This window comes from Eschrichtius robustus, chromosome 11, assembly GCF_028021215.1.
Source record: "Eschrichtius robustus isolate mEscRob2 chromosome 11, mEscRob2.pri, whole genome shotgun sequence".
In the NCBI taxonomy this organism is placed as follows: domain Eukaryota; kingdom Metazoa; phylum Chordata; class Mammalia; order Artiodactyla; family Eschrichtiidae; genus Eschrichtius; species Eschrichtius robustus.
In genome coordinates this window covers 87,303,654-87,559,345 of record NC_090834.1, presented here as the reverse complement: position 1 = coordinate 87,559,345, position 255,692 = coordinate 87,303,654, and the positions used below count along the sequence as shown (strand labels likewise).

General features: G+C 43.0%; 2 protein-coding genes across 2 annotated transcripts; one reads left to right on the top strand and one right to left on the bottom strand.

Annotated features, from left to right (window-relative positions):
• The first annotated feature begins 29,611 nt into the window (after positions 1-29,611).
• Positions 29,612-225,489, top strand: LOC137772249 (uncharacterized). The gene is made up of 4 exons (XM_068556112.1): positions 29,612-29,646; positions 39,763-40,104; positions 130,828-131,073; positions 225,075-225,489. The coding sequence occupies exons 1-4, from the start codon at positions 29,612-29,614 to the stop codon at positions 225,457-225,459; spliced, it is 1,008 nt and encodes a 335-aa protein (XP_068412213.1). The 3' UTR covers positions 225,460-225,489.
• A 5,255-nt stretch (positions 225,490-230,744) lies between these two features.
• On the bottom strand, positions 230,745-244,754 carry RCN1 (reticulocalbin 1). Its single transcript, XM_068555951.1, has 6 exons — positions 244,403-244,754; positions 238,964-239,157; positions 237,775-237,953; positions 236,321-236,381; positions 233,237-233,436; positions 230,745-231,933 (listed from the first exon to the last, which is right to left on the bottom strand). The coding sequence occupies exons 1-6, from the start codon at positions 244,654-244,656 to the stop codon at positions 231,826-231,828; spliced, it is 996 nt and encodes a 331-aa protein (XP_068412052.1). The 5' UTR covers positions 244,657-244,754; the 3' UTR covers positions 230,745-231,825.
• Between the last annotated feature and the right edge of the window lie 10,938 nt (positions 244,755-255,692).

Below are 255,692 nucleotides of genomic sequence, written 5' to 3'. Positions count from 1 at the left end.
ACAAAGACCTAACGGCTGGGCTCGAGAAATACTTGCTATAAGGTGACTGATGAGCTTCGCACCTGACGCTCCTGAGACTGCCCTGAACCTTTTTAGCCTGTAGAGAGCGTCCGTGAAGATGGCCCGGGGCCCACTGCGATGAGCCCCAGGGGCTGTGGGCCAGGACGTTGGTGCTGAATGCAGTCAGAAGAGCTGTATGCAGGAGAGTCCATCCGTGAGGAGCTTTGTTTCCAAAACAGCCTGACCATCCTCTGTCAGTGACTTTCCCCAAGCAAGGGAGACCCCCTCCGCCAGGTAAGGAGAAGGCGGTACACGGTCCCACCTGCATATCCAGTCCTCACACCTCACTCAGGTCACATCTCCACAGCAGGCCTCTCCCTCCCTGAGGCGTGTTTTCCAGCACCCGCAAACTGAAACCTCGTGGCTTTGGAGCGGATTTATTCCCTGTGAGCCAGGCAGGAATTCCCCACGTCTTGTCCCTACGAGGAGCCACTTGCTTAGCTCTTTGGGTACCAAAGGGAAAAGGAAAAAGGCAATGTCTTCCAGAGCCCTGTCCTCCCTGCAGGGTGTTTGCACCACTGATTTTGGACTAACAGGTGTGTCAGGAACAGGTGTAGGGGTGTGTGTGTGTGTGTGTGTGTGTGTAAATAGAACAGTGGTTCCCAACTAGGGGCATTTTTCTTCAAAGGCTTGCAGCAGGCAGAGTGGCTCATAGGAACTTCTCACAGGTGAATGTATAAGAACTACAGTAAGGGAAACAAATCCCCAAGAAAATATGAAGGTCTTGGCCCTTTTTATTCAGGTCTTTGCTTCTAGTGACTATTTTATTGTATTTCAAATGATTGAAATCTGCACAAAACTTAATAAATAAATGTAAATGATACAATGTTGATGACCACATGGTCTGATTTCTTATACTGAGAAAGTAGCTGCTTCAGTGGAGGGCTCTGGGCTTTTCTCCATTTTTCAAGCAGCCTTGAGAAGGAAAGAGAGAGTCAGGCAGCATAGGAAGGGTCATCTCTCAGAGGGCTGGAAACCCACCAGACCAGCCAGCAGACAGCCGTACGCAGTCAGGACCTCCTGAATAAAGTTTTGTTTCAGAGACTCGTGAGGGGATGAGGACAAAATCCTGAGGATGCAGATGCAGGAAAGTCAGTGCCTTTAAGCACACCGTGAAAATCAGCTAGCTATGAGTGGAAGTCTCAGACAGATCTCAGATATAAGCAGCTAAGGCAGACCAAATTAGCAAATGTGAGTTTAGGAGATAACAAGATATTTTTATGGAACAGGGAGGATTGAGAGGTGGTCCAGGAGGAGGGGCTAAGATTAGCGTAGAGGGTGGGTTGGCTGAAACAAGTGGCTTCTCCCCTTCTCGGCATCCTGGGAGCATTGACGTTGACACTGGGTGAGAAGGATAGCCTGACACGGCAGGGATTCTGAGGGCCACTGAGGAGGCAGTTGGACTCCAGGAGAAAGAAAGGAGGGGTAGAAAGAGGGGGACAACTCTGGGAAGAAAGATGAGACAGATGAGGGGTGGAGTGCGGATATCAGGGAGGTCTGACAGGAAGAGGGGGCTTCTGTCTGACAGGGCCCGACACCCCATGTGAACCCACCCCAGCTCTGTTAACACGCACCCAGGGCCTTCCCAAGTGGGAGATGCTCAAGGGCTAACATGCAAATGATAATAATGGGGCCATTTATCGGACCTTTATGTACAGACCAGTGCCATTGTATATGCATTCTTTTATTGAGAATGTTCCCACTTTACAGATAAAGAAACTGAGACCCTACGAAGTAGCTCACACAGGGTCTCACAGCTCGCGTATGGCAGAGATTCAAACCCAACTCTGACTCAGAGCCCACGCTCTCAACCCCTTCATTTTACGGTATTTATCCCCCTTGTCTCAGGGCATGTTGGCCTGGCGGAGGAGCAGGAATGCCGAGAGAAGGCAACAGTGGCGCCTTCTTGCCCACCGGCTTGTTCGGATACTAGGAATGTTTGCCAGGTGTCCAGAGGAAGAATAGGCATGATTGGCAAAATGTTCCCTCCTCCCGTTTCCAGTTGCAGAGCCTGTTCGTAAAGTATGTTTTCATTCAATATTTTATATTAAATACCGGAACTTAAATGACCTAGCATAATGTTAGCCGGACAGTGATAAAAGGGGAAAATTGAGAAACACATTTAAAAGTTCAAGGTCAATGAATACTTTATAAAAGCAGCATCCTGCTTTCCCCAGGAGCTCTACGTCAGAGGGAGCGGGTGCAGGAGGAAGCTGCTGGTGTCTGGTGACGGTGGAGGTGAGGGAAGCTCCTGACGGGTCCCATGGATAGGATTATCCCCTTGTCTCCGCGGGCAGCCTCCATTTTTCTAAGATGTCTCTGGGTCCTTACCATCCAAAGGAGGAAGGCCAGGGAGCCTGTCACAGATGTCTCTTGTCCTAATTTTTCTGAGGTCTACAAATATAATGATCCATCTCAGTGGCCTTTATCACTCACCGTGGGCACAGCCTTCCTTCCGGTCCCCACTGCAGCAGACCTTCTCCCCTGGCAGGGGAGAAGGGGCACAGTGATCCTTGGTAAGGGCTTACAAAGGTCTCATGGGGGAAGAAGTCCAGGGAGGCCGCCCCTGCCCTCATCCTAGCACCAGGCCGAGTGAGGCAGAGTTCATCCCTCCTTGTAGACCCCTCCTGATGAAGATGCCTTTGAGTTCGCTGGGTGGGCAACACAAAGCACGTTCTGAGGAAGATTCCTGATGCTGTCATGTGGAGACAAGCTGCCACTGTTTTTAGACAGAGACTCCTAGGCCCTGGGAGAAGCAGCTGAGGGGCTGTGAATCTTGGAAGACCCTCCCCCCACCTGTAAGTGTCTAGTAAATTCCAACTGCTAGTGGCACGATACAATGGTTCAGCTTGCTGGTCCCGCCCCTGGCGAGTCCCTCCATTCACCTCTAACAGGAGCGGTCTAGAAAGGCCCAAAGCAAAGCATGAGGATTGTTGAAAGAGGCCTTGGGGTGGGCGTGCCCTCCAGGAGGCGAGAGCATCCCAGCAATGGGATACAGGCTCAGACCATGAGACCTGAAACACTTGAACCTCAGCTTCTGCTCAGATTAACAACACTGCTCCCCTCCACGGAAGGGGATGCCACAGGGGCTTAGTCCACACGCTCAGGCAGGGTAGCCAGGTCTCCAGCTGTGCATCGAGGACTGAGTCAGAGCCTGTCCCTGGGTTCTCGCCCGCACTGGCCCTGGGCCACCCCACCAGCAAGCCGTGGCCCGCTGCACTGCAGAGAGGAGACATGGGCTGCGCTGGGCAAAGCCAGGAGGGGCAGGTAGTCAGCAACTGCCAAACTCCACTTGTCCCACAGTTGTCTCTGTGATCCTCCAGGAGACTGAAGGGACTGGGACACAAGGTCACCTGGCCACCTGTCAGTCACCCTGGCCAGCTGGTGGCTAATCAGGCAAGGATAGCTGGGACCCACCCTCATCAGATGTCAGGCCCATGCCCAGGTGTCGTGAGGCATCTTTCGTATAAAGGTCCTCTCTGAACCCATCAAAATGCCTGCTGCTGGTTTCAACTTCCCAAGGAAGAGGAGAGGAAGAAAGTATTCAGAGGCCTTGGCTCAGGTACGAAACATGGAGTGTGTCAGCAAGAGGAACAGTATCAAGGAACCGGGAGAGCTGTGGGTCTCAGTCTGCGGGCCAGTTCGGGTCTTCGGAAACACCTTGCTGGCTCCGCATTCCTTGGTTGGTATACTGAACGAGAAGAACAATGGCTCAAATAACCAAAAGCAGCGGCAATTAAAAACTCCTGGTTCTGGGTTCTGAGACGAATTTATAGTGTGTGGGTTTTTTAAAACCCCAATGATAGATTCATATTTTATCAATATTTTACTACGGTCCTCACGGTGCTACTAAACCTGGATGAAAAAGGAAAGGTTTATCTGACTAGCTACTGCAGAGTCTCCAGGTATTTATTTCATTGTGCCTATTTTCCTCCACACTAGTCCTTTTAGGATTACAGGCTGTGTGGATAGGTGAAACTCAGTTTCATTCCCCAGATCCGCCACTTAACCAGCCCCATGACTCTGGACAGCTGGACGGAAACCTCAGTTTGCTCACCTCTAAGGTGGGAATGTAACACTGACCTCATGGGACAGTTGTACAGGATAAACGTGGCAAAGTGCCTGGTGTGGGGCTCGGCACATAATGGGAAGTTAGTTAATAAACAGCAACTTGTTCTTATAATTTTGTCTTTGATACTGTGGGCACCCACTGGGTGTCTGGCTTGGCCTTTCCTGGGCACCCCCCTGCCCACTGGAAGTCAGTGAGGGGAGCCCAGGATAGTGGCAGGATGGCCAGTTTAGGCAGGGCATTCAGTCCTGGTGAACCTGACAGCTCTTTCCCCGTGGCAAGCATTCCTTGCCAACTCCATGAGGCGGAATGCAAACACCAGGCGAGTTCCGTACCATGCCCCAGCCTGCCAGGATGCACTCCTAGAAGCAGATACGTGCAGGCTCCAGCCCGTCAGAAGAATTCATTAGGACAGTCTGTGATATGGTGCTGAAACCGGAGGCTCGTTCAGGCAGGCCGGGGATGGGGAAGTCTTGTCCCTGCTGAACCTCTCCAGCTGATAAAGGCAGCCTCTGCTGGCAGATTTCATTTTTCACTGGGCCATCTGCATCCAGTCAAGGATAACTTGTCTTTCCCCAAAAGCTCCTCGTCCGCATCAACCCCGCACAACTTCCCCCCTCTGTGAGTCAGGGCACCACTCCTGGTGCCTGGGGTCATGGGGACGGTGTGGTGTCAACAAACCAGTGTCATCATAATACAGACAGAAGCATTGAAGTGGCCGGGTGTTTATGTGGTTGATGCCCTGTTGCTTTTTATCAGCCCGAGTTATTGCCTATTTAGTTCTGGGTTAGCTGGTCTAAAATCTTCAGAGCAGTGTTTTTATTTTCTTAATTTTGTCATTGCAGTTATCAGCTTTTATCACCTGTGTATATAGGGAACGTTACTACTCTCTGTGGTCATTCTTATTCTTTATCCTTCCCCTCTCACTCTCTCCCTTTTCATTCCCTCCCTCTACTTCTCTCTTGCAGGTTGGAAATTCCCAGTTTGAGAGGGTCGGTCTAGCTCTTCCTTCTGACTCTGGGGTTCTTGTGTCAGTCCTGAGGGGACATCTTAGAGGACACCGTCCATCCTTGTGGAAGGCTTATCGGTTTGGGGGCAGCTTAAGAGAAGAATCAAGTTCTTGCCTTCACATCTACCTCATCCGCCGCCTTTTTGTGATTGCCAAAAAGTTTAAGGCCAACTGTAGTGGCTTGAGTCTTCCCAGAACATCCCTTCGGAGCTGAGGTTGGCCAGAAGGAGCTCTTACCCTGCAGTGGGCACTTCCTGCCCACAGCTAGAGAAAAGACATACCCTGCTAGCCACTCTTGTCCAACCACTACCAGTAGAACTGCTTTTATGGACCTTCCAGAGACAGGGACATTTAAACTAGGTTAAGGAGTGATGTCATTCACTGCCTAACTTAAAATCAGGGATAAGTTTATAACTTCATTCATTTAGCAGTCATATATTGTGAGCCTCCTATGTGTCTGGCTCCTAGTTCAGAGATGAAGCAAGCATGGCCCTCTCCCCAAGGGACCTCACAATCTAGTAGGAGAAGCAGAAATTTAAGCAGATAATACAGGGGTGGGCAAAGGATCGAGAATGAGCTTTGCCTAAAGAGGCTAGGGAAGGCTTACCAGACAATATTTTTCAGCCTGGACGTGAAGGATGCATTCCTTCCTTTCTTAGAAGGAAAGGAAGGGGAAGAACACCCCAGACAGAAGGAACTGTAAGAATTAAAAGGACTGGGAATATCTTGGTACACCTGGAACCATAGTGGGGAAGGAAGGCAGTGGGCCATGTCTAAAAAGACTCCTGCTTTCTCAAGATGGTATGTCCTCAGAGCTGGCTACCCAGTGGTGCATGGAGCTGGCTTCCACTGCCTTGTGAGAGCCAGCTGTTACATATGTAGGACTCCTGCAAGCCGGTTGTCAAAACATTAGTAGCTTGAATTGGGAGTGTTTATACCGTGGAAATTGGCAAGTGCTGCAAAGCAGGACTGCTCTTGTTAGTTTGTTTTTTAGAGAGCCAGTTTACACACACTGCTGTAGGCTGCTCTGGGTGGTAGATGTGTAGTTACATCCCAGTAGAGTCTGGGCAACGTGTCTCTCTGTACTCAGAGTCAGTTATTCCCTTCTCCCAAAGGCCCGGCTGTGTGGTTCTTCTTCAACAGCTGCTCCTAAAGGATGAGGTCAAAGAGAAATAGAACAACAATCTGATTCTATTTGTTTCGAAGATGGCTTGGTTTGTGAGGTCTGTGTCCCTGCCTACGTTCTTGTACTTCCTCCCACGTGCCTATTCTAAAGCCTCTGTCACTTTAGAACCTAGGGTCAGTCCCCCCTGTGATCAGTTCCACGCCCTTGATTTCCTCTCTCGTGGGTGGGACAGCACTTGTCCAGAAAGAGATCCTGCAGGGCAGGGGCTGGGCCTCAGACCCTGGAGATCCCAGCGCAGCCAAAGTCAAGAAAGGACTGACTTTTTAAAGAAATATATTTTTCTTCCTTTCACTGAATTGACCAGTTATTTCGTTGTCAGTTGCCATAGCCTTGGCCTTGATAACTGTGTGTATAGTTGCTGAGGCCCTGAAACCTGTGGCCACAAACAGTTGTCCCAGTGCAGTGTGATAGAAGGAGTCAAACAAAACACGTTCAGACCGTGGCTTTGCTGCTGACCAGTGTTGGCAAATGTATATGAGTTATTTGACTTCTCTGAACCTCATTTTCTTCATCTGTGTCGTGGAAATAGAATAACAAGCTCATTTCATAGGGTTGCTGTAAAGATTAAACTAGACTATGTGTACAAAGTACCTGGCTTTGCTAGTTAATGTCTTTTTCCCTCCCCTATTGCCCTGACTACTCCCACCCACTGCCTTATCTTCATTTAGTGAATTGAGGCTGATGCTAACTTTTTTTAAAAAAAATCAATGACCGATCTACCTACATTTCTTCTGCTGGACCCCATTCGTTAGGTTAGGGGAACAGTCAGTGACCCATCCGGGGAGAGAACTTACAGCTGTGGCTTTATTATCACTATGCTCTAATCTCTCTGAATCTGTAACATGTGGATAATAATAGGTTTGCAGTGAGTATCATAAGAGATAGTGCATTTAAGGTACTTAGCAATTTGCCTGGCACATTGAGAGCCCTCAATGATGGAAGCCGCTATGATCTAAATTGCTGTGATGAAATAAGCTTGAAAGGATTCTGAGTCAAAGGACCATAGAACTGGAAGGGAGCTTAGAATCCAGTCTTCTTGTTTGCAGACAAACAAAGGGCCACATAATGAGTGGCAGAGGCAGGACTCAAATCCAGGTATCCCAACTCAGAGTCCAGAGTTCCCTGCATCTAACCAGCAGGAAATGGTTAATCCTTGCACAGGACTTTGTTGTTGTTTTTTTTTTTTCCTATCGAAGCTGGAAGACCAGAACAACCCTCAAGGAAGATCATTAGTACTGGGGTTTGTTATTTTGAGGCTAATTAGGACTCACATTGCTGTGTTCCCCAAGGGAGAAACTGTAAGGGAAGGCTGGGGCTTCATTTCCAGGAATATGGAAGCTGTTACACGTTGCCTCTGAGCACAACCCCAGTGGGGACCAGAGTCCCTGAGAGCTTATGGGACATACATCATCCAGAAATCTGGCTGCCTTGAGCCAAATACAAATACAGACGAGACCCGAAACTGAGGTTTCAGCTCTCTTTAGCAAAATGAGGCATTTTAGCAGATAAGACAAAGCTGGGGAAATTGGCAAAAATCAAATAGCCTCAAAACAAATGTATCTGGAGAAGAATATTGACCATATGTAAAGTGTGTAAAAGTGATTTTTAAGTAGATTTTTTTCCCTTTTCTATTCTTGTGTGTTTATTTTGGCCATTAGCTCGAGATGACTACTGACATTCTTGACTCTTGAAAATCTTCCTCTAGGAGCTGGTCTCATTTTTGCATTTTTTGCCCTTGTTTTAATCTGAAACACCCAGGACATATAAGCATAGGAAAGGAGGGGGTGAGGGGAGGTGAGCCCATCGCTCTGTCTCATGTGGTATCTTTACACTGACTCCTAGTTAGTGGAGCAGAGTGGTGAAAAACCAAGGCTTTAGAGCCCACAGTCCCGAGTTTGTATCCAGCTCTGCCGCCATACTCCTCATATGATCCTGAGCAATCATGCAGCTTCTCTCAATCTCATTCTCTTATCTTCCAAAAGGAAATAATAATAGAACTGGCCTGTATCAGTCTGGGTCCAATCAGGAGACAGAAACCACATAGTGATTTGAACAGGGGTGGTTTAATCTAAAGAAGTATTAAACTCAGATAGGTGCTTAATTACAAAGATAGAAAGAGAATCCTGAAGGGGACGCCAGGGCTGAGGGCAACTACCCAAGGAAGGACAAACATGGCCTTCCTGTGGCTGAGGTTCAGACTCCGTTGGAGAAGGTATGGGTGGAGCCCACCTGGTCTGCTGGGTTGTTTGGCCCAGAGCTGTTCCAGTGGCCAGGCAGTAGGAAACAGCACATGTACAGGTGAGCCAAGGTGGGTGGGCAAAGAGAAGTAGGGTGTTGGGAGTCTACTTCCTGGCAGGTGACACTTGGCCTGGCATTCATGGTGTTGATGTTGGGAGGCCATGGTAAACAGCTGTCCAGGGCACAGGCAAGCAGAGGCTGGTGGGCAGATGTACAGGGGATTAGAGAGCCTGGGGAACACTTGGAGTGTTTGCATCAGGAAGGCCAGAGCGAGGTGGTCACTGGGCTCCGGACAGGGCTCAAGGTTGCTGCGGAACTAGGCACCCTGGGTGGGATAGAACACCACTAGACGTCTCCACACGTGCATGGGCAGATGCACAGAGCAGTAGCAACAAGCAAAGGCAAAACAGCACATCAAAACCAGGAAAACTTCTTCCTCCTGTAATGTCTCTCCATTGCCCTCTACTGACAAAGCTTAACACTGTGCTTAGTGTGAAGAAGAAATACATCAAGAATCCCGTCTATCATTGCAAAGCAGGTACTGAAGGGTGAATTTGGAGCTGAGAGGCAATAAACTGATTAACTGGAACAAGACTTCAAAGAGTTGTTTGAGAGATTAATTGAAAGAGACCATGGAGGGTCTTTATCACAATGCCTGGTAACTTTCAGTAAATGGAATCTGTCCTCTTGATTCCTATTGATTCACCAATAGGAGAAGGGATAAATAAATAAATTGTGGTACATTCATACAATGGAATGCTATTTGGTAATAAAAAAAAGAATGAATGAATGATCAATGCAGCAAAATGGATGAATCTCAAAAAATTTTGGATGAAAGAAGCCAGAAATAAAAGAGAATGTACTGCATGATTCCTTTTATATGAAGTTCAAGAAAAGGCAAAATTACTCATAGATAGAAACCAGAACTGTGGTTGCCTATGGAGAGTGGGGAAGAGGGCATAAGGGAATTTCTAGGGTGATAGAAATGTTCTCTATCTTTATTGAGGTTTTGATTACGTGGGTGTATACATTTATCAAAAGTCATCAAATTGTACACTTAAAATCAATACATTTCATTGATTTTACCTCAGTTAAAAAAATACTCCAGTTTGCCTCATCATCTTTGAGGAGGAGGAAGGGAAAAGAATGTTTGGAGTAAGGTCAGTAGATAAAATAAGAATGGAGATGCGGTAAAGATTGTTGAGGCTGGTTGTTGAGTACATGGCGGTTTAGTGTACTTCTCTCTCTACCGTTGTACATGCTGAAAATTTCCATAATATTTTTAAAAAATCAAATGCAAAAGCCAAAGTAGAAGAACCCAAGAAATCCTCTTTCATAATAGAAGCAGACAAGGATGTCCCTTGTTACCACTGCTATTTAACAGGAATTGGCAACAGTGGCAATGACTGTTCAAGGATATATAGAGACAAGAGATAATGGCATAATACAAAATACAAAAATAGAAAAGTTTTGAACAGATACTTCATCGAGGAAGATGCACAGGAAAATATATTCAAAATATCACTTATTTGTAGATTACATAATTATATAGCTCATTGATCTCAGGAAAGCACCCAAGAAAGATTAGTGAGAGAAAATGAGTCCAGCAGCTGAAAATATAAGAAAATTCACTAGAATGGATTTTATTTGTGCCTTGTATGTGAAATACAACTTTGATAGAACAAATTCTCTTAAGCATTACACTTTAAACACCAAATACATACAGATGTCTTAACACAAAAATACTGGTATTTTTTGTCTGATTCTCTTGCCATGTCTATACTTAAGTATTCAAAGTCCCCCCAGTGTTTGAATTAAGGAAGCTTTTACCCTCCAAGGAAACAATTTCATTATCCCAAACACTTTTGGGGTTACCTTTGGTATGTTTGAGCCTGGATGCTGACTACAAAACTTTCCATGGGACTGATGGGACCCAGTGAGCTTTATTTTTGGTCCTGTATCTCAGGCTCCCCTGGATTCAGGTCACACAAATGCCTAACCCTTGTCTCTACTTTCAGAAGTCTGTATACCTCCCAATCTGTTACTTCACTTGACTGGATTTTGCATTTCTTTGATTCTTAAGATATTTAAATGTCTCTCGTCTAGTTTTAAAGACCTCTAAACTTGGTAGAATCCTGCATTCTTTTAATATTTTTCCAGTGTTGGAGTCCAACAACAAATAAAAGATACTGAAACAACACCCAGCTGGATCCTGGATATTTCTCGTTGCATTGTCTGACCTTGTGCTCACAACTTTCAAAGTTATCCTATTGACAATGAAGACAGGACAGGAATTTGAAATGCTGTAACTATTTAGAGGTAAATGTCCCTTGAATTCCATTTTTCTCTTATGAAGTTGCTATGTTCATAATGATACTATTAAAAGGAAATAAATTGCCTCTGGTGCCTCATAAATCAAAACTTTCCCTTGTACCAAATGGTACTTTTGCCCAGGAAAATTAATTCCTCTCTCTGAGGGGCAAGTACTAATTAATTCCTCTCTCTGAGGGGAAAGTATTAATATTAAAACCCTAGGAGAATTTGCCCCAGTCTTCTTACAAGTACTTGTGTGCCCAGATGTGTAGACGGAGAACTCTCTTTGATGACAACATGAGATTGAAATCAGAGTGAAGAAAAGAATCAACTCGTTGCTTTTGTCGCTGCTGATGATATTGCCGAGAAAGGGCCGCCCCACCTCTGACGCCCACCCAGCTCCCCATCAAAAACAAACCAGCCTGGAGTTAATCCTAGCAATGGACCCAAGTTTCCCTCCTGCCTCCTCCAGGGGATATTGGCAAATTCCTGAAAGTGCACTCAGGGTAGTTTTGCTTTCTCTGTATTTGGTTAATGCTAATTGATAACCCCACTTCAGCAGGCAAACTGCCATCCTTTATCTGTTAACCCAAGGGATTCAGAATAAGAGCATGGACATGGATACAGCTGTGGAATAACCCTTTTCCTTGCTCTCCTCTCATTTATTTGCCTTTTTTTGTCCCCACCCCCACCCCGCCCTCCGATGGCTCTCAGAGCATGGTTTATTGAAGCATAGCCCAGACCGGAATATAAAACTAAAAAATAATAACAGCACTTCATATTTATTAAGCACTTAACTATGTGCCAGCCACTGGGCTAAGTGCTTTCCATAGATCGTTTAATCCCCACAATCCAATGACACAGCTGCTTCCGAGGCATCTCCACTTGGATCTCCCACAGGTATCAGCAAATCAACATGTTCACAATGGAACCCATCACCTTCCTCCCCAACCCTCCTCCTTCTCCTCCTCAGTGGCTCCAAAGTGGCTCCAGCCAGAAACCTGGGAGTCCTCCTGGACTCCTCCTTCCTTATGCCCCCATCCGACATCCAATCAATCATGATGCCCTAAGTCCAAATCTAAACCTCTCTCCACTGCTTCCACTTGTCCCCAGCCCCCAACCCCGTCATCTGTCTCTGGATTATCATAACAACCTCATAATTATTCTCTCCGTCATCAGTCTTGCTCCCTATAATCTATACTGGCTCAGCAGCCAAGAGGGACTTGGGTAAAATGCAAGTCATCTCACCTCATCACCTGGTTCCCTTAGGATAAAGCCTAAACTTCCCAGGGGTTTACCAGGGCTTTGAACACCTGAACCTTACCTTGCCCCAAAACTCATAGCTCCAATAATCTACTTTATTCTCTATCATCTCTGAGCTTTTGTTCTAAACTTTGTTTGAATCCCTCCCTCTATAGCTTCCTCTTCCCATTTCTCCCAAACCCCTCTTATTCATCCTCCAGGTCTCAGCCTAAACAGAGAAGCATTTCCTGATCCCCAAGCCTGCTACCCCTGTGACCCCTCACACAATCCCACATTTCTCCTATTATTGCACTTACCATGCCACGCTAGACTTTAAACCTCCTATGGTAGGCAGAATAATGGCTCCCCAAAGATGTCTCAATCCCTAGAACCTATGAATATGTTTCCTTACAAGGCAAAAGGCATTTTGCTGATGTGATTAAGTTAAGGATTTTTAAATGGGGAGATTATCTTGGATTTTTGAGGTGGACCTTACATATAAATAGGAAAAGAGACGGGAGAGTCTGAATCAGAAAAGGAGATACGATAAAGGAAGCAGAGCTCAGAGCGATGTAGGGCCATGAGCCAAGGGGCAGCCTCTAGAAGCTGCAAATGGCACAGAAACAGATTTTCCCCTAGAGCTCCCAGAAGGAATGCAGCCCTGATGATGCCTTGATTTTAGCCTAGTGAGGACCATTTTGGACTGCTGATCTTCAGAAGTATACTATAAAAATATTTATGTTGTTTTAAGCCACTAAGTTTGTGGCAATTTCCTGTAACAGCAATAGCAAACAAACACATCCTCTGTGCAGATTTTGTTCCCTCTATATCACTAGCACCTAGAACGGTGACTGGCTCATGGTATGTACTCAATAACATGTGGCAGATGCTATTTTGGGGAATATTATCCTCTTTATTTTTCTCCTAGCTTTCTGCTCTCCCTCTTCCTACTCTAGCAGCTAGTCCCTGGGTTCTTTTCCTCAGGAAATAGGTATGACAAGAAGAAATGGCCAGCTGGTCCTGCTTTTGAATTTTTATGTATTTTTATATTTGTATTTGCCAAAAAGTCATGAAGGGAATGACTCTAAGAAGAAATTACCAAGATTTAAAAGAAGGAGGGATTTCTCTTGAAGACCAGAAAAACATTCCTTGAGGGAGGAGGAGGTGGAAAAAGAAAATGCGGCTTGAGAAGGGAGAAGGCAAGCCCCCAGGAGGGGGTGGCTGAGTGATGTGTCTTAGGTAGTCAGGGTGGAGGAGGACCCTAGGCAGCCCAGCTGAATATCTAGTGCCCTCCCAGCCCGGAGGGGCCAGGCAGACAGGAGAAGCGTCTCAGTGGGTACCTACACACACAGATTCCTGGAACAGCAGAAAGACTACCTTCCATGCTTTGGCAATGAGTCCCCCTGAAACATAGGCTAGAACTTTTAAAGTTGACCAAGATTAGACCTCAGTGATGTGGGAGTCTGACGTATAGGAATTAAGTTCCATTCTAAGAAAATAAAGTTATATTGCGTATGCTCTTGAATGTGTGGGTTGAAATTCAAACCCACCACATGCATCCATCAAATGAACGAACCACTCCATGGCTTGATGTCTGTGCTTCTTGCTTTCACATATCTGCAAAAGTCAACTCTGTTATGGCTTAAGTAACTATCCTGCCACACTGCAAAACTCTTTCTTAGCTGTCAGAGAAAATATATTTTAATATCCCATACCACAGCAAGTGATTTAAGCCTATTTTTTAGATTTTTGAAATGAAAATTTGGATCTCTAAGCCTAATATTTTTCGTGTGTTCATTCATTAGTTCAATGCATTCAGATAGCAAGATTATATAGTATAGTGCTTAAGACCAAACACTCTGCTGGGTGTAAATCGTTGCTCTTTTGCTAGCTGTGTAACCCTGAGCAAGTCACTTAACCTCTTTACAAGAAGCCTATGAACTAGGCTAACACACGGGCTTCTTGTCAAGATTATTTGAGCTAATATATGTAGAATACTTCTGTTTGCATGAGCTGCCTAATTTACTTGTGTTGAACCTTTAAAAAAAATCTGATATATGCATAAAGATTGAACTAATGTCGCGTGCTGTAATTGGAGATAAAGAGAGATGATAGCTCGATATGAAAAGCACTCTGCTGGTGGGTCAGGCTAGTTGTTTTTAGCCTGTGCAGGCTCTGTTCCAGACACCGGGAATGTCAATGAACAAAACAAAAAATTCTGCTCTTATGGCGCTTACATTGCATTGGGGGAAATAGAAAAAACATTAACAACTAACCCAAATGAATATTTACTAGGTCAGGTGAAGAACAGCAAATCAGGGTAAAGGGGATAGGTGTTCCATTTTGAATAGGGTCGTTATTTGGAAAGAGATCTGAGGGAGGTGAGGGAAGAGAGTGTTCCAGGCAAAACAGCCAAGTGCAGAGGCCTGGGATGGGGCATCAACATGTACTTGAGGACCAGTAAGGAGGCCAGTTTGTTGGGGCCAAGTGGGCAAGTAATGGATGAGAAGTTTCAGGAGCCAGATCATGGAGGGAGCTTGCAGGGAATTGTAAAGATTTTTGTTTGCATTCTGGCCGGGAAGCCATTGGAGAGTTTTGAGCAGAAGAGTAACATGATCTGACTTAAAAATTAAAAGGATCGTGACCCAGCAATCCCGATCCAAGGTATATACCAAAAATATTGGAAACAGGTGTCCAAACAAAAACTGGTAGGAGAATGTTCACAGCAGCACTGTTCACGGTAGTCAAAGGGTGGAAACAACCAAATGTCCATCAACTAATCAATGGATAAACAAAATGTGGTCTATCCAGAAAATATAATACTATTCAACTATAAAAAAGAACACATGGCATAACATGGGTGAGACGTGAAAACATGCTAAGTGAAAGAAGTTGGGCAAAAAAGGTCACATATTGTATGATTCCATTTAAACGAAATGTCCAGCATGGGCAAATACATAGAAAAAGAGAGCAGATTAACAGCTGCCAGGGGCGGGGGAAGGAGAGAATGGGGAGTGCCTGCCTACTAGGTATGGGTTTCCTTTGGGGATGATGAAATGTTTTAGAACTAGATAGAGGTGATGGTTGCACAACGTGGTAAATGCACTAAAAGCCACTGCATTGTGCACTTTTAAATGCTTAATTTCATTTTATGTGCATTTTAACTCAATAAAAAAAATTTTTTTTAAAGATCCCTCAGGCTTCTGTATGGGGAACAGACCGAAGTGGGGTAAGGACGAAGATCTGTAAGGAGGCTCCTGCCACAGCCCGAGAGAGGTGGCTTGGACAGGCTGGTAGTGGTGGAGGTGGTGAGAAGTCGGCAGATTTGTATACACAACCTAAAAGGAGAGTTCCTCGCTGTCCCCTCTGAGGCTCGGTTCTCGTGGGACCCCACGGGCTTTCTCTGTGAGAGTTCCGGTATTTACCCTCAACACTGAGCAGGACTAGATCTAGGGAGCCTGGGTATTGCTCATCTCAAGGCAAGTCCTGGGCCCGAGGATGGCCACAGTGATGGGGTGCTGTGGGCCACAGAGACCTTCTGCCTGGGACAATATGCTGGAGTCCCATTACCCGTGATGAAGGATTACACTCCACTTAAGAGTGGATACCGTGTTAAATCTCTGTATAAACGGTTTTCTTCCGACCCATCAATAAACATTGCTTTGAGAGAGAGATTACCAAATGCACTGATGGGTCTTAATTGTCCAGAACAATGACTCAGCGCCACTTGGTCAAGATTTTCTTGACTTAGCAGCTGTCCGGAAAGTGACAAATTTATGATTTGAGAGCAGTTTCATTCTTCTGCCTGAATCACACAATAATTTGTGGGAATTAGCTACCTGATAAGATAAGGGGGTGAGGCTGGGGAGATGTGGAGGGGAGGGGAGAGGGCATTCAATTCCCCTCAGTGTTCCAGGGAGGGCTGTGGAATTTTCGGCGCAGCCCTGGACACACTGCAGGGACCATTAAAGGATTAACTGGCCCTGATGGGGCTGCTGCTCAGCGGTGAGGTTAGTAAATCACGGGAGGCCGGGTCATTATCCTGGGAATTCATTCAAGTTGTATCCTCAGAGACACCAGCTATCATCCGGAGTCTTCAAGGAGAACACCAAAACCCGAAGCTGAACTCCGGGACTCAAAGGGCTGAGACTTCCAGGTCACAGGCAAAGGCATTGCTTTCTCTTTTTTGGCATAAACCCTCTCCAAAATCTTAAATCCCGCCTTCATTATCAGCACATTATTGTGGGGGCAATCCATTGCAAGTTTACTTCTCTCCACCAAAATTGTATCAACTTTGCATTTATTTCCTTCAGAAAAAAATTTTCTTTTCTGAAATACGAGGGCAAGTGTATTAGACAAAAGGAAGTTTTCTTCCGTGGCATTTGTCAACAGCAGAGGCTTAGGTTGTTGCCTTTCCTCTTTCTTTGTACGTGGTTTTTCTTTTTATCAGGCGGAGGTGGGAGGAGGTGTCTTATTTCACTTAAATATGGAACTATTTTAAAAAAACCACCCTAATTCATCTGGCGTTATGGAATATGGAGGTTCTTGACAAAGGCAATGAGTGGAAATAAAAAATGTATTTGAATTGCTTGTGTTTCACTCCCCAGATGCCCAGCAAAACGGCAGCAAATCTTTTCCCCTGACCCTTTTCAGGACATTTATTAATTATGCTGCCGAGTGAGACTCTGTTTGAGGAATCTGTCTGTGTGTCCTCATGGACTGATCTGAAAGATCAATTTGGCAGAAAGAGAGGATTTTGTGTTGCTGGTTTAAGGGCCCTAACGCGCCACTGCTGAAGGGGTGTTAACAGATGAGGTGGAAGCATTCTGCTCGATTCAATCAAGTAAACTGCTACCAAGCAAAGGTCCTGAGGGCGTCGGGCCTGGGGTGGGTGGCCTGACAAATGAACTGAGGAACAAGCCCACTGGGAGCGGGAGGCAAGTGTGTGGTTAAGAGTCCCATAGCTTGGATGAAGTCCTGACGCCGCCACTTTTAGTCTGTGACTATGGACAAGTCATCTGATATCTCTGAGCCTCAGTCTCTTCCTTAATAAAGTGAGTAATGGTACTTTATATTTAGGGTGGTTTTGAGGATCAGGAGAGGTACTATTCATGAAGCGTCTTATACAGAGTAAGAACTACGTAGCTAGCTATTATTATCTTTGTTTGGGGGGCAAAGGATTGCTTCCTTTGCTGTGTCCAGGAAAAACACAGATCATGCCCAGGGATGCTTTCTGGTTCAGTGCTGGACTGTGCTTTGCTTGTGGTGACTTGCCTAATTTCACCTAGTGGAGGGGAAAGAACATTGGACTTGGGGTCAGAAAACTTGGTTTCAAGTGCCCTCTCTTCCACTAATGAGACGAGCGCACTTGGTGAAAATTCCTTAGTCTCTCCAAGCCTCAGTTTCCTAATTTGTCACGTGGGGACACTCATCTGGTGCTCTCTGATATATTGTGAGGTTCAAATTAGATAACTAATTCATGGGGCTGTACTGTGTAGGCTGGAAAGCACTCTAGGGATGGAAGATGGTGGCAGTAATGAATGAGCCATTGGATAATAGGCTATTGATGCCATGGGCCATCCCAATACACTCTGATGGCCTTGGTCTCAAGGAGGGACAGGGGATGGAAGATAGGAGGGGTCAGAATGATCTTAACTCCATAAATGCTTTCACTTTCTGGACGTGGGACAGAAGTGTCACCCTCACCCGAGATGCCAGGTAGATCTTTGCAAGACCTAGGCCTTGTCTTGCAGCAGCTCTGCTGTATCACTAAAATCACATTGATAATAGCTAACTTAATCACCTCATTCTCCTGCCTCCCCTGGAAGAGCCATTCTGAAGTGTGGTGATTAACCCTGTCCGGCTTAAACTCAAGAGGCCTGGGCATGTGCACAGCAGATGGAGTGGCTCCAGTAAATGTAACTGGCCTCCATTCCCCAAGGCCAGGGGAAACGGAGCAGAAGCTGACCCACGCCTGCTCTCAGCAGCTCGTGGTTTTCGCGGTGGGAGGAAAGCAGCAAAGGCAGACCAGGACTTAATTCAGAGGAGGGCCCGGTCTCTCTTCTTTGCACGGCTGAGCTCCCTTTTATATACCGTGTGATATGCTAAGCTGAATGGTTTTGTAAAAACCCACGCTCAGAGCAATAAATGTTCCTGAATGCAAAGTGCCTTTTTTAGTACTTTTTTGTGTGTTTGTTTGTTTGGCCGCAGCATGTGGGATCTTATTTCCCCGACCAGGGATCGACCCTCGCCCCTTGCGTTGGAAGCACGGAGCCTTAACCACTGGACCACCAAAGTCCCCTTAATACTTTTATCTGTTCTACTCACCACCTTAGCAAGGAGCAGCTCTGGGTCAGATGGGAGGGAGGTCATGATTTAAAACACGAGATACCCAATTTCTCTGCATCGTCAAATACCCCCTAGATGTAAGCCTTCCCTGTGAATGGTGCCCAGGTTTGGAACTGTGGAAGCTGGGTTCATCGCTCCCTTGCCTGTGTCAGCTCTGCTTCTTTCTGATGAGGACTCATCGTGGGCTATTACTGGCATCAGTCTCTAAGAACAGACATCTTTGATCAAAATGCTTTGTGTTGTAGACCTCTGCAATGTAACCTAAAATCATCTGAGGAGACCATTCTGCATGCTTAATTTACTCTTTCCTCAATTTAAACAAATGCATTCAGAAATGTACTTCCAAGTTATTCCATGGCTTTCCAACTGAACTCTTTTAAATCCAGCAACCTTATATCTAAATTGCCCTGAGAGAGACCTTCCACATGACCTTGTATTCAGCCCCTTCTATTCTGGTCCACTCCACAGTCTCCAGTAAGTATTGGTTCTCAGTCAAGATCAGTTGCCCAGAAATGGTAAGTGTGCACTGTCTGATTCAGTCATGGGCATGATTCCTATTTTTGGAGGCTAAATTTTCAAGAAAATTACTATTACAAAAGTAATGTTTGCTATCTGAAATAATTCAAAATGAAGTATATGGAATAAACGGTAAAAGTAATCCTTTCCCTTGATCCCACTTGCCTCAGGTATGGAATGTTCATAATATATATAACATTTAAGAGAAAAACGGAATCATGCTGTATATACTGTCTGCAATTTATTTATTTTTTCATTAAAAAATATCTTGGATATCTTTCCATGAGTGTAAATTTTAGAGCAGGAAACAGGGGCCCGTGGATCCCCAGGGGAATCCATGAATGGACTTCAGGAGTTCATGCACCCTGAAATTTTATGTGAATGCACATGCATTTTCCACGGTTCATGGCATCTTACACGTCTCAGAGGGTTCAGTCACCCCCAAATCGTATGAACAAAAACACCCCAACCCCATATTCAAGGCTTTTTTGGTACTGGCTGCTCTAAAATCACAGTTAAAACTTTTAGACATCATTGTTGAATTGCCATTGTGATATATTAGTCTAATGATGACTTTTATGAAATTGCTTTTAAATGCTAAGTATCTTCAAGCACAGAAACTCACTCTAACTCAGTAACTTGCTCAGTAGACCACATTGTACCTCTCTTTGCTCTGTAACTTTTGCAGCAGCCTTGGGCCAAAGGCAATAAAATCTGACCTGGACAAATCTGTGTAGTAACAACTGTGCTATTAATGGGGTCTCTGTGCTGGGAGGCTGCGTGATGTTCCATCCAAACAAAATGGAAAGTGAAAGGCGAGTGAAAGATGGTCCTTAAGTCAGGTAACCATTTCAGAAAAGAAATGGTGAAAGAACTTGAAGTCTAGGTTGCAAATCACTTTCTAATTCTTTGTTTTCTCCAAACGTAGCACAGGTTAATGCTTGTTAAAAATTCTCCTAGCAACTCTCCAACCCTGCTTCATCACAGCTGGAAATTATCTCGTTAATTTATGCTTCCTTGTGTATTATTTGTCTCCACTGGCACCTCCCCAGAATGTGATCTGTCTTGGTAGTTTCTGTTTCCTCAGTTGCCTAGGAAAGTGCCTGGCAAACAGAACTTAATCAAATTCAGTTGAATGAATGAATAAATCAGTGAATGAATGCTGCCCTGCTATAATCAATGAGAACTGAACGCCTGGAAAGCGAGGTTGGGGTCCTTCACCCTTCCTAATTGTCAAGACACAGGCCCACGTTCACAAAGGAATAATGAAGAGAAAGATGCCCGTTTGCAAGTCACAACTCAGGCCTGCAGCAGCTCAGCCCTCAGCAAGCCATCAACTCCAGCTTTGAGGGGGTATGAAGAACAAACGTCCTTTCCATTCCCTGGCTATGGAATGGGAGAATGCTGCTTTTTTATTTTTAACCTCGTCTTCGTTCTAAGATGACACAATGCACCAGCGTGTACCATGCAATGATTTCTCCCTCCGACACAAGTGGAAGGGGTTGAGTGGAGACGCGAAGCAGCTGTTTTGCTTTTCACTGGCACCCTGACCCTGTTCAGACCCAAAACAGTCAGCAGCCTGTCCTCTGCGCCTACCAGGCAGCCCAAAGCCAGGTAAGGAGCCAAGGCTCCCGGGGGGAGAAGTGGCTGCCGCCCGCCCTCCACCACCCCCTCGCTAACACAGCCATGTCGTTTCTTGGACTCATAAATCCCAAGCCAGTATTTGATCCCACAAGGCAAGATTGCAGTTATCTGGGTGGATGGGCCTGTCATGGGGCCTGTAGACAAACCGCAGCCAGGCTGGGCCGCGCTGGATCATTAGTCACCAGGACAGAAGTTCTGCACCGGGTCAACCCCAGGGCCAGTCCAGCTCTGGCCTCGGACGGGGCCCCCAGAGGACAGCTCATTATTGTTCTCAGGAACTCAAAGTCAAGCCTTCCTGTTCTTTGGGAGGTGAGGGGGGAGGCAGGTGAGTAAATAAATCTCTCACATCTGTCGGCAGTGCTTTTCAAACACTAGTGTGCATAGGAATTACCCCAGAGAGTGTGTTATAAATGTAGATTGGCTGACTCCATCTCCAGAGATTCTGATTCAGTGGGTCTTCTTCTAAGATGACCCTTAAAATCTGCCATCACCACCTCAAGGCTGTCTGTGCTGCATCCCAAACATTGGTTTCATGTTGTCTAGGCATTGCTCCCCTCCCTCCGCCCACCCACCCAAGCCCTGTGTGGGAGGCTGCAGAACAGTGAGAAGGGAGGGTTCTCTGGACTTCTGGCCCAGTGCAGTCCACGCCTCCTGCTTTAGCTCACCTGCGCTGCATGGGACTGGGACCAAGGAGCAAAGAGGGCCAAGCCCGGAGCCACCTGGGCCTGACTCTGGGAAGCAGGTCAGCTTCTCAAACGATAACATTATGGACAGTAATAACATTGGTTACCATTAACTGAGCGCTTCTACATGCCAGGTACCGTGCCGAGCGGTTTCTGTGCGTTATCTCATAAGGCAACACCCTACATGAGAGGTGCCATGGTTCTGCCCATTTATCAGATGAGGTACTTTCCAACCACAGCTCTATGACTACGGAGGCTGTTCTAAACCCTGTCTCTCCAGGTATGGGCCGAGGACCAGCAGCAATGGTATTTGCGATGGCTTTTAAAATATGTCCACAGAGGGGCTTCCCTGGTGGCGCAGTGGTTGAGAATCTGCCTGCCAATGCAGGGGACACGGGTTCGAGCCCTGGTCTGGGAAGATCCCACATGCTGCGGAGCAACTGGGCCCGTGAGCCACAACTACTGAGCCTGCGCGTCTGGAGCCTGTGCTCCGCAACAAAGAGAGGCCGCGATAGTGAGAGGCCCGCGCACCGCGATGAAGAGTGGCCCCTGCTTGCCACAACTAGAGAAAGCCCTCGCACAGAAACAAAGACCCAACACAGCCAAAAATAAATAAATAGATTAAAAAAAACCCAAACAAATGTTCAAGTACAATTGATGTCTTTAAAAAAAAAAAAATGTCCACAGAGTCTTGAGTCTCTGCCTGTCAAGGGGTGGAGCTTAATTTCTCTCACCTTCAGTGTGGGCTGGAGTTAATGACTCACTTCTGATGAACAGAATATGCAGGACTGATGGTATGTCACTGCTGGGATTACGTGTAAAGAGACTGTGGCTTCCGTCTTCAGGGAAGCCATGCCGCGAGCTGCCCTATGGAGAGGCCACGTGGTGAGGATCTGAAGGCTCCTGCCATCAGGGACTGACGTGCCTGAGCCTGGAAGCGGAGGATCCAGTCCCTTCAGAGCCTGCAGCCTGCCGCCGTTTCACAAGCTGGCTCTTCACTTCATAAGAAAGCCCAAGCCACAGTCATCCAGCTAAGCTGCTCCTAGATTCCTGACCCGCAGAAATTGTGTGGGATAATAAGTACTTGTTTCATACTGCTCAGTTTCGGGGTAACTTGTTATGCAGCCATAGGTAACTAACATAGTATTGTCTGGGAGACTTTGAGAAATGCAGACCTCAAGCGTCACCCCAGAGGTGCTGCATCAGAAGCTGCAGTTTAGCGAGACCCCACCCCAGATGATTCACACGCACCTTAAGTTAGAGAAGCACTGTTTTAAGCCACTCCATTCACAGTCAAGAATAGAGAGATGAATACATATCTATCTCCCAAGGCAAGTCTTTTAATCTAGCTCATCTTGTGTCTTTCTTCTTTTGCCCTTTTTCACTCCAGTAAGGAAAGCCAGCATCCTCTGCCCATCGCCCCACCCAGGCAGCCAAGTCCCTTGCTCCGCGGAGCACCCTTCCCCTCTGCCCCAGACCCGGCATGTGACAAGTGCCTCCTTGCGCGAAAATCTCAGTAACGGTTGATGGGAAACCGCCCAAGGGAGTACTTTAGATGGGAACCCCGGGAGAATCATGGAGGCCAGATAACACACGAATTGGGAAAAGTACCCGAGGGACGTGATGCCATAACATAAAAGTGTGAGTTTGATTCATTTCCTTGACACGGGGCCAGCTCGCCTCTAGGGGTCTCCTCCCTTTGGGGAGTTTTTAGTGACTTCAAAGGCCAAATCAACATATCGGAGAGGGAGTAGGAAGAGGGTGGAAGGGGGTGTTTTGATTTCAAGTTATGAACAGAGGGTCACTGAGAGAACCCGTATTTGGGTGGTTGTTTCTTTCTTGTGTCTGTTGACAATGTGTGCCTGCTCTGGCTGTTGGGCACAGAGACTTCCTGGAGGCCTGAAGGCCAACTCAGGCCTTCAGACTGGGGAGGCAGCCTCCAAACTGGGTTGGGTGTCCCTCCTCTGTGCTTTGATAGCACCCTGGGCTGTCCTCCCTTATGCTGTTTATCCTCTGTCATCGCTGACTTACTTCTCTTCCCTCCTACACTGGAAGCTCTGGGAGGGGCTGTGTCTCAGCCATTGTTCCATTTATCAGAGTGTCTGGCACACCGTAAGTGCTCAATATTTATTTGTTGAACAAATACATGAATGAAGATTCCCTGTGCCTAGAACAGTGCCTGGCCCTTGCTACGTGTTCAGTAAAGGGTTATGGAATGAATCAGGGTGTGCTGATCAGTGTCTGGAGAGGTGAGAAAGTGGTGGGGCTCTTGAAGGAAGACCCCGGAAATCCTGGGATGCCCCTGGAAAGCTGCAGCTGCTCTGCCTGGGTCCTGCCCTCTCACACTGGAGCTGACTGTAGGCTTAGCTAGAGCCCGGCTTTCATCATGCTTGTTGCTCCTCTCACTTCTCTTGACTTGATAAATAGAACTGAACTTTCTGGTCTAAAAGGTGCTGCCTTATTGATTCAAAAGCTGGCAACAGTGACCCCAGCACAGAAACATTTCCTGGGGATCAAATAACCGGCTCCTCTCGGCACTCATCAATCTGCAGCCTGGCTACACGTCCACTTACTCTAGGACTTACTACCTGAACCCTAACCCTAAGTCCCCCAGGCCAGGGGATGGCCTGAGTAATTTACTATCATCTTGATTTCCCAGGGTTGTAATTTAGAAGGGCTTGCTGTCTTGAGGCAAAACAAAGCAATACCTCGGTTCACTCAAGGTTCTGAGTGGTGCTACTTTCATGGAATGAAAATAATAACCCCATATCAAAAATGCTTTTTACACAGGGAACTCTGCTCAATATTATGCAACAATCTAAACAGGAAAATGTATAACTGAATCATTTTGCTGTACACCTGAAACTATCACAACATTGTCAACCAACTATACTCCAATATAAAATAAAAAGTTAAAAAAAATGCTTTTTACACAAATTTTCTTATCTGGCTTGCATAAAAAGCTAGAGATAACCGTTAATATCTCCAGTTCATAAATAAAGAAATAAGCTGACGGAAGCTGAACAGACTGTCCTCTAGTACAGATACAATGCTACTGCAGATGATAATAATAAATAAAATAGTAATGACAGTTATTTCTTTAGTGTTTATCGTGCGTCAGGCACTGTATTTAGTACTTTTTATAGATAATCTGATTAAATGGTCACACCAGTCTTATAGATGATGCATGACTGTTACTCTCATCTGACGCTTGGCAGTTACTGAACCTTAGAAAAGTTAAATAACTTGCCCAGGATTGTGAAGCGAGTCTGGTTCTCCTAGTTGCCACTCTGTAAACTCCATTAGGACAGGGACCACATCTACCTAACCCTCTACTGAGCCCTCATTGCCAGCACAGAGCTAGCAGGCAGTAGGGAGTAAGTGCCTAGTTCTTCTGTTTCCAAATCTGACGTTCTTTCTGATTTTCTGTTCTGTCTCAACCATGAAGAAGGCAGGTCAGTGCCATGTGTCAGGAGGCCAGTCGGGCCCATTTCGTATCCATTGCCAAGGCTGTTTATACTCCGAGCCTCAGCTAGCTCACCATCAGAGTGGTCCTGGTTACGGCCGCCATGTATCGAGCAGATTGCACATGCAGCACTGTTTCAGGCGCTCTGTGGGCCTTGACTGGGTTCCCCACACCGCCCTGCAAGGGAGGCATTACTACTTCTGAGACAGGTCAGCTGGATTCAGAAAGTTGAAATAAGTGGCTAAGGTCACGTAGTACCTAAGTGGCAAACCTGAGATGGAAGCCACATGAATGCCAAACGCAGACTCCACAGTGTCATCTCTCTCTCTTTCTTTTTTTTTTTTTTTTAAATTTATTTATTTTTGGCTGTGTTGGGTCTTCGTTTCTGTGCGAGGGCTTTCTCTAGTTGTGGCAAGCGGGGGCTACTCTTCATCGTGGTGCGCGGGCCTCTCACTGTCGTGGCCTCTCTTGTTGCGGAGCACAGGCTCCAGACGCGCAGGCTCAGTAGTTGTGGCTCATGGACCTAGTTGCTCTGCGGCATGTGGGATCTTCCCAGACCAGGGCTCGAACCCGTGTCCCCTGCATTAGCAGGCAGATTCTCAACCGCTGCGCCACCAGGGAAGCCCTCTCTCTCTTTCTAAAACAGCTCTATTGTGATACAAGAAACCACATAATTTGCCTATTTGACATTTAAAATCCACTGGCTTTTAGTATAGTCACAGAGTTGTGCAACGGTCATCACAATCAATTTTAGAACATTTTCACTACCCCCCAAAAGAAACCCCTTACCCTTTGGCTACTTCCTACGCCAACCCCACCATGCTCTCTCAGCCTTAGGCAATCACCAATCTACTTTCTGTCTCTATAGATTTGCCTATTCTGGGCATTTTGTATAAATGGAATCATATAATATATGGTCCATTGTGACTGACTTCTTTCAGTTAGTCTAACGTTGTCAAGGTTCATCTAGGGTGTAGCAATATCAGTACTTCATTCCTTTTTATTGTCCCATAATATTCCATTGTATGGATATACCACATTTTATTTATCCATTCGTCAGTTGGTGGACATGTGGGTTGTTTCTGATGTTACCTCTCTTACCCACCCTATTTGCCTCCCAGGGATGCTCTGAAGACCAGATAAAAATTAGGAAAGCATTTTCTATTCTAAAGTGCTGTACAAGTAGGAGACACAAGTTCTTATTGAGCTGATGGAAACAAATGAGGGCAAGTTGGCTTATGTTTATTTGTTTCCAACGAAGCACAGCATATCCTGCAGCAGTAGTTGGAAATTTAGTGAAGGACTGAGAACTGTTTGTGTTCTTATCACTGCTTATCACTGCTAGTGCCTCTTCAAGATAGTTTCTATCTTGACTTTTATTTTTTGCTATAAAACAAATGATAGCAAGTGACTCTTTAAGGGAATGTTTTTTATTTGGAGTGATTCAAAAGTCTGGCATTTCACTTTTTATGGAAAACAGATCTATCTTCTGTCACTAAACTAGGGAATTGTTGACTGGAAATAATCTTACTAAACCAATTAAAAAAACTATTCGTGGATCTTTCTCATCAGCAGCTCAGCAATTCATATATCTTTCAGATATCAGAAGGGGCTAATCATGTGTGTGTTACTAAGGAATCCACTGTGTATATTTTGTAAACACACTTAGATGAACCCAAGAAGAAAACCAGGACAGTTAGGAAACTTGTATCCTCTTTTCTTCCTTATCCTGGGGTGAAATGAAACAGAAGTGGGAGATTATGTTCTTTTCCTCATCTTAATTGAGCAAACAAGGAATTGTTTCAACTAAGTCCTATAAAGATGGCATATGCCCACAAATATCCCTCGTATATAACACACGTTTGGCTTAGGTTTTTCGGCAGCCAGTCTGAAGGCAGTGTAAAAATGTCCCTGTAAAATCCTTCCTGTTTTCAGCTAGAGGCTGCTTCCACTATTTTCAAAGGGGCCTCTACACAATTCAACAGATTTATTGAGTGCTGACTGTGTCTGGCAAAGGACGTGGAGACAGACATATAGAGAGGTACCAGCCGGAGCATGAGAAAGGTGATCACCAAGACAGGAAGGAAGGACTAGAGTGGGGTGGAGGCGGGGGGGGGGGGGGGGGGGCGGGGGTGGTGGCGGGGGGGAGGGGGAGAGAGAGAGAGAGAGTGGGAGAGAGGCTGTATTGGGATAGCAAGTAGAAGGGCCGAGATGAGACAGGCAGGAAATACTAACAGCTACTATTTTTGTTTATACATTTACTGTTTGCTAGATACTATGCCAAACACTTTACACATATTTCTTCATCCAACCAGCACAATTGAATAATGGTACCCACCACAAGTGGAACCACAAGTAGGTATCATTATTAACCCCCCTTTTAAGATGGGGACTTACTTGTCCAAGTCATACCCTTAGTGAGTGATGGAATTCAGGCCAGTTCCTAACCACTGCTCGAAACCACCTCTCAGTCAAACAGAAACCAGCCTACTCAGGATGCTCCATATAAGAGAATACTGTTTTTTTTAAAGGAAAATGAAGTGTAATTTTCTCACTGCAAATTAGGCAATTTAGCTCTGAAATCCAAGTGTTGAATATGAAAAGATCAGAGTTTAACACTTTCACCATTTGAGCATTCTTGGGATGCACATGTTATTTTGGTGGCCCTGGGTAAGGCTGGGAAGAGGGTGACTTTTATCTGTGGTACTTCTAAACACCTCCCTTTCTCCAGTGTTCAGGGCTGCTAGCCTGTTCTCTGCCACCTTTCAAATGACCCTGTGGTTGCCCATTACACCCAAGCTGTCCTGTGTCCCAGATCCGATATTTGTTTCCTGAGGTTATAGAGGCAGTAGGATCTAGAGCTGGAAAAGACTGAAAGACATTATCTGCTCTAACCCTCCCATTTTGCAGATGAGGAAAACTGAGGCCCGGAGAAGTGAATCACCCCAACTCACAGCTGGATAATATGTCTTTGATGAATTGTTCCTTCTCATGTATAACTATTGCTGCTTTTTGGAGAAACATGAAAGGAGCCCACAGAATCCCCTAATGTCTGCGATCAAGACCACTGGCGGTTCTCAAGATGATTTAGGTGATGTTCAACAGCATTTCACTTCCTGTCAATCCTTCTGGTTCAGGTCAAGGAGATAATTTCCATTTGGCCCTGTGTTTAACACCTAACACTTGGTAACCTCGATAACAAAGAAAGAACAAAGCTCAGGCTCAGAGTCTCTGACAGGCAACTAGCCAGCAAGAGTCTAACCTTGTTTTGTGTTCGCTGTAGTTATTACTATGCCGCTATTTATGGCGAATGATACTGACTTTCTCCTTACAGTACTGATACAACATTTCTCCTAAAATGTATCTATTCATGTTTTTAAAAATTGCTAAACTCTTATAAAAAAAGATTTATTTATTATTTATTATTAATAAATTAAAAATTATTTATTTTAATTATTTATTTTTGGCTGCTTTGGGTCTTAGTTGCTGGCACGGGGGATCTTTGTTGAGGCATGCGAGATCTTTTGTTGCAGTGTGAGGACTTCTCTCTAGTTGTGGCGCACAGGCTGCAGGGCACGTGGGCTCTGTAGTTTGTGGCACGCAGGCTCTCTAGTTGAGGCACGTGAGCTCAGTAGTTGTGGCGTGCGGGCTTAGTTGCCCTGTGGCATGTGGGATCTTAGTTCCCTGACCAGGGATTGAACCCGCGTCCCCTGCATTGTTAAGGCGGATTCTTTACCACTGGACCACCAGGGAAGTCCCCAAAATTGCTAAACTCTTAAGCAAATAATATTGCAGATGGTTCACAAATACAACAAAAATCTTCGTAATGGTAAGCAAATGACTTAAAAGCAGGAGACATTGCTGTAAACCATTTGAGTGGCAAAGAGTCATGATTTGGGCCCCTATACAGGCCCCTGAGGCAGGCATATCTCAGATCACACTGCCTAGCTCCTTGCCTATTATGAGAAGGGTCACTTTGCGTGAGGATTTAGGGATAAATTCATGTTGACAAATCACTTAGCCTCATCCATCGCCCGCCCCAGGATTCTAACATTCCCATGGTCCGGCTTCTCCCTGGTGTGCCCATTTGTTCCTCTTCCCCCTCGCTACCCACCTTTCCCTCTAATCCTGCAATGACCTTAAAGTTCCCCTCTCTTCTCACTGTAGACTCAGACACTAAAGATGCCAGATACCGCAAAGGAATTACTTCACACGGAAGAATGGTGAGTCACTGTGGCCTCCCAGACCAGACTTCAGTGAATGAAAAAATGCTGTGTGGGGCAGTGGAACGATGCTGGTCTGGGGTCTCCTCACCCTGCCTCTCGGGAACTTGGTGGGCCTCCGTCTCTAGGCCTCAGTTTCCTCAGCTCTACAACAACTGCCCCGCCAACCTGGAGGACTCTGGGAGTTCAAATGGTTCTGTCCTTCATTGATCTCACCTCTTGGCTCACAGGGAAGGTGGGCTAAAGAAAGGAGGAGAGAGGAAACGGTGAGGGAACAGGGGTTTTCCTGATCTGTGAAATGGGAGAGAGACGTGTAGCCAGTTAGAGGCCCAAACTCATAGGGTTGTTGTGAGTATTAATTAATTAAGACAATGTCGGACTTTCCTGTGGGTCCAGTGGTTAAGACTCTGAGCTTCCAATACAGGGGATGCGAGTTCTATCCCTGGTTGGGGAACTAAGATCCCACAAGCTGCGTGGCATGGCCAAAGAGAATGATAAATAAATAAATAGATTGTCTTAAAAAAAATAAAAGCTCAAATTTAAAAAAAAACGAAAAGACAATGTCTAAAAATGTCATACCACAATGCCCAGCACACAGTAGGTGCTCAAACGTGATGGCTAGTCTCATTGTCGTGGGACTGCTGAAGAGGTGAGCCACCTTCTAGACACAGTGGAGGAAGCTGAGAGGTAGCAGGCTTCACCCAGGGTCCTTGAGTGGTGGAGTCATCCCTCAACCTGGACCGGCCTCTGTAGAGTCTAGATGGAGAATGGGCCCATCCCCTTCCCCTGGCTCTGACCAAGGACAGAGGGCACAGTCAGAAAATTAACACCAGGAAGAGAGTGAGGGGATTGGAGGCCCCTGTGTAGAGAAAAAAAAAAAAAAAAAAAAGACAAGAAACCAGGCAAAGGTCAGGAAATCAATTTTTCTTTTCTCCTTACAGACCTATAAGTTTAGAGGCTTGTAAAGGTCAGTGTTGTTTTTTTCAAGTACCTTCAGGATTTACATCCTGAGTAACACTTGGTTTCCTCCACGGTAAACATGAAGATCCAATTAGTTTTCCCTATAATTCAAAGAGATCCGAGAAACAGGGACCTTTCCGGTTGGAGTCAGTTTGGCTATAAAGTTTCTTGCTACATTATTCTGAGGATGAACTTTAATCCATATCTTATCTCCTGTTTGAAAATGAACATCCCTTTTCTTCTTATCATAATGTTTCTGCTTTCTTTTTCACTTTTTTCCCCCTTTCCTTAGGAGCCTTGGCCATATTCCTTTTTGGCAATTAGAGTGGATTCTTCATACTTAGTTATGTGCTGCACTCAGTTACCTTAAGAATTTTTCTCCCTGACTTGACTCCAGAAGGCATTTTAAGGTCCTGTCAAAGCAGAATGTTGCTGGAACCTGAGCTTTCTGGGCCCCGATTCTAAGTCTTTTACAGTGACATGAAATGGTGATCACTGAATATTTCTCTTTTTTATGGCATCCTTGGTCAGGGATGAAATCACCGATGCAGCCGTTCCATGAACCCTGTTTACAAAGGCTGCTTCTCAGTCTCTGGGTTTCTCCCTTTCCCTCTGGGTTTACTAATCCATCCTGGTCTGTCCCAGGGGACTGCGGGGTGAGGTGGGCAATTGCCAAGTACAAACACCCCTCCCCCCTCCCAGGGTGGGCTTTCTCCTCATGCTGGGCTGGTGTGCTGGTGTGCTGCCATGAACAGGGCTAGTTCTGGATTCCTGGGGTAAGAGGATGGGGGTGTCCTTCACCTCCTTTCATGGAGAGTGAGAATCAGTGCTCCAGGCCCTTCTGAAAGGCAGGACTGAGCTTTGAGTAAGAGAGTCTGTGCATGAGCTAAGGAGTTGTGCAGTTGGAAATCTGCAGGAATATTATTTTGTTCTCTTTTGACCAAAAGAAGAGGTGTGAGCTCTTCAGCAACAAGATAGTATCTTGTACAGAGATCATTTGGAAGATTTGGCAGGAGACACTGGTCCTCTCCAGCACAATCCCCAGTTGACTGAGGATCCTGATAATCATAATAATTAGCATCTACTGAGTGTTTACTATGAACAGGCCCCATTAGAGGCACGTTACATGTATTATCTCATTTAATCTCAGAGCCTCCCTACAAGGCAGATACTATCATGGTCTCCATTTTACATATACAGGAACCAAGGCACAAGCAGTTTAAGTAACTTGCTCAAAGCCCAACAGAGTTAAGTGGCAGAGCACATTACGTGTGGCAGTTCAATACATCGTTTTTTTCTCTATCTTTGATGAGAGAAGAAAAGGATGATGGATGACCACACACCTACCCAATATGGTTCATTTATGGAGAGGTGTTTTCGCTTTTGCCTCTTAAAAGATTGCCATGTGGTTTTCCTCTTTGCCTGTCGCCTAACAGCCTAGATAGGAAGTATATCAAATCAGAATGCATTCTGAAGTTGCAAAGAACAGAGAATGCAACTCAAACTGACTTTAATAAAGGAGATTTTTGCCCTCACGTAATGGCAAGTCCAAAACTACAGTGATCCAACACCTCAATAATGTTAGCATAGGCTTAGTTTCTTTCTGTATTTCTGTTTTGCCTTCTGAGGCATGTACTTCTTCCAAAGGCTAATTTACTTCATGGTGGCAAAATAGCATTCTTGGCTTCATATGTGAGTAGTTGAGAAGGTAAGAGAGCACTTCTTTTCCAGCATTCCAAGCAAGAATCCAAAGATTCACTCTGGTCAGACAACTTGTAGCTAACCCTTGAATGGAATCCTCCATTCAGTTCCAGGGGAGTGGAATGTATTGACTGACTTAAGCCAACCAATGATCACCCCTATAAACAAGGGAAGAATCTGCTTCCACTGGCCACATGGGATACAGAGAGAGGTTGGATACCCAAATAAAATCTGGGTACAGTCAAGAAGGGGAGAGCATATCAACAGAATGAGCACTGGGTAAATAATTCGTATCTTTGAATCATTTAAAGATAAAAGCATGCCTTTGGCTGAAAGTGATAGAATGCCCAATGGCTGAAACGTAGGAGATGATTGATCTCACTTTGCATGAAATGCGGAAGCAGGCCATTCCAGTGGGTGTAGTGGCTCAGTGATATTCCCAGTGACTTGGGCTTTTTCTCAGTTTCATGCTCAGTGTTTCAGCAATGGTCACAAATGGCTGCTAGAGCTCCTGGCATTACCTTCTCAGATGTGACCCAAACAGGAAGAAGCAGGAAGGATGCAAATAAAAAGGCTGTCTACCCATGCATCTTGTCTGTCACTGAGGTAAGAAAAATCTCTCCCCCAAATATCCCAGCCATCTCTCTCTTCATTCCAACTGGCCTGACCTGGATCATACGGCCATCGCTAGCTGCACAGGAGGCTGGGAAAGTGAATACCTGCCATTTTCAGTCTCTGTCATGGGAAGAGACTGGCAAGGAAAAGATGGACGGAGAATGGCCTTGGGTAATCATCTAGTAATGTCTTGTTTTGGTAATTTTGTGCAAATGAAGTGAAGGCCTGCCCTAAGATTTTACTAGTATCCATTACAGAGAATATTACCCAAATCTGGCTTAAGGTCTTTTCAGCAAAACTCAGACTCACAAGTAGTTAGCATTCATCCATACTATCTTCGAATACAAAGTTCAGTGTAGCATTAGGTATTCAAGTGTTGACATCAATGAGAGGTTTATCGGAAACACATTTAGCCATCAGCCTACTTTACATTGTCAGCAGTCAAGGAACACCTCACACCTAGTTAAAAATCAGACATCTAAAGTAGGCCTATAAAAATTGGAAATTCCAGTATAGACTGTTAATTAATCTGAAGTTTGCTTTTTCGAGATGGTGAAAACATTTCTCTACTAATTAACTGCCTAATCTTCAGGGCTATAAGCTCAGTCTCAAAGTACATTACAAATATCCTATCACTCAGTAAATTGCAGCTAGTATCAGCAAAATATTTTTGGCTTATTTGAGGACTGGCTCAACAAGGCCAAAAAAGTGACTCAATAGATTAGAGAAACGGTAGAGTGAAAGATGCTGAGAACAATCTGATTACACGCACATACATCCATTATGTTTTCAGTTTCGAACTATTCCAACTGTGGACATTTTTTTTCCTCCTAAGTTCCTTTGAAAAATGACATGAACAAATTTTTCACTGCAGTTGGAAGCAGATTCTGTTAGAAGAAAGAGGCCAATACGTGGGGAAACTGTGACAAATGAATCTGCTAGGAGGAAAGAAAAACTTAAAACATTCAGAGAGCTAAGGATCCAGGAGTAATTGCAGTTTGGCTGGGTAGGGCCAATGTAGACTTACATTTAGTACTGACTCACAACCAACATTTCATGGTGCTTTAGCATTTATGAGGCATTTTTACTTACGCTGCCAATTGGCCCAGGCTCTAATAAATCTCCACCAGAGCATATTTGGTATGTACAATTATACTGGGATGTAATAGGTATTATTTCTGGCAGCCCAGCAGGTTATTCCTCATCTTCCCTTTCTGGCAGCTGACTCAGGCCTGGCCAATCATAGTATCCATTCACCTGAACCCATGGAGGACCAATCAGGGTCTTCCCCTGGGATTTTGACGTACAGCCAATAGAGTTACCTATCCACCTCATTAGCACCCCATGCTGCAAAGCTGGGAAGTAAGACTGGAGCTGTAGAGGAGAATAATGGAGATGAAGCGAGCTTAGCAACTCTTTTGGACCTAGGATCAATCTTTGCCTGATGCCAGACCCCTTGGGATGTCCTAGTTAGGTGAGCCAAAACATTCCATTTCTGGCTTAGCTAGTTTGGGTTGAGTGTCTGTCACTTTCACAGAAAGTCCTGATTGATGCCACCATTTAAACAATCTACAATCCATCTTTGCACATTCAGCTTGAACTGAGGCTCTTTGACACAGTCTCCCCTGATGACTCTCCTCCTACCCTTCTTCTTTCCAGTAGCCACATCACTCACTGATTGTACCAGCTGGCACAGTGTCAAATGCAATCATAATATTCTGTGATTTTTCAAATGTCTTTTTAGCTGTATTGTATGTAAAGTCTTATGGGAATGGATAATACAGTCCCCAATTAATAAACAAGAGAAGTTCTGAAAGGATTTTTGGAAGTTGTTTGGTTAGAACTTGAAATACATGTCTCCAGAGAAGTAATATAAGCAATGGTTAAATTCCCAGGCTAGCTCACAAAAGCCTATTTTATGAAAATGTGTGTACAATGGCAGAGAATCACAGAAGAATTGTGCAGAAAACTACTGCTTGGAAAGAAGTAGGTTTGATTTGAGAAAACAAGGAGGTAGAAACAGGCTTTTCTGGACTTTCTGGAGAAGCTTTAGAGTTGTGTTGGTCTTCTTTTTTGAAAATTAGTTTCGATTTTTACCAAACTTATATATTCACAGGGTTTAAAGAGTCAAACAGTTCTCCAAGATTTACCACAAAAAAATAGCAGTTTCCAAACCACTCCATCTCCTCAATTTTCTGCTTTATTTTGGAGGCAACTGCTTTTAAATCTTATAGTTGTTTATAGTTGTTTATTTTGGTATTTAACACATATGTCTAAGTCACTTCTTGAGTTTTCTTTTTTAGGCATTATCTGTTGATTTCCATTAAGGCATATAAGAGTTCAGTTTCCATCCTCACCTGCACACCCTGGTACACAGCACTCATACCCTCATCTTCTTGATGCAGATCTAGCATAAACCTTTGGTTAGATCGATATTTAGTGTTCACATTATCACGACTAGATACGCAATTCACTGCTGAGTCATGTAGTACAAAAAAGTATGAAGATTACTTTTCTTTTGTATCACAACACTAAGTTTTCCTGGGATTAATAATTATCTTATTTTTTGTTTGTTTGCGTAAGTTGTTTTAAAATTTTAAAAAAATTTTAAATTAAAAAATTTTTAATTAAAGATTTAAAAAATTTTTTAAATTAAAAAAATTTTTTAACATTTTTAATTTTAAAAAGTTTAAAAAAAATTTTTAATTAAAAAAATTTTTCTCTTTTGGCTGCGTTGGGTCTTCATTGCTGTGTGCAAGCTTTCTCTCGTTGCGGCGAGGGGCGCTACTCCTCGTTGCGGTGAGCAGGCTTCTCATTTCAGTGGCTTCTTTTGTTGTGGAGCACGGGCTCTAGGCACATGGGCTGCAGTAGTTGTGGTGCACTGGCTCAGCAATTGTGGTGCATGGGCTTAGTTGCTCCGCGGCATGTGGGATCTTCCCGGACCAGGGCTCAAACCCGTGTCCGCTGCATTGGCAGGTGGATTCTTAACCACTGCGCCTCCAGGGAAGTCCCTGCTTAAGTTTTTATGTAATTATTAATTTAGCTTCAAATTCTCTCCCAGTTAGCTGTATATCTTCTCAGTAAGTTCAGAAAAATATCATGTCTTCTATCAATTTCATCTTTTTGGAAATATCACTCCCTGTACCTTCTGAAGTGGTTGTTTGCTGAGCCTAATGCACAGCCGCTATCCCAGGATCTCCCTTCTTCATTATCTGGGGGATTCCTTTTGCCTTACTCTTGAGTCGGATTTCTTGCTTCCTGAATCCTAACTTTCCTCTTTCTTGCTTCACTCCCTCACTTGGGTGGCGTACTTTTTCCTATAGGAGCTTTTTCTTCCTTTTGGTAAACATAACATAAAATTTACCATTTCAACCATTTTTAAGTGGCATTAACTATACTTACATTATTGTGCAACCATAACCACTATCCATCTCCACTTCATCACCCCAGACTGAAACTCTGTACACATTAAACAACAACTCCTCATTCTTACCTCCCCACAGCCCCTGGTAACCAATGTTCTACTTTTTGTTTCTATGTATTAGACTGTTCTAGGCACCTTATATAAGTGAAATTGCACAATAATTGTCCTTAAGAGTTATGAGAGGTATAATTTTTGAGAATATGCATATCCAAAAATTATCTACTTTATCACTTAATGATAATTTGGCCAGATATATAATTCTGAGTTGCATATACTTTTCCCTTTTAATTTTGAAGGCACTGCTTCAGTATGATATACCAATTAGGATCATGGGCTCTAGAGCCAGTCTGCCTGATTCAAATCCTAGCATTTATTACCTCTGTCATTTGGGCAAGTTTGTCAGCTCCTTTGTACCTCAGATTTCTCACCTGTAAAATGAAGGTAATAATAGCACCTATGTCATAGGGTTGTTGTGAGGATGAATTGTAAAGCACTTAATACAGTACAATATAGTTAGAGTCTACCTGAACTATTAGCTACTATTGCCTTGCAACTTCTAGTGCTGCTGTTGAGAAGTCTGAAGCTGTTTTGATTCTTGATGCTTTCTAGGTCACTCATTTCTTTATCTTTAGAAGTGGCTAAAATCTATTTGTACAAATATTCTGAAATTTTATAAGGATGTTCCTTCATGTAGGTTTATTTTCACCCATTCTGGGCGCTTAAGAGGTCCTTTCAATCAGGAGACTCATGTCCTTCAATTTGGGGAAATCCTATTGATTAATTATTTATTTAATGACAGCCTCCCCTCTATTTTTTTCTGTCCTCTCTTTCTGGAACTCCTATCATTTAGTTGATCTGGCCTGTCCTTTATTTTCACCTATATCGTTTATCCCTAGTCATTTTTTTTGTATAGGTAACGTCCAAGAACTCTGCCTTGTTCTCATTTCCTTTTTTTTTTTTTAAACAGCTTGTTCTTGTTTCATGGGTGCATATACTCTCTTATTTCTCTGAGAATTTTCATGAAAGAAAACGGGTTTTCTTTTCCATTAATAGCCTTGGTTTTTGCTGTCTGCTCTTACCATCTCTTTAACGTTAGAACCTTTCTTCTAACAGCAAGTAATTCTTGGTATCTGCCAAGTGGGGCAAAAAAAACCCCAGCTAATTGGAAGTTGTGCGTGTGTGGATGGGGTTTGTCAGCTACGGGCTTGGATCTGATCAGGAGCCTGTCATGTCAGTATCTTTTCTCTTTTCTCTTTTCTCTTTGGCGGGCCAGATTCACCAGAGAAGAATTCTGCAATCTCCTCTCTGGAAGACGTATGTCAGGCTTCCAGCCTGCTGGAGAAGAGGGCTTGGGCAGTATTTAAATTTTCATTTAATCCTCTTGTTTTTAATGCACGTAGCCTCTCTGGGAAATGAGCCTCCAGTGTTTTGCTGGGGTGGAGGACAGTCACCCAGCTGTAATGACTTGGAGAGGACATTGAATTGCTTCTTCAATAGCCTTCCAACTACAGCTCTGTGTTCTGCGGTTTTCCAGTTCTGCAGTGCAAATTAGGATTCTTTTCAGTGCTCACTATCATCAGCTTAGGAGTCTGCTTTCTTGGGTCTTCTGTCAGTTACCACTAGGCTTTTTTTTTTTTTTAACAAGAAGAGAGCAATTGTTCAAGTTGCACTTTTCACTTTACTCATCAAGAACATCTTTCCAAGTCAATAAATATTCTCTAAACTATGTTAATAGTTGCCTTGTATTCCTTCATATAAATGCACCATCATTTATTTAACCCACTTTCTACTGCTGGATAAATTTGGGTTATTTCCAAATTCTTTATATTATAAGCAACTGTGTGTTGAACATTTTTGTTGCAAATATTGTTTATGCCATTAATTATTTCCTCAAATTCAATTCAGTGCTACTTCTGTCAGCACTGTCAATACTTTTGACAGCTCATTAGTCCCATGAGATGCTTTGTGAAATAGGTTCTGCAAACAAATATGTTTGGGACTGCTGAGATTCTGTGTGGGTCAGTAGTTTAAAAAGCTCCATAGATGCTTTTGTTGTGCAGTTCAGTTTGGAAACCATCTTGATCACAGACTCTGCTTCTATTTTACCCAAGAAAAGCTGTGCTGTTTGAGGCCTGAGCGAAGCAGTAGAAGAAAAATTGGCAGGTGTCTTAGTCCCTTTGGGCTGCTATAATAGAACTCCATAGACTGGGTGGCTTATAAACAACAGAAATTTATGTCTCACAGTTCTGGGGGCTTGGAAGTCCAAGATTAAGGCACAGGCAGATTCGGTGTCTTGTGAGAGCCCACTTCCTGGCTCATAGGCACTATCTACTAGCTGTGTCCTCACATAGCGGGATGGGTGCAGAAGCTTTCTGGGGCCTCTTTTACAAGGACACCAATCCCACTGGCCTCTGCTTTCATGACCTATCATCTCCCAAAGGTCCTACCTCCAAATACCACCACACTGGGGATTAGGTCTCAACAAATGAATCTGGCAGGCAGTGCGGGGGGAGCGGGTAGGGGGCATAAAACATTCAGCCTCCTGTAGCATGGCAGGAATATGTGTGGCTCAGAATGACAAACAGGGGCTTCCCTGGTGGCGCAGTGGTTAAGAATCTGCCTGCCAATGCAGGGGACACGGGTTCAAGCCCTGGTCCAGGAAGATCCCACATGCCGCGGAGCAACTAAGCCTGTGCGCCACAACTACTGCGCCTGTGCTCTAGAGCCCACGAGCCACAACTACTGAGCCCGAGTGCCACAACTACTGAGCCCACGAGCCACAACTACTGAGCCCATGCGCCACAACTACTGAAGCCTGTGTGCCTAGAGCCCGTGCTCCACAACAAGGGAAGCCACCGCAATGAGAAGCCCGCACACCGCAACGAAGAGTAGCCCCCGCTCGCCGCAACTAAAAGAAAGACCGCGTGCAACAACGAGGACCCAACGCAGCTAAAAATAAATTAAAAAAAAAAAGACAAACAGCCCAAACAGCTCTTTGTGCCTTGGCAGAAGGCACAAAGTATAGCCCACCTACTTATCCTCAGGATGTGCTCAGAGCTCTATACAGTGGGAAGTAATGCTTTTGGCATAATTTTGTTTAAAAAAGTTCATGCAATAAGGCACAGTTTGTTTGGAAGTCAGACTTCATAGTCTACACTTGGAAAAAAAAACAGAAAAAAAGAATGTTTAATACCGTTGAGAATTTTGAGAGACGGCTCAAGATAGAAAAACAAGCACCATTTCAGCAATGTCAAATAAAGGGGCAAGTCTAGTAATTCTCAAATTATAGTGAGCAGACGTTTCACAAGGCAAGCTTGTTAAAAATGCAGATTTCTGGGCTCATCGCTCTTAATCTAACTCATCATCTATAGTGTAGGCCCTAAATCCTGAATCTACAACAAGGACTCCCCCAGGAATCTGCTGTAGGTGTTTCGTGGACCAAAATTTGAGAAACTGGCATCAGCAGTATTTTGCCAGAAATCACTAGGGTTGCTTGAATCTGGAAACTTCTCTGGAGTTTCCTTGTTAGTTGTCACAGGATCTTGGGGTTAAGGCTGAGAACACTTTTTCCCATCAAACAGGGCACCAAGCCCAGAAGATGTGCTGGAGTGACCCACTTTGGAGTGGTTTTTACGGAGCCCAGTGTGTCAGGCAAACGTTTGCGATGGTAGGGCTTTCTAACCTTCTTGTCTGGCTGGCTGTCTATTTCCTGGGGTCACTTAAAATTCATGCAACCCCCTCAGAAAACATGGCTGTCAGGCTGAAAGGCTATACAGACCCTGGCAAAGGACGTTAAAATTTTAAACAGCAATTAGAGAAAATGAGAAAACAGGTCGGCCTGATGTTTGGTCCAAAGAATAGGAAATGGCTACTCAAAATTCGGAAGCACATTTTTTGGGGTCTTTGTTCCTCTCTGCACCTTAACTTTTTGTGCCCTAACATGTTCCTCTTTCATCTGAGGCCTGTCTCCTACTCTAGAGTGTGATCAAAGCGCCAGCACTCCAATCCTTGACCCTAATAAGTAGCCAACGCCCTCACAGACACTGGGCCGGATTTGGGGTTCAGGCCGCGGGGTGAGGCTCTCAAGCGCTCGCACGAATTTTACTGCGAGCTCGAAAAGGGGGTGCCGCCTTCGCGGCCCAACTGTCCTCCCCATCCCCAACTGTTGCCCCATCCGGCCACCGGCTGCAGCCTTGCTCGGCTCCTAGGGTCTCGGGTCAACGGTCGCGGGCAGAGAAACCCACGGGGACCTCGCGTCGGGCAGCCCCGCGTCCCCGGAAGCTCAGGCTCTCGGGCGCCGGGCTGCGGCGTTCTGGGAGGTCGCTCTGAGCGCTCCGCGGCCCGGGCCACCGCACCACTCACGACCGGTCCCCGCCGGGCCGCCCCGGTCCCTGGACGACACCGAGGGTAAGCACTGCGCATCCCGTGGACGTTGTGGAAGCCGGCGCGGGCCGCGGGAGAGCCCCGGCAGGGAGTCGGGGTCTCCGGCGGCTCCTCCGCGCGCCCCGGGCGCAGGCCGCCGTCTGGCCGGAGCCCGCCCGGGTTTCAAATTCAGATACGCGGCGGCTGTGCGGCTTCCCTGTGCTCCTCCCCGCCCTACAGAGCGCGGTGGACCTGGGGGCCTTTCACTGCGCGCGGACAACGCTCCTGCGTGGCACTGGGCGGAAATGTCCCTGGGCACCGGCTGTTTACCCCCAGCCCAACCTCACTTTCTGCCCTTGTACACATTGCCTTCGCCCAGCCAGGCCGCGTGCCCGTCTCGACAAGTTAACCCCCGCTTGCCAGCCAGCACCAGCTGCCTGCTTTCTCTTTGCTCAGCTCATGAATCCCCTCTAGAAAACACACCGGAAGGGGGAGCTTTGGGCCCAGAGAAGGCTTTTCTGTCCAAAAAGGCCCGCCTCCCGCGCACCTGGTTTTAATAAGAGCCTAGGGAGAAATACGGCCGGGGGGCCTGAAGGATCCCCAAGAAATTCTGTCTAGAGAGAGAAAGAAGGGCGCACACGGTTTGTACTTGAGCAGGCGCACTCACTGTTCAAGATTGTAAAGACCTCGTGCACTTTTCAACTTTCTTTGGTTTGGAGAGGATGTAGATGGTTGTGATGTTAGAAATGGGATATAAACAGCAGTTAAAAACACATCTATTCACATCAGAGGACAAGGAGATTGCACAGTTGTGCACAATGTATTCTTTTGTACCCAGTTTTAGTAACAAAAAAGGAATATTGAAAACAACCTTGCCCCTGTCCTATATTCCCCACGGCCTAGTCCGTGTGCACACAGATGTTTACATAGTTGCATTTAGAGGTACACTGCATTCTTATTTCAAATTCTGGAACAAGGGAGGTGAATTACCTCCTAACAGAACGGAAGTCTTCATTAGTTCTGAGCAAAAGATCTCTCAGTACATGAGCTGGAAGTTAACAGATTGTATCATGCTTTCAACCTATGTTATAAAAGTTTAAAGAATAAAGGACATGAAAGGCTTTTTTAAAAGACCCTTGTGAGACATATAAATATATATTAACACACATTTTTTTTGCTCTTCAGTTAAAGCCGAGAACAAATTTTCCAATATAGCACTTTGATCTTTGCACTCTTAAGAGCTCAACTCTACCTTGTACTAGAATTTTGAGAACATTAATTTTTCAGCAAACATTTCTTAAACCCCGAATCAGCGTTAAACCAGAGAACTCATGGTTGTACTGATGTCCCCTCTGCTTGGAATGATTATCTCTTGCCTTTGCTTCGCTTGCTCGTCCTTACTCAGATCTCTGCTCCAATATCCATTTCCCTGCCCACCGTCATGCACCAAAGATACTTTATTTCTTTAAGGCACTTACCACGATCTGAAATTATTAATTTGATTATTGCCTAGCTCCACCGCAATAATTTAAGGGACCTTGCTGTTAATGTCCTAGAACCATACCGGCCAACTCCCGGGGTCTACCAGGACTCGTATTTAGTAAGTACTAAAAAAAAAAAAAAGTTTGCAGTTTAGAGTGTAGCCTTGGGAGCATTTGCTAAGTGATTGTGACCCTCAAGGAAACGTCTCCTGCCCCCCCCCACCCCCCCTTTTTCCCCTGGGTAGCTTGGGTGCAGCTGCTGTGTGACTCACTGGCCCTTCTAAGGACCCACGCGTGGTGACCCACCAGCGCCAGGAAGTAGGCCCTGGAGGCAGCTCAGGCAGTTTTTCTGGGTCCAGATCTTGGACTAGAGAGTGAGTGGGATTCTCCCCCAGAGGCCTGGGACTGCTGGCCACACAAACCCCCTGACCCTTTAGCACTTCCTAGTGCTTGGCTGCACGCACAAGGTTCCAAAGTTCATGGTGGGAGCCGCTTATGAAAGATGCACTGTTATTGTTGGACTCCCAGCACAGGAACAATTAGGGGAGTGACATGCGCTAAAGTCGAGGTCTTTCCTTGTGGGCTGGGTCATTCACGAAGCCGTGACTGGCCTCTTGCTGGCAAAGGCTGTGGATTCCTACGTGGTTCACTTTTCGGAGGAAGCCTGGATGAGGAAGAGGCTGGGAGTGGGGGCAGAAAAGTTTGGAATTTCCCGTGGTTCCTCGGGGATTGATTGTGGTTGAGAACCACCTTGGGCAACACCGAGGTAGAGTGTCTGGGTCCGCCTGCCTTTCCTCAAGGCCACTCTGGGCTCCCAGGGCCTTACAGGCTGCCCTGCACGCCCTGGGGGCGGAGTTAGAGACTGCAGCAGGGGGAGGAACCCCGAGGTTCTGGAAACTGCCAGTTGCCAGCAAGGAAGAAGCTTTTCCTTAAGCTCTGCAGTGCCCAGCGTGGTGTTTGGCACATGGTGTGTGTTTAATAAATGTTCATTCAAGTATGAAGCGTTGAGAGTGCCCTTCGAACTGTGTTTCAAGCCTGGCTGTGTCGGTGGTCAGGGACTCTCGAGGTCCACTGCCTGGGCTCAGATCCTGGTGGCTCCGCTTGCAAACTGTCCCTCAGCATCCCCATGGCCCACACTCCTCACTGTAAGATGCGAAGAATGTTATCCACGTCATGGGGTGCTTATGAGGGTTAGATGGAGTAAATACTAGAGAGTAGTATACTCAGAGCCTGGCACATACTAATAGAGTAGGTGCTAACACATTTTAAAAAAGTACAACATGGGAAAGGTAGCAGTTACCTCATGAAGGAGAAACGGGAATGGAGTCAGGAAGGGGCACACTGCGGACTTCAAAAGTAACCGTTGTTTTCTTTCTTAAACTGGGTGGGTATGTGGGTTTTGTGATACTGCTATTCTTTATACTTTACGTCTTATAAATGTTTTAGTAACTGCTCCATATATGATAAAACATTAAGACTGCACACTCTGATGTCTCCTATTTATGTGACCTGTCTTCTTGCACAGGCTTATGAGGGAGGAATTATTATTATTTCCAGTTTACAGATGTGGGAACTTAGGCTAAATAACTTGCTTAAGTTATGCACAGGTAAATAAGAGATCCCGGATTTAAATCAGTCTGTATTCTTGACTGCTCTGTATGGCTTTCTTATGTGTTGCTGATATAGCAGGTTGTATCTACGCTTTAGAAATAACAAAATTCATTACCCTACCAATGGTCCACTGACATAAAATTGCACATTATGACTTATCTGTGTGAATCAGTATATTCTCAATTGTGTGAAACTAAGACACAATATGGAAATAAGCTGGATCCAGAAATGGCTGACTGCAAATTGCCACTTCTAACCCTCTACTTGAAATTTTATATTCATCAAAACTGCCTACTATTCTCAGTAGTTCACTTAATAATGAAAAAAGCTAAAATGCTATATATTTTAATTTAAAATAAATGCATATAAAATGGGATGCCACTTATATGTGTTTTATTTACTTTTTATCTAAAACACATATGAAATCTCTCTATAAAATATGTATTGGGATTCCATCTAAGAGTTCAACAGAAGAAAGGTCCAGGATGCAAGAAAAATAAAATTGACTATTGCTGGTTTAAGAATATAATTGAGGGGACTTCCCTGGTGGTCCAGTGGTTAAGATTTGGCCTTCCAATGCAGGGGGTGTGGGTTCGATCCCTGGTCATGGAGCTAAGATCCCCCATGCCTCGCAGCCAAAAAACCAAAACATAAAACAGAAGCAATATTGTAACAAATTCAATAAAGAAAGACTTTAAAAATGGTCCACATCAAAAAAATCTTAAAAAAAAAAAGAATATAATTGAGGTTTAAAAATTTGATAGTATGAAACAGCTAAACGTCATTCAACAGACATTTATTAAATGTATTTTTGTATAAAGCATCGTGTTAGGCACTTAGGGAGAATACAGAGATGAATAGGATAGTTTGATATTCAAAGTTGTTTGTAGTCCTTCAATGTGTAACATTAATATGCTATTGATTGTTTTGAAACGTGATACTAATCAAAACTGATTGTATTATGAATTATGAGATTCCAACAATTGAAGTGTTTGGGAGAATGCAAAGAAAAGATCAGTGATTTCACAGCAATTCCAGTATTTGAGCTGGACTTCAAAGTTGGATAAAGACAAGGGGAAAATGAGAAGGTTCATTGAGGAGAGCAAATGCGGGGAGGGATTAGGAAATCTTGAGGCCTGTAAATAGTTCAGTTGAGTAGAACGTTAGGTGGGAGATGAGGCCAGGAGGGCAGGTTGGAGTGGGAACCACGAAGAACCTCACTTGCCAGACTGAGGTCTCTGGCCTTCCTTATCCAGTTGGCAGTGGGGAGCCACTGAAGGTTCCTAAGCGTAGCTGTGACATGCTCAGCACTTCAGCCTAGAAGCATTCTTCTTTCTTTATTTTTTTTATCCTTTTTTTTTTTAAAATAAATTTATTTATTTATTTTTGGCTCTGTTGGGTCTTTGTTTCTGTGCGAGGGCTTTCTCTAGTTGCGGCGAGCGGGGGCCACTCTTCATCGCGGTGCGCGGGCCTCTCACTATCGCGGCCTCTCTTGTTGCGGAGCACAGGCTCCAGACGCGCAGGCCCAGTAGTTGTGGCTCACGGGCCCAGTTGCTCTGCGGCATGTGGGATCTTCCCAGACCAGGGCTCGAACCCGTGTCCCCTGCATTGGCAGGCAGATTCTCAACCACTGCACCACCAGGGAAGCCCTAGAAGCATTCTTCTGATGGTGGTTGTTAAGAGGGAAGAAAACAAGATGTGGAGACCAGTGAGGAGGTTTGGGGGATAGTCAAGAGGGACGATCATAAGGACTTCAACTAGCATGATGGCAGGGGACACAGAAAAAAATAGTTTTGACGGAAGAGGTATGGCTGGAGCTGAATTTATAGTTTGATGACTGATGGAATGTGTTGACAAAAGGAGAAATTAAAAAAGACTCTAAAGATTTGAGATTGGATGCCATTGACAAAGCAGAGAAGTCAAGAGGAGGAGCTAGGGATATTTTTAAATAATTAGTGCATGAGGACGTGAGAAAGCTAGAGTTGAAATTTCTATCCTGCAGGACTTCTTTGAGCCTTTAGAGAAAGTATCATACACCATTTCCCCAGCTGACCACAGAAAGCCCCTTTCCTCCTCCCCAAACATTTTTCAGAACGCTGTTTGGAAATGTATCAGCAGACCAGGCCTGCAAGGAGAGAGCAAGCCGAGTACTTTGGACCTTTAACAACGTCAGTACCACAGTACTGCCAGGACACATCTCATAGGACACCTCACGCCCAGGACGCTGGGTTCTGGGACCCAGGTCAGTTAGTATTTGCCCCTCTCTTCAGGCTGCTGTTCTAGGTACCACTTCATCATGTCTTGGATTCATAGCAAAGGGAAAGTGCAGTATCAACTTTGAATGGAAGATGAGTGAGAATTTCACACTCTTTCCTGAAGGGTTGGGAAATTTGGGGGAGATTTTGAATTTTCTTAGGAATACTTTACTCTTCCTTCCGAAGGGCTAGAAGACATGGAAGCCCTGTTTCTATTATTGGTGTGCTGCTACTGTTCTTGTTTAGACATCATTTCCTTTAGAACAGGGTCCTTGGGTTTTGAAACCTCATGTATGTATTTAAAACGAAATCATCCAAATGGACTCATCTCTAGGTTTGCTGCAAGCTCTCCAAGTGACATTTAGGGACATGATTCCAGTTAAATCAAAGGCTCCCCTTACCACAAAGTCATCTCCATGATTTTTAAAAAACTATTTTAAACACAAATTTATTTTAACTACTTTAAAATGTATAATTCAGTGGCATTAAGTACATTCACATTGTTGTACAACCATCACCATTATACATCTCCAGAACTTTTTCATCTTCCCAAAGTGAAACTCCATGCCCACTCATTTCCCATTCCCAACCCCCAGCCCCTGGCAACCACCATTCTATTTTCTATGAATTAGATCTCAAGGGACATCATATAAGTGGAATCATACAGTATTTGTCCTTTTGTGTTTAGCTTATTTCACTTAGCAATCCATGTTGTAGCATGGGTCAGAATTTCCTTCCTTTTTAGAGTGAATAGTACTCCATCATATGTATATGCCACATTTGTTGATATCTGTGGACATTTGGGTTGTTTCCACCTACCTGTGATCTTGATTAAGTTTTTTAAGTGGTCCCTGAATGGAGCTACCGTCCGCACAAGTTGGTGATGACTTTTGGGTTTGTTTTAATTATATTTGAGTTGATAATAGAAAATCACAAATCATCTCATTAAATCAAGATGTGAAATTGGATTCATTAAACTTTAGAGAAAAAAAATGCTTCTTAATCCCTATTTCAAGTGGATTTGGATAGCAGTTCTGGACTTGATTGGAGGGCTTGGTCCCAGGAGCTAACTGGTGATTCCTGGCAGGAGAAAATCCCTCTTGATTTGGGAAGGGACCAGGGCTAGCTCACTGGTAGCAGTTCAGTGTTAGGGCCTGCTGTGCTTTCCTACCTCTTTGCATGGCCTCAAAACAGTTGGGTAGAAAGGTGGAAAAGTCAGTATGATGTTTGGAGATCCAGGCTCAGACACCATGGAGAAGAATTTGGGAGTTTCCCGGGGACATGCTGCTTTGGAGGCTGCTGTTGGTACTTAGTTTTGAGCTGGAGAGAACGGATTAGAAGAGGACTTTGGTGGAACGGGGGGACGTGGAAACTATGAGTCCGGCGGTCAGCTCAGCTTCCCACACCACCCTTTTCTCCTTCCCAGAAGACTTTTGTTCAGAGAAAACAAAATAATTTTGACTGAGCTATTAGGTTGGAATAATTTCAGGGAAATTTAATGAGGTTTTTTTCCCCCTTTGCCAGCCTCACAGAGAACAACCAGCCTTATCATGTGAATCCACCGATTCTCAAATTGTGCCCTGTGGTGCCTGGGGGTGCTGCAGTAAACTCACAGGGTGCTGTGAGGTAGTTTAAATTTGTAAGGAAAACAGAGCTGTACTCAACATCTGTGGGATGCTCAAGAACCACTAGCTCGAAGTGTTCATAGTTTCAACACTAGATCGTGCTACATTCCTTTAATGATGTCACATCTTTGCGGAGTTGGGTTTTTGGTGGCTGCTGTGATAAAATCGAGTATGGGGATGGAACCAGTGTGGAGTAGGAGATGAGGGGAGCAGTGTCCCATCTGATTCCAAAGTTTAAGGAGTTGTACAGTGCCCAATAGGTGTACGCAGTACGTGAATAAGTCATTGTGACCATTTAGGAATGAAATTAAAATGTTTTTTCAGTTTATCTGTATTATTCTTTTAAATGGCTACTAAATTACTAGGACATAAATAGTAGGTTGTTTGGACTTAACTACTTAACAAGTGGAACTGGTAGGTATTTCTTTCATCCCAGGGGTGCCATAAAAAATTACTGACACACCACCGGCACAGTGTACCAAGAGATTTTGAAAATCTTTGCTTCAGTCTATCAGAAGATTCGCAAAGTTGTGTATTTACTTTTAAATACATCAAATATGGGACTGGAGATGAGATGACAAGAGAAATAAACACTCTGCTTTGAGATTTTGCTGAATTAAATAGCTTTATTTTTCTATTATAAAATTACTATGTATTGATTATTTAAAAAATCCAGAAAGGTACAAAATAGAAAATAAAAACCTCCATGTTACCACCCTCTCTTTCCCTCTCCCCCACTAGAGATAACAGCTGCTAACATTTTGGTGGATATTCTTCCAGACTTTGATTTTTCCTGTGTATGTTTAAGAATAGATGTTTATAAAAATTGGACCATATAAATTCTATTTTGCTTATTCCTTTTTAAAATTCACTATATTGCGGCTATCTTTCCATGTTAACATGAGTAGAGTTGTAATCACACATAATGTATGTATATTTACTTTAAACAGATTTACAAATATACTTTCAAGGGAGAAAAGCCTTTCAATTCTAAAGGCCTTATTACTGACTGTAGGATGATTCCACTGTTAGAGTAGCTCAACCATGCCCCCTTGTGGCTTAGGGCAATATTTAACATTTTTCTTCAAATCTGTGTGTAAGGCCTGGTAGTCTGACATGGAGGATACAAAAGTGAATGAAATAAGATCTTTTTAAGGAGCTTACAGTCTGTAAGAGGAGATGAAATATATAGTTAAATAACTATGAAAGGGAATAACATGTAATTAGGCATATCTGAAGAGAGCTACCCATACGAGGAAGGGGTTAGTTCATCTTTGAAGATTAAAGACTTCATGGCAGCAACGACAGTGATAACAGATAAGGTTTATTGAGTGCTTATGAACCAGGAACTGCTCTTTGCACTTTTTTATAGAAAAGATGGAATTTCCCTCCTCTAGACCTTTAAACATGGGTAGAGTCTTGTCTTAGAGGGGTGAAGAGGAGATGGAATGAGGGCAGGGGACAGTACTCTAGGTGGGGGAACTGCAAGAGCAGATGCTGGGAGTTTGTACAGAGAGGAGTGGGCCTTGCAGATTGCTTGGAGTGACATGGGAAACGACATTAGAAAGAGGCAAGTGCCTTGAATCCCAGCCTGAGGGATGTGATCTTAATTCTGTTGACAGGCAATGGGAAGCAATGATTCAAGTTTTTTGATCAGGGGAGTAATTTTATCAGAGCTGGACTTGGGAAGATTAACTTTTCAGCAGTGTGAAAAATGAGAGACTCAGGGCAGAGGGGCCAGTTAAGAGGCTACTGCAATGGTCCAGGCAAGATATAATGCCACTCTGAAGAGGTGCAGCAGAAAATGGAGAGGAGGGAATGAATCTGAGCTTGGTTAGAAAGCCAGCAATGACAGAATCTCTTTCTTGAGTTTTACATTTTTATTGTTAATGTAAAACACTACAGTAACATTTCGTGAACTTTGAATGGAGGTCTTCATACCCAGTGGGTTTATTCTACACGAACTAAATAGAACGATTTGCCAGTGTTCACGTTGCTGATTTCCTCCCTCTCCTCCAAGAAACTAGTTCTCTTAAGGACACCAGCTAGACCACATTAGCTGACCACATGATCTGGTCATTTTGGCAGGGCCCAGGTCCTCTGGTAGGGCACATGATTCCTAGCCATTCTCTAAATTTGCGATGGTGGCATAGTATTTGGAGAATGGTGTCACAAGATGTCTCTTTTTTCAATGAATATAAAACCAGAGGGAATTTGCAGATCCTAAGCAAATGGGATTTGGATTAGACCTGAGGAGCTGATTCTAAGGATGGGAGCTACCTAGAATTGCACGATCAAGGGGGCTGCAGCACACTATTTTGTGGCCACTTAAAAAGATGAGACAATTAATTGAGATGATTGGAATTTAGTGTGTCTTCCAAAATAATTCATTTAAATTACATTTATGAATGCTTATAAAAGAAATCCTACCTTTAATATTATAAGCAGAGAATCACTAGAGCAGTGATTCTCAGAGCGAGGTCACCAATTCATTGGCAAGCCATCAGGATCTTCTCGATGGGCTCAAGCCTATCCCATAAATGTAAAGGGTGTTATTTTATAATAAAGAGTAAGACACATCAGCTCACATTTATCTCTTATGAAGCTAATAATAAGTGGATCAGACATCTTCCTCCCAGGTCTTCCTTATCACTGGCTCTCCTGTGCCCGTGTAGGCATGTCCCCATGGAGTATGAGGGTCCCTGATGTGGAGAGAAATGATTATTTTGATCGCTCTTTGTGCATTTCCCCAGAAACCAGTGAACGTTTCTGCACGTCATGGGCCCTCTTACATATTGTTTCTTGAGCAACTATCTCGAGTTATATCACATTTTAAAGATAAGTAAGTTGAATAGGGATACTAAGTCAGGGGTTTCTAGGGCATCCAGGACCTAGAATTTTGAAAGATTCACATGGCCTTTTTATCTGAATGTTAAAGAATATGCTTCTGTTCATGGGCAAAGAGGTGTGACTGAATATAATATATAACATAATATAATGCAGTTCTTGAATTTGTGGATCACTAATTATCATGCTTGAGCTATTTCAAACTTTGCTGGAGTCATAATTCAAAACTGATCTGTCATTGGTATACAGCAGTATCATATTTGAAACCCTATCAGATTATAGTTATGTACTTTACCACTTTTTAACCATTTAAATTACATTCCTGTTAATAGGATCTGTGTTTTAACGTCAGCGGGCGAATCGGTGGATTGCATGTTTCATGTCTAGTTGAGTTTTTATGGCTAATTGGCCGCATATGTACTAAGCTAACCCCTCTATTTAGAAATGAAGGATTTTACTAAAAATGAGCATATTTTTATTACAGGCAGCTTGGTTTCATCTGCTTAAGTAGTTTTTTAAACATGAACCATTTTTCAGTACAACTGTATCTTAATGAGTTAACTGTATTTTTCAAATGCAGATTTTTTTCACTAGCTTAATGGGAATTCACAGAAATCATAGCCTTTTAATTAAAGCCAGTATGTTTCAGTGCCAGACATTCTGAAGGATTCCAATGAACCAAAAAAGAACACAATTTCTGCACTGGAAGTGTGCATATGGGACCCTTCAGAAACCTGACAGAAATGCCTGATGGAAGGATTTGAAACAGGAAAAAGATTAATAAAAAGAACGTCAGAGTAGGTTTCAGAACAGTTTAAATAATGTGTGTAGCAAAATAGTTTTCTACACCAAAGGATGGTTTGATTGAAAAACTGTGACTCTTGCCTAGTCTTAATATTATAAAGGCTAAATCTAACTTCAGTCCATTTCAACTAAAAAAGCTGTATTTTTCAAACCTAAAGCTGGTACAAATGACTATATTTTCAGAACTAGTTCAAGTGGTCTGACAAGCAAAATTTGGAAGATTGGAAGACAAGGGAACAGAACATTTGAAATTGAAAAGATCGTTGAAAGTCCGGAGTATACAGTCATTGTAATGGCAGCTGTAAGGAAATCACAGGATACATTTGGTTACAGTTTGATCAAACAGAAAGAGCCTGGGACCAGAAGTCAGATGACTTAAATTTTAATCCCTGCCATGCACTTAACTATCTGTGGGACTAGACAAGTTATTTAACCTTCCCATGTGTCTGTTTTTTTGGTTGTAAAATAATGGTTATATCTACCGTAACCATCTTATGGTTGTGAGGATCCTAATGAACTATTGTGTATACAACCTTCTTGAAAAGTAATGCTAAAGAGTTATACAAATGGAATTATTTATGTGGTTTTGAATAACCATGGCCAGACAGAGAACATGCTTTATTTGTCATTGCCTCGCTCAAGTGCCTGGTGTTAAGGAAAGATTCCACAGACAGTGCTGAATGCATGGAAGCATGAATGAATGGTTCCTTTCGCTCTAGTTTTATTTTTCTCTGTCAGAGACTCGGGTCAAAAAAATAAAACTAAATGTGTGATTTGGAATTCTTTAGAGTTTTACACAGGTGCACGTGCTGGTACCCATCCAAGTCTGAGCCACATGTGTAAACACAAACATAGCCTGGTAGACATCCTAGTATTACATGTGTACAGGATGTTTGGTGGGATTTTTTTTTTTTTTCCTGCAGTACTGGATTTGGCAACTAGAGCCCTGGTAGAAAATGCAACATTTTAAAGAAAGCCAATGACAGTTGTGGCCCCTCCCTTTCCCTTCTCCATCCCCTGCCTCCCCTTCACCCCCTGCTTTGGGGCAGCCTGCTTGGTCCTCTACCTCCACTCATTGACCCAGTCTCCTCTCTCATCCTGAAGGCCTTTTATGGAGGTTATGGAGGAAGGGAGAGAGGGAGAGAGTCTTTTTGGCCACAGCCTTTTGGAAGGGCAGTGTTGATGATTTTCTCCTCTTTCAGCGAGGGAGAGACAGAAGCTAGGGGGTAATTCCTTCAACAAATTAAATGGTGGAAATTCCTTCTTGCTTGCAAGAAGGGAAAATTGGCTTTAGGTTTCCCTACTGCTTGGGCTTGCAGATCTGTCCCCTGGCCTGCTGGAGCAGAGAAGAGGGCTGGAGAGGGATGGCAGGATGCTGAGGGGGGCTGGCTGAGGTGGCGAGGATGCCTGAGTTTATCTTGGTCAGGCGTGCACTGTGATGAGGGCTGTAGCGTTTGACTCTCTTGCTGGTTTTCCCACCTGTGAGGGCGGCCCACTCGGTGAGGAAGCATTCTGAAGAATCACATGTCCAGCCCCAGCCTACCCTGCAGGAGAGGGAGGTGATGAGATTTCAATCGAGTTAGTTTGACATTTCAAACGGAACTAACTAGCACTCAGTGACAGGAACCCAGAGGTAATGGAACTTGCTTGAGATCCACTACTCCAGATGGGAAGGGAGATTTGACAGCAGTGATTAAAAGAAGACAAAGCAAAACCCAAACTGTTTCATGTTTGTCTGGCACTGAGCAGAGACTCTTCCATAAAGTTCTTACCCTAATTAGAAACTGTCCTCATGTGGTTTGACTCCAGTTACTTAATCACAGAATCCAGAGCCTGAGCAGAAAAGACCTTAAAGATAATTCCTCCTAGGCCAGTAGGTTTCAGATGATGTTCCAGGAAGTCCTGAGTGGTGGTGGCAGCCCACAGAGGTTGCTCAGGACCCCCTGGGGGAGGGGGGAGGATGGGTTTAGGTGGGGGGGTGGGTATGGAGGAGGGTAAAGATGCCGAGAAGGTAGGTCTTCTGATCTCTCTCCTCACCTGTAGCTAGAAAACTTTTGCTTTTATCTGCTTTATACATCAGTTTTCATTGTAAGATTACTTTTGTCCAAAGAATTCCCCGGTTAGAAGAAAAAAAGCCTCCCTTCAGATCCATCCCCCTCATTTCTGAGATAAAGAAACTGAAGCTCAGACTGGGGAAATGACAAGCTACAGGCCACAGAGCCTTGAGTGGCAAAGTCAAGACACAGGTCATATAGTCTGACACCCTGTCCCAAACTGAAGGGTAGAGTTAACCTCGTGAATTCAAGGTGCATTTATTAAGCAGCTACTAGATAGAGTCACGCTGTATGGTTTTCTTCGTCTTCTTCCTAAAAGATTAATGCAGTTATTGCATCCATTTGGTGCCTTTACTGCCGGAAAAATAACAGCCAGCAGGAGCTTTCTTGGGTTACCACGGTAAGAGATCTCTGCAAGTCAAACACTATTAACTTTAATGAAGCGGCTTTGATGGTGGGGAAGAGACAGCTGACACCACATTTCCCTAACAATAAACCACTCTGACAGATAAAAACAAACAGGCTCAAGATAACATATAGCGTTTTGAGAACAGGGCCAATAATGGATGCAGACGGATGTGAGTTGGGGTTTCCTCTAAAGCTGTGTCCCTCCATCTGTTGTGGAAACTTCTAAAAGGCAGGGCAGGATGATCTAATCTGGCTTTTACAGAAACCACTGCCTGGGTTATTATAAGAATAGCTCTGGGAGGAAATTTTAAATAAACCTAGCATCACCCTGGGCTCTTTCTGAAGACCCTCTTTGCTCTGATTTAGCCATCGGATCTGAGTGCTGATGGTTTGTTTATCCAGTTCTAGCAACCTGGGTCATATACTCCTCCACCTTCCCTGCCATGGGGTGACCCAGCCTGCTGCTGTCCTCTCCCTGGGGCGTGCGCTCAGCCTCCAGAACCGAGCCTGTGACTCGCGAGCATTACACACGGAGCTGCCGCCGCTTACTCCCTCTTAGCAGAGCCCCCTGGAGAACTAGGCCTAAAACAAAAGCAATTAACAACAACAACACCTAAAACAGTCAGGGTTAGACTAGGTTTGGTGCTAAAGCCTGTTGGAAGCAGCAAAGAGGAAACTGGTGTGTAATTTTGAGCTCTGACGTGATTTGGTCGTTAGTCATTAAATCTAGATTTCATTTAAACTATGGTGACACGTATTAGTTTTTAAAAAAAGTTTATTTCAGTTCCCTCACCAGGCTGTGTCACTTAACAAAACACCCTATACGACGTCCTTTCATGGGGGGCTGCTTTTATATGTGCAGTGGGGGAGGGTTCATTATAATTATACTTTTGAATTTTTAAGTCATTTTCTACATACATTTCATGTATTTTCTAACTGGATCTTTACAATTTCTCTACTGAAGTAGATTTTCGATAGTTTCACTGATTTGCCCAGGTTCATCCAGGTAGCATCAGACCCAGCCCTGGATGGATTTCAAGTTTTATTCGAGTCTGATGGAAAGCTCTTAGAGTTTTCTGTGTGTGCGTGTGCATGTGTGTGTGCGTCTTGGGGGGTGGGGTATGGGGGATAGTGGCTAGAAAGAAGAGCCTGCCTGAATTACTTATTGAAATCCACGGAACCCTAGTGTAGCCTTACACACGAGGCTATTTTCTCTGAAGTATCTTTCCTCTACTGAGACAATTAACAAGTTGCCCAAGTACCTGCTTTTATAATGGTAATAACGATTACATAGCAAGTGCCCATTGTACTAGGCACTTATGCAAACACGTAATCATACCTTTACCTTTCACACCAGTTCTAGAGGTGCTCTTAGTACTCTCATGTTCTACATGAGGAAACTAAGGCTGAGAGACATTAAGTAACTTGCCCAAGGTCATGAAGCTTCTGAACCTGTGCTTGTCCCACTGCACCACACCATGTTTGGGTTTGGGTGTGAACACGTGGTCAAAGCTGAACAACAGGAGAAAAAGAGGCCCTAAATTGACCAAACTACACATTAATAATAATAAAAACAATAATAACAATAGTTACCATATGTGCTAGCCCTTATGCTAATATTTCACCCACATTGTCTCATTCACTTTGACAGTGCACCCTACAGGTAGAGACTCCCATCGCATATCAATGCCCTCTACCCCTTCATCCCTTGGTACTTAGCTTTAGATCTTAAAATCCCTCTCTTGTTCTGTGATTTGACCATGAAAAAAATCGTATGTTAAATGCATACAGTTTGCCCTGGACACGCCGCCTCCCCCTGCAAGCTAGAGATGACTTAAAGCTGGGAGAGAATCCCACTGGAGATTCAGAATGATCTTAACAGGCTGAAACATGCACTGAAACCTGCAAGAATAAAAATATGCGATTCTATATTAAGGGCAAATGTTGAGTTGGAGGCGACGGAGGCCTGCTTTAGGGGTAGCCCATGTGAAAAAGATATGGGGCTAAGTGTCCACAAGCTTAAGATGAACCAGCTATGTATGGGGCATGGCTACTGAAGCAGCAGATGCAATCCTAGAAATACTTTTGGACCATGGATTGTCCTGGGATCCCTAAGGAAACTAAGAGAAAATTATGTATTATTTTACAGGTGAAGAAACCAGGCATCTTTTTATGAGATCACAAGGTGAATTTGGAGTCATTTCCAGGTGATGCGCAGAAATAGACTTGCTTAGATTAAGGTCACCCTCCTTCACCTCACAGTTTCTGGTGGAAAAGCAGACCATCCCATGAGGTGGGGGCAGACGGAGGTCTGCGCGAATAGAGGCTGACCAAAAAGTAACCGGCACTCACGGCTTTGCACGGATTACCTCATTACCACATTCCGACCTCTTGGTGATCCCATGACATAGTTAATCTTATTCTTACTTTTTAACAGGTTAGGAAACTGAGGCTTGGAGCAGTTCGGCAGAGGTTGCCTGTATGAAAATTTTAATTATACCTGGTGTGGGACTCTAACGCCAAGTTTGAAAGAAAGAGAAAATTCCCATTGCCCCTTCCCACACTCTTAGCTGAGATCGGATTTCTCTCTGATAGACACGCTAGGAGGACATGGGTTAATGAGGACCCTTACTGCAGGGGTGGGTGATGATGGCTGGGAATTAGCTCTAACCCCTGAGTTCAGGTCCCCGAGCAGTGAAGGGACTCGGGGCCCCAGGAACATACTTCCTTGTCTTCCAACATGAGAATGCCTCTTAGAGGCCAGAGTGACCTCTGGGTTTTGTGGGGTTTTGTAGGAGCCATCCGTGGCAGCCTAGGAGTGATTCAGAGCTGCCCACTCAGATTTCTCCCAGGCACTGTTTTCTCTGCATCACAGCAGCCCTCAGGACACTGTCTCCAACTTTGGCCGCTCCAGGCTAACAGCACAACAGAGGCCAGTGAGAGCTTTCAGTGAGGGCTGAAAGTAAGAGCTGCATTAGGCCTGGATTGTATTTTCCTGATATCCTGGCTTTTCTCACCCAATATTTTTATATGCAGATGAAATGACAGTAAAATGAACATCAAGGCCTTGCTCTAGGGGGGAAGGACCGCAGTGAAAAGTAGTCTCAGGCACGTGAGTGGAGTGCTGGGTGGGGGAAGCCCCTGCCCACCCGCCTTTGTTTTCCAGGCAGTGAAGGATGCTGGTGTGCCCTGGATGTCTGAGCCTTGGCTGTGTCTTGACCCCTTTGGCATGGAGTGCCCCCTTCTGGGCGGCCCTGCATTAGGCAGTAACTGAGCCCCTCACAGCCACAGCCCTGGTTTCCTTTTACCAGGAGGGATACAGGGCCCTTCAAGGGTCTTGCCCTGTTTTGTTTTGTTTGATTGGGACTGTCTTGTTTTATGTGGACTTTGGCCCAGGGGAGACAGTCACAAGCTTTCCAGGATTGCGGTCTCAGCCATTCTTGTGATTACCCCATGTAGTAGCCAGGAAGCTGGGCTGGTTGAGCAATTATTAATTTCAGAACATCACAAAGCTCTGCCCTCTAGTGGGTCTTTGGGAAACATTCATATTCTCTGGGGAAAAAGAAAGGAAGAAAGACAACATTTAATGCTAACATGCTAATGGTATTTTCAATAGAATGGCCAGAGAGCGGAGCGCCTGGAACTTCACTTTGTTGAACACCTCTTTCTGTTTCAGTCACTCTTTCCTGGCCCTTGACAAGTTTGGGAACTGTCCAAACCAATTTAGACTATTTTAATAAAAAATGAAATGACACATCCCTAAAAACGAAACTCGGTTTGGATTCCTTGTTCTTGCTCAGGAGGGTTCCTCTACAGCCTGTTAACTTGTAACTGTGGTTCGTTTACATGACTGACTGATAACACAGTTGATTCTTGGATTGCATCAACCTCCTCTCTGTTTTCTTTATGAAGTATCCCTTTGGCATGTCTCACCCTATAACAAATTTTCTATTTTCTTGTGTGTAGAGAAGAAAATCCCTTTAGTAACCTGTGTACCTTAATATTTAATTTTTTCCATTTCTTTTTCAAAGTGAGGACAGATCTTAATTTATATGGCAAGCTGAACTGTGTGCTCCCTTCCTAAAGTTTTTAACTTTACCCTTAAGTTGACTCTTGCCTACCCGGTGACCTCACACCCTAATTTTTCCGTTTACTTCCTGTACTGCATTTGAAGTGCCTATAAATCACATCGTAGGTCAACCTTTTCCTTAACATGAATAATATTTGTATTCTCGCTGTGCAACACAATTTTACAACAATGCCAATTTATTTTTTGGCAGTCTAGACTTTCATTCTTTTCTTTTTCAAAGCCCTATTAAATTTCAAGCCTCTCTTTTAGCACTTGCAGTGATTACTGCTTTAATGCACTAACTTTTCTCTGCTCAAGGTGTATCTGGAAAATGTCACATGTGAGGATCTAGGTGGGCTGACCCAGTTTGATGTGGGTTCAAAGCAAAACTGGGCCCAATCAGCCTGTGATGTGGAGGCAGAACCAGAAGAAGGGATTGGTGAGCCCAACCATGTCGAGTGGATTCTCACCTGATACTTGGGTTGCTGCTAACAGGCTTACTGCCCCTCCCCCCGCTCCATGTAGGACCCTCCTTTAATTAAAATAACATACTTTAATGATCTTGTAATCATTGGTTTGTTTCCAGAAGTTATCAGATTGCATGTGGAAAAGTCAGTGGAGCAGAAACAAGATCCACTGACCTCATCTCCCCAGTCATGGAGGAGGGAAATTCAGCATTTGGTAGAGGGAGGATAAAAGCAGATAGAATTTTTATTTCAATCGTATCTTCTAAGAGCTTAGCTTTTTATGATAAACTCTGGCCAATTCCTTTCGTACTATTCCTCCCCCTTGTGAAAAAATCATTCAGTTGTCCCCGTTTTTGCCTGTGTCCTTATGAGCTGTGTGTGTGTTGAATGTTCTCTGTTGGAGGACTTAGAATTCTAATTATTTGTGCCCTTACACAGTGTGAAATCATTGTGCGCCTCCTCAGGCAGTGAGCAGTATTTACAAATCTATGGGAACTCAGGACTTCAGAGTACCGTACCTCTCATAAAATCATGAATGTGGCCCAATGTTTTAAAAATTGAAGTATAGTGTATTTACATTATTGTATTACGATTGTGGCCCAATTTGCCTTTCAGAGAGGTGTAGCAGAGTGTTAAGAGGAAGGGCCCTTCAGTCAGACGAACTTTCTCTGTGACCCTGGGCATGTGACTTATCCTTTCTAAGCCTTATTTTTTTAATCTGTAAAATGGGAATAAGGACAACATTGGGTGAGGATTAAACGGGGTGCATATAAAGCTCCTAGTACATAGTGCTCAGTAAATATTAATTATTATATTTGAAGATGGAAGATCCATTATAGGATCAGCTTGTGTGGGATGAACCTGGACTGGGGGATCCGAAAGGCCTGAATCTGGACTCCTACCTCATCCATGTCAGCTCAGTGACTCTGGACACCTCTTATAGCCACCTGAACCTTTGTGTTCTCATCCGTAAGTTAATGACCATATCCCTCAACCCCAGGGGTGTTGTGAGGCTTCTGTGAGATGCAGGATGTACCAGGCTTGGCAGGTAGAATTTAGCAAATGTTAGCTTATCTCCAAATCCCCAAGTCTCTTAAGGTCATATGTACTGTTTGCAATAGGCATTTCAACTTCATTTTACTTGATATAAGTCAGAGATAAAGAAAAGGCAACCCCTTAGAATGATACCCCCCTCTAAGTTAAAAACAACTATTTAACACTTCCTTTCTGACATCTTCAAAAACCCAGGAGCCTTTGGCTCCACAGTTTAAAATACTACCTTAACTGAAACAAATATTGCTGTTCTGTTAAAATTCAATGAATGCATATCTTGGTACAAAACGATGGATTGAAAGTTCTAATCATTCTGCTGTAGAACGAAGCTCCCTGCTTGGGAAGTGGTACACAAGTCTTTTGGGCATCAAGCGCTTTGGGCATTAACAGTCTGGCTGGAAAGATGCCATCACCGCATACCTCCCGCGAGCCTTAGTCTCCTGGCTCGTACCTGCTAGCGCACCTCTGGGCAGAATTTTTGCTTGAGTGCCCAAAAAGACTTTTTTTCTTTTGTAAATAAAGAATTCAGCCGATAATCAGTGCTTTCTGAGGGTTGAAGCAGTGAGAGAAGGGGTTCAATGACACGGGAACTATATAAAAGCTTCTTTCTGCTCTGCTGAAACGTGGGCCCCGTCTGCTCTGCGGGCAGGTCTGTGAGAAACGGACCTGCCAGCACCCCCGCTCTTGGTGTGAGCGGTCTGTTTTCTGCTTACATACACAGACTTGATTTATAATCCCAGTCCGGACAGCATCTGAGTCTAATTACCTGGGTATATGAAAGTTCAGGAGATCTCAACTAAGTTAGCAATTCAGGGATGCGCTTTACCAGAAGCAGATGGAAAAAATAAAACACTTTAGTTTATGACTATTTTTCTATTTGGGGGGAAGGAGAAAGAACAAAAAGAGTTGCCAAATTGATCCTTGTCAAGCACTAATTAAATATTATTCATGATTAATTCTGATGTTGATGTATTCAGCGTTTTAGCGGTGTCATAAATATCTGAAAGAATGAAATAACTCACTTTGTGTAGCTATAATAAATCATGCATACCACAGTCCCCACGTGGCCTCCTGAGCCATCCCCTTATTATTTTTTTAAATACATACACTTGTAGTGACTTTTTATGGTGTGTTATTAGAGGTGTGAGAAAATAATTTCCTAATTATGCCTTGCTGCCATTTCATTTAATTAAAAACAAATATTTTTTAAATTACAAAGAATGAATCTTTTCTATTATTTAGAGATAGATACTGAAATATTTACAGATGAAATGGTATGAAACCTGGGATCTGCTTTAAAAGAAGATCCAGGTTGTCTGGAAGAGGGAGGGGTGAGTGTTTGGGGAAATAAATGAAACAGGAGTAGCCATGAATTGACAATTCTTGAAGCCCAGTGATGGGTCCATGGAAGTTCATTATAATATCCTCTATTTTTGTATATTTTGTAATATTCTATAATAAAAAATCTAAATTATATTTCCTTGGGAAGGGGCTCGAGTTTATTCCCCAAGAATGATGGTATAGTCAGTTTTCATTGTAAGCATGTGGTTTTTTTTTTGTTTTTGTTTTTGTTTTTTTTTAAGCATGTGTTCTTTAAGTTACAAACCATGGCTCAGTAAGTTTTATAAATCCATTTTGGGGTTGATAGACTAATAATGATGATGGTGATGAAAATACCAATGATAGCTTCTACTTAATTGAACATTAGCACTGTGCCAGGCACCGTGCTACTTGCTTTACACATTTATTTAATCCTTAAGACTACTGTACAGGTTAAATATTTTTATCCTTACTTTGTAGATGAATAAACTGAGACTTAAGGAGATTCAACTGCTTGTCAAAGGCTACATACTCTATGACAGAAATGAGGTATCCAAGGTTCCAAAGCTAATTCTTACCCTGTTTCTCTTTTTTAATTTATAAAGAGACTACACTTAGTGAGGCAGGTCTGCTGGAACCATGCATTCAAGTAATTTGAGCAGGAAGGGACCTTAGATATGACGAACAGGTGACACGCCTACTCCCTGCTCCCATGCCCATGGTGGCAGCCATGGCTAATGGATTGGGGAACGGAATCCCACTCCAACATTGTGCCCCGGACAGCTCGATGGGCTCAGGGTTGGCATTCAGATAGAAGCCTGTTCATCCTCTCATTCTCTCACCGTCTTACCAGTTGAGAAAACTGAGGCCCAGGGAGAGGCAGGACTCACTCAAGATCTCACACCTAATAGGGGGCAAGGTACTCGTCTCCTGATGTAGGTCCAGGGTGCCTTCTACCACAATAGCTGAGGCTCCTTCCAGGTCCAGCTTTCAGTAATGCTACATGTGTTCGTACCTGCAGCTGCTTGGAACAGTGCCGGGTACATGCTAAGTACTGGATCAATATTAGCTATTATTATTATGATTACTATAAGGAGGGAAAATGTAAAATATACCAACTCTAAGATGTAAGGGCTATGAATAAAACCAAATCAGGGTGCAAAAGCATCTGCCGGTTTCCTAAAATGGTAACAGAGCCCAGGGCTGAAGCTGGTCCCACAGCTGCAGCCTCAGGCCCCAGGGCCCCCGGCAACACAGGCTCCTCGGCCTTCGGTCCCCGGACATGGCTCCTCAGGAATGTGCCTGAAAGGCACCTCTCTGAGGGCTCTGTCCAGTCTAGATTGATGATGTAAAGCAGCCAACCTTTTAGCATTGCCTTTGTATGGCGTCAGCGGCGCCCTGCCAGCCTAACTGGCTCAGGCTTGGCTGACCCATCAACCACTGAGTCCCTTGCTCTGACCTGGCATCCAGGTTTGGGCTTCTCTCATAATCTCAGGCCTCCCTCTTCTCCTCTGAACACTTCGGAATCCTTGGACAACTCTGACTAACCCTGCCATCCACACACAGCAGAATTTCGTACATGCAGAAAATGTTCTTCCCGCAGCCTTTATTCTTCAGTGGCTTTGTAGGTTGGTTCTGCCTTCCCCAGGAGATCCAGGGTTGATGCAGGTATTGTGAAAGGAGTTCGTTGTTTTTGTTTTTAAATCTGTGAATTTAACAGCTAATAGAAGCCCATGTAATTTGTGTGACAAGTGACAGCTTGTGTGAAAATAACTTACCCATATCCTGTTACACATTTGCATCCATTATGCTGGGTAAAAGCCGTATGTCACTGGTAGACCATTAAGTCGTAGTCACCAGTGTTTTCCTAGGTGAAAGGGTAATTATTTTTGCTGTTTGTTCGTAATATATTAATAGTCAGTGAAGAACGTTAGGGTAAAGGATTATTTCAAACAAAGTGACAGATCAAATGTGTGGAAGGCATAGTGATCCAGAGGTTGATAAGTAAAGCTATTAGTGCAGAGATAAGCTTTAGTTTGGGATCTGCACGTGCTACCACTGATTGGCATTTCAGATAAAGTAGGTGCGTACAGAAGACTGAATAGAAACTATGGAGAATAGTTTCGCTTTGGATGGAATCAGCTGTGCTCTGGAGTAAAAGCACAACTTCCTATAACGTTACATGAGTACTACTGGAAGTATGCAGGGTGATTTTAAGGGACACACAAATATTTTTTGTCTTGATAGTTGTGTATTCATCTTAAATGTGCTAGGAAGACATAAAAGCATACCAAACCTGTGATTTCTTGGATTATTTATTATTTATTTTGCTTAGGCTGAGGTTAAACTAGATATTTATGTTTTGAAAAGTGAGTTAAAGTAAATACGTAAATAAATAATAGTAAAGGTGGTATTCAAATATGACAAAAATTGAAGTAAGGATATGCGAAGCACTGATGTTTAAGGAACATTGGACTAAAGACTGGTTGCCTTGGAACCTGGGGATTTGCCTTTGTTCACTGGGGATGACCCTGTGTCTTGAAATAATATGTCTTATATGATGAGTCCGTCTGCAGCTCTTACAACTTTCCACCTTTGCTTTAAATTTTCAGCATTATAGTATTATTCTGTAACTTGTGAAGGAATAAACAAACAAGTAAAAAAACCCAAAAACTTGTGAATGTGATTCAAAGCAGGTATTGGGGGAAATTTACTGGATTTTTATCCTGAGTGTGGGATGAAAAGATTAAGGTCTTGAATGTGTGATTGGCTTAAAGGTGAGCTGACGTCTTGTCTGAACGCTGCCAACAACTTCCTACTTGAGCTCTGGGATGACCTCAACCTGACCTCAGCTTCCACATCTGTAAACTTGGTGGGGGTTGAGATGATCTCCAAGTTAACTTCCAGCCCTGCCTTTTTGGTTCAGTCAGAATTCTGGGAGACAAGAAGAGTGATGCCACCCTTAGTGGTGTGATGTTCCAGGAAGTTTAATGTATTTCTTAGCCTTCTAAGAGGGTTACTAACACTGTAAACCCAACTGATCTCTTAAAATGGACTAATGACTTCTTTAAAGGGGACACCACTCATTTGGAATGTAAATTCAGATGTGCTCGTTAAAGCAAAACCAGGTCCCATTTCTTCTCCATCACACCCAGGATCTTCGTGGTTATTGGTGTCCCTCACCCAGCTCAGAGAGAGGGTCAAAGATGATTTCCCAAGTGAGGAGAACTCTAATGCTGATTCTTTTATTTTATTTTATTTTATTTTTAAAATTTATTTATTTATTTATTTTTGGCTGTGTTGGGTCTTCATTTCTGTGCGAGGGCTTTCTCTAGTTGCGGCGAGCAGGGGCCACTCTTCATCGCGGTGCGCGGTCCTCTCACTGTCGCGGCCTCTCTTGTTGCGGAGCACAGGCTCCAGACGCGCAGGCTCAGTAGTTGTGGCACACGGGCCCAGTTGCTCCGCGGCATGTGGGATCTTCCCAGACCAGGGCTCGAACTCGTGTCCCCTGCATTGGCAGGCAGATTCTCAACCACTGCGCCACCAGGGAAGCCCAAAAGCTGATTCTTTTAAACAGAGAGGGAGTTAGTTAGAGGAATAGGAAAGACAGTTCAATCAGAGAAGTTAGCTTAAACCAAGACCTGGAGATAAAAAAAAGAACATGGCTCATTTAGGGAGATGCAGGTATTCACCAATACAGCAAATGATGGTTGCATTGTGCCCCTGTGTGCCAGGCACTGTGGCTTAGAGCGGGAGTCAGGCTAGACAGTGGTTTGGTCACGCTGCAGTACGGGCGGTGGGGAGGGAGAAGACGCATGAGGGGGCTGGCTCGTGAAGGAGCCTCACGAAGGGGCCTCAGAGGCCTTGCTGAGCGTTGGGACTTCCAGCACGCCCCTGTCCCATGAGGAGGCAGTGGGTGAGAAAGCTTTGTGATCAGGAGAACCGTGGGGGAGATGGAGGCTCTGGGATGTGCTTGCCCTTGTTTAAAGGATGGGTGTCTAGATCTCCTCCAACAGCTCAGTGCCTGTGAGGGCCTTTCCTGTGAGGGAATCTTTCTGGCTCCGGTGATTGGAAGGCCCACTTGAGCCTCAAATGATAGACACCCTTGGCCCCCTGGCTGGGGGCAGCAGGGAAGAGTAATGCCTCTGTTTCCATTGTGGCCTCAGATGCTGATTCACAAATCACTTAAAAAACAATTTTTTTTTTTTTTTTTTTTTTTTGGTGAAAGCTGACTCTTTTCTTTGAGCTTCTCTGCTTGGAGATATTTCTGTGGATTAAAAAACATGGGCTTGTTTCCTCTTGCAAAATTCTTCACCTTGTAGCTAATTTGCCCAGACCATGTAAGGTATTGCTCTAGTGACAAGCGGCTTGTTCCTTCTGATGATTTTAGACACAAGCAGCCCGTTCCTTCCCATCAAGCAGATCTGGATAAGCCCTTGCCAATTTGATGAAAGTGCAACACTGGAGCGCATGAGAGAACTGCTGAGCCAGGCGGCCAGAGGTGGGCAGGGCTTTTCAGAAAGAGTAGCTACGTTATGGAGAGAGGGTAAGAGAACCTGGGAACACAGCCCCGTGCCGTGATTCACACAGCTATTTAAAACTGCAGTAAAAAGGAGCGCCCCTCCGACCTTAAGCCCAAAATCATAAAAAAAAAAAGAGTTCTGCCACTGCTACTCATTTTAAGCTTTGCATCTGCTATCCATCATTAGAAGAGTCAAAAAAGAAAGGATGACTGCTTGTCTGGTAACTTGATGGACGCCTAAGTTCAAAATCAAGCTCTGCTGCTTCCTCGCTGTGGGGCTTTGTGCAAGTGGTCGAATGTTGCTTTGTTTCCTTTCCCCTCTGAAGAGGGAATGATAATATACCTTCCTTATAGGATTTTAGGGAGGAGTAAATTGAAAGAACTTGGCAAAGGTCTTGGTAAGTGTTCAATGAATAGTAGCTCTTGTTATTATCTGGTGGACTTTTTTTTTTTTTTGATAACTATCACCCTTCTCCTAACCCTACACAGTGTAGTAACAATAACAATTTACATGCGTAGACTACAGAGTTTGGCAAAGGTCATATCTATATATATATATTTTTAACAAATATGAACTCAACTGAAACTGGGAGGTAAGACATCTTAACTGTCCCTTCCATTTTACAGAGGAGTAAACGGGAATCAGAGCCCTTAACTAATGTGACCGGGTTCCCAGGGCGGATAGAGGAGAATTGTCACCCAGACTTCAGTCATTTGATGGGAACCTTGTGCTTCCATTGCACCAGTGTCACTCTTACACCAATGATGTCTTTTAGTGACATTTCCATATAAACTCCACCCACTTCCTGTAAGTGAACTGTCCTCATTCCTATGAATCAAAACACCACCAGCCACCTGTGTCCTGACGCGAGCAATCACTGGGACACATCTGGTTTCCTAGTTTCAGGGCCAGTTAGGCAGGCAGAGGAGTTGCTGGGGACCCAGCCAGGGGGAAACTGGCAGGGCTTGTTACTGATCATGCCTGGGACAGACCTCAAAAATCACAAACCCAATATTCCATTCCATCTGAGTGCAGGGCAAATCTCCTTGAGGTTGCCAGGCGGCCTTGGAAAGGTGACAGGCGAGTACAAGCCTGGAGAGTGAGGGTGGCCGCATGTTTGCAGGGGCAGCCGCCTGCGTAATTCACAAGGCGTGGGAGGTTGGGGCCTGGGAGGGTTAATAAGTCATCTCTCTCAGAAGACTTCCGTTCAAGCCCTTATCCTCCAGTATCATTTTTTGTTGGTTCGCTATGGTTTATGGAACTGGGTCACCTGTTCTTTGTAGATTTTGGTCTTGCAACCTGTAGATTCCTTCTTGTTAGACTGGGCCTAACATTCTGTAGTTTGAGGTATAGCTTAAATGCCATTTCTTTGTATCCGCAGAGATTGAGGTTACTGCAACTGCAGACCCAGTGTAGGCTGTTCTTGCAGAATGTCCTAGGATGTAGCAGAGCGAGGCCTGGGCTCCGAGCACACACACCGGGTTCTGATCCGGGTCGGCTCCCTGGCTGAGCACCACACTTCGTCTCTGTGGCTGACGTTACTTCTTTTTTTTTAACATTTTTTTTTTTTTATTTAACTTTTTGGGTTTATTTATTTATTTATGGCTGTGTTGGGTCTTCGTTTCTGTGCAAGGGCTTTCTCTAGTTGCGGCAAGTGGGGGCCACTCTTCATCGCGGTGCGCGGGCCTCTCACTATCGTGGCCTCTCTCGTTGCGGAGCACAGGCTCCAGACGCGCAGGCTCAGTAATTGTGGCTCATGGGCCCAGCTGCTCCGCGGCATGTGGGATCTTCCCAGACCAGGGCTCGAACCTGTGTCCCCTGCATTGGCAGGCAGATCCTCAACCACTGCACCACCAGGGAAGCCCTGACGTTGCTTCTTGTCTACCACGAGATTGCTGAAGGAGTATCCAAGGCTCTTCAGCTTTTAAGTTCTATGATATTTAAGCACTGGTTTAGGAACAGTTTAGAAGAATTGGTTGTGATACCTGGGTAAAACTGAGAATTGGTAAGTTGTGGAGACATGAATATTTTTATTCTTCTACAAGTTAGTTTTGCAGCTTTACCAGGGATCACAAAAACATACCATTAAGCAGTTTCTATATATTCTCTTTGTATGAAAGCTAAAGATTTTCTTTAAATTAAAAAATGTGTTTATTCTTCTTTCCTTTAAAAAATATTTTAAGAGGGGCTGTCATTCATTTCAGAAGCTCCTATGCCTGGTTTATGGTCAGAAACATGGAGGAAACATCTAAAGGGTAGAGGATTCCTGGCTATCTCCCAGACCTGTGGAATCAGAATATCTGGGTTGTGGAGCCCAACAGTCTACATTTCAAAACAAGCAGAGAGGCCAACAAACCCTCTGGGCGATTCTGAGGGACAGCCAGCTTTGGGAAATCACTGCTGAGTTAGCCTGAGTTGTGTGATTTTGGTGGAGTCAGTGTCTGATTCCTGGCTCTGCCTTTCTCTTTCCAGTAGTTTCCTAGTGCCTAAGGTGAGCCATGGGGAGTAATGTTGATTCATTAACTGTAAAATGCTTGGACATGTGTAGGAGAAGCAGCCCAGACCTGTGCCAAGGACCAGGGATGACTTTTCCAGTCTGTGCAGGTTGATCCTTTGGCTGCAGATCACACCCTGTCTTTGGTGCCCTGCAGTCTCTTTGCCATGCTCTTCCTCTCCAGGGACTTCTGATCTCCCACAATGTGCTCCCGACCCAAAGTTGCTCCCTCCTCATACAAGTCAGCAGTCCCATCCTACTCAGATTGCTTTCTTCCCTTTTTAGGGGGAACAGCTTTATTGAGATATAATTGACATACCATATGATTTACCATTTGACGTGAATAATTCAGAGGTTTTTAGTATGTTCACAAATAAGTACAGTCATCTATCTCCACAGTCAATCTGAGGACGTTTTCATCACCCGCAGAGAAACCTGTACCCTTATGCTGCCATTCCCCCGTCTCCCCATTCCCCAGCACTAGGCAACCGCTGATCTACTTTCTGTCCCTATAGATCTGCCTATTCTAGACATCTCATATAAATGTAATCATTTAACATGTGTTTTCTGGTGACTGCTTCTTTCACTTAGCATAATGTTGCCAAGGTTTACACATGTAGTAGCGTGTAACAGTACTTCATTGTTTCTTATGGTCAAATAACATTCCATTATATAGATATCCCACATCTTATTCATGTTTGTCCATTGATGGACATTTGGGTTGTTTCTACTCTTTGGCTATTCTGAATGATGCCGCGTACGCACTTGTGTACACATTTTGCGTGGCTATATGTTTTCATTTCTCTTAAATATATACCTAGATGGGGAGTTGTGGGTGATGTGGTACCTTAAGTCAAGCTTTTTGAGGAGCTGCCAGGCTGCTTTCCACCATTTTACATTCCCACCAGCAGTGCAGAAGGGTTCCAGTTTCTCCGTGTCCTTGTCAACACTCATTATTTTTCGTTAAAAAAAAAAAAAAAAAAAAAAGATAGTCATCCTAATAAGTGTGGAGTGATATCTCATTGTGATTTGCTTTCTGCCATTTTTAAGGTAATTCCTACCAAATATAATTTATTTAATCCTTCCAGGAAAGGCCTTTTCAAAATCAAAATTAACTTTTAATTTTTCACTGTAGAAAGACTAGAAAATACAGGTAAACAAAAATGTAGAAACCCCAAGTCACCCACAATCCTACGACCTAGAGAAAACCAGTTTCAAACTGTGGAGCGTCTCTTTAGAATCCTTTACTATGTAATATTTGCTTTTAAAAGGAGAACTCCGTAGACTCAGTGAAACCCATTAATTGGTGGGATTGTGAGGGAGCTATTTTTGAGCAAGAAGAATCCTGACCTTTCTCCTTCCCACCTAAGACAAGACCAGGGTTGGGCCTCCTGGCTTTACCCCTGCGTAGGTTCTGACCTGGGTAGTGGGTGGAAGGAATGCTCTTCTCTGTGACCCCAACAGTCCATTGAAAAATGTCTTTAACTTTCAGTCATGTAGCTGTTAGCTGTCACTGAATGAAGATCCCTGATGCCACTTAGACTTTAAAGATGGCCCTGGGGTGAGGGTTGAGGGTGGCTAGGTTCTCTCACACCCTGAACCTAAGAAACTTTTGACATGATGCTACGAGAGGCATACATTTAAAAAAAAAAAAAAAAAATTGATCACACTCGACTCATTGGATGAAGAAAAGGATAATGCTTGTTGCAACACCATCTTTGGTAATCAATCCCACATTTTTGCATTGATTTTGAACAGGCAGTCTTTTTCTAATATAGCTAACTGCTTAAAAGTTGAGCGGTAACTTCTTTGTTTTCATAACAACTCAAATTGTCAAAAGTTCGTTGTAAACCTGTGATCTGCATCTTCGAATGTTTTCTTCCTTATCAACGGTGGCATTCTAACTGGCAGCCAGATTCCGAGGCTAGCACAAGATTATTTTAGCTCCAATAATAAAAACTAAATATTATGGAGCACTTACTATATGCCACGCTTTCACATGGATTATTTCACGCAGGCCTCACAACCACCTTACGAGGTACGATTTATCACTATCCCAGTATTATGGGTGAGAAAACTGAGGTCCCACAACGTGGTCTGGCTGTGGAGTCTGAGTGCTCGCAGTCTCGAAAATGGTACTCGTCCGAAACTTGTAACTAAACACAACAGTACGATTGAAGAAGAAAGAAATTGCGAATCTGGACTGCCTGTGCGAGCGCCCCACTCTGTGTGGATGTCACCCTCTGGGCTACCTCAGGTGTGGCCTCCCTCTGTCCTCCTGCCCTTATTATGTGGGAAAGAGGTTTAGAATTAAGTGAGGGCACCCTCTCCTGCAGGGCACATCACTGCAACAGTAGCCTTTGTCCCGTTAAGCACTTGTCCTGTGCACGCACTTGAGGAGCGAGAGGGAAACCAGGGTAGTTTCAGCTCCTTTTTCTTGATCTTCCTCCCCGCCGTCCCAAGGTCACGAAAGGAATGAGGAGCTGGGAGGAGGAGGCACAGCGATGCAGTGGGAGGCTTACGCGAGTGGTGGGGGGGGTGGCGCTGGGCGGGAGCCCTTGGGAGGGCATTGCGGGAGGGCTGGGAGGATCGTGAGTGGTCCAGGGCAAGAGGCAGGGACATATTTACTGCCAGCCCACTGTGAGCCAGGCTCCGTGCTGGGCTCTTTATGGAGACTCTCTCAAAACAAGTGCTGTTGTCATAAATAGGTAGTAAAATCATGTTTTATTCTGACCACCTCCCAGTGAAGTAGGTGTTATTAGCTGCCTTAAATCCTTTTGGAACAAGGCTGGGTGTGAACAGTTAAGGCTGTCATCCCTGTTTGATGGACGAGTTTGCAGGCTCAGACAGATGAGATAACTTGTTTAGTGTAACACAATCCCCAAATGACAGAGGCAGGGCTGCAGTTCTGCCTTGATTCTGGAGGCGGTGAGAGTATATATTTAGTTTATTTTCTGGAGCTTAGGATTCTGGGTCCCGTGCTACCTTGTGGGGCCTTGGCATGGGGTCAGAGTGAGCAGCCTTCTGGCCTGGTAGGAAGGGGGCCAGGATTCCAGCCAGGGTCCTTGGCCCCAGGGTCACGTGAAGGCCGCGATTGCTGACCTCATGTCCCATCTTTTGCCAAAAAATAACTGGAGTGAATTAAGAGTTTTAAGCAGTGTTCCTGAAGCTTTTATCAAGTCTTTAGTGCAGGGACTTGGGTTTAGGGTCAGACCTAGGTTGGAATTCAGGTCTTGGGCTGCTTATATAAATTCTGTTAGCCTTCATTTGTGAGGAGGGGATAATACTGCCCATTTGGTAGGTTTGCTGGGAAGATAATGATTGGTACATGGTAAATGCTCAAGAAATGTTAGCTATTACTCTTATCACCACCCATGCCCTGTTCTCCTCCCCCCACTTCCTTTTACACCCCTGGAAAGACCTTCATGTCACCCTTCTACCATCCACCCCCACTGAGACCCATTAGATTTAACCGTTTTATGGAAGGTTATTCATTGATGCTGCCCTTGTTTGGAGTTTGCTGGTGGATGGGGGCCTTCCCTATCTAACTGGGAGACTCATTTGCTGCACGGGGTCTCCCAAGACTGTGAGTAGCTTCCCCATTGACACCCATCTGGGGCCAGAGCTGCTCTATCAATTCTTTATCAAGACCAGTTATTTTTTATTTATGATGCTTGCGGGTTCATTAAAAATGGCACTCCCTGTAGGGGATACCGCAAGGCTTTTAGCCAGTTTTTATCAGGTTGTTAGAGTAGATATGAATATTTTAATAGAGAGAAAGAGCAAAGCCTTCAACAAACTTAATTTGTTCTGGAATCTAAGTGACAGGTTTAACAGGGGTGCCAAGAAATTCGGTATAATCACCCCAGCTAGTGGAATAAGGAACACAACTGAATGGACAGGGAGCTTTTCCAGAGGAGCCACAGGGAGATTTTCCACCCCTGAGTGGCTGTAAATCACTGTATCCCTGGATCCTTTGAGTCCAGGTAAGATCAAGAGTAGCCACAGGCAGCTTCTAGGCTGAGTTAAGTTCCCAGGAAGCCAGGGGGAGTGTTTTTGCAGATGCTCTTTAACATTTATAGAATTCTTTCCCCAAGATGCAGATCTTATTAAATTATGTACAAAATAATGGATAAGCCAGGTCACTGCTGCTCATCAAAAGCCTATATGGGGCCTCAGAGTTGATCACAATCCTAGATACAGTGGCTGGTTTCTTGATGTAGTTAAAAAAATATCCACTTGGGGGAGCTTTATGATTGACTTTTAAAATCTATATCAGCTTTTATCTGCGATGTGAAATCCAGATGACTACCCGCCCCCCACACACACCCACTACAGTGACAAGCTACTGAAGCAAGCAATGGTTGCAGAAATACAATGGTAAGTCAACGGGAATGGTTTTACTTTATGGGCAATTCCTCCCTCTGGATTTTGAAGTTATTCTTGATTTTTAAAAAGCTTCCCCTTCAAACTCAAATAGTTTAAAGATAAAGTAAAGGATAGCAGTACTTTCTGCTGTTTCTTGGATGAGTGTTTTGCATCTGTATGCAGACATCAATGCATACTTAAACAAATGCATGTCCCAGTTAATTTTAAATAGCCAAAGCACCATAAAAATCTCCTTTGAAGTTTCATGAACATAGTCACTTACAAGGAAGATAAAATCATAAAACCAAGTGTTTGAGCAGGGAATGCTGTTTTTCAGTGTGTTCACCATTGCTCTGTCTCTCTCTCAGAGAGGTGGGGCATGGAGAGGTCTAATGAAGGACAATCCCTCGCTTCCCCGGGCAGAAGTCCAGGTTCCAGATGGTCTTTGGGGTCTACCCAGATTTGGACAGTTTTGAAATAATGGGAAGCTAGTTAGGGTTCCTAATTAGGACATTTGCTAGAGAATGTTGTCACAATATGGATGTACCATTAACCCACTTTACTGTGGAAAAAAATGAAACCAATTATAAACCCACGTATACAAATGTGACTCTACGTGTCCACCTGTCCCCACAGAGGGAGCTGGATTGTTTCTTAGCGGGGGAGGGGGATGGCTTGGTTATTGTCTGAATCTCAGTCTTATTCTGCTATCTTCTCCTTCGTCCTCTTCTTTTGAGTTGTCAGGACATTATGAACTCTCTTCTCATTTACTTAGTGTCCAATTATTGTATTAATAAGGCTTTGCTATTTTGACAAGGCCTCTTTCTTATTTTTCCTGCTCTCTTTCCAGAAGAGGAGAGGAAGAGTTCCGGAGGGTCACTTTTCAGCCTTTTGTCCCTTTGGTGAGGGGTGTCCCTGTACCTGAGCAGCTCTGCGTCTCTCTGCATTTGCTTCCCTCAGTGCCATTCCCTCCCCTGCCAGTGGGCTCCTCTCACCTTGCCCCACCTCTCTCTCACCTGACAGCCCGGCCTGTCAACACACGAGCATCACACTGCATTGTCATTGTCCTATGAGGACAAGTCTTAGGTACCTGCTCCAGTGAGGACCAGTCTTCCCCTCCCCCAGTCACTTGTTCACCATCTTCATTGGCCACATCGATATGACTTCCACTGTCTGCTCAGTGAAGGAGAAATCTCGCCTTCCTCAGGAACCCTGTTGCTCCTGCCAGGAAGACTTTTCTTCAGGAGAAAAAAAAATGCTCCTCACTCCTATTTACATAGTATTTTCTGGCCTTTTTGCCCTAATGGAGTGGTTTGTAACCATGGACTTTTTTGTCTTAGGAAACAAATCATAGGCAGAAGCCCAGCCCAGTCCATGCCTGACTTCCAAGGGCCCTGTAGCAGGTGGTTTCTTGAGATGCCTCCCACAGTCCCTGCAGACCCCTCTGCAAGAGGACTTTGCTGCTTCTCCAGAGCATCAAGGGGTGGAATCTGCTTCTCCTCCCCTTGTGTCTGGTGGCCTTTTGACTTGCTTGGACCAACAGCATGTGTGGAAGTGACACTGCAAGCCCAGCCCCAGCTTCTAGATGCCTTGCAGCTCCCACTCCTCCTCTTGGGTCCTTGCCCTGAGGCTGCCAAGACCACCAGGTGAAGAAGCTGCTCTAGTCACCAGAGGATGGGAGGAGACACGGAGGAGACGTGGAGACGTGAGGCCCCCCAGCCAGCACCCGGCCCTGAGTGCCGGGAGGCATTTTGGACCCTCCAGCTCAGGTGCCCACCAGCTGATTGCAGCAGGATGTGCAAGCCCTCCAGTAAAGCAGAGGAATCACCCAGCAAAGTGCACAGTCAGGAGAGCTGGTCAGTCCTTGTTATTTTCAGCTACTAAATTCTGGAGTGGTTTGTTATGTAGACATAGAATGGAAAGAGGTGCCCTTCAGGGAGACCTTATGTTAAGTCTGGTGTGTGTGTGTGTGTGTGTGTGTGTGTGTGTGTGTGTGTGTGCACAAGCCAGCTTATTTTAATTTGTGAAACTGGTTTCTGCATGATGCCAGTGTAAACAGGGAAGAGATGGCTTCCAGCTGCCCCGTGTTGCTGCTCCCTCCTGCCCACTCCCCGCCCCCTTCTCTCTGTGCACCATGCACGTCATGGCTGAGCTTGCTGTGTATGTTTATGCACCGTGAACATTTTATAGATGCTTTGTGGAAAGTGTTACATAGAATCGGATTTATGTTTGTTCAGTCTTACATCGCTCACATCAGCCAAGAGATGCCTGCATCTAAGGGCACAGAAAGCCCCATTTGCTCTGATGACGGCAGGGGGAGGATCTGGGCCTTCAACAGCCCACCCTAACCCTACTCCCTTGAACTTGAGGCGCTCCAGTGAACCCCAGAACTGTGGATTGGGAGGCCGCTGCTTTAACACACTCCAGTGCCTGCTGGAAAACTTACAGTCACCAAGATCCCGAACTGACTAGGTATGCCGTTAGGTGCATACGTTACTTTCCTACTGAAAGTGGATGACTTTTTTAAATCCTAAGGAGACAGCTCTTAGGGCTGCTGTTGCACATTAACCTATTCTTGAACACTAGACTTAGTGTCCGTTCTCCTAGTACCACCTGGATAATATAATGGTTACCATGTTCTCACTCCTTACCATGTGCTGCATTCTGTGCTAAGCACTTCACATACATTGTCTCATTAGTCTTCCTAAAGGCCCTGTGAGGCAGGTATGATTGGACTTATTTTACAGATAAAGAAATGAGGACTCAGAGAGGTAACGACATTTATCCATCAGGGCTGGGGCATCGCACAACTCCAGGGGGTGCCATTCACCTTGTCGTCTATGTAGATGGTGCCCTTTGGTGCTGTGCAGTTCACACGGTGGCCCTGTCCCAGGCAGCAGTCTAAGGGTTGGCAGAGCTGGGATTTCAGTTCCGAAGCCTGAGCACTTCATTTTATACAACTTTATTAAAACTTTTCACTTCACTAAGCTACTTTATTTCTTCTGTCTATTTGAATGTCCGTCTATCCAGCCACCTATTCATCTGTCTATCCATCCATCCATCTATCCGTGCCTCCATCTGCCCATCCCCTCACGCAGTCATCCATTTAGTGGAATCAGTGAAGGTATGGAGTATCTATTAAAGGTCTGAATATTCAGTTTCTTGAAATATACCTAGAAACACTAATTTTATAATACCTTTTCTTATTTATAAGTTCACTTGGCATAAAATTTTTAATTATTGAATATCTAAAACAATTAGAAAAGCAAATAATTGTCTAGAAACCCATGTACCCACAATTCAGATTTCATATTGTGCTATATTTACTTCAAATTTCCTTTGCCTCTCTTTTTTAAAGAAAGAAAATAGAACAATGAAAGTCAAAACCTACCTCCTCTCTTTCACCTCTTTCTCTAGCCTAAAGATGGCATGTCATATCCATGTCACATTCCCATGCATGGTTTTTTTACATTTACTACATCTGTACGTATTCTTAAATAACCTTTAGTGTTGTTTTGAGTTTTACAGTTTGCATTTACTATCAATATGATTTTGTACCTTGCTTTTGTCCTTCAACACTATATTTTTGAGATTTATTCATTTTGACATATACGCATCTAACTGATGGGCAGTTAAGTTGCTTTTACTTCTTTTGCTATTACAACCAATGCTGTAGTGAACATCTTGGAACGTGTCTCCTTGTTCACACACGCACGAGCTTCTGGAGGGTAGACACCCAGAAGTGGAATTGCACATCTTCAATTTTCCTTTTTAAAATACTCTCCAAAGTGGTTGTGCCTATTTACCCACACCAGCCGTATACAAGAGTTTCTATTTTTCCATATCCTCAGCAACACGTGGCATTATCTAGCGGCTATCAAATGGTACCTCTAGTTCCCTGAGAATCATTGCATAGTTATATAGGTCATTCAGGTTTCTTCTGCTGTGAAGTGCTTATTTATAATTAATACCCTTTGCCTATTTTTCTACTAGATAGTCTCGGATTTTCTTATTGATTCATAGGAGGGTTTTTGTTTCTTCTTCTCTGAAAATCTTTTCTGGAAACAGATCCTTTGTTAGTTAATTGCATTGCAAGTACCTTCTCCTAGTACTTGCTTTTCTTTTAATTTGGTTCTGCTTGTTTCTGTAGGTCTTTGCCACTTTTATCCTTGAACATTTTAAAAGAGATAAGTCATTTAATTATAGTACCCTTTCACAATATAATGGAGGTGTACACAGGTAAGTTTTCCCTACCTTACTACAGGAGAAATTTTTAGAAAACCATTTATTGAGCTCTTACTATGAGCAATGCATTATTCTAAGCACTTTACATGTATTGAGCAATCCTTTTAATAACACAAGGATATGGGCACAGTTGTTATCCCCGTTTTAAAGATGAGCAAACTGAGGCCCAGAGAGATTAAGTTATTGCCCCAAATTATGCAGTGATTAAGAGATAGACCTGGGATTAGAAACCAGGGAGTTAGTTCCAGGGCTTGTGTAACCACTAAAAGGAACTGCTTCTCAATGCCAAGTTCCTGCTCTCCAGAGCTCACTGGAAGAAAGACACATGTAAACAGGCTCCATTTTGCAGTGAGACAAACTTGGGGCAGCACAAGTTGCCGTAGGAGAGGAGAGGACTTCCTGGAAGGAATGGCCTTTGAGCTGAGTGAATGAGAATGAGATATTTGTGCTGGAAGTTGATGAAAGCAATGGTGAATGTGTGTGTGTGTGTGTGTGTGTGTGTGTGTGTGTGTGTACACTCCCTATGGAGGGTGGGGAAGGACATTCCAGGCAGGGGGAACAGCATGTGTAGAGCCCTGGAGAGAGCAGAGCATATTCTGGGCATTGTGAGCAACCCAGTGTATTTAGAAGGTGGAATTTAGGGATGTGTGATTAGAAAAGAGGCCAGGCACAGTGCCTGATATTTGGCTGCCATTATTATTTAATATATGAATGAATAAAAGGTTTTATTGTTACAAGTGCAATCATGAGGCAGTCTCTTAATAACTGGAATGCTCAAGGCATTGTCCTTAATAATTAGGAGGACTGTTCTCCAAACCTCTTTGGTTTCAAACTTTGTTCCTGTATATATGAGGAAATAGGTCATTACCGATTACTGGTCATTACCTATTACTAGGTCATTACCCATAGGTCAGTATTGGAGCTGTTGATGCAGCTGGTTGAGAAATTTGAGTTAAAGAGATGTATTCCCTTGAAGACACATGTGGTGTAATGTGGGTTATTTATGCTTGGGATTGGTTTGTTTTCAGGTATGAATTAATTTTTTTTCATTGATTCAACTCATTAGTTAGCACCAGGAACAGACAGGACTTTTGGCTCCCATGCCGACTCAGCAGTCACTAGAGTGTGGTTTTGTTAGGCAGAGGTTAAGGAGAGGAGAAACACAAGTCTGGCAAATGAAGTAGTAAGCAATGCCTTAATTCTTACCACGGTGGGTTTTTGGCCTTGCCCGGTTGGGATACTGTAGTCATGAGGCTAGGAACAAGGTCACCACGTGGATCTGCTTTCATCTATGTCCAGGGCTAACTCCACAAACGTTGTTCTTCCCCAGGGAGCACGTGGACGATTCACAGCTAGATCCTCAAGGCAATTCAAAGCACGAACTCTAACATACTGTAATGGCAGTGGGTCAGTAGCTTCCTCTTTGCCTGTAAAATATTTATTGGGGCACTTACTGGCATAGCCAGGGGTCTGGTGCGGGGAGTTTCCTGAGCCCCAGGGAATCAATGTGCCTGGTGTCTCTTTCCAAGGACCTCCAGTCCTTGTGGCCACTGCAGGGGGTGGTTAAGGGGAGAAGGGAGGGACTAGGGATTCCCTTCTGGCTTCAGGGAGACTTTCCTTTATTCCAAGCTAGGGGTCACTTTAGTCTTGGGGATGGGGTTGCGGGTAGTCAGGGAGGCAACAACAAATCCCATCTTGCTGCTCAGTCAGTGGGAAGTTGCTGGTGGTGAGGGAGATGTCTTTTTGCCATCTTGAATTCAGATACATATTTTCCCACAGGATCCATGTTACAGATGATACTTAAATTTTTCAGGGTAGCCCAAAATAGAAAAAAATTCTATTTGCCTAAAATGTAACTGAAGAAGAAATGTGTTTTGGTTATGTTATGGTTCTATAAAAGGCAATATTTTTCAAACGTTTTTCCCCCTGCAATGGAACATTTCCTTCAGACGAATCTACAAGGAAGTGCAGTATATATAACAGATAAATACAGAACTACTGTGGTTGAAGCAGGATTCAGCCTCACTGCCGCTAAGTCTTGGTCCCTGAAATTCACTTTCCTTTGGGTTGACGTAACTAGTTAATCACTGCTGCCATCACACATTCTCTCTTGAGGGGGCGCTGTCCACCTTTACTGCTGTATTGCAAGGGGAAGGGGTGGATACACAACTCTGGTCAAGTCCCTAAGACCAGAAGGGATAACAAGTTATTACCAGAAGGGAATAAACGCAGCAACAGGGGAAAAGAAAAAAAAAAAAAAGGAAAACTAGTGGTTCTGAAAACCATTCTGTGGATCAGTGCGGTCTGCTTGCATAAGAATCACCTGGGAGATATAAAACAGATGAATTAAAACAAACAAAACAATCTGGGAGCATTCCTCAGAATTCCAATTCAGTTGCCCTTGAGCAGGTCATGGAATCTGTATATTAAAAAGCTGCTCAGAGGATTAGGAAATTTGCGAAGCTGAACACCACTCTGCCTTCAGCTCCTGACTGGTCTCCTCCTGTGGCAGAGGGTGTCCCTCCCAAACACGGGGAAGGAAGCACATCCAGGTATGGGAAGAGGGTCCCAGGGAGGGACAGGAGTTTCTTCCCTGCCTAAGGCTTGCCCCTACAGACTGACTTCTTATGGAAAATCTGTCTCACTCCCATTAATTGCCATTAGGAGTCTTCACAACCTTCTCCACACAGGGCTGTGGCCTCACCCTCTGGCTTTAATGGAAGAAGCACAACAGAACACAATTCATTTAACCTCCCCCAAAGTTCACTAATCTGGGAACTGTTTCCCTGAGGTCTAAGATTTTTTTTTTTTTCTTTAGAGATGCGCTCTAAGTCTCATGACCCATTTAAAGGAACAATCATAGCCAGTAAACCTCTTGGAAAGAACCCTTAAGGCTTTGCGTGACTCTGCGTTTTGTTGTTGTTATCAAGATGATCCTCCCGATCCTGGCTTGTTCCAGAGCCAGGCAACAGGGAGCCCAAGGGTGGGTATGAAGGAGAACATGAGTGCCCTTGATGCCTGCAAGAACTGTGGGACTTTCTGGAGTGATTGTTAGGACATGCATGGACCAGCAATTTTCTGTGCTGCCTAAACTAAGAAAGCATTGTGTTGAAAATTTTTTTAAACGTTTCATTTAAACAAAGTGACAGGATCATTCTAATCCTTGACTACTTTAGTTTTCCAAGGAACACAGGAGCCTCCAAAGAGTTGGCCAGTTTTTATGGGAAAGCACTTCTGGCCTTTCCTTCCTGTACATGATGTTTCCAGAAGGGCTGATGAGTGCCTGCACCCTTTCCATGTTCTACTCAGACAGTCTTGTGATAATAGAGCCTGGCATGGACTATAGAATAGACTCCTTCTTGGGGAGGCATTAACTCTCAGCCTAAACCCATGACCTTGCTTGCATAATCAGTCAGGAACTGGCCCCCAGATAGATGATGATATCCTAGTTTCCTGGCTTACTTGGCTTTCTTTTTGTTCTCCTTTATCCCATTCTCTATCTTTCTCTCTGAATTCTTTCCATATTCTCATGTGGAGAGAGCTTGTGTTCAAATCCTATCACTTCCTGGCTGTTTGACTTTAGGTAGGTCCTTTAACATCTTCAAGCCTCAGCTTTCTCATCTTTAAATTGGAATTATAATAGTGCCAATCTCATAAGGTGGAGTCAGGGCTGGTTACATGATTTGTGGGGCCCCTTGTTTAAAAATTATTAAGAATTTCAAAATGGTGATAGCAGGGTATTAAACCAAGTGCGGGGAGCTTCTCAGCACAAGACGCTGTGTGACTGCACAGATCACACACCCATGACGCCATGGAATCAATGAGATCAGAAGTATTACCATTGCTCTTATTATTTCATGCCTTCCACTTCCTCTTTGTACTCTAGATTTGCCAATAACAGCCAAACATGCCTCCATCAAAACACACACACACACACACACACACACACACACACACACACACACGTATTAGTCAGTTGTTCTTAGGGTCTCTTAGGTGGAGTCTCTGTGGAGTTTGCATTTTTTAAAAAAAATTTCTTGCTTGAACCTAATGACAGAAATCCCTAAGTATAAGTGATTTACTAGACTGTCTCCATTTACACATTCTACTTTTCCTTTGATCCTTTTCCATGTTTATAGCTGGGTGTAATTTTACCAGTTAATTTTGTATTCTCTTGGTTTCCATGTTGTTCCATAGCTTTCCTAATTTAGTTTTTAAAAAGAAAATTGCTTTAAAAATTAATGAAATGTTAGTTCATTGTTAACAATTAAAGCAGAGACTCTATATCCTGAAGAAGGAAACGGGCTAGGGAGGGAGGGAATAAAAAGGAGCCAAGACCTGGAGAGAAAGACAGAGGAGAGATTTCAAGGGATTAAGTGTTTTTGGTGAGTGGGGTTTGGGGTCCTACATGAGTGAAGAGCATACTGGTTAATAATGATGATAATAATAGCTAACATGTCGTGCTGAGTTCTTTACGGAGCTCATCTCATATGATCTTCACAATAACCTAAGACAAGAGATGTGATTGGTATCACTAGTAAACAGAAGAGGAACCCAAGGCATTGGGAAGTTAAGTTACTTGCCTTAGGTCATATAACTAGTAAGTGTTGGATCCAAATTGGAACTACTCAGGCAGGCTACTGCAGAACTTGTACTCTTGTGTGTTTTGTGTTTTGTTGTTATGGCTGTTATTGTGACTGAAGTATTTTCAAGCAAGTTCCAGTCCTTATGTCTTTTCACTCCTACATCGTTATGCATTTCTAGAAAATATTTTCTAGATATTTTCTTATGCAACTATAGTACCATTATGATACCTAACAAAATTAGCAGTAATTCCTTGATACTACATATAATCCAGTCATATTCAAATTTCCCTCTTTATTTCAAAAATGTCTTTCTTTAATCTTGATTCATACACATCAGGATGCAAATAATGATCTATACATTGCAATGGTTGTTACATCTCAATATTATTTTAATCTACAGCAGACTCACTTTTTAAAAAATGCCATTAACTTGTTGAAAAACCTGGTCAACTGTCCTGTACAAGTACCCAATTTGAATTTGTCTGTTTGCTTCTCCATGATATCATTTAACTTGCAGAATCTGTAATCCCTACACTGTATGTTGCCTCCTTTGGACATGTTGTTCTGGATCATCCAAAGCAAATATTTGTTATCTCTTTGAAAGATAACAGGAAAGGTTTGATTTATTTCTCAGTACCTTTGCTTTGGATTTTTGGATTTGTTTTTAAATATCAGCCTCGTATTTCCCCTGGGGATGAACCATCATTTATTTAACTATTTCTTCACTGCTGTTTTATATTTTGTTTACAGTTTTCTCCCCCTTTTAAAATATGCTTCAGTGAACATCTTCACAAATATAATACTTTTTATCATTTCTTTAAAATAAGCACACATGTGGAGTTAAAAGTTATGATCAGTTTAGTGGATCTTTAAATATATGAAAACTACTTTCCACAGGAATGCTTTTTTTTTTACTTAAAAATATTAAAACTTAAGGTTTCTCATATTCAGTTGGAAGATCCCATGGGTTCTTTGGGTAACCACAGACTCAAGGGTGGGTGTATAATTGAAGATTGGCCCCTACAATATTTCCCAATACCTTTCAAAGAGATGACAAAGGAGATTGCATTGTATGACCCAGAACAACACGTCCAAGAGAGGCAACACACAGTGTAGAGATGAAATGAAGATAATTGAAGTGATGTCCAGATATACTGAGTATATGATTGGGGCTTTGTATTATGATTTGGGCTCATTTCAGTGCACCTGTTTTAAAGGGGATTTTGTTTTCTTATGTTCTAGTGGATTCTAGCTTGGTTGTTCTAATGAATTCTACAGAGAGCCAATTTAGATATCATTTCAAAAAGATTCCTAGTCAGCTGAAGTGTCATAAAGCAATGTAAAAACGAGAAATGAAAATCTTACCACTTTCCCAGTACTTGCTGTTACATTCCAGGTGGTTGTTTTTGTCTCGTTTTGCTTTTTTCATTAGATGATGTTTTACAGGTATCTTTTGTTCAGAATACTTTTTTTGTCTTTAGGAATGAAGAATATATTACAATGGAGATTTCATAGAAAGGATAAGTAATTAGAATATTAGTCTCACTGATTCCCTCACACCCTCATGCCTGCCTTCTTATCTAAGTCTGTAGCATCTTTTCCTTGCTCATGTGATAGTACTTGTTGGCTATATTAGAGTTCAGCTAAGCTGCTGTAACAAGACACTCTAAAAGTACAGTGGTTTAGCAACGTAGAAATTTGTTTCTCTCTCATATAACGGTTCCAAGGTGGTCCAGATATATGGGGCAGCTCTGCTTTATACAGTCATTCAGGAACTTGGGCTCCTCCAACTTTTTTTTTTTTTCTGAAAGTCTTTTTTTTTTAATTTTGATGTGGACCACTTTTTTTTTTTTAACCACAAATTATTTATCCATTTTATTTTATTTTATTTTAACTTTTTATTTTATATTGGAGTATATCTGATTAACAATGTTGTGATAGTTTCAGGTGCATAGCAAAGCGACTCAGCCATACATATACATATATCCTTTCTCCCCCGGACTCCCCTCCCATCCAGGCTGCCACATAACATTGAGCAGAGTTCCCTGTGCTATACAGTAGGTCCTTGTTGGTTATCCTTTTTAATTATAGCAGTGTGTACATGTCAATCCCAGACTCCCTAACCATCCCTTCCCTCCAGCCTCCCTGCGCACCCACCCCCCGCCCCCCCGCTGGTAACCATAAGTTCATTCTCTAAGTCTGTGAGTCTGTTTCTGTTTTGTAAATATGTTCATTTGTATCATTTCTTTTTAGATTCTGCTATAAGCGATATCATACGATATTTCTCTCTCTCTGTCTGACTTACTTCACTCGGTAAGACACTCTCGAGGTGTGGACGACTTTTAAAGTCTTTTATTGAATTTGTTACAATATTGCTTCTGTTTTATGTTTTGGTTTTTTGGCCTTGAGGCATGTGGGATCTTAGCTCCCCGACCAGGGATCCAACCTGCACCCCCTGCATTGGAAGGCGAAGTCTTAACCACTGGACTGCCAGGGAAGTCCCTCCTCCAACTTTTGAACTTTGTCATCCCTTAGGATATAGTCCTTGTCTGTATGATTGAAGCTTTGCCCCTGCTATTCTGAGGTCCAGTTCATGATAAAGAGAAAGAGGAGGTCTGTGACCATGGAGTTCCTTTTGACTCAGAAGTTGCACACGTCACTTCCACTCATGTTCCTTTGGTAAGAACTTAGTCAAATGGTCATACATAACTGCAAAGGAAGCATAGAAGTGTAGTTTTTGGCTAAGCAGACTCGTACCCAGGAAGAAGAGGAGAATAGATTTTGATGGCAAGTAGCAGCCTGTGACATATTATCTATGAAAGTGGGCTCTAGAGTCAGACAGACATGAGTTCCAGTCTTGGCTCTGCCACTGGCCAGCCGTGTGACCTAGAACAAATGATTTATCGTCTTGATTTTCTCATTAGAAAAATGGAAATAATAATTTCTACTTTATTGGGATTGTTATGAGACTTGAATGAGTGAGTTCATGTGAAGTGCTTAAGAAAAAAGCACTGGTGGTTAAAAGCACAGAATTGGGAATCAGACTGGCAGAGTTAAAATCCTGGCTCTGCCTTTGCTAGTTGTGTGATCTTAAAGAAATTACACAAAATTCTCAGAGATCCACTTTCTTCTTCTATAAAATGGAGATGCTATTAGTGCCTACCTATAGAAAGAATTCAATGAGGTCCCCCAATGCTGGATTTTTAAAATGATTTATTCATGCTCAATAAATCATGATGGCGTTTTTGTAGTTATTATTATGTCTGTTCATTTTATAAACTCCTGAGTTTATCTCCAAAAAAGAAGTAGTAAATTTAATTGTGTCATGAATTGCTGCATTCTCTCAAACCTCTTGTTACTGCTTTGCTCCTTCATCCTGTTAACATGTTTCGTATGCAGCCTGTATACTAGTTCCTGTTTGATTTCTTGGCTAAGCATCTACTGATGACTTTATATTCTAAGTCACATAGACTGGGCTATTTAGTGTGAATTCTACAGCTTGTCTCAGAAGTTGAGCACAGTTTTTTCATAATGGTCATGCAGCCATTTTGAATGGATTAAGCTGGCCCAAAGAAAACTCTGTGGATAGCTAAGCAATGTAATAAAAATGGAAAACTCAGGGATGATACACGGCTGCTTTAACCTCAGGATATCTCTCTCTTGTATCATTGCAATGACCCTGAATTACATTTTTCAGGTCTAATTTTGGGATTTATTTGCAGAATTCTACTTCTCTGATTTTATGCAGATAACTTATGGACCCATGATTGCTCCTCTTTCCTTCCATTGACCCTTTCATGATTCCCATGTGACTATAGGGACACTTTCCTGTTCCCCATCTTGCCACCCACTACTTACAGAGCTGACATGCTGCTATGTTGTATCCTGAATACTGTGGCATTCAGCCTGGCTCCAATGATATAAAATGAGGGGGTATGGATGCCTTTTTCAAACTTGAGACTAGCAAAAGACAAAACCCCCTTTTGTTTGAAACCATTGGAAGTGTAGTCTTGAGTTCTTGTTCTTTTAGAGAAACTGTGGGGTGGGTCCTTTTCTTTCCCACACACGCACTCACTGGCTGCTGCAGTTTTGCATGGAGTAATTGAGCAAATGAAATACCAAACCTATAAAAGGTAGCATTATCAAAGTGAATGAACGAACACTTACCTAGCAGGACCGTAAGACATGGAAAAATAGGAAGACAAGTTAATGATCTAGAAATTGTATAGCTTTGCTGTCTTAGAATCATGGCAAATGGAACATATGGCATTGGGTCATTTTTTGCATTGATATGAAAAGAAAATGAGTTTATTTTACAAATAAATGGAGTTTGTGTTTCTGTTTGCTATTCATGACTATAATGTCTACTTCACTTGAAATAGAAATATGTCATCCAAATATTAAATATAGAGAAAGATTTTTTCAGCTATTAATGAATAATTTTTCTTTACATGCCGTGACTTCATCCACTTCAATAAACATTTTATGCTTTTCTCTTCGTTTGCTATTACTTTGTCTGATGAAGCTGTCTGTGAACAGAGGCATCTTAAGAAAAAAAGAGGGAATTGGTGAAAAGACAGACATGTTAAAATTATTATTTGCCTGAGTATTAGAATTTTAGATTAAGGCGTAAAATCAAATTCACTTTGTATTCTCATGGATTTTTAGATAAAACAGTGTTTCTATTTCCTATTTTAAGGTTCAGAATAGGCCCCGAATTCCACTGAAGTTGCCATTAAAAAAATCTACCACATTCATTGTTGTCATTGTAGTGGACATTTATTATTTTTAACTTCACAGCATCCTTACATCAGAAGCTTCTTTTCCTTGTGGAAACCACCCCTGCCCTATTCTCAGTTCATGTGACCCAAGCCTAGCCAGTCAAAGCCCACAGTAATTGGGTAAACAATGGGCTGTGTTTGAAGGCAGGTTAGTCCAAGTCAGCTGTAAGACTTTTGAGTAAAAGGAGTTCTCTGTCCATTGAAATTTCTATAGGGAATGAAGTATGAAGCTGACAGAGGTGGTCTGGGCTTCTACATGGTAAGAGTCTGCCTGAGATTGAAGCCAGCTTGGAGAAAATTGATCCAAGAGATGGAGAAAGATTCTGACCATATTGTTTGAGCCTGAAATGAGATTTACCCCTGCCATTGAATTTCTTATTTTACCCCCAGACTGTTCTGAGCTTGTTTCATCCACTTACAGGTGGAAGAGTTCTGGCCACTATAATCATTATCATTTTTCTCAGGAAACATTTGTTCAACACCTGAATCATTGCATATTAACTACTTCACATGTAACAGGAAAATACTAATTATTAATAGCACGGTAAGAATAGAAGGGGCACCTGGTCCAGTTTCCCATCCAATGCAGAGCTCCCTTCCTCTTTATTCTTCATTGATAGTCACCTTAGAATCAAAATCACTTCATTTTTTCAAGGATTTCAAGATACAACAGTGTTTTATCTCCTATCCTGAGTTTCAGAAGAAGTCCTGAATTCCATTATCGTCCCTACTTTTTAAAAAATCCACTACCATGTCAAATAACTCACTACCTTACAAAGTAGTGCATTCCAGTTTTCGAAAGTTCTAATTCTCAGAAGGTTTTTTCTTTTATTGAGTTGAAATATGTTTTACTTTTATTTCACTCATTGGTTCTAATGCTTGAAACCATGCAGATTAAAGCAAAGTCCTCTTCTACAAGATAGCACTTCACGTATTTGAAACACCAATCATATCTCTTCTCTGTCTTCTTTGCCCCCAGGTGCATAACTGCAGTTCCTTCTCCCATCCTTCACAAAATGGGGAAACCAGACACCTTGGTTGCTGTCACCTCAATTTACTTTTGTTTGTTAAATGTCCCTTTTAACGTGAGACCAGCACTGAGCTAGGACCTCCTTTGTTTTCCTCTAGACACTCATATGAGGGCAGCCTTATACCGAATTATATTTGGGGGCTTCTAGTTCCCATCCACACTTTCTGATTCATAACAAGCTTGCTGTGAGCTAGTACTTTCCCTCCCTCTCATCCCTCCCCCTCATCCCTCCCCCACCTTTTTTTGGTCCAAACAGTTCTTAAGCCAGGTCTGTGTTTGAGTTTTGATTATTTGAATCTGTTTTAGGACTTTACAAAACAACCATAAGCTTTTGTTCCCCTAAATATCCAACACCATGTGGAGGGTACTGTCTTGCCTATGTGTTTCTGACTCATTTGGGACCTTTGTTGTGTAAAAGTCAGTCACTGTTGCTTGGGTCACGGACATAGCCCATTGACTAGATAAGAGTATTCGTTTTATCAGTTAGGAACTGTATTCAGATGTGGGTAAGAAAGAGTGGCTTAAATACACATAAAGTCGTGTGGAGAGAGGCAGCCCAGAGCTGGGTATGATGTTTGCATAAAACCACGTAGGACTCAGGCTCCGTCGGTATTTATATTCCACCATCCCAACGCCTGGCTTCCATTCTCAACATTGCCTCATAGTCTAACATGACTTTCTAATATCTTGTCCACATTCTAGACAGTAGGAAGGACAAAAGGTTGCTTCTCCTAATAGAACAAGCTCCTTTTAAGGAGTTCCCCCAAATCCCCTCAGTCCTTTCACTTACACTTCACTGGGCAGTATTAAATCATGTGGACACAACTAGCTGCAAGGGAAGCTGGGAAATATTCTGGGTAGCAGCATAACCAGCCAAAAATTGGCATTCTGTTACTAAGAAAGAAAAGAAGGTGGATATTGGGAGACTACCAGCCACATTCCTGGAAAGCTGTATGGAAACATTTTCCTTCTGGCCTTGGAAGTAAAGAGTAGTAAAAAGAGCTACTTAATTTGGACAATATCTTTCCTCACTTTTGTATGACCTTTGGGTTTGGTGTGCTCTATTTTCCTCTAGGCCTATGTGGAAAGGTTAAAACGCAGTTGTTTCTTCAGTCCTCCCTCCTCCCCTCTTGTTTGCTTGCATTTAGTACTAATCTGCTGACCTTGCAGTGGCAAAGATGAAAATTGTTGGAGCCTAATGGTGTTTGAGTTAAATTGAACTCCTTCTTTAATACAGTACGAACGAGGTCTGTCTTTCTTTTTAATTAATTAATTTATTTTTATAAATTTATTTGTTTATTTTTTGGCTGTGTTGGGTCTTTGTTGCTGCACGCGGGCTTTCTCTAGTTGTGGCGAGCAGGGGCTACTCTTCGTTGTGGTGCACTGGCTTCTCATTGCGGTGGCTTCTCTTGTTGCGGAGCACAGGCTCTAGGCGAGCAGGCTTAAGTAGTTGTGGCACATGGGCTCAGTCGTTGTGGCTCGCAGGCTCTAGATCGCAGGCTCAGTAGTTGTGGCGCACGGGCTTAGTTGCTCCGCGGCACGTGGGATCTTCCCGGATCAGGGCTTGAACCTGTGTCCCCTGCACTGGCAGGTGGATTCCTAACCACTGCGCCACCAGGGAAGCCTCCGAGGTCTGTCTTTCTATCTTTAATAACAACTGTGACAATAATTAAACTCAACATAATCTTTAATAAGGTCTCACTCTGCATAGTTCTGATATGCACAAATTTCAGTTACTGCAATTTAAATAACGCCAGTCTGCCAACAACACAGTTCAAATTTTAGCTACCAATGTATTCACTGAGAAGTTGCATAAAGTACAAACTTTGCTGCTAGCTCTTTAGTCACAAGTCACTACATAAGTGACAGATGCACATCATGATCAGTGACCAATCTTGTCACTTCTTTCAGTGATTGGTACTATGCACTGTTACTGAGTTCACAAACAGACAGCAAAGTGTATACTTGTGTTGCATCCTGGTTTCCCAGTGATAAACTCATGTGACATTTTACAAATATGGAAAATTAAAAGAGAATTATCCAACAGAAATGAAAGTGCAACAAAGAAACAAAAGTAATAATGCTGAAAGTGAAGTTAGAATCAAACATAAATGGAGAGTAGAAGAAATAGCTGATTGTGGGAATGTTGATACTACTGCCTTTTGAAAGACATGCATCCGAAGGAACTTAGTGCAGGCAAATTTTTTGACATAAATGAGGAAGGTGGTTGTATGAAAGGATAAAAATGTCCTAGAGGGAGTGACACCAGCAAAAAGTTCACATAAAAGGAACTCTTGGAGATATTTCATGACATTAAAAATACAAGGGATAAAATGTTAGAAGCAGATGCTTCCAAGGCAGAAATAGAGACACAGATGTAGAGAACAAACGTATGGACACCAAGGGGGGAAAGCGGGGGTGGGGTTGGGGGGGGATGAATTGGGAGATTGGGATTGACATGTATACACTGATATGTATAAAATAGATAACTGATAAGAACCTGCTGTATAAAAAAATAAATAAAATTAAAAAAAAAAAAAGAAGCAGATGCTTCCAACTTAAAAAGCAGTGTGACGATTTGCCAAGGCATAGAAAAGGTGCTGGCTTGTCAGTTATATGATGACAAGAAGGCAAGCACCACCCAAGCTAATCTTGATAATTTTTGTACAAATAAATGACACTTTATTTTTAGTGTTTTTAGTATAATACTTTAAATAATAGTGTACTAAGCAAACATCAGTTTTATTCTTTTTTTATCATTTCCTTATACATTTATAACCAATAGTGAGAGAGTTTTTAATGTTTTGACAAAAATTTTTAAAGGTCACGAAACAATTGTAATGTTTACCGTTAAGACAGTTTTGCACAGTCTCAACTTGCATGATCATTTTATGGTCCTGTACTACAGTGCAAAGTGAGGATTGCCTGTGGTTCACAGAGTTACACTGTTTCATATCCCCAACAATATTTGCAACTCAGGCAAATCTTATCACCCCCATTTCATGCATTTATTCATTCATATATGTCAATGAAGTCACAGAGATTATGTAGGTTCAAAATTACACAGCGAAATAACTGGCAGGACTTGAACCATGATAATTTCACTTTAAATTCATTCTTCTTATAGCCCCACTACCATGACACCACATTCTTTCCAAATAATCTCATTAATATGTGATATAGAATCAGGGAAAATATCCTAAAGGTTGAAGTCCCCCAAATCTGATGTGTTCCATGTCACATTCCACTGATTGGGGGATTAGTTATCATTGTTAGGTTGCAAGCCACAGAAACTAACTCTAACATGGTAGATTCGTACAGTAATGGTTCCCAGTGAATCATGTCTCCCTGTAGCCCGTTTACTTGGGAAGATTTCTTTGTCACTCCTCCCATTAACAGATGAAGTCTCTTCTCCCACCCCTTAAATCTAGGCTGGTTTTAAACTATCTGATGGGGGAGCGCGGATGGGATGAATCGGGAGGTTGGGATTGACATATATACGCTATTGATACTATGTATAAAATAGGTAACTAATGACAGCCTACTGCATAGCTCAGGGAACTCTACTCAGTGCTCTGTGGTGACCTAAATGGGAAGGAAATGCAAAAAAGAGGGGCTATATGTATACGTATAGCTGATTCACTTTGCTGTACAGTAGAAACTAACACAACATTGCAAAGCAACTATACTCCAATAAAAACTAAAAAAAAAAAAGTATCTGACCAATAGAATGTGATGTAAGGGAAGTTGCAGCTTCTGCTTTTGTTCTCTCTGAACATTTCTCCAGTTTAGCCTGCTGGAAGGTGAGATGCCACATGGAGACCTGAGGTGATCTAGTTGATAACTGCAGCCAGCTTCCGAACAAGTGAGTGATTGAGGCAATCCAGGGTCAGTCAGCCCCTAGCAGATCTACCCACTGACTGCACATGTTTCAATGAATCCAGCTGGTACCACATGGAGCACAGATACACCATCCCAGCTGAGCCCTACCCAAATGGCCAATCTATAGAATTGTGAGTAAATAAATTGTTCCTATTTTAAGCCATTAAGTTTTGGAGTGGATTGTTATGCAGCAAACCACCAACTTAAATAGAAAAAAGAATTTATTGGGAGGATACAGGGTCGTTTGTAGAATTGAAGGGAAAACTTCAGAATGAAACAATGGAAAGCCTTGTAGCAGGAATGACTCAACGGTCTTGCCTGGGTATCAATTCTGGAGTGAATGAACTCCAGCTGTTTCTCTTGTTCTTGTGCTGTTCTAAAGATTCAGAGTCCTGAGGGAGAAAATTTGAGGGGTCACATGTCCATCCTGTGGATGTATTGATTTATGAGAGGAGAATCTGGCAGAAGGAACTTGCAGTTTCCTCTTAAGCTTTTGTACTGGGGGAGGCGATAGACACTTGGACTTATCTCCCCCCAGTTGTACACAAATACTTCCCCCTAAAGAAACCTAGGTGCTGCCAAGGAGGGGGAATGGATGATGGACATCTTCAAAGTGACAGCTCTCCACTACTGTCACTTCTTTTCCCTGATGAGGATTTTAAAATATTTATGCAAAATTTGTCGTTTCATGGCAAATAAATTTGTGGGAAATAAAGAAAAAGTTATGCCCATATAACAGGCATATAAGTCAATATATGGAGAGAAATTGCATCTTGGATTGAGAAGGTTAAAGGTAAAAAGGGCTTCAGAGCTCATCACGGCCAAGGTCCTCACTTTATAAATGAGGAGAGTGGATTGAAGGTGATTAGGCCAAGGGTACATTGAATTCATGACAAAACCAGAACTAGAACCTAGGTCTTTTTTTTTTTTTCCTCCCTAACTATCCGTAGCCCCAGTTGGATTTGGGAAGGAAAAAAAATTGACCTAGAGTGTTTGAAATGTGCATGTTACCTTCCTTTTGGGTATTCTCATAGCAAGGACTCTTTGGAAGGCTTCTCCGACTGTGGGTGGCACCCTGCTTAGCTTCCCTCCCAGCCTCCATCATCTCTTTCCCACTTCTAAACACTCAGGCCAATACAGGTTTCCCCCGCTATCAGAAAGTAGAGCGTTCCTGTGAAACCTTTCGTGAGCCGAAATGGCTGAACGTGAAGGAGTAATTAACTTAGGATACGTGTTGCTAATGGATGCACAAAATAGACAGAGATAAAGCACAGGCACAGTTCAAAGCTGTGGCAGCTTGGTGCTGAGATGCCCAGTGTATTTCCTGGGGAAGGAGATTGGAGGTGCCACTCTCCCTGCTTAGGGTTCGAGCTGCCTCTGTAACAGCTGCCTGCAGAACGAATGCTGAACGCTGTTTTCTCTTTTTCATAAAAACGAAAATCCTCTTCAGATTTCTTTTGATTAGCGCAAACGGGTACAAATGTAGGTCTTTTGTAAAAGCAAAGTGGTATAAAGCGAACTAGTGAAAAGCAGAACTGTATCGCTCTGGACCAATCTAAACCTGAAAAATCAGAAGCGGTTGATGTTTCAACATCCAAGCCAGCTGGCGCTTGAATCAGGATAACACTGTCCTGTCAAAACTTAAACCCGCTTAGAACTTTGGTTTGGTGGCTGCTCCACATTGTATTTTCTATTTGTTTTAAATCTCTTGGTTTTTTGAAGGATATTTGCAGAAAAATAGCATCTTTGCATTCTTGTCAGATCCTGATGCATACTGGTTTTCTAAAGTCCTAATCCTGTTAGTGAGACATGTTGATGAAACTGTATCATGGAGGATTATGGCATCTGAGAAGAAACAGCCAATTGGAGAATCTCAAACTATATGAACATAGACCTATCAAGGAGAAAAGACCCTGATTATTATTAATGAAAAACTGTTGCAAGAGATAAAAACAAGGTAGTAAATAGGCAAGAACATATTGAAGGAAAATTATTATAAAATAGAGTATAAAAAATATTTAGATCTCTGGTCTGGAAGGAAACAAGAAACAGTGGTTGCCTCTGGGAAGAGGGATGGATGGCTGGAGATCAGGGTCTGCAATGGATCTCCAAAACTGAGATCAGACTTCTCAATTGTGAACCATGTCTTTGAAGCCTTACCTCATCACATTTCTTGTATCCTCTTCAAATGTGGTCATTATATTTAATGGACCAATTTTGCTCACCCTAAAGGTAGATTAATGTTGCCAGTTGTTGGCTGTTTCAGTGTGTAATGCGCTAAATCAGGGTTCGTGACTAAAGGTTTCACATTGGCATCTATGGAGACAGCAGTTCTCAGCAGCAGCTTAGTGGAAATCTTTCCATTTTGAAAGACATGATTTTTGATGTTTCTGCCATGGTTTTGCCTTCTCTGGAAATAATACCAGGGTTGCCATTATTTGTGATAGGAGAGAGCCTGTAGAAAGAAAGGATGTTGGCTTCAAGGTAAAAGTTTTGGCAGATCCAGTGCCATCTCACTGGTTACAAAGCCTTTCTGGAAAGCGTGCAATTATTCAGCTTGCACAGCACAATTTAAGTGAACAATTCATTTAGTCTCTCTATTGATACTCCATCGCAGAGGGACTGGGGTGGCTCGGGAGATTGGAAATGGGAGCTGTAGCCTTTTCCCTAGACGTTGGTGCTTTGGATCTTTTTGTTAGGGTAGTGACCACATAGTGTCTCCCATCTGATGGCTGTGCAGCGACCCAGGTGAAACAGATTGGTGGTTTCAGGCCCATGGAGAGGCGGTCACATCTCAACATCCAGGATCCCAGCTGGCAGAAATATGTGAGGATTATACCAACGCGATTCTATTCCGTTTGTGCTTTAGTGAAATTCATATCTTGAAAATCCTACGTGCAATAAAGTGAACTTTAGAATATCTTCATAAAGCTCTGAGTGGAGGTCTCAGCCTTCTACATTTGTCTGATGATTAGCACATTTGGCCTGCTTACTTTGGCTTAGAGACTTTAAGACTCTTTAGGGTCATAAGATTTCTCCCAGCTCTCTCCCACATTTGTGAATGTCGGGGGATAAAGATCTACTCACAGTACAAACTGCCAGAAGAAACACGGTACTTGGGTATAGGATTCTGTTTACAACTTGTACTAAACCATGGCATATCTTGGTAGTTTTAGGCAAAATGAGGCTTCTTGGGAAGAAACAGATATGCTTATAAACTATAAAGATGTGCTTATAAAGCACCATTCAGACCTAAGATATTTCTTAACCTAGGCCTGGGGGGCTATGTTGATTGAACCACTAGTGTTTCCCAGAATTTTCATTTTCCATTCCTAACATTTAACAACCTTCTTCTACACATATACACACACATGCGTGCACACACACACACACACACACACACACACACAAATTTACTAGTTCTATTACTTTTTCTAGTTGGAGGGAGGAATCCAGATCTGGACCTCAGATAGGTAAGCTTTTCAAAATTGAATGTAATACTTATAAAAGGAATATATATGTGCAAAATCCTAGGGTGCCACAGTTACCAGTGACATCTGCATAACCCTGTGATATTATGGAAAGTTACCATTTGCCTAAGGATTTTTTTGAAGACAACATGTGTTGCAGTGTTGGGTGTGTAAATAAATATTAATACAAAATGGATAATAAAATTCTCTTTAGAGCTTTGAAGGATGGAGTGGGCCCAAGCAGGGGAAAGTCTAGGCCCTTCTTTTCCACCAACTCATTCACCCCTAATATTTTGCTGTGATCTGAGGATGTTTCTAAAAAATTGGGTGCTTCTTGGTGTGGACACCAACTGGGCCTGAGATTCCTGGAATTTGATTTGTCAACGTCAGGCACCCTCTTTCAGGTGAAACGTGCGCCACCCCCCATCCACGTGTGTGACAGGTGGAACTGATGGGAGAGCCCACAGGTGAATTTAGCGTGCTGTCAGTTGGCACATGCCTGAGCCACGTGCCTCTACCACTTACCCCAAGTTGTGGTCTTCAGAGCAACTGTCGAGGCACCGCTAGAGGGCGGCCCGTGATTGGCCACCTGACGCACTACTTTCCTGGAGCCACGTTACAAGTCAGATCAGTGCGTGCTGCCTTCTGTCCTGGCAGTGGACTGGGTGATGCGAATGGGGGTTGGGATGGAGGCAGGGGTGGGAGTGGGGATAGCCCTTGAGTGGAAAACTAAGTAAATAATAAATGCTGGACTTCCCTGGTGGCGCAGTGGTTAAGAATCCGCCTGCCAATGCAGGGGACACGGGTTCGAGCCCTGGTCCGGGAAGATCCCACATGCCGCGGAGCAACTAAGCCCGTGCGCCACAACTACTGAGCCTGCACTCAAGAGCCCGCAAGCCACAACTACTGAAGCCCGCGCGCCTAGAGCCCCTGCTTCACAACAAGAAAAGCCACTGCAATGAGAAGTAGCCCCCGCTCGCTGCAACTAGAGGAAGCGTGTGGGCAGCAACGAAGACCCAAAACAGCCAAAAATAAATAAATAAATAAATTTATATTAAAAAAATGAGCAACTTAGCAAAACCAAATAAATAAATAAATGCTTACCTCTGTGGAAGAGGCACTCACTTAGCAGTAGCTAGTGGTAATATTTATTTCTCTATATTAAGAAGAATCGTGGACTCTTACTTTCGGGTCCCTGTGAATAGATTACTATCATGAAAATATTTTAAAAACTCCTTTTCTTTCTTGGCAGAAAACACTGGAGAAAGGCATGGGAAAAAGAGTAGGCTTGGACCTTTCATTGTCTCTCTTCCTCTTTTCTCCCCAGCCTGATGGGATTACAGGCCCACGAATCCCTTGGCTGTGGACTGAGTCTTTATACCTAGGTCCTGAGATAGTCTGGGGATGTGGTGGGGTTGAATTTGTTTATGACATAGGAAAATGCCAGGGGTTGCCTTATTTCATTACTTGATTAAGGTTTATTATTTAAAACGCAAGGTATCACTTACATACAAAACTGAATTGGAAAAGAGTGAAGTTGGATCTTTCTGTTGACAAGAAAATTATCAACTCTCATAAATTCATCAGTGAATTACAGAAACACAGTGGGATGTTTTTTCAACTCCTTTGGTGAAGGCTGTGCTAATTCTTTTGCAAATTATTTGAGAAGAATCTTGTGGGAGGATATAGAACTGATTCATTGGCTTGCAGGAAGACTGATTTGACTTTCCTCTCCTGTAGTTGGCAGTAAATGCTTTTATTTAGTTTAGAGGAGAAAGGCTTTATAACCTCCTCTTTTCCATGACTCATAACTTTCTGAGCAGTCACACTGTGCTTTACAATGAGGGGTGTTTGGAGGAAAGTGTTATCTAAATTGAGCCAGCCATTTTGAGTGTGAGAGCATGAAATATAGAAAGAGAAGCAATGGATCTATCCAAACTTCAAATTTGCAATGTGCCCAGATCCAAAGAACTAACTTTCCTGTTAAGAGGAAAGATACTTGGTGGCTATCTTAAAGCAAACAAAATTAATTCTGGCTTTAAAGCTTTCAAACAGACATTTTCAACTTGCATAGGGTGCCCATAATTTTAGGAAAAGTAGGTTGCTCTAGGCTAGATTGTTTTCTCTGTTGGTGGGTGTAAATGTGCATGAAAGCTATTTGTTTCTCATGTAAAATTGGATCTGTTGACAGAAGCATTTTTTTTTTTTTGAAAGCTTGGAGATGTAAGTTTGCATGAAAGACTTCACTCAGTGTTGTCTTTTCCTGAGAACTTGAATTTAGTCAAACATGTTACTGTGAGATGAATAACAATTTGAAATCTTTTACATAGATTTTTCTCTAAATTTGTATCAGACTGGGTTTGTAAAGGAGAGTTAAAAGTAAATGTCAGTGGATTGGGGAGTGGGTTGAGAAGCCTCTAGGGTTGAAATATCATTTGGGAAGGGAATACTAGAGCTAAAATCATAATAGCTTGCATTTATCATCTCTCTTTTCATTGGTTACCTATTTCTGAACTCATAATCCGTTTCTTTCTTGATATTAGAAAATTACTAGAATTGGAAGACTAGAAAAATGTAGAAAAGATTATAAAATTAGATTCTTAGACTTAGGAATTGAAATATTAAAAGTTTTCACACAAATTTCATATCATTTATAACCTAGTAAAGCAAAGGAGGCATCACATTAAGGTTCATATAGGGTCCAAATTTGTTCATTTTCAACAACATAATTTGAGGTTAAAAATTTCAGCTTTTTCTCTCTCTCTCTCTTTCTCTCTCCCCGCTCTGTCCTTCTGTCCTTCCCTCCCTCCCTTCCGTCCCTCCTTCCTTTTCTTCAATAACATTTAGACCTCTACAGTTTAGTGTCCCACAGAGTATGTTTAGCAGGCTCTCTTCAAAAATCGATGCAAAATATGACCTGCCCACACCCCCCGCAATTTGCATTCAAATGCCATACCTCTTTCACCAAGGATTGGAGGAGGGAGGAAAGGAAATTATGGATACATGGCTACTAAGTACATGTAATCATTGTACTCATTTGTCATATTGCTTCATTTGTATTTGGTCCAATCAGAAGAACTGGATTCTAGCCTTCATTCTGCCTTTAACTGGCTATTAACTTGTCCTGCTCCTTAACTTCTCTGAGTCAAGCTTTTCTCATCTGTTAAAATAAAATGGTTGGAATACATGGTCAGTGAAGACCCTTTCTGGATTCTGTGCATACTCTTAACTTCTCAGCCCTCTTTCTGGAGGCATTTTATTTTGTTTCCTGTCTGATTTCCCAATGAATGGAAAATTTCGCCTGTGGCTGACAGGATAAAAAGAAGTAAGGATTGGGTTCTTCAGAACTTTTCTTGAGGCACATGGGAAGCTGTTTACTCAAAGCCAAGAGGTGGTCACGTTGAAGCGTACCGCTCGCCACGTTATTAATCCAGACACATGGAAATCGTCCACATAGAAGTCATCTTTCTTCCTCTCTCTCTCGCTTTCTCATTTTCTCTCTCCACCTCTTTCTCCCTCCTATCCAGTCTCACTGCTTATTTTTACTTCCTAAATATTTCTTGCCTCTAACTTCTGTTTCCACTAACAATGCTCCAGATTGAGCCACCATCATCTCTTACCTAAATTCCAGCAGCAGCCTCATAATTGATTTCTCCACTGCCAGTCATGCCCTATCCATTTCCCTCACAGTAGCTGGTGTGATCTCATTTTATTCCATTCTCTGTCTCATCCAGAGATGGCCTTCTTTTGATTCCTGCAGCATGCCAGCCTCTTCCTCTTATCAGGAAACATGCTATCCTCTTGATGCCAAATCAGATCTCCGAGACAGAGTTTTAGGTAAAGTAGAAAAGGATAGCTTTATTGCTTTGACAGGCAAAGGGGGACACAATGGGCTCCTGCCCTGGAAAACTATGTGTCCCAACCTGGGAGGATTTGATGAGGAGTTTTATAGCAACGGTTTAAGAGTGGGTTTGCTGATAAGATTAGGGTGTGTGCAGGGTCTGCATGCCTTTACTCTCGTCTCAGGTGGTCGGTCTCCTAATCTTGATGAGCTTCTCTGGTCCCTTTAATCTTGCCTCAGGTGGTTTCTTGGCTGCTTCTCCCTTGATTAGCAACTGTTCGAATCTGCCCTTTGGAACTCAGGGAAGGTCATGGAGGCTGGAGTATTGCCTACAAGAAACGGGGGACAGAGAGGCTTCCATGCCCGGGAGCCCCACAGGGTCTTGCTCGGTTTCACTCTCAACCTGGAAAACTCCTTGTCCTACTTTTTACATGTCTGGAAACTCCTCTCCTCCATCATGTCTCAGCTTAAATATCACCTCTCTAGAGGGATCTTTCTCAACAAAGCAATTCTCTATCACTCTCCCTCTATCATTTTCCCCTCTTTCCTTTTTGGCACTTATTACAGGTTGTAAAGTATTTATTTGCTTGTGTAATAGGTCTTTTTCAAAAACTTAGGTGTGCAAAATGGAATATATTTCTCTATAGTTGAACCTAAGCCATTTCGTGAATCTCCGTTTTGATTGGTGGTAGTGGGGGTGTGAGGGGGGGGGTCTTGCCAACTCAAGGTAAATTCAGGTAATTCTGTATTTTCTCAGTTTCTTTTTTAAAAATTTTTAATTTTATATTGGAGTGTATTTGATTTACAATGTTGTGTTAGTTTCAGGTGTACAGCAAGGTGATTCAGTTATACAGATACATATATCCATTCTTTTTCAGATTGTTTTCCCATATAGGTTATTTCTCAGTTTCTTTTTGGTAAATGCTCTTTCAGTTAAGAATGTGTTCCTGGGAATTCCCGGCAGTCCAGTGGCTAGGACTCTGCACTTCCACTGCAGGGGGTGTGGCCAAAAATAAATAGATAAATAAATACACACCTTAAAAAAAATGTGTTCCTCTCACCCTTCTCATTTTATTCTCCCTTGAGGCACTTAAAATTCTGGAGACGCTTAAGTGTTTTCTTAGCATCAGGGACAAGGTGTCTAGTTTGTACTATTTACTGTGGATGGTCCCTACCTAATGTATCAATATATTGAATTTTGAAGGGAATCAGTAAATAATACCCCTCTTCCTTATAGCTCAATTCTGATCAATTGAGCTATAAGACAGAAGAGGTAGGCATATGGGGATCAAAATAGCACTGCTATCATTATTAAAGCTGGTGTTAGAGAATGTGTTTTATATCTGTGGGCAAGTGGATTTGCTTGTCACTGCTCTAGCTTCAGAAGACATTCTTAAAATAGTCTATAACAGTAAATGCTGAGGTGGTTTTAATTAGAAAAGAACAATGGTTGTCTTAATCTTTATTCTCCTATGTCTCTGCCTGGGGGGGAAAGAAGTGGTCCTGGTGAATTTTTACAACACCATTTTAGTTATTTCTTTTAGAAAACGTTCTATAACAGTGTCTGGTCCTGTTAGCCACTCTAAATACTTGTCGAATGACGTTTCCTAAATGTGTTCATTTCGTTTTGAAACAGAAATATTGGGAAATAAGAAGTATTTTATAGATTTTCGTGTGTGTGTGTGTGTGTTTGTCCTTTTAGGGGCACAAAAATGCAACATTGGAAGTAGGTAGGCAACCTTTAAGATGGCACCCACTGGTCCCTGACTCCTGGTTTTTAAACTCTATGTAATCCCTTATCATTGAATGTAGGCTGGACCTACATTCACTTATAACAAATAGAATATGGCAAAAGTGGTGTGATGTCACTTCGGAGATTAAGTGACATAAATACCATGGTTTCTATCTTGGCCTCTCTCTCTCTCCCTCTCTTTCTCTCTCTCTCTGAGGGAAGCCAACTGCTACAGTGGGAGCTGCCCTACAGAGAGGAGCCATGTGGCAAGGAACTGAGGGTGGGCTTTGGCCAACAGCCAAAAAGGAACTGATGCCTTCAATCCAACTCCTCTTGAGGAAATAGATCTTGCTGACAGCCATGTGAATGAGCTTGAAAGTACATCCTTCCCCGCTTGGCTAGAGCTTTCAGGTGAGGTTGCAGCCCCACCTGACAGTTTGGCTGCAATTTCATGAGAGACCTTGAGCCAGAGACACCCAACTAAGCTGTGCCCAAATTCCTTACCCACAGAAACGGTGAGATAATAAATGTTTATTGTTTTAAGCTGCAAAGTTTGGGGGTCATTTGTTATACCACAATAAATAACTAATACAGTATCTATGTGAATTAAGGATAACAGAATGTACCCAATCTGGCACGTAGTAGCAGAGAGAGGGCACTCAGACGGTGCCCAATGTATGCTTATTAGTATTTATTTTGTCTACCAACCAAAATATTTGTTAAATTTTTCTGGGATTAACATATACCCACTACTATATATAAAATAGATAACTAATAGGAACCCACTGTATAGCACAGAGAACTCTACTCAATACTCTGTAATGGCCTATATGGGAAAAGAATGTAAAAAAAGAGTGGATATATGATACATGTATAACTGATTCACTTTGCTGTACACCTGAAACTAATACAACATTGTAAATCACCTATACTCCAATTAAAAAAAAAAAAATAGGGACTTCCCTGGTGGTGCAGTGGTAAAGAATCTGTCTGCCAATGCAGGGGACACGGGTTCGAGCCCTGGTCCGGGAAGATCCCACATGCCGCGGAGCAACTAAGCCCGTGTGTCACAACTACTGAGCCTGAGCTCTAGTGCCCGTGAGCCACAACTACTGAGCCCACATGCCACAACCACTGAAGCCAACACGCCTAGAGCCCATGCTCCACAACAAGAGAAGCCACCACGATGAGAAGCCTGCGCACCGCAACGAAGAGTAGCCCCCGCTCGCCACAACTAGAGAAAGCCCGTGCGCAGCAACAAAGGTCTAACACAGCCAAAAATAAATAAATAAATTTATAAAACACACACACACACACACACACACACACACACACACACACAAAACAAAAGATTTCATGTTGCCTTAAAGGAAAATGAGGTCTTTTGGGCAGAAGGCAGACAACTGTAGAGAGGTACTTATTTGTCTTTCGTCTGAGTTTATTGTTGAATAGAGGCGCCTGTATTGATTGCTGCTCCTAAAATGAGGAGGGGGTTGGGGGGGATATAATCAATTACAGCACATCACATTAGATAGACTATTAAAAATGATACCTGCAAGAGAAAATCACATTGAAATATAGGCTAGAAAATCTGGTAGAGGAAAAGGCAGCTAAGTCAGTGCAGAGGGACCTCGGCTTTTGATAAAGTTAACAAATTTTAGTTCAGGGATTGTCTTTATAAACATCAGTTATAACAAATTTCTGCCATTACCATATATTTGGAGTATTAATGCAAAATATTTTCATCATGTCTTTTTCCATTCTGGAGGGGCCGAGAGGATCTGGTATTGTTGTATATAGCCTCTGAGATAAGGTAATACATGCAAGAGGTGGGAACACATAGTGGTTGGGAGCATAAGCCCTGGAGTCAGATTGGCCGGGTTCAAATCTGGGCTCCCGCACTCCACTTATTAGTCGTATGACCTGTGGCACATTGCTTAGCATCTCTGAGCCCCAGTTTCCTCAACTTAAGATCATAATAATAGTACCTATTGGCAGGAATAGATTTCCATGTAAAGATTTATCACAGTATCTGTCACATAACTAAATGTTAGCTCTCATTGATTATTTTTATTACAAGTACTGTACCCTGTGGCTGGCATGTAAGTAGGCATCCAATTAATATCAAGTTTCCTGCCCCTTCTTTCCCCCCTACTTCCTAAAATCTAGCCCATAATATTTTCTGAATTCTATCTATTGATTATTTATTCTCCCAATTCAAGAAATATTTTGATGCAGGAAATTTTAAAAATTTATGCTTATTTAAGGCTTCATTTCTCCTTTTACTTCTAAAGGTTTTAATGTTAGCGAAGCCTTCTGAGATCTTTCAGTGTAAAACTGCAATCAGCAGCTTGAAATCGCTAGGTAACAGAAGGTTTTTTCTTTAAGTTTAAAAATTAGTAGCCAGCAGAATTAGAGGAGAGATTTCTATCATCTAGTTATTCTGGACATGTAGGATCCAGTGCCAGTTCTTTGCATTCTCTATGAGTATATCTAATTAGCAGGAAGGGCTGTAGTTGTCTGAAATTGGAGAAAGATGAGTGAATTCAGTGCTGTATCAACAGGATGGAATATTGTAGGAAAATTATGGAAGGAAAATGAGCAATAGGGGATTGTTTTAGACAAAATGCAAGAAGGGGTAACCTACATTAAAATAATTGTTATTTTTTCCTATTAAATAAAACTTTAATTTCAATTTGACAAGTTCAACATTGAGATTATCAATAAAGTCTCAAAATAATTCTGCCTTTGTTAGCTTTTGCATTTAAAATAATTCTGTTGAAAGGAGTAATTTTTTATCTTTATCACCAGCTCAATGCCTGCGATTGAACTGAATTCATTATTCAGTTCCTAGGAAGAGATTATGCATATCAAACACAAGTAAATTAGGGTACTGCCAAGGAGTTGAGAAGTTTACAAAATTCTACAAGATCAGGTTTTCTTGATATGTAAAAGAAAGGGGGATTGTTTAGGATATTGGACAGTGGAGAAGAGTTTAAATGCAGAATAAACCTAATATAAGAAAATAGCACCTTGAAAGTGAAACCCTCCAAATTCAATATTTGATTCAAGTTCCTTCAATTCTTCCTTAGGATGGAGGTGATTTTGTTCATTTGTTCTTTAATAAAATCTTATCAGTGGTCAGGTTCAGGTGCCCAAGGGTTATCCCTAAGCAAAACCACTGGGGGAGCTACTTCTTTGTTCATTCATTTGTTCCTTTGATTCATTCATTCAACAAATACTAATGAGTACCTACTATTTGCTAAGCCCTATATTAAGCCCTGGGATATAGTGATGAACCAAACAGGCCTGGGTTTTGGGAAATGCTGCCTTTTATATTGAACCCCACCCTCCTCTACAGGAATATTCACAATACCTGTTAGCACATTAAAGGCTCTGAGAAGTCCTGCAGTGAAGAAGCCTGTTTAACCTTCTTTGACATAATGTTTCCTAGACTTTTTCATCCTCAAGGGTCTATTCTTTCTTGGAACATACTCTGGGAAATCTAGATTAAGATGAAATATGCTGCCAAGAAGGACAGGATGACATTGAATAAGAAGGCAAGTAAAACACTTTTAATTCATACTTGTTGACTGCAGGAACTCAGTCACCAAGAAGCTTGGCACTGCAGTTAGTGACGAGGGAACGCGCTACTGCCTTGATTTTGTTAAGACCTTTTCTATTCTCCATTTTGCAATGGCCACATTTTTCAGTTTAGGAAATCATACAAGTTCAACATGACCAGGGAGATTCTTCAGTTTGTTAACAACGGTCGTGGAGCTAGCTGTTTGCCAAAGGGAACCTCCTTAACATTCATGACCCACCGTTTGGGGGGAAATAGATAAAAATGTTAAATATGTGGTTGAATTGGATTCTTTAAAAAACATTCAAACAAATGTAACTGATCTGAAAAAAGTGATAATCTGCCTTTTTTAGAACTGCGTACTTTCATGAAGTTAAGATACCCATCAAAACTATATTATTGCATAGCAAAAAATTAATACATGTAACGAAACGTAAGCACACAGTACTTTTAATTTTTCAGTGTGCCCTGGGGCACCGTTATCTGCTCTTTTCCGGGAAATCACTCATCATGTAGCTATTGGGAAAGGGAGCACTTCGGCCTCCTTTCTGGGAGAAATCCAATGCAGTATGGATATTAATTAAATTTATTAAACAAATAACACAGCGACTCAGGGAAGCAGGGGTCCATCTGCCAGTTCTGCAGACAGATCTCTGCAGAGACGCGAGCTGAATGGTAGTTAAAGCGAAGTTGCCGAGCTCAGCAGATGGGCTCTTGTCTCCAGTGGGAGAGATTTGGTGGCGGTCCAACAACTCTTTTCCCCCTCCAGGTTTTTGTTCCTTGCAACTGTGATTGAAGAAGCCCTTCTCTGTCTTTTCCCAGCCTTGTGCCTCTCTCCCCCACCCCACCCCCTTTGTTTATGTGAGCAATGTTTAAATCGGAGTGATTTGTTAGAGAGGCAAGTCCCGGCTGATCTCATTTTGTGTGTGTGCTGTAAAGCTCAAGCAGAAAATAATTAGGAAAATGTAATCCCATTGACTTTACACCCCACTTGTGTACATGACAGCAGCTCAGCCTCGTGCCCTGGAATAAAGTCTCTGAACAGATTTGAATTTAGTCAGCATCCCCATTCTCTGCATGTGGAAGTTCACATTATTCTGAGGTTTAGATGCTTATTATTCTTGAACTTGTTCCTTAGATTAATTTTAGACCTCTTTGCCTTTTAAACAATGCAATTTAAGGATTCTTGTTTAGTTTTTTTTTTTTTTTTTTTTTTCGCTAATGTCTTCATATTCTGTTGGCAAGTGTCTAGGTGCCTTAAATCCCAGTATCTCCTTCACTTGCCATCTGGGATGAGATGTCATTGATAGTGTTAGATCAGTACATTTGTGATCTGCAGTGTCTTTCAGAAACCCACTTCCCTATCTCCAGATCCTCCTCTCCTATTACAAAGATGGTGAATTTGAAACCTTTCTGTAAGGAACGACCACTTTGCTTTCAGTTGATTATCATTTCCCAGCATTTGGTATGATTTTTGACAAAAGCCCACTTGGACTGAATTTAATGCTAGGATGTTAGATTAATGCAAATCATCCCCCCCCCCCATTCCTTATCACTACCTGAACCTTTGCAAAAATTATTTTGTGAAGGCTCTCTCTCTCGACTCTGGCTATTTCCCCTCACCTGGGATTAGTGCCTTTCACCGGGGAAGGGTTGGGGCTGGGGGGGAACCACACAGGCCCTGCTAGGCAGATTGTGGGCTCTATTGATGGCAAACTTTTGGACTAAATAGATGCCACCTTAGGCTGAGTCCTGAAATGCCCTTGCCTTGGAGAGATAGATCTGGTTCCAGCAAACCTGCCAGTGGGACATATTTGCAGAGATAAAGGCACCTCTGTGTAATAGAAACTCCTCCAATCAGAACGTGCTCCCTCCCTCCCCACTAAACCCTGGATTCTCTGCCAGCAGGGATCTCAGCTGGTTACAGAACTCAAAGAGAAGAGTGGGTGAATCTGGGATTATGATTATCCCCAGGTGTGCTGACTTTTATGGGAATGTGGAGGTGAAACCCTTACTCCAGTTTGTAAGAAGAACCAACAAACGGATCCACTTACCCACCCGTAGCACAAAGAAGTCTTAGCTGGCCCAGCCCCTATCCAACCAGGATGATCAGTTCATTTCTGTTGCACATGAAGCTGTTTGGCTAAGTCCATCCTTGATATTGATATCGGTCCGAATTTGTGCTTTTTGAACCCAACTTGGAACTCGAATCTCGTTGGGTTTAGCCAGGAGATGCAATATTTTAGCTGCTGTTGTCAGTCCCTGCCCCTCACTGAGGTTCTAACTCTTCCTCAGGCCATGCTAATATTAATAATATGAAGGTTTCCGTTACTATGGCAAATTGTTGGAATTAGGTGGAGATTTTTGTTTTTCATTAGAGCCCTGCCAGGGGTTATTGTGCACTCCAACAGTTATTGTTACAGCCCAGTCCTTTACGGAATTTAAAAAGGCTCAGCTCAAAAGACGGTCACGAAGTAGCTGGTGAAATATGTTTGTTTACCAGTGAATCGTAGGTGAACTGCCAATATATTTCTCTAATTTGTTGGAAGTCAAAATCGGCTGGGGCCAGGAGGAAAGCTCTACATTTTGAATTCATAGGCTATCTACCAGTGTCTGTTCTGCCTCTCCTTCCACCCTAGTGTACCTGGGCTAATTTTGTTCTCTGATTTAAATTGCAATCTAGTTGCTCTGGCACCTCAATTTAAGGGAAGATTGGACGTTGTTTTTCAAGCAGAATTGCAAGTGTTTTACTCTTGTCTGAAAACAGATTGTGGCTTCTTTCCCAAGGATAAGCTTAGAAATTACATATAAATCTCAGGGGTTCACTCTTAGCAAAATGTTTTCAACCCCCTTGTCCACACATTAGTATAAATGAATAAAACAGAGATAAAGCTAGAAAACACCCTGACAGACAGTGTGTGAATATTTCTGATCTGCTTCCTGAGCCTGCCATCCTACTGAACACATTTTGTTTACTCTATGGCTTCTAATTGCTTTATTGCAAATATTGTAGGCAGCATGACAATTTGGGACCAAATGCATAAAAAAGCTTTTGATTGGGAACAAAGTTAACATTCATCTGTAAGGAACTGGAAAGTAGCTTTTAAAAATAACAATTTATTTTAAAATTATCTGATAAGGACAAGTATTTTTCAGATTTTTAAATTTCTTTGATTTGATGTATTTTTCCTCCAGGCACTCAGGTGCAAACTTTAAAAATATTCAGGCCAGAGACTCTTCTGTTACTCCTTACCTTCACTCTTCTGATTAATATTTTGCAAGGGAACCATATTTTGGGAATGTCATCACCAGCCTTACAGTAACTGTCTCCAGAATTAAATGCTGTGGCTCTTCAAAGCATGTGCTTCACTGTCTAGGAGAGGAACTGAAGAATGGTATCTCTGAGCAAATTTGAGTGAGACCTAGGTCTGGCAGCTTACAACTGAAAACACCACCGTTGACCTGTGCCTCAGAGGACACAGCCCAGATCCTGAGATAAAAAGGCCGGTTCATGGTCACTGTCATCCTTAATGACCTCATATTCTGTTTCTGGGACCATGTCTGGAGCTTTTCATAATCCTGGATATGATAAATATTGATTGATTATTGGTTAGATTTGCATTTGGTTTCCAGGAACCAACGAAAATAATTCAGCACTTTTTGTTCTGGCCTCTGGCCAGATGACTCTTCCCAGGTCCAGGAATCCCTTATCTTTGCAGTGCTTCAGAAAACTGCCTTCAATTTTTCTTTTTCTTTTTTTTTTTTTTTCTGATTTGTTTATTTTTTATACATCAGGTTCTTATTAGTTACCTATTTTATACATGTTAGTGTGTATATGTCAATCCCAATCTCCCAATTCATCCCACCACCATCACCTCCCCGCTCCCCGCTTTCCCCACTTGGTGTCCGTATGTGTGTTCTCTACATCTGTGTCTCTATTTCAGCCTTGCAAACCAGTTCATCTGTACCATTTTTCTGGATTCCACATATATGCGTTAATATATGATATTTGTTTTTCTCTTTCTGATTTACTTCACTGTATGACAGTCTCTAGGTCCATCCACGTCTCTACAAAAGACCCAATTTCGTTCCTTTTTATGGCTGAATAATATTCCATTGTATATATGTACCACAACTTCTTTATCCATTCGTCTGTCAATGGGCATTTAGGTTGCTTCCATGACCTGGCTATTGTAAATAGTGCTGCAGTGAACATTGGGGTGCATGTGTCTTTTTGAATTATGGTTTTCTCTGGGTATATGCCCAGTAGTGGGATTGCTAGGTGTTATGGTAATTCTATTTTTAGTTTTTTAAGGAACCTCCATACTGTTCTCCATAGTGGCTGTATCAATTTACATTCCCACCAACAGTGCAAGAGGGTTCCCTTTTCTCCACACCCTCTCCAGCATTTGTTGTTTGTAGATTTTCTGATGATGCCCATTCTGACTGGTGTGAGGTGATATCTCATTGTAGTTTTGATTTGCATTTCTCTAATAATTAGTGATGTTGAGCAGGTTTTCATGTGCTTCTTGGCCATCTGTATGTCTTCTTTGGAGAAATGTCTATTAGTTCTTCTGCCCATTTTTTGATTGGATTGTTTGTTTTTTTTAATATTGAGCTGCATGAGCTATTTATACATTTTGGAGATTAATCCTTTGTCTGTTGATTCGTTTGCAAATATTTTCTCCCATTCTAAGGGTTGCCTTTTTGTCTTATTTATAGTTTCCTTTGTTGTGCAAAAGCTTTTAAGTTTCATTAGGTCCCATTTGTTTATTTTTGTTTTTATTTCCATTACTCTAGGAGGTGGGTCAAAAAAGATCTTGCTTTTTTTGTAGTATCTTTGTCTGGTTTGGTATGAGGGTGATGGTGGCCTCATAGAATGAGTTTGGAAGTGTTCCTTCCTCTGCAATTTTTTGAAAGAGTTTGAGAAAGATAGGTGTTAGCTCTTCTCTAAATGTCTGATAGAATTGACCTGTGAAGCCATCTGGTCCTGGACTTTTGTTTGTTAGAAGATTTTTAATCACAGTTTCAATTTCATTACTTGTGATTGGTCTGTTCATATTTTCTATTTCTTCCTGGTTCAGTCTTGGAAGGTTATACCTTTCTAAGAATTTGTCCATTTCTTCCAGGTCATCCATTTTATTGGCATAGAGTTGCTTGTAGTAGTCTATTATGATGCTTTATATTTCTGCGGTGTCCATTGTAACATCTCCTTTTTCATTTCTAATTTTATTGATTTGAGTCCTCTCCCTCTTTTTCATGATGAGTCTGGCTAAAGCCTTCTCAATTTTGTTTATCTTCTCAAAGAACCAGCTTTTAGTTTTATTGATATTTGCTGTTGTTTTCTTTGTTTCTATTTCATTTATTTCTGCTCTGATCTTTATCATTTCTTTCCTTCTACTAATTTTGGGTTTTGTTTGTTCTTTTTTCTCTAGTTCCTTTAGGTGTAAGGTTAGATTGTTTATTTGAGATTTTTCTTGTTTCTTGAGGTAGGATTGTATTGTTATAAACGTCCCTCTTAGAACTGCTTTTGCTGCATCCCATAGGTTTTGGATCGTCGTGTTTTCATTGTCATTTGTCTTTAAGTATTTTTTGACTTCTTCTTTGATTTCTTCAGTGATGTCTTGGTTATTTAGTAACACACTGTTTAGCCTCCATGTGTTTGTGTTTTTACGTTTTTTTCCCCTGTAATTGATTTCTAATCTCATAGTATTGTGGTCGGAAAAGATGCTTGATATGATTTCAATTTTGTTAAATTTACCAAGCCTTCATCTGTGACCCAAGATGTGATCTCTCCTGGAGAATGTTCCGTGTGCACTTGAGAAGAAAGCGTAATCTGCTGTTTTCGGATGGAATGTCCAATAAATAGCAATTAAATCTACCTGGTCTATTGTGTCATTTAAAGCTTGTGTTTCCTTATTAATTTTCTGTCTGGATGATCTGTCCATTGGTGTAAGTGAGGTGTTAAAGTCCCCTACAATTGCTGTGTTACTGTCAATTTCCTCTTTTATAGCTGTTAGCATTTGCCTTATGTATTGAGGTGCTCCTATGTTGGGTGCATATATATTTATAATTGTTATATCTTCTTCTTGGATTGCTCCCTTGATCATTATGTAGTGTCCTTCCTTGTCTCTTGTAACGTTCTTTATTTTAAAGTCTATTTTATCTGGTATGAGTGTTGCTACTCCAGCTTTCTTTTGATTTCCATTTGCATGGGATATCTTTTTTTTTAAAGTAAACATTCTTTTCTCCTTTTATTTATTTATTTATTTATTTATTTATTTATTTATTTATTTATTGGGCTGTGTTGGGTCTTCGTTTCTGCGCGAGGGCTTCCTCCAGCTGCGGCAAGCGGGGGTCACTCCTCATCGCGGTGCACGGGCCCCTCACCACCGCGGCCTCTCCTGTTTCAGAGCACAGGCTCCAGACGCGCAGGCTCAGTAATTGTGGCTCACAGGCCCAGCCGCTCCGCGGCATGTGGGATCCTCCCGGACCAGGGCTCGAACCCGTGTTCCCTGCACTGGCAGGCAGACTCTCAACCACTGCGCCACCAGGGAAGCCCTGCATGGGATATCTTTTTCCATCCCCTAACTTTTAGTCTGTATATGTCCCTAGGTCTGAAGTGGGTCTCTTGTAGACAGTATATATACAGTTCTTGTTTTTGTATCCATTCAGTGAGGCTGTAACTTTTGGTTGGAACATTTAATCCATTCACATTTAAGGTAATTATAGATATGTATGTTTCTATTACTGTTTTCTTAATTGTTTTGGGTTTGTTTTTGTAGGTCCTTTTCTTCTCTTGTTTCTCACTCAGAGAAGTTCCCTTAGCATTTGTTGTAGAGCTGGTTTGGTGGTGTTGAATTCTCTTAGCTTTTGCTTGTCTGAAAAGCTTTTGATTTCTCCATTGAATCTGAATGAGATCCTTGCCGGGTAGAGTAATCTTGGTTGTAGGTTCTTCCCTTTCATCACTTTAAATATATTGTGCCACTCCCTTCTGGCTTGTAGAGTTTCTGCTGAGAAATCAGCTGTTAACCTTATGGGAGTTCCTTTGTATGTTATTTGTCATTTTTCTCCTGCTGCTTTTAATAATTTTTCTTTTTTTTTTTTTAAAAAAATTTATTTATTTATTTATTTATTTTTGGCTGTGTTGGGTCTTCGTTTCTGTGCGAGGGCTTTCTCCAGTTGCGGCGAGCGGGGGCCACTCTTCATCGCGGTGCGTGGGCCTCTCACTGTCGCGGCCTGTCCCGTTGCGGAGCACAGGCTCCAGACGCGCAGGCTCAGTAGTTGTGGCTCACGGGCCTAGTTGCTCCGTGGCATGTGGGATCCTCCTGGACAGGGGCATGAACCCGTGTCCCCTGCATTGGCAGGCGGATTCTCAACCACTGAGCCACCAGAGAAGCCTTTTTCTTTGTTTTCAATTTTTGTCAATTCAATTACTGTGTGTCTCAGCATATTTCTCCTTGGGTTTATCCTCCCTGGGACTCTCTGTGGCTTCCTGGACTTGGGTGGCTATTTCCTTTCCCATGATAGGGAAGTTTTCGAGTATAATCTCTTCAAATATTTTCTTGGGTCCTTACTCTGTCTCTTCTCCTTCTGGGACCCCTATAATGTGAATGTTGGTGCATTTAATGTTGTCCCAGAGGTCTCTTAGGCTGTCTTCATTTCTTTTCATTCTTTTTTCTTTATTCTGTTCCGCGGCAGTGAATTCCACCATTCTGTCTTCCAGGTCACTTATCTGTTCTTCTGCCTCAGTTATTCTGCTATTGATTCCTTCTAGTGTAGTTTTCATTTGTTATTGTATTGTTCATCTCTGTTTGTTTGTTCTTTAATTCTTCTAGGTGTTTGTTCTTTAATTCTTCTAGGTCTTTGTTAAACATTTCTTGCATCTTCTCGATCTTTGCCTCCATTCTTTTTCTGAGGTCCTGGATCATCTTCACTATCATTATTCTGAATTCTTTTTCTGGAAGATTGCCTGTCTCCACTTCATTTAGTTGTTTTTCTGGGGTTTTATCTTGTCCCTTCATCTGGTCCATAGTCCTCTGCCTTTTCATTTTGTCTATCTTTCTGTGAATGTGGTTTTTGTTCCACAGGCTGCAGGATTGTAGTTCTTCTTGCTTCTGCTGTCTGTCCTCTGGTGGATGAGGCCATCTAAGAGGCTTGTGCAGGCTTCTTGATGGGAGGGACTGGTGGTGGGTAGAGCTGGGTGTTGCTCTGGCAGGCAGAGCTCAGCAAAACCTTAATCTGCTTGTCTGCTGATGGGTGGGGCTGAGTTCCCTCCCTGTTGGTTGTTTGGCCTGAGGCAACCCAGCACCAGAGCCCACAGGCTCCTTGGTGGGGCTAATGGTGGACTCCGGGAGGGCTCATGCCAAGGAGTACTTCCCAGAACTTCTGCTTCCAGTGTCCTTCCCCCCCACCGTGGTGAGCCACAGCTGCCCCCAGCCTCTGCAGGAGACCTTCCAACACTAGCAGGTAGGTCTGGTTCAGTCTCCTATGGGGTCACTGCTCCTTCCCCTTGGGTCCTGATGCACACACACTGCTTTGTGTGTGCCCTCCAAGAGTGGAGTCTCTGTTTCCCCCAGTCCTGTCAAAGTCCTGCAATCAAATCCCGCTAGCCTTCAAAGTCTGATTCTCTAGGAATTCCTCCTCCCGTTGCCAGACCGCCAGGTTGGGAAGCCTGATGTGGGGTTCAGAACCTTCACTCCAATGGGTGGACTCTGTGGCATAATTGTTCTCCAGTTTGTGAGTCACCCACCCAGTGGTTATGGGATTTGATTTTATTGTGATTGCGCCCCTCCTACCATCTCATTGCGGCTTCTCCTTTGTATTTGGATGTGGGGTATCTTTTTTGGTGAGCTCCAGTGTCTTCCTGTAGATGGTTGTTCTGCAGTTAGTTGTGATTCTGGTGCTCTTGCAGGAGGGAGTGAGCGCACTTCCTTCTACTCCGCCATCTTGAACCAATCTCCTCTGACATGTTGACCTCCAAATGGAAAAATCTTCTTTGTGTGAATAAAGGTGACCTTCGAGGTCCAAGTTTCAGGGAACTGGCTCATGGTCCCCAGGATGGTCGCGGCTTTGGCTGGTGGGGCCCCTCCAGAGCCGGCAGCCTCAGTGAGGCCGCCCTCCCTTTGGGCTCCAGGGCAGCTCAATGACAGCAGAGGGAAGAGACCCTGAGCCAGGAGTTCCAGCTCTGCGGAAACGCAGGCTCCATTCTCCAGTTTTTCTAATCTCATCTTCTGAGGTCAAGCTAGCATGATTCTTTTGTTCTCACTCTACAGTAGATTTAATTCAAGTTCAGGGTCTTACAGTAGGAAAGAAATTTATAAGACACGGAGCCCAACTCCCTTCCAATGACAGTCATGATGGAGGAGATCTTGCTGTTTGTCCACTTGTAACAACAGAGAGTTTACCCCCACGTTGTTGCAGTTCTTTAAATGTTTTGGCAGTTAGAAACTTATTCCATATACTAATAAGTAAAAATATCAATTTGAGGAAACCCAGAATTTGTTTCTAGAGCTGATGATAATAAAGTCACAATTCATGGGCTTCCCTGGTGGTGCAGTGGTTGAGAATCTGCCTGCCGATGCAGGGGACACGGGTTCAAGCCCTGGTCTGGGAAGATCCCACATGCCGCAGAGCAACTAGGCCCGTGAGCCACAACTACTGAGACTGCGCATCTGGAGCCTGTGCTCTGCAACAAGAGAGGCCGTGATAGTGAGAGGCCCACGCACCGCGATGAAGAGTGGCCCCCGCTTGCTGCAACTGGAGAAAGCCCTCGCACAGAAACAAAGACCCAACACAGCCAAAAAAAAACACAAATAAATAAATTAAAAAAAAAAAAAGTCACAATTCAGCTCACTGGTATCAAGATTTCCCTTTCTCCATAATATGTCTTCAAATACGCTTACATTTAATGATAACTATCTACCAGTGCTCGGGCACTTACTATGTGCCAGCTCCTGCTCGAAGTGCTTCACATATTGTGTTGGCCAAAAAGTTCATTTGGAAAAACCTGAACAAACTTTTTGGCCAACCCAATACATCATGCCATTTAATCTTCACAATGTATTGATAGTCTCATCTTAAAGATGAGGAAATTGATGCTAAGGGATGTTAAATACTTGTCCAAAGTCTAATCTTAGTTATCTAAATGAATCTAGTCTAAAATCATAGCTAATAGCCAGGCCTGCCTGGATTTGAAACCAAAATAGCTGACTCTAAAAGCTCTGCACTTAACTGCTCTGCTATATTGCTGCCCTATATTTACTCATTTCTAATTTATAACTTACTTAGATCCAAAAGGAAGTTAAGGTCTCTTCAAATAAAAGTGCACATAAAATAGCATAGTTAAAAACTGAAAGAAAAGGTAAACCACGTTGGAGCCCTTCAAATTTTGGAAACAGCAATCCAGTCTCCCTAAGTTTGCACTATCTAAACAACATGGCCAGTTTCTTAAACTTCCTATCCATTGGGAAGAAGGTGGGCTGCTGGACTGTGAAATCTTTGTGGGCAGTGGCCTCATCTTGTCACTGTTATGTTTCTGGTTCCCAACCAACTGTGTTAAGTAGGGATTGAAGGAGTGTGCTAGAGAAGATGACGCTGAATACACAGATCTGACTCAGGCTGCTGTTGCTGAAGCAGGCTTACTGGGAGTAGATGTTGGGTCAAATTGGATGGCAGTTGTGACTTGGGAACCCAAGGTAAAATGGGCGTGGGGGAGGAGAAGAGGTAGAATAAGAGAGTATTTGTCTTTCTTATCTATACTCCACTGTATGCTATTTTGCATTTTATGTATATATCACTGTAAACCACCTTGAATCCCTTTTATAGAACGAGGCAGGATATAATCAAATGCTTATATATTTAAACAGACACACATACATACGCAAAAAATATTAGATCAGATTGACCTGTTTAGTGAAATCCTTTGTTGTCCGCGGGTGGTTTCATACTCAGGAAGAGGCTAACAATGGCTAGATTCGCATAAAAAGTGGTGAGGCAAGAGCAAGGTGGTCAGCAGGGTTGGGTTTCTGTGTACTTACTGTGGGAGCCATCCCTGCTGGTCTCACCATGATCATCCCAGGTACAGTGATTTCTAGGCCTTTGCTATGCTGGTCATTTTACCCTGGAACTTAAGAGTTCCTCTTGAGACTGAATGCTGTACCTCAAAGCCATGCAGAAAGAAGAGAAATGTTCTTGCCTTATTTATTGCAAACAGTTTTACTTCTATTCATGCAGCTGGAAACTGTATTTGTTTTTTTTAACTTTCGCATGCATCACACTGTCATACTGACCTTGTAGTCAACTAAAATCCCTGGTTCTTATCAGAGATTCTCCTCCCTATATTTGTGCAGGTGTCAACTTATACCTAGTTTCAGGACTTTACAATAATTATTCCCATTTTATAGATGGAGAGTGGTTCTGGGAAGCTAAGTAAGTCTTTCCTCTCTTCATTTCCTACCTTTTCTCTGCCTCCCTGGTGCCCTCTTCAGTTTTTATTCATTTGTTCCCAATCCTCAGAGTTTTACCTCTTTCTATGCTGGTTGATTCCCTTGTGTTCTTGACCAGATGGCACCAGGATACTGAATGATGGGGTTAAAGGGGATTTTCACAGTGTCTTTTCTGGGTGGGGAGTTATTTGCAAAGTATGAGAAACAACTCATTGGGTGTCTCCTATACTATCATTGTGCTGAAATGATTGCCTTCCTCTGTCATCTTCATGTACTAGGTCTCCAACCCCGGGAGGAGGGGAGAAGGACGAAGAAAGTCTACACAGTTTGATCAGAACCCAGTAGCCCAGTTGTCACTGAGTACCCTTGGTACACCCTTGCTTTGTTGTTCCCAGGGAAGGTTTGAGGGAGAGCTTGTTGGGCCTGTACCACAAGGCTGCATTGGCTAACCATTTCTAATTACCAGCGCTTCCTGGCCATGTCCAGGATACCAAAGTCAAAGGTTTACTACTGGAGGTCATAGTGCACACCACTCATTTTCCATCAAGACAGAGGCTGGATGAGTCCTACTCAACATGAGAGTCTCTCAGGTATCAGAGTCTAGTTTATAAAGAAGGGAATGTTGGGAGGTAAGGAAAAGCCTGATGAAAAAGCTTCTTCCTTTCAACAAGTCACAGCACAAGGAAGAAATCCTTTTTCTACTCCCAAGAGAACTCTCCGATAAGCCCTTAATAGACCAGGGCTGCTGCTCCTCGGCTGAGATGACTGAGGTAACAGGAAAGTCTTGACCTGAATAATGGGTGTAGCCCTTTTTGTCTCTGTCATCTGTGTTCTTCCCGGCCCTTACCAAAAAGACAAGTTTTGGTTCAGTTCTCCAGAACTTTCACTATTTGTTATATTCATTCATTTATTCATCAAATATTTGTTGAGGGCTTGCTAGGATGAGGGTATAATGTAAAAAAACCAAAAACAATGACAGCAATGGGCCCTATCCAAGTGGGGATGTCATTCTTTTTTTTTTTTTTTTTTTTGGATGTCATTCTTGAGTGAAGCTTTCCTTCCCTTTGGGCATTTCAGGGCCCACTGTGAGTGAGGGTATCAGCATCAACCCATATATTATATTTCAGTAGTGCTTATTTTCTCTTAGTTTTGATATTAAAAAATCGCATGAATAGAAGTTCTAGTGTTTCCTTCCTGCTTCTCCAGGCCTCTCATCATTGGATGATCCTGGAAACCCCTTGCTGCACATCCCATACTTTGGAGATCACTGGTGAAGAAGACAGGAAGGTTATTGGGGATGCTGAAAGCAAACAAAGTAAAGCACCATTTAAAAAATGTAGGGGTAGGAGAAGTGACCAATTCTCTGACTGTGGAACATTTATTTCTTTCATTTGTTCATTGAACAAACAATAAATTGAGCAATTCCTGCCAGGTGCTGAACTGTACACTGGGGAGGAAAAAGATAATTCACTTAGTCCCTGCCCCTGGAGAACTCCCAGCTTAATGAGGACGACTGAAATGCAAATGAGAGATGCGAAATGTATGTGGGGAGAAGTAGTGCAAAATGTTCAGAGGCCCTCACCTTCTGCATGTCTTTCTCACTTCCTTAATTGTCTCTACTTTGACCACTGCTTTTAATTGCAACTCCTCCCATGTGCAGTCCTCCCCACAACCCTCAGCCCCACTCTCCTTACCCTACCCATCTCTTTCCATGCCACGTATCAGCTTATAACATTCCGTATAATTTGCCTATTTCTTACATTTATTTTCTCTCCCACCACAAGAATGTCAGCTTCCCAAGGGCAGGGATATTGGTCTGTTTGTTCACTAATCTGTTTCAACTGCAGGAATAGTTTGTTGAAAGAATGAAAGAGGTGACCATCAAACTCTGTCTGATTATTCAAGGTTGTAGACAGACTGTGGGGAATGATCAGGAAGGATGTCATAAAGAAGGTGATGTTTGAGCTGGGTCGTACGTGATGAATTGAAATATTAAGAGGAATAGGCATGCTGTGCAGAAGCAAGAGCATATGTAAAAGTATGGAGGGTGAGAAGGAGCCCCATGTGTTTGGAAAATATGAGCGGCTCAGCATGGTTGGAACTTAGGGCACATGGTGGAGAACAGTGGAAGAAGAGTCTGGTGAGTTGAGGAAGATTGTGAAGCCCCTCATATATTTTGTTTAACGCTGGGGAATGGCAGACAGCAACAGTACCTGAAGAACTGGAAAAGAGAACTTGATTAACTTGTATAACGTACAGAAAATCTTACTTCCTCTATTTTCAAGTCCATTGTTTTTGTCCAAAGCATGGCATTTGAGGAAAGGACTCCTAGTGGATGTCCCTGCACTTTTGGATGAGGCCTGGGAGAAGTAACTGAAAATCCAGGTTAGGAAATATATTGTTTTCATTTTTCTCACCTGGCACAGTGCCCAACACATAGTGGTTGTTCAGTAAATACATACAGAAATAAATGACAGAATGAACTTGCTAAGCAGTGTCCAGATGACCCCAACGTAAAAAGAATAACACTTAATTGGTGTCGAATTCTGACCTCATTGCAATTAATTTTTACTGATGTGAATGCCCCTGGATGTGTTTGCTGATAATCTCTGTGACTTCTTTCTGGTGTTACAGTTTTGTGATAAAGATCGTGAACTTTGGAGTCAGACCAACTTGAATTTGAATCCTGGTTCCGTCACTTACTAGCTGCATGGCCTTAAATAAGTTGCTTAACCTCTCTGAGTCTCACTTTCCTAATGTAAGGATGTCAGTACCTACTGTCTAGGATTGTTTGAGAATTGAATGAGATAGTCCATGAAAGAGTTTCATAAAGTTCTTGGAATTTAGTAAGCATTCAATAACAGTTGACTATTAACTTTTTATATTAATGGGGAGGAATGAGGTACTCGAGTCAGCCTTGATAAGCATGTATAGGGTTGAGAAACACTGATGGTTTTATTTGCTTTAGATAACGTCGGAGTGAAGTGAATATGGCCCATTCCATGACTTAATAAGTTGGTAAACTTTTCCTTTGTGCCAAATAGTATGAATGGAAATATAAATCCAGAAGTAGAATTACGGAAAAGGTGTGGTGACCCATAATGACCAAATGCACCGTGTACTGCATTTCTCTTACACGCTGACACCTTGAAGTGAGGTCTAATAAAGAGAGCTGGTTCTGCGGGGATGATAATAACAAGGTTGTAGGTTTGATGCCTGAAATCAACCAGTTAGTGTGATATAGGGAAATGGTCTGCCTTTTCATTCTTAACCACTGCGCCACCAGGGAAGCCCTGCCTTTTCATTCCAGACCTCGCTGGAGTATTGAAAATGACACAGGATGAAAGGGAAGAAAGGTGGCTCCTCACTCCTAGAAAGGTCCCTGAGACTCAAGTCCTACTGGTGGTTCATTAACCTCAGCTAAATTTTGAGTCCTGATGATGTGTCAGGCCCTGTGCTAAGTGCTTTCCACCTGTCATCTTATTGAATGTAATGTTGATAACAGCAACGTGGGTGTTCTTTCCCCCAACAAACATCTACTCATTTATGGATCTTAGAGAAGTGAAGAATCTTGTCCAGGTTCCCTTGAAGAGCAAGTGGTGGAGTTGGGACTTGAATCTTGGTTTTTCCACCCTGAATTCTTGACCTCCAAGCTATGCATTTTTGCTTCAAGATGGTTATAGTGTGTTTACAGCTTTGTTAATGAGGGATAGCCATTTTCTTAACAAAGATTAGAGCAATTTGACTTCCTGCTGGACACAAGATGTGTGTTTTTTCTTAGTACCCAATGTCTAAAGACTATAAAATGCCAGCAAAATCATTCGTGAAGGTGGCTCTGACAACCATCCACTGAATGAGTTCAGTGCTAGACTGTTCTCTTGCTTTGCTTGTTCATTCAAATGAGCCTTTAAAAAGTTGCATATATTTGTTTAAATACTGACTTCATAGAGAGGGTAGGAAGAAGTAACATATTTAAGTAATTCATTTTACTTACTGCTCTTTGTGATGTTTTGCCTGGGAATTTGCATACAATATGCATAATTAATGTGTCATAGAGCTAAAATAATTTCTAAAGTTTCTAGTTTCACATTAATATATTTTATAATAAAAAATAAATTATAAAAAATCAATTAAATGATTATTTGAGTCATAGCCAGCTATAAGATACCCAAAGTGTCAGATTAGTTAAAATACTTCCTGGTGCATAAATTAAGCATTTTAGGAAATGACATTAATTCTGTTAGACTCATTCAAGATAATATTTCAGCAGATTAATACTCTGTGATTCCAAAAAGCCCAAAACATCTGATATTTCTAAAAGTCCTGGGCATAAGCCTGAGCTGTAAATAGGTTTGATTCTTATATGATCACTTAGCTTCATGCTATTCCCTGGCCCTTGACTGGCTCCAACCCTGACCAAGTATTATCTACACGTTGGCTTTTGGTCTCCAAGGGACCAGATGAATGAAACAGAATGAATTGCTTATGCAAATTTATCACGACTTCCGAAACAGAGAGCACCCCGCCCCCAACACATACCCCTTTGTTGGTAAATTCAGCAACTATTCTTAGAGAGCAATTGACAGAAAATATATAAAATTTATATAATGTGCTAAAACTTAGCCTTTGTTTACTTAAACGTTATTCAACCTAAGTATAAAACACACTGCTAGGGCCCTTTAAAATTTTTTTGGTTAGATTTTTAATTCAACTCTAAAGACAGTTCAAGTGAGAAACTTCAGCGCGTTGATTTTGTTCTTTGAGTCATTGCACTGTAATTAGTTGAGTTGTGTTTTAAATGCAGCACAAGAACATCATTCTTGTCTGTTTATGTCAGAAAAAAATGACTAATGAGCACTTATCAAAAAGATGAACATTTTTTCATTAGATTAAGTACAATCAAAACAGATTTATAATGTACTATTATGTTTCAGCTCGGAATAAATTGAGTAAAATTGCTAATATCTTAACAGCTTCCTGAGAATTTCTTTGCACGGCAGGCTTCTCCTCCCCCACACATTTAGACTTCAGGAAAGTGCCCATTTGTGGCAACTTTCTCTGTGGAGTCAAGACACATTTCCAAAGGATTTAGAATGCCCTTAATATTATTTGTAAAGTCTGAATATTTGTGAAGCAGTTGTCAAAATTGATTTCCTTTGGATTATGCCAGTGTGCTTTGCTGCTTAATGACATAGTTCTTTAAAGTTGTTTTAAGAAATGACTTCCCTCTGCTTTCTCTTAGTGGTCAGTCAAAATGCCAGCTGGTACTCAGTACCATGCAGAGCACTCTTCTATTTTGAGATTTTTGTATTTGCTCAAGTGGATGAATTTTAGCCTATGTGTTACCAAGAGGTGCAGACGATGAAGGCTGATTCCTTGGGAAAGTTTCAAGTAAAGATGTATAAGTTAAGAAACGTCTCTTTTTAAATGTCACTTGGATGGCAGTTTATTTTCAGGTCATCAAAGATTCTAAGTAATTACTTGCTCTTCTACTATGTGAGAATTAAAGTCCATCTTTGTCAGTGCCTGCTTGGGGCTGTATAAGTACGTACATATCCACACAGCAACCAATATAACAAGGCCTTATGTGGATAAAGAAGAACCTTGACTCCCTCAAGTTTTCTGAGTTTGCATGAGGGTGAATGGACAAGAGATAAATTCCTTGTATGTATATGAAGGAAAAATAAATTGTTGTGGACACTAGAGACTTAACTTAGTGTAATCATAATTTTTGTTTACATTGCACACTTTTTGGGAAAAAATATTAATTGAAGTATAACACATTTATAGATGAAAGAAGCTTGACGAATGTCTACAAAGTAATATACCCATGTAAATGCCACCCAGACCAAGGTATAGGACATTACTAACCCTACAGAAGCCTTCTTTATGTCCCTTCCCTGTCGTTATGCCCCACCCAAAAGTGAATATCATTCTGATTTCTATCATCATAGATTACTTCTGATGTTTTGGAACTTTATATACATGGAATCATACAGCAGCTACTCTTCTGGCTTCTTTCCCTAAAAATTATGTCTGTGAGATTTATTAATGTGATTATGTGTAGCAGAAAGTCTTTTTTTCAAGGTTGTATAGTATTCTGCTATAGGAATATCCACTTTTTAAAAGTACATTTATTTATTTACTTATATTTTTAGTTTTTTGGCTGTGTTGGGTCTTCGTTGCTGTACGCGGGCTTTCTCTAGTTGCGGTGAGTGGGGGCTACTCTTTGTTGAGGTGCATGGGCTTCTCATTGCTGTGGCTGGCTTCTCTTGTTGTGGAGCACGGGCCCTAGGCACATGGGCTTCGGTAGTTGTGGCATGCGGGCTCAGTAGTTGTGGCACACGGGCTTAGTTGCTCCACGGCATGTGGGATCTTCCCGGAACAGGGCTCGAAACCTTGTCCCCTGCATTGGCAGGCAGATTCTTAACCACTGCGCCACCAGGGAAGTCCAAATATCCACTTTTTCTTTATCCATTCTACTATTGATGAATACTTGTGCTGTTTTCAGTTTGGGGCTATTATGAGCAATGCTGCTGTGGATGTTCCTGTATGTGTTTTTTGGGGGACATATGTATGCATTTTTATGGACTATATACCAAGGAGTGGAATTGCTGGGTCATAGCACATGCAGTTGTATAATTTTAGTAGATATTGTGAAATAGATTGCTAAATTCTGTCTACCAATTTACACTTCCCAGCAGGGTATTAAAGTTCTAGTTGCTCCACATCCTCATCAACAAAATAAAATTTTAGCCATTATGAGGGTTTAAATGGGAAATAATTATGGTTTTAATTTACATTTCCTTGATGGCTAATATTTAGTACCTTTTATTACACTTATTGGCCAGTTGGATATCATCTTTCATTATGTCCCTATTCAAATCTTTAACTTATTTATTTTTTTTAAAATTTGGGTTGTGTATTTTTTTTTCTCATTGATTTGTAGGGGTTCTCTATATATTGTGGATATTAGTTCTTTTTGGATATATGTATTGCATACCTTACTGGTGTCCTTTGATAAACATAAGTTCTTAATTTTAAAGAAGTTAAATGTATTAATCTTTTATAATAAGAGATTTTTGTATCCCATATTAAGGGATTATTTTGCTTACCCCAATGTTAAAAATATAGTCTGTATTACTTTCTAGAAACTTTATTGTTTTTCCTTTTACATTTAGGTCTGTAATTCATATAGAATTGAATTGTGTGCATGTTTTGAGGTGGGATAAAGTTTCATTAAAAAATGTAAACTATTAAAAATATTATCCTTTCCCCCATTGCATTCCAGTGGCACATTTTTCATAAATTGCGTGGTCTTATATGAGTGGCCTGTTTCCTAGACCCTGTTTCATCAATATATTTGTCTATCCTGTGCCAATGCCACTGTTTTAATTACCCTATACTTTATAATAAATCTTAATATTTGGTAATGTAAATTCTTCAACTTCATTCTTTTTCATGTTTGTTTTGACTATTCTAAGTCTTTTACAGTTACATGTAAAATGTATGATCAATTTACTGGTTTTCATAGAAAAGTCAGCTGGGGTTTTTATTGCCTTGAACTTAGATCAATTGGGAGGAACTGATATCCTCCCAGTACTTAGTCTTCCAGTACATGGATATGGTATATCCCTCCATTTATGTCATTCTTAGCAGTGTTTTGTAGTTTTCACATTTTTGACTAGTTTTGTTCCTAGGTGTCTGGTGTTTTTGATGCTAGATAGTCTTAGGTAGCTTATGTTTTACTAATGTAAATGGTATTGTTTTAAAATTTCATTTTCCAATTGTTTAGTGTTAGTATCTACAAATACAATTGATTTTTAAGTATGATTTTTAAGGGACTTCTCTAAATTCACTTTTTAATCCTTAATAATTTATTTGTAGATTATTTTGAATATTTTAGGCATATACTCATAGCATTTGTGAACAATGGTGATTCTTTTCTTAAAATTAAAAACAATAAATTTATTTCCCTTGGACCACAGTACAGTGTTTAATAGAAGTGATTGCAGACATCCTGATTTCATTCCTAATTTCAGTGGAAAAGCTTTCACTATTTTACCATTAATATATTTATTGTAGATTTAAAAAAAAGATATTCTTTATTAGTTAAGGCAGTTCCTTTTATTCCTACTTTGTTAAGATTTTTAAACACCACAAATGGGCATTGAATTTTATCAAATGCTTTTTTTCATATATTTAATGACTATATAACTTTTCTTATTTATTTAGTTAATGGGGGTAAATTATATTGATGGACTTTCAAGTTTTAAACCAGCTTAGTATTAGTGTGATAAATTAAGTTGGTTGAGGCCTATTCTTTTTACATACCACCGGCTTTGATCTGCCAATATTTAATTTGATTTTGCCAAATTATTGCATCTATGTTAATAAGAGAGATTGGCTTTATACTCTTCCTTTCTTGTAATACTTTTTCTTTAATGATAAGTTTTGGTATCAAGGCTGTACAGGCCTCATAAAATGTGTTCAGAAATGACTTCGCTTTATTTGTTCTTTGGAATAATTTGTATAAGATTGGTGATAGTTCATGAAATGTTTAAAGAATTTACTGATGAAGCCATTTGATCCTGAAGTTTTCTCTGTGGACAGGCTTTAATTACAGATTCACATTTTAATGGATATAGGACTATTTGAATTTTCTGTTTCTTCTTTTGTCAGTTTTGGTAAGTTAGTATTTTTAAATCTGAATTTGTCCATTTCATCTAAATTATCAAATTTATTGGTCTAAAGTTATTTATAACATCTTATCTTTTTAATACCTGTGATATCTGTAGTGATGTCCCTTTCTCATTTCTTATATTGATAATTTGTCCCCTCTTTTCTTTCTACAGTCTTACTGGGGTTTTTATGAATTTTATTTGTTTTGTTTTATTTTCTCAAAGAACAAACTTTTGGCTTTATTGTATTTTCTACTGTAGGGATTGACAAAATATGGTTCATGGGTCAAATCTAACCCATTACCTGTTTTTGTAAATATAGTTTTATTGTAACACAGCTATTTCCATTCATTTATGTATTGTCTATGACTGTTTTTGCATTACAGTGGCAGAGTTGAGTAGTTGTGACATATCTTATGGCCCACAAAATTTAAAATATTTACCATTTGTCCCTTTATAGAAAAAATTTACTGACTTCTCTATTATTTTTTTGTCTATTTTATTGATTTTTGTCCTTATCTTCATTATTGCTCTCATATCCTTTCTTTTAGTTTAATTTGCTGCCCTTTTTCAAGCTTATTGAGATGGATCCTTAGATCATTCATTTTCATCCTTAGGTTTTCATTTAACTATTGTATTTTCTCTAACTGCAAGTTAGGTATATCCCACAAGTTTTTATATGTCATATTTTTATTACTCTTCTATTGAAAATGTTTTCTTATTTTCCATTGTGATTTCTTATTTAACTTTATTAATTGATTTTCAGGCTTTGGGGGAGTTTTAAAATTGTGTTTTTGTTGTAGTTATTGTTACTGATTTTTAGATTAATTCCACTGTGGTCAGAGAATATACTCTGATTTTAATTCTTTAAAATTTGTTGAGATTTGTTTTATGACCCAGTATATGCTTTATTTTGGTAACTTCTATATGTACCTAAAAATAATGTGTATTTGGGCTTCCCTGGTGGCACAGTGGTTGAGAATCCGCCTGCCAATGCAGGGGACACGGGCTTGAGCCCTGGTCTGGGAAGATCCCACGTGCCGCGGAGCAACTAAGCCCGTGTGCCATGACTGCTGAGCCTGCGCTCTAGAGCCCGTGAGCCACAACTGCTGAAGGCCGTGTGCCTGGAGCCTGTGCTCCACAACAGGAGAAGCCGCCGCAATGAGAGGACCATGCACCGCAACAAAGAGTAGGCCCTGGTCGCCGCAACTAGAGAAAGCCCGCGCGCAGCAACGAAGACCCAACACAGCCAAAAATAAATAAATAAAATAAATAAATTTATTGAAAAAAACCCCAATAATGTGTATTCTACAATCAGTGGGTCCTGTGTTAAGTTTTTAATCGTGTTGTTCTAATTTTCTATAGATTATTTTCTGCTGCTTCTTTGAGCTATTGAGAGAGGTGTGTTAGAGCTGCGCATTGCAATTGGGAATTGGTTTATTACTCCTTTGGTTTTGTTAGTTTTTACTATATTTGAGGCTGTGCTATGAAATCTTTGTTGAATTGACCTTTTTATCTTTACCGAAAGTTTCTCTTTTATATGTAGTAATACTTCTTGCCTTAAAATCTGTTTTGTCTGTCATTAGTATATCTACACCAGCCTTTTTTCTTGTTTATGTTTGTATGTTTTCCATCATTTTACTACCAACTTTCCTGTGTCCTTATATTTAAGGTGTGTCTATTATAAATAACATGTGGTTGGGTTTTTAAAAAATCCATTCTGACAGTCTATGCCTATTATTTGGAGTAGTTTGTTACAATTCATGTAATTATTGCTAATTCTTATTCAAATCCACTATACTACTGTTTGTTTTTTGTTTGTTTCATCTGTTTTTTGTCCTTTCACCTGACATATTGCCTTCTTTTGGATTTGAAAAGTATCTTTATTGTTTAGTTTTCCCTTTATTAATTAAATATTCTTTTTCTGATATTTTTCTGATTATCCTAGAGGTTATATCATGCTTCCTTGACTTATACTCAACCTTAAATTAGGATTGTTATCACTTACTAAAAAAAGAAAAGATCTTATAACACTGTAACTGAATTTACCCTCCTATCTCTTTTGCTACTGTTCTGGGATATTTTAATTCTATATATATTTTAAACGCCACAAGATATTATTAATATTGTTTTAAGCAGTCATTATTAATTTAAGTTTACCCATCTATCTACTCTTTCCATTGCTCTTTATTCTTTTCTGCATTATTATGCTTTCATTGAGGGTCATTTTCCTTCTGTCTGAAGAGTGCCCTTCAGCATTTCCTAGTGTAGGTCTGTTTGGGATAAATTCTTTCAGTTTTTGTTAAAATGACTATTTATTTTGCTTTCATTTTTGAAGGATGTTTTCTTTGGGTGTAGAATTCTAGCTCTGCAATCATTTACTTTAAGAATTTTAAAGGTGCCACTCTTTTTGTCTTTTTTATTGTTTCCATTGAATAAGTCATCTTATTGTTGTTGCTTTGAAGGTAAAGTGTCTTTTTTTTTTCTCCTGTATTTAAGATTGTCTTTGTCTTTGTTTTCAGCAGTTTTGTTATGTTTCGTTTTCTTTAATTTATCCAGCTTGTGTTCATAATGATTCTTGAATCTGTGGCTTCATTTCTTTCAGTTTGGGGAAATTTTCTGCCAATATTTCTTCAAATATTGCTTCTTACCCAGTATCTCTCTCCTTCCTACTTTTTAAAAAAGTAGTGTCCTATCTGTTGCTTATGTTTGTTTTGTATTTTAAAACCTTCTATCTGTTTGTGCTTCAATCTAAATATTTAGACTGATTTGTCTTCCAGTTAATTAGTTCTCCCTTCTGTGACTAGTCTGTTGTTTAACTGATCTATTGAATTCATAATATAATGATTGTATTTCATAGATTCCAATGCTCTGGTAAAATTATCAAATTTTTTAATCTGTTTTTTGAACATATTATTGATAGCTTTTCAGGGTGACTTTTGATTTTTTTATAACTTCAAATTTATAGAAAACTTGTAGGAATAGTGGAAAGCATTACTGTATATCTTCTAACTAGATTCACCAATTTTTTACATTTTTTCCCTCATTTACTTTATCATCTTCCCCTCCATGCACATGTATTATCCCCCCACCTACCCAATGCACACACATTATTTCTTTCTGAACCATTTGGCAAGATATTGCAGATGTCATCCTTCTTTATTCCTAAATTCTTCAGTTTGTATCTACTAAGAACAAGAAATTTCTCTTATACAACTTAGGTACAACTTCAAAATTAGAAAGTTTAATATTGATACAATACTGTTACCTGATCTACAGTCTAAATTACAATTTTATCAATTATTCCAATAATGTCCCTTCTAGCAACATCTTTTTCCCAGTCTAGTGTGTAACCTAGGATCATACATTGCATTTAATTGTCATATTTGTTTAGTCTCCTTTAATTGAAACAATTCTTCTTTATCTGTCTTTCATGATCTTGATATTTTTGAAGAGTACAGACAATTACTTTGTAGAATGTTCTTTAATTTTGGTTTCTCTGGTTTCATCATGATTAGATTCAGATATTGCATTGTTGGCAGAAATAGCACAAAAGTGATACTGTGTCCTACACAGTCCATCGTATCAGGAGGCATTTGATATTCATTTGCTTCATTATTAGTGATATTAACATTGATAACTTGGATAAGGAGCTATCTTACCAGTATGAGCCAACATAAACGTACCATTATTAATTTGTAGTGCGTAAATAATTTGTGGGGAAATACTTTGAGACAGTGCAAATAATCTGCTCCTCACCAAACTTATACTCAGTATATTTTAGCATCCATCAATGATTGTTGACTGAATCAATTATTACTATGATATTTGCAAAATGATGATTTTCTAACTCCATTATTCTTTCTACATTTATTACTGAGCATACTTATGTAAGGGATAACTTTTCTTCACCCCCATTTATTAATTTGGTAGACTTAATAATTCTTATCTAATTCAAAAGGTTATAATGCATTGATCTCATTTTCAAATTTGATGCTCAGATGTTTCAGATTTGGCCATTGGGAACTCACTCAAGCAGGCTCCATGAACTTTTAAAAATAATTTCAACTAATTAATTTATTTTTGGCTGCGTTGGGTCTTCGTTGCTGCGTGCGGGCTTTCTCTAGCTGCGGTGAGCTGGGAGCTACTCTTCGTTGCAGTGAGTGGGTTTCTCATTGCGGTGGCTTCTCTTGCTGTGGAGCACGGGCTCTACGCGCGCGGGCTTCAGTAGTTGTGGATCGCGGGCTTAGTTGCTCCGCGGCATGTGGGATCTTCCCGGACCAGGGCTCAAACCCATGTGCCCTGCATTGGCAGGCGGATTCTTAACTACTGTGCCACCAGGGAAGTCCCTCCCATGAACTTTTAACATGCCCATCATTCTCTGAACATTTCTTTACTTTCTGGTGCAGTGAGATATTCCAGGATCATCTTTTACTTTATCTGTCCCATCATTAGAATCAGTTGTTTTCTTTAAGGAGCCCTGGTTCCTTTTTGTGGAGATGGGTATTTACAAACTAAGATCTGGGCACTAAGTGTGCTGATTTTCTACTGGAGTGCCATTATGTCTAGGCTCAGCTGGGCTAGGAAATCTCTATCTCTGCCTCTAATCGAGGAGTTCATATTGATGCTCCCAGATCTAATCTAACACCAGAAGGTTCATTTTAGTCTTTTTCCTTTCCATATTTGTAAGTCCTTTTTCCAAGTGACAAACCTGGTTCACATTATCCTCAGTATATTTACTCACTTGCCCAGGCTTAGATTCACAGAAAGTGTTTCAGAATTGCTAACCCTACCACTATAAAAAATCATACTGACTAACCAGTGTTCAATACTTGTTAAAAGATTTTTGTTTTCAAACTGAGGGTATATAATGAAAACTCTGTATTCAAAAGTAATTATTTTTCCCTTCAGTGTTATTCATTTGAATTATAGGCTTATTTGTTTTTGTTTATATTCCATTTTTGGTTTCTTTCCCCTCCATCACTGTTAATTTAACTTCATCATCTTCATCATCATCATTATTTTATGTATGTAAAGCATTAACATGCTTCCAAAACTCAAAATTACATAAAACTCTATATTGAGAGGAGTGTCACTTGCCCTTTCTCACCCCATGCACCTTAATGCACCCTTATTAGTTTCTGGCTCATCCTTCCTGAGTTTCTTCTTTTTAAATACAAATGAACACATTTATATTATCTTATTTCCTCTTCTTTCTTACACAAATGTATCATACTATATATACCCTTTTTCACTTTGCTTTTATTGATTGACAGCAAATATATCCTGGAAATCACTCCATATCACATCTTCTATAGTTTTTACTTACAGTTGCATAATATACCATTGTGTGAATATACCATAGCTCATTCAACCAATCTCCTATGTGTGTTTTTTCCCAGTATTTTTCAATTACAAATAGTGATGTACTTTGTTCGCATGTTTTTTTGTTTTGTTTTGTTTGTTTTTACATTCTTGAAGGTATATCTTCAAGGTAAATGCTTAGATGCAATTCAAAAGGTAAACCTACTTGTGGTTTTGTTAGATATTGTCAAATTCTCCTCCCATAAAGGTGGGGGGACATTCCCACCATCAATGTATAAAACTCTCTTTCCTCATGGCTATGTCAAGAGAATGTGCTATCAAGCTTTGTAATTTTTACCAAATATAATCATTGAGAAATGGTATCTCAGCATAGTTATAATTTGCAGTTATAATTTCTATTATAACTGAAGTTGTCCATCTTTTCATATGTTTATAGGTCATTTAAAATCTTTATTTGTGAATTGTCTGTCTGTGACTTTTGCTTATTTTTCTATTGGGTTTTTGATCTTTTTCCCCCTTCAGTTTTAGAGTTCTTTATGTGTTGGGCCTTTTTATCTGTGATGTATGTTATTCATAGTTATTTTTAAATCTGTGTGAGTCTGTGGGACTATTTTTATTTTATTTCATTAAAAAAAAATTCCTCTGTCCCTCTTTCCTGGTTGGCCTGGTATTTTGAAACTGAAAGTCTGGGGTCTTTGCCCTCCTCCTTGGCAGCTCTGAAAGCTCATTTTTGGGTTCTCAGTGGAATGAGACTTCTGTTTCCTCCTGAGATTTTAGTCGTGTACAGTTGCTTCTGCTGGTTTCTTTTTCTCTGAGCATGTGCAGCTTGTGAGTCAGCAAAGGCCTTGAGGGGAATTTGCCCTATTAGGCTCACTTCTCTGCAGCCCACTTTCTCCAGGATGTTGGCCTTTCAGTTTTTGTCAACTCTTCCAACACAGCAAAACCACTGCAAGCTCTAGGTTGCTGTTACCTCTTCAGTCTTTATTCCCCGTGTGGTGAGTTGGCAAGTGCCCTGATGAGAAACAGCAGAGGCCAGTGTGTTACCCTGTCCCTGGGGGTACAGACTGTAGAGTCCTGCTGCTGTGATTTTTTTCCTCAGATGTTCAAACAGCTCTTCTTTTATGTTTCATCTAGCTCCTGCAGTTGTTCTCAGACAGAGAGGTTATTCTGATACCGGTTATTCCATCATAGCTGGTATTCCATTCCAGTCATCTTTCCACTTAGCACATTTCATTAAATTTGTATGGAAATGAGAGAACACAGTCAAATTGACAAAGCATTTTAAAATTGACAAGGAAATTGGCCTGCTCGTACACTGCTGTGGAGGGTATGAATTGGTACCACCTTTCTGGAGGGCATTAATTTATATCAAAATCCTTAACAACTCACTTACCCTTTGACCCAGCAATTCTGCTTCTAAGTATTTATCCTAAGAAGATGATCATGGATGTGTGCGAAGGTTTATTTACAAAGATTCCAATGCCATTTAACAAACTTGGAATCAAAATTCTCAATATGCAGCAAAAGAATATTTGATAAATTTTGGTGCTTCAATACAATGGAATATAACAGAATCCAACACTGCAAGTGATATAAGAGAATATTTAAGCATATTTAGACACTCTCTCTATTTAACATTAGAGAGTATTGTTAAGCACAGGAGATTACAAAACAACATGAGCAGTACGGTCCTATTTAAGAATGTGTATATAGATATATAAATATAAGACTGGAATAGTGCACACAGAAGTGTTAATAGCTGGTATTGTTGGGTTGTTGGGTTTTTTTTTTTCCCCCTTTGTGCATAATCTAAACATTTTCCATAGGACATTACTTTTGTTCTAAAAGAAAACTAATGCACTTAAAAGAAAAAAACCTTATAGTTGATAGGCCCAATTGATAATATTTTCTGGTAAACATTTTACTTTATACTGGTTGCCCAAACTCTATCTTTATGCCCTTGGTGATGTTACAGATTTTGTCAGAAACAGTACCCTCCTTGAAATACTTTGTGGAATAGAGCACCTCCATACAAATATACTTTAAATTCCTACTAGTCAAATTCAAACAAAGGCTTCACTTGTTTCTGTCAGTGTGTGTCAAAGCCTTTTAAATAAGGAGTCCTTTTAAAAAGTAAGGGACTTCCCTGGTGGCACAGTGGTTAAGAATCCGCCTGCCAGTGCAGGGGACACGGGTTCGATCCCTGGTCTGGGAAGATCCCACATGCCACGGAGCAACTAAGCCTGTGCACCACAACTACTGAGGTATTTATTTATAAATAAATAAATAGATTTGTGGCAAGGACCTGGATTATCAGGGAAGATTTATTTCCTAGCAAAAAAAATCTAATTTCCTTCTTTTTTTAAAAAATTTAATTAATTTATTTTTGGCTGTGTTGGCTCTTGGTTGCTGCGCTTGGGCTTTTTCTAGTTGTGGCGGGTGGGGGCTGCTCTTCGTTGCGGTGCGCAGGCTTCTCATTGCGGTGGCTTCTCTTGTTGCAGAGCATGGCTCTAGACACGCGGGCTTCAGTAGTTGTGGCTCGCAGGCTCAGTAGTTGTGGTGCATGGGCTTAGTTGCTCTGTGGCATGTGGGATCTTCCCAGACCAGGGCTCGAACCCGTGTCCCATGCATTGGTGGGCAGATTCCTAACCACTGCGCCACCAGGGAAGTCCCCTCTAATTTCCTTTTTGAAACCAATGGCCAAAATTTAAGGCAATTGCTTTTGTAAAACTAAAATCAAGATTTCTGGAGACCATTCTTATCCTCTATTGCTTTTTTTCTTGAAGGTACTCTCCAAGGCAGCAATTACCAACTACGACCTTTTGGGTTTTGAGGCTGCTTCCTAGGAATGTCCGTTCCTTGGCTACATCATCAGAGAATCAGAGACTTGAGGATTGCCACCAGCACCACGAGGCCTATGGGTACTTCTTGCTCATCCAGACGAGGTGGCAGGACAATGACCAGTACGGCCATGGGAACGATGCTGTGTACTACAGCTACTTAGACACAATTATCAACCAGTACCTGAGGAGGTAGGTGTGGGTTTTGCAGCCCCCATCCTCATGTCACCCCTCTGGCATGCTCTCCGGTGGGAGTTCATGCAGGGCATTCCTCTAGTGTTTCTGCTAGTATACCACCTCCTTTGTTGAGCCAACCGAAAGTCAGATTATTCTGGAGAACAGCAGCACCGATAGGTTAGTGAGGATAGTGTCCTGCTGCTCCTGCAGTCGCAGGTGTTTGTCTGTCTTGGTCCTTTGCACTAAATTGGCAGCAAATGTGCAAGCTTTGAGTCTCAATTAAACAACTACACAACAAGCTACATAATATTCAAACCTTGGAGTTTGAGCAGACAGTAACTTCAGCCCTCAAGGCCTTTTTGTGAGAAAAGCAGCTGCTTCCCCCACCAAGGGCACATAAGGGGGAGGGGAGAGAGTAAAGATGTTTATTATAGCCTCTGAATGCCATGATGACACAATTGCCATCAGAGGTGTGTTTGCAAGATTGGTTACTGTATGTTTGGTTAATATAATTGTCTGTATGAAAGACTGAGCTGCACAGAGAGATCTGTGTAAATCCCAGCTCCACCTTGCATTAACTGTGCAGTTTGGATCAATTTATTTAACCTATTGCATCTTCTGTAAAAATGACTTGCATTTATTGAGGGCTCTCTCTTTGTTTGGCACCGTAAAGCCTTTACACAGCCTTTCTTGTTTAATCCTAAAACAACTTGATGAGAGAGTAGCAGATTGTTGGTCCACTGCCCAAACCTCCTTGCCTGTAACTTTCAGGGCACGCTGGTCTGACCGTCCACTGTCAGCACTAGCATTTCTTTGCCTAAGGACTTTCTCTGGCCACCAGAGCCCCTTTGGCCGGCAGGCCAGAAGTGCAAGGAATCAATGTTCCCCAAAAGCAACCTTCAGTCACTGACTGATGGGAGTTAGTGTATGAATACCCCAGCTTCCTTACCTCTTGGATGAGATAACTCTGAGCTGCACACGGTATACAGGCCCCCAGGCTTCCCTAGTGGGATTAGGCTCCAGTTCCCAGAGTGGGAGCTTTAAAAAAATTGAGATAAAATTTACATAACACAAAACCTACTATTTTAACCATTTTAAGTGTGCAATTCGGTGGTTTTTAGTATATTCACAATGTTGTGTAGCCATCACCACTACCTAATTCCAGAACATTTCCATCACCCCCCAAAAGAAGCCCCCTACCTGTTCATAGTCACTCTCAGTTCCCCTCTCCTCCCATCCTCTGGCAACCTTTCTGTCTCTATAGATTTGTCAATTCTGGACATTTCGTATAAATGGAATCATAGTATATATAATCTTTTGTGTCCGGCTTCTTTCACTCAGCGTGATGTTTTCAGGGTTGGTCCACGTTGCAGCTTGCATCAAGCTTGTTGTTTTTTATGGCCAAATACTATTCTGTTGTATGGATAAACCATATTTTGTTTATTCATTTGTCATTTGATGGACATTTGGGTTGTTCCCACTTTTTGGCTATTATGAATGATGCTACTATGAATATTTGTATACAAGTTTTTGTGTGGACATGTTTTCAGTTCTTTTGGGTATGTACCTAGAATGGAATTGCTTGAGTCATATGGTAACTTTATATTTAACTTTTTGAGTAACTATCAAACTGTTTTCCACAGTGATTGTGCCATTTATATTCCCACCAGCCATGTATGAGGATTTCAACTTCTCCACATCCTTGCTAGCACTTGTAATTATCTATCTTTTTGCTTATAGTCATCCTGGTGTGTATGAAGTAGTATCTCATTGTGATTTTGATATGCATTTCCCTGATGACTAATGATGTTGAGCATCTTTTCACATGCTTATTGGTCTTTGGTACATCTTCTTTGGAAACATAACTATTCAAATCCTTTCTCCATTTTTTAGTTGGGTTATTTGTATTTTTATTGTTCGGTTGTAAGAGTTCTTTATATATCCTGGATACTAGACCCTTATCATATAATATGATTTACAAGTACTTTCTCCTGGAGATCAAGATGGTGGAGTAGAGGGATGTGGAGCTCACCCCCTCCCACAAATAAATCAAAAATACATCTACATGTGGAACAATTCTCACAGAATACCTACTGAAAGCTGGCAGAAGATTTCATACAAGCAAAGGTGCAAGAAAAGATCCTCACATCACTGGGTAGGATGAAGGGAAAAGGGAGAAGAAGACAAATACTTTCTCTCATTCTGAAGGTTTTTTCACTTTCTTGCTAGTGTCCTTTGACACACACAAGCTTTTAATTTTGATGACAGTGGTAACTTTTTGAATAGCAAATGCTTTATTGGCTACTTTCCCTTCCTGTCCCTTCCTCATTTCTGCAGGAGCCCTTCACCTAAAAGAAGTACCTCACTCACATTGCAGATTTACTATGTGAGGGAAATTAAATTTTTTTTTTCTCCGAAAGGATATGCTTTCACTTGAAGAGTGCCTCGTTCTCTTGGATGCTATGTGGTCCTGAATTGTCACACTAATTTTACTTTTTGTGCACCTGTCAGTGATTCCTCTAGAAGTAGCTTGTACTTGCTTACTTATGAATAATAAACCGTCTTTTTCAGCACTCATGATAGCTTTTAGGAGAATGTGTGCTTTATACTTTGAAATCCACAGCAGGAGGTAAAAACAGTATTTGAAGCTATTTGTAATTTCATGTCATTTGTCATAGGGAAACTTGACAATGAATTTTCCCAATTCGCTCCAGGGCTACTTACTCTTTTCTAAGGAAGGATCAGCCTTGTAATTTCTTTGGATTGACTCTCAATTGTATTGCAGTTGAGACCTAGTGGTGTGTCTTAGTCAGTTTGGGCTGCTATAATAGAAATTTAAACTGTAAACTGTAAACCACTGTAAACTGGTGGTTTAAACAATAGAAATTTACTTCTCACCATTCTGGAAGCTGGGAAGCCCAGATCAGGGTACCAGCATGGTTGAGTTCTGGGGAGGGCCCTCTTCTTGGCTTGCAGACAGCTGCCTTCTTGCTGTATCCTCACATGACCGAGGGAAGAGAGATCGAGCCACCCTCATGACCTCTTCTAAATCTGATTACCTCCCAAAGACTCTACCTCCTAATACCATTCCATCAAAGGGTAGTGTTTCAATATATGATCTGGGGGGAACACAGACATGCATGCAGTCCACAACATGGCTTTTGTGACTTTTGAAGTCTTCCATTTGTAAATGGGGCTTCTAGAAAGACAATGTGCAGATAATGATTGAGTCCTTTATCCAGTGGAGGTTGTGTCTGTGTGGTCTCAGTTTGTTGTAAACCGTTTCATGCGAGGTCTGCTTCTGCCAATTTTGGGGGTAGGGATGGGGGTTGGCAGCATGTAAAGAAGAATTTCTGCCAGAATAGTGTCCTGTTTCATGTAGAAGCCTCCAGGTATTACACATTGACTCCAAAACTGTGAAAATACCCTGACCATTGTGGTCAGGGACTTCCTGATCATGACAAAAAATGGGTTTACCTTTATACGTTTTCTAAGAGATCTGAGGATTGTTTAATAGGTTGCTCACTGACTGTCAAAAGGCAAGCCAGCACCGCATAGAGGTGTGAGGACACTGGGAAAACCAGCCAGGGAGAGGCAGCCTCATTTCACCAGTGTGAGCCAATGTGAGGAAGGCAGCTGGTCAGGTGGAAGCAATGCATCCCAGCCTGGCTTGCACACTCGCCTCCTTCCACTTGGCTTTCTAAGGATAGGCGGCACTGTACAGGTGCCAAACACCATGGGATAATCAATGAGCAACATCCTTGTCTAGAAGATTCCCTCTTTGGTGGGGGGAGGGGGGGTTCTCCGGGAGAGGGAACCAGGGAGTAATGGAAGGCATGGCAGGGGAGGGAGAGAAAGACAGCAGAAGAGGCCATGGACTGCCCAAAGTTCCCATCACTTTGACACACGGAAGGGGTTAAGTCATTCTTGAACAGTTTATCGCTCATCAATTGTAATTAAATATGTTTATATTAAATTATGTTCTGTAATTAATGTAAAATCCTTTAGCCTATGCTGTTATTAGAACCAGATGCTGAAGTACCAACAATATTTCAACATGACTGTGCTGCCTCGCCAGCTGTCTAACTGTAATTACTTTAATCTCAGCTTGTTATCTAATTATCACCTTTGTAAAGGGAAAAGTACTCTCTAATGCTTACTGATTGTTTCAGATGATGATGAAGAGCGGGGAACAGCTGTCAGAGATCGTGGGCCCTGCTTATCACAAAGAAGGAACTTATCCTGAGATCTGTTCTGGGCCAAATTGCTGAAAAAAGATGTCCCAGGCAGGAACTGGGGACTAGTCAGTAAGGGGAGACAGTTGGTGTGGTAGTTAAGGGTCTGGCCCCTGTGGATAAACTGTCAGGTGACATCTGCCTCCTCCAGTGATGGCTGGGGGACAAGTTACTTAGTCTGTTTAAGACTCAGTTGCCTCATCTGTAACATGGAGACAGTAATAATACTAAAATCTACCTCAAGGACTCCTGGGGAGATTAAATGAGATAAAACATGTGAAGCCATCAGCAGTGCCTGACAAAATGTCCATACTTAGTAAATGTTAACTATTTTTTCTTTTTGAAAAAAATCAGTGTTGGTTTTCAACATTTCCATCTAAGCCAAATCTGAAACAACTGAAATGGGTATCTAAATGCCAGCGGCTTGGCATTACCAGTTTGTTTTCCAAATTATCTTTAAGTCTGTCCTTTTGGGACTGAAATTTACTTTTGCATTGCTTATTCAAAAATGGTTCACCCAACCAGTATAGATAAGTATTGTCAGGAAAATCTCTTGAGGGGGAATAAACCATTTTGGAGTATCCTTCAGTACTTTATGCACGTACTTTCAGGTCAGCAGTTGATGTGGCAACTGTAGTTCATTCCAAAATAATCATTAAAGCAGATTCTCTTAGGATGTTTATTGAGCTTCTAATATCCTCCAAGCTTTACCTCTCAGGGCTGCACTCCCATCAGAGGGGAGCTGGCAGCCTCTCCCTGCTGTGGAATAGCACGTCCATCTCCCCAGTTAGACTGTGAGCCCCTTGAGGGCAGGACAGGGCCTTCATCATTCTTTTGTATCCTGAGTAGATTGCCCTGCCTGGCATGTATTTTGCCTGGCATGTATTTTGTCCTCCCTCAATACATATTCCTGAAAGAACTGAACAAAATAACGCATCCTCAGACCATCCTGATCAGCCAGGGTTTTTCCTTTCCCAGTGACACGAAGAAGCACTACCTCTCGGAGCCGTGGGGCAGGTCTCAGTCCCCCATGACTGTTCCTGCCGCCTATTACTGCATCCTCGTTCCAGGAAACCAAAAGGCAGGCCTGCAGGGAGACAGGTCAGAGCACTCAGCTGGGGCTGACCGTCATGGTGACATGTCAGCTCTGTGTGGTTTAGCAGTGAGAGGAGCAGGAGGCCTGAGCTGGCACATCCTGAGGCATGCCACCTAAGGAGGGCAGAGCAGTGGGCCTTTAATGTCAGGGATGCCCAGGTGCAAAGAGGGCTGCTTTGCGAGAAGGGCTCCCACTGTTCATCAAAAGAACGGAATTGTCCCGAACTCCTCATAAACTCCGTTCAGTAGAAGGCACACACCCAGCTCTGGAGTTACTCTTTGTTATAATGTATTTGGCTTTTGAAGGAAATATCCTAAAATGAGAGAAATAACCGAGCAGCAGAGACCTTAAATTTCTGCCTGAGCCTCATGTGCCATCACTCCTCTCATGGTTCCTTTCTCTCCTGCAGTGGTAAACCACCTGTGGTTCCTCGTCAGCCGCGTGCTGACTCTGTGCCTTTGGTTCAGCTGTTGCCTCTACCTGGAATGCCCCTGCTCCTGTTCTTCAACAGTCCAACCCTCCCAACCACCCTCAGAAATAGGATGTGTGCCCATTCTCTGTATCCCCATAGGATCCTGGCTTTTCTGTATCAGAGGTCCACACACTTTTCAGTAAATGGCCAGATATGAAATATTTTTGGCTTGGTGGGCCGTGGGTCTCTGTAGCAACTACGAGGCTCTGCTGTTGTGGTAGGAAAGCAGCCATAGACAACATGTAAATGAGCGTGTGTCTGCGCTCCAAGAAAACTTTATTGTAGTTCCCTGCTGATTTCACTTCTCCGTGCTCTTGTACTTTTACAGTTCAAGTCACTCTTCTGGCTGCTTCGTCATAGATTGCTAATGCATCATTACTGAGTTTTTCCTCTTGTAATGACGTGTCACCCTAATCTGAACTCCTCAAGCTATGAACTGTAACGTCTTAGCCTTGGTTTCCCCACAAAGCAGAGCTAAGCTCTTGCATACAGGTAGTTTGTTTTATTAGAAATGGATCCCAAGGAGGAAGAGTGGGACCTAGGAGGAGTGAACTAGAAGGAAGGCCAACCCAACGTTACTGAGCTGATCAGCAGTGTGGGTAACAGCAGCTGTATTCCACTGGGATCCCGAGGAGCTGTGTAGAATGGGCCTCAGAATTCTCTGCCCACAGGACAGAAATAGGAGCATTTATCCACTGGCTCCGTCCCTCACTGGTCAAGGTTTGCCCCATGGGATGTTAGCTCCCTCCCTCTTCCAAGTGTGTGCATGTGTCAGAATCATTGAGCAGATTTCTGCAACCTTAGGGCAGAAAGCGAGAGACTCTCCACGCTGTCCAGGCAAGGTGCTGCCAGGTCGCACCTGGGCACCAGCATGGCCGGTTGCTGTAGCGATGGCTGGAATACAAAATGGGGCACCAGGGGAGGTGAGGCAGCCTGGTAGAGGCGTCCAGTACGTATACTGTATATTTTCCTTTGCCCAGTGCAGTAAGTTGTATATGCTGAGAAGCAGTGGTTAAGAGGGCAGCTGTTGGTACCAGACTGCCCAGGTTTTGATCCCAGTTCTACTCCTCTCTGATTGCGTAATCTCAGGCAACCTATTTAGGCCTCTGTTCTTCATTCTCTCCTCTCTGGAGTGGGGATAATACTACTTACTGCAAAGGCTGCTGTGAGGTACAAAGTGCTTAGAAAAGGGCCCATGTTACATGCTCAGCCAGTGTTTGCTACTGATAGGTACTTAGTAAATACTAAAGGATTTTTAACAGTGGGCTTTTTTAAGTCAATGCTCTGTCTTTGTTTATTTTTCAATGTTTTAATAAACATATTTAATAAAGTACTCCTTTCCAAAGGAGTATTGAAATACCGAAATGCCTTAACAAATAAAAAGCATTAAATAAATCTTTTTCACTAGAAATAGAAAAATAAGAAAAATAGAAAATAAGAAAGAAAAAGACACAAAACATCAACCTAATTCTACGATTGAGTATAACTTTAACCTCTGAGCTTCCTGGCACCCAAGAAAACAAGGGGAACAAGATGAGCTGCATAGTTCTCATTATCTGATAAAAGAAAACATATTATTTCTTCCAGAAAAACAAACTTTTTTCTCTCAAATTAAATTCTAAAGGGGATTTAAAGGAATTTACTAAGGAGCCTTGAGCAACAAAACCAGAGGGATGTAAATAGCCTGGAAAGAGAGACTTCATCTGTTGTGAGTCTGACTAGTGCTTGCTATATGTGGGTACTCAATGAATGAATGAAAAATGGGCATATTTTCCTAAGAGCTGGCATCCTGCCTCTGATGACAGGTGACCCTAATGGTAAGGTTTGGAGCCAGCGTGGAGGACAGAGGTGAGTGGGTTGGCCCTTGGGGGTGTGTTTGGGGGACTGGGGAGCAGGCGGTAGGTCTATCAGCTGCCTGCTTGCTCAGAATGCTGACCTGACCCTGCCGGCCTCTACTGCTTCCCCTCTTTCCAGATCTCCTTCTTGGTCCCCTATCTCAGGCTTACTGAGCAGACTCTTTCTGCATCTTCCCCAAGGGGCAGGTGAAAACCGCCTTGCTGTGGTCCTCCCAGCACGAGGTTTGCCCTGCTGGGGTGGCCCCGGGCTGTCCCAGTCAGGCAGGCAACTCAGGGGACTCTGCCTTTATTTCTCCTGCTGAGTTGCATCTCCGAGACCCCATACAGGCCACTCGCCCTCTTGAGTACATTTGCGTCTCAGAGTCTCTGTTAACATACAGTTTCTCTGTCAGTCTGAAGGCCTCAGTTAAAATATTATGATCTACCTCCCTGAGCCCATGGAAATCTCATTATAAATAAAGTAATCTCATTTGCGGGTGTGTTCTATAACGCACAGGCTTGGAAATGTACGGATTCAGTATGCCTGGGAAGTCGGGCTGTCAGATAATACATTGTGTGAAAATTGGGGCCGGAGGTCACCAGTCTCCTGATACACAAATCTCCCTCTGAAAATCTCATTTCATTCAGACTATCAGTTAGATTAGAAATACCCTAATTATCTCACCGAAGCTAAATTACTTTATGTTAGGGTGATATAATGAACAACCATAAAGAGGATATATACAACCAATCATCTTGTTAGTCACAGCAAGACCAGATCATACAGTAAACGGACCTTGCTGACTACTGTAGCTAGTCCCTGTCTCACAAAAAAAGGGCGAGGGAAAGAGGAAAATGAGAGAGGTTACCGGTTGTTCTTGTGGTGTGGGTTCCTGCTGCATTCCTCCACTGAGTTGCTAAAAGGTTCTCTGCAGAGGCACTGCCTCTGGTCATTAGGGGTGAGAGAGCTATGAAGGATCCACTGTGCTCTTGACTTATTAACCCCCATGACACTGTGAGGCCTCATGACTTACAAGATAGGACCAGGCGTCCACTGCCCTTCATTTTATTCCAGAAATCTTCCCAGCACCTGCCAAGTGATATGGCTCTGTTGCTAGGGTACACTTGTCCTCCTAGAAGACTAACCTCTACCAGTTGCACTTGTTAAAGTAAATAACGCTAGCTGCTGTAATGAATTGCCTCCAAATCTCAGTGACTTAACACAACAAAAGTTTATTTCTTGTTTAAATCACTGTCAAATGGAGGTCAGTGTGTGTGTGTGTGTGTGTGTGTGTGTGTGTGTGTGATGTTCTGTTCATGCAGTTACTCAAGAACCTACCTTGTGGCTTCGAGCCCCTGTAGATCAGATTTCTCAATAGCAGGACTATTGACATTTTGGGGCTGGGTAATTCTTTGTTCTGGAGGACTGTCCTGTGCATTGTAGGCTGTTTAGCTGCATCTCTGGCTAAACTGTTAGATGCCAGTTGGACATCCTCCCAGGGTGACAACCAAAAATGCCTCTACATGTTGCTAAATGTCCTCAGGGGAGGGGGACAAAATTGCCCAGCTTGAGAATCACTAAATAGACAGTGAGTGAAGGTTAAGTTTTTAAATTATTACCATTTTAAAGAGCATACACTTGAACTTCTCTCTTAGGCAGAGGATATATACATATAGTTGGGAAGAGATCACCATGTGTGTGCTGATAACCCATCATTGGACTTGGTACCTTAGTGCTGGTTATTGTCAGTGTTGTTGTCCGTGTCAATGGGTAGTTTCACAGAGAGGTGAAGGAATGTGACAACATCACACCTTAAAATTGTGCTGCTAGGTGATTCTGTAGTGGAAAGAGTTTTGGGGTTGCACACTGTGGTCCTGAATTTCTGAGTTGGCTGTGCTGTTGCCCTTGTGATTGTGGGGGACTCAGGTCACTGCCAGGATAGGTGAGACTCTGAGCACCTACTTTCCTTGATGGGAAACTCCACCCCCCCATCGCTTCTAATATGGCCACCATGTTGCAGCCAGAGAGACGTTTTCTAATGGCCCTCATCCCCGTTACAACTTTTCCATGGCATCCAATTTGCATTTCAAATAAAGACAAAACTCCTCTGCATGTCCTGAAAAGCCCTGCAGGGTCTCCCCTTTTTCAGGCTCCTTTGGTGCCTTGTTCCCCTTGCTCACCAAACTTAATGTATACTAGCCTTTTCTTCCAGTTCTCATCAAGCCCCTGACCTTATTGGGCTTTGCCTCTGCTGTGCCCTCTGCCTTGAGGGTTTCCCTTCTCTCTTTTCTTGGCTCTTTCTGACCTTTTAGTTCTCAGCTGAAAGGTCACTTTCTCAGGGATGTCTTCCGGATGACCTGACCAGGTCTAATTCCCCTCTCCTGGGCTCTCTCTCAGGACCGCCCACAGTATCACATTGTCAGTGTTGCAGTTTTACATTCGTTGGAACAACTATTTGAACGTGTCCTGTCTCTGTCATTTGTAATCATCACGAGAGCCGTGACTTATCATAGTTGTATCCCAGGGCCTGGCATAGTGCCTGGCACGTAGTAGGTGCTAATACCTTTTTCTTGCGTGAATGAATTAGAGATTTGGGCTGTCTGGAAATATTGATCAATCAGGCTTGACACTGAAATGCAACCTGTTTGAGTCACTGTAGAGCTGCTGACAATTAGGAAATATGATTCCTACATTAACCTCAAGGGGTACCCCCAAGAAAGCTAAGGTGGTTGGTGAAAATGGTGTGGCATTCAGTATAGCTTTGTCAGCCTGACTTAATCATTTCTACCGGAAATCTCATTAGAACTCAGAAACCCCACAGACTTCCAAAGCCTTTTACTTAAAATGTGTGTACCTGGGCAATCCATAGCCAGCTAGCAACCCCTAGGAGCCTGACGGTGGTAGAAAGCACAGTTTGCGGGTAAATAGCCTGGTTAGGGGGAGGGAAAGACTACTAATCATGTAGCAGTGACTCCAGCGCTCTAGGTTCACTAATTCCCTTTCCAGGTTAAGGGATGGGGAGAGTATAGTCTGTGTCTAGATGTCGAAGTCAGTCGGAGGAAGGTTCGGCAGCCCCACCAGAGCCTGAGTCTCTTATGATTCACAGCATGCGGCCACCTCTCAGCTCTGAACAGAGTGAGGTATGAAGTCATTTGCAAAGCAGTGTCTATGAAATTCCGTTACACGGTGCTTTTCAATTTAAGGGGAAAGACCTTTGCGGAAACTAATTTGCAGTTGCTTTAATCATGAAGCTCAGAGATGGCGCCCTTTCCCCATCACTGCAGCTAAAATGGCTCACACTGGTTTGCAGATTTGGTGTCCCTTTCCCCACCCCACCTCAGCTCCTGGATTCCATCTGTGGTTGTTGTACATCCCCTAATTTTTGCAATGTTTCAGACAAAAAGGAAGCCATTGTACTTAGTCTTCCTGGTGAATGTAAATATTTTGGAATCAGAACCCATTTGAAAACACTCAGAGTCAAATCAAAGCAAATGGGATGTGCGCTAGGAAGGGGATCATCCCGGGGTTGTTTCCTCTCCCCTGCCAACCTCTCCTGCCTCCCAGAGGACTGCCTCTTGGGTTTCTTTGGTCCCTTATTCACTCACAGCCCTAGGGTTGTTCAAGACCTGGAGAAGGGCAGCCAGGAGTTATAGAAAGTGAAAAGCACCTGACAGGAGTCAGGAACTCTGGGTCCAGTCTCAGCTTTGCTGTTTAACAGATTTAGTGCCTTGGGAAATTCATTTAACCTTTCTGGGTATCTCATTTATCAAATGAAGATAATTATACTTACCCTGAAGATCATATGAGGTCTGGGGGGAAGATCGGGTAACATCAAACATAAGCATGTGGGTCTGCTCACGAGGAGTTGGTGATACTGATTTATTCCAGGTTACTTACTGAGGAGTGGTTGCCTCAGTCAGAAGACCTCCTTGCCAGAGGTCCTTACCAGAGCCTCTCCAAGGTAAATTTAACAGCTGCTTTAAATCCCTTTGGGCTGAACCTTTATGGCCCCTGGAATCTCCTAGGGAAAATAGGAAGATTCCGGAAAGAATCAGGCACTAACTAACCCATTTTCAATCATCAGCACTTAGCACAGATTTGTTTATCTGATAGGCATTGGCTTCTTGGGGAGAAGAATAAAGAGACTGGGATGTGGAGACAGGTGGGTGTTACAGGTGGGAAGTTTTATGGGGTTTTGGGGTCATGTGGGGTGGTTGTGAATGTCTTTACAACACAGCGTTCTGATACTGTGCTCAACCCAGACTTGGATAAGATAGGGTATAAGGGTCACAGGGAACACATCAGGTACTGGTTTATTTCATTTGTTAGTGAATATTAATCATTCTTTTTGGCTGTTAGCAACTGAACACATTTCCTATAACTGCAGAAAACTCCTCTCTCCCAACACACACATTTAGAAGCTGAAAATGCTAGGTACGTATTCTCCCAGCCTCCTTTGCACCTAAGATGCTGGCATAGGACCCAGGCTTTGTCAATGCGCCTGCCTCAGGCTGTGGACCAGCAGCTACCGATGCGTTGATGTAGAGACTGCAGAATCCATTCTGGCCAAGATGGGGGACCAATGACAGCTACATCCCGCTTGAGATGGCAGCCATGACAGTGACCCTGTGTCAGCGTCCAGAGCGTGTCTGGGGATAGTGGCCGTGGCAGAGTTTTCTTCGGGGACTCGTTCTGGGATGTGATTTCAGGTGTTGTTCCTGGCAACATAAGCTTTAGATCCATTCTCCAGTCCTTCTGGAGCTCTGTGGGCTCTCCAAAATCCTTTCAATAAATCCCTCTTCTTCCTAAATTCACCAGACTTCATTTCTATGGGTTGCAATGAAAAATCCGGATTAACATACATATATAATATACTTCAATCCTCACAACCACCCTATGAGGTAATCTACCTATTGCTTGCATTTTATGAAAACGAGACTCAAGTGCAAGGGTGGGGGTCAGGCAAGCCTGAGTTGCAGAGTAGATATTTCAAAGTAGGAGCATTGAACTTCAGCATCCAGGCTCTTTTCCCAGGGCAAGGTAAGTGTGAGGATGCTGAGAAGACCTCACTGCTTTGCCTGCTGGGGGGACTGGAGCGTGGCCTGACTGAACTGGTCAGGAGAAAGGAGCACTAGGAGACGCACCCCTGTGTCACCTCTGCTGATATACGAAGTTCACTGTAAACTACATGGGGGCTATAGAAATGTATGGTACCACAAGAGCAGTAACTACAGCCATGATGATGACGATGGTGTCTTGCTAGGGGCAGTGAAGGCCTGGGTTATTCCATGGCACATTCCACAAGTGCTGTGAAGCAGCCAGTCATTTCTGAGTCCTCTCCAGCTATATTTTGCAAGAGAACTCAATTCAGTCCCTACTACTGCAGTGGAAATGTCTGCCCCTTTCGTCTTCAGCCCAACAGCAAGAGGTAAGAAGCACCGGCTCCCTGGTTTGCTGAGGTGCCCAGTGGGGAAAAACAACTTTGATTCAAGGCACAGGATGGGTTTGTGTTACTCTAGAAGACTTGAAGAACTGCCTCTGTAGCTTGGCTTACCAAAATAGTTTTCTTATTTTTGAAGGTTTTGGAGGTGATTGTAGCTAATGCTGCAAGGTCTCCCTCTCTCCCTCCAGATCTCCCCAAATCCCCCCAAAACTTTGGAATTAAACACACACTTGTTAAACTTTATGACTGTGTGATAAAAGATTACAAAGCAGAGTTATAAGAAAGTAAACAGGTGACTGCCAACCTCACCTGCAGCCTCACCAGTCTGCAACCGCAGCAGGGAGGAACTCTACACATGAACTTGGTAGGGTAGGAATGGTTCATTCTATTTGCTCATGAGCTTCGGAAGTAAAATATTTTTCTTGAACTTTTTCAGTAAACGGATTTGGGGAAGGTATTTGTCTTGGAGTGTGTGTCCTTTTAAAATAATTCACAGTCAGAAAACATACTTGCTTCTCCCTCACTTTCCATTAGGAATTGAATTTCATTCCACCATTAGCCCATAGGGTTTATTTCAAAAGAAATGTCCACTCAGTGGCTTAATGTAAAAGCCTGGTTGACATCAGTGTAATACACATGCCAAGCCCTCAGCTGGGCATTTAGGCTGATGGGAGGGTTCACAGCCTGCTGGCCAGTCAGGTGGTATGGACCCTTGGTCACACTTCCTCCCCCTGTGCCTGTGACCGTGCTCCTTAATTGCTTAGAAGGATAAGAGATACAAGAATAAAATAGTTAAGGGGCCACCTTGGGAAGAACAGCTCCTATGGCAAAGGAAAATTACTAAAAGAAATATACTGGTTATCTCCTGCTTCTGTAGCTCTTTTTCTTAGTCCTGCTGTTACTGGCAAAGGAAGCCCAATGGATTAAAAGTAGTGAAGGTTTGCTGCATTTCTAACATGCTTTGGAAGTTTTGTAATTGTGAGGAAGGAGTCCTGTAAGGATGAGAAACCCTGGGAAATGGGAAGATCCTTATTCTTGTTCGCGTGTCGGGGGATGATTTACAAGTGCAAGTTCTGGAGCAGGAGGCTGGGGTGGAACTTGGCATTTTGTAAAAAGGCCTTAGCCTCCCCTTTCCTCACCTGAAAATGAGGGTAATAATGGTACTAACCTTAGGGGATTCCTATGCAGAGCACTTAGAAGAATCCCTAGTGCATACATAGTCAGCGATAGAAAAGTGTTAGCTGTTGTTGTTATTATTAACATCATCACTGTTGTGCTCTGCAAATAGTGCCAGCTGCCTGCTGGTGCCCTTTGAGTGGCTCCAAACCTCTCCCCTTCCCAGTCACACAGTCCTCTCCTCCTCTTGCTGGCTTTAGAGCTTCTCCAATAAAATCCCATCTCTGTGTGAGAGGGGCCCCTTTCCCAGCTGTTCCTAGCTGACTCCTCAAGGGGATGGAGAAGCACCTGGGTTTGGGGAAAGGGAGCAGCTGGTCAGAGAAGGAGTGGCTGATGCCACCACCTGACCTAAGCCAATTTGCTCTGAGGATCAGAATTTGGGATCCTTTCCTCCCTCCAGGTGTCTCCATCAAGGTGTCTCCATCAAGGTGGGAGCAGGAATTAATCACTTTAGCGTTACTGAAGATTCCCTAAGTTTATCTTTCCTGTTGCTTCTCTTTGCATTTGAGTGGTGTGTTCCATTTGCCAAAGATCCTTCACTTTATGATATCAGTTGAGCCTCACGAAGGCCCTGTAGGGTGAGAAGGCAGATATTATCATTCCCTTTGAGGTAATTGAGGCCCAGAGAGGTTAAGTGGTGTCCAGGGTCACAGATAATTAACTGTAGAACCTAAACCAGAATTCAAGTCTCTTTCCATTCTGCCAGTTGGGTTTCCAAAGGATGGGGTCCACTGCCCTGTATTGAAGTGACCCTCCAATGTGGTCTCATGTTCCTCTGAGTTCTGACCATGTTGATTGTGAACAAGCTCAGCCTGTGAAATGGGCAAAACGCCCCTGCTAAAGAGTTTGCCGCTTACTTACATGCTAACCTTCACTTTGTAGGGGAAGAAATAATCAAGTATTTTCATAATCAGCAGGCTTCAAGCTCTTTGAGTCTAGAAAATAATGTCACATGGAGGTTCAGAACACTGATTCTGGTGTCAGGGGTCTGGGTTCCTATCCTAGACTGGCCAATCAGCTGTGTCACTTTGGGAAATTTATTTACCATCTCTAGGTTTCCATTTCTTTATCTCTAGAATAGGGATAGGAATAGCCCTACATCATAGGTTCATTCTGAGAATTAGATGAGATAGGGATTATAAGAGAGATGGGAACAAAATCAGGAGGGAGTGGTGTCACAAGGACAGTTTCAAGGAGGGAATGAGAACAGGGTGAACACTGCTGCAAAGCCAAGAAGGATGAAGATTGGATTTCTCGACATAAGGTCACTGGAGACATTAATTAGGACTCTTAGTGCAGTGTTGGGACATTAACTCCTATGGGGTGGCAGGGGGTGCGGTTTGCAGAGGAAATGCCAACTGAAGAGATAGAGACAGAAGGCACAAACAACTCTTTTAAAAAATGTTACTGTGAAGTGGTTAAGGGTTTGAGAGTTAGGGGTGGTGTGTGGTCAAGAGAAGGCTTAGTATTTTTTTTTGTATTATTAAGATGAGAAAATCATGAACATGTTTACTGCTGTGGGCACAGTTTAGAGGGGGAGGTTGAATTATAAAAAAGAGAAGGGAAGACAAAATGAGAGTTCCTTGAGGAACAGGAGGGGATGGGACTCAAAGCCCTGATAAAAATCCTGGCCAGGACGGGAGGAGGGACCTTCCCACGGAGTCACAGGCTGGGTGCAGATGTCACCTAAAGTGGTTAGGTAGTGAAAGCTGAGAGAGTGCTCGTGTGCTGGCTTCCTTTCTTTCTGAAATAGAAGATCAAGTCATCTGCTGAAAGTGTGGGGTTGAGTGGACAGGGCAGGTCAGAGATTTGAGGAGAGTGAAGGAAGTTTAAATGTCAAGGTCAGAGATCACGAGTACGAGTTAATATTGGCTAGGCTGCTATAACAGGAGACCCTCCCCCCACCGGCCAAATGCTGGGCTGAAACAAGAGAGAGGTTTATTTCTCTCCTACCAGCAGTCCACGTTGGGGGTCTGACGGGGAGCTCAGCAGTGTTGAGGGGAGAGCCAGCCAGATCATGCAGGGCTTTGTTGGCCAAGGGAAAGACTTTGGATTTTATTCTAAGTGTGATTAAAGATACTGGAAGAGATGCAGAAGGCAGTGGGTGGATATTGGGGAGGGCACCAGGGAACCCATGTCTTAATAATGCCTAGAAAGCTGAGAAAGTCTGGCAAAGTGGAAAAGGGCAGGGAGTCTGTCCACCTCTGCCCTATGAGCATAGAGGAGCTGTGGGCTCCACCTGCATACCCCCAAACGTATGGACCTGTTAGTGGAGAGAGGATAAGGTTTGACTTCACTCTGTCCTGAAGTCCTTCTTGCTTCTTGGACGTTCAGTTGCCCAGGGTGCTTTGCATTTTATGTTAGATCATCTCACATACACACACACACACACACACACACACAACGCACTCAGATACACATACACTCATGCACTCCCACACCCGTATACATTGATTGGGCACAGGCTCTGGAATCAGGTAGATTTGGATTTAAACCCCAGCAATTGCACTTGCTAGCTGGGTGTCCTTTGAGCAGTGAATTAACCTTTTGGAGACGCCATTTCTTCCTCTATAAGATGGTGATATGACTAGAATACTCTTCATACACTTGTTGTGAAGAGCATATTAGAGAAAGCATGTTAAGCATAGTTCCTGGCATATGCTAAGTGCTCAATAAATTACAGCTACCATTATTAAGCTTAATAAGTAGTAGCTGTCATCATCATTTACTTTTTTCTAAGAAATTTCCTTTATCTATTAAAACAAAATGCCAAAATAACTCCAAAGGTACATTTCCATTTCAAAAGATCTCTGTATCTTGAGCCAGCATTTCTCTTGCTCTCTGGGCCCGACCAGGCAGCCTGGAGTCTGGAGAGGAAGTTATGGGTGATGCTTTTCGATGGGAAACCACCTGTCCACCCTTTTCCGTTCTCCTCAGAGAAATCTGTTGTCCCAGGAAATCTTTTCTTTGGATGGCAATTTGGCTGCTAAAATGAAGTCGGGCTTTTTTGTGTCTGCGCGCAGACTGGTTCCAGGGCTCTGCTGGGGATGGAACAGCTTGTCATTAGCAGGTGATGGTGGAGCGTCCTGCTGGCGGCCCCTCCTCCTCACAGAGCCACGTGAAACCCTGCTGTCTGCTGGTGAGCACTTCTGTGTGCGCGTGCGCGTGCCCGCGTGTGGTGTTCTCATAGACTCTCCCAAGGATCTGATCTTCGTCTCGTCTGCCACCTTGAGCGGCTGTGTGTCTGTGTGTCACGCATACAGCACTACCTGTTGTCTGAACCGCCCTCCAAGAGGTCAGGACATTCCTCTTCTCCCTGAGGAGGATGTGAGTAGCTCTAGGTGAGCCATTCCAGAGACTCAGTGACTCAGCCCTGCAAGGCGTGGGGACCCTGGCTTGGGAGGCTGTTTTAGTGTGGAGAATAAGTGTTTGAGTTTCTGAATCACACACTGTCAGGCTTGAAGCAGAGCTCTAACCGTTAGTAGTTGTGTAATTTTGGACAACTCATCTCTCTGAGCCCCAGTTTCTTGCTCTGTGAAATAAATTCCTGGCACATAGTAAGTGCTCAACAAACAGTAAGTCATTGACAAGATCTGGGTCCCAGTCTTGGCCAGTAACTAGCTCAGTAGCCTTGCCTGTCGTTTCACCTTGATGTTCTGACGGGTAGACGTGTGGGGAACTCAGAAGTCTCTTCAGGCTCTGAGGTTCTGTGATGCTACCAGTGGCTCCTAGTCTACAGGTCTTGGTTCCTTTGGCCATTGCCTGTGCCTCCTGAATTACCCCTCTCTCCCGCTCCAGAGGATCATTCTTGCCAGTGTAGACACATGGTCCACTATCTCCCATCTTTAATACCTTTTTCCATCACCCTTAATCAATTATGTATCTTTCCCAATAAACATCCTTAATGCTTTATTTCCTCAATTTCATAGGGGCGGGGATTCTGGGGAAACCAAAAAAGTGATGTGAAGGATAAAAGCTGCACAGCAGTCTTACTTCCTCCAGGTCTTGGCTCAGGAGATGCTCTGAGAAGACACCAGCTTTGTCAGTCCTCCTTGCTTGCTAATGATTGTTAACTTTATGTGTCATCATGGCTGGGCCACAGTGCCCAGATATCTGGTCAAACATTATTCTGAATGTTTCTGTGAGGGTGTTTTGGATGAGATTGACATTTAAATTGGTGGACTTTGAGTAAAGCAGATTGCCCTCCATAATGTGGGTGGGCATCATCCAATCAGGTGAAAGTTTGAATAGATCAAAAGACTGACCTCCCCTGAGCAAGAGGGGATTCTGCTGCAGATGGCCTTCAAACTTGAACTATGACATCAGCTCTTCCTGAATCTACAGCCTGACTTCCTTTGGATTTGAACTGCAGCTCTTTCCTGAGTCTCCAACCAGATTTTGGACTCACCAAGCCTCTACAATTGATTGTTGATTGAGCCAATATCTTAAAATAAATTTCTATCTATCTATCTATCTATCTATCTATCTATCTATCTATCTATCTATCTATCTGTCTATCTACATCTATATCTGTATCCTGTTGGTTCTGTTTCTCTGGAAAACTCTGACCAATATACTATTCAACCTCAGCCTGGTAGTGTATGTCCTTCTCCCTGGTTCTGGGTTTCTTCTCTTCTCATAGAACTTTTATCCTGACAGCTGCATAATTCAGGAGAAAAGTGACCCAGTAAACTCTGTCATACCAAGGCATTAGAGAGAGATGTGTCCCCGCCCATGCGGGGCTCAACTCTAGAAGAGGAAGAGGGCAATGCTCAATACAAACATCACCAAGAATGGACACTCAGGCATCAGTGGGGATGTCACCTCACATGTCCAGAAAACTAGGTCTGGTAACAGTGTAGCACTAAAGAAGAGCCACCTGCAATGAGAAAAAGATGAAAACCTTACCCACCTGGTCCAGCTGAGTGATGAAAAGGAAAAGGGGTTGGGGTCTTAAACCTTTGGCTTAAATCTTGGCCTTAAATCTTTCTTGTGTGTCTTTGGGCAAATCCCTTAACTTCTCCAAGCCTTAGTTTCCTCATCTGTAAATTGATGCCTTAATAGGGCATAGGATAGCTATGAAAATCAAGTGAATAAACACATGTAACCTGCCTCGCACATGGTAGGAGCTAAACCAATGCTAGCTTCTTTATCCTCTTAAGAGAGAGATTTATTTGGGGGTAGGCAGGGACAGTGAGAGTTAAACCTACATGAGAAGGCTCAGCAACTGTGGGATGGAGTGCATCTTTCCATGGTGACTTCCCTGTGTTCTGGGTTTGCAGATGTGCATTTAACTGCAGGAGCAGCAGACCTGTGACAAGCCATTCACCTTTGCAAAGTGGCCTGGGAGAGCTTCCCCTTGCACTCTCCTTCTGCGGTTGTTTCAGGGCACGGATAGGAGCAGGATTGCCATGCCTCGTAGCCTTTGAGGGAGACTCTTTCTTCTTTTGTCCCACCATGCGTCTCTGAGCCCACCTGGGTCATACCTGCATTGATCAGAGTAAGGCCAGATCCAAGGTGCTCTTCCTTCTGTGGTCCCCTGGGGGAAATGGCATAGACATCATGAGAATGAAGATGCAACAAAAGCCTCAAGAACAAAGAAAAAAGGCGACACACCTTGCCCTTATGCTCGACTTGAAGACATTCAGTTTATATCTGTTGTCCTAATGAGTAGCTTTTGAGAAATTTCATTTTGCTCTGGGCTAATCTTTCTAATTCAAAACTATCAGTCCATATTTTCAAAAGGAAATTCCCTTTTTGCAAATATCTGGGAAAACCTAAAAATTTCCAACCATGTATTCTTCCTGGTTTGTCATTCTTCATAAAGCCTACCTTGATTTGGGAATGGAGAAACTAGCCTTATCTCAGATCTGCTTTTTTCAGCACAGGGGGCTAATAGAAAATGACATTGCCTGGTGTAGGTTCCCTGTACTGACTTGCATCTCACGTGGGATTCACAAAGTGATTGATGTACATTTAGTGAGGGGCTGCTGTGTTCCCTGATGGTGCTGGGTACTGTGGGGACACATGGAAGGAAAGAAGAGTAAGTCATGGCAACCAGCTCTCAAGGAGTGGCGGGGGGAGCTTATAATTTTGAGGAAGCTTGCTAATCTCACTATATCTACCTTTCACCCCATGGCACCCTATGATCAAGTGGCCATATAAGTTATCATCCGTTATGGGATATTTTCAAAGTGAAAGTAGATGCTATTAATAAGTATATCAGGGCAACAGACGTAACCCACTCTACTTAGTATTAAGAGCTATCTAGGTGCTTAATAAGTCTGAATAGGGTAAGTGAATGAAGACCTGATTTTTTTTTTTTTTTACTGAAGTATAGTTGATTTACAATGTTGTGTTAATTTCTGCTGTACAGCAAAGTGATTCAGTTATAAATATATATACATTCTTTTTTCATATTCTTTTCCATTATGGTTTATCACAGGATATTGAATATAGTTCCCTGTACTATATAGTAGGACCTTGTTCTTAAGACCTGATTTCTTTCTCTCTCTTTCTCTTAAGTATTTAGAGTTTGCTCTAATTTCACCAGTTAGAGAAGTGGGGGTCGAGTGGGGTGGCCAGGACTTGATCTAAACGTTGGGCGAACTAGAGTCACAGATGGACAGACTCCAGACAATACCTATCATAACATGATGCATTTTGGGCTGAGTCAGCCAGATAGCAGCACAACTGGAATAAATGCCCTCCCCCTCAACCTCACAATGCTCTGGCCTTAGAACAGTGGGCTTAGAAGGAGGACGACTGGAAAGAGAAGTGAACTTTTGTTGAGCTAAATAAGAAACTTTTTGTGCCTGTAAGTTCTAGAAGCATTGGCCCTTAGGACCCCACTCCAAAGTCAACCAGCCAAAAAGCTCCAAGAAGTCTGATGATGCTGTAAGCGCAAGGCAAGTGTGACGAGTGGCTGAGCATTTCTCTCCCAGTTCTGGGTAACGGTTTTTGCAAGTGACATTTTGTTTCGAAGTCTTGTCCATCCATCAATCCTCGTCCATCCTTCTTTGCCTTCCCAAGTCAGCAGTGCCTCTTCCCAGCCCACTTGGCACCAGATGTTCTGTCAGCCACCACCGTGTGTCCCGTGTCCTCCGAGTGGCAGAATGCGAAATCTCAGGCGACATTCACCTGGAAGCGCTTAGCCCTCAACAGCTGCAGCCCCTTGATTACCTTGCCCGCCTCGGCAGCTCGGTGCCGCCACCGTATCAATTGCTTGTCAATTCGGTTTAGCCATGACTTTGACTGACTGGATTGAGGGGAGTGGAAGTCGGGTGTAGGCGAATGGTTAAAATTAATTGCTACATAAGAAAAAATTGAAAGATAATTATTCCTGCTTTCCTGTCAGTGCTCGAGGGTAGATGACCTCATTAACTTGCAGCTTGTACACAATTCAATTACTAGGAGATGGAAAATACATTTTTAATTACCTCGGTGGCCTGCGTACCATTTATCTCCGTTTGCATGGCCTTTTTTTTAGACTGTTGTGCTCTGAAGAAGTAACACCATCTTAGGAAGGTTGTCATGAAACCTGCTTCCTGGCTCCTATAATTCCTGTTTAAGGTGGGGTATTAAATGTGTGAGATTAACCCCTAGATGCCAGGTGAGCTGCAAGGCAACCCTTGCAGTAGTAATGTGTTTTTAATTAGCTTCTTGTGTCAGAAAATTCCCAACTTCTAGTGAGAGAGAATTAAGGAGGATAAAATTCTGTATTTGGTTTCCAGTCATTGAAAGGAAAAATTAAAAGCCGTGGAAAGCATGGAATTCAGGTTGGTGGGCCAGTACCAATATCCATCTGGATCTCAAAGGAGAATTCCGGTCCTATTTTGGTGTCTGTTATTCCATTGATTGAATTAAGTAACGACTTAATTACCTTAAGTGTATGGCTTGGTATTCTTCTTTTTTTTTTTTAAATTCTATGCACAACTTAGAAAACTGTCTAAGCCGTGGCTGGTTTTGCAGCAGTCCCTGTGTGGGTATTGCCTGCTATTGCTCTCAGGATCAATTGTGTTCTGGAGAAAAGCAGTCACCTCTCTGCATCTCAGTCTCCTGTCCCCAAAGTGCCCTGGGCATGTGTTCCTACATACCCTGAAACAGGTAGACGTGATACCCCCTGGATAAAGTTGTACATGTGGGACCTGCTCCCATCGCACATAGTCACACAACCATGGGCTGTTCTTGCCCCTACTCTACAAATACAAAACTTGAAGAGGCAAGTCTACATTGTACTTGTAAAGTGTCTTTAGTCCATATGTTTGGAAATTTGGGGGTTATATTTGCAAAGGCAACTTATTTGTTTGTATGAACTCCAAGGATATTGTTCATTAATTGTGGTCATGTATCCTATATAGTAGGAACAACAAGTATATGTGTAGTATATTTTGAAAAATTTGGATGACTTCTGAATTGAATTTGGATGACCTATTGCATCTATTTGGATGTAGCATCACAATCAAAACATTGCTCTTGAACCATGCAGGAAATACCTAAATAACACAGTGAGACAGATGTTAATTCTGCCAACACCAGATTTGTAAAGGAGATCCTTCCTCCCTCTCTTTAGGCCTTCATGCATGAGCTCAAGAACATTGACTGAACTCTAGCTGAGCATGGGATGAATGAGAGACACTCCTGTTTTCATGGAGGTCATGGTCTAGCAGGGGAGATTGACATGTAAATCAGTAACTATGTCACCTGGTAAGTGTGACAATGAAGTATTCACATGTAACTAAGAGGCTGTGATTGAGTTTTTCCAAGGTTCCAACCCAGTTTATTTTGTTTCCAGCTCATGGTCCAGGGGAGACTTTCTAATTCTATTAAGAGATCTGTGGTTAGCTCTTTGAGAGATGGGCCTAGAGATCAAGTGACCTTAAGAAGTTGGGAGTTGGGACACGTGTTTTTGAGAAGGGGCCAGGTCTGAAATGTCACTCCCCTAGGGATTCCTTGGGATCCCCGAAGACTTTGTCTGTACAACTATGAGAATTTGTTGCTGGAGGAACTATGTAGGTTGTCCATGGTTCTGTCCAAGTGTATGCTTTAAATGTTTAACATAAAAGTTATAACATACTGACATGAAAGATATATAGCCCACAACTTACAAATAATGATATAACACATTGTATTGTAAATCTCATAGTCAGCTGATTATCACAGAATCCTTTTGTTGATTTTTGCTGAACTCCTGTATCTGTAACCAACCTATAGTAGCAATCCAAGCATAGTTTGACAAAGCTAGACTGCAAATAAATGTCTGATTACAATCTGATTCAGCAAAGAAGTTGCTCACATCATTGATGAATGAGTACAGTTCCAATATGAATGACCCAACAAAGATGTATATCAGTACTTTATTCATTTGTCAATGACATGAGATACTTCTGTAGTGAGGCAGCTATTAGATACTGGAAGAATATTTTTTCATCTCTTTTGTACTACTCACAGTATAACAGCCAAAGATAGCACAGTTTAAGTTTAATTTATATTATTAACATTTTCTTCATCACCTTCTTAAGTCTAGACAGTAAACAAAACAAAAAATCAAGCCTTGATTCATAGCATTTGCTAATTTCCATGGTGTAAATACTCCCACCGTAACCAGTTTCAAGCTACCAACAAGATGTCATGGAATGCAGAATTGGAAGAGATATTCAGCAGCGTACCATTTAATAGTATTTCCACCACATGTGTAAGACCATAGTTGGTAGGAAAATGTAGTAAATTAATGAGGAGGTGATGAGTTTTGAATAGTACATTTAATATCTTTTTTTAATATAACTTATTGTCACAGCTGCCACCTATTACCTCACATTTGACAACTTCCTGGATGGAGGTTTTCATTCCAGTCCCAGGACATTTGGAAGACCTCTTTCAACACATATGCATTCTCTGTAAAGATTAATAAATTGGTTCCTTACAAGGACAGAATCATATAATTGTAAAGACTGAAGAAGGTTTTGGAGTCAGACAGACCAGAGTTTGAAACCTGGCTCTGTCACTTACTGGTCATTAGGGATTAGGCTAGTGACATATCTTTGGGCCTCTGTTTCCTCGGCTGTAAAATGGAAATAATGATACCTAACTTTCACAGTTGTTGAAGGGTTAAATGAGGTAATTTGAAGGTGTTTAGCACAGAGCCCTGCATGGAAATAATGCATAATAAATGACAGCTCTTACTATTAAATAATAGCCTATACACACTAGGTATGAATTGACTCAAATACCTTTTTCCCATTAAATGAAATAGCAGTGATGGAATGGAGAGGTTGAGAAGCATATGCTCCAGGGGACAGGGGCTGTGTGAGGATTCAGTCTCTACTTTCTGATATCCAACCTTGAATTCTGTGCCCAGGAACAAGCCAGGTCACAGAAATAAGAGCCAGGAATCACAGCCAGCCACATACTTGTTCTAGGTCTTTATACTGGGTAGAAAGAACATTTAAAATTGACTTCTTGGTTTTTTTCTTATTTCAAAAATAATAAATGTTTATTGTAGAAACTTTAGAAAATATAGATAAGCCAAAATCACCAGTAAGTCCTCACTCATCAATAATCATATAACCTCTATGAATACTTTGGTGTTTTTCTCCATACGTTATTTTTTTTTGGTAAGAATTGAATAATATTCTAGCACTATTTCATAATTTAATTTCTTTTACTCAACAAATATCATGGACATCTTTCAGTGTTAGTAGGTATTCTTCCCCAACATTAATTTTAATAGCTGTATAGTGTGTGATTATAGGAAGGTGTCTTAACATATGTACCAAGCACACTACTGTTGGACATTTATGTTATTACAATATTTTCTGTAATCAGATCTCTTCTTCAGAAGGAGAATTTTCCAGGTCAAAAGGAATGCACATTTTACATTTTATATTTAAAACAAACAAACAAACAAACAATCTCTGCTCATTTTAAGGCTCTTCTGGCCTCATCTTCTGGAGGGAAGATGTTGTTCACACCTGGCTCCTGAGAAGGAATTTCAGACTCAGCAAGGTTGTCAGGTACAGACCTTGCTCTAGCTTTCACTCATCTTCCTCAGCATAACAAGGGGAGCAAAGGCTACCAGAGCTTTGACTGCTGGTCTGGGGGTTCCTCATCCCTGAAATGCCCCCTGTGTGTCCAAGTGTTCCTTACTGTGCCCATGACATAAGGACGACTTTTCATCCCCCGAACATACCTCACGCTACACTCTCCTGCCTTTGCTTCCTTCTGTCCTCCTGGTTAAAAATAAATCCTATGACCCTCTCTGACATGCATCTTCAGCAAAACCTCCCCTTATTTCATGCAGTTGGTTACATTTGCCTGCTTCTGCACTCGCATTTACCATACTTGTCTTGCACTGTTGCTGTCAGGTGCAGTACTTCTCTCCTCTACTGGAATGTAGAAAGTGTGAGATCAGGGCAGTGTCTTGATGTCTGGTTTGTTTTCATAATGCCACTGCCAGCACAGGAAGCCTTGCACACAGTAAGTGATTAGTATGTGCCTATGTAGTGGGATTGATTGATGGTTAAAGGGAGGTGTGAACCAGATGTGGCATGGTACTGTGGGTTTTTAGCAGTGGAACCCTTTCATTCCAATAAACCCTTGCCTGGAGCTGCCCTTCCTTTACAAAGCAGATTAAAATGGAGCGCTGGTTGATGTGATGTCAGAAGCCCAAACCTTGTCCCATGAGTCTGCTCTTCACCCCACCCAGGCACATCTGTAGAACCCAAGGGCATCCTTCCTAGTCTTGAATCAGAAACCTGGCTTTGAATCCTTGCTGTGCTGCTGTGTGATCTTGCACAAGCATCATCTGCAAATTGGATATGTTAATTCCTACCTCACATGATAGTTGGGAGGACTATGTAATACGACTTACCAAAAACACATAGCACAGTGCCTGCTGTTTAGTAAGCACTCAGAAAATGTCGCCTTATTTATTTCCCTCTCTCCTTCACTCTTATTCTCCCCGACTTTGCTCTCTCCTGCTCTCTTTGCTTGGCTGACAAAGCTTCTTAGTTTATGTTTCTAAATGGAATGGGCCCGTCCGGTGCAGGTGGTGGTGCTGCCCGACCTCTCCTGCCTCTGTATGGGGGGAATCCACTCCCCTCTGTGACCCTGTCCAGCCCTGGACTGTCTGTAGTTCAGGGATCCTTCTGTGTCTGATGGAGGGGTCGAAGAGCTGGGTGGAAGCATGGGGGTTTCCAGTGCCCCGCTACATCTCTAACTCGTACTGTTTTTAGTTTAAAGGCTTAAATGTCCCTTCTGACTTAAGAGACAAGGCCCTGAGGGGCCTGTGAGCCAGCTACTATTTCTGTTGGGGGACGTTGTGTCCCTAACAGGGACTTCTGTCACTAGCAATCTGGTGTAGTGGTTAAGGACGGAGGCTTTGGAATCAGAAAACCTGGGTTCGGGGCTTCCCTGGTGGCGCAGTGGTTGAGAGTCTGCCTGCCGGTGCAGGGGACACGGGTTCGAGCCCTGGTCTGGGAGGATCCCACATGCCGCGGAGCAGGTGGGCCCGTGAGCCACAACTGCTGAGCCTGCGCGTCTGGAGCCTGTGCTCCGCAACAAGAGAGGCCGCGATAGTGAGAGGCCCGCGCACCGCGATGAGGAGTGGCCCCCGCTTGCCACAACTGGAGAAAGCCCTCGCACAGAAACGAAGACCCAACACAACCAAAAATAAAAATAAATAAATAAATAAATAAATAAATAAATAAAGGAGTTCCTTTAAAAAAAAAACCTGGGTTCGAATTGTGACTGTGTGTCTTAGACCTGTGGCCTTGTGCAAGTCACCTAAGGCCCCCATGCATCAGTTCCTTCATCTGCAAAGTGAGAATTATAATAGTAATGGTGCCAGCCTTGCAAGGTTGTTGGGAGAATAAAATGAGGAAAAGTATGTAAAATGTTTAACAAATATAACCATTCTTTCAAAAAGTAATCGTATTTCAAACATACTAATACAGACCCCTGTTCAAACGAAATGACAGCCTTCACCTAATCAACAATAAAGGCACCTAGATGGCCCAGAGGAGGTGGGACCATGTGGAGGTGTGCTTGGAACAGGCCTTGCACATAACCAGTGTTAGCTATTGTTATTCTGCAAATATTTATTAAGAACCTAATAATGATACACTATAATGAATACAATGGATAATTACACTGTACAATAAACAATTGTACTGGATTCAAATATATTTAATACAATATAAATAACTGTATTGTGCAATAAACAACTGTATAATTGAATTAACCAAAAAGATGCTCAAACACAAGAGTAATAAAAATGGGGATTAAAACAATGAAATGTTACTTTTTATGTTCTTTCATTTTGGCCAGGATTAAAAACAACAGTAGTTCTAATTTGGTGAGGACCCTGGGAAACAGGCATTCTTTTGCACTGTTGATGGGAGTAGCTAACACTGACATTAAGTATACCCTTTTGAACTAGCATACTACTTTTCAGAATTTATCCTAAGAAAATGATCATTTTTCTAAGCTGTAATTTCAAGGCTTTTCATTGTAACATTTTTTGTGATTATAAAAGAATGTGAAACAAAGTCCGTCAGTAGGGGAAAGACTAAGTCAATTTTGATATTCTAATACTATGCTGCCATTAACAATTATAATATAAATTTGTATTTCTTTACATAGGAAGAGTGCATAATTTTTAAGTGATAAGAGCAAGTTACAAAACAACCTGTTATGGCATGATTCCTCATCTGTTTTAAAATGTGTCTCAATGTATATGTATGTGTATGCACATGTAAGAGTATGTATGTGCTGTGTGCACATAGCAAAAATTCTGGAAGTACATACACGAAAAATTGAACAGTGGGGGAGTTGTTTTTTTAAAAAATTTATTTATTTTATTTATTTTTATTTTTGGCTGTGTTGGGTCTTCGTTGCTGCACGCAGGCTTTCTCTAGTTGCAGTGAGCGGGGGCTACTCTTCATTGCGGTGCGCGGGCTCATTGCGGTGGCTTCTTTTGTTGCGGAGCACGGGCTCTAGGCGTGCGGGCTTCAGTAGTTGCATCACTTGGGCTCAGTAGTTGTGACTCGCAAGCTCTAGAGCGCAGGCTCAGTAGTTGTGGTGCACAGGCTTAGTTGCTCCGTGGCATGTGGGATCTTCCTGGACTAGGGCTCGAACCCGTGTCCCCTGCATTGACAGGCGGATTCTTAACCACTGCGCCACAAGGGACGCCCAAGTGGGGGAGTTTTAGAATGGACTTTATTCTTGAAACATCTCTATGAAATTTGAAGTTTTTACAATAAATATGTAATAACTTTATAGCCAGAGGAAAAGACTGAAGTTATTTTCTGTCTTTCATTAAAGAAAAAGGAACCTATTGTTTGCAAAGCAAGGTGCTGCCTGAGGGTGACTTACACAAGCACCCTGGTTCCACGCTAAAGGAAACTCTGGGAGATGGACGGTTGTGTGCGGTGGGAGCTAAGCGATGAGAGAGTCATTCCAACTACGTGGGGGAGGGGCTTCATAGAGGAAGGGACATTTGAACTTGGCCCTGAAGGGTGAGAATCAGTGGGACATAAGAAGAAGCTTTGGGATTGATAAAGTCAGCTGTGCATAAGCTGCTTATAGTCTGAACTAAAGTGTTGGGTTTTCCCCCCAGAATTGCCCCTCAGAAAAGAAGTTACTTATGTTCAAGTCTTTCAAGTTGTCTCATATTATGGGATTCTCTTTCAATTGTTTTACTTTGAAAAATCACAGTGGCCTGAATTGACCTAAATCAACCTTAGTTTTCAATGCTTAGAGAGGTTCCCAACACTGATTTAGGAATTACTCTTTTGGGTATGATTTCACAATGGCAACAGTTAGAATTTGTCATAAATGCACCTTTTAGAAATCACTTTACAAAGCAATGTGATCATGCTGTGAAGGTAATGAATAGATATATAAGTACAAGTAAATTAAAAAACCCACAACAGTTACAGTGGTATGGGAAAATAGTACTGTGGTGTAGGATAAAATTTTTGTGTTAGCATCATACCCAGACTCAAAAGTGCTGCATCTCAAGTAACTTAGATGGAAACAAAGATGAAGTTCTCTGAAAACAGACTCAAATAAGTCCTAGGTGATGAAGAGTGATGTTAGAATAAAATTATTTCATGAAATATGGAAATGGGAAAAGCATTATTTATAAATCAATGTATGATTTTTTATATATGCGATTTTGCGTGTGTATGTGTCACTCAGTTACACTACGTATTATAAGTAGGCGTTTGGCTATTTTGTCTATATCCCTAAAAGTTTTTTCCCTGGTTTTCTCATTGGAAACAAATGGGAAATTTGCATTTAGGGAGTTGACTTATATTCAGACAATAGGATATTTCCCGTGTTCAGCATACAGGTGTGTCTGATATCTATGTTATTTCAACTTGTGGTATTCTTTTTTTAAAACATATTTATTTATTTATTTGGCTGCGCCGGGTCTTAGTTGTAGCATGTGGGATCTTTGTTGCCACGTGCGGGATCTATTAGTTGCTGCATGCAGGATCTTTTAGTTGCGGCATGTGGGATCTAGTTCCCTGACCAGGGATTGAACCCAGGCCCCCTGCATTGGGAGCACGGAGTCTTAGCCACTGGACCACCAGGGAAGGCCCTCAACTTGTGATATTCTAAGTAGTAATAACAACAACTACCAGCTTTGTCACCTAGCTGTGGAATGTGTTTTTTATAACTTTATCTTGACTCCTCATGATAAGCCTACAAGGCAGATGTGTTAGTTTGCTGCCATAACAAGATACTACAAACAGTGGCGTAAACAACAGAAATTTATTATCTCAGTTCTGGAGGCCAGAAGTCTGACATCAAGGTGTCTGCAGGCTTGGCTCCTTCTGAGGGCTGTGAGGGAGAATCTGTCCACGCTTCTCCCCTAGTTTCTGGTAGTTTGCTGGCAATCTTTGGTGTTCCTTCGCCTGTAGAACCATCACCCCGATCTGTTGCTTCATCTTCACCTGGCATTTTTCCTGTGTTCCTGTCGGTCTCCAAAGTTCCCCTTGTGCCTGTCTGTCTCCACAGTTCCCCTTTTTGTAAGGACACCAGTCGTATTGGAGTAGAGCCCACCCTGATGACCTCATTTAAACTGGATTACCTCTGTAAAGAGCCTATCTCTAAATAAGGTTACATTCTGAGGTACTGGGAGTTAGGATGTCAACCTATGAATTTGGGATGGGGGCATAATTCAGCCCAAAGCAGCAGGTGTACTATTGCCCTTCTACAGATGAGAAAATTGAGACTTGAAGTTGCACAATTAGAAACTGGTGGAACCAAGAATTGAACCCAGTTAGGTCTGGAGCCAGCCCTTTCACCTGCTCTGCTCTGCCATGCTGCCTTCCCGGTCTGTGTACTGACAGACGCTGCCTTATGGAAATTCTCTCAGCAGCCGTGGGGTCTGCAAGGTTTTATCTGAAGCATTGACGCTACAATTAAACTCTTTCATCTTGATAGCTTTATGTTCAATTGTGAACCAGAGTACAAATAGATAAGCTTTGATGTTTGTATAACTAGTCTTCACCCTTAGGGAATCTGGTAGCTAAAACCTGAGGATACAGTCCTTTCCTTTGTTCATTTACTATTTATTAGGCACCTGCTGTAGGTAGGTAATGCTGAGAAAATATAAAAAGACAGGACCCTGGCCCTCATCCATTCCGGTTGCTAGTCTGAAATGTGCATAATCAAATTAAAATTTAAAGTGGGAAGCCCATATGTGAGAATAAATTTGGCTTAGAAATCATGGCAGAACTTTTGATTTTTAATTAGTTTCAGAAAAATAAACCCACCCCAGTGCTTTAGAGCTTCCTCTGGCTTGACAGTGCTTCTTTGAAGAACAGAGGATTCAGGGAGGAAATCGTGATACCTTTCAGGATTCTGAAAGAGCCAGCAGATGGTTACTAGTTTTTAGATGGAGGGATAGAAGCCTTCACTGAACTGTGTCCAGCCCTGTACTGGGAGCTTGATCTATTGATACATGATCTCACTTCATTGCATTCTTGCAACAACTGCTGCCCTAGGTGCTATTTTCTCCATTTTATAGATGAAGAAAGTGAGTCTGAATGAGGTAAGAGCGAGTGAGTGCAATCATTCCTTCCACAGATGTGTCCTGGGTGCCATCACTTTTCAGGGGTTGAATATGCAGCGGTCGTGACACAGCCCCATCCCTGCCCTTCTGGGGTGCACAGACCACTGGAAGAACAGAGAGTGCAGTCTGGCTCTGCCCATCTCCAAAGCCCATGCGCTTAACCCGACATGAAAGGAGAAATGCCGTTCAGGTTAAAAAGAAGGTAAATAGGACCAATCCCAGTGAAGCCCCATAGGTTGGATAAAAAATCACTAGACTGGCCACAGTGGCATTAGCTTGCTCATAATCTCTGCTAACACCATGGAACTACAATCTAACCCTACCATAATGCCATCAGTGGGGTCCAGAATCCCACCCCATAAAATGTAGGGTCGCATGATTGCTTATTGAGAGGTGAATGGAAAGGCTAGGGTGAGTTTGCTGCCAATTGTTGATTACCATATCTCCAAATTAGCATTATCATGTGGTTTGGGACCACAGGGATTCACTGCAATTTTTCTAAAATTATGAGCAGTACTCAGAGAAATAGAATCTAGCTGAACCTTCCATTTCTAACAATGTGTTATTGTTGTAAGTGTATTCCCCAAATCTTGTTTCTTTTTATTTTTCTTATGGCTCTAACCCAGAGTCTCTCAACATCAGCTCCGTTGACATCTTAGGCATGATAATTATTTATTGTGGAGAGATGGTTGTTTTGTGCGTTGTAGGACATTTAGCACATCCTTGGCCTATACCCTCTAGATGCCAGTAATGCACCCCTCCAGTTGTGACAAGCAGAAATGTCTCTAGACATTGCCAAATGTCCCCTGTGGGCAAAATAGGCCCTGGGTCTGAGGGGTGAGAACTACTTCTCTAGCCCTACGGTACTTCGCATTATCAGAAAACTAGTCAACCAGCAAACATTTATTGGGTTTTACTGTGCTGTGAGCAAGGCACTGTATTAGAGGGTGCTAGGCCCACAATATGGTTGGAGTCTTGCAGGGGAGACAGGACTGTGTGTAAAGGCAGAGAAGGAAACATCAGATTAGAGAGGTCACAGGTGGTGACCAGCACCTGCTGAGGGAGGCCTCAGGCAGAAGGTTAAGTCACAGAGTGGAGACACTTACGAATAATCCAGGAGGCCTGGCTATAGAGGCTAAGCTCTTAGCGACTATACTGTGTTCCTTCTGAATACATGATTAATTTATACACATACTCCATAAAAAGACTAAACCCTTAATGGATGGTAACGACTTAAAAAAATCAACAAAACCTTCTCATTAGAAGTTAGTTCCTAAAAAAAATGGCAAGGAAAGAATAGTACCTCAATGCCAGGTATTACACAAATGCTTGTTAGCTGGACAATCTCTTTGTCCCTCTCTGGAAATTTGGTATATTTAAATATAATAGTCAAGGTTGACATAGGGTTTACTATGTTCTAAGAACTTTATATGTGTTAACTCAATTAGTTCTCTCAAAGATCCAATGAAGTAAGTATTTATTATGCCCTCCATTTACAGGAGGAAAAAAATGAGGCACAGAAAGGTTAAGTCGTTGCCCAACATCATGCAGCTAGTAAGCGGTGGAGCTGGAATTTGAATTCAGGTGGTCTGGCTCTTAATCACTAGGCTATAATGCGCCAGAAAAGTCCCCTGTTTGGACTGATCACAATGACATAATCTGACAGTTACATGCAACAATATTAAGGCTTTTCAGAGAGTCTTTGTTTCCCCAAACAAAGTCAATAGTATTTTAAATCTCAGATGTGATTTCGTCATGGCGTGGAAATACCTCTACAGGCTTTATAAGTTGTGTGCAATCTCTGCTTCATTTTGCATGCATGCTTGAAGAACATTGTTTTTCTTTACATTACTTTGTGGCTTTTAGTGTCTGGACATTCACCTATATTATCTGAAATATACTATGAGCTCCTTGAGAGCCATTTTCTCTTCCAGAGCTGCTTCATACCATGATCCTGACCACAGGTAGGAAGCTATTTAAACACAACTGGTAACTTCTTTGATTCATTTGTTTCATTTGCAGTTAATGGAAATACACTGAGCATCTGTTGTGCTCAAAGCAACTGTGGAGGATCACAGAGGTGGATGAGTTGAGATTCTTGCCCCTGAGAGCTTGTAGTCTAGCAGGGCTGGTCTGCAATGTAAGCAACAAAATAAAATAACAGGCAGAATGAAGGAGTGCTCAGCTAAGATAGAAACTGTGTGTTGTGCAAATGCTGGGAATGGAGGGATTGATTTTGCCCAGAGAGAAGGGGATATTTTATCGGGATTGAGAGGAACAGTGATAATTCTGCTGGGAAGGAGGGCAAGCTCCTTGTAGGCCGGTGCTCAGAGGTGAGGCAGCAAAAGCAAGTCAGGACTAAATCATTAGAGAATCTTAAATGGCAGGTGAAGGCTTTATTCTGTAGGCAGTGGGGAGCCATTGAAGGATTTTGAGCGGGAGAGTGACATCATCTCCTTGTATTTTAGGAAGATAACCATCTCCGATGTGAAGGGTGGACTCGGAGAAAGGGACTGGATGCTGGGAGATCAGCTCATAGGAGGTCACTTCAATGGCCCAGGTGAAGGATGACGAGGTCCTCCTTAGGGCAGTGGAAGTGGACCTGGGAAGGGGAGATGAATATGTGTGCCTGTGGAAGGGAGACCGACATAACCCAGTTGCTGATCAACCGTCAGAGGCAATGGGGATGGAGGAACTGAAGATAACGAGTTTAGTTTCATCAAGATGAGTTTGTAGTGACAGAGGACACCCGAGAGGGCCAGATCATATTCTCCTGTCCCCTAACCCAGGAGCGCTTCACAGTAACAGCCGGATGCCATACAACCTACAATGAGACATTCGTCTTGTCCTTTGAAGAATACCTGGTAGAGGAAGATGCCCAGGCCTTTTCTCCCGGAAGCTGAGTTAATCAGAGGCAGGGTGCAGACCAAGGTCAATTCTACCAGCACAAAACCCACAGCCAGGAAGCAACTGGGGACAGGGGTCGTGTGAGCAGTCAGGTGAAGAAAATGTTTGAAGAAGCGAGTTCAGAAAGGGGAAAGGTGTGACTCGGGAATGTGGTTCATCTGACCAGGGAAAGTGGGAAGGCTCCAAAGTTCAAGCTCACCGATGAGGGCTGGGTAATCCCACAAAGACCTGTCTCTGGCAGGGGGCACATGCTGAGGAGCGCGAGGGTCTTTCTGGGTATCTCAGGCGAGTTTTCCTCTTTCACCAGAGCCTGGCTCCTAGGTTGGTATCTGTGCACAAAGTCTGCTCTTCCCTTTCACTGTCATTCATTCCTCAAAACTGTTGGTCCCTACATAGGAGAGGTGCAGTATCGGTGCTGGAGATGCACAGATGAATTCACACCAGGCTGTAGACTCAAAGAGCTGACAGTCCCACGGGGGAGGCAAAAAGGGTATGAAGGAGTTACAGAATGCAAAGGAGGGAGTAATTCATTCAGCCTGGAGTGGGCAGTGTGTAGTTTGGCGGTCTCCATCCCAGAGGGGGTGATGTGAACTGGATTTTGAAGAATGAGGAGCACAGCAAACCAGAGAGTGGGAACAGACTTTAGGGGCAACACCACAAACAGGTGAGCACGTGTCCTTAGGGTAGAAAGCAGGAGTACAGCGGGGATGGGAATTGTCAAAGATGAGGAGGAGGATAGAAAAGTGCATCTGGGCCAGATGGTGGTGTTGAGGAGGTGGCAATGGGGGAGACTTGATCACACTGTGCTTTAGGTCTGCAGCATGGAGGAGAGATGAGAGGGAGGAGAGACGGGAGCCTTTAGGACAGCCCAGGCGAAAGATGTCGGAGGCTGGCGTTTCTGGTGCCGTGCATAGAGAAGAGGCTATAAAATAGCCATTGGAGACATGGAATTTACGGAGATTGGTGACTGTGGATGCACAGGAAGGAGGAATGCCTGGGAGACGTCGGGTCTCTGTGTCCCCAGCCTGTCCCGTTCCTCTTCAGGATGCTGAGGTCTCACAGCGGTCGCTGATAAGACCGATGATGACCCAGCCCCGTGTCCATTGCAGAGCTGAGTAGCTGCCCATAAGCATACAACCTTAACCAAAGCGGCCTTGTTAGACTGCCAGAGGAAAAGGGATTTCATTTTCACTTCACAAGTCAAACTTGCAGTTTCAAGAACGCTAGATTTTAACCTATGGTTGGCTAAGGAGTCAGAGGTAGCTTCCGTAGTAAACTGAGGACAGCTGTTCAGGACCAGCCCCATCCGGCCCCTCGCAGGGCTGCAAGGGGTGGCTTTCCAGAGGATGCTTTTAGGAAAAAAAAATAAAGTGGGGGTGGGGTGGGGGAGACGTCGAAAATCAGAAAGAAAAGAATCTCAGGCGCAACTCCAGACCCGGCTGTGGTTGCCAGGCGGCCAGATGCTGCTGCCGCTGGAAGCAGCGCTTCCACTTGGCAGGTCCCCGTCGTGCCGCCCGTTTCCTGTGCCCGCCCCGCAGGGCCCAGGCTCGCTCCCCCTGGAGGGCACTACAGCCACAAGCGTGGAGGGGCTCACCGAGGTGGCCGAGAGGGAGAGGGGGAGAGGCCTCTGAAGGCCCCGTGGAGAAGCTCTCTCTGAGGGCTCCCAGGAGGGGTGGCAACAGGCCTGATCGCTCCTCTTCTCCGGCTGCTTCACTTCGTGGTTTCTCGGTGTCTCCTGAGGAGAAACAAAGGTCTTCTCCTGCCCAATTCTGCGCAGCCTCCCAGGGCAGGCACACGTGCTTGGTGTGTAATGGGGGCTCAATAGGTGGCAGCTTTGGCCCTGAACGGGAGTTCAGTCAGTGCTCAGTGTCATGGGAAGACCGGGAGCAGCCTCGCTGTGGGACCAGGGGAAAGCCTTGCTGGCTGGGCCCTGTCTGGCCCCGGCCTCAGCCGAATGTCCGCCGGGAGGCTCTGGAGCCCCTTCAAGGACACCCTCGAAATCCTGTTCTGAGTTTGGCGCCATTGTCTTCTGGAATCCGAGCAGAGGGCTGGGGCTGCCCCCCAGGGTGCTGTTCCTCATGTGTTTTTTTTTTTTTTAATTAATTTATTTTTTTATTTTTGACGGCGTTGGGTCTTTGTTGCTGTGCACGGGCTTTCTCTAGTTGCGGCGAGTGAGAGCTACTCTTCGTGAGGTGCACGGGCTTCTCATTGCGGTGGCTTCTCTTGTTGCGGAGCACGGGCTCTAGGCGCGCAGGCTTCAGTAGTTGTGGCTCGTGGGCTCAGTAGTTGTGGCTCGCGGGCTCTGGAGCTCAGGCTCAGTAGTTGTGGCGCACGGGCTTAGTTGCTCCGCGGCATGTGGGATCTTCCCGGACCAGGGCTCAAACCCGTGTCCCCTGCATTGGCAGGCGGATTCTTAACCACTGTGCCACCAGGGGGGTCCCTCCTCATATGTTTTTAAGCTGCCGTTGGTTTTGTCTTCTTTCCGTGAAGAATCGTGAGGAAGAAGTGTGGACTCTTCCCAACCACGCATCCCTCGGCAGTACAAGGACATGTCTTGAAATGAGCTTCCATCCTCAATGGTGGGTCACACTGCCCATAAACAGACTCCCGTTGAACCCCATCTCTGGGGCTGCTTCTTCCAGGCCTGGAGACTAATTCTCAATTTCATCTGATGACTTTTAACCCAAGTCTGTGTGGTTGGATAGGAATGAACTGACGCTGTAGCAGTCAGTTATTCTGCCCACGTTTAGTGAGTGCCTCCCGGACGCTGAGCCCCGCGGGGATGGGAAGTACACAGTGTAATAAGAGGCTGCCTCTGGTTTACAAGAAGGTATGACTTGGCCTCTAGGGCCGGATAAGTTTGTTGAATCATTACTTTGTAATCTTGGGATCATAACTGCAAGGCCTCGGGTGGGTTGTTAGCTTCTCTAAGCCTCGTATCCTCATTTATAAAATGTGCACGCACCTACCTCACAGGGCTGTTGTGAGGGTTAAATGAGATAGTCCACGTAGAGCACCGATTAGCACAGCACCTCGTGCCTAATAAGGACCAATAGGTGGCAGCTGTTACGAGCGGTGAGCGGTAGGTATTATGCGAACACCAGGGAGCTTTGCCTGGAGGAGGGGACACCGGACAAGAATCTTCAAAGACAAGGAACAAGTCAGGCAAGAGGGAGGTACCTGAAAGCTTCAGTCTGGGGAAGGCTGTGGTTAAAAAGTCGCCTTGGGACTTCCCTGGTGACGCAGTGGTTAAGCATCCGCCTGCCAATGCAGGGGACACGGGTTCGAACCCTGGTCCAGGAAGATCCCACAGGCCGTGGAACAACTAAGCCCATGCACCACAACTACTGGGCCTGCTCTCTAGAGCCCGCAAGCCACAACTACTGAGCCCTGGTGCCATAATTACCGAAGCCCGCACGCCTAGAGCCCATGCTCTGCAACAAGAGAAGCCACTGCAATGAGAAGCCTGTGCACCGCAACGACGAGTAGCCCTTGCTCACCGCAACTAGAGAAAGCCCGTGTGCAGCAACGAAGACCCAACGCAGCCAAAATTTAAAAAAAAAAAAAAAAATGTCGCCTTGGAAGCTTTGCCCAACATTCTGTGATGGGCACGATTACGCATTCTCCACAGCGTCTTGGGAGTCCAGCTTTGCCTTTGGGAGGCTGTGGCGTTTGTAATATAATGGAAGGACTGAAGCACCACAAAAGCAATAAGACTTTGTGGTGGTTTTCTGGCTTGTAATTTGCATTAGACATAATTACATTTCCTAAACATAAAAGGAAATATTTGTGGTCTGCAAAGAGGAGGCCCTAACACACAAAGGCAGGTCTCTCTTGGTTCCTTGACCCATTAACTGACAATTCTGGTACCTGTGTTAAACATCTTCTAAGTGAAATTACTTGCCAGAGCTCTGTGCTGTTACTGCTTGAAATAATGGCATTTTCTCCCTCAGTTGCATAAATGTCAGCATTTATGATTTTAAATAATAGCACATAAAAGCCCAGCTCTGAAATATTTGCTGGCTTCCTTTGCCACCCCAATTTAGAATTTCAAGTCCTTTTACTGCCTTTATTTTTCCTCTGAGTAACTGTTGACCCCACTGTTACAGTGAGGAGTAGGGATGACTGCATATAGCAGAAAATCCAAATAACGGGGACATAAACAAGAATGTAATTTTTTTATGTAGATGAAGTCCAGAGATGCGCGGACATGGCGGGGATGACAGGGACCCAGGCGTCGTCTGCCTTTCCGCTCCACCGTTCTATCACAAGGCCTCCAACCCAAAGTCACCCATGATTTAGGAAAGCTGTTGGAGCTTCAACCATCAGGGCAACAAGAAGGAAGGAAGGGGGAAGGACAGATGGACAAAACTTCCAGTGGAGTCAGTTTTCTTGAAGAGTTTTCCTGGAAGCCCCACATAACACTTCTGCAAATGTCTCCTCAGGCGGCACTTAGGCTCAGGGTCACACCATCTGCACGGGAGGCTGGAAAATGTAGTCATTTAGCTGAGTGATTTTCACCCAGCAAAACATTGGGGTTTCATTACCAAAGAAGCAGGGAATGGGTGCTGGGTGGCAGAGTCTTAGCCAAGCAAGATAACAGTTTCCTAAAATCTGGGGATCATATTTCAATAAGAGTAGGAATAGCTCATAGCTTCATGTTTAGGTTTCTAAAAAATAATTTAAAATAACTCTTTTCTTTTTTCTTTTACAAAAGCAACACAATTATATTGTTAGAAAATTAAAAATTGCAGATTCGCAGAAAGATTACAATGAAAAAATTCCAGGACTCCATGACATAGCGATAACTACTGAGAACATCATAACTATCCTTCCAGAACTTCCTCTGTACATTCACATATATACATATACTTTTAAATAAAATGGGATTACACTGTAGAAACTGATTTATTCTGTGCCTTTTGATTTAATAAGGTAGGATGAACATGTTTTTCTCTGCCGATAAATATTAAGATAAATATTAATCTACTTTAGACTGCTGGTATTCCATTGACTGGACACCATAGTTTCATTAAGGAATCTATCTATTGTCGAGCATCTTTCCAGCTTTCCCTAAATAATACTGTAGTGAATGTCCATACAGCTAAATCTCTGAACACATCCACAATTATTTATTTGGCATAAATTCCTAAATAAATCGAGGGTCCTAAGGATGCACACATTTTTAAGACTTTAGGTGAGTGTGTGAAACCTCCCCCAGAAAGTTCCTCGCCAGCGCTGTGGAGGGTGCCCTTTGGGGTGCTCAGTTCAGATACCCAGGGAGCCATCCTGCCTTTGTGCTTCAGATGAAGAGCTGAACCTCAAGTAGCTTTGTAACTGCTATAGCCCCAAAACACTCATTCCATCCAATGGCGATGAAGTGTGCATACATTTATTCTGTAACGTAATAGTGCAGTATGGGGAGGGGGGAGTGAGGGAGGGGTCAGATTGTGAACCCCAAAGCATGTGACAGGATAGGATTGGCCTCCTCTGTCGGATGGTTCAGGGAAGCAATGTACCCAGCAGAAGAAGCCCAACAGAGAGACTGAAACCAGAGGATTTGGTGTGTGCCTCTGAGCAGCTTTCGCTCCACTGCCCTCAGCCAGTAGTAGAAAAACTTCCCTGTGAACATATTTGGTTGAAAATGTTTGCATCTTCTGATACTTGTGGAGAAACAGAGTGGACACCAAGTGGTTAACGGAGAAAAGAGTTAGGAGGAGGGGAAGCAAGCCAAGGTCACCGGGACATTAAGACGCCCTCTCCTCTTTGATGGGAACCGGCTGCCAACCTAATCCAGCCTGTGAGCCCACCGTGAGGTCTCTCCCGCCCTGCTGGCTGCCCCAGTGATCCTGACACATGCTCCGTTCCCAGACCCCAGCTCTCCTGCTCAGGAGTCCCAGGCCTGTCTCCTGGGCTAGAGCCAACCCAGCCCCTGTCTCCATCACTCTGACCCCGGCCTGTTAAAGTGACCTGGCTGCTGGTCTGCTCACTTTGCTGAAGGACTGGGCTTTAGTGTCTTTTGACCTTGGGCCTCTCCCAGCTTCAGGAGACAAAGCCATCTGGGTCCAAGTTATCTCTGAGGAAAAACGCCGTGTTCTTCGGGTCCTCTCAACCATTATCTTTTTCTCTATCTGGTTTCTTGTACCCGTCCTCTTTGCCAGGCTTCCTTGGTGAAGAAAAGCCTATGAGAGAAGGGAGAGAAGGAGGCAGGCAGACAGACAGACAGACAGACAATGAAAGGTCTTCCTACCACAGCAAGCAGAGACTGTGAGCACTTTCCCCCAACATGAGGACCAGCACGAGGGACACAGAGAAGCAAATCCATGAGACCCTGTCACCCAGGAGATGTGAGTGAGGATCACTGAGTGATTTAGTTCGACTAGCATATTCTGAGCCCTACTAAGTGCCAGGCATCATTGGACACAGGAAAGAAGGAAGGAAGGGAAGAAGGGAGGGAGGGAGGAAGGAAGGACAGAGGGAGGGGAAGTGAAGGGAAGGAAAGGAAAGAAAGGGCACTAAAAACACGCCCCTTGTCGTCAGGGAGCTCCCAGTGTGGCAGGAAAGATGCAAACGGACCTAAATGTTCGCAGCCAGCTGTGCTGGGTTCTAGAATAGGTGAGGGCAGGCGCTTTGGGAGCAGAGGGCAGAAGAGACTAACTGTGCCTGAAGGGTCAGAACAGTTTCACAGAAGAGGTATCGGATGAGCTGGGTCTGGAAGGAGGAGTGTGCCAGGTTGAAAGAGGAGAGACAGCAAGGCAGAAGGATGGTATGGGCAAAGGGGCAGAGATTTGAACATTGGTGGTAAGTTTGGGGAAAAGCAGGCGTTCCGTAGCCTGAAGCTTGGGACGCGCAGAAGGTAATGGCAGAAGCAGGGTTGGAGTCAGATAGTGAAGGGCCTTGATTATTTATTGTGCAGAAAATTAGCCTTTGAGGAGAGTGGGGAAAGGTTTGGTGGAGAAAAAAGGATTTGAAGAAGTGGAAAGGCAGAGGAAAGGCAGCCCAGGGCGGGATCGGGGGACAGCGGGTACAGGGCCCGGAGGCCTGGTTGGGCATTGGCTGGAGGGTTTGTGTGGGGCAGTGTTGAGATATGAGGCTGAAAACAGACCTGTGTGGGGAGGAAGGAGGCACTGAGGGATTTGAGCCAAGATGGGTATCTTAAAGTAAATGTTTTAGGAAGCTTCATTTCTTGGCCATGTAGAGACGGTTTGGAGAGGGGAAGAGAATGAAGGCTACCGGGTCAGTTATGAGGTTCTTATAAAACCCTGTAAATTCTGTGTGAGAAAAAGTGCTTTTTCCTTCCTGCTTGTCTGGGTCCTAAATCTACTGTTGTCACAGGAACTCAAGAAAGATCATCAGAAAGCATATACCTAGACTGTATTATTTTAGTTCCCTACAGAAATGGGTTTGCCAGTTTCAGTTTAAAGCTTTGTGCTCGCCTTTTACGGAGTGATAACACAAGGAGCACTTTCTGAAGAAAATCTCCATGTCTTTTGCTAAGCTGTAATTAAACACATTGATGATCTTCTTATACAGTGAGCTTTCTGTACGTAACCACACAATTAATTTCCCTCAAATTCATCATGAAGAGGGAAACATGTCTCTCCAGACAAACTTATATGTTACTATAAAGGGCATCAGATAATGATAACTCTATATCCCAGTGCACTTAGCACTTTTCCCTTGGCTGCCAGGAAGCTCAGAACTAAATTTGCTTTGCAAATGGGATAACTACCTTTTCTATTACTCCCTGCTCTCTTTCTCATGGACTCCTTATCTTTTTTTTTTACTAAATTATATGCTTTTTATTTATTCTTTTTATATATGTTTGAATAATGTAAATGCCTCAGATACTTCTGGGAAATAGGCTGGGTGTGTAGTATGATTAAATCTTAAATGGAATAGTTTCCTTCTCCCTGGGAAGGTAGCTCCTACTGTGCTTTTCCACGCAGCCAGAAGACCTATCCCCACTCCTCCTGTTGGCCCCAGCTCCCGTCTGGTTGTGGCACCCAGCCCGCCTCTGGATCAGCTCATCCTGGCCAAGCTCCTTAGGAAGATACGCTCACTCTGAGCCCAAACGCCTCTGTTCCCTGGCCCTTTTGGCTTGAGATGTTTTCTATCTTTTCTATATTTCAAAGCTTTGTGGTAAATAATCAATTCAAACCAGCACCGAGTCTCTCTTTCTGTAATTCTAAAAACCCATTAAATTATATTGTTGGGAGAAAACAATAGCTGTGCTAATCATGCCCTGTGCATGCGCATCTTAATTTCCCCAGAGGCCTGAATATGAATTTTTACTAACATGTTAATTTTGTGTGTTAATCAGTAGCTGTAGGCCGAATGAATGGATTGACTATGTAAAACTGTTTGATATTGAAACAACTCCTTTTGACCCCCTCAAATTGGCTTCATTCCCCTAAAGACGGTTAAAGTTAATTAAGCACTCAATAGGTTTATGGTGTTTAAATTAAAATATATTACTCCTCATTGTGTAGTCATCAAGTGAGAAAGACATCCTCCTCCTGGCTGCCTGGCTGGCTAATGGGCTTATCAAAATTCATGATGTAATAAGAAGGCCGACAAGTGCATGAGACTGTGGCTGTCACTCAAGGGAAAACACTGACCACCTCTGCCCACTAGAGGGCACAAGAAAGCCATGAATGCCCTTGGCTTGGTGGGTTGGATTGGGAATGGAAGTAGGAAAGGCCCCTTGTAGGCCTGATTCTCTCATTTGTAAGGAAAGCAATTTATGATTCCTTTTTCCTCTAAAGGCTGAGCTCTCTCCATTTCTCTGATTCCCCTCTTTTTTTCCCTTCTCTGTTCATATTTTACACCCCTCTTCTGCCTTCTTGGATTTATTTGTGACTCTGTGTTTATAGAAGCAGCATGCGACAGAAAGCAGCCCACATGCCTCTGAGGGGGAAAAAAAAATGTTGCCTTCCTTAGTCTGGATAACTTTTCCATGAAATTTTCATTGTCGGGGGGGGGGGGCGGGGGAAAGCCTGAGGCTTGTGCTTCCGGAGAAAATCACTGACATGGTGCAGAGAAAATATATAAAATAACACTTAAGCCTTCTCTCCAGAAAGACACATGAAAGCTATAATTGTGCCTGCTGACTTTCCCTCTGGGCTTCTCTGGGGCTGCGGGCAGGGAATGCGGCTTTGCAGCCTGCCACGACAGTTAGCATTTAGATCTGGGAGAACTGCTTAATGAAATCGGCAGAGTGCAAAAAGGGGAAGGTAATGGTGAATCCTGCAGGAATACTTTGAATTAAAACCGGGCCTAGGCGAAGCTGATCGGAGGAGCTCTGCTAACAAATCTGCCAGCCCCTCCTCTGTCCAGCAAACTCCTTTCTTGACTACAGGGACACCAGTCAGCCACGGACAATTACTAGTGGTCACTTATGGAAACGTGGCTGATGGTAGGGATCATTGCGGGGTTCCAAAGGGCTCTTATTAATGAATCTGTAGCCTATTTTTCTTAGACGGGTTTTAGGAAACTTAAACTTTTATCTAGCTATTAAGAGTTTGTGTGTGTGCGTGCGTGTGTGTGTGTGTGCACAAGTGAGTCACAAAATGGACAGAAATTACCTCCTTTAAAGGATAAACAGCCATGAGTATAAGACATAGAGGGAGCAGGGTCACACAGTGACGTGGTGGTGAATGGAACAGGAGTCATCACGAGGAAGCTTAAAGGACACCAGGTTATTGTCATAAGTTTATACTTAAATAGGTGGGAGTCAGCCCCATCTTGGACTGATAACTGTCAAGGTGAATAAGCATTTGAGGGCATTGTTTGGCCATTTTCCATTCAGGTTATTGGTAACAGCATGGAATTTTATTTTCAAAATACTTTTGATTAGTAATTTAGTGGCTGTGACTTGAGGGCAGTGGTTTTCAAACTATGAAGCAGGGAATAAAACCTGGAGGATGTGGCCAAGGAGATGGGGGCTCTGTCCCTGTCCTACCAGAAGCATGTGCCTCTCCTCTGTTTTACGTTAGGATGTCATTTGGAGAAGAGGCTGCCACTGCTAAAAGAGAAAAAAAGAGAGAGAGGGAGAAGATTTTTAAAATTTCTAGTTTATTGCCTTCTCGTTTATAAAGTTTTCCATTATTTCAAATGAAAAAAAAAGAGCCTCATAACAGACTCTTTTTCCTCTGTGATCTGTTTTCAGAAAAGGAAGCAAAGTTCAGAGAGGTCAAGAAATGCATTTATTGTCACACGGCGAACGGCAGAGCTAGGACTCCAGCCTGGGTCTTCAGATTCCAAACTTAGGGCTCCTACCTTACAGCAGGGTAGGGCAAGGGCCTAAGATCGGACTTGAAGAGGGTCATGGGTGACTCTAAGAGAAGTCTTGAAGGGGAGGGAGGTGGTGTTGAACCAGAGGGAGGGAGAAACCTGAGATATAATAGGCAGGACAGCAGGAGGCACCGGTGCCCCAGGAAGGGAAGGAGGAAGCGGGAGCCTCAGGGGCCTGACTGCTGGCCAGCTCTCCTCCCAGACCCACCTCTGTCCTGCCTCTGGGCATCTCCCTTCATCATCATTCCAGTCCTTCAGCAGGTGGGGAAACTGAGTCACAGACGGCTGAGCCAGTCAGGAATCAGCTCTGCAAACCTCAGGGCCCAGCCAGCAGAGCTTCCCATGTCTTTCTGGGGGAAATGATTGACTCTGGGGGTGTGAATGGAAACAGTTGTTTCCTAACAGCTCCCTGTGTTCAGAGACTGCCCCTCCTGGTGGCCTCCTTTCCAGAATTAACTCCTACCGACCCTTTGACAAACCTGTCAACGGGGCCATTTCGTTCACCGTATTAGGATGCCGCCCTTTCCCCCAGCGTGTCCGGCTCTTCCGTACAGTTAACCAGTACCTGGTCTTTTTGTTGTCCCATTTCCGTGTGAGGAGCCCTTCCAACAGTCCTCACCGAGGGAGCACTTGTGAGTTTTGTTTCCTTTCTCATTCGGGTCTGCAGAAAACCGTTCACGTGCCTTGGTGTCACTCCTCTCTCTTCTCAGCACCCCTGACGCTGCTCTCAGCCGCTCCCTTAATTCCCATCTCTGGCAATAAAACGGACCGGAGAATCGGCGCTCCTCCAACAAGACGTAATCTTTCTTAGGAGACTCTGGGGAAGGAGGAACAGGCAGAGAGCAGAGATAATTACATTTAAAGTTTGCTCTCCATTTGTGTACTTTTCTTCCTTTGTGTGGAGTTTTTCCCTTGGAAGAGGGGCCTGATAAACAGCAGAAAGCCTACAGAACCAATTAGCTGGAAAAGAAATGACAATAAAAGTCACCCAGAATAAAGTCTTCCGTCAGCACCCATTTAAGTAAAACAGGTTTACGAGCTGCAGCAGAGAATTAACTGTTTGATTTGCCATAAGCCAAGAGGATTTTCAACGCTTAGAATGAGAAAAAATTTTATTTTACTTTTCGTTCATATCTTAAACCTCCCTCCCCCACCCCAAACCAAGACCTAATTGCAATATTTTCCCCATCTGGGTCAAAGGTATTCCTTGGAAGGTCCGAAGAAGAGGGCCTCGAGCTCTCTGGAAGGGCCTGTAGTTTGCAGCCTGGGAGTATGCTCTGTTGTACAAACCTCTCCGTGTCATCTCTCCTAATTTGTGCACTTAATTGACAGCTTGTTAACAGTTCATTAGGAACACTGAAAACCATGTGGCAAAAACAGATCTATCTAGCGGAGAGGATGTGGTCCCTTCTTCTGAACCACTGTTTATTAAATTTCACCAGAAACAAAATAGCATGGCAAAAACAACCCACAGCCTCCTTTCAAAGCAAGGACTGTCCGTCCCTCCCTGCTAACCTCCTCAGGACACTGTGTCATCTGCTGGCTGGGGCTTTGTTCTGGCAGACTGGGAACCCATTGGCCTGTGATGGGGACATGACACAAAGGTCCCTGGGACAGAAGAGGGAGGACTCATCCATCTGTGAAGACCAATTGGCCACTTTTAAAGGCTCCAGGGATTACAGGGCACCTCTGATCTTCCCACCTCCTACTCACCATTCCTCTGGGTCTCTGGAGGCTTTGAAGTATTGTCTTCGTGGAAGCTTCTGGTAGGGCCAGTTGCAATCCAAAATTCTTTCCTGTAATCCTTCTTGATCTTTCTAGGGAAAATTAATTGTCCTTTCATCTTTGTGCCCCATCACTTTACACTTCCCTCTGTTATATATTATCACATTGTGCTATCACTACTTCGGTGTCCCCTCTTGCCCTGAACATCTGTGGACTTGTGTTCTCTCCGTCTCTGGATCCCCAGCACTGGGCAACCCAGGGTTGACTTGTTGGAATGATTGCTTTTAGGTCATATTTAAGCACTCTGTTCTCAGCTCCTCCCTCACTGCCACCACCACCACTGCCCGCTCCACCTCAGTCCAGCCACCTAGAGGAATTCCATTAGATCACATGGAATAGTCTTCAGACTGAGTCTGTGTGTTAAAATAGGCTGGTTCTACAAAATAAATTCAATCTGATTTCACTGCATCAAATATTTACTGAGTGCCTACTGTGTTCCAGGGCTTGGGTACCCGGTGGTGAACAGAACAGACACAGTTCCTGCCCATATGGATGTCACTGATTATTAATTACAGTAATTGCTATAGATTATAAATGTAGGAGGAGCATTCCATCTTTCAAATGAATGTGACATTTTAAAGACCTCTGGAGCAGCAGTATACTGAGGGGTGCTCTAGTGTCAAGAATTATTCTTTTTCAAAGTGCATCCCTCGCTTCCTTATCCCTGTAGATTCTCCCCACCCCCAGCCCCACCCCTTACATGCATGGTGCCCTCTTGTCACCAGAAGGAGGTGGCACAGCAAACTATGAGTTTAAGAGAAAAATTTGAAGAGCTCTTCACAGAAATTTGACATCACAAGCTTCCTTAAATTTTTTTACTAGATGTTGAAAGATGTGCCAATCTCATGCTTGACCAGGCTTTATTTGTGTAATCTTAGGGTAGTAGCTGATAACACTTGAGCTTTGTTCATAAAATCTTTTTGTACTTTTTAACTCTTATGAAGCATCTATGTCTTAATATCCCTGGATTGTATTCAGGATTTCAATAGAGCAGTCTGGGGGAAATCCCATCCAGGATGGGGGGGGGGGCTTGTTTTCTTAAAAACATTGTGCTGGGGAGATTTTTCTCCAGCCAAAGGAGTCCACTGGTTATGACAGTTCTCTGGAAGGACTGAAATTAATTTTGTGTGACATGGTTGAAGCTACCAGAGAATTCAGCAATTCCCCAGTTGAATCCCCACACATCAGGCAAGATAAGGTAACAACCTTGGACACATCATTTTGATTGTGGTGGACGTTTGTTGGGGCCTCTCCATATTTACCCCCAGCTTCTCACACTGAGGGACTTTTTGATTTTTTCCTCTGAGGACTGTACCATTCTCCATTCTCTGCCATACAGTTTCGGTGGAATAAACCCTCCTCCAGCTCCTGGGATGGGCCCTGATTGGTCTAAGCCAGTTAGGGAAGCCAGCAATCGCTTGCACAAGGGATTGGTTCAGAAATGGACATGTGGCCTAGTTCTGGCCAATGGCAGAGGATGATCCTAGGATTTGTGGGAGCTAGGGAAGAGGCTCTTTCTCTTCCACTGGATGTGAGGTGATCTGCTGTTGAAGCCACTCTGAGACGTCAAGGTGGGTTCCTGGAGCTGCTGGAGACCACCGTATGAAGCTTGAAGCTTATGTCCACGTGGAAGAATACAGAATGGAGAGAATGTGAAGTCAGGTCCTTGGTGAAACTGATGAAGCCTTGCCTGAAGCTTATCTCCTTTGGGCCTTCTAGTTAGGCGGGCTGATAAAGCACTCATGCCCTTTGCCTGTTGTTTACCTGAGTTAATTTGAGTTGGTTATTGTCACGTGCTGCTGAAGAGTTCCTAACTGATAACTTTACTAATATCCAGAGTGTCATACCTTAAAATGTACTGGTCAGAGATCAATAGTGGAATGGAATTTAGTCAAAGACAGCAGTTGTGAAAGCCTTTGGGTAGGGTAGCTCAGCTACCTACCTATCAACAGGCTCTTTTTATACCTTGTAAAAAGTAGCTATAGGAGGAATCCCAAGGAAGGCGTGCTGTCGGAGGTCGGGCAGTCTGGGCGCTAGCCGAGCACAGGCTGTGATCCACCCTTGCATCTGTTCCATTGCCTGGCATAGAGCACTTAGTCCATGTGTGTTAAAGGGTGGCCTAAGGACATCACCCAGAAAAGCCCCGGGCCACTATCCCTAGGGTAAGGGAGGGGACAGATTCTGAGTCTGAACATCGCTTTACAGGGAGAGGTGGTTACAATGGGAGCGTCTTCCAGCTCCACTGAAATGTCAGCCTCTGGAGCTACACTGTCTAGTACAGGGGCCGGGAGCCACCAGTGGCTATCAAGGAATGTGGCCAGTCTGAATTGAGATGTGCTGTAAGTGGCAAGTACATGTGGGATTTTGAAGAGGTAGTACAAAAAAAAAAAGTATTTCATAATTGTTGATAGTAATTACATGTTGAAGTTATAATATTTCGATATATTGAGTTATGTAAATATACAATTCACTTTAATTCCACCTGTAATTTCTTTGTACTTGTATTAATGTGGCTACTAATGTGGAAGATTTAACCTTACCCCATGACTCACGGTATATTTCTATTAGTGCCTCTCTCGAGGAGAAACGACATTCCATTTGCTTTGTGTGTCAGTGTCTGACCCAGGGAGCATCCTTCATGCTGTTTGTAAGTGGATGACTCATGACTGAAACCTGCCATTGAGAGCCTCGTCAGCCAATACCCACAGTCTGTGTTCCACTGTGTCTGTGACCTTTGTGTGTACGTTGTATCCTGACCTGGTGGGGTCCTGAGTAAGGCCCATGCTGAGAGGCTGAAGGCTAAGTCCCCCCTGTGAAGAAGATGACCGTCCTAGAGTGAAAGTCCAGGAGAGAGGGGGCCGCAGACCCGGATGGGGCTTTGGAAGCTGGAGAAGGGAGTCCTGTCTGTCCCTGACCTCACGTCTTTGGATCTAGACAAAGAGGGTTCTAGACATGCCTGAGGGCACTCATGGAGTGGGAATAGAGAATGTGGCTTCTGCGACACAGAGGTGGGAGGACACAGATGGGGAAGGGGTCTTCAGGGACCAAGTGTGTGATGAGAGACAGCTCAGCTTCACAATCCAGATTATCTGTGTGTGTTCCTCTGTAAACGTCCTTAAGCAAAGCCGGATCATGTTGCTGTCTGGCCTTTGTTGAGTGGGGTCCGCTGGTCTGGGCTGAGCTGAGCCCTAGTCATAGCAGCAGAGCTGAGTGAGACATCCCTAGGAGAAGGAGAAGACTGAGACCTGCTGCCCCTCTGTGTGGAGATCGACAACCTGGTCGAGATTGAAATGACAATCGAACACAGGCAGGCGCTTCACTTTTGGGTCATCTGCATCTGCCTACCTTTTAAAGCTTGGTGTAGACAAATGAGTGACCCAAGTCACTGCATGATCCTGGGAGCTGTGAAGCCAAGGAGTTCCCCATATCAGACTCCCCAAAGAGGGATCAGAGTTTAATCCCTTCCCTAGCTTCTCCATAACCCCAAAGGAGCTCAAGTGGACTGATGACACAGGAGTTATCCTTTAGAGAAAAATGGTTTGGACAATGTCCTTGATGTTTATCAAGGTCTTATAACTTTTCAGATTGCCAGCACGGCCATTCTCACCATTTTCCACGGTGCAGGGCTGGGGAGTGATAGGCTTTAGTTATTTGGGGAGCTCTAGGGAAATCAGTACCAGCTATTTATTTTTAAAGTAGTTCCCAAGATTAGGTGTTTTCTGAAAATGATTCATGAAGTAAACAATTCAGTGTAGCTTGTTAGGAAAATCAGTATGATGGTGGCACTGAATGGTGCCAGAAACTCTGGAAATTCTGGGTGAGAGCCTGGTGTTTACTCTTCAAGGAGAGCTGTTGAAACTCGCAGCTTTCAGGTTCACTGGCGCATTCACTGAGTCAAGATCTTAAAGGGTGACACTAAGAAAGATTGACAGTTTAATAAAGAATTGGCATTGATTCTCAAGATCAAATCAAGCACTGCTGTCATTTTTTATCCATGCCAAAAGACCTAAAATCAACCCTGTGCCCCAAATTCATTTTGGAGGTGCACTCTTTTCTTGCCAAAGACTGTCCATCTGCCTTGATTTGGTGTTTTAGCCTTTGTCCATTTACATTCAACCTGTCAGTTTCTAGCTTTAAAACTGGGTGGACACTCTTCCATTTCCACTGAATCCCATTGAGACATCTCATTGACATCACTTTCTGGAATAAATGACCTTGTTTCCTGATCTTTGACTTACAGCCTCAGCTTACTTCTAAACTGATATTGTCTTGATCCATCCTGACACTCTCTTCTCCTTGGAGTATATGGTCTGGTGCTAAGCCTAGCACCTCTAAAAAGAATTTCCCCTACTTTCTGGTCTTGGTTGCTATTAGTGCCTGTTTCTTTCTTAAATGTGAAGCATCCAGCATACTTTCCAGGATGCAGGAATTGGTAACCTTGATCAGTTTTTAGCTGCAGCCCAAGAACTTCAGCACTCTTTAAAAAAAAAAAAATATTGCATTATCTTCTATCTACAACTCTTCACAGTTTCTGCTTGTCACCACTAATAGCATGTGGCTAGAACTGGAAAACGTTCACTCTGTAGAGAGTCATTTTTCACTCATCTTCCTCCCTGATGTTGTTCCCATCTCCCCTAAACCTCACTTTCTTTGTTTTTGGAGTTATCAAACTACATGTATTAATTTTTGAGAACTACAGTTGGGAATGAATTCTGGGCTTTTCTTAGTGATTCTTTGCATGTGTATCTAAGTGAGAATGGTCATGGGTAGATTCAAATATTTAGCTGTCTAGTGCGATGAAATTGACCAGACTCCACATTTACTCAGTTATTAATTAGTTACATGACTGAACTTAAGCTGGTTACTTTGCCTCTCTGAGCCTGTTTCCACAGCTATTAAATAAGGATAATGGTATTTACCTCATAGAGTTATTCTGAGGTTCATATTAGCTTTGTACTAATACCTGGGAAAAGTCAGGTGATCAATAAAATTAGATCTTTTTACCCAGTTTCTTAATGCTGTATTCATAAGAAACTCTAAGATGAAATGTAGTTATACAATGATTTTAAAAAGACTCCAGACAGTCTTTAGAGAAATAATTTGTGAAATCTGCAAACTTTTGATTACTGAGTTGAGAAAACGTGAAAAAGAGGCAGAAATTTTAGATATTTTTAAGGAGTTTGCAGAACATTTGGGATTGAGCTGTACATACATTAAAATTTTAAATCAGAGTAAAATTAGAAATGGAATTTTTAGGAAAATTTCAAATGTTTAGGCAGAAGCCAAACTACCATTTGGCAAGTTTGAAAATTTTAAAAGACCTATGCTTACTCAAAACTGGTCAGAATCATTGCTTTGGAATGCCAAGGTTCATTTCAGAGGTATCTGCAAATTTTCATTGCATATCAAAAACAAAGGCTAACAAAGTGTTGATAACATGTTTATTTTAACAAGAGAAAAATCAGATCAAACCATCTTTTACTATAGTATCTGTCTGTATCGTACAAGGAGCATCACACACCGACCCTGTTACTCGTGGTACCAGCTGCTCTCCACGTGGTGTCTGTCTGTGGTATGATAATGTCAAGGCAGCCAAGCCCCGGTTGTGAAGGGATTAGGAAGGGTTGGTATTTTGTGATCCCTGGCGTGGCTCAGATGCTTAAAGAAGGTTCATCCATTCTACCCAGGGGCAATTTTTGTGGGGCTGGAAATTTATGCATTTGAGAGAACTTATTTATAAGAAAAAAGAGCACAAAATTAGGTCCGTGGTCTTGAAAGAGGCCCCGGTGAGTGAAGGGCCCTGAAGCTCAGGCTTCAATAACCCCACGTCAATTCGCCCCTTCTCCAGATCAGCATGAAACGTGCAAGGAGCTGAAATCCTAGAGACTGATGGGAAGTTAAGTTTAAAGCTGGTAATGGTTGATTGTCCCTCATCTCCAGTCGCTGAGCAGTTGTCAGAAAACTAGGGATTGCAAAAGATGAATTCGAGAATGAACACCAAAGATGTTTTCTAATTATAATTTGTGTTTCATTACACTGAGCAAAATGTCAGTGCTAAAATCATTTTTAAGCTAATAGAAGTGCCAAGAATTACCACGTAATTTGGTTTCTATGTTCAATTTATCATACTTCTATAGATGCATTTCAGTGTCATATGTTGTCTTTTAAAATAATTTGCAAACTATGTGTAACATAATAGTGTATTTCACTAGAGATTGTGATTTCAGGGCTCATTGTGATTTCTAAACTACTGGAAATGCTTTCGTAAAGGGTGGAACAAAATTGCTCCTGTGAGTTCTAATGAATATCAGAAGGATGATTTTTAAAATTTCTATTCAAACTCAGGGTTGGGAATTTATTATTTGACCATTTTAAACCTCATGCTTAAATTAGTGTGTCAACTATCATCGAAGTCTTTGGGCTGTTTTAACAACTTAAATGGTATATTTCCCTTTACAAACATTTTTTGAATATAATCAGACATGAATTCTGGAGTCTGAAGATTCAGGTTTATTTTGAACAGCCACATGGGATTTTAGAAATAACATTCATTTTCCTCTTTTTTGCATTTTCTTGGTGGAACCCTTGCTAAATGCCCCGAAACAGTTAATTTGGCCCTCAGGGCAGCACAGGGCCGTGGTTTCTGAGAACTGCAAACTAGGTTGCTCCCTTTTCTCTGTTCCTTTGGCATCTCTCCCTTTGGCCCTTCCCTTGTCTGGATTCCGTGGAACAGTAGCTCGCTCCAAAACCCCCTCTCCTGTTTTGCTCACAGGCTGCCTGCTTACAACCATTGTAATGTACAATTAGCACTGAAGCACATGCAGATAATAAGAGAATCATCATAAAAGCGCTAAACAGAGCAAATAACATTTCAGGCTGGATTTAATCCCAAATACCTGGCACTCTGAATCAGGGAGGTACAGAAACCCAGAAGCCAAGTAAGATGACACTCCAGTTAGCTGTGGAGGACTGGAATTGTACGTAAAAAAATATATATATACGCACAACCGCCAGGGTCGAATTCAGACATTAATCAGGGCTGCATGCAGAGTGAGTAAATATTGTAAATTTGAAGCTAAAAGGGCTGGGAAGAAAAGGTAAGACTTTTCGGTTTAATGTAGCATTAAAATGGTTCTTCTGGCCTCAGGATGCAAGAGAGACATTGAGATTAGCTGGGAAGAACAAAGCCTTTATGAGGTTGGGACCCTGGAGTCTCGGCCAGGACTTTAAACCAGGGAGCTGAGCTGCCATCTTAACCTTGGTCTGGCCATTTACATCTCTGAGCATCAGTTTCCTCTGTAAGAAATGCAAATAAAAATACTGGCTTGTATTGCTGAGCAACTTCTACCAAGCGTCCTGGGATGATCTTTCCTGAAGAATCAGAACCCACTAGGATGTGTTTCCTGGGGGTGAGAGGCTCTTGCTGCCATGCTAACTAATAAGTTTGTTTTCATCCTCATCATAGCTAATAGTTAAGTGCTTACTCTGAAGTGGGACAGAGGTTCAGAAAGGGTAGCTCACTTTCCCAGGTTCACAGGGCAACGCAGAGCCTGGGTCTGAACCTATTCAAGTCTGATTCTGATTTGAGGATGTTCTGTTCCCCTTGGGGAAGGAATGTGCCTTTGGTCACAGGAGGGCTTTGATCAGGCCCTGGAGCCCCCTTGAGGAGTACTGTTCTTCAGCCTCTCCCTCCCTCATTCAAGCTACGAGGTTGAGATGAGTGATAAGCCTGGGCTTGGGGATCCGGTGGTTGGAAAGAGCAGGGACAATTCTTTGTGCTCCAAAGGAGAGAGCCGAGTTTCTCCAGATAAATCCAAGCACTTTGTTTTCCTAGAGATCCAGGGATACTTACGAAAGTGCAAGGTAGCACTAGGGGCCGATACATAATAAATAGATCTTAGTCTGTCTCTCTTTTTTTTTTTTTGGTGCACTTTATAAGGCAGTGTGCAGAGCTGAGAGTTGATGATTTATTAATTACATTTTCCAGATGGAATGGCAGCCTAAGGGATGGTTTTCTACCTAAAATAGACACTGAAAATGCAGAGATGCTGAAGATCTAGTAACCAACCTTAATTTTTCCATCTTTTCAGCTAAGCTGGAAAAGCCTGCTCCTTTTCCAAAAGACTGGTTTTATACTATGGAGAAAATAGTTCTTTATGAACAATCTCCAGCCTCAGAACTTTAATTTTTACAAAATTCAATCACAAAGCAGGATTATATTAACAACTTACTACTGCATTTATATCAAAGTTAATTATTAACAGAGCTCACCAAGAGTGCTGAGAACGGAGTCCTCATTTTGGTAGAGAAATTATTTGAAATTGTGCATGATATTGATACCTTAAATGCACAGAGAGGTATTTTTGCCCGAACAGTTTTTAACCTATAAGCTGGACCTGACTTCAGCACACTGTGTTTTCACACCCAAAGTAAATGGAGCTGTTTTGCAAAGCTGAAGTGTGTATGTGTGTGTCTGTGTGTCTGTATTTTGCATCCTTTCTAATCTCCTAATAAAGCTTCTGAACTTCAGAAAACAAATCACTGGCTTCCAAAGGTTGCTGGAAGTTATTATTTTTGTTTCCTCGACATGAAGATTGCTGATTCTCCAACACATCACATTGTGTGTGTTTTTCTTCTCAAGACATTAGGGTACTAGTCTTCAGTACATTTTATACTTATTACCTCTTTTTTCCAGTTTTCGTGGTGTGTATTTTAATAGCAGAAGGGGATTTGCTGATGATTAAGAAGGAAAATAGAGGGAGAAAAGTTCTTATTACATAAAATGTTGCTTTGCTTGCATAAAGAGGATTCTCTGGGGCTTAATTGGGGAAAAAACAAACAGGAGGTAAATGTCCTAGATGTTTATAGGTTAAACATTCCATAAGTGTCTCCGAGATCAGCCCTTCCTGGCAGCCTCGAGGTGACTAATTGCTGAAGCATCGAAACCGTTTGAGCGACTTCATTTTCCCTGGGGATTGACACTCACAACAGGATAATGCTTACCCTGATAGAAGTGTCACAGTGGGGACTCGGCGTAATTTACTGATATGATATCAAAAATAGCATTAAGGTAATTACATTTTGCACTTGTAATGTTTCGCAGGCAATAATACAGTGGAAAATTGCACTTCTTTTTTTTTTTCGGTAACCTGGTCATTTAAAACTTTTTGTTTTAATGGAGCTGCAATGAAGCTGACGTATTTGACGGGTTGTTGTTTCTTAAATGTGTGCTCAATTTATAAATGCATAAATGCAGTCATTAGTCCAACCATTTGACCAGGGTTAAAAGACCGAGAGTAGTAAACGGGAACCGTTTCAATGGGTATCGTAAAAGGTGTCTTTTTAATTGTAGTAGCAGAGAAATGAGAAAGGATAAGAACCTCCTTTGCCAAGGGCAGCTGGTTATAGTAGAAACACTGCCTTAAGAGGCCGAAGACATGGGGTCCAGTCTCCCTTCCCCTACCCTTGCTGTGTGACCTCATGCTAGTTATTGAACCTCTCTGAGCTATTGCTTCAAACAGTGCTGGATGGACTGATCTTTTGCAGACCATCCAAGTTTTAATATCTATGATTACAGAAAGAATTTTAAATTGTTAGTATTTATTTAGGAAAACATTTTCACGGTCATTTTAAAAAATCCCGGGTTTTATTTCACCACAGGGATAAATTTCCTTTTTGCCCGGGAAGCATCATAGCCCTTTGAATATCAGGCTTCACACTGTTTTCTTTGGACTATTGAAATTTTGGCAGTGACTTCTGGTGAAAAACGTTACTGATGTAACTTCACTGAAGAAACCCTCATCTTTCTATTGTTCCAGGTGGGCTTGATGAGGAGTCTCAAAGGCTGCCACTTTCTCAAACCGTGCATGTCACAACTTTCTCATCCAAGCATTCATTTGGCAAATCTTCACTGAGCAGCTCTTATGTGCTGACACTGTGCTAGGCTCTGAGCATACAATAGTGAACAAGATCCAGCCCCTGCCCTCCTGCAGCTTAATCACAACAGGATATTTTTAATTACAAGAAACAGAAAGCCACTCAACAAAGCCAATGAAGGGAACTTATTAGAAGGACACTAGGGTATCTCCTACAAGCCTAGGGCAGGGAGCAGAGCTGAGTGTTACAGGGACTGGAAAAAAGTGTTTGATAGCTTTCAGGACCCAGGCAACTTCTCTCTCCATCTCTCGCTTTCTTCCTCCCTGGGGCTGATGTCTCTCATCACTGCGGCCTATTCCTCCGTTCTTGTCTTTGCCGACCACCTTCTCTACACGCTCATCTATTTACACACAGGACTAACTGCTAGCCTACGTGACAACTGTGCCCTTCCAGGGCACACAACATGGCAAACTGGGTTTCAGTGCTCACTTGCCTCTCAGTTGGGTGCCTGTGTACATGATGGCCCTGCTTGCATATAGCCTTATCTTGGCAAACCCTAAACGGTGTTTTCAGCTCCCAATTCCATGTGACCTTATAGCTAGGCTCCCCACAGGTAAATGATCATGTCTCTGTGACCCAAATCCAATTTCCGCAGAAAAAAAGTTAGTTGGGCCAGGTGTCCATTCTTCATTCACTCGAATGTGTCTTGGGTGGGTGAGAAACAGACCCAGGATGAATAGGGCTGTGGGAGGAGACGCTGTAGATCTCTAGGAGACCCGTCTGTGCCTGGGCTGAGGCATTCCGTAGAGGGGAGACACTGTAGCGGATGCTTGGCATCTGAATCAGATGGAACTGTGTGGGATGCTGTGTGTAACTGAGTCCTGGTCTTACATCTAAATTGCTCAGACCCGGTAGGTTTGGAAGAACAAGATGTTCTTGTTCTTGTTCTGATGATGACAGCTGTGCTCCATCCAATGTCAGAAAACTTTAGGGTATGTTGTGGAAAGAGACAAAGAAGGTCATTATATAATGATAAAGGGGTCAATCCTTTCCGTATTCCACTCCTATAATCTCATTTGAGACTGAGACTCATGCCTTGGGCATTTTGTAGCTGTTTTCTTGCTGTATATTGTAGATCTCACTGGGTCACCAAGACACAAGGAAGCAGGAATATAAGTCACAGGGGAAGGAACTTCTGTTTGTTGAAATGTAACTCTCAGCTGATTCTTTCCTCTTCTTTGTGTTCTAAAATTTTTGTAATAAAAGTACATATATATATATATATATATATTTTCCTAGTGATTGATAGTTCTATAAGTTTATCAGTAGGGTCTTTATCATTTTTACCATTATGTAAGGAACTTATGATCTGTTTGATAATCATACATGTTGACTGAGATCTTATTGATCTTCATATAAGAGGTTTATATGTGAAATCATAGATATCTACTTGATAATTCATATCACATATGTTAATTTTAAACTCTGTATTTATCTCATAATTTCTTAATAAACAATGAATTAAAAAAAAAAAGAAATGTAACTCTCAGAAGTCTCAAACCAGGGACTTCTCTGGTGGTGTAGTGGTTAAGACTCCGTGCTCCCAACACAGGGGACCGGGTTTCATGCGACAGGGAACCAGATCCCACATGCATGCTGCAACTAAGGAGCCTGCAAACCACAACTAAGGAGTCTGCCTGCTGCAAGTAAGACCTGGTGCAACCAAATAAATAAATACATACATACATAAATACATAAATATTTTTTAAAAATTAAAAAAAAAAAAGGAAATCTCAAACCAGAACCCCCAGTGTCCTATAAATGTAGGAGAAGCTCCTGTGAAAGGTGCAGGCATTCATCAAGGTATGGTGATCTTTTTAAAGGCCTATTTTAGCTGATGAAAAGTAACTGAGAAGGTTCTCCCTAGGAAGTATTATCTCATTATACTGCAGGCTGTATCAGAACATATTGCAAGATATCTGACATTTTTATAGAAAAAAGAAATTTTGAAAAAGGACCAAGAAATGGTTGATTCATGTAGACTTGCTCCACTAGAAAGTTGGCCTGGGTTAATATAGCTCAGTGAGTTCATGCTTTGGGCCAGTATCTCTGCTTCAGATGTGTATTAATGAGATATAAAATATTAAAGTAGAAAACCAGAAAGGTATAAAAGGCCTGGCTCAGATATGAGCTTAATTCTATGGGCAAGAAATGCAAAATGAATGGGGCTGAATCCTGGGGCCTGTTGACTCTGGGTCTGGAAGTCAACAAGGATGAGTAGAAGGTCCACTTCTGAGGGTAAAAAAAATTACCAGCACTCACTGGGCCACACTCCCTGCTGCTTAAAGCTGGGGGCTGCTACGTGGCTCCCTTGTGAAAGGGGCTGGCAAGTGCCGACCACTGCCTGGGAGCTGTGGCAGAATTTCTCACCCTCGGGACTGTTAACACTTTGGGCCAGATAATTCTTTGCACTGGGGTTGTTCTGTGCATTGTAGGATGTTTAGCAACATCCTTTACCCACTAGATGTCAGTAATAGCAACCACCTCCTTCCAATTGTGACAGCCAAATGTGTCTCCAGACATTCCCAAACGTCTCCTAGGGGAAAAAGTAAGCCCTGGTTGAGAAGCATGGGCCTATAAGAATGGTGGAAGTTGGAGAACACAGACCCTCCAGAGTAGGAATTTAACCAAGTTGCCCACTTTTTCATGACTGGATCTCCGTTTTCCCAGTAATACATGGAAACAGGTGCCCTGAAATGCCATTAAAAGATCTGACTGGGCGTAACCTGCATAGAGGTAATTGCAAAGTTCTCAGACAAGGGAAGCTGAACAAGCAATGAGAGGCAAAACAAACCCATAAATGAAACAAGAACTAATTAGAAATCTTGGAAATAAAAAATATACTCAGTGTTTTCACTGAACTGAGAAAAGTATAAGATAAACTCTAGATTATGCACAGTTGAATAAAGAATTAGTGAATTGAAAGAGCACTGAGGAAGCAGAATGTGGTACTAACAAGAAGGATATTTTAATAAAACAAAACAAAATTTTAAAAAAGGCAAGAGACATGGAGGATAGATCAAGGACTACAACATTGAAAATGGAAGAGAAACAGTATCCGACAAGAAATTGAAGAAAGACCTGACTTTTTTTTTTTTTCCACATCTTTATTGGAGTATAAATGCTTTACAGTGTTGTGTTAGTTTCTGCTGTACAACAAAGTGAATCAGCTATATGTATACATATATCCCAAAGACATGACTTTCTTAAGTTCAAAGTGCGTGCCAAATTCAAAGCAGTAAATATAAAGAAAAAATCATAGCTAGACACATTAAAGTAACATTGTAATACATAAAGTACGATTTCTTATTAGCAGTAGTTAAGGCCCGCAGACACTGAAGTAATATATTCAAAGTGTTGAGGAGCAATAACTGTCAACATAAATTTTTCTACCCCACAAAACTATTATTCTAGAGCAGGGGTCTGCAAACCTTTTCTGAAAGGGCCAGATAGTAAATATTTTAGGCTTCGGGGCCTTAAGGTCATTTTTGCATGCTAGTATCTGTGTCACACTTGGAGGAAGATAGAAATACTGAGTAATTTGAGACTTTATTGTACAAATATACAGTTAAGTGGATAGGTTAAAATATTAAAGTATAACCATTAGAAGAATAGAAATACAATCTATAGCTTTTAAACTAACAGAATAAACAAGAGGAATTACATATATATAAAAAAAAACTTCGTCAGTCTAAAAGAAATCAGAAAAAGCGAGGAAATAAGCTGAGGAGAATGGATTAGCCAACAGAAACAACTCAGAAATAAGAAGGTAGAAACAATTCAGAAATGTAACTAACCCATTAAATAAGAGACTATCAGATTGGATCAAAATGAAATAAAACACCTCAAAATCCAGCTAGATTCTGGCCCCAAATTTTAAAGAACTATCATAAATTGCATTGGGAGGGAAGGACTTTCAGATTATTCCTCTGCTCTAGCTAACGTCCAGTTCCTACAAAAGATTATATCTTGTGGTTAGATAAATTCATCTATTCCCTTCCCTGAACCGATAGCTCAAAGGTGAGAGAGTTGAATTAGTAGACACCTAAGCTTTTTTCAGCTCTTAAGTTCCGAGATTTAATGCTTTCCCGGATGTGACATCTGTGTGGGCAGAGCTTTGTGCTGGCATTCTGGAGAATCAAGCAAACAGTGGATACTACTGTCCACTTCATGGAGCCTGGCCTTGTCACTCGGCCATTTAACATTTCGATTGCAGTCTCTGTTTTCACGTTGTCACTGCCCTATGTTAAGGAGCCTTTTGCAGATGGACAGATGCTTGTTATTGCCATACACTTATAGGCAGCATGGAGATTGACCTGTGAGAAGCAGGAGAGGGCTTTTTACTCCTAATATGTTATGAAAGTTTGATCAGAGTGGGAATTTTCTGTCATGGGTGGTTAGTATCAGTTCAGATTAATATTCACTTTCCCTAATTCAGTATGATAAGTGCCAAGATAAGAACACATTGCTAGGAGATGGAGAGAGAATGCAGAATGATGGCACTCACAAGGTCTAGGGTCCCCTTTTTGAAAGATGAGAGGTTTCCCCCACCCCTGTTTATTCTTTTCCAGAAAAGCTTAGCCTCCTTTTTTTAAAAAAAAAAAAAAAATTTATTTATTTATTTTTGGCTGTGTTGGGTCTTTGTTGCTGTGCACGGGCTTTTCTCTAGTTGCTGCGAGCGAGGGCTACTCTTTGTTGAGGTGCACTGGCCTCTCATTGCGGCGGCTTCTCTTGTTGCAGAGCATGGGCTCTAGGCATGTGGGCTTCAGTAGTGGCGACACGGGGGCTTCAGTAGTTGTGGCACATGGGCTTAGTTGCTCCACAGCATGTGGGATCTTCCCGGACCAGGGCTCGAACCTATGTCTCCTGCATTGGCAGGCAGATTCTCAACCACTGCACCACCAGGGAAGTCCCTAGCCTCCTTTTTTTTATCACTAGATTTTTTCCCCCGGCTTTGTTGAGATATAATTGGCATATAACATTGTGTAATTTTAAGGTGTACAACACAATTATTTGATATATGTATATATAGCTAAATGGTTACCACAGTAAGGTTAGTTAACACTTCCATCATCTCACATAGTTACAATTATTTTTGTGCTGAGAACTTTTAAGATCTATGCTCTTAGGAACTTTCAAATATATAGTATTGTAAACTATAGTCACTATCCTGTACATTACATCCCCAAACTTATTCATCTTATAACTGGAGGTTTGTACCCTTTGACCACCCTCGCCAATTCCTCTTCCCTGCCCTCTCCTGGCAACCATCAGTCTACTCTCAGTTTATATGAGTTCAATTTTTTCAATTTTTTTAGAGCACGGGCTCTAGGCACGCGGGCTTCAGTAGTTGTGGCGCACGGGCTTAGTTGCTCCGCAGCATGTGGGATCGTCCCGGCCAAGGGCTCGAACCCGTGTCCCCTGCATTGGCAGGTGGATTCTTAACCACTGCACCACCAGGGAAGTCCCAACCCTTGTTATATCTGGCCTTTTTGATAATAGCCATTCTACCAAGTATGAGGTGGTATCTCACTGTGGTTTTGATTTTCATTTCGCTGATGATTAAGTGATGTTGAGCACCTTTTCATGTTGGTCATCTGTATGTCTTCTCTGGAAAAATGTCTATTCATATTCTCTGCCTATTTTTTAATTGTTTGGGTTTGTTTTTTTTTTGCTATTGAGTTGTTTAATTTTTGATATTAACTCCTTATTAGATATATGGTTTGCAAATATTTTCTCCCATTCCTTAAGTTGCCTTTTCATTTTGTCAATGGTTTTCTTTGCTGTTGCAGAAGCTTTTTAGTTTGATGTAGTCCCACATGTTTATTTTGATTTTGTTGCTTTTTGATGTCATATCCATGAAATCATTGCCAAGATCAATGTCAAGGAGTTTTTTCCTATGTTTTCTTCTGAGTTTTATTGTTTCAGGCCTTACATGTAAGTATTTAATCCATTTTGTATTATTTTTTGTGAGTAGTGTAAGAGAAGAGTCCAGTTTCATTCTCTTGCATGTAAATATCCAGTTTTCCCAGCACTGTTTATTGAAGAGAATGTCTTTTCTCCATTGAGTATTCTTGGCTGCCTTGTCAAATATTAGTTGATTGTATATGCATGGGTTTATTTTTGTCCTCTCTGTTCTGTTCCATTGGTCTGTATGTCTGTTTTTGTGCCAGTATTGTACTGTTTTGATTACTATAACTTTGTAATATAGTTTGAAATTAAGAAGCAAGATGCCTCCAGATCTGTTCTTTCTCCAGATTGCTTTGGCTGTTCGGGGTCTTTTGTGGTTCCATGCAAATTTTAGGATTGTTTGCATTATTACTGTGAAAATGCCATTAGAATTTTGATAAGGATTGCATTGAATCTATATATGGCTTTGGGTAGTATGGATGTTGTAACAATATTAACTCTTTCAGTCCATGAACACAGGATATTTTTGCATTTATTTGTGTCTTCTTCAATTTCTTTCATCAGTGTTTTATAGTTTTCAGTGTATAGATCTTTAACCTCCTTGGTTAGATTTATCCATAAGTATTTTACTGTTGTTGATTCTATAGTAAATGAGCTCACTTTCCTTATTTCTTTTTCTTGTAGTTCATTGTTAGTGCATAGAAACACAACTGATTTTTGTACAATGATTTTTGTATCTTGCAACTTTACTGGATTCCTTTATTAGTTCTGATTTATGTTGTTAATCTTTCCTTTTTCCCCCTCATTTGTATTTTATTTATTTCTGCTCTCATCTTTATTATTTCCTTCCTTCTGCTAACATTGGACTTAGTTTGTTCTTCTTCTTCTAGTTCCTGGAGATGTAAAGTTAGGTTGTTTATTTGAGATCTCTTTTTATTCAAACTTTCCTCTTAGAACTGCTTTTGCTGCATCCCATAAGTTTTGATATATTGTGTTTGTATTTCATTGGTCTTAAGATATTTAAAATTTTGATTTCTTTTTTGATCCATTGGTTGTTTGGGAGTATGTTTTTAATTTCCATGTATTTGTGAATTTTCTTGCTTTCTTCCTGTTATTGATTTCTAGTTTCATACAATTGTGGTCAGAAAAGATACTCGATATAGCTTCTATCTTCTTGAATTTGTTGAGACTTGTTTTGTGGCCTTTCATATGACCTAGCCTAGAAAATGTTCATTTATGCTTGAAAAAAAAGGTGTATTCTGCTGCTTTTGGATGGAATGTTCTTTATATGTTTGTTAGGTCCATTTGGTCGATAGTATTGTTCAAATATAAATTGTTTGTATGGAATAGCTACCCTGCTTTCTTCAGGTTACCATTTCCTTGAAATATCTTTTTCCATCCATTCACTCTCAGTCCATCTGTGTGCTTAAATCTAAAGTGAGTCTTTTGTAGGAAGCATGTCATTGGATCTTTTTTTTTTTAACTCATTCAGCCATTCTGTGTCTTTTGTTTGGATAATTTAATACATTTACCTTCAAAGTAATTATTGATAGGCACGAATGTACTGTTGCCATTTTGTTCATTGTTTTCTGTTTTGTAGATCACTTGTTCCTTGCTTTCTCTTTTGCTATCTTCCTTTGTGATCTGAGGATTTTTTTTTTTGTTGTTGTTGTTGTTGGTATGCTTTAACCCTTTTATCATAATCTTTTGTGTATCTACTAAAGGTTTTTCCTTTGCGGTCACCATGAGGCTTACATAAATTATCTTATATTTATAATATCCTATTTTAAGCTGATAACTTTGATAGCATACAGAAACTTTATACTTTTACGTCTGCCTCCATATTTTAGGTTACTCGTGTTACATTTACATCTTTTTTATGTGTGAATCCAACAACAAATTATTGTAGTTATGGTTGTTTTTTAATATGTTTAATATGGTTTTAAAAATATGTTTGTTTTTAAACTTTTAAACAATAGTTGTAAGTGAATTACACACCACCATTACAATATTAGAGAATTTGACTTTGACTATATATTTACTGTTACCAATGAGTTTTACACATTCATACGTATTATGATGTTAATTAGCATCCTTTTATTTCAGCTTGAAGAATGTCTTTTAGCATTTCTTGTAAGGCTGGTCTAGTGGTGATGAAATCCCTCAGCTTTTATTCGTCTGGGAAAGTCTTTATCTCTCCTTCATTTTTTAAGGATAGCTTAGCCAGGTATAGTACTCTTGGTTGACAATATTCTTTTTTTAGTATTTTGAATATGTCATACCTTTTTCTCCTGGCCTGCACAGTTTCTGTTGAGAAATCTGTTGATAGTATTATTGGGGCACGTTGTGGTGGGACTCCCTTATATGTGACTAATTGCTTTTTATTTGTTGTTTTCAAAATTCTCTCTTTGTCTTTGACTTTTGACAATTTAATTATAATGTGTCTCAGTGTAACCCTTTTTGAGTTCAACCTATTTGGTGTGCTTTAGGCCTCATGAATCTGGGTGTCCCTTTAATCTCCCCAATTTTAGGAAGTTTTTAGCCATTATTGCTTTAAATAGACCTGTCTTTTTTTCTCTTTCTCTTCTTCTGGAATTCCCATATTGTTTCTCTTGATGATTGTCCCCTAAGTCCCATAGGTTTTCTTCATTCTTTTTCATTCTTTTTTTCTTTTTGCTCCTCTGACTGGATAATTTCAAATGACCTATCTTCTAGTTTACTTATTCTTCCTGTGCTTGGTCAAGTTTGATGCTTAAGCTCTCTATCAAATTGTTTAGTTTAGTCCCTGTTTTCTTCAGCTCTAGAATTTCTGTTTGTTTGGGGTTTTTTTCTTTTTTTATGATGTCTATTTCTTTGCTGAACTTCTCATTTTGTTCATGAATTGTTTTCCTAATTTTGTTTATTTGTCTGTATGTTCTTGTAGTTCACTGAACTTCTTCAAGAGATTGTTCTGAATTCTTTGTCAGCCTGTTCATAGATCTCAATTTCTTTAGAGTCAGTTATTGGAGCTTTGTCAGTTTCCTTTAGTGGTGTTATATTTACCTGATTCTTTGTGATTTTTGATTTTTTGCGTTGGTATCTGCACATTTAGTAAGAGATCTCCTCTTCCAGTCTTTAAAAGTTCTCTTTGTCAGGGAAAGACCTTTACCAGTCAGCTCAGCTTGGTGTACTAGACAGGTCAGCTGGTAGCATATATGAGCAAGCAGGATTTGCTACCTGGGTCTCTAGTTGGGTGAGGCCACTGCCTGTGCTCTGAAGTCAGGGAGGCGTCACTGGCTGGGCTCCACAGTTAGGTGATCCTGCTGGCTGGGCTCCACATTCATGTCCACATTAGGTGGACTCCCTGATTGGGTGAGGCTGTTGGCTGTGCTCCACAGTCAGGTAGGACCACTAGTTAGGCTCTGTAATCACCTCTGGTTGGTCAAGTTTGCAGGCTGTGTTCCCTGCCAGGGTGGTACCACTGGTTGGACTCTGAGATTTGACAGGGATATGGGCTGAGCTCTGAAATCTCTCCTGCTCAGATGGGGTCTCAGGATGTACTCCCTAACTGGATGGTGCTGCTGGCTGGATTTTGTGTTCAGGTGGGGCCACAGGCAGGGCTTCATGATTGAATGCATCCTCAGGCTATGTTCTGTGATCCAGTGAGGCTGCAGGCTGTGCCCCAAAGTTGGATGGAGCTGCAGGCTGGACAATCAGCTAGGCCACTGGCTGTGTTGCACTGTTGGGCAAGGTTGCTGGCCATGTTCTCTAGTCAGGTGGGGTCTCCAGCTGTATCCTGTGGTTCAGTGGGGCAAGAAACTGCTCTTCAGTTGGATGGGGGTCACTGGCAGGGCTTCCTGCTTGAATGTGGCTGCAGTCTATGTTCAGCAATTGGGCAAGACTGTAGGCAAGGCTCTGCTGTGGACCAGGGCTGTAGGCTGGGCTCCAGGGCTGTCCAGGGTCATGGTTTAGGCCCCCTGGTTATGCAGGGCCGAGGCTATACTTAACGTTTGGGCAGGGCTGCTGGCTTGATTCTCTGCCAAGTGGGGTTGTAGGATTGCTCTGTAGCTGCCCAGATTCTCTGGCCAGGCTTCCTGACTGAGCAGGACTGGAGGCTATACTCAGCAGTTTGGGCAGGCTAAGAATTGCTTCCCTGCTGGGAAGGGCTATAGAATGGACTCCACAGTCAGTATGGCTGGTTGGCAGGGGTCCCAAATCAGGCAGAACTGCTAACTGAGCTCCCTAGCCAGATTCGGCCACTGGTTTGGCTTGGCAGATGGGCAGAGCCGCTGTCTGGAATCTCTGCTCAGGCACCACTGCAAGCTGGAAAGCAGTCTGCCAGGATCTGAGTACTGGTCGTTGTAGGCTCCACCCTCCTTCTCCATCTCTATCTGATCCCCATTGGTCAAGCCCTGCAGACTCCCCCAGTGACCCCTGTGAGGTGAGACCTGTATGGGCTTCTTGGGAAGCATCTCTCAATGCTGGGGGGAGCTGGATGTTTACCTTGGGTTCTCATTTTCCTACTGGAGAAACTGTAGGCTCACAGAAGCCCTCTCACTGTGGTGCTACACCTTTTAATGAGATCTCTGTGGTCCGGGGGTGGGGGGTGCTTCAACCTCATGTCCAAGTTCTGGGATTTTCACAATGATGTCTTGTAAATGGATAGTTGCTAGTTGGTCTTCTTGTGAGGAGGACTGAAGCTGGGAATGACCTGTGTCACCATCTTGCTGACATCACTACCTTCTAGATTTTTTTCTACCACTGTAAAATCTCCTGAATTAGTTGAGCTATCTACCCCAAATCACAGAGGCATGGAGTAATTCCTCCACATTTTCATTCAAAATAAATAATAATAATATTGATACATAATGACCCTATATTGACTACTCACTATGTGCCAGACACTGGGCCAAGTGATTAACAGTTATTAATTCATTGAATTCCTTCCATCATCCCTATTATCCCATCACAGGTATGAGGAAACAGAGGCTTAGAGGTGTTGTGGTTACCTGAGCTCACTCAGCCAGCAAGCAACAGTGTAGGACCCCAGCTCAGCAGGTGGGACTGAGATTCAACTATGTAGAGCACTGTTGCCCCTGCTGTGGATGAGACTATAATTTTTTTAGGATCTTGTAGGCTCTAGACCAGAATTTCTCAACCTCAGCACATTGACGTTTCAGGCCAGATAATCCTTTGTTGTGAGGGCTCTCCTGTGCCTTGTAGGATGTTTAGCAGCATCTCTGGCCTCTACCCATTAGCTGCCGGAAGCACCTCATCGCCCCCATCCAAGTTGTGAAAACCAAAACTGTCTCCAGAAATTGCCAAGAGTCCCTGGGTGGCAAAGTCTTCCCCAGTGGAGAACCACTGCTCTAGACCCTCTCCCACCCTCTGCTGGAGCGTCTCACACAGCCTGATGGAAGTCCAATTCCTCCTTGCCCTTATACATTTGATAGAGGCTGTTGTTTGCAGAGATGGGAATAACTCTAAATTGTGTTTCACTTGAGGGTGGGTTTCCTGAGTCCTGAACTTTTGCTGTGATGGAGGCTTCAACTAGTCCAGTAAAAATGAAAGACTTCCTCATGTCTCATAGTAGCCACACTGGGTTTTCTGCCAGCTCCCCTTCCCTGGGAACTGTGATATGCCCATAGTCAGCCATGTGTCTGGCCATAGCTGATGGCCCAGGGTAGATACGGTAGTCCAACTGGGCTAGGCAGTCCTGTCTCCCAGGAAGTGGGCAGTAGGACTAAGGGTGAGTCTCTCCTGGTGGCTAGAGCTGTGACCTGCAAATGTGTCAGCTCTGGTGGCCATCTTCCTGCTCTGTGCACTAATTGATGTAGAGCAATGTTTCTCAAAGTTGGTGCCCAGACCAGCAGTAGCACCATCACTTGGGAACTGATGAAAAATGCAAATTCTCAGGCCCCTCTTCAGACCGACTGATGTGACATCTCTGGAGAGGAGCCCAGCAATGTGCATTTTAACAGGTCCTCCCGGTGATTGTGACACACATTAAGTTGGTGTAGAGGGTGAGAGAGACCCAGGGAATATGATCGATGGGAGAGAAAGTTGGAACCCCTATGGATGAGGTAACTTCCCAGCTCCCAGTTCCATTCTTCCTGATGCCCAGCCACGTTCTTGCCCTTGGCTTTGGTGAGATACTTCTAGGTCCTAATAACAAAATACACCCTGACATATTGTTTTTTTCCCTTAAATTGATTGAAGTTGTTTTCTTTTGCTTGCAACTAAAAAAAAAAAATCCTTACTCATTCACTTCACAATATGACTATCTACAGTTCATTCAGAGAGGAAATTATGTGGAGTGATAGCACCCCAGCTGCTCAGGAAAAGACTGTAATTTTATCAAGGGCTCTTGGAACGATTCAGAAACTCCAGAGAAAATACCTCATGGTTTTTTCTTATTATCAAGAGCAAGAATGTGTGTGTGTGTGTGTATTTAATGAAACTTATCTATTAAAAAACAAACACCTTTCCCCCCCCCCCATCTCTCTTTGTATTTTTTATTCTTCATTGCTAAAGATTTGGTGCTTTCTTAACTTTTCTCTCATTTTTATCCTAAGTTAGCCTAGAGATAAGGTAAAACTCAGTCAGCTGACAAATATTTATCGATGCCTAAAAAGTGCCAGGTGTTTGGAGGGTCAATCAGTCATGGCTCCCAAATAGTCTCCCATCAAAGAACTTACAGTTTTGGAGGAGAGAATGCAATGATCTTACTATTGTACATTACAATACAGTGTGATAAGTCCTGGATGAAGTTCCACCTGAATTAGACTTGGAAATATGATTAGGTACCCACTGGGTAGAAAAGGCAAGCAAAGGAGAGTGTTTGGTTTCTAGTTTGAAAACATTCCAAGGGAGGAATTTGATGTTTTATTGCTCACCCCATTTTTGATTCTGACTGACTTGGAGGGCTACAGTATTGTATAAACATTGAAAACAAGGTAAAGACTTTTCTAACTTCCTAAAGCCTCTAGAAACCGTCTCCGTTATAGCACTGGTGATTCCTCACCCTGGACATAATTTATAAACTGGACTTTCAACATGATGTGGCCTTTTAAAACCATCCTTGTGAGGAGAACAGACTGTATGTTGGTTTGTCTTGACTAGGAGAAAAATAAAAAGTATGAAGGGGAAAAAATTCCCTATTAAATTTTATAATTATAATATGAAAATTCAGTTAATTTCTTTTATCATGGTGAGTCATTAAAGACTGAAGTAGGTTCTCAGCCTTTTGTTTCCAGAACTATCCCCTAGAGGCTTAGCGCTCTGTCATCCGAATGGGCCTGATTAAAGCGGGGAACCTCTATCTTCAGATTACTGCCCTCCGTCATTAGCATTACGTTATCTTGCTCTTCAGACTGATTTTTAATTTTTATGCTTGCAATTATAAATGATTTACAGGGACATTCATCGCCCGACCTGTCCTGAGTCATTAAATTCACCTAGGTTGAATGGCCTGATGTGCTCCTGAAATTAACCAAATCAGTGACATTATCTTGCTGGATTTTTCAGAGGCTTTCAAAATAGAGAGGAGACCCTCTCTCCCTCTCAACTTCTTGGCTTAATGGGAAAATATTTTTAATTGATAAAAGAGGTAATTAGCCAAGGCTAAGAGGTGCACACTAATTGTGCAGTATATCTTGCAGAGTTGGTTTGGCCATGGTTTCTGGAATAAGAGGGAAGATGATCCAAATATAGATCTGGCTGTAGGAACATGGGGCTAATTTGAAAGAGTTTAATCTCCCTCAATCAAGTCCAGGAAAAGTCTGTTCTAACGCTTATTGGGTGTCAGAAATGGAACGCTCACAGTGGTCCTTTTGCTCCTCTCAATGTTCTGTTTTGATTGTTCTGATATAAGGAGTAGACACTTCCTCAGGCTGGCCCAGATGAAATAGAGACTGGGATCACTGAATCTAAGGAAGAAAGAACCAGGGGTAGGCCCTTCTCTTTTCTCTCATTCAGGGGCCATGTTACTGTTCTCATGCTGCTTCTTTCTTTCTTACGGCATCTGTTTACCTCAAAGCTCCCTCTTTTCTTGAATAGCATGCTCTTCTCGTCTGTTTTGTGCTTGGGCCCAAATAGCTGTTCCAACTCCGTTCACCAGGGCCTTTTACCTCAAGCACCCACCACTGACTTGGCAACAGTCTCTACCCTTCTTAGTTGAAATTCTCTGTAGCATATCAGTGGTTTCTATCAGCTAATGAGCGTTCTGCCCTTGTGTGAAGAATATGTCCCGTTTCCACTGTGGTGAAAAGGGACAGAAGTTGTGGGCAGAATAAGAAGAATGGGGATAATAATATCTTTTTGGTGCATCTTTAAAACAGGTGTGATCCTTCACATTTTCCAGATGAGGAACAAAGGCTGATGGATGTTGTTATTTGTGAGAGTTCATATAGCCAACAAGTGTCAGAAGCAGGAATTAGGGACAGGTTGGGACTGACTCCATCCCCCTGCTGACTCTGCAACACCCATGCTATGTGTTTCACAAGGTATAAGAACAGGGACGCTCCACAGCCGGGCTGAGTGCCGGTTAATTTGGTTGGGGGTCCAGTGACCACCTGTGCAGTGAAAACAACACCGTCTTGCCTTATATATATATATATTTTTTTTTTTTTTTAACTTCTTTCTATGTCTGTTCAGGGACATTGACATAGCACATCCCACCCTCCCAAGATCTTGCTACATCTTGAGCTTTGGAAATAGCTCGAAGAAAATCTGGCTGAAGGGACATAAAATATATTTGTAGGGCTTTGACACTGAGACCTGGTAAGAGGGGGGGTCAGAAATCAGCACTTTCCTCACTGCCAGACGATAAAGACCCATGCCTCCATTTACCAGCTCTGATGCTCATTAGTTGTATTACTTTGGGCAATTATTTAACCTTCCGATCCTGTTTCTTCATCTGTAAAATGAGGACGATGTAGTAACAAAAATCAGATGAGGCAGCGAGTGTACCAGCAAGTACAGTCCCTCACACGGTGGCCATCCAATGACTGTTATCCATCCCTCCCTCCCTGTCTTGTCAAGACACTGAGTCCCTTGCATCTTAATAATTGCAGCCTTGATATTAGCAGTTGCTCTGGGTCTGAGAATCCCCTGTAGAGTTCCGCAAATCAAGGGACTTCAGCTTTTATTTGTCCAGAATCCCTTCCCTCCTTTAAGTGACAGCATCCCTTTACTTGGTGGGCAATGCCCCTTTCTTCCGTGTGGTTCTGGTGAGGCCACCAATTCAGCATCACACCAGGCCTGTGCAGACATAATACTCCTTTGCCTGGCCTCACTGATGGACCAGAGATGGGCACATGGCCGAAGGTAGACCAATGAGATGTTGGCAGGCTGGAGCTCTCTCCCTTTTGGGTGAGTGTTAAGCTGGAATGATGTAGCCTTGAGTTGTCTCAGTCATGCCTTCTACCTGCTGCAGGAGGAAGTGTCTACAGGAGCAAAGAGAAGCAGAGTCAGAGAGGAAGCATGACAGAGCTAATTTCTGAGAACGTTGCTGCAGTCCTTAGTGTCCTGAGGCCACTCTTAAACCTCCCAGTTACACGAGCCATATATATCTCCTTTTCTGTTTAAGCCTTTGAGCGGACTTTTTATCACTTGTCGCTGGAAGAACCTTGAGGAAAACAGGGACTCAGTGTCCCCTAGTCAGGTGCTTGGGTGCAGCATGGTTAAGGCCCCAGTGATGACCTCTCCCAGCCAGAGCCGTTCGGCCATGGGAGGTGCTGCCCCAAAAGGTGCTGTCACGGTGCTGTTCTGTTTTCTCTTGCTCATGCTCTGGCAGAAAGTAGGCAGAACTCTGAGGCCCACTTTCACTCTCTTACTTCCTTACTTCCCAAGCTGCTGCGTCAGCACAAGTGCAGTGCACCTTACAACCCACGTGCACTACTCCCAGCCATGGCCCAGCACCGCCCATTAATCTCTGACTGCATACCACTTAGAAAGCATGCTCCATTTCCTATCACAAAACGATTTAATGGGATGATAGATGCTTGCACTCACAATTTCTTCATCAGTACAAACCACCGTTGATGAGAGGAAATGTGCTTACTGTTGCAGCCCTGACATAGGAAGTCATTCATCCCCATCTCTGTGCCCAAATGTTTGCTCTCTGCCACGTTTAAAATCTGCACCTATGCCTGTGGCCCCATCATACCCACCCCTTCCTTTTCCGTAAGCCTGCCTGGCCTCCACCTGGGTATTGACTCATCTGGAATTTCTCCACGCCTCCACTAGGCCATTTCCAAACGGAGCTCACTTACAACTTCCATGTTCTTCTGAACCAAATACATGGTGTCTAATGAGGCAGTCTCCAGGGATAGGCCGTGGAGTCAAATAGACTTATGATGTCTGGATTTCAGTGCTGTCAATCACTAGTGATGTGACTCTGGACAAACCTGAGTTTTCTCATCTATAAAATGGAGATGTGCTAGGGTTCCCAGGCAGGCCTGAGTGGAGGTTCACATATAGTTGGTTTGTGATATTTGGCAGCAGCTCCCTCCTCCTGGATCTATTTACATCTACTGTTTTGCATCAGGACTGGGTGCCTTTTGAGTCATGTGCTGGTAAATGTTTTTAACAACCACCGTATATGTACATACGTAAGTTCATTATAAATTTTACTGATGAAAAAGATTCTTGGCACGCAAGTACAAATTGTAGTAAAATATACAATCCTCTTTATTATAAATTCCATAGAGCCAATTGGTTCTCACAGAATGCTTTCATTGATCTTTGACTAGATTCTTCTATTCTTAGCTAACCTTTAGTTGCATTGACAAGTATAGTTCTGACATGAATGTTGGTTGATATTTTTGTTCATGTTAACGAGTAAGAAGTATGTTGTGAGCTAAAAGAAATAAGAGTTTTTGAATACTGGAAGAATATTTCTTCAATTTTTGCATGATTCACACTACAGACATGATGCACTTTAAAATTTAATCTGTGTTATTAACATGGTCTCAAGTCTTTAGTCTAGCCCAGGGATCAACAGATCATGGCCCTTGGGCTAAATCTGGCTTGCTACCTATTTTTGTAAATCAAGTTTATAGGAACACTGCCATGCACCTTCATTTAGGTATTGTCCATGGCTACTTCCATGATGCAAGAGTGGAGTTGAGTGGTTGTAACAGGGACCAAGAGGCCCACAAAGCCTAAAAGATCTACCGCCCAGCCCTTCACAGAAAATGTTTGCTGACCTACCTTCCCTGTCTTGACAATCAATAAAACAATAAATTAATGAATAAATCAAAACAATAAATTTGTAGTGTTTGCTGATTTCTGTGGTGTAAATACTCCCACCGTGGCCAATAAGTTCAAGTACTAACTTAACTTTACTGAAGACAGAGCTGGGAAGAGATGTCCAGCATCCCATTATATAGCATCCTCGCTATACAGGGACCGTAGATGTAAATAACCTCAAGGGCATACATAATAGTGAAATGTAGTAAAATAATTAAGCATGTTGTGTTTTGAATATTTATTATTCTGTTTTAGTAGCAAAGGAAGAGAGCAGGCCCCTTGAAAGAGAATTCTCCCTGAGGAGCAAGTGTCAGACTCAATCCCAGAGCCTGAGAAGCAAAGGAGAGAAGTGGGAGGGGTCTTCAGGCAGCTGTTACTTTAATCCACTCCAGTCCAATGCAGCTACTCTGGCAGAAGATGCATTTCCAGCCTGCACCAACCTCAACTTGGGAGAAAGCCCCCAGGAGGAGAGTTTCAGTGGGATGCCCCTGGCACATTAGGAAACAGTGAGTGCTGAGCACATATGGGCAGGGCACTGAGGGCGTTTGCCACAGTCCCTTAAATGCAGGTTTTGTCCTCTGCTGCCTTCTCTCATACTCAGTGCTCTCCACGTGCAGTCTTATATCCTTCATGACTTTAGCACCCAGCGTTATACCAGTAATTCCCAAATTTCTATCCCCAACTACATACACCCTCGTTCTTGGGCTCCAGAACTCTATCTCCCATTGTCTACTGAGCTTCTCCACCTGGGTGTTCCACAGGCATCTTGAAGGAAACACTTCCGAAGCTAAACTCATCACCTTATTCTTCTCGGCCCACCCCAAACCAGACATTCCTTTTATAGTCTCATTCATGGTGGATGACATCACCATATTTTCATTCTCCCAAGCTAGAAATTTCAAAGTCATCTTTTTGCAATAGCCCTATGATTAGTCCTCCTGCAGTCAGATTCTCCTGCTCCAACCCATCCTACGTTTAGCTGCCAGAACTGTTTTCATACAATCTGTTCACATCAGATTCCTGTAAAAATTGTCTGTTATTTGTTGTGAAAGACACATTTTGAGGTATCTGTCTTGTGCCTATTGATCCTTGTAATTTACCCCTATACTCACAGAAATGGGCCTGTAGCAGCCATATTATCCCTAAGACTATTTCCATTCCCACCGTAACAGTTAATTAGACAAATTGCATTAGTCTGATGCTCCCAGGGATTTTGCATTGGAGCTAAAAGTTCTTGAATAAGGAAGGTGTAACTTGAGCTGAGGGTGGCAATATTTCTCTTGCCATACTGATTGAAAAGACAGAAAACTGCTCTGCAGAGAAGGAAGGAAGAAGTTGTGATGGACATGTTTTGACTACCCAGTATCTGCTTGGGAAATCACCTTTCTTTCATTCTCAGTCCATGTGGTTCAAGAGGAACTGGCTTTTGCCAGAGGACTCTGCTTCCCAGGCTACAGTGATTGATTCAAGTTTGGACACATGACCCAGGCTTGGCCAATCATAGTACTCTACTCCCTGGCTCTAGTGATTGATTCAAGGTTGGACACATGACCCAGGCTTGGCCAGTCAGAGTACTCTACTCCCTGGCTACAGTGATTGGTTCAGGAATGGTTCTATGACACAACACCAGGCCAATCAGTCAACCCCTGAAGTTCAGCTGGAACTGTCAGGCAAGAGGCTCTCTTTTGACTGTGGTCCTTAGCTCTATAGATAATTTAAGATAAGAGTGACCATCTTTACCTCCACTAAACTTTCTTGAAAATGAAGACGACACAGAAGAAAGTGGAGCAAAATAGAGAATGACAGAATTTCGATGATGTCCCTTGATACATGAATCTAGCAGTTCCTGAAGTTGTATTTACTCCTGGGTTTCCCACTTTCTAAAAAATTGTTAACATATACATAACAGGGACTTCTCTGGTGGCGCAGTGGTTAAGAATCCACCTGCCAATGCAGGAGACATGGGTTTGATCCCTGGTCCGGGAAGACCCCACATGCCGTGGAGAAACTAAGCCCGTGCGCCACAACAACTGAGCCTGTGCTCTAGAGCCCGTGAGCCACAACTACTGAGCCTGCGTGCCACAACTTCTGAAGCCCACGTGCCTAGAGCCCGTGCTCCGCAACAAGAGAAGCCACCACAATGAGAAGCTCGTGCACTGCAATGAAGAATAGCCCCTGCTCGCCACAACTAGAGAGAGCCTGCACACAGCAACGAAGACCCAACTCAGCCATAAATAAATAAATTTATTTTTTAAAAAATATACATAACATAAAATTTACCATTTAAACCACTTTTAAGTATACAGCCCTGTGGCATTGAGTGTATTTACATTGTTGTGCAGCCATCACCACCATACATCTCCAGAACTTTTTATCTTCCGAAACTGAAGCTAAGCAATAACTCCCCATTTTTCTTACCCCCAGCCCCTGGAAACCACCATGCTACTTTCTGTCTCTATAAATTTGACAACTCTATGTACCTCATGTAAATGGAATCATACAATATTTTTCATTTGTGAGTAGCTTATTTGACATAGCAAAATGTCTTCAAACCAGTAAGAGTTAGTTCTTTGAATAAACAAAATTAATAAACCTTTAGCTAGACTTACCATTAAAAAAAGAGGACTCAAATAAAATCAGAAATGAAAGAGGAGCTATTACAACTGATACCACAGAAGTACAAAGGACTACTATGTAGGAGACGACAATGAAAGTTATACATCAACAAATTAGAAAACCTAGAAGAAATGGATAAATTTCAAGAAACAGACAACCTACCAAGACTGAATCATGAAGAAATAGAAATAGAAAAGCAATCTACAGATTCAATGCAATCCCTATCAAAATTCCAATGGCATTTTTCACTGAAATATTACAAACAATACTAAAGTTTGTATGGAACCACAGAAAACTCCGAATAGCCAAAGCAATCTTGAGAAAGAAGAACAATGCTAGAGGCATCATGCTTTTTGTTTACAAACCCTATTATAAAGCTATAGTAATCAAAACAGTATGATTCTGGCATAAAAACAGACACATAGATCAATGGAACAGAACAGAGCCCAGAAATAAACCCATGCATATATGGTCAATTAATTTATGACAGAGGAGCCAAGAATATACAATGGGGAAAGGACAGTCTCTTCAATAAATTATGTAAGGAAAATTGGACAGCCACATTTGAAAGGATGAAGCGGGACAACTATCTTACACCAAACAAAAAAATCAACTCAAAATAAAGACTTGAATATAAGACCTGAAACCATAAAACTCCTAAAAGAAAAGTGGTGGGATTTCCCTGGTGGCACAGTGGTTAAGAATCCGCCTGCCAATGCGGGGGGCATAAGTGGTGGGATTTCCCTGGTGGCACAGTGGTTAAGAATCCGCCTGCCAATGCGGGGGACACGGGTTCGAGCCCTGGTCGGGGAAGATCCCACATGCCGCAGGGCAACTAAGCCCATGTGCCACAACTACTGAGCCTGCACTCTAGAGCCCGCAAGCCACAACTACAGAAGCCTGCGCACCTAAAGCCCATGCTCCCCAACAAGAGAAGCCACCACAATGAGATGCCCACGCACCGCAACGAAGAGTAGCCCCCACTCATCACAACTAGAGAAAGCCCTTGTGCAGCAACGAAGACCCAACACAGCCAAAAATTACAAAAAAAAAAAAACGTAAGTGGTAAGCTCCTTGACATAGGTCTTTGTGATGATTTTTTAAAACCTGCCATCAAAAGTAAAAGCAACAAAAGCAAAAATAAACAAGTGGGACTACATCAAAGTGAAAAGCTTCTGCACAGCAAAGGAAACCATGAACAAAATAAAAAATCAACCTACTGAATGGGAGAAAGTATTTGCAAATCATATATCTGATAAGGGGTTAATATCCAAGATATATAAAGAACTCATACAACTCAATAGAAAAAAAAAAAAAAACACAAACAATCTGATTATAAAATGGACAGAAGATCTGAATAGACATTTTTCCAAAGAAGATATACAGATGGCCAACAGGTATATGAAAATGTGTTCAACATTATTATCAGGGAAATGCAAATCAAAACCACAATGAGATATCACCTCACGCCTTTTAGAATAGCCATTATCAAAAAGATAAGAAATAACAAGTGTTGGTGAGGATGTGGAGAAAAGGGAACCCTTGTGCATTGTTGGTGGGAAGGTAAGTTGGTGCAGCCACTGTGGAAAACAGTATGGAGGTTCCTCAAAAAATTAAAAATAGAACTACCACATGACCCAGCAATTCCACTTCCAGGTATTTATCTGAAAACAAAAACACTAACTTGAAAAGATATGTGCACCCCCATGATCATTGCAGCACTATTTACAGTAGCCAAGATATGGAAACAACCTAAGTATCCATCAATGGATGAATAGATAAAGAAGCTGTGATATATATATAAAATTTAGCCATAAAAAATGAAGGAAATCTTGCCATTTGCGACAACATGGATGGACCTCAAGGGCATTATGCTAAGTTAAATGAGTCAGACAGAGAAATACAAATACCATACGATTTCTCCTATATGTGGAATGCAAACAAACAACAAAAAGCCCAAGCTCCTAGATACAGTGAACAGATTGGCGGTTGCCAGAGGCAGGAGGTGGGGGGTAGGAGAAATGGGTGAAGGGGATAAAAGCTTAAAAAAAAAGATTCATCTATGTTGTAGCATGTGCCTAGACTTCTCACTTTACAGAGTAAATAAATTCCCTTTTTGGCTTGAACTATTTGGGTTATTTTTGTCACTTATGACCAAAAAAATCCTGGCTAATATAAAATAGATGTGGAGAGAAAAAAAAAGACAAAAGGTAGAGGAGAGTACTCTAACTTTCCAGTTCCCAAGTCCAGCCCCTTTCTAGGCCTGACTGCAGGAAGTCCTAGAGGGCTCTAAAGACAGAGGAACAGTGCTTGCGTGCTCTCTCTCTCTTTAACAAATTCATTTCTGCTAAAATGAAAGCGTTGTAACCAACACACGTCCTCATCTCCTCTAGATGAGGTAAAGGGCCTCCATCCTCAGGGCCTCTCCCCTCCAGGTGAATCCTATTCTTAATCCTCACTGAAGCTCTCACCATTTACCAAACAATCCAGCTTTCTCATGCCTCTCTGTCTCATGCTATCCTCTGCCAAGAAAGTCCCTCTTTTCCTAAGCAGAGAACTCCTACATAGCCTTCAAAACCCTCCTCAAGTGTTACCTCCTCTCTGTAAGCTTTTCTTAACTTTTTCACTCTCCCAAGCCATGGACACTTTGTATTGCAGCTGTTTACAGATTTCTTAGTCCCTAGATTAAGAGCTCTAAGAGTGCATGGGTTGTTTTTGTTTCTTTATAACCTAAGACCTAGCACGGTTGCTGACAGTGACTTTTGTTGAATAAATGAACATAAAAAATTACTTGATACGCCTCAGTCCTTGATATTCAAATAATTAATGCACTGAGGGCTTTAAAAAATTATTTATCATCTAAGTAGGTTAGATATGTTCCCTGAAAGCTTTTAAAATTATTATTTTCACTATTAATAAAAATTCAGAGTGAATCCTTAGCCCAGTACAGACAGATTTAGCAAACATTTCCAAGAGTGGAAACCCAGATTAATGATTCTTGACCGTATTTGGTCAGATGTGGAATAGCATTTTCCATGGCCTAACTTGTCCTTTGTAGTATGTATCCTATTTAAGGATATACAATTCAGGTTACTTGCTAATTATGTTGGATTGTTCCTTAATCCTTATACTCTTGAGTGAACTCAAGAAATGATGGGTCATGACATTATGTAAAACTTCACCTTTTCTTGCTGTCTGGCATTCTCTCTTCCTTTTCCTGGTTCCCTGCGTCTGCCTCCTACTGATGTATTTGAAAGTCATTTGAGCTGGACAGTCCAGCTAAATGATGCATTTTGTTAATATGGTACCTTTTCCATAGGTGGCTTTAGACTTAGATATTTTTATTCTTGTGGAACATATAAACCTTCTCATGGTCCCCTCTGGCCTACCATAGCTTCTGAAAGAATAGAGGATCATTTTTTTGGGGGGGGGGGTTATTTATTTATTTATTTATTTATGGCTGTGTTGGGTCTTCGTTTCTGTGCGAGGGCTTTCTCTAGTTGCGGCAAGTGGGGCCACTCTTCATTGCAGTGCGCGGGCCTCTCATTATCGCGGCCTCTCTTGTTGCAGAGCACAGGCTCCAGACGCGCAGGCTCAGTAATTGTGGCTCACGGGCCTAGTTGCTCCGCGGCATGTGGGATCTTCCCAGACCAGGGCTCGAACCCGTGTCCCCTGCATTGGCAGGCAGATTCTCAACCACTGCGCCACCAGGGAAGCCCGAGGATCTTTTGTCATTTAAAAAGTGTCATGTCTTTGATTTTTTTTCACCCAATAGTCTTAAAGTTCATAAGTACAGACTGTTTTCTCCAAATTTCTCTGTACACCTAACTTTTTCTTTTTCTGCAAAAGTAGCTTTTTTTAAAAAAATTTTTGGCTGTGTTGGGTCTTCGTTGCTGTGCACGGGCTTTGTCTAGTTGCAACGAGTGGGAGCTATTCTTTGCGTGGTGCACGGCCTCCTCATTGTGGTGGCTTCTCTTGTTGTGGAACACGGGCTCTAGGCACACGGGCTTCAGTAGTTGTGGCACACGGGCTCAGTAGTTGTGGCTCGTGGGCTCTAGAGTGCAGGCTCAGTAGTTGTGGCACATGGGCTTAGTTGCTCCGTGGCATGTGGGATCTTCCCGGTCCAGGGATTGAACCCGTGTCCCCTGCATTGGCAAGTGGATTCTTAACCACTGCGCCACCAGGGAAGTCCCCAAAGTAGTGTTTTTGACTTAGGTAGTATAACCTGCTCATTTTGGACAATTTGGAAAATCCTGAAAAGGATAGGAAGAAAAGGATCATTGTTAATAAGCCCACCATCCCATAATCAGAGACTGATTTTATTTAGATATTAGTATATTTGCTATTGCTAAGATATTGGCATATTTCTCTCCATTATATGATTTTTTTCAAACAGCCTTACTGAGGTATAACTGACATAAAATAAGCTGCACATATTTAAAGTGCACAATTTGATGAGTTTTGGTATATTTGCACACTTGTGAAATCATCACTTCAATCAAGAAAAGGAACATCAGCCAAAGTTCCCTGGCGCTCCCTTTGCAATCCCTCCTCCCAATCCTCCCCACCCCCCATCCCTAGGTAACCATTTATCTACTTTCTTTCACTAGATTAGTTTGCATTTTCTGGAAATGTATGTAAGTGGAGTCATACAGTATGTACTTTTGTTTTGGTCTGACTTCTTTCACTCAGCATAATTACTTTGAGTTTCATGCATGTTGTTGTGTATTCATTTCTTTTTATTGATGAGCAGTATTCTGTAGTATGAATGTACCACACTTTGTGGACTTGTGGACCAACATTTGGGCTGTTTCCAGCTATTGCAAATAAAACTGCTGTGAATATTCATGTATGGGCCTTTGTGTAGACATGCTTTTATTTCTCTTGGGTAATTACCTAAGGATGGAGTGGCTGTGTCATATGGTAGGTGTTATTTTTGCCTTTTCATCAGGAAACTGGCAAAGTATTTTTCCAAGCAGCTGTACCGTTTTCCATTCCCATCATCAGTGTATGAGAACTCCAATCCATCCTCCATATTACTGTCAACACTTGATATAGTCCATCTTTTTCATTTTAGCCATTCAAGGTGGTGTGCAGTGGGTCTCTCATTGTGATCTTAATTATCATTTCCCTAATGACTAATGATATTGCACATCTTTTCTTACTCTTATGCCACTCATATGTCTTCTTGGGTGAAGTATCTATTCAGATATTTTGCACATTTAAAAATTTTGTTGTGTGTCTTCTTATTATTGACTTGTAAGGGTACTTTATATATTCTAGATCCAAGTCCTTTTTTGGATAGGTTTGTCTAATATTTTCTCCCAGTCTGTTTCTTGCCTTTTCATTTTTGTAATAGTGGGTTTTCAAGTGCAAAAGGTATTAATTTTGGTGAAGTACAGTTTATTGATTTTTTTTTCTTGATAGCTTGTACTTTTTGTGTCCTATTTAAGAAAATCTGCTAAACTGCAAACCAGTAAGATTTTCTCCTATGTTTTCTTCTGTTACGGGTTTTAAGTTTTAGCTCTTAAGTTTTGATTTATAATTCATTTTTAGTTAATTTTTGTATGTGATGTATGGATATGGATATGATATGGATATGAGGTATGGATCCAAGTTCATTTTTTGAATATGGTTCTCCGCTTCCAGCATTATGAATAATTTTATATCATCCATTAGTACGTGCACTAGGATGAACTTGGTATCTCTGCTGTGTCATTCCATAGTTGTGTCACTTTGACTTTCTATATCTCAGTTTACTAATCTGTACAATGGGAATAATAGTGATTGGTCCTATCTCTCTGACAGGGTTGTTAAAGAGATCAACTTGAGATAAGTAATATCGTTCATAATTTTTCCTTCTCTGGAAAGTTGAAAACTTGGAAGTCAACCTGAATCCCTCCTTCATCATCATCATCACACTCAGGCACCTCTTAGGTATTTCTTGAATCTGTTGTCTCCTCATAACTCCGACACCCACTGTCCTGGTCAGGCCAGACTCTTCCTTTCTCATCAGGCTCATTGCAGTGATCCTACCAACTGATCTGCTGCCTCCAGGCTTGCTGCCCTCAGACCCAGACTCTCTGCTGCCTCCCGGGTGATCCATCAAACCTTGTCAGTCATGTTATCTTCTGCTGACACTGTCTCATCTGCAGGGTCAAGTCCAAGCTTTAGGTCAGGCCCTCCATGCTCTGGCCCTGCCTCTCCTCTAGTCCGCCCACTTGCGCATGCACGCACACATCCTTGCCATTGTTCACCTCCATGACTCTTGACTCTGGCTGTGAGATTTGCTCCTTCCCTGCGTTTCCATTGTACTCTGGGCCACCTCCATGCCCAGAGTGTCACGTTGCTTTTCCACATTGCATTGTAAGTACCATTTGCGTCTCCCCCATCTAAATGTAAGCAGTTCAAGAAAAGGCACTGTTGCTTTATCCATTTTTATTTTTTGACATCCAGCATAGGGCCTGTCCCAGAGCAGAACCAAGAGTTGTTTGAAGAACTAAACATGATACTAAGAAAGGGATGACTATTTTTGTAAAGAATTATAGCAGTTCAATGCAGAAATGGCTCTTGGAAATCATCCAGATCAGCATTTCCCTATCCAGATCCAGAGCCAGTGACTATGAACACTTTGTACCTTTTTCTCTGGAATGAGGGGCAGGCAAAGGGGAAAGGGCTGGAGTTGATATAAGGTCTTAATCTTTTGTCTTAGCATGAATCATCAGCAAGTCCTAGATCAAGAAGTAGGAGGTGGGAGGAAAGGTTATTAAGGACAGTATCTGAAGATGAGACTAAGATCATCTTAGTGTCTCTCCACAAATTACTTGTTAAAAGGAAAAATAAACACTATAGGGCAGATGCACAAGAATATGAATGTACTTACTGCCACTGAACTATACACTTTTAAAAATGGCTAAAATGGTAAATTTTGTGCTGTGTGTATTTTACCACAATTTAAAAAGTAGACAAAGGGGTAAACTATATAATAGAAAAACTAGGCAATAAATACTTTAATGAAGTGATCAAAATTAACGTCACCAATAAGGACAAATGGGCATCTTGTGCCTCTGGATGTGACGCCTGAAAAGCATTTATGCAGCATTCTAGCAAAAATGCACAACATCAATCCAACCATGAGGAGTCATCAGACAGACCCAAATTAAGGGTCTTGATATACAATAACTGGCCTGTATTCATCAGAAAAATGTCAATGTCATAAAAGATAAAAACAGACTGACGGACTGTTCCAGATTAAAAGGTGACTGAAAAGCTATGACAACTAAGTGTAATACATGATCCTGAATTAGATCCTGCACCAGGAAAAAGAAGTTTCTTCTTTTTTTTAAGTAAAGCACCTTATTAGAACAACTGGTAAAGTTGGAATATAAACTGTAGATTGCTAAGACCGTTGTTAAATTTCCTGAATTTGATAACTGTCCTGTGGTTATGGACGAGACTATCCTTGTTTTTAGGAAACACACACTGAAATATTTAGGGAAAAGTGGCATGATATGTACAACCTACCCTCAAATAGTTCAGAAATAATAAACATTAATGGTAAAGCACATGTGGAAAAATGTTAAGAATGGATGACTGTATGAAAGACGTGAGGAGTCCTATGTACTGTTCTTGCAAACTTTTCTGTAAGTTTGAAAGTGTTTCAAAACAAAAAAAGTTTTTAAATTGCCTTGGGGTTGATTCAATAAATGTTGTTACATCCGTACAAGGGTATATTTGACAGTCATTAAAAATACATATATTGGCATAGAAACAAATTCATAATATATAATTGATTGAAGCAAGCAAACTGCAGTATGATCTGTTTTATTCAGAACAAAATAAAAATCTCCTTTTCTGAAAAACAGTTTGAAAAGATGTATACCAAAATGTTAATTCTGGTTATCTCTGAGTTATGGAACAAGGGGAAATTAAAATTTTTAAATTTTTGTTTATCTATATTTTCTACTTTTTCTACAATGTGCATGCATTAATTATGTAGTAAAAATTATTTAAAAATCATGAAGAAACAAGTGACAAAAAAGCCTTAAAGGGCTTCCCTGGTGGCGCAGTGGTTGAGAATCTGCCTGCCAATGCAGGGGACACGGGTTCAAGCCCTGGTCTGGGAAGATCCCACATGCCGCGGAGCAACTGGGCCCGTGAGCCACAACTACTGAGCCTGCGCGTCTGGAGCCTGTGCTCCGCAACAAGAGAGGCCGCGACAGTGAAAGGCCCGCGCACCGCGATGAACAGTGGCCCCCCCTTGCCGCAACTAGAGAAAGCCCTCGCACAGAAACGAAGACCCAACACAGCCAAAAATAAATAAATTTAAAAAAAAAAAAAAAAAAAAAAGCCTTAAAGCCACCCAAGTGCGTGGACTGATTGGGAACCCTCTGAGCGGGGTACCTGCGTTCTTTAGTAGCCTCTTTCTGCGGCAGAATCTCCAAGTTCTTTCAGCTTCCAAAATCACACTGTGGTGAATTAAAGAAAAAGAAAAACTCCTTATCTTCCATTCTCTGTCTTCTCCAACTTTGCTTTCTCTAGCTGGAAAGCCCTCAGAGAGTTGTTGCTGGTGTATTTAGTATTCTAAACTGATCTCCACGTGTTTAAGTGTTTTCTGCTCCCTGGTCAATTTAAAATAGGTTTTTAACTGCTGCTCCTCACAGCCTCCTGGACTTTTCCATAACTAATTGGAAGATGTTGGATTTTAAGGACCTCATGGAATGAATAAGCACCTTCCTTAACTTCCGTTCTCCCTTTTTCTCAGCAGGCCCAGGAACGATCGCCGCATTCCTGGCCTGTTGAATTTTGAGGGCCTGAAAGATCTAATAGTCACTTTTCAAAGATGCTTTCTTTGAACTCTCTCACTCAGAGAGCAACTACAACAAAGACAAAAAGCACAGCAATTGTGATATCATTAATGTGTTCCTCTAATCCACTCTCTCAGGGCCGTCGCTCGTGGTTGACTCTACTTCTGGATGTCCAAAAAAATCAGATCATCATCTACCACATTTACCCTTTAAGATGGTGTTTTCCTGTGAATTGAGCATCATGTCATGGTCTTCTTATTTTTATTCAAAATGTTTTAATGAATTTGTTTCACGTCCTTCATTTCTGGGTCTTGAGTTCTTCATCAGACCCTTTAATATTCAGTCTCTGAGCACGGATTTAAAGATTTTTGCTTGTTATATATTGTGCCTCTTGAGATATGTTGGACTTTCTTGTCATCTTGACACTGATTTATCAGAATGAACTTCCTGGGAGAACAGTGTTATGAAGAAATTGTTCCACTCTGACAGCAGATGATTTTCATTAGTTTTGCTGAGTTTAGAGACCCAATGCGGGCACTTTGAAAATTGCAGTAGCGATGATCTGCAGGCAGCTGGGTCTGGGCATTTTCCTAATGTGACCTATTGCCAGCTCATTATATTAGCTTCTTTTTTTTTTTTTTTCTAACATCTTTATTGGAGTATAATTGCTTTACAGTGGTGTGTTAGTGTCTGCTTTATAAGAAAGTGAATCAGCTATACATATACATATATCCCCATATGTCCTCCCTCTAGTGTCTCCCTCCCACCCTCCCTATCCCACCCCTCTAGGTGGTCACAAAGCACCGAGCTGTGCTATGTGGCTGCTTCCCACTAGCTATCTATTTTACATTTGGTAGTATTTATAAGTCCATGCCAGTCTCACTTCGTCCCAGCTTACCCTTCCCCCTCCCCGTGTCCTCAAGTCCATTCTCTACTTCTGGTCTTTATTCCTGTCCTGCCCCTAGGTTATGCAGAACCACTTTTTTTTTTTTTTTTCAATTCCATATATATGTGTTAGCATATGGTATTTGTTTTTCTCTTTCTGACTTACTTCACTCTGTATGACAGACTCTAGCTCCATCCACCTCACTACAAATAACTCAATTTCATTTCTTTTTATGGCTGAGTAATATTCCATTGTATATATGTGCCACATCTTCTTTATCCATTCATCTGTCGGTGGACACTTAGGTTGTTTCCATGTCCTGGCTATTGTAAATAGAGCTGCAATGAACATTCTGGTACATGCCTCTTTTTGAATTATGGTTTTCTCTGGGTATATGCCCAGTAGTGGGATTGCTCGGTCATATGGTAGCTCTATTTTTAGTTTTTTGAGGAACCTCTGTACCGTTCTCCATAGAGACCGTATCAATTTACATTCCCACCAACAGTGCAAGAGGGTTTCCTTTTTATATTAGCTTCTTATGTTTGGAGATAGGCAACCGAGTTTATTTATAGATTTCATATTTTAAAAAAATACTGCCAAGTGGCAAGTAAACATAGCATGAGGTAAAGCCTGTTTATTTATTCAATCTCATATCTTACTCAACTTTAGTTCTAAGAAATCTTTCTTGTTACTTATGATATCATTTGTCCTTTAAAATAAAGCCAAAACGTGCTTAAAAGCAACATGAAACTAACCAAAGGAAAAATTCAGTATTCTTCGGGTCACGGCTGTTCAAAATGTGAAGTGGCCAGAAAATATTTCTTCCTATTTTTATCTTTACCTCCGATCCCTTTCAGGAGCAAAACAGCTTAAAAGTTTGCAAATAAATTCATTTGTCTATGTAGTCATTTCCCTTGGGTTTGGAATAATCTTCCTTAACTACGTGAAAAACCTAGACCTAAGGTTTTACTCAGAGAGAAAGTGAGACTAGACCACAGGTATAGCCATGCCAAGTGATAGATAACTGAGGATGCAGAGGTACCAGTTAGGACACTACTGAGAACTGGGTTTGGTGGCAGTAGTGGGATGAAAGCTTGTGGCTCCAGAGGTGTTTAAGGAGGGGCTCAAAGGACTGATACCTGTGCCTTTACTGGCTGACTGGCTCGGAATCTGGATAGGGAGATACTGACCTGGATGATTTCCAAGAGCCATTTCTGCACTGAACTGCTATAATTCTTTACAAAAATAGTCATCCCTTTCATAGTATCATGTTTAGTTCTTCAAACAACTCTTGGTTCTACTCTGGGCCAGGCTCTATGCTGGATATCAAAAAATAAAAATGGATAAAGCAACAGTGCCTTTTCTTGAGCTGCTTACATTTAGGTGGGGGAGATGCAAATGGTACTTACAATAGCTAACTGATGTAGAAATCAGCCTGGAGAGTGTGGTGTTACAGTGAGGAACCCATTTCATCATAGCCTCAAAAGACTAGAAGGATGGTGGAGGCCCCTGTTTTTGCTATAGGTACTGTTACTGTCAAACACTGACCTTTGTGGGAGGTGGAAGCCAGTCAGCCAGTGAAGGCCCAGGTATCAGTCCTTTGAGCCCCTCCTTAAACATCTCTGGAGCCACAAGCTTTCATCCCACTACTGCCACCAAACCCAGTTCTCAGTAGTTTCCTAACTGGTACCTCTGCATCCACTCTTGCCTTCACCAGTCCATTCCCTACAGGGCTAATCTTGAAATGCAAACATGGTCATGACTCTCTCTCCTCTTTAAACCTCCACAGCAGCTTCCCATTCTGTTAGGCTAGAATCCAATTTGTACAGGACTGGGTCCAGTCTTTCTATCCTGTCTCATCCACTACCATTCTCCCCTCCTGTTCTGTGGTCCAGCCACGGGGCCTCACTGGCCTCCCTTCAGTTCCTCAGAAGCTCTATACTCGCCCCTGCCTCCATCTGGGTCAGGCTCCTTTGTTATAGCATCTCACACAACCATGTCCCTCTCCTGCAGAGCACTTCCCCTAAGTTTGTATTGATGTATTCCCCATGGTCTCTCTTTGATTAAGTGTAAGCTCTGCCAAGGAAGAGAATCCATCACTGCTGTATCACCGGCACCAAACCCAGTGATTGGCTAAGTCAGTAAAACTTAGGGTGAAGGCTAGGTTGATTTACCATTTTCTGTTGAGAAGGATTAGCTCCACAAATTGGTATGATTGCATCATTGCCACAAAGGGACCAAGCAACTTCCATTGTACCTCTTGAGTAAATTCCTGTCTGTTATGACAATGTGGCAATCATTAAATTCTGTAATAATTTACTGTGCAAATTACATTGGCTCAAACTTACTCTGGCTCAATTGCTGCACCCGTCCTCTCTCCCCTCCAAAGCAGCTCTCAGCTCTTCCTGGAAGTTCCTAGAGTGTAACAGTTGCCATGCCTCATCCATCCTGTCCCTTCCCTCTTGCTCTACTCACCTGATTCTCATGTCCCAGTGGACATGTTCTCGAAACCACTTGAAGGAACAACAGAGTGGCCTTGTCAGTAGTCCCCCTGTGAGATCACCATGTCCACACCCCGGTTGGCTACCAGGGTTTTGACACAAGGGGTCTTCCCCAAATAATGGAAATGTTTGGCCCAAAGACAAATGTAAGTTTCTACCGCTAGAGACCAACACTGTTCAAAAAGCTTAAAAAACAAAAATAACAACAAAAATCTTTAAGTTGCCCTAATCAGCCAAGACGTATGAGATATGCATTGCCTTATTTAATTGTCACAAAAATCCTATCATGTCTGTGCTACTGTCTTCATTTTAGAGATGAGAAAAACTGAGGCTCTAGGATGTTGAGTGACTCACTGAAGTCCAACAGCATCAGGGCCATGATTCAAACCCAGGTCTAATGACTTTACTCTTAACCAGTATTTTATACTGCAGGCCAAGTTCAATAGAAATGGCTGACATGGGGACTTGCATACAATTAATTTCAATTAGCCCTTGTAGACCAAAATCATTCTGTAAAGGCAATATCCAAAGAGGCTTGACTGGAGATGAATTGTTTATATAAAGATACACAGAGTATATTCCTAAGTGTTAGTTTCAGCTTAATCTTTTAACTTTATACATGCTCACATTTAAGGCATTTTCTCCCCAGGTCTGTATTTCTAAAGTTTATGTATTTCTCCTTGTAACCACATAACCTCCTAACAACACCCAGGCAGGGGCCTCCTGTGCAGACTCTCAAGGCCTGAGTTTCCCTTCAGCTGCTCACGTGATGCTCCTTGAGGACTCAGCACAGCCATGGGGGGTCATGCTGCCCAGCTTGTGCTTATTCTTAGTTTCAGGGAGTGTGGGGATGGATTTCCTGCCAGAATCCTGCCTTGGCATGCCATGTAACTGACCACAAGCCATGGCCCATCGTGTGCTATTTATAGCAAGTGACAAAAATAGCCTCACCCCTCTGAAAGGTGTATTTGTGCCATATGCCCCCTGGCCTCCTACCATCTGACAGGCACTTCTCTCCAGACCTCAGGATGCAACAGGACTGTTTCCTCACACTGACCCAGAGGCACCGTGTCCCTCTTGTGTGCACGCCTCCTGCTCCAGAGGCAGCCAGTGGGGGGAGGCACCAAGGCAGGGCCTCAGCCCTGGAGTCAAGGCAGAACATAGTAACAGACCCAAGGAAGGAGCTTGGGGAGGGAGAGTAAGATAAGACCAAACCCAGTTGTTGGAGTTGGGTGCAAAATCAGGGTGAGATCATGAACACTGCAGATCTGATTCTGAGTTGTGAATGCCCCAGAGACCCACTGATCTCCAAGCCTGGGCTGGGCCTGAGTTTGGGGATGGGGAGGTTAATGGAAAGGGCTGGAGTGACTGGCAGAGTGTGGACAGACCCTGCCCCTCTCTAGCCGCATGCAGGTGAGCAACTTACTTCATCTCTCTGGGCTGTTTCCTTATCTGACAGGGTAGACCTAGAGGAACAACCCCTATGCTAGGTGTGTGCATCAGAATCACCTGGGACCTTGTTAAAATCAGGGTGCCTGGGGCCCTCCTTGTACATTGATTCAGAAGGTCTGGGAGGATCCTGGGGGTCTGGACATTTTGCAGGTTCCCCAGGAGATTCTGATCTGCACACCAGTGTTGGAGAGCCCCTGTACAAAGTGAGCCCCAAGGGGTCTTCCAGCTCAAACGTCCCTTTATGCTACAGTTGACTAAACCAGGTGTAAGAAAGCATAGAAGATAGGCATTCACCTCACTTAATTATTAGGCAGCATTAGAATCAGACACTTTATCAGTCGCTTGTTGCATCCTAAGAAATATCAGTTGGGAGCTTATTCAAAGCCAGCTTTTTGCGTGTTAGGCTGAAACTCTGGGCTTGATATCACCCTCTTCTATATCCTCTTTTAGGCCATCCCTCCCTGTCTCCTGGTTTAATTACCAGGGGTCACAAACTGGGGACCAGAAAGACAAATCCAGGCAGGCCACACATGAGTTTTACTTAGTCTGCCCAGTGTTAAAAAAACAAAATTCAGCTGAGTAAATTTGAAGATCTAATTGGCTTTATTCATCCCATCTAGTTAAATAGAAGGGTGCTCTGAGGAGTTGTACAAAGTGAAAGGTTTTTATAGGTGAAAGGAGGGTGGGTCAGGAAGGTATTAGCAGGAGAAAAGAAAGGATTGTTTCAGGCCAGACTGTCTTCTTTTGCGGGAGGGGAATGGCAGGGGTCTTTATCAGGCAGATAACCTTGTTCCCATAGATGGGGCTTTTCAGATTGACTGTTTCAAAGGTCCCATTTCTAGGAGGGATTGAAACTGCAATTAAGTCTTGGTTTGCTGTCTGAGGGGGCAAATGACTCCATTTGGGGCTTGAGCTTTCTTTTTCATGCCAGTATTTTTTTAAAAGTCTGAATTTGTGCGGGGTCAGACTGGGCATTTGCTTTCCAGCTCACCCTGGGCCTGCCACACTGAGTGTGTTACACCAGTGGCTTCAGCTCTTCGCCCTCCCTGCCTCGACCCTGACGTTAGATCTGAGCTCAACTCCTGTGTCTAGCCCGAACCTCTTTCTGAGCATTAGCCCCATAGATCCAGATGCCTCTTGATAGATAATCCAGTTTGTGTACTTAACAGAAGGCCTCGCATGTAGTACAGGGCTAAATAAATCTTAACTAGGGGTGTTATTATCCCTACTGTGTACCTCTTCTTAGGGTCTCACAGGCACCTCAGCTCAACCTGTTCAAAGCAGCACTCATCACTTTCCTCACCTTCACCCCAAGCCTCTTCTCCCTGTTTCCTCTTTCCACAAATGATCTCATCATTAAGTCATCTAGACTGGGAGTGGCCCTGGGCTCTTTTGTTTCCTTCATTCTGATTCATCATCACACCTTATGAAAAATCTCTCTTGATTTCATCTAGTTTTCTCCATCTCTGCTGTCACCATTCTAGTCCCAGACACCATCATTTTTGCCAGAACTTTGTAGTTACCTAACTATTCTCCTGAACGCATTATTGTTTCCATCTAACCCGTTGTTCAATTCGAAGCCACAGTTCTGTTAGGGGAACCACTGACTTGAAACTGCCTGCCCTGGCCAGGCACTATAGTAACCAGTTGCATGAGTTATCTTACAACAGGAGGTCAACAGCTACCACCAAATGGAAGAATTTGGGAAAGGTCAAAAGGAGAGAGGAGACTCCAGTCCATATGTCCTGCCAACCTCCCAGAATCCTGCTCGCTGGAATCCATCTTGGCTGAGTGATGTGCACGCCACCAGGAAGCACCCTGAGTCAGAGTGCTTGGCCGAGACAACCTGGAAACTAACCCCATCACCATAGAACCTGAGACTGCAAGCCACGTGGCAGAGCAGTTCTTCTGGGTTCCCTTATACTACTGCTCTCCACCTTGGGGGCGCCTTTCCAATAAAGTCTCTTGCTTTGTCAGCATGTGTGTCTCCTCGGACAATTCATTTGCAAGTGTTAGACAAGAGACCACTCTTGGGGCCTGGAAGGGGTCCCCTTTCCTGCAACAGTTTTACTAAATAAATTTAATCTTGCCTCTCCCCTGCCTGCAGTGGCTTCCCAGGGCCCCAGGATAAAACCCAAATTCCTTACCAAGACCCTCCCTAGTCTGGCTCCTGCTTCCTCCCCAGCCTCCCCCGCAGTCTGCATTCCAGCCATCTGGGATTTGTGTTGTCTCTTGGATTGTCACAGGGAAGAGCTAAATCAGACTCCACCTTGGATCTGTTTCTTTGACTTTAACCTTTGCTTTTTAAAAAAAAAAAATTATTTATTTATTTATTTATTGGCTGCGTTGGGTCTTTGTTGCTGTGCACGGGCTTTCTCTGGTTGTGGCAAGCGGGGGCTAATCTTTGTTGCGGTGCGCAGGCTTCTCATTGTGGTGGCTTCTCTTGTGGCGGAGCACAGGCTCTAGGCACGCAGGTTCTAGGCGCACGGGCTTCAGTAATTGTGGCTCGCGGGCTCTAGAGCGCAGGCTCAGTAGTTGTGGCGCACTGGCTTAGTTGCTCCACGGCATGTGGGATCTTCCCGGGCCAGGGCTCGAACCCGTGTCCCCTTCATTGGCAGGCGGATTCTCAACCACTGCACCTCCAGGGAAGTCCAAGAAAATGTAATTCTTAAAGTCACAGGAACACTTAAAGAAAATGCAGTTCCTTCACTGGACTAAAATGTAGATTTTGGCTTTACCTAGTAAGCCAGAATGAAGGAGAAAATGTGAACTTTGTCTGTAGAGAGCCTGAGGTTTGGGCCTAGACCACCACTTACTGCGTGCATGCCTTTGGAAAATTTATTCACCCTCCCTGGTTTACTTTCTTTCTTGTAAAATGGGGAAAATGAGACCTACCTTGCAGGATGGTTTTGAAGACTGAATACAAAATGTAAAGGACCCAGCACAGCCCTGGTGACCAGGTGCTCATCGATGGCATTGTTTAAAAATCCTCCTGCATTTTAATTATTTAAAGGTCTCGTGGCCTGGCTCAGAGTTACAGGGAGCTCAGGACATACTGTACTCCCGGTGGGAAGAGGCGCTATGTCTTTACTGTCAGTGCCTTAAGAGAATGAGGAAAAGCTGACAGAGCACTAGGAAAGCAATTGCAGCAAAGAAGCATGGGAAATGAAAATGGGAGAATTTGGTTCTCACTGGATCTCGGAGTCACACTAAAGAGCAGGGATTTCTTTTCCTGTTCCCTTTTCCTTCTCACTTGCTCAGGAGGGAGGCTTCTCAGGGAGGGCAGCCAGAGGCAGGATCCCAACGGGCAGAAGAAGGAGCCTTGCTTCTCCAGTCTGCTTCTCTCTCCAGTGCTTTAATGAAATTCATATTCAGACATTTTTAAAAAAATAACACTTTGTTTTTTTTAATTTCAAAGGCAAATTATATTCATTCTGGAAAATTCATAGAGGCAAAAAGAAGAAAAAATTTATCCAAAATTCTACTGCTAGATAACTACTGAAACCATTTGGGAGGCTATCCTTTCAAAGTTTTTTCTAAGCAATAAGGACGTAAACCAGTATATTCTTATAATAACAAACGAGATCAAATGGTACATACTGTTCCGTAATGTGATCTTTTTCACTGAATAGATTTCCATGTCAGTAAATGAATGTATCTAATGTCATGATGGGTGACATCAGTGGATGCTCAGCTAGCCAGCCACAGGCACCCATGGTGCCCTCCCTGGATGGAGACTTGTAGCTTGTTTCTGTGAACCATGATTCAGTGAGCAGCTTTGTAGTCGAACTTAATACAACCCACAATTGTTTCCTTACATTGAATTCTCACATTCAGTCTTAATTTTCTCAAAAACAAAAGAAGACAATGTGATTAAAATTTTTAAATCATAAGGAGGCCTCTTTGGAGAGGAGGGAAGAAACTGTAACTTAGCATGATGCTTTTTATTTCCGATTCGGCTCAACCTCCACATTTATCTCAAGCACAGCCTTATTTCTCGTCAACAAACTTCAGAAACAAGACAAAGTCCTTGTCCTTAAAGAGATTACAATCTAGTAGCAGATATAAGAGACACAATAATTCTCTTTCATTTACACAAAAGTACCTGATTTTTTACCATGAGAAGCGAGGACAAGATGGATGCAATAATAATAATAGCCAATGTTTAATGAGAACTTACCATATCTGTGAACTGTTAGTATGTTAAATGTTATACAATGTATATACAATTGTATAACAAATGTTACACAATGTTATACAATGTATAACAACTGTTAGTATATTAAATGTGTACAATATATACAATATTATATACAGAATAAGCATTGTGATGTAACTTTCCAGGTATTGCGGCCTGAAAACGGGCTTGCTGATGTCCCCCATGGTGGGGTTCATAGTGACCAATCAGTGCACCTTCCACTCACCGGTCGGCTTTCCTCAGATCCCAGTGGCTGTGTTGGTCATGGAGAAAGTTGGTCATTCCAGCGTGCATTACCGCCTTGCTCTGTTTCCCCCCGAGCCCACCAAGGAGCCGCCTTCCGTCGATCTCCGGGACCTCAGTGATGGCTTTTTCTTTGGCCACCCCAAGCTGTCGCAGTTTGCTGCTTTGGCCTGTACCCCTGGGTCTTCAGTCCATGTCTTTGTGAATCCAGCCATCAGCAAGCCGGTGGGCCTTCCTGAAGACTTCCGGCGGGGCCTCCTGTGGCTGATGAGCCTGGCTCCAGTGTGAAGGTTTGTATGGGAATCGCGCCTGCCGGAAAATAAAGTGTAGATGATCCTCTAAACAATTTCTCTTTTTTTTTAATTTAAGTATAATTGATTTACAATGTTGTGTTAGTTTTAGGTGTACAGCAAAGTGACTCAGTTATACATATACATATTTTTTCAGATTATTTTCCATTTAGGTTAGTACAAGATATTGAATATAATCCCTGGTGCTATACAGTAAATCCTTGTTGCTTATCTATTTTACGTAGAGTAGTTTGTACCTGTTAATCCTATACTCCTAATGTATCCCTACCCCCTCCCTTTCCCCTTTGGTAACCAAAAGTTGTCTTCTATGTCTGTGAGTCTGTTTCTGTTTTGTATACAGATTCATTTGTATTATTTTTTAGATTCCACTATTAAGTGATACCAAATAATATTTGTCTTTCTCTGTCTGCCTTACTTCGCTAAGTATAATATTCTCTAGGTCCAGCCATGTTGCTGCAAATGGCAGTATTTCATTCTCCAGACGGTTTCTTTTTATTCCTTAGCATGTTTTTTCACCCTTAGGAGAGGGTATTCTTTACCCATTGTGGGAGTCACCCAGCTTCACCGATCAAGCATCTCCTTGCGTCAGGCCCGGGCAAAGTGCTTCACGCTCAGGGCCTCACTGAGCCCCCCAACAATCACCCAGCCGGGCTGGTGCTACTCTTGCCTCCTTTTACAGAAGAGGAAAAGGAGGCTTGCAGAGTGGAGTAATTGTCGTAAAGCCGTTCAGCTACTGAGTGGGTCTGACTCTCAGGTCACCTGGGCGTGCTCTCTACGGGCATCTTTCTTTATCTCAAGTATCTTAGCAGCAAGGCCACATACTTGCTGTGGTTTAGGACCACTAATCTGATGTGAGTCATTAAATGTCCTCAGCGTCTTATACTTAATAACCATGTGAACTCTTTTATTTTTAAGTTGTGAACTTTAAAAAAAAAACAACAAAACTTTCTTTCATATATTTAAAACAACAAACACCTTTGACAATTTTCTGGTAAATCCACAACCTCCATCAGTCACTAATGCCACACGTGGAAATCTAAAATTAACCACAAATAAATAAAATCTTTGATGCTGAAATACATAAGGACCTTATTTTGGTGTAATAATAAAAATGGTTACAATTTCCTGAGCACTGACCACACGAAATGCTTTATGGTCGTTACCTTAATTCATCCTATTTCTCTTCTACAAGGTAAGAGTTATTGTCGCCGTTTTTCAGATGAGAACGTTAAAGCTTTAAAAAGGGAACATCTGGAGTCGGAGAAGGTGTTCCAGTCCAACCTCTCCCTCGGTCCTGAGAAAGGGAGATGCACAGGCTTAATTTCTCTGGGCCTCAGTTTCCTCCTCTGAAAATATAACCTTTCCCAGCTGGGTCTCTGAATGTTTTTGAATGTGCGGAGAGTCTTTGATCTGCTTTTGAATTACATTCCAAATCCCTACCACATATAACTAGCTTTGGAATACCCTGACCATGACAAAAACAACATTAAAAGCTATTCCTGGGCTTCCCTGGTGGCGCAGTGGTTAAGAATCCACCTGCCAATGCAGGGGACACGGGTTCGAGCCCTGGTCCAGGAAGATCCCACATGCCACGGAGCAACTAAGCCGGTGTGCCACAACTACTGAGCCTGCGCTGTAGAGCCCGCGAGCCACAACTACTGAAGCCCGTGCGCCTAGAGCCCATGCGCCTAGAGCCTGTGTGCCTAGAGCCTGTGCTCCACAACAAGAGAAGCCACCACAATGAGAAGCCTGCGCACCACAGTGAAGAGTAACCCTGTTCTCCGCAACTAGAGAAAAGCCCACACGTAGCAACAAAGACCCAACACAGCCAAAAATAAATAAATAAAATAAATTTATAAAAAATAAAAAGCTATTCCTTTGTCATTTAATCCACTCAGTTTCACCCAGTAATAGATCAGTTTTCAGGTTTTAAAACACTTCACACAAGAATTCTAAATCTTGGCAAGACCACTAACCAGCAGCCTGCTGTTTGCAGGCATTGATCTATCTGACCTCTGGCATTTGACCACCTGAGGAAGGTCATCAGGGAAAACTCAGTCCTTGCAGTTCTTGCATGTGCATTACTTACCTCATGTTTTAGAACTACCTCAAATCCAGTTTGAGTGTTTCCCCAGACCCAGACCCTGGAACTGACCAGAATTGAGAGTGCAGATGGATTCTTGGAAATAGCTCCAAGTTCATGTAAATCTCATGAGTTTAAGTGCTGATGACACAATCTTTCCACTGCTCAAAATTTTAAAACTTGAATGTGAGCCAAAGTGGTGGATGTTGACACTCATTGGTTTTTAGTGGGAAGTTCTAGCACTATGAACTTGTTTTAAGAATACAGAAAGAGGGACTTCCCTGACCGTCCAGCGGTTGAGACTTTGCCTTCCAATGTGGGAGGTGCGGGTTTGATCCCCGGTCCAGGAGCTAAGATCCCACATGCCTTGGGGCCCAAAAACCAAAACATAAAACAGAAGCAATATTGTAACAAATTCAATAAAGACTTTAAAAATTGTCTACATCAAAAAAAAATCTTAAAAACAAAATACAGAAAGAATAGTAATAAAAAATACAGAGAGAGCCAAATCTTTAGTTGCATGTACTTGGAGGAAGCTAGATTTTACTACAAAGGTGGCAAAATAAATCTAGACTTTTTAAAAATCCAGTGAGGGGGCTTCCCTGGTGGCGCAGTGGTTGAGAATCTGCCTGCCAAAGCAGGGGACACGGGTTCGAGCCCTGGTCTGGGAAGATCCCACATGCTGCGGAACGACTAGGCCCGTGAGCCACAGCTACTGAGCCTGCGCGTCTGGAGCCTGTGCTCCGCAACAAGAGAGGCCGCGATAGTGAGAGGCCCGCGCACCGCGATGAAGAGTGGCCCCCGCTTGCCGCAACTAGAGAAAGCCCTCACACAGAAACGAAGACCCAACACAGCCATAAATAATTAATTAATTAATTAATTAAATAAAAAAAAAAATCCAGTCAGCCAGTCACCACTTTACGCCACACGATGTTTTTGCTGAGCTGCTAACAAGTAGGCATGTAGCTATTGTTTGCTGGGCACTTCTGAGCAGATAGGACTCCTGCATTTGCTAACAAGGAACAAGTACAGTAGTAATCCAAGCGGGTAAAGAAAACCTTCAGGTGTGCAGATTTTCTAACTACATCTTTGTTACACTCGAATTCATTCAAAAATCTACAGTAAGAGACAAGAGGTACAAAATATGTGTTCATGTTTTGCTTGGACAGATTTTGGCTCCTAGCAATTAATGCTTTCAGTCACATTAAGCATATAGATAATGCTTTGTGACATAACAGTATTTCCCATTACAGATCAATTTTGTAGCATTTGTTCATAATCAGACTTGAAATGTTACCTAGAAACAAAATATGTTTTCCTTGAAACAGTCAGACCCTATTAGAAATCTAAGGCTTTACAAATCACCATGTTAACAGCTATGTCCCCTAGCTAAGGTTTTCTTTCCTTAAATAGTGTTAAATGCAGCCCCAGAAGCACTAGTCTCTTTGAGGGTTCTCTTCTTATGTGCACTGACTTGAAAGGAAAAACTCAGTGCTCAAAATATATTTAATGTCTTACTATGTATAACTTAATAAACCAACCAGTATTCCCTTTTGGGGGAAAAATAACGTTAGCACCTTTTAAAAGTGTTATGCTTATAATTGGGTTACACTATATTATTTTCTCATTTTTTTAAAAGACAGGTTCTCATTGCTTGAAAAAAATGTGTCAGCCTATTTCTAGGTAAGAGGAGTTATTCTCATTTCCTGACCACATGTACTGTGGGTGAGCAAAGAAATAAAGGGTACATAGATTCAGAGATTTGGAGCAGTAAAATTTAGTGTTAAACTGCAGAGATTTTGGAGCAAGGAACACCTGGATTTGAGTTCTGGTCCTGCCATATAATCACTCTGGAATCTTGGGCAAATTACTTTTCATTCAGCAAATGTTAGCCATTTTGTAAAATTTTTTTGTAGTATCCCCCCAATCCCCACCCCAGGAGTATTCTCTTTGATTAAAGCTACAACCTCTCATCCATTCAGCAAATAATTACAGAGTAGTTATGGTAGGCTAGGCTCTACAGTTCTAGGTCCTGGGAAGCAGCAGTAAATCAGACAAATCAGGCTATTGTTGTCCCAGAGCTTATGTTCTAGCTCGGGGAAGGTGGACAACATACAAACAAGATAATGTCAAATGGTACATTTGGTTGAATGGTGGCCCCCCCCAAAAGATATGTCTACCTCCTAACTCCTGGAACCTGTGAATGTGAGCTTACTTGGAAAAATGGCTTTTTGCAGATGTAATTTAGGATCTAGGATTAGATCACCCTTGATTATCCAGGTGGGCCCTAAAGCCAATGACAAGTGTCCTTATAAGAGACACACAGAGGACAGACAGAGAGAGAGGAAGAAAAGGCCATAAGATGGAGGCAGAGTGGAGTAATGCAGCCACAGCCAAGGAACGCCTGGAGCCAGCAGAAGCAGGAAGAAGCAAGGAAGGATTCTCCCCTAGAGCATTCAGGAGGCCAGTCCTGCCAGCACCTTGATTTCAGACTCCAGCCTGCACCGTGAGTTTCTGTTGTTGAAAGCCACCCTCTTTTGTGGTACTTTGTATGGCAGCCCTAGGAAACAAATATAAATGGCAATAGGTACATACCAAGGAGAAAATAAAACAAGGAAATGAGACGGGGACTCAAATGGGACTGCTACAAATAATGGAGTCGGGAAGGTCCTGCTGAGGAAGTATGTTTTGAGTTACCCCAGTATGTGTGAGATGGGGGTTCCAAATCAGGATAGCAAGTGCAAAGGGCCCAACCTGGAAATGAACTTGGTGTGTTTGAGGACCAGAAAGTCAGTGGGGCTGCTATGGGAAGTGAAAGGGAGTGGGGCTGATGAGTTGGGAAGGGACCAGTTGCTATAGGGCCTCCTAGGCCTTGATAAGAAGTCCAGATTTTCCTCCAACTGAAACCTGTCTCTGAATGGTCTTACCATTAAAATGACCTGCAGCTTCTCTAATTAGCATAGAGAAGTATATATGTATTAAATAAGTAAATATGAATATGTTCTGAACATTCTAATAGTTGGATTTTTAAAATGCAAAACTTTTATAATCTTACTCATGTCATCTCATCCCACTGTTAAATTCTATATCAACAGTGAATAATGTCACGAATGGTTTAAATTCTATGTCAACAGTGAATAATGTCACAAATGGTACATGTGAAGTCAAACACCACAGGACACAGTAGAAAATCCTCACAGGGATCCTTTATTTCATTCACTTTCTCCTTATAAGGTGGAAGTTCAACCTGTAGAAGTTATTTCTTCCAGTTCAGCCAGTGGCTTGGAACACTGCTTTGTCAATTACATGGTGTAAGTGGTCCCGGGGCAGGTCCAAGGGTTGTGGATTCACCGGGACTGGATGAGATGGGTTCCAGAGCTCCACTAAGCAGGCTTTCCTAGGACCCTACTCCCTATTCCTATCAGAGATCAGCAAGGAAATGGATTGGATTTCTATTCACTTTTTCAAAGATCAGATCTGCTTCATTTACATGTCAAGAAAAATTTCTCAAGTATGGTAAAGTGTTTACCATTTTCCTATAGTTCTTCAAATGCCTGACATTCATCTTTTCTCCCTACCTTTCAAATTCCTTTCTTTTTCACATGACCCTTCTTAACTGCTTCTTATTGTAAAAAACAAAGACAAAAAACAAAAAACAAAGATGGGTGGATCTGTTGTGCACATTAGCAGGTCCATATAGAAGAATGCGCAGAGATTTGTATGCCATTTATAGTAACAGCTCAGAGTACAAAGTCAAGAAGAAGAATCTGAAATATCAGCCTTGCTCTGAAAGAAGCCTGTGTAGGATGAGATACCACTGAGGCTTAATCAGAATTTTCCCTCACCAATTATTTAACAGTGGCAAATGTAAAAACTCTGCAGTTAAAATACATAGCAGTCACTCCATATACTGCCCTCTCCCCGCTCACCCAACTTCTGAATAATAGAGCTTTTTCAAATTTTATTCCCCTTCAGTTCAAATTTCATGGAAAAAGCTAAAAAGTCATGTTTTAGCAATGTGTCCCCATAGAGCATTGCAATTTACCAAGATTTTAATGTGTTTGGACAGAAACCTTACTCAAAGATCAGTGATGACTATTTTCCAGCAAATATTGAGTAAAAAATAATTTTAACCCCAATCTGAGGTGATAAACTTGCTTTTTTGGGGGACACAACTGCTGTAAATGAGACAATTGTAGCAATTATCCAGGACAATAAAAGAAAGCCTATGACAGTCTGTCATATTCTGGTGAATGTGCATCAAAGCTCATCATGGTTTTTGGTGAGATCTTCCCCATAATTAGTAGCCTGACTTCCAACAAACATGTTCCAGTTGTCCAAGATCTCCTCTTTAGTGAGCTTTTCATCCTGTAGGAGAGAGAAAAGAGCTCTGTCACAGAAACTCTGGTCACTCTGAGTCATCACAGCATGAAGCTCATGTTATTTCATTGATCTGCAACATTTAAAATATTACATTTCATAATAAGCTACTAGGTACCTCCTTCATCTACCATCACTGCCCTGCAAAACCCCAAACTGGAACAGCTTCCTGCTACAAAAGCTGTGCTAAAATACATCAGAAAAGTCCTCAAGGAATTGAGAAGCCAGAGTCTAGTTATGTCTACACACAATGCTGGCATTCCCAAGACAGGCCCCGAAGAATTCTCCTTCCCTTTTATGGCTTGACTGCAAAACTTGACTGTCTCCTGAGAATTTGCAGCTGTGATCAAAATGGGAAGAGGCAGGACTTCTTTCTAAATCTTATTTATTTATTTATTTGGATACTGACCAATAGATATTGGCTCGGAGCCAGCACGGTGAGCTGGCCTGAGGATGCCTAGACTTTAATGTGATGGGCTTCCTTCTGCCTCACATGCTGCAGATGTCTGACGAGTGTCTGCTGACTGAATGAATGGATGAACAAGCTTGTCATAGGGCAATACAGGGCACACCTCTTAAATCCATGCCTGGGCTTCCCTGGTGGCGCAGTGGTTGAGAATCTGCCTGCTAATGCAGGGGACACGGGTTCGAGCCCTGGTCTGGGAAGATCCCACATGCCACGGAGCAGCTGGGCCCGTGAGCCACAACTACTGAGCCTGCGCATCTGGAGCCTGTGCCCCGCAACGGGAGGGGCCGCGATAGTGAAAGGCCCGCGCACCGCGATGAAGAGCGGTCCCCGCACCGCGATGAAGAGTGGCCCCCACTTGCCGCAACTAGAGAAAGCCCTCGCACGAACCGAAGACTCAACACAGCCAAAAATAAATAAATAAATAAATAAAGTAGCTATAAAATTAAAAAAATAAATAAATAAATAAAATAAAATAAAAAAAATAAAAACCAGAGTTCCTCTTAAAAAAAAAAAAAAAAAAAAAATCCATGCCTGCCCACAGCCAACACAGTGACCGGTTCTGCGATCCTAGGAGATGGCAGTGAACGTTAAGTGTGACCCACGGCAGACTCTCCAGGAACAGGAACATCTGGGCCTAATGAGCTCACTGTGGGTTATCACAGTGTTGGCTCAAGTTCATAGGTCTCTGATGTAGGGCAGGAATGAGAGAAGTCAATAAGGACACGGCCACATGGGCCAAGGCAAACATCAAAGAAGCAAACAGAACCAATCTTATGTAAACTGTCTCCCTTCAAGGAATGATTCCAGAGGATGGTGAAATACCTTGTTTTTGTCCGACTCATACACCAGGTGCCTGGCCTCAGCCTGTGCGTGGTCATAGTCTTGTGGGAGGATCCAGTGGCGAATCTCATCTTTGTCCAGCTTCCCGTCCTTGTTCAGATCTCGGAATTCATTAAACTGCTCCCGTTCTGACAGCACCCAGTCTGGCTCAGGGCCATTCTCCTCGTGGGAAAACATATCAGCTGGAAGGAAAGGCTGTTCTTGGTTATAAAGACAAGTGGGAAGGTAAGTCCAAGAAAACCTGACCTCTAGCAATCAAGAGACCTAACCAGACACCTGGGGGCAGTCTCTTGGGTAAATAATGCAATGATTTATCCACTATGAAGGCCGCTTCGTGGGCGAGAAAGAACTGTGCTTGGGAGCCAGAAGATGAATCCTGGCTTTTGACTTAGTTCAGTGCCTCGTCTGTAAAGTGGAGACAATAACTTATTACTCAGAAGGTTATTATGAAGGTCAAATGTGAAAGCCCGCTACAACCCAGCCTGGAACTATACAGGTGAAAACTAATAACAATGACCAATATCAGCACTTTCTATGGTCCAGATGCTGTGTAAAGCACATACTTTTTTAAATTTGATTTTTCATTACAATCCTATGAAGTTAGGTGTCGTTATTCCCACTTTATAGATGAAAACACCGAGGCACAGCCTTAACCCAAGGACCCACAGCTAGTATGAGAATGTAGTAGGCTACACAGGAACATGGGCACTCTGCTTCCAACCCATAGTCTTAACCACTGTGTTTACTACTATTGTCGTTTATATCATTTCCAGGGGGCTTTCACATATATTTTATTTCATCCTTATAGCAATTTTATAAGATAGATAAATTTTAGAAAATGGCAGGGAAAGGAAAAAGAAGGCAAAGTTTATCCATTGTTTGCTAAGCCACTAGATCTTCTCGGAAAAGAGAGATACCCTGAGGGCAATTTCTCTTTTGATGGAAACGGCTTGGAAATGTCAGGTGGTAGAGACAGTAAGTAGCGAATGAAGGAAAAAGAGAGGCAAGACCCTGAGTTCAGCTACAAGTAGACCCACACCATCCTGGAAACATGGGTGCTGTGTCTTCCCGTTTTACAGATAAGGAAACTGAGGCTTATACTGAGTGATTGCACGACTCCCACAGGGTCACACAGCTAGTAAGCGGAGAAGCCAGGACTCTTAATTCCAGTGTTCTTCCCACTACGCTACACCACCAGCGGTTTCCACTCGTCTCTGCCTGCCGAGAAGGTTCCTCCATAAATGAAGTCACTTGCTAGACAAGTCTGGACATCCGGTCTCTCTGACTGCAAGTCACTCGGAATTCAGTTTTTAAGAACAATGCGCCTGGGCTTCCCTGGTGGCGCAGTAGTTGAGAATCTGCCTGCCAATGCAGGGGACACGGGTTCGAGCCCTGGTCTGGGAAGATCCCACATGCCGCGGACCAACTAGGCCCGTGAGCCACAATTACTGAGCCTGCGCGTCTGGAGCCTGTGCTCCACAACAAGAGAGACCACGATGGTGAGAGGCCCGCGCACCGCAATGAGGAGTGGCCCCCGCTTGCCGCAACGAGAGAAAGCCCTCGCACAGAAACAAAGACCCAATGCAGCCATAAATAAATAAATAAAAAAAAAAAAAAAAAAAAAGAACAATGCGCCCACCTCCCTCTCTGCCAGTGTAAAGAATGGAATGCTTCTTTTAGGCAAAGCCACTCAAAGAGTTTGCCCCCGACTTTGCACCCTTTCAATGCAGATCAGGAGGAGGGTGGGGAGAGCACATATTTTTAATCAAAAGCGCTACATCGTTTTAATCAGTCAGCCTTCCCTGTCAGTCTAATTCCGCCACCACTGTCAAGGTGTCCGGGGCTCTGAACCTTCCCGCACACACACGTGTACCAGGCCTGAGGCAGGCTCTGCTGCCTGCACTGATGACGGGGCTGTCAGCATTGGTTATTCTACAAAGAAAGGTAGTGCCACCGAGATGGCTTTAATTACTGTGGCGAGAGCTGCCCGTCTGTTACCACAGACAGAGGGGGACAGCGTTTGCTTCTTCAGACCAAATACAATTCCAAATGATTAGAAGAAACTTTGCTCTTCATTACAGAAGGCACTTATTCTTCTGTATGGGGTGGCGAAGTAATACAACCACACACCAGAGACTGATGGCAACACGGGCTCTTCTTTTACGTTGAAAGGTAATTAACTGCCTCTGTTAAACATCTGCACAAAAATTATATCCATCCCATCCTTCAAATGATTTTCCAGCTTTTACTTTACTGAGACTTGGGAAAAGAAGAGCTATCATGAGAAGGTGGCCTGCAGCTGGGGCCACGTGCCAAAGCGCTGAAGTAGCCGCCGCTGAGGATCAAATGGAAATACCCATGCTGCCTTCTCTAGTCCTTCACGCTGGGAGGGCTCCTGGGCGGCGTCTGAGCCGGGGCACTAATTGGAGCCTCATTCAGCCAGGGCTCAGTTACCTGCAAACACACTTCTTGATGTTGCTTAAGTGGAGCCCTTCAGAACAAAAAACTAGGAACAGTACTCCCAATGAAAGACCAAAACCCAGAGGCGTAAGACGGCTATATTATGGGGCCATCGTGCACTTTGTAAAAGGATTTACCTAAGAAGGGATGCCTTTCTGCAGAGAACTCGGGCACGTCAACAGTTCTGCTGACCACAGCTCCATCCACCCAGTTTCTAGGCCCCGCTGGCTAACAGTCTGTTGTAAAGTCTGTCCCCTGAGACTGTCCGCTCTAGCTTCACTGTACATCTCTGGGATCTCCAGTCCCATTTCGCAAAGGTAGAACGACACGGTGTGATGAAGGGCACCTCTCAGAGCCGTGGGATCAACTGCTGGCCAGCCCTGGGGTGCGGCCAGCCTTTTGGGCTCTTCTCCACTAGGAATGCCTCCCTGAATCTGCACCGCTAGGGCTGGTGTGACAAGTCCCTCTCGCTGGGAAGTCACAGGAGTGACACCTACAGACCTGCAGCTGCTGCTGAAAGAGTCATCTGAGGAAAGCAGCCAGCCATGTGGGTGGAGGGTGCTGCCCAGCTGGGACAGTGGAGCAGGCCTCCAGGCCAGCACTTACCAATATACTCATCCTGATCCACAAGGCCATCGCCATTCTTGTCGATGTCCTCCAGCGTTTCCTAGGAAGCAAAGGGGGGAATCGTAAAAGCAGCACCCTCTCTGCAACTGAAAATGTACCGACAAGCCCAGAGGTACTCTATCAGGAAGCCCTGCCAGGTCAACCGTCTCCACCCTCCAGCCAGATCATCTCTGTGTACTGTGAGGAACCCAGCTTGAGAACCACTGGACTAAAATGATCACAAAGACAGATTCCAGTGCTAACTGGACCATGAACACCGAGTTGGTGTCAGAAAAATATGGAACTGTGGGCAATTAGAAAATAAAAGTATACCTGACTTTCGAATGTATTATGTTGTGTATTTAGTATCAATACATTTGACTTCTTAACTAGGTTTTTTGCTAAGGTGAGTAATTAAATGAGTCTACTGTCCATTGTCACAGAAACTCAAAGGCATCCCGAAGAAAATGGCCAACCTGAGAACAGAGCCAATCCAGAAGCCCATAATCCACTTTCCCATCTTCATTGTCTTCTGGCAGATTAGCTATCATTAAGTGGATGTTGGGTGGTAAAAAGGAATGATTCTTAGAGCCACTGCCCAGTCCTGGGGGTCACTGTGGTCATAAGGATGAAGCATGAGGCAAGAGTGAACCCATCCACGACTGGGTAACTAAAATAGTCCAGAGTTGGTTGTCTCCCAGCATCAAAACAATTGGAACTGCCTTGGGATATCTGCCCAGAAAACAGGTGATGGCATTTATTTTACTGTCGTGGAAAATGAAGACAGGTGGGACCCAACAAGACACTGGAAAGCAAATACACTCCAAGGGGAGCATCCTTTCCAAGCATGGTCCGACTTTAAGTTTCCATATGATTTAACAGTACAATGCATTCCATTTCTGAGTCTTTTTGTTGTTCCCTCAGAGCTGACAAATAGGACAGAGGCTAGCTAGTTGCTCACTAAACGCATTTGTTCTTTCTGGGCACACATCTAGACTGCATTCCCCTGCCTTGTCATATGTAGGAGGAGCCCTCGGAACAGTAAAGGCAGGCCATGCCTCCTCCTCAGTCCTTCTCTTCTTCTATCTACCAGCTGGTAGTGGTCAGGATGACCTCAAAGCCACAGGATGGTGGAGGACAAGATGGAAGTAGACTGGGAGCCTGACAACACTTGGAGAAGAACTGCCCAGGAGATCCACCTGACCGGGACTGTCTACCCAGGACTGGATATAACCTTCGATTGTGTTAAATGGCTGGGATTGGGGGCTACTTGCTACGGCAGCTACCCTGCCCTGACTAATCTGGGTACACAGGTATTCCGGTGTATTCCACTTCAGGGTCCTTGTCCCATTCCCTTCAGGCTGAAGAACGTTCTCACTTTGCAAGAAGGGACAAGGTTTCCGTGCAGCTTTCGTCCTGGTCTTTTGCCAGCGCAGGCTCTTTCTATATCTTACCAAAACCACAATTTCCTTCATATGCTCAAACTCCTCAGGGTGCAGAAAGGCGGTGAACTCCTCCCGGGTGGCTGTCTGGTCACCATCGAGGTCTGCAGCCTTGAACCTTCTCTCATCACGTGGCAGCATTTTTTTAAAGGTGTGATGATCTGAAGTATCATGAAACTCTGTGGGGTTTCCTGCAGGATGTACACAGAAACATGAAAACCGGGCTCCTAAGGCGTTTTCTTCCAGATCACTCCTCCTTCACGCCAAATGGTACGTAGAAGACAAAAGGTCCTGACCTATCGAGTTCTTTGAAACATTTGATTTCAGAATGCCTCTAGTGTCTGTCCCTCCATACCACCATACAGTCCATGCCCTAAAGACTTGTTAGGGGCATTACAGCAAGCGGTGAAACGCATAGGCTTGAGACCATATTAATGCCATACTTCTCTCTGCAGAGCCCTACTTTCATCATATTATTTGATCCGGAACATACAGAGGCTCCCTAGTACCCAGGACATCTATTCTAAATGTTCCTTCCACTCTTTTCAAGACCTCTCTTAATCTGGCTGGGAGTGTATGTGTCTTTGGTTCTCCTCAGGCCTGTCCCCTCTCGGCTCTGCCAGGTACCCAGCGGGTCTGCACCCAGTGCTGGGCACACACCCCCTCCATCATTCCCCCAAAACAAGCATGACTTATGTCCAAACCCTGCCCACTGCTGAATGCATTGCTGCACCTTTGCCCCTCCAGCTGACCCACCTTCCCCACCCATCTCTATCTCTCCAGATACAAATCCATTCTTTAAGGCCGAGTTCCCAAACCACCCTCCACCAGGAAGCCTTCCTGGACTGTTCCAGCTTACTCGGTCCTTGCTACCTGAAACTCGGCAGCATTCTGAAACTGTAACGCAAAACATGCTTCCTCTCTGCTTTGTTCTCTGGGTGTACCTCTGAGATTGTAAGCTCAGGTTAGGCAGCAGTTTATTATTTATTAGACCCTTGCCCCCTTCCACCTACAAGTTCACTCACAGTAAGCAACTTGGTGTATTCTTAGTAAGCAGAGCAGGATGTTACACAAGCAGTTTTTACTTAGGAGGTTGAGACGTCTCCCCAAAGCGGGTAGATATGATGAGACAGTAGAGTTTCCCACAAGAAGCTTGTTACACAGGCCCCAGCTGTGTAATCGCTCTTGCAGCGCCTCTTACCTAGGTAGTAACCGTAGGTGGCTTGTTTGTATTCTTCCCAGGAAATTTTATCGTCTTTGTCCCGATCATAATCTTTCCAGACTTTGGCGACATTATCGTAGATGTACCTTTTCTGCACCCGTTTGATCCAGGTTTTCAGCTCCTCGGTGGTGACAAAGCCATCCCCATCACTGTCAATTCGATCGACAATCTTCCTGTAGTTTAAAAAAAACCCACAAGGCTATTATCAAGACTTGTGTGATCCTGTTCCAGAAAGAGATCAAACACCTGCAGAATCTAAGATGCATAAATGCTAAAATAAAATCAATGATTCGATGGTGCTGGAAAGGATCTTGAAGTTTACCTTTTCCAAGGATGATATGCCTTCCCCACAACCACCCAATGCCAATGGCAGACACTACTAGTGGATCAGGCCCTTCTGTCCTGATAAAAATCCTTGATGTGGCCTCAGAATCCTTCTCAACACAGCGCTCTGCAGAAACTGAGTGAGTTGATTTGTAAGATGAAACCTAGCAGTCTTCCCTGATATAGTCTAACTCCTTCATTTTACAGTAATGAGGGAGTATTTGGTACCACTGGTGTAAGAATCCATGTCCTCTGGCTCTAAGCCCAATGAAAAAGATGGAAGATTCTAACTAAACCAACCACAAAATAAGTGGTTTTTTTTTTTTTTTTTTTTTTAAATCTCACCACTTTGGATTCAAAGACTTGAAACTTAAAGCAGGAGGAGACCAGATCTTGGACAAAGCAGAAAATGTCAGGGATGAGGGGCTTCCCTGGTGGTGCAGTGGTTAAGAATTCACCTGCTAGGGCTTCCCTGGTGGCGCAGTGGTTGAGAATCCGCCTGCCAATGCAGGGCACACGGATTCAAGCCCTGGTCCGGGAAGATCCCACATGCCGCGGAGCAATTAAGCCCATGCGCCACAAATACTGAGCCTGTGCTCTAGAGCCCGCGAGCCACAACTATTGAGCTCAGGTGCTGCAACTACTGGAGCCCGCGCACCTAGAGCCTGTGCTCCGCAACAAGAGAAGCCACTGCAATGAGAAGCCCACGCACCACAACGAAGAGCAGCCCCTGCTCCCCGCTACTAGAGAAAGCCTGCGCGCAGCAACGAAGACCCAACACAGCCAAAAATAAATAAATAAAATAAATAAATTTAAAAAAAAAGAAAAAAAAGGAATCTGCCTGCCAATGCAGGGGACACAGGTTCGAGCCCTGGTCCGGGAAGATCCCACATGCTGTGGAGCAACTAAGCCCGTGTGCCACAACTACTGAGCCCTCGCGCCTAGAGCCCGTGCTCTGCAACAAGAGAAGCCACTGCAATGAGAAGCCTATGCACCGCAATGAAGATTAGCCCCTGCTCACCACAACTAGGGAAAGCCCGCGCGCAGCAACGAAGACCCAACACAGCCAAAAAAAAAAAAAAAAAAAGAAGGGATGAAAGAGCCTTGACATTTTAGAACTTATTCAAGAAACTTAATCAGCTAAGCAGCTGCAGGAGCCTCAACCCCTTGCTCTTAGGGTGAAGACCCCTATGCCCACTGGGAACTCCTGCTCCACAGCTGGCCCAGGTTCCAGCAATTCCCCACTGGACTTCACTAAGGCACCCCAAACCCCTGTCCGGAGCAAACTTCAGGCTGGGAACTCAACAGTGTCCATCTCTAGGCCAAAGGGCCCCAAGCTAGGGATGCCATCCCTGAAGGGAACTTCAAAGACACCTGCAAGCTATTTCCAATGTTTAAGAAAGTTTTACCCTAGTAGTCCATTTACCTGGGATGATGTCATACAGGCTAATTAGAGATTTGTTTCTTTGCTTTGGGCTGGAATTTTATCTTTCTTACTGTGAACAGAAGTTCAAATCGGCAGTTACTCTTTGATCAATTAGAAATGGAAATGAATTCATTAGCACTTAAATCTCCATCTCCTACCTGAACCTGGGTAGCCCAAGCTCCTCTTTCTCAGGGAGGTGTAAACTTTACTAACAGCTTTGACTTGTCCCTTCATTTGCAATTTTAACAGGTCTCAAGACCAAAAGACTAAACCTCAAGTATCTTCGTTCCAGGAAATCACAGCGAGACACAGCAGAATTCTTTCAACCCAGTGCAGTGTTCAGCCTACCTACTGTGCGCCAGACACTGCTCCAGTCCTGGGGACACAGTGGTGACATGCCCATCGGTTATCCAAAGCCAACTGAGAAGCAGAATCTCAAACCAGCAAAGACCAAATGACGTCAGACAGTATACAACCTGTTTTTGTGGAAAGGACAGCATCTAATCTATGCCAAAGAAACGCGTAGTGGGACCTCAATAAATATTTGTTGGAAGCATATATAATCTTAACCTCTCTCTTTAAAAATCTCAAACATGAGCTATAGAGAAAGGAGGCTATGACGTAAATAAACCAAACGCTATAATCAGAACACCTGGACCCTAGGCCTGTGTGATCTTGGGCAAGTGACTTGACTCCCTGAGTCTCAGTTTCCCCATCTGTAAATGGAACACCTACTTTACAAGGAATGTTGTGAGGAATAGAGGAGAGAATGTGTGCCTTTCCTCACTAAGGATGACAATCCCTACCGCAGGTGGATGGAGAACTCAACAAACAGGTAACAGGTAATGGAAGTAAGCAAAGCGTCCGGGGATCCCGGGGATCCCCTGACAGCTGCCAACAAGGCTGCCCAGCTCTGCTCCAGACAATGACTGCCTCATGGAAAAATGGGCCATGGGTGTCAAGAGAAGCCGGAAATCGGGGGCTGTATGTGAAATTGCTTTGATGTTAAATCTTGGCAAGTAATTTACATTTTTTTCTCAGACTGCGCAGCACATTTGTGACTGCATGAAGCCTCTGGGTCCCCACGTATCTTTTTTTTGTCTTCAGGGGCCTTAGAGCTGTCATGTCTTCAGAATCTATGGGCAGATGGTGGTGACAAAGCTGCCTGGATCCAGTCGTGCTCCTGCCTCTGCAGTCCGCACTTGGAGGGGACTGTTGCACCAGGAGCTGTGGACAGACAAATGGCTTCTCACGCTCTGCCAGTCCCATACTGCACCCATCATTTCCAACGCTCCAGCCTCCTCTGCATTTAGCCCAGATTTACCTTATAGGTGAGCGGTGTGTCCACTACCCATCCAGCGGCTCAAGGCCAGAGAACGGATGCCACCCTCGATAGCCCCCTCCTCTCCCCCACCCCGACGCTGAGCCAAAAGCAAGCGCTGCCAGTTCCACCTCCACCGTGGCTCTGGGTTTACCCTCTCCCGCTGTGCCTGATTTAGGCGCTCACGGCCACCCTGTGTCCCTGGTCTTGCCATCCGTGCCTCAGTTATGTTCTCTGCCCTACTGCCAGTCCAACTTTCCTAATAAATTTTTGGGATGATGACATTTCTACCATGTACAGAATAACGTCTAATCTCCACCTCACAGAGGTCCTCCCTGCTCTGCCCTTGGCCTCCTCGCCACTCCCACCTCCCACTTTTCCTGCCCTGTCCCTTTACTGTCCCAACACCCCGAATCCACAAGAACAGATTTCAAAACCTGTATAAGCAGGCTGTTCTCTCTTCAGTATGCCTTTCCCTGCTCATACGCCAGGTAACCTTTGAGTCATGCCACAAGCTCTGGTCAGGTGACATCCCAAGCCCCCAAGTTACTTTCTCCAACCTGAAGCCTTAGGGAGCTCCTTCTCCTAGATGGGGTCATTGTGGCTTTTACATGCCACCATCACAGCAATTATGCGTAGCATCTGCTTGAATCTCTCTCCTCCGCATATGATTATAAGTACTTTATGGCCTAGAACATAAGGTTTTATCTTTGTAGTTGTCAGGTATCTAACACGGTGCCTGGAACACAGTAGCCATTCAAATGTTTGTTGCATGAATAAATGAATGCAGGTTGACATATATACACTATTATGTATAAAATATATAACTTATAAGAACCTGCTGTATAAAAAAATAAATACAATAAAATTCAAAAAAAATGAATGAATGCAGCTAAGGTGTTCATACAAGGGTCAAATGCAGACCAATTCCATTACCACTTGCTCATCACCACTTGCTCTCTTACTCATCATGATGAAGGCATTAAACTGGAAGCCTTACGACTGAAAACTGGAGTTCCCAACTCCAATCCCTCAAACCTCTCCTCCTCCTTCTCCCTGGTGACAAATGGCTGCCACCCGGGGCCCCAGAATAAATCAGCTTCCAAGTGCCTCAAAGCAATACAATGGACTGAACTCATCAATGGCTCCCTTTGTTAAAGCCCAAACTAGAAGAGAAAGTACCTCTCTGCAAAATAAAAGGTGATTGTTGGGAGGTGACTTTGAAGTTCAAAGATCTTTTTATCAGAGCAGGCAGATGGTGCACCTACACAATAGGTATAATTTAGCCTCATATTCTAACCAACCACATTGGCCTTTGGTAGCCCCCATCAGCACAAGGATGGCTGTGTTCCTTTTTTGTGTAGCAGGCCAGAAAGACCCTCCACCCCCAGGAACCAGATTCCCGGAGGCCTGGTGCCCAGTAGGCAGGGCTCTTGGGACCCTCCCTAGATGGGTCTCCATCTGGGATCAGGCTGACTGCTGATTCCTCTGTGAAAGGGTTCCCAGATACCTTTGCACAAAGCTCAAGTGTCTCCCCAGGGGCTGCGGAGAGGGTGCACTGAGATGTACTCAAGTTTTGTTTCCCAGGTTTGATTCCTGACTCAACTGCCTTCAACAGTGAAATTCACAACCTGTCACCACACCACCCTCCAGCTTTTTGCCCTCAGCTCCCAAAAGACTGGGTGCTTCTGCTGCCATCAGAAACTGCTGGAAACAGAAAGGAGGGGACCAGTTTCCATTTCCACCCCCCATCCCCAAATGCCCCTCCCTTCTTAACAGCAGGATTTTTATACCCCTTACTTCCGATATTGGGGCGATTAAGCAGAAGGCAAGAACACCCCAGTCCGGGCCCAGGGACATAGGCCAGGAATCAACCCTCTCCTTCGGCTGCCCCTTCATCTTTTACCCTTTAATGATAATCCTTGAGACCTTAGCAGTGTCTCATGCCCTCCTCTCTTGGAATGCGGGGGTAAGAGAGAAACCGGGAGAGTGGGGAAGAACTCATGTCACTAAAAGGCCACCGTGGACAAATTTTTCTTTTGTACGCTCTCTCCCCTCCCTTCTGATGCAACCCAGGGGAGGGGGCGGGCCCTGGCCGTCCTGGCTCCCGCGACCGCTGCCACGTTCTCGCCTCCCCGCGGGAAGCCACCCCGGCCCCGGCGGCGATCAGCACGCAGGGTCCCGGCGCCCGCGGGCAACTTTGCCCCAGCTCAGCCGCCGGGCCCGCCGGGCCCCCGCCCTTGGGTCCCGGCGCCCGATTTCTCTTTCGCTTTGCAGCTGGCGGTCCGCGCGGTTCCCGCGCGAGTGGCCCCGCGGGCACCTGCGGAGCTCCCGAGCGCGGCCTCACCCCAGCCTCTCCTTGCTCTCCTCCGAGGTGAGCTGGTCGAAGGTCTTGGAGTCCTCCTTGCCCAGGAAGGCCTCGTGGTCGTACTGGAAGCTCTGGTTGTCCTCGGGCGGCCGCTCGCCCAGCTCCGAGTCGGGCCGCACCACGCGCTCCTTGCGCACCGTGGGCTTGGCCCGCAGCCCCGGGGGCGCCAGCACCAGCGCCAGCAGCAGCCCCATGGCCAGCCCCAGGGGGCGACCGCGGCCGCCGCGCGCCATCGTCGGGAGCGGAGAGCGGCCCGCGGGGAGGGACCGAGCGAGCGATGAGAGCGGCGGCTCGGGAATGCGTGCTCGGAGCAAGCGCGGCGGCGGCGGCAGCGGCGGGGCTGGGGCCAGCGCGAGGAGGGAGGGGACGGGCCGGCCCCTCGGCCAGCGCCCGCCCCGTGCCAGAGCGGAGGGGCGCGCCCCAGGCGGCGGGCAGGGGAGCGCCGGGCGGCCCTGCTCACGCGCCCATTGGCCGCCGGGCTGCGGGGGGAAGCCGGGGCCGCGGAGCCACGTCGCCCGCCCGGGTGGTGGGCGCAGGGCTCGGGTTTCGCCTCGGCCCCTCCCCGCGATCTCGTCGCGAGGGGCGGGCCCAGGCGGACTGGGCTGGGGACTGGCGGGCTGGTAAGAAGACCGAGAAGTTCTTTGTCGAGCAACAGATGTTCGGGGTAAAATTCCCTCTCCCCTTTCGGTTCCAGAGAACTGAACGGAGGGAGGCGCTGGCTCTCCCCAACTTCCAGCTGGGAGCCCGAATCTCAGCCCCAGACGCCGCCCCAAGAAGTGCTCTTAAAACAAATTCAACCCCACTTACCCAAACTTGGAGTGTGGTTAGAAACTCAAAGAGACTGGAAGGAGACCCGGGTGGGCGAGGTCTCCTAGAAACAAGGGTCGCAAACTCAAATGTGGAGGAGGGCCAAGCAGATGACGTCAACATGACGAGGGACCATCTAAACAGAGCAGCCCTGTGCACTCCGGCTGCCAGGAGGAGTGCAGGCCCCAAGTTGGCAGATGGTCTCAAAAGAAGTCAGGATCTCGGATGTCTGCTTTCACTTCTAAAGGATGGCAGCTCACTGTACAAAAGGACTACATGTCTTAAACAAATCTTGTCTGTACGTTGAATCCGGAGTAATGCTACCGCTATAGAGAAGCTCTGTAGAACTTTATGCAGGGATGAAAACGTTCTGTATCTGGGCTGTCCAATAGGGAGTGGCTACTGAGCACACTTGACAGGTAGCTAGTGTAACTGAGGCATTGAAAATTTAACTTAGATTTAAACTTAAATAGCCACATGTGGCTAGTGGCTGTCATATTGGACAGTTCAGGTAGAGCAATGATTCTTTGTTTGTTACAGTCTTTTGAGGCTCACTGAAAGCCATGGACCCTCTTACAGAAAAATGTACATACAGCTACAGGCTTGGATGTTTGATTAAAGTGTCAGAGGATGCACGGATCTTCTGAAGCCCCACCATGTGCCCCAGGTTATGAACCTCTAGTAATCTAAAATTGTGGTTGAAGAGGAGCCCACCCCTATAGCCCTGGGCAGCTGAACTCCCAGAGCTTTTCCTTCATCTTGCTCCATCCCCCATCCCTGATCATCTAGAAAAGGTCACTGGGCTGTGCTTCTTGCTCTTGCAATAAGGATATCAGGACACTATCAACAGCAGTATGGGTCCAAGTACCCGTCTTTTGAAGACTTCTTTCAGTCAATTAGTGAATAATGATTGTGTGCCTTCCATGGCCTAAGCACTGGACTGGGTGTTGAGGGTACACTGGGGAACGTGACAGTCATGGTTTTTGGAGAACTATAGTGTATGTGAACAAATATTCATTCATTCATTGACTCACTAATTCATTCATTCAATATACTGAGCACCTGCTAAATGTCAGAGCTACGCTGGGCACTGGTTTACTGAGTAGCCACAGATGGCAAATCAGCATGACAAGTTATTGGGGAGGTAGGCATTCAGTGTCATGGGTTATGTCAGAGGGGATCGATCTGGGAAGGCTTCCTGGAGGAAGGGACATCTAAACTGAGACAGAAGGTGAGAGGGATAAGCCAGACAGCAGGAGTTTGAATATATGAGAGGATAAGTTCTGTGTGAATGGGCAGAGAGCATTAGAGTTTGAGGTAAAGTCCTTGTGATCCTGTACATCCCCACTGGTTGGCAGTGAGACCTGGATGTATTCCTTGGTGCCTCACCCCACCCGCACTGCCTTTGCATGAGACAGGAAGTGTTATGCTTGAGTGGCTTGTCCCCCACTGCCTGTCCAGAGGCTTGGATTTCAAGCAATACGAAGCATTTCTTTGGGTGTGTAAGAGCTCCCGATTGAAACGCAAGGGCCCAGAGGCAGGTGGCTTAGTACCTTCTGTGCTCATCTGGCAAGCAGGATGTGATTTGTCGAGTGGGGGGGGGGGAGGGGTGAGGGGGAGGAGTGGGAGGAGGCACAGAGAGAAGAAGATCAAAGCTAGAAAAAGAGGAGGAGGATAAGGAAGGGAATGAGAAAGTGGGTGGAGTTTGGAGACAGTCTTTGCTTATTTGCAATGTTGCTAGCGGCAGGCCTGGGCCCCCGGATTGATACAGACTCTCAGGAATGAGAATGGCACATCCTTTGACCCTGTTCTAGTTGGTTTCCTGCCAGACACTAGTGGTTTCCAACAGTTAGATTGTTCCAGAGGTAGTCTTGGCTCCCATGGGAATTACCAGAGAATTCCAGCACTGCTGTGAATGTGGAAGTTTATATCATTTCCCCTGGGCTTGCCTACATTCTATTCTTTTATATTTTCATTCCTCTACTGTCCTATGAGAGTTAAACAAGTCCTCTCAACCAAAGGATCAGGAATAAGTGACGATATTAAATAGTCAAGGTATTTCACTGTGTAATTGCTTTCTTTCATTTTAAAAATTGCCTTTTATTTCTTCCTATGTGCATGTATGGCTAAGTATATTGTCATTTTTAATCTTTATTCTTGATGAGGCAAAGGAACCAGAGGCAAGAGGAGTGACATTTAGCAGCAGTTGGTACCAGTGGAAAAGAAAAGCAAATTTCAAAAGGGTGGGCTGGTCGGTTGGGGTATGTTGATCTACATTTCTGGCTGCAAGTAACATCATCAAAGACAACAATATCCAACCAGAAGTTACTAAAACAATAAGAAAACTTTGTCCTCTCAGGGAACAAGAAGTCTCATGTTCGATCAATTTCAGAGTGGTTAATTCAAGTGGCGCTTTTTTTTTTTTCTCCAAGTGGGTTGATGACATCATCAAGAAACTAGGTTTTGTGTTTTGTGTTTTTTCTCTCAGAAGCACGGGAAAAAAAGGAGTGTTTCCTCTCTTTATTAAGAAGAAAATTCTCCCAGCAGACATTCTTTCACATCTCACTGGCCAGAATTGTGTCACAGGCCTATGCCTGATCCAGGCAAGGGGAATGGAATTTCCAGTGCTGATTTAGGCAAATCAAGATTCACTTCCTGGAGCTGGAAGATATGTAGCTTCCTCTGAAGCACGTGATTAGTGTTCTGTTGGCAAGGAAGAGCAAGCCAGTGACTGTGTCTGCTAGGAGCAATCATGATTAACTGCTTTCAGGTTTAAAAGCACCTTGAGCATTCTACCTTTTTCTACTTCTCCATTCAAAATTGCACACAGTCTTCAAGGCTCAACTCAAATGTCACCTTCCCCATGAGGTTTTCCCTTATACCTCCAGTCAGAACTTATTACTTCTCCCTAAATATGCCCAGAGCTTTGTATCTCACACATAACACCTTTCACAGTTTGCTTTGGATTAACAAATCTTTCTCCGTCTCCCTTAATTCTGAATTCATTGAAAGGAAGGACCACATTGATTCGTGTTTATGTGCATAAGTCCAGGGACCAGCACATTTATTGCCTTTCCACACAAGTTGATCCCCATAAGACAGATTCGCCTTGAGGCCAGGGACCATTATTGTTGATTCATCACTGTATACCCAGCACCAAGTGCAGTGCCTCATGCAAGTAGGTGCCCAACAGATATTCTGAATAAATAGTAGAATAATAATAACTACCAATTTCTGCTTCTGGTCAAGGTGGGTGAAGGAAGGGGTTGGATTTACCTTTCCATTTGAAACAAATAAACAAACAACAACAAAAAAACACACAAAATATATGAAACAACAATTTTCAATGCGCTGGACACCAGCAATGAAGGACATTGGAAATAAGTAAGGTGAGTTCTACAATTACCCCAGTTTACTTGCCTTCACGTATTTTCCAGGGCATGGTTCAGAGAGGGGAAACTAAGATGAAGCCTGGCAGATTCCCTGAGTTGAAAAGAGAAAGGTGAGGGTCCAGGGACCAAATCAGCCACATTTCTTAGGAGAGAGAACCGGAGAACACATAGCTGCACAAAGAGAGAACCCCAAAGTTCAGCAGAGGGTCCCCTTGAGTATTCAGTAGAGTGCTGATCAGTGCATCCACGAGCCTGAGGAATGAACCATCGGAAAGGGGGGTTAGAAGGAACAGTGAGTACCAGGAACAACGCCTGTTCCCAGCAGCCAGACTGGAAATTTAGTTCATGGGGCACTGGGTAAAGTGTGTACTCAGTAGGGTCTTGCCTCAGTGATGGGGAATAATTAGCCCTAAACTGAGCACTACTCCAGAAAATGTCTAACGAGCACAAAAGCAAGACTTGAAAAAAATCAAACCATTTCCCAGTAACTGAACTTCATCCCAGGAAAAAAGTTCAAGAAAAACTTACGGGAATGCAAAAACTATCCAGCACCCAACAAGGTAAAACTCACAATTACTAGCATCCAATCAGATACAACAAGACATGAAAGCATGACCCATAATGAAGAGACTAATCAGTCAATAAAAACTGGCCCAGAACTGACACAGATTGAAACCAAGTGGGGCCCTGTGGGGCTCCCAGGCATAGAGGCCTTTTTGTTCCCCATTTCTTGTAAGCAAGACTCCAGCCTCCATGACCTCTCCTGAGTTCCAAAGGGCAGATTGGAACAATTGCTAACCAAGGGAGGAGCAGCCAGAAACCACCTGAGGCAAGATTAAAGGGACCAGAGAAGCTCATCAACCACCTGAGACGCTTCACACACCTTAATATTGTCAGCAACCCCACCCTTGGAGACGACCAGACCCAGTGTTGTGTTGAAGCTTTGCAGAAGAAAGAAGAATGCCAAGACTGTTACTGCCTTGATCACATACTCCTGACCATGAGCCCTGACTATAAGACCTCTCCCTATTCCCCAGGGAGGGGGCCACAGTTCTTGAGGTGCTAGCCTACTGTGTTCCCGCTTTGCCTGGCAAAGAATAAAGCTATTCTTCGTCTTCCTCCAAAACTCTGTCTCCGTATTTTGGTTCAACGTCGGTGCACAGAGATCCAAGATGCTGGCATCAAGATGTTAGAATGAACAGAGAAGAAGATTGAAACAGTTATAACTGTATTCAGTATATCTAAAAGGTTCAGAGGGGACAAGGAAGACACAAAAAAGCCTCAAATTGAAAGTCCAGAGATTAAAAAATGTTACCTGAGATGAAAAATACACTGCATGGATATAAAGAAAAACTATTTTTTTCATTTACATCACATACAATATTCTCTGAATACCACTACAGTATTTCACTTTTGACACTTCTGACCACCAAATGTGTCTGGGATTTTCCCCACACCACCAAGCAATTCTGCAGCACCACCTGAGTCCTACAATTTAGCTCAATTCTGACATATCTACCTGGAGATCGTGTCAGATCCCACAGATTAAGGGTTCGGTCCCACAAGACTGTCTCACCCTCAACTTCAGATGACAATTACAAGTCCAGGTTGTTTCCTGTGCTTCTGACTGACCATCTATAGGTTGAGCATTTCACAGAACTCAGGAGAACATTTTATTTACTGGATTATAAAAGGATGTAGCTCAGGGACAGCCAGATGGAAGAGACGCAAAGAGCAAGGTATGTGGGAAGGGACTTGGAGTTTCCATGCTTTCCCTGGGCTTGCCATTCTCCCAGGACCTCCACGTCTTTACCAACGCAGAAGCTCACCAAACCCTGTCCTTTTGGGACTTATGGAGGCTTCACTACATAGGCATGCTTGATTAAATCATTGGCCATGAGTGATTAATTCAAGCTCCAGCCCCTCTCTCCTCCTTGGAAGCTAGAAGTTGGAGGATAGGCTGAAGGTTCCAATCCTATAATCACATGGTTAGTTGCCCTGGCAATCAGCCCTCATCCTTAGGTGCTTTCCAAAGGTCACTTTGTTAACATAAACTCAGAGGTAGTTGAAAGGGGCTTGTTATGAATAACAAAGGACACCTTTATCATTCTTATCATTTAGCTCTGTGTCAAGAAGGAGACAAAGGCCAAATATATATTTCATAAAATAAATCACAGTATCACAATGGCATTAGAAAATATTAATGAACTTGAAGGCATAGCAATAGAAACTATCCTAAAGGAAACATACAGAGAAAAATGAATTTAAGAAATAAAAAGAAGTGGACTTCCCTGGTGGTGCAGTGGTTAAGAATCTGCCTGCCAATGCAGAGGACACAGGTTTGAGCCCTCTGGGAAGATCCCACATGCTGCGGAGCAACTAAGCCTGTGCGCCACAACTACTGAGGCTGCGCTCTAGAACCCACGTGCCACAACTACTGAAGCCCGCGTGCCTAAAGCCTGGTGCTCCGCAACAAAAGAAGCCACCACAATGAGAAGCCCACACACCACAACAAAGAGTAACCTCCGCTCGCCACAACTAGAGAAAGCCGGTGCGCAGCAACGAAGACCCAACTCAGCCAAAAAATAATTAATTTTAAAAAATTAAAAAAATAAAAAGAGAATCAGTGATATTTGGGGCAACTTTAAGTGGCCTATGATATGAGTAATTTGAGTCTGTGAAGGGGAAACAGAAAAAAAAATTGGAAGAAATAATGGCCAAAAGTTTTCAAACTTGATGAAAACTATAACCTGCAGATCCAAGAAGCTCAACAAACCCCAAGCACAAGAAGCATGAAGAAAACTCCATCGAGGCACATCATAATCAAGTTGTTTAAAACCAGTGGTGAAGAGAAAATCTTAAAAGCAGCCAGAGGAAAAAAGTCATCTTAAACTTTTAAACTTAAACTTAAAAGTATGTGGTAAGGATCAAGGTAAAAACAGGGAGAGTCTGTAGCATGTGAACCATGAACCACCCCCTCTCGCTCCTCTTCCAGCTCAGTATGGCAGAAACTCCACTCCAGGTAGGCACAGCCAAGAACACAGGCTCTCCCACAGCTCCCAGTTGAAGGGTATGGTATGTTTCAGGAGGAACAGGCCATCAGCATTTCTCATCTCTCCTAACTATACATTATGGAAGCTAAATCCAGGCAAGGGCAGCTGAAAGTTTGGGTCTCTTCTTCCGTGCACCCCTACTCATAAGGTAGAGCCTCTACTCAGCCGTAACATAGTATACCTTTATATCTTTAGTTCGTATATCTAAAGTAGATCCTGATGAATTAAAATGTATAATGTAAGCCCTAGGGCAAGGACTAAAGAAAAAACTAAAAAATGAATAGTGGAAAAAAATCATTAAAGGAATGAAAACGTTACACTAGAAAACATTCACTTAATGCAAAAGAAAGCTGTAAAGGAGGACTAGAGAAACAAAAAAGGCAGAAGGAAAACATTACCAGATAGAATTTGGCCCTAACGTAAAAATGAAAGTCACCAGAAGTGGTAACTGAAAGGATGAATATATAAGATACTTTTCTTATATAATATTTTCTTTCTATTTAAAACCTTAGAAAATATAATTGACTGCTCAAACAAAATGAATAACAGTGTATTGTGGGGTTTATAACATACGCATAAGTAAAATGCATACTAACAATAGTATAAAGGCCATGGGGACAGAAATGGAAGACTGCTGTTTTAAGGTTCTTATATTATATATGAAGGGTGTAATATCACTTGACGACAAACTGGGATATATTAAAGATTGTGTGGTAAGGGTTAATTCCAGCAGGCTAGGCTGAGTGGTTTTGCTAAAGTTTCTGCATAGCACTGACTCCTAATGAAACCATGAAACATACCCATTCATGGTGTTGTCTTGAAACCAAGGGTCTGAGGAATCTGGGCAGGGGGTGTGGGTGGGAGGGGTGGATTCTTACCAGTTGTCAGCATTGTTTTTTGAGATTCCTGGAGGACTCTGCTGTTATGTAGCAAGAATATGCCTATAGGACCAGGCAGCGTGCCCTTTGGGGCTCCTTAGTTCTGAGGTGTTCTGTATACACAACAATGGCTCCTGACCCAAAAGATTAAGTGCATTTGGCTATGGCTTTTACAGAAAGGGGGACAGCAGGAGATTCCTTCTGACTTTTCCAGACCCAGGACTGTGAGATAGCCTTAGTTTTGATACATGTCTTTACTTTAATGTTGTATATTGTATCCTTTTCCTGTAGGTTTGTAAACGTTGTTATTTTGGGTCCTGTGAGTCTTTAGCAATCAACTCTTTAACTTCCATTAGTAGTGTGAAAAAGTGTGCTTTCAACCCTAAACCCGAAAGCAACACAAAAATATCAAAGCAAAGAGTTAGAGTTAATGAGCCAACAATGGTCACAGAATGGAATCATAAAAAGTATTCAATTAATCCCAAAGCAGGCAGACGAAAGAGAAACAGGGGAACCCAGAACAGATGAGACAAATAGAAAACAAATAGCAAGATGATAGACTCAAACCTAACCATGTTAATGATCACATTAAAGGTAATCATATAAACACCCCAGTTTAAAAGGCAGAGATTGTCAAGTTTTGTAAAAAAGCAATATACAGCTATATGCTGCCTACAGAAAATGTACCTTAAATATAAAGACACAAATGAGCTAAATAGTAAAAGGATGGCAAAAAATAACATGCCGACATTAATCAAAGGAAAGTTGGAATGACTATATTTGTATCAGACAAAGTACATTTCAGAACAAAGAATATTGCCAAGAAAAAGAAAGTCATTTCATAACCACATAAGGGTCAATTAATCAAGAGCGCACAACAGTCCTAAATGTTGATACAACTAATGGCAGAGCTGCAAAATAAATGAAGCAAAAAAGGCATTGCAAAGAAAAATAGACAAATACACAGAGTCAGAGATTTTTTTAAATGGTCCCTTAATAACTGATGGAACAAGTAGGCAGAAAATCAGCGAATAGTAGACTTGAATAGCACTAACTATGCTTGAGCTGATTGACATTTTAGAAAATTCTACACAGTGACAGCAGAACACACATTATTCTCAAGTGCACAAAATTTGCCAAGATAGAACATCTTCTGGCCTATAAAATGTGTCAATAAATTTAAATGGATTCAAGTAATATAAAGTATTGTTCTTGGAATGGATGGGCCTGTTACTACCGACTGTTGGATTTCACTGTCAAAGCAAAACTAGCCAGTCAAAAGATTAACTTCAGGCAATCAAAAACTAGCCTGCCTTGGGACTCCCAGTTTCAGCTCCAACAGGAGAAGAGCTTAGAGGTTGTCACTCCTGACCTCACAACGAGAAAAAAGCTGAAAAGCAGGGACTTTTCTTGGACCCACCAGAAAACTGAGGTTGCAGGGCAAACCACCACCATGAAATCTGGAGAGACAAGTAAATGCAGAGAATCAAGGGTCAAGATCAGCTGACCTGGAGGAGAAGCTGCTGGAACCAAAACCTTGATGAATTGCTGAGGCTGTGTATGGACTAAAGGGAGACGGGGACTCCCCTGGGGGCTGTAGTCTTGAGAGCAGGGGGTCAGACGTTTTATGGTTTTTACCTCCAAGAATCCCACCAGGTTCTCATGGTAAGTGCCAAGAAAAAAATCACCTTATGTCTCTGGCAGGTAAACAAGGAAAGTAACCATTTTGAAATACGCCCAGAATGTTCTCCATTACACAGGACTACTCTCTAGTGAAAAAGACTTTTCAGAGCCTTATCTCACCTGGGAGAAGAGCAGTTTCCTGTCTCCAGCCCCCTCTAGCTTTCTTGTAACAACTAAGGGAGAAGGGGTAGCAAAGAAACATTTGTAAAGGGATGCAAACCCACAAGAAGACTGAAATTTAATCATAAATTTATACAACACTTCCCTTCCCCTACTCTTTACCACCATATGAACAGGGCTCCTGTATAATAAGTGGATTGTAGCTGAAAGAACTGTAAGACTCAGACTCTATTTAAGAAGGAGTTCTTAGGGAAACCCAAAGACAACAGAGGAGATAAAAACAAGGACCCTAGAGAAATTTGAGGCCCTTGGCACCTACAGTTACAGCAAACATGAAACACAACTCAACTGCTGGCCAGATTTACATAAAAGTTCACTAAATGTTTATTTACCTTAGTTATTATTACCTAATAGGTCATGTCTGCCTTTCAGCGAAAAAATTACAAGACATGACAAAAGGGAAGAACAAACACAGTCTGAAGAGGCAAAGCAAGGATGAGAACAGGGTTTAGATATGATGCAGGGCATTTGAAATAACTATGACTAATATGTTAAAGGCTCTAGTTGAAAAAGTAGACAACATGCAGGAAGAGTGGGTAATAATGGTAGAGAGATGGAAACCTCCAGAAGGGATCAAAAGGAAATTCTAAAACACTAGGGAGTTCCTATAAGACTCTGGGCACACAGGATCAGAGAAAAAAGGATACTCTATGTGGGCAGCTCATTCCCAAGAAGCAGGGGAGAGGAAGGTACTGGACCACTGATGTGGCGCTCCTTGGGCTGCAGTAGATAGTGAGAGGCCCGGAGTGCTACCTAGTGGCTGCTTCTCCACATAGCAGAACACATCAGACTGAAGAAGTTTCTCCTAACATCGTGATTTTGAAAGGTATGATTGGCTACAGCGTGAAGGGTATTTTAAAAGGCAGGATGATGAGTTAGGAAACTCTTGCCAGTGTAACAAAGATCACAACTTTGACATCTTAAATCAAATTATTGTATCCTTGGTGCTATGGACTGAACTGTGTGCCACCTCCTCAACATCCCTGAAATTCATATGTTGAAGTCCTAACTTCCAATGTGACTATATTTGAAGATAGGGTCTTTAGGAGGTCATTAAGATTAAATAAGGTTTTAAGGGTGGGGCCCTAATTCAATAGGATTGGTGGCATCATAATATAAGAAGAGACCTCCTCCACCCCCACCCCTGCATGCACCCGCCCTGGAAAGGCCATACTAGGGTATAGTGAGAAAGTGGAGATCTGCAAGCCAAGAAGAGAGTTCTCACCAAAAACCAACCATCCTGGCCCTCTGATCCTGGACCTTCCTGTATCCAGAA

What these genes read in the sequence shown, in the direction of transcription:
- LOC137772249 (XM_068556112.1), top strand. Translation starts at nt 29,612, where the DNA reads ATGGCTAGTCTCATTGTCGTGGGACTGCTGAAGAG. An exon ending in GTCGTGGGACTGCTGAAGAG is followed by an intron (nt 29,647 to 39,762) that starts GTGAGCCACCTT and finishes TTTGGGGTTCAG; the next exon opens with GCCGCGGGGTGAGGCTCTCA. An exon ending in GTCCCTGGACGACACCGAGG is followed by an intron (nt 40,105 to 130,827) that starts GTAAGCACTGCG and finishes TTTTTCTTGAAG; the next exon opens with GTACTCTCCAAGGCAGCAAT.
- RCN1 (XM_068555951.1), bottom strand. Translation starts at nt 244,656, where the DNA reads ATGGCGCGCGGCGGCCGCGGTCGCCCCCTGGGGCTGGCCATGGGGCTG. An exon ending in TGAAGGAAATTGTGGTTTTG is followed by an intron (nt 236,382 to 237,774) that starts GTAAGATATAGA and finishes TTTGCTTCCTAG; the next exon opens with GAAACGCTGGAGGACATCGA. An exon ending in GGATCAGGATGAGTATATTG is followed by an intron (nt 233,437 to 236,320) that starts GTAAGTGCTGGC and finishes CTTTCCTTCCAG; the next exon opens with CTGATATGTTTTCCCACGAG.